Source organism: Podarcis tiliguerta, assembly GCF_965153285.1.
Source record: "Podarcis tiliguerta genome assembly, chromosome: Z".
In the NCBI taxonomy this organism is placed as follows: Eukaryota; Metazoa; Chordata; class Lepidosauria; order Squamata; family Lacertidae; genus Podarcis; species Podarcis tiliguerta.
In genome coordinates this window covers 7,892,065-8,147,236 of record NC_139553.1, presented here as the reverse complement: position 1 = coordinate 8,147,236, position 255,172 = coordinate 7,892,065, and the positions used below count along the sequence as shown (strand labels likewise).

The following is a 255,172-nucleotide window of genomic DNA, read 5'->3' as shown; positions in this document are numbered from 1 at the left end:
ACATGCTTGGCATGCAAAATATCATAGTTCAGACCCCGCTCTCCAGGTAGGGCTGTGAAACACCCCTTCCTGAGACTCTAGAGAGCTTGAAAGCATCAAAGGAGAGCATCATCATCATCATGTCATCAGGGAGGACATGGAAAAAAGTAGAATTAGTAGACTCTGTTGACTCTAGCGCCACCTACTGTTGGGTTCCCTGCATTCTGTCCAATGAGTGCCAACCATCACTGAATGTGTTCTAAATTTGTTGTTGTAATACTCTTTTACCAGTGCTTTTGATGTTTTCTCTATTTTTATCATGTTGTTTAGTTGTTTCTTTGTAGTACTGATATATATTCTTTGGATATTTTAAAATATTAAGCAGTTTAGAAATGCTTTCAAATAAAGAAATAAATGTAACACATTATAAATTAACTGAAGTTTGTATGTGGTATAATAGTAATAATAATAATAATACCCCTAGTCTTCTGTTAAGCGTAGGAGTGCTGGTATGAACTAATATCTTATTTCCTTCCCTCTGACATTCCATGGAGTTTTTCAGGTGATTCAATAACCAAAATGTATAGAGAGTATGGGCGGCGGGGGGCAGCTGCCACCCCCATATCAATAAAAATACATAGGCAACTGAGGTTCTGCCCCACAAAAGGCTACATCCATGAAAAAGGGAGACAGGGAGTCCCCCCCCCCATCTCCTTTGCTGTGACTGTGCCAATTTTCTATTGCATAATATTTTGCTGTGGAAAAAGCTCTCCTCCTGGACAGTTTCCAAGACAATGAAATGCATAGCTCTCTGGGGGCCTATGGCTCACAGGGAAAGAGAGTTCTGAAACTCAGCCAGTCTGAAGGAGAGGGGTGGCCCAGGCATTGTAATTTCAGGTGTGTTTGTGAGAGGTTTCCATTGCTCAGATGCGATTCTAAGAAAGCCGATCTGACCGAATGCAATCCAATTTTCTGAGCAGTAAGAACCTGCAGCGGAAAATCTGGGGAAATTGAACAGAAAGGAGAGCTATGATCTCTCAGGTTTCCCTCCTGCTTGATTTTCTTGCCCTCTGCCATACAGATATTGCAAATCACTTATCATCATCATCATCTCCACCATCAATTTTCCTGCTGCGTTTTGCATAACAAAAATTTCAAACATCCCAGTAGATTGCTTTTAAACTGGAATTATCCAGTACAGTTGTATTATCTGTACAGTTCTGTTTCAGTTACCTTCTGCCAAAAATCTTTCAATATAGGACAATAAAAAAAACACGTGTTCTAGAGAAGCACTATCCCTATTGCATCGCCAACAGTTAGATACCTTAGATAGCCCTTTTTAAAACAAATGTAATAGGGTCCAGTATATTCTAAATATAATTTTTTATTGTATGAGCCTCAGCTTAAGGTCCAGAGACACCCTTGTTATAGCAGTTAAAACAGTTTCCCATTGTGTGATGGAAATTGAGATCTCTAATTTTTTCTTCCAATCCTCCCTCAGTACCTGTATATCAAATTGGTTTGCTAATAACAAAGATTTATCTATGCTGATGGCGGGGGTTTTTTTTGCTGTGTAAGAATTAAACAGCTGCTTCAATATCTCTGGGGTCAACCTCAGACGTTTATTTTGAGGAATAGAGGAAACTGAATAAAAACACAACCATGACAGAACTCATTTTTAAAAATCATCTATTTAAATATTTAATACACAATAGCATCTAACATGTATTCCAGAAACAGAAAACAATGTGGGGAATTTATGTCAACAGAAGTTACATTAGTTTGTTTCCTCTTGTACATGAAGCAAACCTGAAAGACCTTAAAAACCATAGTTTCAAAGGGAAATTAAGAAAAAGGAGAGAAACCAAGTCATTCCCTTCCCCAAACTGAATGAACCAGTTGCATAGATGCTCTTTTTTCTGGGTTCTCCCGGTTAACTATGCAGCGTACTGAGTTCCACTCCTAACTATTATCCTTGTGGCTTTTGAATAATCTGAAGGCATTGCTCACATACCCACATGCTATCCTAGACATAATAATGTCTAGAAACTTGTTCTCCCAATCCATCAAAGAAGTTTCCATATATTCTGTCATTTTATGCTGTAAAATAGGAACTCTTCCCCCCCACCCTTTTTCCTTTTTGCATTCTCACAACTCTGTTCCAAGGACTAATTTGCAAGAGGGTGTCATAGTGCAACAGAGAGTGAGATATATTCTTGGGGCATATTTAATTACAAGGATATTGTTAAGGGGTGGTTTAGGGAGCCTTAAGCCCTGAGGGTATTGTGCTAGGCCCCAGATCTTTTCATCCTCACCTCCAATACTTTGCTTACCAGTCAGATGGGCATGCTGTAATACTCAGTGCTGCTAAGACTCCAGTCACACCTTATCGCCTGTTTTACATTTACACACATTTGTTTTTGGGTCTTGTGCCCCAAGGCATTTAAGTACTGTGCCTAGAGATATATCTACACCACAGATCTGAGCTGATTTAAGGGGTCACTCCCTCTCCACTGGGGCAACCCCACAATTTTAGTCTGAGCAGAGTGGGTGCCACAGATTACTGATCTTTCACAGTTAATTCTTGGGGGAGAATGTTTAACAAAACCCCAGGATTCCATCTAGAAAATGTACAAGTGGTATAAAACTACTCAGAAATTTGCAGTGTGGATGAACCTGCCACTACTCTGTATTTTTATGATTGGCTTTGTTCTTGCTATTTTGCTATTTGTTTGTGCCTTGGCATTTCTGTCTTGGTATTTCTTGCTGGAATGAAAGGTTGTGCATACATTCTGATTCTAATAATAACTAAGGAATGGCACATTTTGCATGCAGTGATGCATGTATACGAGCAGGTATAATATGGTATAGGTCAAAACCCAATTTCCATACTGCACATCTCAAATCTTTGGGGTGGAGTAAGTGAATGCCATGATGGTTAATTAGAACCAATCTAATATACCAGTAGGTTCAGAGTGTAGCTATGACCTGTAGTTCTCTCTCTTGTCCCACGGTTCTCCACTGAAAGATTCACAGCAATGTGCACATAGCCCTATAGTTTCTTGCTGATGCACAACTGTTCCAGTTACAAGGCTGGATTCCTCATAATTCCTTGTAGTCATGCAAACAGAGCCCATAACCAGGTATATCTCCATGCACTGTTTATTTCATTTCATTTCCCACCCTCTAAGAACAAAGAAGAAAAAAGGTCGAGGGGTCAACGCAGTACAATGCAATGACGGAGCCAAATGTTGAAAGCTCCACAGGTTCTGAAATGGTTTCCATTCCATTTCAAGGGGCAGGTGAGGCTTCAGAAGCTGCACTGGGTTAAAAGATACAGAGGGGGTGTTCTGTTTGTCCCAGAGCAGAATGTGGGAAAGGGGCATGTTTCAAGCCAATAGCACCATTATTTGAGCTTGGGAAATTTCAAGCAGGGTGAAAAGCACAGGAACATGTGTGCACAAAGAAACTGCTTCAGATAATATACCGTATTTTTCGCTCTATAAGACGCACCAGACCACAAGACGCACCTAGTTTTTGGAAGAGGAAAACAAGAACAAAAATATTCTGAATCTCAGAAGCCAGAACAGCAAGAGGGATCGCTGCGCAGTGAAAGCAGCAACCCCTCTTGCTGTTCTGGCTTCTGGGATAGCTGCGCAGCCTGCATTCGCTCCATAAGACGCACACACATTTCCCCTTACTTTTTGGGAGGGAAAAAGTGAGTCTTATAGAGCAAAACATACGGTAATCTTGGGAGTAGCAGCTTCAAACTGGCCAGACAGATGTTTCCCTTCCTGCTCCTTTATGGAGTTTTTGTTCACCCCTTCTCTGCGTACTCTGACACTTGAGGTCTAGTTTAATTTGGGATACATCTAACTTTCTAATTGGAAAGATGAGCAAATTGTTACAGGGTCCAGCCCCTTCGGTGAACCTGCATTCACTCTTGTCTATGCTAATGAACTTCATAGTGATCCCAAATACAATTGAATCAGGGGTATTTCTATAGTGTCATCCAAATGGGAAGGGAGCAAAGCTTGGATCTTTTGCCCCTTCCTCTGTTTTTTTTTACAGATTGACCTTCCCATTGGAAGTGGCATATATGTGAATAATAAATCAGCAAGTATAAATCATAGCAAAATCTGTGCTATTCCTCTGTGCTGTGCTTCAGGCCTCACAATGTCTTTGGATGAAATCAATATTATTATCAATATTATTTTTATGCTATGTTTTTATTAATGAGCACATGTACTCTCAGTCATTGGTAAAACACCACACCAACACTTTGCCAGTGATGTGCAATGCGTCAGTGTGTCTGGCTGCTAACTGAAAGGTTGGTGGTTTGAGTCCACCCAGAGATGGCTGTGGGCAGGATTCCTGCATTGTAGGAGGTTGGACTAGATGGCTCTTGGGGTTCCTTCCAACTGCAATTCTATGATTCTATGATTGTGTGTGTGATAGTATTTTTATCTATGTGCTAAAGTGTGCATACGAACTCTCCCAGTCATTGGTAAAACACCAAACCAAAAGTTTATTTTTCATTTGTTTGTTTTGGTGGTTGGTGTATGTGCAAATCAGAAAATTATTGCTTAAAAATGACTCCTGACACAACTCTATGTGTGAGCAAATGAAGTTCAGGGAAAGGTCCTAGATAAGTGGTAGAGCATGTGCTTTGCGTGCAGGAGGTCTCAGGTTTGGTCCCCAGCATCTCCAGTTAGGGATAGGAAGGACCCCATTCCTGGAACCCTGGAGAGTTGCTGTCAGTTAGTGTAGACAATACTGAGCCAGATGGACCAATGGGCTCAGAGTAGAATTGGCAATTTCCTCTGTTCTAAGTTGTGGATTAGCAGTTCAGTGTGTGCACGATACAAATATCCTGAAAGAATTGAAAGCTCAGGGAGCTGAGCAGACAGAATACATCCAAAACCAGCATTTATGTGACTTGGAAGGATTCCAGATCCCTCAACTCCACTTCAGAAAACAAGACCAGCACTTTGGAACTTCCCCATCAAGGCCATGTCAGCAGAGGAAATTTCTGGAAGCATTTGTAGGTAGCATCCTTTTATTACACTGCATTGTGGAAATTCTGGTCTGTAAGTGGGAGAATCCATGGTTTCAAATGGGCAGCTAGATTAAGAAGGCACCAAAGTAGGTTATATCTCCTTCACCACCAAATCCCACCAGTGCAGGATTGCTGACATTGACCATGAGTGTGTCATCTTCCCATAGCTGGAAAATACCTCCAACATAAATGGTTTTCTTCCATTTTCCATTATTGTCAATGGAACTCTCACCTTTCATGATTGGGCGAGGTGCAGGATAGCTTGGGCTCTTCAATGAAACCACCTGCATTACGTTTCTTACATCCACACCTTTCTTTCCACAGTACTCTATGTTTTCGCATGTACCATCAGGACATCGGAAAGTGACCTGAGTGTAGACAAAGTAATATCCATTTTTTGGGATCACCAAGAAACCATTGAAATACTTCATTGGACTGTGCTGTTCATTTCTGCGAACTGTCCACTCTAAGATTGGAAGCACATTCTTGGCACAGGATGAATTTTGCTTGATAGCTGTGATAAGACAAAGCAAAACAATTTAGTTATATGCTCTCACTGAGGGCTAAAAACATTCAAAGAGGCTGATGGCTTTTGTGACTTTCTAGCCTGTTATTCAGATTCAGCCCCAAATCATCACCATCACCCAAGGAGTGGGGAAGAAAATGTGTACCTCCAGATATTTCTGAACAACAGCTCCCATAATCGCTGACAGTTGGCTGTGGTGACTGAGGCTGATGAGTAATGGAGGGTCACTGGTTCCCTGCCACAAACTCAGATGAACACCAGAGGTCCCACCTGAACCCAGGTGAGCCTACCTGAGTCTATGAATAGGAGATAGATTCAGTTCAGGTTGCATCCTAATGTAAACCTACCTACTGCACTTCCTGAAACAAAACACTGTCAAAAATGCAAGGGTCACTCAAGATTTGCATTTCTCTAAATTTAGTGGTGCATGAAACTTGAACCAGTGGGTTCATCTCAATAGACTGGTAACTTTGTCTCTCCATTCTTTGCTATATCCAGTCTGTCTCTCTCTCTCTTCCTTCCAAATCCTCTCCATATTTTCTCAGGTCTATTTCTGTTTAGTGTTGCCCACTGAAAACCTAGAAGAGGGGTACTGTAGTTCTAGTGGGCCATCAGGATTTTGGCATGCCAATCTCTGCCTGCCCATAGCCAGACCCCACCTACCAGTCAAGGGGGTGGCACAGCCCCTCAGCTTCCTCTGCTTTAGTCTCAGTGTTCTCCTTGTAAAACTCAGCAGGGAGGAGGATGGGGACAAAACTAAAATTACTTGGCTCCACATGGCACTGGCTCTGACTTTTCCTGTCAGTGGCTTTTACACCACCTAATGTTGGGCTCCCCATTCTCTGCCCTACCAATCTCAATGAGCATCAGCCACCACTTTAATAGTTTCACCATCCTACCATACCTAGCCACTGGAAGAAGTGTATGCTGTTCTTTTAAACACATGCACAGTACCATATTTCCAGACAACTGTGCTTTGCATAATGTATTTTAATACCACTGAACACTACCAGGGGCTATTCTTGAGACCTTTCTATTCTGATGGGCTTCTGAAAGTGGAAGGAACACACTCCAGAGACATAAAGCTTTGGAGGAGAAACAACTGCAACGTGAAAAATTACCTGAAAGGTGGATCTTTGGCTTGCTTTCCGAATCTGCAACGTAAGAGAGACAGACAGAAAGGGAGAGAGAATGAATTACCTAATGCACTCTAAGACCACAATCTTGTACATCCTTACTTTCTTCTGGATAAACCATACATTGCCCCTCTAACCAGATGTTGAGTGAGCCCAGCAATCCTGGAGCCAAATGTATATTGCCATCCCATAATAAAAGAGTGGAGAACTGTTTTAAACTCCAGGACTACATTCCCTTGAGGGCAACCTTTTTGGAATGCCATGGTTGTTGAACTTTCTGTAAATGTGCCAGTCAAATCTATTTCCTATAAATCATTGATCTTCACAAAGGTGCAAGCAGTGTAGAAGTATGTTTTAGCACAGGTGATCACCAGCTAAGGGGAGCATAGAAACCTTAAATGCAGTGCATTTATTCTCATCTGTCAATAAATAATGGGATTTCTCACTATGGTCCAGGAAATAAGCTCTCTGGAGAATTCCTGAGAAACCTGTCCCTTGAATAAGTAGGCAGGGAGTGATATAGAATGTCAAGAACAATGTTTTCTGCCTATCCCTGGCTGCAGAGGCACAAACAGAGTTTTAAAGGCAGCTTGGCTTATCACCCATCCAGAGGTGTAATGGTTAGTGTGTTGGACTAGGGCCTGGAGGAAACCAGGGTTCAAATCTTCACTTGGCCATGAAGCTCACTGGGTGACTCTGGGCCAGTCACTGATTACTCCCAGCATAATCTACCTTACATGGTTGTGATGTAATGAGCTCCATGGCTGAGTGGGGTTTTGAGCCCTGCTCTCCCAGACCCCAGAGTACCCTCCAGATAGTGTTGGATTACATCTGCCAACAACCTCAGCCAAGATGGCCAATGGATGGTCATGGATGATGGCAGCTGCAGGCCAACAACACCTAGAGGACACCTGCTGGCTATTTCTGGTCTAACCTCTACATCACACTAGCTCTCAATCAATACTGGTTTGTTGACCATCAAGCAGACTGTCCTGTGTTTTTTTGTTATTGGAGGTCTGATAGTCCCTAATTGGAGATGATGTAGAAATGGATGGTCTGCATTTTGCACGGGTTGCACAGCACCATAGAGACCTCCTAAGGAGCAACTTGCTATAGCACATGTTGGAAGTGAACTGAGGCCCCTGAACCTCTGCAGTCCAGGGCTATGCTCCTTTTTGGACAGGGAGGATGGCCCCCTAGATGCTGTTGGGCTTCAACCCCCATCAACCCTAGCCCACAGAATCACAGAATTCTAGAGTTGGAAGGGACCCCAAGGGTCATCGAGTCCAACTCCCTGCAACAGAGTTCAACAACATTTTGAGGGCCACATAAGTTTCCCATTCCTGCCATGGAGAATGCATCCCCCTTCCAAGCTGTGCTATCACCTCAAGCATAGTTTTCACCACGAGCTTTCCCCACAATTAAGCATCATGGGCGAAGGGCTGTAGCTCAGTGGGAGAGCAGCTGTTTTGCATGCACAAGGTTCCATGTTTAATCCTTGGCTTCTCTACGCAGGGCTAAGATAGACCCCTGCCTGAAACACTGTAGAACTGCTGCCAGTCAGTGTAGCAATAATGACCTAGATGGACTTGTGTTCTGACTCAGTTTGAGGTAACTTCCTTTTTTGCACTTTATTTATTTATTATTAATGTTGCAATACATATATGAAATCTTTACATATTGATACATATACATTATATTCGTGAATTCACATTTTCACATTTCATTGTGCACCAACATTTATCCATTTCTTATTTCTTGCCCTGTGTCTTCCCTCCACTCGTGAGTGACTTCCTTGTTATTATTTTGTAACTTTATTATTGAGATTGTAATTTTGTATCTCAATAATTAAATATTCAATCTTATATATCTGCTTAGCTTAGCTTAGTTTAGCTTAATGAAATCAGTCTATACATATCAATAAATTCTTGTGGAACATCTTTTGGTCATGTATTCTTCTACACATTTCCATTCCTGTTTGAGATTTTGATTAGATTGCATTCTAAGTGTTGCCGTCATTTTTGCTAATTCAATCATTTCAAAAAATTTATTTTGCCAATCGTTCAATGTTGGTACTTCTTCTGACTTCCAATTTTTTGCAGTTAATAACCTTGTGGCAGCTGTTGCATATAAAAAGATTCTCTTCATGTCTTTTGGGATGTCATTTGTTATAAGGTAACTTCCTATGCTCCTATTCTGCCAATGCCTGCTACTGCCTGGAGAAATTTGCTGCAGGGAAAATCTTATTCAGAACACAAAGCAAACACTACAATTCTTCTTCTTCTTTTAAGCAAACTCACAATTTGCAGGAGAGGCCTCTTGTTTCTGGAATATAGGAAGTGTTTCAGGTGACATCTGTAAAGGAAAATGCACAAGTGATTAATTCAGCAGTGTGGCATCTCTAATGCATGAGAGAGAGAGAGGGAGCCTGTAGGTGGGCAATGTCTTGTTTTAATTGACTGGACACGGGTGGCGCTGTGGGTTAAACCACAGAGCCTAGGACTTGCCGATCAGAAGGTCGGTGGTTTGAATCCCCGCGATGGGGTGAGCTCCCATTGCTCTGTCCCTGCTCCTGCCAACCTAGCAGTTCGAAAGCACGTCAAAGTGCAAGTAGATAAATAGGTACCGCTCTGGCGTTTCTGTGTGCTGCTCTGGTTCGCCAGAAGTGGCTTAGTCATGCTGGCCACATGACCCGGAAGCTGTACGCTGGCTCCCTTGGCCAATAAAGCGAGATGAGCACCGCAACCCCAGAGTCGGCCACGACGGGACCTAATGGTCAGGGGTCCCTTTACCTAAGCCACACTGTGAGCCTTTTTGGCCAAATATTAGGGTGTAGATGCTCTAAATCAAATATGTCCAACCAGTAGGTTGCAATCTACTGGTAGATCCCTGGCTGATCCTGGTAGATCGTGGGGCCCTTATCGATCGTGGAATTAAATAAAGTTTACTGAAAGTTAACAAATAAAAGCTGAAGATCTCTGGTCAATCCTACCCCCTAAAAGCTCAACAACTCTGGCCAATACACCCCCCCCCAACACACGCACACTCCTCCTCCCTCCAATGTCAATGGGTAGATCACTGCCAGTTTGTTTTACACTGGGATTAGGTCACAGTCTCTTGGGAATTGGACATGCCTGCTCTAAATAAATAAGGTACAGGTACAAAAGAACCACCAGGAGCCTTGAAACATATTCCTAATTGCTCCTTGGCAAACTGAGGCTGTGTTTGGCACCTTTTAAACAGGGCACCAAATCCAAGCACCTCTGGGATTGGTTCCACCTGGGAGCACACAACCCCTTCAGAAAGCAGGGTCTGAAATCAGCTGATTAGCTTCACTCTGGAGCTTCAGGAACTCTGCAGTGTATCAGTAGGATTATGGGTAGTGAAAATCAAGCCCCACTTGGATTGGCTACTCATTACATTGTTACACTGCCATGTAATACCTGTTCCGCATTTGTAAGAAATTGGTATTTTAGTGTGGCAACACTTACATTCTGGAACTCCCTGCCTAAGTGACATCAGGCAGACACCTTCACTGTATGTACTATTTTAAATGCCTGCTGAAAGGCTAGAGAAATCGCACCAAGCAAAAATAAAACCCCACACATTCCAGTCCAGTTAATATTTATACTGGTCAATCCCTGCCCCCTCCCTCTCTCTCTCACACACACCACCTCCCCCGACAACAACACAGACATTACTAATTGTCATTTGCTTCCTACAGCTGTGCTTACCAAACAGATGGAATGCAGGAGTGTCCCATCTGGCATGAGGACAGGACACCTGGTACATGCAGTTAACTTTTAACCCCTAGAGTCTAGACATCACTTTACAGCTGGTAACTGAGCAGGGAAACCAGATCTCACACCAGATCAGATTAAGTGCAGTAGTTCAGCACTTAATCTTGGTGCCTCTCCCTGCCACCAAGCAAGGCAGAGAGCCTTCATTTTCTTTTCACGTTTGGAAACCTCATGCAGACACAACACAAGAATAGTTTTTAAGCCCTTTAAGCACATTTAACGTGTGCAGTTTCAGCCGGCCAGTTTGCCTGCAACCACTTAAGGCTGAAATCACACAAGTTAAAATGTGTGTAAGATGCAATCATACTGTCATCGCCATCGTTATCCACTGGGCAATCTGGATTAGTAACATGTAGACGGTGCCTGAGTATCTCTCATAATATAACAGCTACCTGAGAAAGGGACTGTAGATTCAAAGCGACCGTCTGCTCCAGGTATTGCATATAGAACTTGGCTGTACAAGAAGCAGCAGGACTTTTTGTATTTAAGATATCCTGCTGCTGATTCTCTTTTAGGAGAATCCGTATTTTATTATCTATTTCTCATTACTGTAATGGTATTTATATTACTGCCTTGAGTTTTATATTGTATAGATGTTACATGCTGCCATTTGTGTTCTGCTTTCTAAACCACGCTGTGGTCTTTTGATGAAGGGTGGTATATAAATTTAAGAAATAATTTCAAGGTCACCCTCCAGATGGCGGTGGACTCCAGCTCCTTTCATCCCTGAGCAATGGCCATTATGAAAATTGGAATCCAAGGATATCAGGGAGGGGAGGCACAGTTTCACTGACCATTATTTACAAAACCAGTCAGTGCTCTGATTGTACCACAAAGGGGACTTACCCCCTGCCAGCACTGGAGTGGGTGGGGAAGAAGACATGGGAAGTGTTGTCTGAGCTATTGACACCATGTGAAGTTTTTGGTTTGAAAATCATGGCTGTGAACAGACCACCTGATTGATTTTTATTTGCCTTTCCATCTGACTAAGGATGGATGAATCTATCAAAGTTGGTTTTACATTACTTGGTTTTTGTATGCCCAGTCCTAACTTCTGCTCTTCACATTTCCACTTCAGTCTGAATACTTTTTAAAAGTCTTCATGAACGATTTCAATAATAATGATGGACTTTATCTGTATTGACAAGAGTCAAAATTAAAATGATTTACAAACTAAGAAAAAGCACTGCTTTGGTAGGAAACAAGATCCAAATTAGAAAGTTAATGAATCTTAGTATTTGCTCATACATACATACATGTTTTAGGTGACCCACTACTCCCAAATCGCAAGGACACAAACATTTTGAATACCTGAAATGTTTCCCATGGGACAGCAATCCCTTCTCCACCAGGGAAAATCAGCAGAAAAGACCATGTTTAGGATCAGGGTGGATCTCCTGCACCAATGAGTACTTTATGTAGAAAGTACACCAGCAGAGATAATGCAGTATGTCATTTAAAAGTTAAGTCCACTAGTCAAGACGGGTGTGTGTGGAGATGTTGCTTAGCAACAAGGTAGAGTGACATGAGCTAGCATGTGCTCTGGTTGGTTGTGTATTTCTCAGGAAGTTTTCTCCTCTGTGTTTTTAGTTGTATGCCCCCCTGTTATGTACAAGGCCTTAACTGAAAGACAAAACCTGTCTGTTCCTTTCTCCTCAAATAGGTATGCACTGTTTGTTGTTCCATCTGTTCAGTAAACTGCTATCAGAACTTTTTGCTCTAGTCCCCACTTGCATTATTTACACAATTTCTCTAACACTTAAATAAAGAATGCAACCACCCACATCCGCTGATGGAGTTTATCCATGACATAAATAGGAAGTTCAGTTCCCTGGTTTCTGCTCAGCTGGGCTAACAAGCTTCCACCCTTGGCAGAGACCCAGATTACAGAGCTCCACACATGACACCAATATACTTGCATTTCCTTGAATGAAAGCATTGTAGAAAGTTAATGAGCAATCTCATTTGCGGTGTGACCTCTGCTCATGCTAATTCCCAACGGATGTTTATGCAATAACTCCTACACAAGTTGCATATTGATAAATGACAGAAACATGCTGAGTGCTGGTATTTATTATCAATAAGATAACCAAGCAAAGGATTTTATCCCAGGTTATTCCTACTCAGAATAGACCCATTGAAATTGATGGGCATGGCTAGCTTAGGTTTGTTCATTCTGATCTACTCTAAGCAGAACTTAGTCCAAATCATTCCTGAACCCACCACATCTAGCAGTATTTGCTGCTGCATTGGTCTTCAACTACTCATCCAGTACCCACTATCAGGTTGTGGCCTGATCTAAGGCAGGTCGCAACAGCAGCTGTGCCACCATACAAATATTTTTTTGGGGGGGTTAAGAAGTAGGCCCCCAAATGCATGTCCCAAGCCTGGAAGAAGTTCTGTGTAATTCAACTAACTTTTACTCAAAGTAGATCCATTGTAATTAATGAAGATGTCTGAGTTAGGGTCATTAATTTTAATGGGCACAGTCTCCATTTATAAGTTTTGAAATTAATAGGCCCACAACAATATACACCTCTATGTGGAAGGCTCCCTTGTTGATATGTGACTCATGCTTCCAATATGTCCCTTTACAGAATCTATTTTATTGTGGTGTCTGCAAGTGTACTAAACCTTCTGTTTATTTTATTCAAACTTCAATGGTGTGCTTGGGGTTGCCACCTCTGTTCTGGCAAAATACAGGACAGAGCACGGCAGGGCAGTTTGGGGTGATTTCCCCCTCCCATCTGGTTCTAAAGTGACTTCAAAGCAATCCATTACAATCTCTTGCAGCCTAACAGGATGGCATCTCTGGAATTTGTCACTCACAAATACGTACACACACACATACACATGAATTTGAAGTACAGGTCAAAACTGTATCAATACAGGATGCAGCATTTAACATTGAAATACGGGACAATCCTGTATTATACAGGACAGGTAGTAACCCTAATATGTGCTTCACACAGCCCTTGTTCATTGTTTCTTTATTGTTTGCATATTGTTGTTTTTGATCACTGCAGATGGTAACAGCAGTCACGAAATTAAAAGCCGCCTGCTATTTGGGAGAAAAGCAATGACAAACCTGGACAGCAACCTAAAAAGCAGGGGCATCACCTTGCCAACAAAGGTCTGTATAGTTAAAGCTATGGTTTTCCCAATAGTGATGTATAGAAGTGAGAGCTGGACCATAAAGAAGGCTGATCGCCGAAGAATTATGGTGCTGGAGAAGACTCTTGAGAGTCCCATGGACTGCAAGAAGATCAAACCTCTCCATTCTTAAGGAAATCAGCCCTGAGTGCTCACTGGAAGGACAGATCCTGAAGCTGAGGCTCCAATACTTTGGCCACCTCATGAGAAGAGAAGACTCCCTGGAAAAGACCCTGATGTTGGGAAAGATGGGGGGGAAAGGAGAAGGGGGTGACAGAGGACGAGATGGTTGGACAGTGTTCTCGAAGCTACAAGCATGAGTCTGACCAAACTGCAGGAGGCAGTGGAAGACAGGAGTGCCTGGCGTGCTCTGGTCCATGGGGTCACGAAGAGTCGGACACAACTAAACAACTAAACAACAACAACAAATTGTTGTTTTTGAAAACTCAATAAGCACATCTTAAAGTACAGTTGAGTTAGATGAATTAATTTCAATGGGTCTGCACTGGGTACACATTACTTGAATACCAATCATGGTAATCTGTCATGTTTGATTCTTCATGTGGCTGTTCATATCCCAGTGTGACACTTTTCTCCAGGCTTTTTGTATATACATTGCTATCCAGTGCTTTTTATCTAGGGACACTCAAGGGTACGCAGTACCAGCACCTTTCTTTTCCTGGAAGAAAAGCACTGGTTAAAAGCGTGGCACTTACCGTAACAACTTCATGGTGAGTACTGGCACCTTTTTTTCTGGAAGAAAAGCACTGTTGCTACCCAATTTCACTTTCTGTTGGGGGCAGGGAATAAACAGGTGGAGGTGCAAACTTGAGCGGTACAGGCAGGCAGGAGAGATACAGCTGTGCAGATATGTGCTAACACTGCAGCACTCCTAAAATGTTCCTCAGTCTATGCAAGTGATTGCCCAGATTTTGTGAGGGGGTGGGGGGTAATAATAAAACCCCACACATACAAGTCATTTGGAAAAGCAAACCACAGTATTTGCATGTTTTGCACACAATGTTAAACCATTAAATAAAGTTTAGTTAATAAATCCCAATTTATTCATTACTAAATAATTAATAAACTTATTTATTAGTTATTACTAATTAACTATTTGCTGTTAAACCTTTACCTGCCAGCCCAGCCCTTTAACTATGGTTTGTTAGCAAAAAGGAACCATGGTTTGTTGTTGGCTTACTGAACTTTGCTATGGTTCAGTGATAGGTGCAAACTCACACAGTTCCTTAACTATGGCTTAGGTGTGGCTTGTTTGTTTACCCACCAGGCTATAAAGATGCTAGTCAATGGGGTGGTGGAGGTTAGAAATTGTCTTTTGCTCAATGACTTTCACTGACTGGGCTGGGCAGCCTTAAGTTTACACATGTTGGAAAGTCCCAAATCTGGATTGCAAGGGGAAAGGGTTTTTGTGGCGGGGGGGGGGGAGGGGGCATATTGGAAGCACCAACACTGGGGGAAGACAGGAGAGGAGATGAGGTATATGAAGTAAGGTGATCTTAGCAGCAGCAGCAGCACCACAATGCACCCACTCTCCTGGACATTCCCTGAAACCTGTGCACACAATGTAGTCACATCCTTCATCCCCTTCCCTCATGCAACAGTTTTCAGGAGCATGGTATCCTGCCTGAAAATAAAATGTCTCATCACCCTGGCACTGGATTCCCCTCATTCATGGGATGTCAAGGAGTCTGAGTCAGAAAGGGAAATTACAGAAAGGGCCAGCCCCAGAAGCACATCCATAAGAGGATCTCGTGATGCTGGCGTCATTCCAGCCAAAGGGTGTAATGCTGCCATACTCTGACCCTGAGGACTCTCATATCACAGAAGCCCTCATGCAGCCAGCCAGCCTTCCCTGCTAATATGTAGTGGGGGAAAACAGTTGGAGAAGGCTGGGCCCCTTTAACTGAAGAAGCCCCTTTCAGTAAAGTTAGACAGAACCACTTGCTGCTATATAAGTCTCAAGAGGAGTTTGGATTTGATATCCCGCTTTATCACTACCCTAAGGAATCTCAAAGCGGCTAATATTCTCCTTTCCCTTCCTCCCCCACAACAAACACTCTGTGAGGTGAGTGGGGCTGAGAGACTTCAGAGAAGTGTGACTACCCCTAGGTCACCTAGGGGCTGCATATGGAGGAGCGGGGAATCAAACCCGGTTCACCAGATTACGAGTCCACCGCTCTTAACCACTACACCACAAGTCCACACTTCTGCTAGTCCCGTGCCTAGAAAGCCCAGGTGTGAACAGTTTTCCACTTGACCCATGCTTTCTAGACACAGGCCCGAGTGGTTTTCTCTCTGCCCCACTCCTTTCCCAGGTTTGCTCCAACTGAGTATTAAAGAGTGGTTTTCCCATGGTGGTGCGGGGAGTGAGAAGTGGGAGAAGAAGAAGTGTAGAGAAGCCCAGAGTCTAAGGTCACATCTGCCCCAAACAACAAACTCTTCTTCCACTTTATCAGTCATGACTTCCTGCAAAAAAATCATGGAAACTCTTGTTTGTTACCGGTACCAACCTCACAGATCTACAGTTCCCACCAGTCTCAACAAACCATAGTTCCCAGGATTCTCCAGGTATGTTAAAGTGGGATAAGAGTGCCTTAAATGTAAGGTGTAGGTACTGAGCTTCAACGCTGACTGGTGCTTGAGCAACAGCAGAATCCTGTGCGAGGCTTGGCCCTAAGAGGAGGACAGAGCAAGAAAAAGTCCCTGCTCTCCAACATTTTTTGCAGAATGTTTGAAACAATATTAGACTATACTCTCTAATGGGTTATACTCATGCAGCTCCCCTATCTGGGGAAGGATGATATAGTATCTAAATGGGAAAGTAATTGAGTCACATTTCAGTATAACAGTGGAAGAACAGTTATACTGTTAAAGAAACCCTAGGCTGCTCTAATCTTTTGAGTGCTCTTGAGGAGAGTGGGCAAAGAACTCTTGAGAAAATTTCCACACCTTTGCAGACAGCCAATAGGAAGGGGCAGGGAGATCTGCTGAGGCAATGGTAGCAGTACAGCTCTAGGAATTCTTTTGGGATGTTAGGTAGGTAATATGAAGCACATGGGGAGTTACGTAGGGCATATGCACCCACAAAACAAGCCATCTTTGCTTGATCTTCTTTATGGTGATTTGCAGTTTGCATAATGAACTGTGGTTTAACTTTGGCTAAGTGCAAGGGTATGGAACCTTGGGGCAAATGTGCCCCTTCCCTGGCTGCTCTTTCTGCCCCTTGTAACTCATCCCAGACTACACCTCTGACTTGCCTTGGACTGCACCCTGAGTGTTTTTGCCTGGCTGGAATGTGTTCTTGGACTCCCATGATGCCTCTTGCTTGCCTGGATGGGGGATGGAGAGGAGAAGGTGTAGAAACTAGCCAACTGTACAAAGGTAAATTTTATATGTGTTGCTTTGTCAACTTTTGTCTCTAATCCTGCTCATGTGGCCCCTAGAAGGCTGCCTAGAAGGAAATGCAGCCCCCGGGCTGAAACGAAAGTTCCCCACTCCAGGGTACGGGTGATGCATGAACCAGGCCACTCCATGGAAATGCAAAAGCATGGAGAGACCAGAAAAAAAGGTGTGGGGGACTATGGAAATTAAATATACTGTATTTTTCGCTCTATAAGATGCACCAGACCATAAGATGCACCAATGTTTTGGAGGAGGAAAACAAGAAAAATACATATTCTGAATCCCAGAAGCCAGAACAGCAAGAGGGATCTGGCTTCTGGGATAGCCTCTTACTGTTCTGGCTTATGGGATAGCCATGTGAAGCCTCTTCAGGGCAGTGGGATGAAGGCTCCCCCTGCCCTCAAGAGGTTTCGCGCAGCAAAGCCAGGACAGCAAATGGGATTGCTGCGCAGCAATCCCTCTTGCTGTCCTGGCTTATGGTATAGCTTCACGAAGCCTCTCGTGGCCAGCAGGATGAAGGCTCCCCCTGCCCTGAAGAGGCTGTGCACGGCTAAGCCAGAAGCCAGCACAGCAAGAGGGAAGCCTCAATGCAAAGCCTCCTGAGTGAAGAGGCAGGAACACTCCCACTGCGCTCAAGAGGCTTTGCATAGCTGTGCAGCCTGCATTGGCTCCGTAAGATGCACACACATTTCCCCTTGGTTTTTAGGAGGGGGAAAAGTGCGTCTTATAGAGCGAAAAATACGGTATGTGTTTCAGGTAACCTCCTGGCTCTCATTTCTGGATCTCTGTGCATGTTAGGATTCTCTCTAAATTTCAGGATCCCTCTCAAGGTATGGAAGTTCAGTGGGCTCTTTAACTCATTGTGTTCTAGCTCCATCCTATCACCCTTCTCATATTTCACTCCACTGCTGAATCTGCCCCTCTCCCCCAGCCATCCTGCATGTGGGATGTTTGCCTCTTACCTACTATCTCTTCTGGGACCATGTCCCATTCAACTTTTCCAACCTTTTGTCTGCTCCACACAGCTCCTGCCTCACAGATGACCAAACTGTCAAAGAAAGCCTTCTCATGGAAGGTGAGTTTTGAACATCCTATTCTCGGCTGCTATGTTACCCGAGCAATTGAATGTTTATGGACATTCCATAGCATCACCACTAGCATCACCCAACCATCATCTGGAACCTCACTGCTAGAAGCGCCACAAAAAGTCTGTGTCACAAAGCTTAGTGACATCAAAAGAGTTCTGCTGAATGAAGCCAAAGTCCAGCAGACTGTTCTCACTAGTGGCCAACCTGCCTCTGTGAAGCCTGTAAGCAGGAGCCAAGTGCAATTGCAGCTCTCCTCACGTGATTCCCAGGAACTACAGTATATTCAGAGGCTGGCCTTCTCCAACAGTGGTGATAAAATACCAAATCAGGTTGCAGGTTTCTGGTTTTCAGAGACCCTTATATTGTCCAACCTTTTATGCCTCAAGTCTTCCATGGGAGATGAGGACACAACACACAGACACACACACACACCTTGAGTATTCCTGCCCTGATATAATGATTCCACTCGGGACAGAATTCCACTCCCCCAATCAGGTCCAGTGGTACCTTGTTGTGTCCCCTGTCCTCTAACACTCAGTGAGTCTGATAAGAATTACTCATCTTGAACTGGGTGACTCAGTAATTTAATTTGGCAGGTTACTTCTTGAGCCATCTCAGTTAAGTCACCTTGCAGGGCTGTTGGGAATAACAAAAGTGGCATCTTTGATCTACAACAGGAGTGGGGAATTTCAAACCTTGGGGCCAAAGGTGGCCCTCAAAGCTCCTCTGTCCAGCCCTCAGGACTCCTCCCCACACCACCATGCCTACCCAGATGCACCCCCTCTCCCCAAGAGAGTGTCTTTAACTGGCTTGACTGTATCCTTGAACTCCGATGATGCCTTCTACTTGGAGGATAGAGAGGGGTGTGAAAGTGTGTGTACAAACTAGTCTACTATTTAAAGGTAAAACAGACATTCATCGCCTGCATCGTCTCTGGCTTCCCACTCCCTCACATGTACACCCCAGAATACTGACAAAAAGTGAATGCAACCCATGGGCTGATAAAGCCCACCCTCCCATCTATGGTAGTCAGCACACGCACACATTTGAAATTTGCAGTAACAGCAGCGACCTGGTCCCTTATGCTGGAGATGAGCAAATTACTGGATCGCACTGCAATCTAAACTTCATCCTATAAGCATGCCCCTAAAAACACACAAACAGCCATCGCCATGACAAGAAGCAGAGGAGAAACGAATGAACGAACGAACGAAGGGAAGAGTAACTTTCCAACTACACTTCCGGATTCCACAATTGTGAAGAGAGAAACAAGCTTCCACCTCCTCTGGTCCACAACATTTCTTTGGGACTCGGATCTGTGGAGCCCCACCCGCTCCACAGCTTCCCTAGCCAAAGATCCCTCCGTGGGTTTCCGCATTGTTTATTTGCTTGTTTACTTAACAGAGTATATAGACCATTTAATCATTCCAATACCTCTTAACAGAAAACGATAATGGCAAGTCAGCCTACAGACGGATCAAAATACGAGTAAAAACAAGTTAGAATGTTCAGCATGAAATTTACATGTTGATCGTTCAGTGATAAAGTACCTGCTTTGCGTGTCCCAAAGTCCCACGTCCCGGGCATCTCCCAGTACGAGTGGGGGAAGGGGGCGAGGATTCTGCCTTAAAACACTGGAGGGTGCGCTGCTGGAAGTTCTGAGCTAGACGGATCCATGGCCTGACTCGGCAGCTTTCTCTGATAAATCCCGCCCACAGAGAGACAACCTACCCTTTGATTTGGGGAAGCGCGGGAGCTCAGCGTAAGAGCATCTGCTTTGCATGCAGAATGTCCCACGTTCAAATAAATACTGGGCATCCCGTGTCGAAACCCCGGGGAGCCGATGCCGGTCAGTACATACGCTACAGAGTAAAACGCAGGTCCTTACCTCGTCTTGCTTGCATCTGAGGCTGCTGCCCAGCAGGTAAATCACGGGCATAGCCAAGAGAACAAGAAGGAGGAGACAAAAAAGCGCCAGGCACTGGAGCCTCCGCAAGTCGCCCGCCAGCCGCTCCCACCTGTACCCGTAATGCTCTTCCGCCAATTGCTGCATTCGCGCCCCGTCCATAGCCAAGTCTTCCCCAGGCTCTGAATATCACCGAGCCAATGGGGGAGGGGGGATAGCAAATGTCTTCTGGGCCCTGATTGGGGACCCATTATATAGCCCTGTATATTCCTGGGTGGAGAGAGGAGGAGAGGGGGGGGGGGAGATCGCGAGAGCCATCCCATTCCGCGACGCGACTAGAGGGCACGTGGAGTTAAGGGGGGAGACACACCCTTCCATCTCAGCCAGGATGCCACACCTACGCCGGAATCGGCTCGCTTTCCCTAACGGGAGGATGGCACTTAGGAAGGAGGAAGTCGGAGGAAAGTCCCCGAGGGGAAGGGAGAAACGAGAGTGAGGGAGGCAGTGAGTGGGGCAGCGGCAGGAGCTTCCGCTGAGACTAGCTGGAGTGTCATTTTCCAGGTGCCTTTCTCAGTCTCTGTCTCGTTTCCTATCTTATCTGAAGCTCATACACCTTTTTGAGACTCTTAATAAAAGAGGCTCAAATTGTTCTCACCTTTAAGAACGTAGGAAAAGCCCTGCTGCATCGGACCAAGAACCTATGTAGTGCAGCACCCTGATTTCTCAGTGGCCAACAGATACTTATGGGAAGCCTTCCTGCGGGACCTGAGGACAACAGCACATCTCCCCATTTGTGATTGCCAGTGTCTGGTATTCAGAGGCATACTGCCTTCCACAGTGGAGGGAGAACAAAGCCATTATGGCTAGGAGTAGCATCCATTGACACTTTTATCATTTTTGAAAGGTGCTGGTGGCCGTCACATTTAGTGGGAGCAAATTCCATATCATACCTGTGTGCTGTGTGAAAACATACTATATTTTTCTGGGTATAAGACGGTATCCCCCCCCCCTTAAATTTTTGTAGTTAAAAATGGGGGTCATTTTATACATGGATGGTGAATGCAGAGGGGTTAAAAAACAAACAAACACTACTTACCGTATTTTTCACACCATAGGACACACTTTTTCCCCTTCGCTCCTATGGAGCGAAGACGCCATAGCCCCGCGACCCTCACCCGGCTGGAGAGGTGACGCACGGCTATGGAAGGAGCCTCTATAGCTGCCCGTCACCTCTCCAGCCGGGAGAGCGCGCACGGGGCTAAAGCAGCCCCCCGCGACCCTCTCCCGGCTGGAGAGGTGACGGGCGGCTATAGCAGGAACCTCTATAGCTGCCCGTCACCTCTCCAGCAGGGAGAGCGCGCGCGGGGCTAAAGCAGCCCCCCGCGACCCTCTCCCGGCTGGAGAGGTGACGGGCGGCTATAGCAGGAACCTCTATAGCCGCCCGTCACCTCTCCAGCCGGGAGAGCACGCACGGGGCTAAAGAAGCACCCCACGACCCTCTCCTGGCTGGAGAGGTGACGCGCAGCTATGGCAGGAGCCTCTTTAGCAGCGCGCCACCTCTTCAGCTGGGAGAGCGTGTGTGGGGCTAAAGAAGCCATAGCCGCGCGACCCTCTCCCAGCTGGAGAAGTGACGTGCGACTATGGCAGCAGCCTCTCCGCTGCGCCTTTCCACTGCTCTCTGACCTGCTCTTTGCGGCTGGTGGTGGGCTTCCCCCCGCCAGCCCCATAGAGCAGGTTGAAAGGAACCTGAAGCCTGGAGAGCAAGAGGGGTCAGTGTGCAGCGACCCCTCTCGCTCTCCAGGCTTCCAAGGTAGCCGCCTGAACGCACCTTAAACTGCACCTTGTTTTAGAGCGGGAAAACAAGAGGGGGGAAATTCTCCCTCTCTCTGCGCAGCGCCTCCTGCCGCTTCACTGAAGGGGCGCTGGGCAGAGAGGGGAAATTTTTTTTTTCTTGTTCTCCCCCCTCTAAAACAAGGTGCGTCCTATTGTCCGATGCGTCCTTTGGTGCAAAAAATACGGTATCTTCCTGCAGGATCCATCCAACCCTGTCAGATGAAAAAGTGGATGGGTTTGTGCCCTTGAAGAACACGTTTTAGGGATGCTTAACCACACCACATCACCAGACAGTCAGGAGGAGGCCCTTCTTGGCACACTGACAGTAAGTGATGATTAAACATCCACCCACCCATTTTAACCTAACTTACAGGCCAGGGCCAGGAAAGCAGCCTCGCCTCTGTTCTAGGCTCTCTTCCACCCTCAGCCAACTCATCTGCACTTGCTTGCCTCTGGCACTCTGCTGACGGTGCTAGGCCACTTGAAGGGGCGCTGTCACTCATGCATAGCCTTGTGTTAATAACAAAAGACAAGGCTGCTGGATCAGGCCAAGGGCCTATCTAATCCAGCATCCTGTTCTTACCAGCAAGACGCCTGTGGAAAACCCTCAAGCAGAACTCAAGCTCAAAGGCACTCTCCCCTCATGAGGGTTCTAGCCACTGGTATTGAGAAGCATTGGAGGCAGAGCAGAGCCACTGTGGCTAGTTGCCATTAATAGACCTCTCATCCATTAATTTGCCTAATCCTCTTTTAAAGCCAACCAAGTTGGTGATAGGGATGCTGGTGGCGCTGTGGGTTAAACCACAGAGCCTAGGACTTGCCAATCAGAAGGTCGGTGGTTCAAATCCCCGCGACGGGGTGAGCTCCCTTTGCTCGGTCCCTGTTTCTGCCAACCTAGCAGTTCGAAAGCACGTCAAAGTGCAAGTAGATAAATAGTTACCACTCCAGCGCGAAGGTAAACGGTGTTTCCGTGTGCTGCTCTGGTTCACCAGAAGCGGCTTAGTCATGCTGGCCATGTGACCCGGAAGCTGTACGCCGGCTCCCTCGGCCAGTAAAGAGAGATGAGCGCCGCAACCCCAGAGTTGTCTGCGACTGGACCTAATGGTCAGGGGTCCCTTTACCTTTACATTGGTGATGCTCACTGCCTCCTGGGGGAGCAAGTTCCAAAGTTTAATTGAGTAAAAAACTGAGTAAAAAATTACTTTCTTTTTTCTGCCTTGAATTCTCCAGCATTCAACTTCATTGAATGTCCACAAGTTCTAATGTGAATGACAGAGGGAGAAATACATTTTTCTCTTCACATTCTCCTTGCCATACATAATTTTACAAACTTCTGTCATGTCATCTTTTACCCACAGTGACACCCCTTGGACTGGATGTAAGTATGAAGGCAAGTAAGCAGGAAGGTGAGAGCTAGGTAAAATCATACAGAGGTTGGTGGAGTCATACCTCATTTGCCCTAATGGACCAGCCTTCTGGTAGAACAACAGCTTCAGCAAGATGACTGAGTAGAAAGGCCAAAGCTTCAGCAACAGGGAAAAGGAACATTTTTGGAATTGCCGACCTTTCATTGCAGTGGGTGTAAGATCTAACCCAGATCCATCCTCTAGCACGCACAAAAGTCCCAGAGCTTGAGACAAATGAAGACCAGAAGACTTCTCAGAGGAAGAATTTGAAAGCTGTTGCTCTCTCAGCTCCACAGTCACGAAGCAAAAAAGCTGGGTTTAGCACTTAAAGGTAAGAACTAGACATTCTGTCCAGACTGATTCCTCAGTAAGTGGATGTCTTTGGCTTGAAGAAGGCATAGCAGGAAAAAGTTTTTTACATATACACAGCTGGAATTGAGTAATCCCCCTGGCTCATTTATGCAAAGGTCATAAATTTTTCTAATCCTCTCTTAAAGTCATCCAAGTTGGTGGCCATTACTATCTCTTGTGGTAGTGAATGTCAGGTTTTCATTGCATTTTCCATCTAGTGTCAATAGAGTGCTAAGTTCATGAGCGTCTTACCTCAAAACACCACCCAAAGCTATCCCATTGGGAATGGAGATTAGAATCCACCCTACTTGGATGACTAAAATAATTAAGGGGGTGGAGTGACTTTCCTATGAAAAAGGGTTGGCAGTGCTTGGGACTCTTTAGTTTAGAGACAAAGCAAACAAGAGGTGAACATTTAGTCTCTTAAATAACTACTGTGAGTGGAAGTCATGCCAAAATTCATTGTGCCCAGCTAAACGTGTTGCAAATCTTAGCACATATTTTTCAGCACATGAAAACAGAGTGTTCATGTTTACTACAGCTATCCTGCCACTATTTTGGCCCTCGTTCTCATTTCCCCTGGTACATCTGCTGTACTAACATAAGAAGAACCCTGCTGGATCAGGCCAAAGGCCGAACTGGCCAAACACAGTAGCCGCCTACATACTACATACTACATAAAATTGGTACCTGAGTGAAACAAAAATACTCCCCATTTGTCATCCCTAGCAACTGGTATTCAGAGACATGCTGCCTCTGACAGTAGAGGGAGTCATTAAAAGCCTTATCCATTGTCTTCCTTTTTGAAAATGGAACATTTCAGTAAATTTTGGCAAATTATCATACTTTGTTAAAGCACTCTTGTTCAGCTGGAACCACATGGGCATACACTTTAACTGTTATCAACATTTTAGCCGCAGTTAATATAATGCCTACTAAATCATGATGGTCTGGTTGGACCTCTCTCTCTTTTCCCTCTTTAGAGATAATTCAAATAATTTGTAAGATGTTCATTGGTATGTGATATCCAATCCATTTTCTGCATGAATGCAGTATTTCCTCCACCCCCGCAATTTTTGGTTTACCATATTTGGATGGAATCCACCACACTCTTTCCACATTTCCTGCATCAATTATTCTGTGATACATTTTTGGCAAACGTAGTGAGGTCACATACCTACTATATGACTTTTTAAAAAAGTTATATTTACTCCAGTAGATAGGGCCACATTAGTGGAAAATATATCTCCATTCCCTGCCCCATTATATTTGTTTCTAATGTTTTCTGTCATCTCTTTTACAATTAATTCCCATTCTATGTAATCATCTTTGTTAACTATCAAAATGTGATAAGAGATACCAGTTGCTCCATGTGTGGCAAACTTTTTAAATGATGACAGTTCCCATGTAGAAAACGCTGTCCTTGTACTTGTACTGAGTCTAATCATTGGGCCATTTAGAAGTTCTGGAAAATGAGAAAGAGTAACGGGAACTACCATATTTTTTGCTCTATAAGACTCACTTTTCCATCCTAAAAAGTAAGGGGAAATGTGTGTGCGTCTTATGGAGCGAATGCAAGCTGCGCAGCTATCACAGAAGCCAGAACAGCAAGAGGGATTGCTGCTTTCACTGCGCAGTGATCCCTCTAGCTGTTCTGGCTTCTGAGATTCATATTTTTTTTTCTTGTTTTCCTCCTCCAAAAACTAGGTGCGTCTTGTGGTCTGATGCATCTTATAGAGCGAAAAATACAGTAGGTAGGCTTGCTTTTAAATGCCAACCAGATCAAATTTATCCCCAAATTTCTACAGATTTTCACATCTCTCCAATTTTTCTACTCTAACTGTATATCAGGCATGGGCAACAGTTGACCTTCCAGATGATGCTGAATTGCAACCCCCATTAACCTCAGCAAGCATGGCCGGTAGTTTAGGATGGTGGAAATTGTAGCTCAGCAACATCCAGAGAGCCAAAAATTCTTTACATTGTTGTTGGTTCATATGCCATTATGACACATTGCATCCTGGGATGATCTCTAAAAATCCACAGTTTTGGATCCAGACTTCCTATAGGTAGAATTCCTTTCATCAGACACTTTTGCTGGAAAAAGAGGGGCAGGTAATTGTTGTCAATTTTGTCTTCTTCCTTTGGTGGTGTGTGTGCCTTGATCAGCTTTGTCTACATATCAGCACTTCAAGCACCAGTGGAATTTTCAGTTCCCACTCACAGATAAACAGCACAGAGGTGCTTACAGAATTCTGTATATGTGCCTGCTCATGCACCTATGTGCACAGTCGCATTAAAATTGAATGTGCATCCTTATCTAGAAAAGGACAACACAAAGAACACATTTGAATCCATCTATGCTTCCTGCGCCCCAAAACTTGAAATGGTCAAATGTGCATGCATGCATGTCTTTCCTTCAGTGTACTTTCTCTATGCATAGTATTATGAATTTGACATCCCAGTTACCTACAGTACAGAACATGCAGTAAAGTTTTATTCTATTTCACTGTGAACCTGGAACAAATCTTGTGGCAGCATCAACAAGCAAAAAATTGGAAGGGTAAATTCCACTCAAGTGAGTGTGTGTGAGAGAAATCTGTATATATAATGAGCTGGTGGCATAGGCTTGAAAAAGAAACAGAATATGGCCTCTAGGTGTGCTGCTTGCAGGTCACTAATAATAATAATAATAATAATAATAATAATTTATTATTTATACCCCGCCCATCTGGCTGGGTTTCCTCAGCCACTCTGGACAGCTTCCAACAAAGATTAAAAATACATTAAAACATCAGTCATTAAAAATTTCCCTAAAGAGGGCTGCCTTCAGATGTCTTCTAAATGTCAGATAGTTATTTATCTCTTTGACATCTGGTGGGAGGGTGTTCCACAGGGCGGGCGCCACTACCAAGAAGGCCCTCTGCCTGGTTCCCTGTAACTTGGCTTCTCACAGTGAGGGAACTGCCAGAAGGCCGTTGGCACTGGAACTCACTGTCCAGGCAGAACGATGGGGGTGGAGACGCTCCTTCAGGTATACTGGGCCAAGGCCGTTTAGGGCTTTAAAAGTCAATATCAGTACTTTGAATTGTGCTCGGAAATGTACAGTAAGCCAATGTAGGTCTTTCAAGACCAGTGCTTTGTGGTCTCGGTGGCCACTCCCAGTCACCAGTCTGGCTGCCACATTCTGGATTAGTTGTAGTTTTCGGGTCACCTTCAAAGGTAGCCCCACGTAGAGCGCACTGCAGTAGTCCAAGCAGGAGATAACTGGAGCATGCACCACTCTGGCGAGACAGTCTGCAGGCAGGTAGGGTCTCAGTCTGCATACCAGATGGAGCTGGTAGACAGCTGCCCTGGACATAGAATTAACCTGTGCCTCCATGGACAGCTGTGAGTCCAAAATGACTCCAGGCTGTGCACCTGCACCTTCAGGGGCACAGTTGCCCCATTCAGGACCAGGGAGTCCCCCACACCTGCCTGCTCCCTGTCCCCCCAAAAGAGTACTTGTCATGTCAGGATTCAACCTCAATCTGTTAGCGCCATCCATCCTCCAATCTCCTCCAGGCACTCACACAGGACCTTCACTGCCTTCACAGGTTCTGATTTGAAAGAGATGTAGAGCTGGGTATCATCCACATACTGATGAACACCCAGCCCAAACCCCCTGATGATCTCTCTCAGCAGCTTCATGTAGATCTTGAAAAGCATGGGGGACAGGACAGAACCCTGAGGCACCCCACAAGTGAGAGCCTAGGGGTCTGAACACTCATCCCCCATCACCACTTTCTGGACACAGCCCAGGAGGAAGGAGTGGAACCACTGCATAACAGTGCCTCCAGCTCCCAGCTCCTCTAGACAGACTGAATGACAGGGAACTCTGTGTGTGGAAAAGAGGCTGTATACATGATTGATCCAGCCAAGGGCATAGGAAGGGGGTGGTGGGGGTGGTCCACCCTGGGCAACATCTATGAAGGGGTGACAAAATCCCTCCTGGCTGGATCGCCACACCGATCACCCCCCTGGGCACCAATCACCATGCCGACCACCCCCAAAGGGCGCTGATTGCCACACAGATCACTCCCCTAGGTGACTGGCATGTGCGCCGCTGCAGGTGCCCAAGCAGCTAGCTCCGTCGCTGGCCACAACCAGCAAATATATAATAACTTTCCAAGTTAAGTCAGCATTATCATCTTCAAATATTGATAATAAGCAGGATTGATCCACACTTCCTCTTGTCCCACTGCTTTCCCCAGAGAAAACTGTTTTTAGTGTTCAATCAGAGCAAATGGCAATTCAGGTTCCCCCCCGGTTTCCATTTGTTCTCATATTGTTAAGGAGTGGGATTTCCCTGGGAAAGAAGTGTGACAAGGGGAAAACCACTCAGACCTGTGCCTAGAAAGTGTGGGGAAAGTGGAAAACCACCTGGACCTGTGCTTTCTAGGCACGACACAAGCAGAAGTGTGGACAAGCCCATAATTTCACATCAAGATGAACAGGTTTCCTCACAATTTTCAATATTTCATTGAAGACTTGTCTCCAGAATTGATGTGCATGTCCACAATTCCACCACATGTGGAGGTATGTCTCTCTTTTGGGACATCCCCTCCAACATAGGGAAGAGTATCTAATATTATGTGATGCGCAGACCAGGGTTAAATAATGGAATTATCCCAAATGGTTTTCTATTCATAAGCATTTCCACATCAGTTTTCAATTTTTATGCTTATGAAAAGAAAACGCTATGCCGTTTCCCCCAGTATAACATGATTCTTTGTGTTGTTTTCACTGTTATATGCATATTTACACACAATTTCTCCAATGATTGGAAAACTGAATCACAGAATTTGGAGGGTTTAAATGAATAATTGTCTTTCCATTTGCATTTTGTTTTAGCGAGATTAAAATTAAGTGGGTTGCCTATGTGCTATGTGTGTTTCAGCAAGAACAGAACCTCTCTCATCATAGCAGGAACCTGCTCCATTGTTTCAAGATGTTGCAACAATTGAATGAATGTAGTAGCACTTCTGGGAAGGGGCCAGGAACTAGTAAGAACATAAAAACATAAGAGCCTGCTGGATCAGGGTCCAACTCTGCATCCTGTTCTCACAGTTGCTAACCATATTCTAACCACATGTTCTCACAGTTGCTAACCCTCCTGTATTTTCCAACAACTGGGGTTCAGAATCATTATGGCTTTCAAAAGCTATGAAGAAAGGGTGTGTATGAGGTGACATGATAGAAGTTTATAAAAATCATGCATGGCATCAAGAAAGTGGATAGGGAAAAGTTATTCTCCATGCATCACAACACTAGAACTTGTTTTGTTTTTGAAGTGCCCTTAAAATGCTGTGTCTTGCCATGTATAACAGATAATAGATAATCTTGGTTTGTTTCTTGGCATTACAGTGGTACCTCTGGTTGCGAACGGGATCCGTTCTGGAGCCCCGTTCCCAACATGAGCAGAATGCAACCTGCGTCTGTGCGTGCACGGGTCACGATTCACCGATTCTGCGCATGCACGTGATGTTATTTTGTGCGTCTGCACATGCGCGAGTGGCGGAACCCGGAAGTAACCCTTTCCAGTACTTCCGGGTCGCCACGGGACGTATCCTGAAAGAACGTAAGATGAAGTGGACGTAACAAGAGGTATGACTGTATTTGTAAAATCTAAAAAAAAGTTACACAAGAAAAGAAGTTTCAAGACACATAAAAGGAAGTACTTTTAAATGCAGCACATACTTAAACTTGGCTGTGGGACCTGAAAGACCTGCTTCCTGCCTTTTCCTAGCTGGCCTTTTCCCTGACTGGCCTTTTCCATCTACAAAAGCTGAGCCTGCCGATGAAGCCAGAGACTATTCCGGCTGTCTCTTAGGGCAGACCCAGGTCACTTAGCCTGAGCTTCCACAGCTGCCACTCTCCAGGATCCACGGTATTGGCAGCAACAGCAGCAGATACATTGTATGATTAAGATATTTTATTTTCTTGCTAATTATGCCACTTTAAATGTGCATTTGACTTCCTTTAGTAATGTTTTCTTTTGAAATGCACACAAACAGCTTTAATATGGCCCATAGATCCAAAGTACACAGTACAACAGTGGTATATGTTGTTGTTTAGTCATTTAGTCGTGTCCGACTCTTCGTGACCCCATGGACCAGAGCACGCCAGGCCCTCCTGTCTTCCACTGCCTCCCGCAGTTTGGTCAGACTCATGCTGGTAGCTTCGAGAACACCGTCCAACCATCTCGTCCTCTATCATCCCCTTCTCCTTGTGCCCTCCATCTTTCCCAACATCAGGGTCTTTTCCAGGGAGTCTTCTCTTCTCATGAGGTGGCCAAAGTATTGGAGTCTCAGCGTCACGATCTGTCCTTCCAGTGAGCACTCAGGGCTGATTTCCTTAAGAACGGAGAGGTTTGATCTTCTTACAGTCCATGGGACTCTCAAGAGTCTCATCCAGCACCATAATTCAAAAGCATCAATTCTTTGGCGATCAGCCTACTTTATGGTCCAGCTCTCACTTCCATACATCACTAAACAGTGGTATATATCAACAGTTATTAAGCTGTAAGATCGGCCTTGCTAGCCAACAGAAGAGCTTTAGCCTGTACGTAGTGATTTCTGATTTTTACTGTCGCAGAGAGGAATTTTGCTACAGCCAGTGGAATACAGTGGTACCTTGTGTTACATATACGTCAGGTTACATAGACTCCGCTAACCCAGAAATAGTACCTTGGGTTAAGAACTTTGCTTCAGGATGAGAACAGAAATCACACAGCGGGGGACACACTCTCGTTCATGCTCTCTCTCATGCTCAGCTGCCCGGCTCTGTGCCAGCTCTGCGGCGACTCCAGTTGGCCAAGGGGATCGAAGTCATCTCACCTCTCCGCGCCTTGCCCAGCAGAGAAACCATGCTTCTTGCACCTCTCCTGGGAAACTGCATGTGACTCCCAAGCCTCCTCCAATCTCCTTCCCCCTTCCCCCTTTGTTTTGACAGATTGGGGAAGGCAGCGAACCCTATATTTCAGTAGAGTCCATTGTGCCTAGGGTTGCCACCTGTCCCTAGGAAAACGTAAGGAGTGGGAAGATGGTTTTTGCACAGGCAGAGGCAGAGGTGGGGATCGAAGAGTGTGAAAGAAGGGCTCCCTCCCCCCACCTCTGTCTCTGCCTGCACAAAAACCATCTTCCCACCCCTCCAGCTGCACATTACTCCAGGAGAGCAGGGTGTCACATTTCCTGGGGACATTTAATGAAATCCAGGGACATTCCGGGGACGGAACTTGTTCGGGGACAGGTTTGCGAATCTGGGGACTGCCCCCAGGAAACGAGGATGTCTGGTAACCCTAGACTACAATGCAATAAAATGTGTTCCATACATTCAACATCCTGGGAACATGGGCACAGCCTATCTTGGTATGGGACACCAGCCAATCTTCCCCATAGCACTTCAGATGGAAAAACATTTAATCTGGCTTTAGAAAGTGAAATTCTTACAGTGGGGAGATAACAACAACAAAAAATGTATGTATTTGGTTCCACAGGTTCCATGTGAGTGAGATTGTAAGTCACTAAAGGCAATATCCCATAACCTCTGTTTCACAGTTCTGAGGGCAGTATCATATCCCAGGTGGGCAAGAAAAGTTGGTGAAAAACCTATTGAAGAGGCCTTATGTGCCATGGTTCTTTTGAAATGTTTAAGATTATAATTTTGAAGGAAAATGTCACCAATTCATTCAAATTCTTTCATCGCTGTGCTTCTGTAGCCAGCCATTTTTTAGGAAACATAATGTGTGTTGATTCCTTTATTTTAATTGGAGCCAAACACTGTCTACTCAGAAGTAAGTCACACTGTATTCAATGGAGCTTACTCCCAGGTCAAGGTTGGGCAGCCTTACAATGTAATCCTAGGCATTTTTACTCAGAACAAAGTCCCACAGAGTTCAATAGGATTTACTCTCTCTTATGTTCCTGATCATTCTCACAGTTTCTTCCCCTTCTCCTCCTCCTTTCCCACCTTTCTCCCTGACAGGGACGCAATGCAGCTTACAACTAAATTTTTCTTTCATTCCATTTATCTGTTGATCCCTTTCCTTGCAAATATTTTCTTTACAGCAATGCTGTGAGGTAGGTGAGGCGGAGAGGTTGTCATAGGCACAAGATAACCAGTCTCAATGTGTACATGATGTCTCTGCATGTGTTCAGATCAAATGAGGAAGAAGCTTCTTGAAGTAGAACAGGATGTCCCTATTTTCATCGGATACATATTAAGGGTATGCAGGATGTTGGACTAGATGGGCCATTGGAGACACACACTCAGCAAAACACTAACCCCAGACAAAAAGCAGTTCATGCCAAACAATGGTAGCCCAACTTCCCTACACACCACCTGCTGAAGTCACATGGTTGCTGACATATTGTCACTAACAAGATAGACATACCGTCATGCAAATAAAATCCCAGCCAGCACACACCAATCACTTGCCAGTAATTTCTGACTTTTCCCATGCCTCCATGGTAAGACATAGACATACTTTCACATGTTGGATTGTAGCCCAGAAGGAAGAAACATTTAGATCACACCCAGGCAAGAGCCGTTCACTGTGCATGCCTGCCCCTAGTCACACTTTCCAGACTGCAGCCAAACCAAATATTTACTATGCAGTCCACGACACACAGTCATACATTCAGGATTGCAGCCAATCACTTGTTCGCCTTGCTACAGCAGCTAAGGGTTCAGCTGACTGGGCCTAATTGCAGGGGAGTCCATGTGCAGCTTGACAGAATCCTCCTGAAGAAACCTCTAGGGCCCTATCTGCCAAAGATACAGTGGTACCTCAGGTTGAGAACTTAATTCGTTCTGGAGGTCTGTTCTTAACCTGAAACTGTTCTTAACCTGAAGCACCACTTTAGCTAATGGAGCCTCCTGCTGCTGCCGCGCCACTGCTGTGCGATTTCTGTTCTCATCCAGCAAAGTTCTTAACCCGAGGTACTATTTCTGGGTTAGAAGAGTCTGTAACCTGAAGTGTCTGTAACCTGAAGCGTCTGTAACCCGAGGTACCATTGTAGTCTCTATTAAGGTTGTAGAAAGCCCTCTTTCCTGATTTGCTTTGAGACCTAATTCCACAATTCAGAATGGGGCTCAATTCTGTTAAGAGTGATTTGGACCCACTCTGACGTAATTTGGACCCAGAAATCAAATCAACATTCAGAAAACTGAATCTGTGGTCCAGGGCTGAGCGGTATCTGGTTTCAACATTGTGATATGTCATCAGCTAAGGATTGTGATATACCAATATATCCCAATGTCTGTAACAAGGATGGACCTGTTGTTGTTTAGTCGTTTAGTCATGTCCGACTCTTCGTGACCCCATGGTCAGGCACTTCTGTCTTCCACTGCCTCCCACAGTTTGGACAAACATATCCTTGAGACAGGATTTGTGAGGAAAGAGACAATGGGGAGGCTTTTCCAGTTTAACCTTGCAGAGAAAGGATTTGGTCAGTTGGTCAGTTTAGGAATCAAAATGGTTCCAGGTTGGTCTTCCTGTGTTGATCTATGTATGTGCAGTTATGAACATTACCATATATCTAAGACCATAAAATTCCTATCGCACTGGTAGCTTCGAGAACATTGTCCAACCATCGCGTCCTCTGTCGTCCCCTTCTCCTTGTGCCCTCCATCTTTCCCAATATCAGGATGGAACTATGTAGAGGCAAATGGGGTAATATCCTGGCAACTGCTACCTAGACATAGAGAGGTATGGAGGAATAAGCAATGGAGAAAGAGTGGGGTGCTGGAACAGGAAGCCCCACACCAAGAGTAAGGAGAAGGCTTCCTCTCTCTTCCCTTCCCTACACATTGCCTTACAGGTGGCCTGTGAGGCAGGAATGGAGTTGCTTTCTGCATCCCAAATCCAATTCAAGGTGACTCCTTGCCCTGTGGGAAAAGGGGAGGGCAGGTGGACAAAAGAGCTCACCTTCTCGTCCTTGCACCATTTCCCCCCCATTTTATTTTACATTTGAAACCACTGGGGCTGGGTATGGGGGCGCTAGGGGCTCCAGGCCCTTCAATATTTTGAATCAGCCCCCCCCCAATATTGAGGGGGCCAACATCCACCGCCGAGTGGCCTCCGAGCTCCCCAGGCCACACCCAGGAGCCAGGAGGGGACTGGGATGAGTGAGAGAAAAGATCGCCTTTCACGCATCTCTCTCCCCACCCCACCCCCGCGCATGCCCCGTGAAGGAGGTGGAGCAAGGAGCCCAGCGCTGCACTCCTCCCCGTGCCATGTCCCACTGGGCAGGACGTGTCACGTGATGCACCCTTTGCATGGTGCATTTCGCCCTTGGGGAGATGAGGGGGTAGCCAAGGTGGAAATGGGAGTTTGTTCCTGCTTGCCTTCAGAGCGAGGGGTATGAGCCGCAGTTAAGCAGCTAGCCATGATTATGGGGAGGTACTGAGACTGGGACTGTTCTGCCACTGGAGGGAAGGGGGGCAGAAGGCAGCTGAAAGGGAAGGCATTCAGAGGGAGCATCCTGCTTTCATCAGCTTCCTGACACTTGGAAGGTGGCAGCCACCAACCTCACCCGTCCCCTGGAGTGTTGAACACTGTTTGTGATATATTGCCAGATCAAATATTCTGAAACCGTTATCGCGATGGCACATTGCCCAGCTCTACTGCGGTCCTCCTTTTGACTTGCACTGGGAAACCAAAATGTAACAAGCTTTCTCATGTAAAAGGTAAAGGTAAAGGGACCCCTGACCATCAGGTCCAGTCGTGGACGACTCTGGGGTTGCGGTGCTCATCTCGTTTTATTGGCCGTACAGCTTATGTGGCCAGTTTCCGGGTCATGTGGCGAACCAGAGCAGCACACAGAAATACCATTTACCTTCTCGCCAGAGCGGTACCTATTTATCTACTTGCACTTTGAGTTGCTTTCGAACTGCTAGGTTGGCAGGAGCAGGGACCAAGCAACGGGAGCTCATCCCGTCGCAGGGATTTAGACCACCGACCTTCTGATCAGCAAGTCCTAGGTTCTGTGGTTTAACCCACAGCGCCACCCGCGCCCCTCTTTTTCATGTAGGGGCATGGTATTTGGAGACATGATAACTCCTCAAGGGGAGATTAACCCTGACAAATTTCAGACAGGTAGATAGGTGGGTGTGCTATGCTAGCCACCATAAAGTCCCCCCCAACACATAAAATAACTTATTGAAAAGTAAAATGGCCACAACTGTCTAGTTATTTCACATACATACATACAACTTGCAGAAATGGTAGAGGGTATGAAGCTTATTAAATTCTGCCAGTTATCATGCTCCTGTTTGGCATGTCAGGTGGCTGACAACTATGCCAGTGCATAATGCCTCCTCAAATAATGACCTGGTATTTGGAGTAGGCTTGCTTCTAGTCCCAGCAGATGGAGGACAGGGAGGAATCAGGATTGGCAGCTGCTGATACCACCCACCACTGCTCCAAGCAGGACTAGATTAGACCATGGGTAGGCAACCTAAGGCCCGGGGGCCAGATCTGGCCCAATTGCCTTCTAAATCCAGCCTACGGACGGTCTGGGAATCAGCGTGTTTTTACATGAGTAGAATGTGTGCTTTTATTTAAAATGCATCTCTGGGTTATTTGTGGGGCGTAGGAATTCCTTCATTCCCCCCACCCCAAAAAAAAATAGTCTGGCCCCCCACAAGGTCTGAGGGACAGTGGGCCGCTCCCCTGCTGAAAAGGTTTGCTGACCCCTGGATTAGACTAACCTGACTGGTGAAGAAACCAGGCTGGCCAGTGCTGCTGCTGCTACCTGCACCTCTGCTGCCTCTGTGACACAATTAACACATATATGCATGTTCTTGGGGGTGAGATAAATTGTGTGAGTGTGAGACAAATGTGTGTGAGAGAGAAGGCTCAGAACACAATAGTGTGCATATGTGGAAGAGAACATATCCACATCCATGTGTTGTGAGAGGTAATGTGCATGCATATGGAGTTGTGAAGATGAACATGAATAAGTTGGGAATGTCTCTATGTGAGAGGAAATAAGTGAGAGTAAGAGGAGGATGGGATGGAATGTGTATTTGCATGCTCTAGCATGAGCGTGAGGAAGGAAAGTGGATGAATGAGCTGGATATGGATAGGGTATGTGAATAAAGGTAGTATCTTTGTGTGCAAACAGGCAATAATGCCCCCAAACAAGGTGCAAAGAAGCCAGCGCTTTATCATGTAAACCTAGAAAGCTGCCTTATCCTGTGTCTGAGCTTTGCTCCATTTAGTTATGTATTTTTTACACCAAACTTCCTCAATTTGATGCACTCCAGATGTTGCTGAACTATAGTTTCTCACACCCTTGTCCATTGGCCCAGCTCACTAGGGCTCAACTGGAGTTGTCTTCTAAACAGGTGGGTGCGCTGGGTTGTGGAAGGTTGATCTACACAGAGTTGACTTTTCCCCAGGGTGTCAGGCTGGGACCTTTCCCAGCCCTACCTATTGTAAAGATAAAGGGACCCCGGACCATTAGGTCCAGTTGTGACCGACTCTGGGGTTGCGGCGCTCATCTCGCTTAATTGGCCGAGGGAGCCAGTGTACAGCTTCTGGGTCATGTGGCCAGCATGACTAAGCCGCTTCTGGCGAACCAGAGCAGCGCACGGAAATGCCATTTACCTTCCCGCTGGAGCGGTACCTATTTATCTACTTGCACTTTGACGTGCTTTCGAACTGCTAGGTTGGCAGGAGCAGGGACCGAGCAACAGGAGCTCCCCCCGTCGCAGGGATTCGAACCGCTGACCTTCTGATCAGCAAGTTCTAGGCTCTGTGGTTTAACCCACAGCGCCACCTGTGTCCCAGCCCTACCTATAGAAGCTGGGAATTGAATCTGAGACATTATCCATGCAAAGCCAGATGCTCTACCACCAAGCTAAGGCCACTCATCTTTATCTAGCCATTGATGAGATCCTGATGACTGGGAGAAAGGATGAAATAAGAGACATTTGGGTCTGTCTAGTCCAGCATCCTGTTTCTCACAGTGGCCAATGAGATGTTTCTGGGAAGCCCATGAAAAAGGAGACACCAGTCTGCCGTTTCAACCTGTCAGAAGTTCTGAGAAGCATCCTGAGTCTCTAGTAGTTTTGGAAAGCCAACAGAATTCTTTTTTGATGACCTAGTGATTCCAGTCACTTGATACAGAACCCATTTCCACATGTTTTGTAGCACCGGCTCTTCACAGTAACTCTGGGAATTTTGTCATTCTCTATAGTTTTGTTCAGTCTTGCCTTTCTTTCAAGTAAGGCATGTTGCATTGTTACAGGAATAGGAGTCCCTGGATGGACTAGACAAGATGTAACATAGTTGCTGCAGCAAACTGATGGATTTTGGATCTGCCCTGTGCCTTTTCGATTCAACTTGTTCTTCAGGTCCAACTCAGATCCATTATACCTGAATTTGTTTAATTATCTTTTATCTTCTTTTTAAACTTTTTGTGTTTTATCCATGTTTGTTTTGATTTTTGTGAGCTGCCTTGAGTCCCAGTTCTGGGGGGTGGGGGAGGGGTGGGGGAGTAGGACAACAACAACAATTCCAGAGCTCTACTTTCCCTCACTGACTATAATGAGGAGTTGAAAAACCACTAAAAGTGCCTGCAAGCGGACCAAGTCTGCCAAATTACAAGCAGGCGCATTCAGCGGGTTTTCTGTACGGAACCTTTACCATTTGTTTTAAAGAAAAAAATCTAACTTTTTCTGTCAGAATTGGTTGCAATTTGAAGGCATGTTTGCTCCATCTAGGACAGGGGTCAGCAACCTTTTTCAGCCGTGGGCCGGTCCACCATCCCTCAGACCATGTGGCGGGCTGGACTATATTTTGAAAAAACAAATAAATGATCCAGCCCCCGGGCCTTAGGTTGCCTACCCCTGGTCTAGGATGTCAATGGCCAGGTCACCGCCTCCCTTATATGAACCGACCTAAGCCCTGTAATCATCATTGGAAGCCCTTCTTCCTGTGCTCTTTCCATGAGAGATCCAGAGGGTGGCAACATGAGAATGGGCCTTTTCTGCAGTGGCTCCCTGCTTGTGGAATGATCTCCCCAGAGGGGCTTGCCTGGTACCTTCATCACATATTTTTAGATGCCAGTCAAAAACATTTCTCTTCTCCCAGGCCTTTGGCTGATGAAACAATCTACACACAATAGAAGATTTTACCAATTTGGAGGTGGGTAAAACAGAAATTATTTAACCTCTCCTCATGTGTTTTGGGTAATCTGTCTCATGATTGATGGCCCTGGGCCAGTGGGCAGCAATAAGCTGGCAATCACCAAACAACTGGAAGCTTGTTTTGGAGACATACAGTTTTAGATGAATGGGGACAGGGGCTCCAACTCCTGGCAGCTTAGCTCTTTCACCCCTTCCAATATTTCGGGGGTAAAAAATAATAAATCAGGGGACGGAAGATGCAAAGCGCAGAGCTGAGTACAGTGTAGCTTTCGTGGCCCGCTCCTCTCCTTCTCCCACTGCTGCAGAAGGGAAGAAGGGTCAAAGCAGCCCCCCACTGGTGGTGGCGGCAGGAAGAGGAGGAGCAGCCACAAGCCACTGAAGCAGCACTGCAGCTGAATTTGGCTCCACCCTGACTCCTCCTTATGTACTGACACCACATGCATGACGTCCGCCGCCCCCCTCCCTGCAATCGCCCTTGCAAGCTGGTGCCTCTGAATGGAGATGTTATATCCAGGTAGAGGTGAGAGCAGTTCCCACTTGGGAGCTGCTGCCCATCAGTGATGTGAACCAGGTGGAAGTTGGTCTGACTTGCTAAAAGGCAGCTGTCTATGGTCACATCCACACCATACATCAAAAGCACTCTTAGACTACTTTTAATAGTCATAGCTTCCACCAAAGAATCCTAGGATTTGTAGTTTGTTAATGGTGCTGAGAGCACTGGAGGATGAAGGTGGGGGCAGGGGGGGCAGCCTGTCCCGGGTGCCATCAGGGGGGGTGCCATCATGCCTGCGCCCACTCCCCCTGCAATGCTCGGCCCTCACCGTGCACCCCTGTGATGCTCGCCACGCATGCCCTGTGATGCGTGACGCTTGCCGTGCACCCCCGATGCGTGCCACGCCCCCTGGGATGCGTGCCAGCCATTCCTCCAGATGTATGCCACTCCCAGTGTTGGAGCAGGTAGCTTCACCACTGGCTGAGAGTTAGAAGGAGACCCTTCAAAAAGTTCCATTTCCCAGCCCCCTTAACCAACTACATTTCCCAGAATTTTAGGGGGAAGCTATGACTGTCAAATTGAAAGAGTGCTTTCACTTTATAGCATGGATATGAGTGGAGTTGACTTATGCAAAACTTACAGGGAAAGGAAATAGGGTGATTCATCCATCACTACTTTTCAGAGGATTACACTGGAGATAAACACACACACTTATTTTTAATCTACTGAATCCTAGATCTGATATGTGCTTTTGGTGATGCTGTGCATCTTATTATAGGCTTACTTGCTGCCACTTAATTTTTTTTGGTCCTGCTTTTTACTGTTTTAGTGATTTGTATTGTATTGTATTAAGTGGCACGGAGAACATTTGCAAAGTGAATTGTTCCAGTGCCACAGTAAAACAACAACAACCCAATTCTGTGACATCAGCTTGACTCAGCAAAACAATCCACAGAGCAACTTGACAGGAGCCCTTTACCAGAAAAGTTTGAGTCAGCAACACTTTCCCCACACTCCATCTAATAACATGGATTCTACTATAGCCATGGACATCCAACTGCACTTAATCTACTCTTTTTCAAGACTACCAGTGTGATCTTACAATGTTTACTTTGAAGTAAGTCTCAAGCAGCAGAGGTGGATTTAGGGCATGGAGCCTTGGGGTTGCCATAGGGGGTGCTGCAAGAATGGAAGGTGAGAGGTGTGGGGGGGGGACACCAAATTTTGGTGTTGCACAGGGTGCTGCTGAAAATTGAGACCCCGAGGTCTGCCACTGCAACCAGTCCTATGTTTTGCTGGCATCTTCTAAGAAAGAAAGCATGACCACCACCACCAGCAGATACTATGCGATGATCAATGGGTGTCTCCTATCCTCCACTTTTTCATCAGTTCTTTGGTGGCGCATGTCACTGGATCTCATGGTAATGGGTCAGCTTGTTGAGTCAGTTCAAGCTCCATTCAGCCCCAATGAACACAGTGGGACTTCTGAGTAGATTGAGCTGGTAATAGTGATGGAAGAATTTGTCCATTTTGCTTTCCCCTGCTTTCTTATTTTTTCCAGTCTTAAGTTCAGGTCACCGCATTTCCACAGCAGTCTGCAATTTTCGTTTTTTAGAGAGAAAAAAAACATGTGGCTCCCTGGATCTTTGTGGAAAGCATCAAGGAAAAGAGATTTTGGATTATTACAACCGAAAACCCAAAAGAGAGCTTAACAAAAGCATTGGAAATAATAAATAACTATGGGAAAGTAGCCGGTTTCAAGTTAAACAGTTCCAAAACCAAAAGTATGGTTAAAAATCTCACGGTGAAAGAAAAAGAAGAAATCGAAACTCTAACTAAACCTAAAGTCTGCCAAAAATAAAATATCTCATAATCTATATAAACACCAAAAAATATTAATCTTTACCAAACTTTAACCAAGACGTGGTCAGAATTTTTTTAAAAAAATATGAAGATATGGAGTAGACAGAAATTATCTTTTTGGGGATGGATTTTGATAATTAAAATGAATACCCTCCCAAAAATGCTTTTTCTTTTCCAGAGCATTCTGGAACAGGCTGCATAACATTTTGGCAAAAAGAAATATCTAAATTCATTTGGGAAGGCTGGAGACCTAGAATTAAGCACAAATTGTTAATTGATGTTAAAGAGAGGGGTGGATTTGGCCTTCCCAACCTGAAGCTTTATTATGAGGCAGCCTGCCTATTCTGGATAAGGGATTGGTGTCTACTCAAAAATACGATCTTGCTTGATTTGGAAGGGCATGGCAATCTTTTTGGTGGACATGCTTACCTTAACTACGACAAGACTAAGGCACACAAGGGGTTTCTGAATCACATTATTAGAAAAGCGCTATTCACAGTTTGGATAAAATATAAAGACCTAATTCAATATAAAACCCCACAGTGGATCTCCGCCTTGGAGGCTAATGCAGTAAAGAAAAAGAATAGGCAGGTAGGCTGGCTCACGCATGAGTCATTATTAATGGAGGAAGGCACCAACTAAAGTTAAAACAGTATCATGATATGAAAGAACATTTTTCAGGATCGTTACAGTACTTCCAACTAAACGAGACCTTTACACTTAATAAAAAGAAGGGCTTTGCCAAAGAACCCTCTATTTTTTTTTCCAATTGATATTTATTAAGTTTTCATAGTATAATATAAGCCAAACATAACAAAGAAACAACAAGACAACAACAACAAAGATACAATAAAGAAAAAAAACACCTTAACACATAACAAAAAATTAACACATAATATAACAACGGTTAAAAGCAACTTCACTTTTCAAAATAGATCTTGCATTAGCTTTTTCCTGGACTTCCCCGTACCTCCCTCCTTTGTATTCCATTTCCATTGTTCGATCAGCAAATCCTTTCCCTCTTTTACTTTCATCTCCCTTCTTATCTTAATATTTTGGCTTTACCCTTCCCTCTCTTTTACACTATTTTTTCCATTTACTTCTTCGTTTTTTACAGAAAGCCCCTTAATCAAAATCCAGCATCGTTCTAACATTCATTAATTTTACAATATTTCTGTAAATAATCCTTAAATTTCTTCCAATCTTCTTCCACCTGATCTTCTCCCTGGTCTCGAATTCTGCCGGTCATTTCTGCCAGTTCCATGTAGTCTATCACCTTCATCTGCCATTCTTCCACGGTGGGTAGTTCTTGAGTCTTCCAATACTGCGCAATCAGCATTCTTGCTGCTGTTGTGGCATACATAAAAAAGGTTCTGTCCTTTCTTGGCACCAATTGGCCGACCATGCCCAGGAGAAAGGCCTCCGGTTTCTTGAGGAAAGTATATTTAAATACCTTTTTCATTTCATTATAGATCATTTCCCAAAAGGCCTTAATCCTTGGGCACGTCCACCAAAGGTGAAAGAATGTACCTTCTGTTTCTTTACATTTCCAACATTTATTATCAGGCAACTTATAAATTTTTGCTAGCTTGACTGGTGTCATGTACCACCTGTATATCATTTTCATAATATTCTCTCTTAAGGCACTACATGCCGTGAATTTCATACCGGTGGTCCATAACTGTTCCCAGTCAGCCATCATTATATTATGTCCAACATCCTGTGCCCATTTGATCATAGCAGATTTCACTGTTTCGTCCTGCGTATTCCATTTCAACAGCAAGTTATACATTCTTGACAAAGTCTTAGTTTTGGACTCTAACAGTTCTGTTTCCAATTTTGATTTTTCCACCTGGAAGCCCACTTTCCTATCTAGTTTATATACCTCCATTATTTGGTGATAGTGAAGCCAGTCACGCACTTTATTTTTTAGCTTCTCAAAACTCTGTAATTTCCATTTTTCTCCATCTTGTTCTAAAATCTCCCAATATTTCGGCCATTTGTCCTCCATATTAAGCTTTTTAAGGGACTTCGCTTCCATTGGTGACAACCACCTTGGAGTTTTACTCTCAAGTAGATCTTTATACCTTATCCAGACATTAAACAGTGCTTTCCTTACAATGTGGATCTTAAACATTCTATGCACTTTAACCTTCTCATACCATAAATATGCATGCCAGCCAAAAGCATTATTAAACCCTTCTAAGTCCAAAATATCAGTATTTTCCAGAAGTAGCCATTCTTTCAGCCAGCAAAAAGCTGCTGATTCATAATAAATTTTCAGGTCTGGCAGGGCAAAGCCTCCTCTTTCTTTTGCATCTGTTAATATTTTAAATTTTATTCTTGGCTTTTTGCCCTGCCAGACAAATCTGGAAATATCTTTCTGCCACTTCTTAAAGCAGTCCATTTTATCAATAATTTGCAGTGTTTGGAACAAAAATAACATTCTCGGCAATACATTCATTTTTATCACAGCAATACGACCTAACAATGATAGCTTCAGATTTGACCAGATTTCAAAGTCTCTTTTCACCTCCGACCAGCATTTTTCATAATTATCTTTAAATAAGTTCCCGTTCTTAGATGTCATATTAATCCCCAAATACTTCACCTTCTTAACCACAGTCAAACCTGTCTCCTTCTGAAACCTTTCTCTCTCCTTTTCAGTTAAATTTTTCTCCAGAACCTTTGTTTTTAATTTGTTTAATTTAAATCCTGCCACTTGACCAAATTCTTCAATCAGTTCTAAGACCCTTTTAGTACTAGTTTCTGGCTCCTGCAATGTCAATACAAGGTCATCTGCAAATGCTCTCAATTTATATTGTTTAGCTCCGACCTGTATACCCTTGACCAATTGGTCCCTTCTGATCATGTTCAAGAGGACCTCCAGGACCGATATGAAAAGCAGTGGAGAGATTGGGCAACCTTGACGTGTACCTTTCTCTATCTTAAATTCCTCCGTCACTACGTTGTTAACAATTAATTTTGCTTTCTGTTCTGAGTATATTGCCCCTATACCATTCTCAAACTGCTGGCCTACCCCCATCCCCTGGAGATTTTTCTTCATAAAACTCCAAGAAATATTGTCAAAGGCTTTCTCCGCGTCCACAAAAATTAGAACAGCCTTTGTATTAATGTTCTCTTGTAATAATTCCAAAATATCAATTACATTGCCAAAGAACCCTCTAAATTGGAAACAGAATTGTTAAATAATAAAACTAAGATACTTTCCAGAATATACCGACCATAAGTCAAGGAGGAGGAGGTCAAATCAGTAATGATTAGCAGGGGCGTAGGGGGGAGGGCAGGGCTGCCCTGGGTGCCACTCTGGGAGGGGTGACAAGATGGCCCCTGCCTTCCCCCGGCTGTAGAGCAGCCGAGGGCACATGCAGTCCATATGGGCACCGCTCATGCGGCATCCGTACGGGCTGCTGCTCTTGCGTGACGTCCGTACAGGCATCCGTACGGCTGCTGTGTGCAAGCGGCAGCCCATACAGTCACTGTGCAAGTGGCAGCCCGTACAGACTGTGCACGCATGGGATGCCACACATGCGCAGTCCGTATGGGCTGCACCGCCCTGGGTGCCAGAGAGGGTTCCTCCGCCACTGATCATTAGGTGGGCCCAGGATGTTGGTCATACTATTCTGATGAGTGATTGGGAAAATCTGTGGAAAACAAATATGAAATTTACAGCCTGTTATAATACAGTGGTACCTCGGGTTACATACGCTTCAGGATACATACGCATCAGGTTACAGTCTCCACTAACCCAGAAATAGTACCTTGGGTTAAGAACTTTGCTTCAGGATGAGAACAGAAATCGTGCTCTGGCGGCGCGGCGGCAGCAGGAGGCCACATTAGCTAAAGTGGTGCTTCAGGTTAATACCAGTTTCAGGTTAAGAACGAACGTCCGGAACAAATTAAGTACTTAACCCAAGGTACCACTGTATTGCCTGCTGCATAAGCTAGAGTGAGCCCCATCTGACAAAGCATCAAGAAAATAGAAGCAGACATGTGAGTTTGGCAGCAAGGCAAGGAGGCCAGTACACGCTGCTCTGTCCAACAGCATCCCAAACTCTCAGAAATGCAAGTAAAACAGCAGCAGCAGAAAATATTAACAATTATGCAATGTACAGTAGAAAGCAAGCAGGGGCAAGGGGGCTTTCCAGTGTTTTGCATATGTTAGGGTTGTCACACGTTTGGGAAAACCCACATGCCCATCTGGGAAATGTCCAATTGTGGGGCGGGGGAGGGGAGTTGGGCTTGGGTTTGAGTGGCTCGGGTTCAGGCTGCTCTGCACACCACTGCCGCTGCCAGCCCGAGCTGGGGAAAGAGGCATGTGGGCGTGAGTGCTCTGCACTCCACAGCCACTTCCAACCCGAGCCAGGGAAAGAAGCTCGTGGGTGTGGTGATTGCGGCTCCACACGCCTGCACGCACCTCTTCCCCCAGCTCAGACTGGCAGCAGTCATGCTGTCCTCTTTTTTTGCTCTTCAAGATACTGGCTAGGGAACTACATTGCAAAATTGAAGCATATTGCTTCATAAACTGTGAATCTGGTAGGCTCACCTATTAATGCAAGCTGAATCAGATTTCTCCTCCTGTATGCACACCTAATTTAGTGTGATGGGGATGTTTTATTTACACATATGGTGTGTGCATGTTGTAAATAAAAATATGCCCTTTTCCCTTCTGGGGTATCCAAGAGCCCATATAGAGTCCTTACATAGGTTCCCTATTGGTAGGAGAAAATAACAGAGGCCAATCAGAGAATATTGAGAAGCAAAGCAGCTAGTAAGCTTGATCTTTATTGATCTGTTACAACAGGGTACTCCCCTCACACGCAGGAGAGGAAGAGGACCCCCAAAATTGCTGTGCAAGGGCTTATAAAGACTGTTGAAATTCCCATCCTGTAGATCAAGACCACCCCCAGAAACATTATGCATACATCACAGAAGGGGTGTAACCTAAGCACCCCTCAGATACATCCCATCTACATCACAGAAATTTAAATGTTGTTTTTCTCCTGTCTGGCAAGTTACTTGATTGGATTTCCTGGGTAGCCTGGCCATTCTTTTGTAGTGGTAAAATACTTATTTCCTGGGCCAGGTCACAGGCTCACACCTTATTCAAACAGACCTATCCTTGAGACAGGATTTGTGAGGAAAGAGACAATGGGGAGGCTTTTCCAGTTTAACCTTGCAGAGAAAGGATTTGGTCAGTTTAGGAATCAAAATGGTTCCAGGTTGGTCTTCCTGTGTTGATCTATGTATGTGCAGTTATGAGCATTACCAAATATCTAAGACCATAAAATTCCTATCACATGCAGGGACGTCTTTACCATTGGGAGTAGTGGCGCAGTGAGACAGGGTGCCAAGCAGTGGAGGGGAAAGCAGGGAGGTAAGCGAGGCAGAGCAGAGGTGTGGTGCCTGCGCGCCTCCAGCGCCCGTCGGAGGCACTAGGACCCTGCTCCGTTCTGCAGCGCCAGGGTCATCCCTCATCCCGGCGCTGTTTCCTCATTTAGCACCTGATCGATCTCCCCGCTGCGAGAACAATGGACTCTACCGAAACCTCGTTATCTTGTTAACTCTTTCATAACCTGGATGAAACATAACAAATCAATGTCAGAGTGTTTCCGAAACCTGCCGACTTTAAGAAAAAGCCTCAAAATTTTGAAAATTCATATAAAATCACTAGTTCCACAGATTTGCTTCATTCTAACGCCATTTAATACCTTTGGCCAAGGGCTTCAAGCCCCATCAGTTCCCGCCATGATCCCTCAGGCATGCAGTCACGTACGCAAGCTCTCCTGGGCAGCCCCATTGCCACTGCGGAGCGCTCCTTCGGCTCACCGGGTCTCGCCTGGTGAATGGGGCTTGGGCCACAGAGCACATACCGAACTTTCTGTGGGATGGCCGCCCCTGGAGACCTTTCCAGTGACTGCCACAGAGAAGCCCGTTTATTTATTTCCTGGAGTATTTTAATCATAGTATCACAGAACTGGACGGCTGGAAGGGATCCCAGAAGGTCCTCTAGACCAGCCCCCTCCGGTGCAGGAATCACAGCGCAAGAATCTCTTAGAAAACAAGTTTGCTCCACCTTCCCTGTGAACAGCCCTTCAGATGCAACAGAATAACAGAACTATTCACAGAGTTGGAAGGGAACCACCAGGGTCATCTAGTCCAACCCCCTGCAATGCAGGAATCTTTTGCCCAACATGGGGCTTGAAACCACAACCCTGAGATTAAGAGTCTCGTGCTTTACTGACTGAGGTATATCTAAGTTCAGCATTTTCCCCCTCATTTTGGTGCCAGGTGAAGCTATGGCATTTTGCTTCGACAATTTAAGACCAGGAGTGACTTGTCAGATTTTGGCTGCCCTACATGCACCCAAGACTACATAAGTGTGTATCTAGGTGCATTGTTAATAAATGAGCAACTAAAAAAAGTTTGTTTATGCTTCCTGTTTTCTTTTCTCAAGCAAAGATAATGTGTAAGCGTGGTGTCAGCTCCCTGAAAAAAGCCAGCAACTCTGGGGAACCTTTTCTAAAAAAAGTCAACAACTTTGGGGTCCCCCCTTTTAAAAAGGTTGACAACTCTGGGAAACGGGGAAGGGGGGCGTCGGAGGGATCTCTTGCACCACGGGCACTGGATATGCTTAAGACGGCCCTGGGTGTCTGTGTGTGTGTATGCAAGTATGTATGTATCCCATCTCTTGGAACAGCAGGGAATATGTTCCCCTCAAAGATGGCATTCTAAAAACATTCCAAAGAACTGAGAACTCTCAAACTTTGAAAAGGGGATTTCTCCAGCAGCAGCTGCGCTCACCCAGGCATGCTAAGGATGAGCTGATTTCTATCCTCAACGGGATGTATACCCCCCCTCCCCCTGCAGATGTCTTAAAATAGCAACTAACTAATGCTTCTGGGCATGATGAAATTCCAGGCTTGGGAGGAGGAAGTATTTCCCTTTTGTTCCATGTTACATCATATCAGATGATGTTTGGAAGGCTTATGGAGAGGCTGCCACGAGTTGAGACAAGAAAGCTAGATTCCACACTGACATTTCCACTCTGCCTGTGAAAACACAAGAGGCAGCTTCCTTCCGCCATCCAAGCCACAAAGCATCTGAGCAATGCTCTGAGATGCTGGTGGCCTTTTGATGCCCCACTCACAAATTTCTCTTCATTACTTGTTTCCTCTTAAGAAATGATGTGATGCAGAGCCTGAACTATGCATTAGAAGAAGGGTGGAGTATATGTAGCCCACCAGGTGTTTCTGAGTGACAGCTCCCAGCATCCTACTGGGCTATGCTTGCTGGGGCCAAATGGGAACTGGAAATTAACAATGGTTGAGGGAGTTGGGTATGTTTAGGTTGGAGAAAAGAAGACTTAGAGATGATAACATTGTTGTTGTTGTTTAATCGTTTAGTTGTGTCCGACTCTTCATGACCCCATGGACAAGAACATGCCAGGCACTCCTGTCTTCCACTGCCTCCCTCAGTTTGGTCAAACTCATGTTAGTAGCTTCGAGAACACTGTCCAACCATCTCGTCCTCTGTCGTCCCCTTCTCCTTGTGCTCTCAATGTTTCCCAACGTCAGGGTCTTTTCCAGGGAGTCTTCTCTTCTCATGAGGTGGCCAAAGTATTGGAGCCTCAGCTTCAGGATCTGTCCTTCCAGTGAGCACTCAGGGCTGATTTCCTTAAGAATGGATAGGTTTGATCTATGTTTGTTTTCTCCTACTCCAGAGGGGAGAAATCCAAAGGAATTGATTCAAATTACAAGAAATTAGGTTGCAACTAAACATTAGGAAGAATTTTCTGTGGTAGGAGCTGTTTGATAGTGGAGCAGACTACCTCAGAATGTGGTGAACTCGCTTTCATGGGAGGTTGGATAGCCATCTGTCAGGGATTCTTTAATTACAGGGGGTTGGCCTAGATGCACAATTCTATGTACAACTATGTACAACTCTGTTGTTGTTGTATTTAGTCGTTTAGTCGTGTCCGACTCTTCGTGACCCCATGGACCAGAGCACGCCAGGCACTCTTCATGGATCACTGCCTTGCCCCTTCATGGATCACTGCCTTGCCGTGGCGAAGGGGCTTGAATAACTCAGAGAAGCTATGAGCTATGGTGTGCAGGGCCACCAAAGATGGACAGGTCATAGTGGAGAGTTTTGACCAAATGTGATCCACCTGGAGCAGGAACCGGCAAGCCACTCCAGTATTCCTGCAAAGAAAACTCCATGGACAAAGACAACAGGCATGTACAACTCTATAGTTCTATGATTCAAGGATTCTGACATGTGGAAGACCACAGGTTCCCTGTCTTTGTGGTAACTGATTGGAACATACATTCTGAATATGTGGTTAACAGCTTAACACCAGTTGACCACAATCATCATTCATTTGGCTGGAACAACCCCAGCATCCCTGACTATTGACTCAGCTTCCCGGGGCCAACGGGACTGGGGATCCAACAGCATTTGGAGGGCTGCTGAGTTCCTCATCTCCAGATTAGAATGTCCCTTGCTCAAATCTTCTCTGAGCCATGAATGGCCAACTACATGAGTGAAGGCTTTCTCCACAGTATTCAGAAGGGAGATTCAATGGTAGTTGTTACAGTCATGGTGGTCGCTTTTGTTTTTGTAGTCACAATGCTGAAGCCACACATGTCTTTAGGCTCAGATCCTGTTTCCAAACACTGCAAGAGAAAGCCATGGAGATGCATCATGAGGAAGGAGTTGGCACCAGCTATCAGTACTTCTGTTGCGATTTCATCCTGTCCCAGGGCTTTACCAATGCCTGAGAGTTGATGCCGTTCTTCAGCTCATCAAGGGAGGGAGGGACCCTTCCAAAAGAGGATACTGTCAACTGCTGTGCAGTGACCATGTTTCCCACGATTATAGCTCTTGATCGTGCTCTGCCCATCCCTTCATCTGTTTGCTGTGGTCTGTGATAATCTCTCTAGACCTGGTTTTCAGTGGTGCGCTTTTCTTGACTGCCTTGGTCATGCCTTTGTACATTTGGGAAGTGTTGCCACTGTCAGCAGCATGTTGAATGCTCTGACACAGCTATAGCCAGTACCCATTGGCATATCATCTGGCAGTCAGCAGCACATCACTCTTTGCCTTTCTCAGTGCAGCAAGCACACGCTTGTAGTTTACAAAAGCCTCACACTTTGCAGCAATAACAAGTTCCATGTCCTTAATGCTGGTCTCAAACCAGTCAGGGATGTGCTGATCACTTTTGCCAGAGGAGGATATACTGTATTTTTTCACTCTATAAGACGCACCAAAGGATAAGATGCACCTAGTTTTTGGAGGAGGAAAACAAGAAAAAAAATATTCTGAATCCCAGGAGTCAGAACAGCATGAGGGATCTGGCTTCTGGGATAGCCTCTTGTTGTTCTGGCTTCCGGGATAGCTGCCGAAGCCTCTCCCGGGCAGCGGGATGAAGGCTTTCCCTGCCTGGAAGAGGCTGCACGCGGCTAAGCTGCCCTCTATCCCTTCTCCCACCTCCCGCAAAAGCCCCCAAGAGCCGCACACACGCTAGGCACGGCTCTTTAAAGAGCGTGCGACTCTTGCTGGCTTTTCTGGGAGGTGGGGGAAGGGACAAAGCCGTGTGCTCTGTCCCTTCCCCCCACCTCCCGCAAGAACCACATGAAGCCTTCGCAGGGCAGCGGGGAGCCTTCATCCCCGTGCCCTGCGGAGGCTTCGCAGGCTATCCCAGAAGCCAGAACAGTGAGAGGGAGCACCCCACTGCCCTGCGGAGGCTTCGCGTGGCTAAGCAAGAAGCTAGAACCGCGAGAGGGAGTGCAGCACTCCCTCTCCCTGTTCTGGCTTCTGGCTTAGCTGCACAGGCTGCATTCGCTCCATAAGACGCACACACATTTCCCCCTTACTTTTTAGGAGGGAAAAAGTGCGTCTTATAAAGCGAAAAATACGGTAGTTGTTTTGTATGTTTTCCTCTTTGATGTAGTTCCACCTTGCTACAGTTCAGTGGAGCTTGTTCGACGGAATCACAGAAGCATTCATAAAGTTCAGGTATGGCTGTACTGGCAGTGGTGATTCATGGCCACACTTTCTGCTTTGTGCTATGAGTTCTCTGGCTGGAGAAGTATCTTGCCACCAGGGAGTGATCCATGTCACAGTTGGCACTGTGATAACTCTATGTGACACACATACATTTCATTGCTGGCCAATCAAGTCCAGTTCATGCCAGTGACCTGACCTTGGATCTCTACAGGACACTCAGTGTTTTACCTTGGTAGAGAAGAAAGTGTTTGTGATACAAGCACAGTTCAAGCTGCCTTTGTCCATTCTTGTCCATTGTGATGGCCTGGGAATCCGATTCAGAGGCTGAACAGGAGGAATCCCAGCCTGCACAGGAGTCCCTGCCTCCAGGGCCGACTGAACTGGGGCAGGGCCTTGATTCTGAAGCACCTGCACCTGTGCCAGATCCTCAGGAGCAGGCACCAGGTGAATCCACTCTGGCTCCGGAGGTGGTTGAGGACTCAGTGCCTACAGGTGAGTCTCCCCCTGGGTCCAGTAACCCTTCAGCCTCTCCTGAACTTCAGAGGCTCAGTTCAGAGAGGCGGAGGGAACTGGTTTCTCCCAGGAGGAGTGCTCGCCTTAAGGCCAGGAGAGGCGGGTCTCCTGGGGGCCCAGACCGCCCCTGGCCTCAGAGAAGATAAAGGCCAGTCAGCCCGATCCCAGGTTGCAGGAGCAACGTCGTTGAAGAGCTGTTTCGGCCAGCACCCAGTCCGGTTCCCCCAGAGTTCCTGTCCTTGCCCGGCTCCTCGCTGTGGACCCCACTTCGCCCGTGGAGGACTGTCTGCCGACCCTCGACTCAGGTCCTGGACCTCACCCCACGGTAACCTCCCCCCTGGACCAGCACATCCATTCTTGTTCATGTCCTATGCAGTTGTCCCATGTGTGATGATTGCTGTCAACTCTGGCATTGAAATCTCCTGGCAGGAATAGGTGTTCACAGGCTGGGACCCTCCTGACAGCCTGGTCTAGGTTCTTGTATAACTGGTCTTTGGTCTGTATGTCAGAACATATAGAAGGAGAATAAGTGCTCAAGATTTTAATTGAACCAGAGGTGGTTGAGAGGCAGAGGGGAAGCAAGCATTCTGATTCTTTCGTCAGTGGTTCTATCACAGACAGAAGAGAATTCCTTACTGCAAAAACTATGCTGGATGCCCTTCTTGCTAGAAAATGGTGTAGTTCTTCTCTTGGAGGCAGCCATTTGAAGTAACTCTGGTCTACTGTAGAGCAGCAAGGTCAATGTTGAGTGTTTTCAGCTCACAGCCAAAGATGGCCATCTTCTGTGAGTTGGTGACCTGCAGCATGTCAGTGGACAAGCCAGCGCACACGGTCTTGATGTTCCAGCTTGCTAGGCACAAAAGGGTTTGCTTCTTTTCTTTTTTCGGCTTGGTTCAGTAGCTTGGTCCACTTGTCAAGTGATACTCTGAGCTCCAAGCACCCATTAAAGCAGTTGGACAGTGGCAGGTCAGCACTTTATTGACCAGGGGCTGTCCAGCTTATGGATAAGAACCATCTTATGCACAATTTCTTGCAAGAATACCGATGAAGGCAAACAGTAGTGCTCATAAAGGTAAAGGGACCCTTGACCATTAGGTCCAGTCACGACCTATTCTGGGGTTGCGGCGCTCATCTCACTTTATTGGCCGAGGGAGCCGGCATAAAGCTTCTGGGTCATGTGGCCAGCATGACTAAGCCGCTTCTGGCGAACCAGAGCAGTGCATAGAAACACTGTTTACCTTCCCGCCGGAGTGGTACCTATTTATCTACTTGCATTTTGATGTGCTTTCGAACTGCTAGGTTGGCAGGAGCAGGGACCAAGCAATGGCAGCTCACCCCATCACAGGGATTCGAACCACCAACCTAGGCAAGTCCTAGGCTCTGTGGTTTAAAGTGCTCATACTTTATGCCAATCAGGCTGAGCTTATAACAATATCTGCTGCCTTCTGCATTGTTTTTGCTGTGTTACCAGCACCGAAGTGATTTCTCTGAATTGCAAGCCTGGACAGGGTGTATGGACATCCTGGGCTGCCCCCACCCACACTGATTCTCAGCCTCACTGATGTGGTCCAAAGGAGAGCAAAGCCATACATCTGGCACCAGCTTGGCTGCTGAAGTTGCTTGAAGGAGGCGTACAAGGTGCCATCCAACCATCTTAGGGACTCCACCCTGGATTTGCGTAGGGTTTACTCCCAAAGATGTCCTGGAAGGCGGCAAGTATGGATTGCTCCTCAGGGTTTACTCCCCAAGACACAATTGGTCAGGGAGTTATTTTTATTTATTTACTTGATGGGGGCAGCTGTCCCCCCCCCCAGCCCCCTAGCTACACCCATAAAGGCAGATACATGCATCAATACAGAATGCAGCAGTTTACATTCAAATACAGGACAATCCTGTATTATACAGGACAGGTGGAAACCCTAGCTTCACTCTGAACCATGAGGGGGCCTTTTCAGCAGTGGTTCCCCAGTTGTGATGGCCTCCCTAGAGAGATGTGGCTGTCTTCATCATTATTAACTTTCAGGAGGAATTTGAAAACATTCCTGTTTGCTCAGGCATTTGGTGGCTGAAGAATACTGTTCCTGGCAACCCCAAGATCACCGGATGCAATAACATTTTTAGCTGTAAATCCTTTTAGATGTTTTAAAATGAAATTGTTCTTAGAATTTTTAACTGTTTTAGAATGCTTTTGCTCAGTTTTTAAATCGTTTTTAAATTGTGTATCTGTTTTCTGTCCAGGATTCCTTGAGGAGGAAGAGGGGGGCTAAAGATTCAATAAACAAGAACAGATGAAGAAGCCACTGGACCAGGCCAAAGGCCCTTCTCATCCAGCATCCTGTCTTGCAGTGGCCAAATAGATGCCTGTGAGAAGCCTGTAAACAGAACCCAAGCACAAGAATGCTTTCTCCTTCTGAGGTATTCAGAAGCATAGTTGTTTCCAGCTGTGGAGGCAGAGCATATATACCATGGTTAGTAGTCATCAATAGTCGTGCTGTCCATGAATTTGTCTAAACTCTTTTTCCTAAAAATCCAAGTTGGTGACCATTACTGCCTCTTGTGGTTGTGAGTTCCACAGATGAACTATACAGTGTGTGAAGAACTTTCTTTTATCTGCCCTAAAACTTCCAACATTCAGCTTCATTGGATGTCCAAGCATTCTAATGTTATGAGAGAGGGAGGATATTTTTTCTCTATCCACCTTCTCCATGCCATGCATAAGTTTATAAACTTCCATTTTGAAGCCTCTTACTTACATTCTTTCAAAACTCCCAAACACTACTTTGGGGTGGGGCGCTCAATCCCCTTGATCATTTTGGCTGCCCCTTTCCGAACCTTTTTCATAAGGATAAGAATAATCTTATGCATATTTACTTGGACCATTAGGTCCAGTCGCGGACGACTCTGGGGTTGCGGCGCTCATCTTGCTTTATTGGCTGAGGCAGCCGGCGTACAGCTTCCGGATCATGTGGCCAGCATGACTAAGCTGCTTCTGGCGAACCAGAGCAGCATATGGAAATGCCATTTACCTTCCCGCTGGAGCAGTACCTAGTTATCTACTTGCACTTTGATGTACTTTTGAACTGCTAGGTTGGCAGGAGCAGGGACCGAGCAACGGGAGCTCACCCCGTCGCGGGGATTCGAACTGCTGACCTTCTGATTGGCAAATCCTAGGCTCTGTTGTTTAACAAGCGAGATGAGCACTGCAACCCCAGAGTCGGCCACGACTGGACCAAATGGTCAGGGGCCCCTTTACCTTTTTGTGTTGAATTTAGCATGGAAAGTTTACCAATGGAGGTGAGGGGAACACAGTTCAGAGGAAGGCAGAAATTTAAATTAAATATTTCAGGTTCTCAAGCTGTTTGCTTTTCCCTGTGGTGTTCTCTTTCTTTTCCTGTGATGCGAGAAGTTTAAGGAAAGGTGTGCACTGAGAGGGAAAAGCAAGTGACGATTCAATTTCCCATAAATGCCCCCCCCCCAAAAGGTGAAGGTGCTGTTTTTCATCTCTTTTGATTATCCATGACCACAGAGCCGGAGGTGTACTTTTCTATGGAAAGCCTTTTCAATATTTAACAAAGGAATTTTGGGCAAGCTGCAACATCATGAAATGGATTGTAAGAAAAGAGAAATCTGGATTGTGCCAAACTGTTGAAAACATCCAGAACAGCGTAGGTGTGCTGGAAGGAAGACGTGCTACAGAGCCCGTGCTTATGTCTGTGACCTCTGGGAGCAATACTGTGGCTTAATGGTTCGAGCACTATATGAAAAGATGTAGATGTAGTCTACCTTGATTTCAGCAAGGCATTTGACAAGGTGCCCCATGATATTCTTGTAAAGAAGCTGGTAAAATGCGGTCTTGACTCTGCTACCACTCAATGGATTTGTAACTGGCTGACTGACCGGACCCAAAGGGTGCTCATCAATGGTTCCTCTTCATCCTGGAGAAGAGTGACTAGTGGGGCGCCACAGGGTTCTGTCTTGGGCCCGGTCTTATTCAACATCTTTATCAACGACTTGGATGATGGACTCAAGGGCATCCTGATCAAATTTGCAGATGACACCAAACTGGGAGGGGTGGCTAACACCCCAGAGGACAGGATCACACTTCAAAATGACCTTGACAGATTAGAGAACTGGGCCAAAACAAACAAGATGAATTTTAACAGGGAGAAATGTAAAGTATTGCACTTGGGCAAAAAAAATGAGAGGCACAAATACAAGATGGGTGACACCTGGCTTGAGAGCAGTACATGTGAAAAGGATCTAGGAGTCTTGGTTGACCACAAACTTGACATGAGCCAACAGTGTGACGCGGCAGCTAAAAAAGCCAATGCAATTCTGGGCTGCATCAATAGGAGTATAGCATCTAGATCAAGGGAAGTTATAGTGCCACTGTATTCTGCTCTGGTCAGACCTCACCTGGAGTACTGTGTCCAGTTCTGGGCACCACAGTTCAAGAAGGACACTGACAAAGTGGAACGTGTCCAAAGGAGGGCAACCAAAATGGTCAAAGGCCTGGAAACGATGCCTTATGAGGAACGGCTAAGGGAGCTGGGCATGTTTAGCCTGGAGAAGAGGAGGTTAAGGGGTGATATGATAGCCATGTTCAAATATATAAAAGGATGTCACATAGAGGAGGGAGAAAGGTTGTTTTCTGCTGCTCCAGAGAAGCGGACACGGAGCAATGGATCCAAACTACAAGAAAGAAGATTCCTCCTAAACATTAGGAAGAACTTCCTGACAGTAAGAGCTGTTCGACAGTGGAATTTGCTGCCAAGGAGTGTGGTGGAGTCTCCTTCTTTGGAGGTCTTTAAGCAGAGGCTTGACAACCATATGTCAGGAGTGCTCTGATGGTGTTTCCTGCTTGGCAGGGGGTTGGACTCGATGGCCCTTGTGGTCTCTTCCAACTCTATGATTCTATGATTCTATGATTCTATGAAAAGCATGGAGAGGAGAAGGGTGAGGAAGCTTTCTTCCATTTTTAGGCAGTGGTGAGGAACCTCAGGGCCATCGATCAATTGTGTCCCTCCAGACCTCTGGCTGAAGTGTGTCCTTAAATTCAGATAGTGCTTCTTGCTTGCCTGGATGGAGGATAGATAGGAGTGTGTGATGGTTGGAGCTGACGGGAGGTGGAATTCATTAACATCTGGAAGTCCACAGATGTTCTCCACATCTGCTTTATCTGGAGATGCCAGAGACTGATCCAGGGATCTTGTACATGCCAAATGCATGATCCTTCTCTAGAGTTATACATTTTGACAGCTCTTTCATGAACACTAATCCACCTCTGAGAGTTATAGCAGAGGTTTTCAACCATTTTGAGTCCATGACACACTGGTTGAAGACTACTGAGAGAGTTAGACTAGGACATGGAAGACCAGGGTTCAAATCCGTAACTGACCCTGAAGCTCACTTAAGTGATTTTGGGCTGGGCATTGACTTCTAGCCTAACCTACCTCACAGCTTTGTTGGGATATAATAGAGGGAGGGAGAGCCATGTGTACCATCTTGAATTTATTGGAAGAAAGGTGATAATAAGCAATGCAATAATAACCAAACAAATTCTCTTAGAAGTGGGTGCCAGCTTCAATCCCCGGCTGAAATTTCTGTCAAAATAGAATATTGTGGAATGTCAACTTTTAGATTAGTATAGATCCTCTCAAATGGATTTATTCACGTGGTGGAGTGCCAGCCCATATAACAACTTTAGGATCTGCAGAGGAGGTTCTTCTTCATGTTATGTTCTTGGAAGTAGAGATGAAAGAGAAACTTGAATCAGTGTGTATTTATAGGCAAAGTTACCAATTCCATAGCCTCCAACCAGGGGAGCCAACTTGAGTAAAATATTGGGGGGGTGGCAGGTAAGCCCGGCACTGCATAATTGATGACAAGAATGGCAATGCTCATCAACTTGGGAGGGCAGCCCCCTCAAATATTCTATTGGAGGGGCAAAGGGACCTTGCCCCCTAGGAGTTGACTCTTCTGCCTCCAACATTCCTCTGATGGACATGTGTCTTTTGGTGCTGTGTTCTTGTGGGAAGCAACTAACTCGCACAAGAGTGTGGCGCAATTGCAAGACTCATCCTCCTCCCTGAGCTGGAGTGGTGGGGGGACACAGGACATTCTGGGATCAAATCAGAAGATAGTATGGCTTCTGTAATTCTGGGAATGTCCCAGGAAAACTAGGACACGCGAAGCTTTTGCAATTCATACTTTGAATCAATTTTTGAACTGAAAAAGGGACGCCCTCCAACATAAACTTGTACACACGGCCCTGATCTGGTCCTGGGACCAATTCAGAGTCTTAGATCTGGTCTGATCCAGCCCAGGACTATCCTGATCCAGCCCAGTCTAGGCCCAGAAATGAACTCACAGTTTTGCACAACACTATTCTTAATTTTCTAGTGCAGTTCTCCAGCTAATCAATATATTCAAAGGTGCATATATGAGGGGAAAGTATGCACTAAAAGTATGGGGGGGGGGGGAATAGAAGGAAGACAGAAGAAGCATGCAACCTTCAGACCACTTTGTAACTAATTTTTATTTTTAGTGTGTTTCTCAGCAGTTTTCTCGGGTTTTGCATTATAAATTCACCTGGAAATAGGACAGTACAAGCTTAGTCTGATCCATCCCTAGCAGTAATACCAGGATGACGATGACGACGATGACGACGACAACAACGACAACAACAACAACAACAACAACAACAACAACAACATTTCAGAGGGTTGCAAAGGTGACTTGATTAACTAGAATTTATTAAATTTAAGTTTTATTTTAGCTAGGCATTTGGGGAATCTCATATTTTACATCCTAGCTTCAGACATTTTTATGTGTTATTTGCTGTTCAGTAATGCCCACAAGGAATACTTATTTATGTTATTGTGTCCCTTCCTCCTCCATATATTTATCTGATGATGACTGTTATCTGAGGAACCGCCCAAGGTACGTAGCTGCTACCGTCAGGGCTGCTCACATAATGGTTTCAACAGCATCAGAGCTGAACTGAGGCAATATTTCCCAGTCCTATGACATGAGATCTGTTATCTGAGGAACCCTCCAAGGTACATAGCTGCTACCGTCAGGGCTGTTCACATAATGGTTTCATCAGCATCAGAGCTGAACTGATGCAATATTTCCCAGTCCTATGACATGAGATCTTCCGCAATAGGAGACACTGGGGATTAAAACCCAAACCATCTGCATGTGAAGTATGTGCCTAATCCAAGAGCTAACAACCTACCAAAGCCAAAAACATAATGAACTTTGGGAAACTGATACCATAGTAGTGGTAAATCCAGCTGGGTTTCCTAGAAGAGGCAGTCAGCTACTCAAATATTGCTGCACATTACACTTGCCTATATCTTGAGTGTTTTGCACTTCACCATTTTTATTACTTCACTATAAAGATGCAAAGCTTGCATATACACCACATATCAATTACAGCTACTCAAATCTTGGTGCACATTACACTTGCCCATATCTTAAGTGTTTTGCACATCACCATTTTTTTTTAAAAGATAAAGGACCCCTGACAGTTAAGTCCAGTCGTGACCGACTCTGGGGTTGCGGTGCTCATCGTGACCGACTCTGGGGTTGCGGTGCTCATCTCGCTTTACTGGCAGCTGGCGTTTGTCCGCAGACAGCTTCCGGGTCATGTGGCCAGCATGACTAAGCCACTCCTGGCGAAACCAGAGCAGTGCACGGAAACACCATTTACCTTCCCGCCGGAGTGGTACCTATTTATCTACTTGCACTTTGACGTGCTTTTGAACTGCTAGGTGGGCAGGAGCAGGGACCGAGCAACAGGAGCTCACCCCATGGCGGGGATTCGAACCGTCAACCTTCTGATTGGCAAGCCCTAGGCTCTGTGACACAGCGCCACCTGTGTCACAATAAAGTGACAATAAACTTCACAATAAAGTTGCAAAGCATGCATACTAACCACATATCAATTACTAGCAGCCTCATAGCTGGTGTTGTCAATTAATTCTGAGAAGCACTCCACTTCTCCACTCCCCACCCCCAAATATCAGTGCAGTTTTCAAGGGTTATTTATTCGAAGTGGCTCCTTCATCTCAGTTACACCATGCACAATTTGGTGATGATATCTTAAGAGGGGTCTAAATACTAGCAGCCTCGTACCTGATATAGTTCAGGAATTCTGAGAAGACCCCCCCCCCCCCAAAAAAGAAGAAGCCCAGTTCTGAAAGGTTCTTGATTCAAACTGGCAACAAATTATATCCAAACACAGACCACAACAAGTTCTTAAAATTCCAAATGTGCTCCAAAGGTTGGCGGCCCTAATAGTAGAAATGGCCTTTCGGACATGGAGTAAGTGAGATGACTCACTTCCCAGGCCATTTAGGATACTGCAGGTCAACCCGAGTGTGTTAAATCAAGAACAAATAACAAATAGTTAGCCAGCAGGAAAGGGTTGGAATCATCCACTCTGAATTGTGAGTGGGAGAAAAGCACCTAGCATCTGCCTTTTAAATGAACTGAAGTTTCCAGATTGTTCTGAAAGAAACTCACATGAAGAGAGATTGTGGCAAACCAATCTGGAAGTAATTACGGCAAAGCTAATTCTATAACTCTCTTTTATTCACTTATCAGATAAAGCTAATTGGTGGTTAGTTGGGAAATATTAGCCATTAACATCTCTTAGCATTCTCTCCATGCCTGTGGGTTTCTTGCAAGCACCAGAAATGTTAGGCATATGATGTTCGACAAGATCATTCTTTGATCTTCTGTTTTAATGTGCTAAGAAAGGAATCTGTGACTCAACAGAGACTGGTTCCTGAGACAAATGGGGCACTGCCCTACACATTTCCGTCTGCATATTACAGTGATCCTAGCCTGATGGTACTGGCTGACAATTAGTTTCTGGTAGGGTTGCCATATTTCATGAGGTAAAAATCCGGACACAAAAAGTTGTTGAGCTTTTTTAGGGCAATCACCTGATAGCCTCTCTGCCACTGCTGAGCCTGAGCTGCCCACGCCAAGACATTTGCTTTAAAATGTAAAATCTCCCCCAGATGGGCATGTAGGACCCCCAAAGAGGACATGTCCAGGAATTCCCAGACATATGGCAACTCTAGTTTCTGGGCTTAAGTCAAAGTGCTGGTTTTGACCTATAAATCCTTCAATGGCTCAGGACTACAATACCTCAAGGACTGCCTTTCTCTATATGAACCAACCCAGATCATCTGAGGCCATTCTTTGTGTGCCTCCTCCACAAGAGGTCTGGAGGGTGGCAGTATGAGAACAGACCTTTTCTGCAGGAGCTCCCTATTTGCGGTATGCCCTCTCCAGGGAGGCTTGCCTGTTGCCTTCATTATGGTCGTGAACTTGCTGGATGTCAAGGAGCGATAGGAGGCACCAGCTGGAGGAACTCCATGGGAATCCCCAGGGGAAGAAACTTCAGAGCCAGAGGATTGGTAGTGGAATGATGATGAGTGGTCAAAGGGAGAAGAGGGGGCAGGCTGGGAAGGTGTCAGAAGCTGAAGAGGTAACAGGGTTTAATGAGCAGGAAGAGGCTGTGGCAGAGAGCAGACACAGAGGGGGGTCAAGAGGCAGAGCGGCAGCAGGATGCTGAAGAATCCAGGGAGTCTCCCCTCCTGCTGTGGCCAGTTCCCCTTGTCCCTGGACTCCCAGAACACACAGAGGAATGAAGAGGGCAGAGCAATGAGAGACAAGATGAAGGACCCTCAGGTTGTTGGGGAAGGATCCCAGGGAGGAGGACTCAGGGAGTGGTGGGAAGGCAAGGATCTTCAGTCCTCACAACTACCTACTGGGAAGAGTTGCTGTTAACACTAGGCCTGCACTGTTTTGGTTTCTTTGAATAAGGAGTTAACTTCCCTAACCCTGGGGTTTTTATTGCTGACCTGCCTTTGACTTTGGCTCCTGATAATTATATATCTTTAGGCACCAGGCAAAACTGTTCCTCTATAACCACCATACCCTCCATTTCTCCAATGAAAATAGGGACGTCCCATTCCATAATGATAATTTTACTATTTATATCCCACACATCTTACTGGGTTGCCCCAGCCACTCTGGTAGACTTTCAACACATTTGAAAACATAATAAAACATGAATGTTAGAAGAATACTGGAATGAAGTTATATGGTTTTAGCAGAAATGTTGTTAAGAATTATGTAAAAACTGATTGTTAAAGGGCTAAAGTGGAAAATTTAAAGTTAGATTGTGTTAAGATAAATTATAGAACAAAAAATTGAGAAACAGGGAAAGGATTTGCTGAACCAGCTAATTTGAACCAGAATACAAAAAAGGGAGGTGTGAGGAAGTCGAGGAAACAAGCAAATGAAAGATAAAGATATGAAAATTTGGATGTGTTTTTAAATGTTTTTGCTTTTTCTTGTTGTTTTGTTGTACTGTTTTTCTCTTTTTATTTTTGATGTATTGTTTGCTAAATTTTTATTAATTTTTCACTTTTTTTCTTTCTGTAACTATTAAACATTTAATAATAATAATAAATAATAATAAAACATTAAACATTTTTTAAAAATTCCTTATACAGGATTGCCTTCAGACAGCTCAGACTGATTAAACAATCTATGGCATTTTAAACTATGCGTGGAGGTATTGTTTTGTTTGTTACTGTTATGTATTTTTGTGTTTTTATATTATAAACAACTGTGTGATCCTCAGATTAATGGTGATATACAAATTATTATTATTATTATTATTATTATTATTATTATATCCCATTTCTGGTAGATTTCCATCCAGCAACTCTTAACTATCACTTGGCAATCAGAGAAAGGTACCCATTCTTAGCAAACTTTGAATGGCTTGCTAAAGCTACCGACAAGCCCACCGTTATACATTTAAACATCCTCTAAATCTACACAAATTATTAGTGACAGTTGTACTTAATTATTAATTATCAATTCATTAAATTTGTGTCCCACCCTACACCCAAAGACCACAGGGTCGTTCACAGCATAAAATACAAAATGAGAACACAAAGCTGTCTGGCTCATCCTTGTAATCCCAAATGATGTGTATCGCATGGAGACAATTAACTTTAAAAGTCCCAGGAGGAAAGGAACATGTTACATCAAACAGAACCTCACCTGCAGGTCCTGCAATATACTGTAATTCATATAATTGAATTTAAAAAAACACAGTGTCAGAGGTTTCCCACTACTGTGGTGTTGCACCAGTATCATTTAGCTGTATCCTTAAACCATTGTTGTTGTTGTTGTTTAGTCGTTCAGTCGTGTCCGACTCTTCGTGACCCCATGGACCAGAGCACGCCAGGCCCTCCTGTCTTCCACTGCCACCCGCAGTTTGGTCAGATTCATGTTTGTAGCTTCGAGAACACTGTCCAACCATCTCATCCTCTGTTGTCGCCTTCTCCTTGTGCCCTCCATCTTTCCCAACATCAGGGTCTTTTCCAGTGAGTCTTCTCTTCTCATGAGGTGGCCAAAGTATTGGAGCCTCAGCTTCACGATCTGTCCTTCCAGTGAGCACTCAGGGCTGATTTCCTTCAGAATGGAGAGGTTTGATCTTTTTGCAGTCCATGGGACTCTCAAGAGTCTCCTCCAGCACCATAATTCAAAAGCGTCAATTCTACGGCGATCAGCCTTCTTTATGGTCCACCTTAAACCATTACGACTCTTTAAATCTCATTAAATCTCTTTAGTACTCTCTGTAGTGAAAGATGATATAGAAATAGAAAAATAGAAATAGCGCGCGCGCGCACACACACACACACACAAACCACTAGATAAATAATTGGAAAATCTTGTTGAGATAATTATATTCCAGTTACTAAACAGATTCAAATGGATTGTAGTAGATGGTATATAATGTCCCAGTTAGGGGAACCTGAACAGGACTCCTGGGTCCAGAGCTGATATGTTTAATCGGAGGAAAGTCAATGCTAACATTTGCTAAACACTGGAAAACCCTCGCAGACTTTTTGTGTGAAAAAGAACATAAATTAATGATATTTGGGTTTGAGGATTGGAGATAATGTTGGTTTATAGAAAGTGTTTCTATTGGATGTTATATTAGAGTGGCTGGGCTGATAGAACATTTGGAAGTTCCTTATTTACTTGATTCTTTCTATCTCTTTATCCTTTTCTATTTCTATTTCTTTTCTTTTTTTCCCTTTTTCTTTTTGATTTGTGTTTTTATTCAGATTAACATTTTAGGTTTGATAAAAAAAGATGATGCCCTCCCACCAGCTGCCCAGAGTGGCTGGGGCAACCCAATCAGATGGGTGGCATACAAATGTTAAAATAAGAAGAAGAAGAAGAAGAAGAAGAAGAAGAAGAAGAAGAAGAAGAAGAAGAGGAAGAAGAAGTCATCTTTGTATTACTTTTTCCAAACGCTAATAATATATATATATAACAGAACACCTGGATCAAATCCAGCCTCTGTCATCAAGGCCAAATGGGTCCCAAGCCTAAAAGAAAGGTAGTACCTTAAATGCTAAATGGAAACTTGACCCATCCAAAGAAGTGCCCAACTACAGGCAAGAACTGCTCATGGATAAAGGTCTCCTTGGGAGTAAGACCCTGAGGTTGGGATGTCATTCCAGCAGCTCCAGCTCAAAAACCCCAGAGCTGGGATGGAAGAGTTGCTGGAATGCTGTTTATGAATGACCTCTGTGATCTGACTACTGTTAGCTCACCTGCCTGTGCCAAAGACTAAGCACAGACTGCCCTGAGTTTGCTTCCCACCTGACCCTTGCTGTGAACTCTGCTAGTTTGGATCCTGACCCAGAACTTTCCAAATTGTGTGTTGCAGCACGTTAGTGTGTCGGCTGCAGTGTGTAGGTCTGTCGCATGAATGCTCCCAGGGCTGGAAAGGGTTTAGTTTTTTAACCTCCGTTTTGCTAGTAAAACAGAATTACTGGGTCACGAAATGATGCATGCCTTAAAAAGTGTAACATGAAAAGTTTGGAAAGCTCTGCTTAGGGTGTTCAGATTTGGCATCTCAGAGTGCGGACTCCTACTTAGATGGGCCCTGAAAACTGCTTTGTTGCTGCTTGCTTGTTGTTGCTTCTGTCAAGTCTCATGTTTTTTCCAGGAGCCTTGGGAGAACAGAATATGGCCTGGATTAAAAGTCTTATTTGTAAAAAGAGTATATGCCTTTCCAAAATTAACCCCCCCCCCCCCCCGCGAGCACCAAAAATGGAACAAATATTGTATATAGCAATGCTACTTGATAAATGCATGTCTAGGAGTTTCAAATTGCCAATATTGCCCACCTCTGACAAAAACATAAAGCAAAGACTTGTATGGTGGGTTACTCTCCTACAAGATTTTGCAGGGCATGTGATTCCACTGGACCCTATGTCCCTCCCCCACTGAGCTACATAAAAGACTAATGAATCAATAATACTGTAAGAGATTCAGTGCAAGAGTCAGCACTTATCTAGTTTCTTAAGAAAAGGCATTATTTTGTGTGTGTGTGAATTTTTTTGAGAGTGAGGCTGAACCAGGAGAAGATATATTTATGAATCAAAACATGCAAAGGTGATACATGCTTTCAGTGCCTGAGTCAGGTACAAAAGGGCCTGGCAGGAACCTTTCATGGTTGTAAGTCAGATAGTTCAGATAGCCTAAGTGACTCAGTGATTGTGGAATGTGGTGGGTCTTGATTTGCTTACACAGGCAGTGAAAGTTCTCCACCTAACCCAGGGCCGTATGTTAAGATAACTTCCTGACCAGTAAATCAGCTTGAGCTAGGTGAGTGACACCCTTATTTTCTCAGTAATGATATCTACCTGAATGCACACACACCCCTCACGCACACACTCTTACATCACTGTTGAGGGGATACTGTTCTCTGTCTGCTGTATGCAATAGTTTGCTTTGTGTTCACCTGAAAAGGCAAAGGAAGGACATTTCTTTCTTTCTTTTGTTGAACAATATATATATATATTAAAAAATAATATTTATTAGAGGTTTAATAGTTACAGAAAAAAGAAGAAAGAAACAATAAAAAATTAACAAAACAAAACAATACCTTACAATACATCAAAAATAAAAAGAAAAACAACAAACAATACAGCAAAACAACAAGAAAAACAAAAACATTTAAACACACATCCAATATTTCCATATGTTTCCCTTTCATTTACTTGTTTTATCAACCTCCTCACACCTCCCTTTTTTGTATTCTAGTTCAATTAGCTATTTCAGCAAATCCTTTCCATCTTTCTCAATTTTTTGTTCTATAATTTACCTTAACACAATCTAACCTTAAATTTTCCACTTTGGCCCACTAACAATCAGTTTTTGCTTAATTCTTTATAACATTTCTGCTAAAACCATATAACTTCATTCCAGCATTCTTCTAACATTCATTAATTTTGCAATATTTCTGTAAATATATTTTGAATTTCTTCCAATCTTCTTCCACCGACTCTTCTCCCTGGTCTCGGATTCTGCCAGTCATTTCTGCCAATTCCATGTAGTCCATCAGCTTCATCTGCCATTCTTCCAGCGTGGGTAGATCTTGTGTCTTCCAATACTTTGCGATAAGTATTCTTGCTGCTGTTGTGGCAAACATAAAGAAAGTTCTATCCTTCTTTGGCACCAATTGGCCGACCATGCCCAGGAGAAAGGCCTCTTTTGTTGAACAATATATGCAGGTCGGGGGAAACAATTTGCCTCTGATTTCTAATGTTTAGGCTCTGAGTGCTGAGGCTTATAAAGCTAACATGCCAACACTTGTGCATAACAGAAAATATTAGCTGGCTTGAGGAAAATCAATGGGTTTTCTACAAAAGTACAAAAAGGTCTTGGGGGAAAATATCAGCGGGACCTTCTCTCTCCCCCCCCCCAAAGAAAACCCCAAGGAGAACTGAGGATGCTCCTCCAGGGAATGCTAACTGGCTATATTTTTTTGTGGGGGGGGGGGAGGGAGAGAAACACTCAAAAACTGGATGGGAGGCAGAGTAGAATTGAGTCTCTCTCTTTTTAATATTTCATAGAATCATAGAGTTAAAAGGGGACCCTGAGGATCATCTAGTCCAACACCCTGCAATCCAGGAACACGCAGCTGTCCCATATGGGGATCAAACCTGCAACCTTGGTATTATCAGCACCATGCTCTAACCAACTGAGCCATCCATGCTTTATTTCTATGTAGTTATGGTTACTTATTATTATTATTACTACTACTATTACTTCTGCAAAATGGAATGGAGTATCTCTTGGAAGTGTATGGCTTGCTAACTGGAACTGAAAAAAGGAACACTCCACATTGCTCAGTTTGTTTATAGCAGGGGTGGGAAACCTCAAGCCTTGGAGAGCCAGTGTGGTGTAGTGGTTAAGTGTGGTGGACTCATAATCTGGTGAACCGGGTTCGCTTCCCTGCTCCTCCACCTGCAGCTGCTGGGTGACCTTGGCCTAGTCACACTTCTCTGAAGTCTCTCAGCCCCACTCACCTCACAGAGTGTTTATTGTGGGGGAGAAAGGGAAAGGAGATTGTTAGCCGCTTTAGACTCCTTAGGGTAGTGATAAAGTGGGATATTAAATCCAAACGCTTCTTGGAAGGCCAATGTGACATATGGGGATCTCACCAAGCCATACCTACCAAGTCTCAGCTGCACACACTCTCACTAGGTTTCACCCCTCGCCAGGGTTACTTTATACCAGGGGTAAGCAACCTAAGGGCTGTGGGCCGGATGCAGCCCAATCGCCTTCTCAATCCGGCCCGCAGACGGTTCGGGAATCAGCGTGTTTTTACATGAGTAGAATGTATGCTTTTATTCAAAATGCATCTTTGGGTTATTTGTGGGGCACAGGAATTAGTTCCAAAATATAGTCTGGCCCACCACATGATCTGAGGGATGGTGGACAGGCCCACGGCTGAGAAATGTTGCTGACCCCTGCTTTATACACTCCTTCAGTGTGTGTGCCTGGCTGGAATATGTACTAGAACTCTGATGATGCCTCTTGATTTCCTTGATGGATGTTAGAGAAGAATGTGGGTAGGTGTCTATTAAAAAACTGGCCCACTGTACATAGGGAAACTTTGCATTTGTTTTTCTGCCCATTCTTGGCTCTGGCCATTGTAATCCAGATTGCTGACGTTTCCTATTAGATGGGAAGTATCTGAAGAGCATTTCTGAGGATTAGTCATCAGAGTTGGATAAGAAGCCCCTCCTTCTAACACATTATTGGTTTGTTGTAACACAGAAGCGGGTTTCCCCCCTGATGGCACCATTGCTGTGAAATGTTCTCCCTGATGAAATATGTGGGGCTCCGTCAGTATTGGCATTCTGCTGGCTTTTGAATACATGCCAGCTTTGAAATGCATTTCCTCGCTCTCTTGAGTTGTGTGGTATTGTGTGGTTGTTGGGAAGATTATTCAGTATGTGAGGAAATCTCACAATGGGTCTGCCCTAATACAGGAAGCAGAAGGAGTCATAATAACTTAATTAGTCCTATTTTTTTGGTAAACAGCTTTGCAGTATAGCATAGCTTAAGGGTGGAAGGAACCACACCAAGAGATGGGAATGGATGTTTTTATTGGCAGAACAGACACATCTCTTAAAGAGACAGGCCACACACACAACAGCTTAAATCTCATGTTGCAATAGGTTTTTATTGCTGTTATAACTAAATTGGCTTGTTTTACTGTTCATTTTAATTGTGGGTGCTCTTGTACTGAGGTCCTGCCTGCGAGATTCCCATAGGTATCTTGTTGGCTAGTGTGAGAACAGGATGCTTGACTAGATGGGGCCTGTGGCCTGATCCGGCAGGCTCTTATGTTCTTCAGTGCTTGGTAAAGGTAAAGGTACCCCCGACCATTAGGTCCAGTCGCAGATGACTCTGGGGTTGCGCGCTCATCTCATTCTATGGGCCGAGGGAGCCAGCGTTTATCCGCAGACAGCTTCCGGGTCATGTGGCCAGCATGACTAAGCCACTTCTGGTGAACCAGAGCAGCGCACAGAAACGCTGTTTACCTTCCTCCTGGAGCGGTACCTATTTATCTACTTGCACTTTGACATGCTTTCGAACTGCTAGGTGGGCAGGAGCAGGGACCAAACAACGGGAGCTCACCCCGTCGTGGGGATTCGAACCCTGACCTTCTGATCGGCAAGCCCCAGGCTCAGTGGTTTAGACCACAGCGCCACCTGCGTCCCATTTCAGTGCTTGGTAAAAAGGTAAAGGTACCCTGCCCGTACAGGCCAGTCTTGAGATATTCTAGGGTTGTGCGCCCATCTCACTCAAGAGGCCGGGGGCCAGCGCTGTCCGGAGAAACTTCCGGGTCACGTGGCCAGCGTGACATCGCCGTTTACCTTCCCGCTAGTAAGAGGTCCCTATTTATCTACTTGCACCCGGGAGTGCTTTCGAACTGCTAGGTTGGCAGGCGCTGGGACCGAACAACGGGAGCGCACCCCGCCGCGGGGATTCGAACCGCCGACCTTTTCGATCAGCAAGCCCTAGGCGCTGAGGCTTTTACCCACAGCGCCACCCGCGTCCCTTCAGTGCTTGGTACCTGGCACCAAAATTAAGGCAGTGCCAGCACCAGGTGAACTTCCCAAGAAGTGAGCAGCTAACTCAAAAAGACTCTGTTTCCATTACAAACCATAGCTGATAACTGCATTTAGGTACTGTGCAGTTTCAGACAAATCCAGCAGTTCCTAATCCACTCCCAGGGCAATGCAAAACGAAAGGTCTGGTTGCAGCCAAGGTCAAAATACAGGGAGAGTAACATGAGAAGCAAAGTCTGGAAGCAGTCCAAGGTTGCATCACCATTTACAATACAAGCTGAGTCATACAGAAGAGCTAGTATGAATACAGTGGTAGCTCGGGTTAAGAACTTAATTTGTTCTGGAGGTCCATTCTTAACCTGAAACTGGTCTTAACTTGAAGCACCACTTTAGCTAATGGGGCCTCCCGCTGCTGCTGCGCCGTCGTCGTGCGATTTCTGTTCTCATTCTGAAGCAAAGTTCTTAACCTGAGGTCCTATTTCTGGGTTAGCGGAGTCTATAACCTGAAGCGTCTGTAACCCGAGGTACCACTGTATGTCATTTCAGTACTCTGCCAGGATCCACACCCTGAGCCAAAAGGCATCTGATATTTTCCAAACAAAGATTTAAACCTGCTCCTCCATCTCAGGAACCATCTTGCCTATTGGGTGACAATATGCTTAGAGGTGACCAAACCAGTGCGGTTTGGAACAGTTTAGCCTGCCACCTTCATTCAAAATAGAGTTCAACAGTATCCAAACATAGATCAAAACCAGCTTAAACTTAAGAAGTTCCAAATGCACAGAGAATGACCACACCGGGGTGGGGTGGGGGTGGAGAGCGAATGTTCAAAAGATAAAGTAGATAAATAAATCACAAAGCATAACTTTCTCAAGCTTCCTTATGGAGACAGTAGGTGGCTTCATCATTCTTTCAGTCTTACTGTCCAATCATATTTGTATTTTCTTGTAAGTTAAGACTCACTGTGTTCAGTAGACCTTACAATCTAGATAAGTGTGCATGGGATTGCTGCCAGAAGCCTCCAGTCTGCTACATGGTGATAATAGTATTTGTGAACCCAGTGCTTTTTTCTGGGGGGGGGGGGAATGCAGGGGTACACATACCCCTAAACATTTTGTGAATCTATGTTTGGCCTCACTGAGGGGCATTATTTCAATATGAGTAGGAAAATGAGAGTACCTCTAAACATTTATTTATTTATTAGGGGGGAAAGCACAGGGTGAACCTTACAGGAACAGTGTAAGGACTGCTAATACATGTAGTGTGCTTTGAACAAACCAATTGATCCATATATGCTGAAAAAACATTTCATTAACCTGGCCTTTGGCTATATTCATATAGCGTATATAGCCTGACTCCAATTTGTTTTGTACTCCTTTTTATAGGATATTTTAAGATTACTGGGGCCCACCCTGGGGCCTTATGCTGAAGGTGTGTAACAAATTTAAACTTTAATGATAAAGATAACATTTTATTTATTTATTGAAATTTATATCCCTCCCTTCCTCTCAAAGATGCTCAGAGTGGCAGACAATGCGTGATAAAACCAACAAAACAATTCCAGCACAGACTCTGTCTGTGGGAGTTTTCAATTTAAAAGGCTTGTTGGAAGAGGAAGGGCTTCAGTTAGGCTTGAAAAGACAGCAGAGGTGGTGGCTGTCTAATATTCGAGGGGAGGGAATTCCTCAAAGGATGGCTGCCACAAAAGGAAATGCACTATCTCCTGCTGAGATAGTGAACTCCATTGAAAAACCCAGCTATCCCCATTTACCGTATTTTTCGCTCTATTGGACTCACCGGACCACAGGACGCACCTAGTTTTTAGAGGAGGAAATCAAGGGAAAAAAATATTATCCCCCCCCCCGAGCAACGGACAGGCTGCACGCTTCCTCTTTAGCCTTGAGCAGCATCTTTAGCCTTGCACAACGGGATGGATCGTGCCCGCTGTCCACCGGGGCTGGACTAGATGACTCCTGGGTTTCCCTTCCAACCCTGCAATTCTGTGACCTCGGAAGTTGTTGGGGGTCTCCACCACTGAAGGCTTTTAAGCAGCGGTTGGGGGACCATCTGCCTGCCATTCTTTAGCTGTGATTCCTACATTGTGAGGGGGCTGGGCTAGATGACCCTCGGGTGTCCCTCCCAACTCTATACAGTCCTACACTTCTGCGGCAGGAGATCCACAGCCACTTCACACAATGCCCACTCCCAATTTTCATTGGAAAGACATGTGGCTTCACTGTCTAGGTAGGTACCCCCTACCTCCCACTCTTCCCTCACCCCACTTAAGCCGAGGGAATTCCTGCCCAGAGAAGCTCCCAGGTGAGGCAAGGGTTAAGATCTACCTCTGGCTTTGTATCCTCCCTCTTTCCCTTTTCTCTTCTTCTTCTATGCTAGTTCCTTCTCTTGTGTTTTGTTTAATCTGTTTTTATTGTATACTAAAATAAAAGCTGCAAAGTTTCCTTTTTTATAATTATCCCCCCCCCCTCCAAACTAAAACGTTAATCTAGATAAAAACACTGATCCAGAGGAAAATAAGAGGGTGGAGAAAGGATGAAAAAAGAAAAAGAGGTAGAGATAGAGAGATTTTTAAAAAGTTGGCTTCTTTAGCCTTGTGCTGCCTCCCGCGGCTGGAGAGATTGCGCAAGGCTTTTCTAGAGGAGGGAGAAGGGACTGACTGGCTGCGTCAGTCCCTTCTCCCTCCTGGGGAAAAGCCCGCAAGAGCCGTGCGAAGCTTGTGTGTGGCTCTTGGGGGCTTTTCCTGCTTGCCTCCCCCCCCCTGCATTCGCTCCATAGGACGCACAGACTTTCCCCCTTAGTTTTTAAGACGGAAAAACTGCATCCTATGGTGCGAAAAATACGGTACTTGGAATCATCCTCTTTTGTCTGCGCGCAGGGGTATGAAGAGGGGGATAAACCAGAAGAGATAAGGGTCTACCAAGAATGCACAAGCTTCAAGTTTAAACTTCCCATGCCATAGAAGTGAAGGAGGCTTCCAGATGCCATATGCAAAACAGTATACTGATCTATTGTGAAATCAACATTCTATTGAACTTCATGTTTTTGTTTGCTTAGCAAACAACTCAGAAAGCTCTTACAGTCAGATGCTAACATAACCAGTTTTGGAAGTCAGCACAGGACCCACCCTTGGTGAGAGATACATAAAGTGTACAGGAAGCAGGCAGAGGCAGAAAGAAAACATCAGCAAAACACAGGGAAGGGGAGGTACCTGGCAAGGATCCCTGGCCATGAGTCTGCAAATGCTGTGAAAACACGAGAGTGCTGGCAATGTAATCTGTGAAATTTCAGAAATTATGTCATCCTCTCAAGGCCTGATACATTCCCGGCTAAACAAATAGGAGTGGCTTCCTGGTCCACACAGATTTATATATTACATAATTATCTCTCACAGTTGTCAAATTTCAACCAAATGGTAGCTGCAAATCAGAAGCAGGCTTACTTGACGGGGAACTCTTGGTTGCATATAGATGTGGGGAATGCTGTACAGTGGTACCTCGGGTTACAGACACTTCAGGTTACAGACACTTCAGGTTACAGACTCCGCTAACCCAGAAATAGTACCTTGGGTTAAGAACTTTGCTTCAGGATGAGAACAGAAATCGTTCTCAGGCTGTGCGGCAGCAGCAGGAGGCCCCATTAGAAGAAGAAGAAGAAGAGTTTGGATTTGATATCCCGTCTTTCACTCCCTTTAAGGAGTCTCAAAGTGGCTAACATTCTCCTTTCCCTTCCTCCCCCACAACAAACACTCTGTGAGGTGAGTGGGGCTGAGAGACTTCAAAGAAGTGTGACTGGCCCAAGGTCACCCAGCAGCTGAATGTGGAGGAGCGGAGACGCGAACCCGGTTCCCCAGATTACGAGACTACCGCTCTTAACCGCTACACCACACTGGCGTAAAGAAGCCACACTACACCACACTTAGCTAAAGTGGTACCTCAGGTTAAGAACAGTTTCAGGTTAAGAACGGACCTCTGGAACGAATTAAGTTCTTAACCCGAGGTACCACTGTATTAGTTTCTCCAATATAATGCCAGTGCTTCTGTTCCATTTTCTAATGTTCCTTTCACACTGCAGTACCTGTTAGAATTATAGAATGTTACAGTTGGAAGGGACCCAAGGCTCATCTAGTCCAACCCCCTGCAATGCCGGAATCTCAGCTAAAGCATCCATGACAGATGGCCATCTAACCTCTGCTTAACGCCCCCCCCCCAAAGGAGAGTCCACCATCTCTCGTGGGAATCTGTTCCACTGTCAAGCAGCTCTTATCATCAGAAATGTCTTCCTGATGTTTAGGAGGAATCTCCTTTCTTGAAATTTGAAGCCATTGGTTCGAGTCCTACCCTCCAGAGCAGGAGAAAACAAGCTTGCTCTCTCCTCCATGTGGCAGCCCTTAAGATATTTGAAGGTGGCTATCATATCTCCTCTCAGTCTCCTCTTTTCCAGGCTAAACATATCCAGCTCCTTCAAGCATTCCTCATTTGGCTTACGTAGTTTCCAGACCCTTGATCATCTTGACTGCCCTCTTCTGAACACATTCCAGCTAACATGGACACCCTACTTTTGAAAATGTTGATAACTCTATGCACTAACGTATAGCTAGCGGGCAGGGCGACACTTACCTTGGGGGCGGCATGATGGAGATCAAGGTGACGTGCAAGTCCAGGAGCCCTAGAGCCTGGTGCTTTGCTCCCAAAAGCAGTGCAGTCTGGGGCTGGGCTCTTAGCATGCTGAGCTGCTGTCCCTCCCACCAGAGGGTGGCCAAAAATGATGCAACTGGCATGCGCTGGTCCTGCAAGCATCACTGGGCCTGCAGCACGCCCAAGTCATGGCATCTCTCCTGCGAGCAACGCAGTGGCTCGAGTGCCTGCAGGCATTGTGCTGCCCGAAAAGCCTTTGGCTGGCGCCACCTGCCACTTTCCCCTTGGCCACCCTCCAGCAGGAGGGGGCTTGTGAGTCACTGCGAATGACTGCAGGGCGCCAGAGCCACCGTGCCACGTCACTCACAGGCAGCTCAGATCAGAAGTGTTTATCAGCTGAGATCATCGTGCAATATTGGCGGCGCCTTGAAATCAGCTGCCCTGCTTTCCCTCGTGCGAGGAGAAAGGAGTAGCCAGTGTGGTGTAGTGGTTAAGTGCGGGAGTCTCATAATCTGGGGAACCGGGTTCGCGTCTCTGCTCCTCCACTGCAGCTGCTGGGTGACCTTGGGCCAGTCCTTAAAGGGAGTGAAATGCGGGATATCAAATCCAAACTCCTCCAAACTCCAGTCACACTTCTTTGAAGTCTCTCAGCCCCACTCACCTCACAGAGTGTTTATTGTGGGGGAGGAAGGGAAAGGAGAATGTTAGCTGCTTTGAGACTCCTGAAGGGGAGTGAAAGGCGGGATATCAAATCCAAACTACTCTTCTTCTTCTTCTTCTTCTTCTTCCTGGGTCAAAATCGTTATCATGGTGTTATTTCAAAACCGATTTTGGCCAACATATTGAAAAATCTCACAGCGCTAAAACAGACCATAAAATTTGTGATATTGCCATGCAAATGTGACAAAAAATTAGTTGGGTGGAGGCAAGGGATGGGGCTGCAGACCCCCTGGGTCAGTTTCACAGACCTGCAGGGGTCCCCAAATCCCTAATTGGGAACCACTGCTGTAGAATATTAATCAGCAAAAGGCCTGGTTGAAAAGGAATGTTTTCACCTGGCACCTAAAGATGTATAATGAAGGCAACAGGCAAACCTCCCTGAGGACAGCATTCCACAAATGGATGGAAGAAGTACTTTCTTCTATGTGTCTTGAATCTTCCAATAGTTAAGAAAATGGGGAAATGGAATAAAGTGCTGTGTGAATACAACCTCTGTAACAATCAGTGGCAGTTGGGGATGACGGAGACCAAGCTTGAAGACATGTATACACACCTCCTACCCCAGGAAATGCCCAGAGGTGACAATTGCTGGGCTCATTGTTCTCCAAGGGAAGCCAAATCTCATCACCAGACTTGCCTCAGACTCCAGACATGCAAAGGAGGTTCTATTGTACTTTGGGTGGTGGGTACTTAAGACTTCCTTTCTTACAAACTGAAACAAGAATGTTGCTAACTGAAATAAGTGCTCACATGCCCTGTTCTCAAATATTGGCTTAAAACCCAAAGGAAGCGGAAGAAGAAAGGTTACTGAGATTATATCTGTTTTCTTTAGTTCTAAAAATAGGCGGTTTCTGTTTTCCCCTCAACATACTCATCCACTTCAGTGGTTGATTCAGAGCATGGATGGGGAACTGGATGTCTTCCAGACATGTGACTCAAAACTCCATCAGCTCCAGCAAGCATAGCCATGGTCCTCCATCTCTGAACTGCAGAATATAAATGTAATGGGACAATAGGTTCAATCAATATTAGTCCTGTTCAGAATAGCCCCACTGAAAATAATGAAGATGACTGATTAGATCCATTAATTCCAATGGGCCTACTCTGAGTAGAATTTAGTTGGACACAACCTAGTGTCGATTCGTTCTGTGGCACTTTTGCATAATGCACTATTAACTCTATTGACTGGGTGTTTTTTATATTAAATTAAAACCTCAACTAATGGTTTTATGAGGTGGTCTGAGAGCTGCTTTTAGAATTTAAGTCCTTTGTTCAGACAGGCGACACAGCCTAGGGTTGCCATACATCTGGGAAATCCCGGACATGTCCTCTTTCGGGGCGTCTACATGCCCATCTGGGGGCATTTTTACAAGTTATAGCAATTGTCTGGGTCTGGTGTGTGTGTGTTCATTTTTTAATTTGTTATAGGTTTTTTGTGTCTGTGAGGGCTTGGGTTCTGGCATGGTTGGTCTACCCGAAGGAGCACCTTTGCCCCCATACTTCAGCCCAGACACTGAGGTCCAGTTCTGAGGAACTTTTGGCGGTTCCCTCATTGCGAGAAGTGAAGTTACAGGGAACCAGGCAGAGGGCCTTCTTGGTAGTGGTGCCTGCCCTGTGGAATGCTCTCCCTGTAGATGTCAAAGAGATGGATAATCATATGACCTTCCATAAACATCTGAAGGCAGCCCTGTATCAGGAAGCATTTAATGTGTGATGTTCTGTTGTGTTTTTGTATATTCTCATGGAAGGGGGCACATGAAGAATACCCTCAGTTGATGATTGGGTCATATGGGGAGAGGTGGTCCTTTTTAGGCTTTCTTTGTTCTGTCATCTGCCCAAAAATTGCAACTCTATTGCACCATGCTCTTGCTCTATAACAGGATATCCTAAGCATCGCTTTCATTTATAGTGTGCTTTTATTTCTAATTATGCTGATCACAAGATAGTGGGACAGTGTGAATATTTGCTAAATAAGGAATATTGTTAAGCCCACATGTAGGTGGCGAGGGCTAAAGCACGGGATGATGTAATCGTTATAGGACAATCATTTTGGGATCAGACAGGCTACAGCTTTATTGATTACAGATGTCATTAGGTTTTGGCATAAGCATTGGGCGTGTATCCTGAATCATCCAGCCTCTCTGCTCTCAAGAACTTTACAAAGATTAATAACCATTTATATACACTTTTAGCTTCTTTCATTAAACATCTGTACTCTGTTCATATAATTTATTCCAGAGTAATCTTAACTGGGATGCAGTGGAGAATAGGAATGAAGGAGAAATTTGAATCAGTTTGCACTGTAAGAGACATTTGACAATAGCATGGACTACTTTGGAGGGTGGTAAACACACCTTCATTGGAGCTTTTTAAGCAGGTCGGATGGCCGACTGCCAGGGATTATTTAGCTGTGAATTCTGCATTTCTAAACAAAAACATTTCAGGGGCTTATAGTAGATAACCCTTGGGGTCGCTTCCAACTCTGCAATTCTGGGGTACTTGTTAGAATCATAGAACTATAGAGAACTGTAGAGGGGATGCTGACAGCAGGCCCTTGTCATAACCATCTCACTTCCTGTGGAGGTTTGGGCTTTCAGCACCCTATCTCCTCTGAAGAGGCAGGGACCTATGAGGAAGGTGCACCCTTGAAGGCTGATAGATCCAATGGATTTCCAGGTGGTTCTGGGGGGTTTTCTGGCTGACATGCTTGGTGCTTCTGTCAAAGCCCTGGATGACTTCTGAACATCAGAACGGCTTAGGCCATTGACATGATTGCCCCTGAGTCCTCTCTCTCACTTTTTGGAGCCTGCTTGCTTCTCTGGTATATTCCAGAGCTTAGATTAAGGAAACAAGCTGGGAGATGGGTTGAACACGAGTAGAGGAAAACTCTAGTCAAATGCAATTGAACATGGTGAGGGCTCATCATCAAGCCTACCTAGTGGCAATGAAGGCATACTTTGCTGCCTCCATTGCATCCTCATTGTGCTGCCCAGCAGAACTTCTATTGGGAGTGTGAGGCCTTGAGCAGTTTGGCCCAAGGAGGGGGCAGAACCGACAGTAGCTCGCTGTGGCTTGTTTGCAAAGCATTTTGAGGATAAAATTGCTTGCATCTGCGAGACTCTAGACTCTGCTATTACAGCAGATGAATCTCAAGAGGTATCCAGGCTGTGAACCACTAGTGGCTCCCAACCCACCATTTTCCTTTTCATGTTGCATTATGGATCTAGGGATTTTTCCAAGAGAAAAGAGAAAAAATAACCAGTGGTATTCTAATAGTATTGTCATTGATTGGTAGTTTCATATAGTGCCTCCTAAGACATCAACAAAAGTTAAGAGTTATACCATTCCTCAGAAATTGCATTTCTGAAAAGAAACTTGCTAAGGTTTGATTTTTTGGAAGTCACATTGAAGTTCTATCAGATTTTGGGGAAATGTCATTTGAGCTTTAAGGTCATCTTGAAGATACAGCTTTTCTCTTCTTCTAACAATATTATACACGGCTATTCCAAATCCTAAATAAATTCCACTGTATTTAACAGGCTTATTCCCAGGAAATTGGGTGTGGGATTGCATCCCTGGAATATAAATCCAATGGGCAAAATTGACTTTTAGGTCCAATTATTCTCAGCCGGAGAGAGAAGGGCTGCAATCCTATGCACTAGGCTGGGAAATAATTTTCATCCGAAGGGCCACATACCCTTCTGGGCAAGCTTCCTGCAGCCACATGCCAAAGTGGTGTGTGAGCCAGATGAGAGACTAGGCAGAGCAAAAATGTGAATGTTACTTTTTCCGGTAGGCTAGTTTCTATACACAGTCATGTACCGCTCTCTATCCTCTGACCAGGCTTGCAAGAGGCATTGACAGAGATAGTGAATGGTGTGGCCTAGGGAGAGGGGATGTGGCTGAAGAACTGGTGCAGCCTGGTGGAAATCCCAAGGGCCAAATAAAGAGGCCTGGATGGGCACATATGGCCCCCACATCTGAGGTTCTTCTATCCCTGTCAGTGGACTCGATGTGGCTTATATCTGAGCAAACATGTAGAATTGCACCACAAAGCTCTTCCACTGACATCAATGGGATATATAACTGCTAGATCATACCTGTATTTTCTCCTACCATATAAATAGAAAAAAAGAAAATATAGCACCCATTCCCCCCATTTCTATGCCAGTTCAGGGTATCCTTGTACAGTCATACCTCGGGTTACAGATATTTCAGGTTGCGTTTTTTTGGGTTGCAGACCGCCGAAACCCAGAAGTACCGGAACGGGTTACTTCCAGGTTGCGGAACGCCAAAATCCAGAAGTACTGGAACAGGTTACTTCCGGGTTTCGGCGGTCGCGCATGCGCAGAAGTGGTAAATCACGCTTTGTGCATGCATAGAAGTGCTGAATTGCAACCCGCATGTGCACAGACACGCAGACGCGGGTTGCGAATGCTGCGGGTTGCAAACGTGCATCCCACACAGATCATGTTCACAACCCGAGCGTCCACTGTATTTTATAAGATCAGAAATACCTTTGAACTTTTTTGCAGCAATAACAGGTTTGTTTCTTTGTGTGTGTATGTGTATTTCACACCCCACTTTCTGCCATTGGTGAGTGGTACCCAAAGGGACTGGGAGGGAGGGCAGAAGACAGATCCAGAGCCTATGACAGGTGGAGTCAACTAATTCTGGTTTTGTCCCCATCCTCCTCCCCTTTGAGTTCTACCAGGATAACACTATGAAGCTGAAAGCCAGGGTCAACCCTTGTCTGGTTGTAAAGAAGAAGGCAGGCAAGGGCAGGCTGGCTAAGGGCAGATTGATGTTGATGGGGCAGTGCCCTGTTTGTCCCAGTGGACCAGCCTCCACTGTTCTCTGCATAATAGCCACCAAATGTTCCATAGTCCCTTCAAGAGGGACTGAATTTGGCACATCTCAAATGACAGGCCCTCAGTATACATATACCTTTATTTAGAACAATTAAAGTCATTTTTCATCCTCTGTCCTGAACAAAGAGTACCTCCAGTTTTCACCAGTGTACTTGAAGGCTCCAAAAACATTGTTTTCAGGAAAGTCAGATACATCCACATAGCTGAATTCATTGACCTGTACTCCTATTGTATTCCCCTTCTTCAATTCTGCCAGTAAAGTTACGAAGAGGTCTTGTCTTTTGTCTCTGAAAGTTTTCTGAGAGCTGCACAAAGTGAGCAAAGTTGACCTCGCCACAGATGTGTCCACAAGAATCTCCAACTTTATGGTGATCTCCCCACCTTTGCACTCGGCAATGTAAAAGTGCAAATGACAATAGATGAAGTACATTCCAGGTGTCTGGATCACCAGCCTTCCATGGTTGTAGTGAATGTTGTACAGGATGCCCTCATTAATCCATCGTAGTTCTGACTGGTTGATTGGCCTAAGCACTAAAGAAAGGAGAGGATGAGATATAAGCATTCATCATTTAAAATGGGTGGGAAGCCAATTTCAGCCAGACGGTCACATTATCTTCTGGGACAACCGTGTCAGAGGTGGGCGGGGTCTGGGACAAAAGTGAGAGGACCGGCAAATGTAATTTTTGCCTTTGTACAGTAGGCTGTTTTCTACATGCACTCACATACTCCTCTCTATCCTCCATCTAAGCAAGCAAGAAACATTATCACAGCTCAAGGACATATTCCACTCGGGGGGGGGGGGCACACTCAATGAAGCAGAGCCAGTGAGTGGCGTGGCTTGGGTGAGGGAGTGTGGTGTGGAGAGTCCCGAGGGCCAGATAACTTAGAGGGTAACATTTGGTTCCAGGGTTCCCCACCCATGATTTATCCGATCCATGCTGTAATACAAGAGACCCCATCAAGATTCACATTCTGTCAGCTCTTGAAGAGACACCCAGTGGCGTAGCGTGGGGGGTGCAGGGGGGGCCGTCCGCACCGGGCGCAACATCTGGGGGGGGGCACGCTCACACTCACAGCTCTCTGCTCCTACCTGGCTCACTCACTCTCTCTCACTGCAGTGCTGGCTGTGCGAATCCGATCCAAGCCGCCGGGTCGCCGCCCACTGTGGAGGGGAGGGTGCCAGGCGTGCAGTGCGGTGCGGAGAGAGAGCGAGGGACTATCTGGGGGAGGGACAGTGCAGTGGGGGGGGCCGCAAATTACCTGTCTTGCCCCGGGTTAGGGGGCGCAAATTACTTGCCTTGCCCCGGGTGCTGACAACCCACGCTACGCCACTGGAGACACCTGTTTAGAGAAACATTGCTCCTTCTTCTCCCACTGCTCATTTGCTCAGAAATAATAGGTATTCAATAGTGATATGAAGATGCAGTAGGGCCAGAAGGCTCCAGATATTGCACATGTATCTCCTGCTGGGGCATGCACCTTGCCATGAGCTCAATAATGCTGACACTGCCCAATAGGATTTTCACTTTTTCACTTCTTTGTTCTTCTGTGGATTTGCTTTATGCTCAGTTCCTGTCCTGAGTTCTTATTTAAAATGGAGAGTTTCTTTAAAAATAAATAAATTATAATATGCTCTGAAACTTTCCATTCATTTGTCCGCCCCCACCATGCTACCAATGCTCATTAATAAGAAACTGCAAAACCTAACAGCCAAATCTAATCTTCATTTGATTGTATGATAAAATGCAACATACCTCTGTTTGTGTGGCATTGTGTAGATTCTGTTTGTGTTGCACTTTACTAATGGGAACACACACATTTCTGCCCATGCCAAAAAGTTAATACAACCTCACGTTGTTGCCCTTAAGTAGGCAATAGTGTACCACCTTCTCAAAAGTTTGTCACTGGATCTGGAAATATTAGATCAGGTATCTTCAACCTTCTCATGCCCAGGACCACTTTTAACTCAAACATGTATTTGGGGACCCATTTCATATATATTTGCATTGTACTGGTGCTCTTATTGCAAGCCACATTGGATCAGGCCACCACCCAGTAGTGGGTCCTGAGTGCTGACCCAGCGGTTGAAGACCAGATAACTATTGCCCAGTCACTAATATCCCTTTTTGAGTCAAGTGCTCTAGAATTTGGAAACAGTTCAATTTCAGGTATGCTTGAAGGACACAGATCGTCTAGATTCATTTCAATCAAACTTCAGACTCAGGTGGGAAGAACAAGCCTTTTAGTTTCAGCTCCTCTCATAAACTATCACTGTCAAATTCACTAATTCTGTGTTGTTGTTGTTGTTTTATTTTATTGCAATTGCACCAAGAAGCACAAATAGATGTTGGTATATATTCAAAGAACCAGGTACTGAAAAGTCTTGAAGCAGGGTAGAGATTGAGAACCTGTAATCCTCCAGATGTAGTTTAACTATAACCCCCATCATCCTTGGCCATTGGACATAGTGGCAGAGGCTGATGGGAGTCCAATAGCAGCTGAAGGGCTACAGGTTCCCCATCCCTGAATTAGGAACTCCAGCAAACGGGGTTTGGTGCCTGACCTTCTGCTACATCACCAGCAGAAACAGGTATGTTAGGATCTGTGAATTAAGCACCCACTTCCAAGCTTGAATCTAGTCAGGAGAATCAATGTGAACACACCACCAAGTCAATGTGGACATACCAGGCCATATACAGTGGTGCCTCGCAATCTTCGTCTAGCGGTTTTTTTGTCTTGCGAAGCAACCCTATCAGAGGATTAGCGGATTAGCGCTATTAGCGGCTATTAGCGGCTATTAAAGGCTTAAGGGATTAGCGGATTAGCTGCTAAAAGACTATTAGCAGCTTAGTGCCTTAGAAAAAGGGGGTGAGGAGCGAAAAAAAATCGCAAGAATCACAAGACATTTTCGTCTTGCAAAGCAAGCCCATAGAGAAATTCGTCCTGCGTAGCGCATTGAAAAACGGAAAACCCTTTTGTCTAGTGGGTTTTCCGTCTTGCGAGGCATTCGTCTTGCGGGGCACCACTGTACAGCAGAAGTAGAGAACTTCTGGCTCTCCATATGTTGTTGGACTCCAACTCTCAACAGCCTCAATGGACATGTCCAGTGGCCAGGGATGATGGGTCTTAGGAGTCCAGCAGCATTTGGAGTTTAACAGGTTCCTCATCCCTGATATAATAAAGCCTTCAGTTGTGTTCAACTAAGTCATACTCAAAGTGTAGACCCATTGAAATGAATTGCCATGACTATCTGAAGCCTTTTCATTTCAGTGGGTCTGCTCTGAATAGAATTCAGTTGACGATGACCCTTCATATCCAAAATCTTCTCAACTGCAACCTGTTTTAGAATTTAGTCAAGAAAACATGCTAGGAGCAAAATCTGTAAGTAACCGACTCAACACAAAGCATGTTCCTCCTGAAGATGTAATCCCAGAGGAACTTCTTTGTGTATCAGAAACTTCAGTTACATCAGTAACTGTGTATGACTATTGCATAGGACTGAGTCAAATCCTGTCATGCAGCACATCTGCAGGTGGCGGCACACACTTCTGCAGTCCCAGCAGCAGCATAGGAGAAAGCTGAAGGAAATTACTCATTGAATAGTTTCTAGTTTTGGCTCCTCATTTGACCTTCCTGCTCTTACGTCTGGTTCAGTTTCGCCCTTATGGCTGCTTTCAGCTGAGCTCTGAGAATGCAAGTGGATGTGGATTGAGGTCATCCAGTTGATGCAACCATTTGTTGCACGACCAGCTGATGACATTGTGGTGAGATAGAAGCTCATCAATCAAAAGGCTTTCAAGGCAATCTGAAACCTCCCACTGTGCCAAACTAATCAGTAGATTACTTTGCCTCACCCAGAGCAAAAGAGCAGAAGGCCCTTCATCAGGGCTAGATTAACTATTAAGCAAAGTAAGCAGTGTTTAAGGCATCAAGGGAAGGGGGGCACCACAAACATTTTCCATTGCCAGATTTTTAACATTAATTGGCAGAAATTGCTCCGGTGAGCTTTCATTTTCTTGGTTGAAGTATATTAAAAACCACAACAGAGCAACCAACAACTATGCAACAAGGCAAGCTGGATGCCTTATCTCTACTATATATAGAAGCAGATGTTGTTCTGGGAAATGATACATAATGAGCTGGGGGGGGGGGGGATGTTCAATATAACTTTTTTTAAGAAACCAGAAGCTTTTCTTTTAGGAATACTTGGTGACCCTTGGGGTGTTCCTTCCAACTCTACAATTATATACTTCTACTACTATTATTATTAGTTAAGCGTGTTAGATGCCTACTATAAAAAATTGTCTCAAGGTGACAAGAAGATAGTTGTTGGAAATCCTGCAGTAGATTGGCCTAATGAGGACTCTTGGTTTCTCCCTATGACCCATGAAGCCTTTTAAGCCAAGTCACATGCACCTGTCATCAGTTTAGTGCAAATTTCTCCAACAGACACATTTGCCTAATGTTAACTACAAAAACTTATGGCAGGGATGGGGAACCTTTGGTCTTCTGGTTGTCATTGGAGTGCAACTCCCATCAGCCCCCAAAGATCATGGTTAAGAGCCAAGAATGACAGGGCCAACATCTTGTTAGGACCAAAGCTTCTCCATTCTTGCTCTATGGAAACACGAGCAAGGAAAATTATCCCAGTTGTAACCACCAGATCCTTATTTCTGGTTGCCTGCTGCAGCCAGGACAGAAGCAGAATGTATGGAGATTTGTTTTCCTTCTATTGTCACCAGGGCTGGCACAGTTTGAGTCTAATTTTGTGGGATCGGTAGGGAATGAGAGGGACTGAATCCTTGTCGTACCCAGCCCTCACCTGATACCACATATGGGAGTTCTTAGAGCAGCGCTTTGGCCCTCCAGATGTTGCGGAACTACAATTCCCATCAGCCCCAGCAAACATGGCCAATAACTAAGGACGATGGGAGTTGTAGTTCAGCAACACCTTCCTTAGAGGATAAACCAGGTGCCCCAAGGACCCTGAGGAGCAGACACGTTTCCTTGGAGCCAGGGCTGAGGGGCCCTCTGGGAGAGACCTGCTAAAGAATCCTTGGAACTGTCAGAGGAAGTGCAGTCATCACAACTCCACACATGAAGAACACCAGTACCAAAAGGTCTGCTAAGACAGATGACATGACATGTGGCTGCAGACCCAGAGTCATCATGTGGCATGTGAGTAGTGTGGGATGTAATGCACTGGTACAGTCAAATGCAACATTCCTTATTCCCCTAGAGTGGGCACAGGGAGGGTGACATCCAGCCAGTATAACTTCCTGTTCCACTGGTCTGGAGTTTCCTCCCCCTGCATGTGATCTGGGAGATGGCCATGGCTCTGACTGACTCCATAAAAGGAGTCATACACCCTTTTGTCAGTCTTGAAGTTGTCTTGTTCCAGTGTTGTCTTGTTATCTCTTTTTGCTGTCATGCTGCTCTCCTCCAGCCATTTTGTTGTCTTGATCTAATTTTGCTGTCTGCTGGCTCTCAGCCAGCAGCACATGAGTTCAGTCTCCATATGAGACAAATTCACTGCTTCTTTGTGTAACTATTAAGTAAAGCCTGCCTTTCAGGGATCAACTTGTGACCTGAAATGTGAGTAAACCTTTTGTTACTTTACTCAGAAAGACTCTTGTGTCTTTATTCTTTTAAGTGGGATCAAAGGGGACACCAGGAAATAATCTTAACTAAGAGATTCAAGTGAATCTGCAAACTAGCTTCCAGCTATATTGAGGCGAATTTGCTCTGCTACATCACTCACTAGCATGAGTGAAGGAAGGATACTACTTAATCAATATATCCTCTCCTACAATCCTTAACATTCCCACAAGCAGAAGTAGATTGGGTCTCCTTGTGTGTAAGGGGTCCCTGGAATGCATTTATTATCAGCAGCTGTGGCTAGGGTTTGTTCTAAGAAGTCAGAAAAGGCGAGCCTTCCATTTTACAGTGACAACAAAAGTCTCTGTTTCCTTGTTCCCAAGTGTTCCCTTGTTGGAATTCTTTGTGATATTGACCTTGAACTGGCCTTATCTCTGGATCATGCTTTTGACCTGGGCTGATAATCTGTACTTGACCTTGCTTTAGACTGCACTGCACTACCAACCATGGCTTTGCAAGTGAGTGTGCCCACTTACTGTCTCCTAGGAGTGGGACCTTAGCTGCTGAAGGCACCGGCTGGAGCACGACAAAAAACGAAGGCCCAGATAGGGGACTCAGTCTAGGTGGATAGCAAAAGGAACATAAGAAGCTGGTCCATCTAGCAGAGTACTGCCTACACTGACTGGCAATCCTATGGATCCATAGATATCTACAACATGCCTCTGGAACACCCTATTCTACACACATGTATACAGTAGAGAGTCATGGGGTAGACAAGAGCATTTGTGGAACTCAAAGAATATAAGGTATACAGAAAGAAGCAATGAGGCTTTTATGGTGGGAGAGGGCGACCTCTCATACTTTGATTTATAGACTATTCTCACTGACCTTGAAGATATGCAGCTGCTTTCTCAGACGCCATTGTCTGCAGACCTTTCAAAGCCTCTGCTGATATTTTCCATGGCACTGAAAAGACAAGAAGAAAACAAACAAAACCCTTGTTACTACCAGGGCCTTGCAGAGCCAGGCAGAGACCCGGGCCAGGTAGATAATGTGCCCCCCCCTCTTTTTTTTGCCCTGGGGATAACTGAAGTCTTATAAACAAGTAAGTACAGTGGTACCTCGGGTTAAGTACTTAATTCGTTCCAGAGGTCCGTTCTTAACCTGAAGCTGTTCTTAACCCGAAGCACCACTTTAGCTAATGGGGCCTCCTGCTGCCACCGTGTGATCTCATCCTGAAGCAAAGTTCTTAACCTGAAGCACTATTTCTGGGTTAGCGGAGTCTGTAACCTGAAGCGTATGTAACCAGAGGTACCACTGTATATAAATAATTTTGTGAATATGCTGACTGAGGCCCCCTTTGGAATCAAAGGCCCGGGTCAAGTGGCCCATATGGTCTCCCCTCTATCTGGGCCTGGTTCCTACTGCTCTTTCTTTAAGCAAAAATGCTGCTCCGAGGTGACTTAGCATCCCCAGAAAGGTGCCAAAGCTGTGGGATTGAAATATTGGTCTTTATTAATGCATTGAATCAGATCATGTGAGTTTATCGGTGGGATAATGAACTTTCAGTGTGCTTAATTCATCAAGAATCACCTAGAGACACCATCTCAGATTAGAAGCAGTGATTCAGCTTTTTGAGTTCCATCACCAAGGAAGAATTTCACACCTCAAGAACATTAATGTATTGGCTTGGCAAGGATCAGAGCCTGATGCTGAGGCTTGATTGGTGTCATTAATTATGACTTTACACTGTTATTGTTGTTGTTTAGTCGTTTAGTCGTTTAGTTGTGTCCGACTCTTCGTGATCCCATGGACCAGAGCATGCCAGGCAGTCCTGTCTTCCACTGCCTCCCGCAGTTTGGTCAAACTCATGCTGGTAACTTCGAGAACACTATCCAACCATCTCGTCCTCTGTCGTCCCCTTCTCCTTGTGCCCTCCATCTTTCCCAGCACCAGGGTCTTTTCCAGGGAGTCTTCTCTTCTCATGAGGTGGCCAAAGTATTGGAGTCTCAGCTTCAGGATCAGTCCTTCCAGTGAGCACTCAGGGCTGATTTCCTTCAGAATGGATAGGTTTGATCTTCTTGCAGTCCATGGGATTCTCAAGAGTCTCCTCCAGCACCATAATTCAAAAGCATCAATTCTTCGGCAATCAGCCTTCTTTATGGTCCAGCTCTCACTTTACACTAGATGGATGCAGGATTCTTAGAAACAAGTTATGTGCATCTAACACATTTCTCATATGTGATAGAACAGAGCCTTCTACTGGCTTTAGGTGGAAATTTCATGCCTGAACTCAGCTGGGACAACAAATATGTCATTAATACTTCTCTAGGTTCTTTCACTTGATAAAACATGTTTTGCAGTTATTGCCTGGCTTTCTGAATGGTTTATGTATCACAACACTTGACAAATAGCATTGTAACTACAAGATCTAAGCAAAGACTGCTATGGGTACAAGGTATAGAATGGAGGTAGACCACATGGTGCCCTCCAGATGTTTTTTTGGACTCAAAGTCACATCAGCTGTAGTCAGCAGGGCTGATGGAAGTTGGAACCTAGCAACCTCTAGAGCACTGGTGAGGAATCTCCTACCAGCAGACCTAAGTAAATGAGACACAGGTTCCAATTTAGCCCATTAGTGTGAGATGTGGAACACATTCTATGGCTGTGTACCTACATACCAATCCAACTCAGAGTCCACCTTGGATCCAGGCTCCAAATTGATTTGGGGGCCTGTTTTAATGTTGTCAGAAGGGTGGTAACAGGGGAAGAAGAAAAACTGCATTCAATCCTTCTGGGTGCTGCCTTGCCAACATGTTCCCTGGGAAAATTGCACTGGTCAAGGAGCCTGTGCAGAAAGCAAGAGTTAATGTTCTGCTCATTGGCTACTTGTTGTTTCACCACTTGTGCTCCTCATAGGGAAGGGTTGGTGAAGGAGGCTGTGCAGAGGTTGTCTGTCCTGTCTTTTGACAGCACCGGATTGCTCTAGGTGAGTCAATTTGGCATGGGACAACCCAATCCAGCCTAAGCTGATTTTGTTCAAAATTTGGGTTTCATCAGAATCGGGGCATAGCCCTAGTACAGTGATGGTGAACCCTTCAGAGACTGAGTGCCCAATCTGTAACCCAAAACCCACTTATTTATTGCAAAGCACCAACGCGGCAATTTAACCTTTATATCCCATTTTTTTTCTGTGTGTTTCACGTTTCTTCTTTATGACTGCTGTTGTAATAAATAATCATTCATATACGGTTCAAATTGGGAAAAATAAATACTGTACAGTGGTACCTCAGTTTTCGATTAGCTTAGTTCGACATCTGGTAACCTTAGCATAACAGGATTTAACCCCTTAACTTATCAGCCGATGAATGGGACTTAAATCCTGCTCAGTTTGGTAGGGTTCCACATCAAATCAGGAAGGGATTTGTATCAGAATCCTTTGCTAAAACTGAGAGGAGAAGGGAAAGCTTCCTTTTAGCAACACCTTGCAAGGTGCTTAGAGACTGAGTGCCCAATCTGTAACCCAAAACCCATTGCAGCTGGCATCTTATCTTGACTTCAGATGATTGACAACTGGGAGGTCCCTCAAGGCTGATCCTGATAAGGATCGGACCTGTTGAACCAAGAAGGTTCTCTACCCTAGGACTAAATGGGTGGGCTATCTTTCTGGATCAGTAGAAAATGCCGTAGATTTCAATATTCAGTCAAGGGTAAATGAATGAAACACAGCATTGACTGCACAAAAGCAGAGTTTTGCCTCTCTAGGATGATTGATTCTGTGACACTTCCTCCTTGCTCACAACATAGGCTACACTATGTCACTGAATACGAGCATGATACCCCTTTAATTATCTATCCATGCATTAATCTCAATTAAATCCTAGTGGGCTGTTTCCAATTCAGCCCTTGATGATTGATAGCTGAGTAATGTGTGTGTGTGTGTGTGTGTGTGTGTACACATAAAGTGACATTTGAGTACCTCTAGGTATTTAGCTAACAGTATCCTGTTCTCTGCCAAAAGAAATGTGGGATGAAGATTTATTAGGTGGTTTTAATAGCTCTGAATCAACTCAGCAAGGCAGTTTGGCCTTGAGAGTCTTGTAGATAATCTGCTCAATTTTAGACATGAGCTTCCTTTATCTTGCCAACAAAATATCCTTGCATTAAGATTGGATACTTTGCTCTTTTAATGGGTATATTGACTACTCGTGAACTCATTAACCCCCAACCATCTTATTTTCTAATTCTATGGAGGCAAAATGGAAACAGCCAGATGCACTGGACTAGGAGAACTACCATTCTTGTTGCCCTGGGTACTGTGCCCATGTACTAGCACTGGTTTAATGTATTGGTTAGTATGTTGGCCTTGGAAGACCAGGGTTCAAATCTCCACTCAGCCATGAAGCTCACTGGGTGACTTTGTGCCAGTCACAGTCCATCAGTCTAATCCACCTCACAAGGCTGTTGCAAGGATAAAACCGGGGGGGGGGGGGAGCAGGGGGCGGAGCCAGGATTGCCACCTTGAGCTTCTTGGATAAAAGTTGGGACAGAAATGCTGATAACAGGAAGAAAAAGGAGAACGAATGTCCAAAACAGTCCACCACTCCCTATGTGCTTTTTGTTTACATGTGGTGAAGTTGCAAATGGAAGTTTCATATTTTGTGGAGGTGGTGATGGTGGTGGAGCAAAGTATTTGTCCCTGCAAAGGGCCCAACTGCTGCTACTCTTCTCTTTTTCACTTCTTTGCAGTCATTGTTCACACACACACACACACATGCACATTCATGAGTAAGCTACTCCTCGCGAGAAGAACAAATCCCCAGGCAACCTGGATGGCCTGCAGGTGTGCTCAGAGTGGGGTTCTGAAGAATCATAAAGTCCCAGGCACAGGAGTGTTGGGACAGCAGCTCTGTACCATTTCCCCAATGTGTGGATACCTGTTTGTGCAATGCAGCTGACAAAGGCAAGGTGAAAATTATAGGATACATATCTGGCATACAGAAACCTCTGTTTACTAGCACTGAAACCACTTTATCCTGTCACTGATACTAGTTCAAGTAGGCACCATGGGTGAATAGCTCTTGTTTCTAAGAAACTGGTCAGTTGCCTACCTTGGATGAGGTTGCTTTCTCCTTTAAGGAGCAGGTTCGCAGTTTGGGGTGCTTTTGGATCCAGCTGTGTCACTGAAGGCTCAGGTAGCACAGTGTCTGGAAGTACCTTTTACCAAGTGCTGCTGTTTTGACAGCAACAGCCATTCCTGGACTGGGGAAGCCTTGCCATAATAGTTCATGCACTGATTACTTCAAAACTGGATTACTGCAATGTGTTCCATACGGGACTTCCCTCACATTTGATCTGGAAGCTGCAGGTGGTGCAAAATGCTGCGGGACAATCACTGACAGGAGGGAGCCTTATAACACCTGTGCTCTACACTGGTTACTGATTTGCTACTAGGCCAAGTATATAAAGCCCTTAGCAACTTGGGACCTGTTTACATTGTTTTGCGTGACTCGGCAAACCCACCTGGCAGGTGTGACTGTGCCTACTTTAAGTGCCCCCCTCTCCACCACCAAGGAATTATCAGCCCAAGCAACAACTGGCTCAAATCCAACATTTTCAGACCATCCATGCCAAAAATATTCACTTGTAATTTATCTCATTCATATCATCTTACCACATTTCTCTCTACCTTGGTGTCCATCGCACTCAGTCGTAGATCCCTTCAAAGAGACAAAAAATCAAGAGAAAGTTACATCTATGACATATTTTTGTGTCTTACATGATCGTAGATTACATTTAAATGAACTTTGACTCATAATAGGCTTTATTTTAAATCAGAGGTGGCTAAACTGCACCCCATATGTTAAGATACAACATCCATCACCCCTAAGAAGCCGCACGATTTCTGTTCTCATCCTGAAGCAAAGTTCTTAACCCGAGGTACTATTTCTGGGTTAACGGAGTTTGTAACCCGAAGTGTTTGTAATGTGAGGTGTTTGTAATCTGAGGTACCACTGTATATAAAGGTAAAGGGACCGCTGACCATTAGATCCAGTCACGGATGACTCTGGGGTTGTGGCACTCATCTCGCTTTATTGGCCGAGGGAGCCGGTCTACAGCTTCCAGGTCATGTGGCCAGCATGACTAAGCGGCTTCTGGTGAACCAGAGCAGCGCATGGAAACGCCGTTTACCTTCCCGCCGGAGCGGTACCTATTTATCTACTTGCACTTTGAGGTGCTTTCGAACTGCTAGGTTAGCAGGAGCAGGGACAGAGCAACGGGAGCTCACCCCATTGTGGGGATTTGAACCACCGACCTTCTGATCAGCAAGCCCTAGGCTCTGTGGTTTAACCCACAGCACCACCCGCGCCCCTATAGCTTTCAGTTAATGCTGAGGACAGACCTCTTTACCCTTGGTTTTGACATCTGGGATATATATTTTTAGGATCCCTGTTATTTCTGTGATCTTACCTTGTTTTAAACTAGTTTTGACACTGTGTTAAAAAACCTTAGAAAGAAGGTTTAGTAAATAATACTCATAATGATTACATTTGAGTTCAGAATTAACAGCAGCTCCTCCAGATATTGTTGAAGCTCTATTCCCATTCATATTGACAGCTTTGGTCGGACAAAATAAAGCTAATGATCAGGGATGCTCCAGACTCAGAAGCTTGGTCTTTTGGAAAAGGAACCTATTGCTTTAAGACACACACACACACACACACACCTGTAATTTTATATCCAGGTTAAAATTAATTAAATGGTCTTCACATAATGAATGCACTGCCAAAAAAGGTGGTGATGACTGCTAACATAGGCCAGATCCACACCATACTTTTAAAGAGCATTTAAAATCACATGGCTTCCCATAAAGAGGCTTTTAAAAAGGGATTAGACAAAGCGTGTGCTCCTTCATGGAGAGCACGTGTTGCGGTGGGGGCCTCCAGGACACTCCAAAGTTGGAGGGCTGGCTAATTGATCGTTGGCCACTGATGCAATTGGGGCTTCCCTTGTTGTTGGGAAGAAGTTAATGTTGCCATTTATTGATTGACAGCCAGAAATACTAAAACTCCTTGCACGGGGCTAGGGCTTCCTCTTTTCGCCCATGCATCGGATTGCCCATCCCTCCCTCCCTAGAATTAGGGTTGTTCGCTTTGACCTTGCTATGCCTGTCATGGGGTCGTCTGCTTTGGAGCGGGGGCCTGGTAGGAATTTTGTCCATCTGGCTGATTGGCTGGGGCCATTTGGTTTTTGCCTACTGTGTAGCAAATCGTCACAACTTGTAAGGTTCGCGGTTAGGCATTGGTTTATGGTTTGGTTGGTTGAGGGGCATGGATTGGCTGTGCCTGCCCCTCTAATGCTGCTGCTGCAAGGGATTCCGTTAAAGGAATTGGGAGCTGGGTGGCGCTGTGGGTTAAAGCCTCAGTGCCTAGGGCTTGCCGATCGAAAGGTTGGCGGTTCGAATCCCCGCGGCGGGGTGCGCTCCCGCTGTTCGGTCCCAGCGCCTGCCAACCTAGCAGTTCGAAAGCACCCCTAGGTGCAAGTAGATAAATAGGGACCGCTTACTAGCGGGAAGGTAAACGGCGTTTCCGTGTGCGGCTCTGGCTCGCCAGAGCAGCGATGTCATGCTGGCCACATGACCCGGAAGTGTCTTCGGACAGCGCTGGCCCTTGGCCTCTTTGAGTGAGATGGGCGCACAACCCTAGAGTCTGTCAAGACTGGCCCGTACGGGCAGGGGTACCTTAACCTTTATTGCTTGTCCACTCTGTCAAGGGGGCTCGGGCCATAGCAATGAGCTCCTGGTTGCATTTGGGGTGAGGGCAGGTTCCCTGCTCCGCGTAACCCCCAAGTGTATTCCCCCATTCTGACTTTCGCATCGTGCGGAATGTCAGTCTGTCCCCCATGGTGGGGGCAGATAGTCGCAACCAATGCCTACGCAACCACTCTCAAATTTGTATTTTAATAAAGTTGTGGCCAAAATTATGCCAAAAATCTTAAACAAAAATTTCTGTGTGATGTGTGAGTTATTTGGGGTGGACCTGGGGACCTCGACACGCAAATCCATGGAGGAAGAGTCTATTAACACAGTGGAACCTTCATGTTCAGAGGCAGTTTATCTGAATACCAGTTGCTGGAGGACGGCAGCAAGCGAGACTTGTTGCTATCACATCCTACTTATGGGCTTCCACAGCAAGATGCCGGTCTAGATGGGCCTTTGGTGTGCTATTCTGTGATGAATCTGCCAGTATGACTTTGGGCTAACCTACCTCACAGGGTTGCTGTGAGGTTAAAATGAGGATGGGATAAAGGACACTTTGTACGCTGCTCTGATTTCTTTGGGTGAAAGGCATATAGCAATGCAATAAGCAGACATTTCTTATTTTTAAAAAAGTAATTTTGCATTTGTTTTGTTGCAATACTTGAAATAATTACTTCAAAAATATAAAAATTAACAACAGTGCCCCCCCTAGTAAAACAATAGCAGCAACCACCCAAAACCTTCTTAAATTGTGAGTTCAACAAGTTCTTAACATACTGCAGAGGCAGTAAGCTGGCTCTCTGGGCATGACCTCAATTTTGCCAGATGGAAATTAATCTTATCCTTCTTTTCTCAAAACATAGCTCTGATCAGAAAGGTTAGTGTTTTCTCTTGGGTGCTGGTGCAGTTTTTTTCCAATCCTGATATAGCTGGTCACTTACAAGCTTGAGGCTGCAACAACATCTGTCTTCCTTCGAAAATCAATTTGGTGACATTATGCCAAAAATGTTGTTCTAGGGAGTTGTAGTGATTGCTTGTCAGGAGTGTGGATCACTCCCTGAGGATGGCTGTCAAATGTCTTTGAGACCAATGAGATCAATGGTTGGTTTGAAGGAGGGGAGAAAGACCCCTCTTCTCACCTCTCATAGTTTTGTTTGGGTGGTGTGCAGGATCATAAGATGCTGTCTTATAGTGAGTCAGAACACTGGTCCATCTAGTTCAATACTATCTATGCTGACTGGCAGTGGTTCTTTCCAGGCTCAGCCCACCTGGGGACACCAGGAATTGAACTTGGATTCTTCTGCATGCAAAGCAGATGCCCTACCACTAGGGAAGGGGGACAACTTTGATTCAGTTTGCATTTAAAGCCGAATGTATAAGTTTGCACTTTCCAAAACAATTTGAGAACTGAAACACAGCCACCCCTCAAAATGCGCACTTCTTTGAATTTTGTGATTCATTTCTCCAACCAAGCAATGTTTACAAAAATGCACATGCCAGGGGAAGGTGTGCATAAAGAATGAAAATAGTATACCAAAATGCATTATATGAGGAGAAATTGCCAAACAAAATACTGAAGAATGTTTATGGTGATTATTATTTATTAGAATTGTGGAGAACCAAATTTAAGAAAAACCAGACTGAGAGCACCAAAATTACAGAGCTTTCCATCCTTAACTGCCAGTGAGCTATGGCCCTCTCAACCTTCCCTAGAAAGATACACACACAGCTTTCTACCATCTGTCATTCAGTCCATCCTGGGGAACTGGATCTATCCGCTGGGTCAGATACTTAACTCCCTCAAACCCCTGAGGGACAAGCTTGATAGGTGGCTGGCTTTATGAATCTGTCAATCACCCGATATCAAGTTACACTTTCTCCATCAGGAGTAGGGCCAGTGGACGTGACTTCACCAAAATAGCCTCACTGCCCACATGTGAAGATCTAGCAGGACTAGGACTGGTCAAATCCGTCAGTACCAATTTCTCTTGATTTTTCATTTTCCTACATCACTTTGTAAAGAAAACAAATCCTCATTAAAATTCATCAGCCCTGCCTTGGGTATTATGCAGTAGGACTCTTCTTATGTTCTGTCATAGAGGCTGGGCAGTCATGCATCAAGGATGCTGTAATTGGATCTGTTGCAGAAATTTATGTATAGGGTGGGGGGGGGGGTTTGCCCCTCCAGCAGATATCATGCACATGCAACCCACTACCAAAATAAGCACAATCGCTTTTGTGACTTTTGTGATTTGTCCCTACAAAACACTTAATCACAGTTTCTTTCTATCTATTCAAAGGGCCTTTGTTGCATGGTACCAAATGTAAGAATTCACTGATAAATGTATCTATGTACTGGCTCACAGGGAAAACTTCAGAAATTCATATAGACATGTGAGCTCAGCTACTCAGCAGCCCCTCTGCCTGAGTGATAATCCCTGGCATCCTAATACATGAGTGCCAGACAGGTAGCCATTCCAGAAATAATAAACCCAGATGAAGACAAAAGGGTGTGATTAACTTGGCTGGGAAACAGGGAAATGTAAATATCTCTTTTGTTACAATTGATGAGTGTTTGGTGGAGGGCAAGGAGAACCACGGGGCAGGGTCCAGGATGCTCAGATTACTGCCACCAGACCTCCCCTTTCATGATGTAACTGTGATGTATGAGTGATGTAGTTTGGGGGGGAGTATAACATGGGGATTAGCAGCTAATAAAAGTTTGGGGGCTCTTTTGTTCGGGGCTTCCATCTTGTTCCACCTTGTGGCAGGTGGGAGTCCTGTCGTGACAGTCTTCAGTAAAGACCAAGCCTACTGGCTGCTATTTTGCTCTGGTATTCCTGGCTGGTGTCCTTGTTTTTTATCCAAGGGAGCACTCAGGTTTCTCCATTTACAGATCCTGCATGGAAGATCCAGCACAGACCCATGGGGTTGGATTAGCTAACTTTCAAGATGCCTTGTGACTCTTTGATTGTATGGCTTTATTTAGGAAAGAAATTCCATAGTGGTTGAGACTAGGAAGGATTGTAAGCTATGGAGAGATGGGAATACGAAGGAGAGTTTTGTAGACCCAGGGTGGCTGAAGAAAGTGGTTGCTAAATGTCCAGAGTCTAGACATTAATAGGGGAATTTTCCTAGTTTTGGTTTCTATCTTTTACTCAGCTGTACTGGCTTGGCAATGCTAAGAAGAGGACCAGCAAGCAACACCTGATTTTTGTAGCTGGATTTGCATAAACACTATCAACCAATGTAATGACCACAGGCTGCTACTTCTTGAAAGTATAGCAACATCATTTTCTTTCTGTCCTCCCCCGCTTTTGTGACGTCTGGGAAGTGAAGCACTGACGTCTACCAGATCAAAGCACAAATCCTGGGGGCTTTGTTTCTGGCATCACGGTGTCAATCCTGGTGGTGCTCACCCTCATGGATATTATTCTGGGGGCCACACACCAATGGTAAGTGGGACCAGATGCAGATGTGCATCTTAATTTGTGTGCTGTGCCTTACAAAATACTGTTTTCTGCACACACCCCTCATTCCTAGGATTCAGGAGGTAGAACTTAGCCATCAATATCCTCCTTATCCTCCATGAATTTGTCCAATCCTCTATTAAATCCATTCATGTTGGTGGTGGCCATCACCACCTCTCGTGACATTGAAATCCATAGTTTAGCAAAGTGCTGTGTGAAGAAGTACTTTTTTTTGTCTGTCCTGAATCTTCCAGACTTAAAACCATAGAATCATAGAATCTTAGAACTGGAAGTTACCCCAGGGTCATCTAGTCCAACCCCCTGCAATGCAGGAATCTCAGCTAAGGCATCCATGACAGATGGCCATCTAACCTCCAAGGAAGCAGAGTTCACCACCTCTTGTGGTAGTCTGTTCCACTGAAAACAGTTCTTCCTATCATAAAGTTTTTCTGAAAGCTTAGTTGGAATCTCCTTTCTTGGAGCTTGAAGCCATTACCTCGAATCCTACCCTCAAGGGCAGGAGAAAACAAGGAAGCTCCCTCTTCCACGTGACAGCCCTTAAGATATCTGAAGATGGCTATCATATCTCCTCTCCGTCTCCTCTTTTCCAGGCTAAAAATACCCAGCTCCTTCAAGCATTTCTCATAAGACTTAGTTTCCAGACTCTTGATCATCTTGATTGCCCTCCTCTGCACACATTCCAGCTTGTCAACATCCTTCTTAAATTGTGGTGCCTGGAACTGGACAAAGTATTCCAGGTGTGGTCTAACCAAGGCAGAATAGAACGGTACTATGACTTCCCTTGATACTTCTGTTGATTCAGCCTAGAGTAGCCTAGGCTTTTTTTGCTGCTGCATCACACTGTTGACTCATGTTAAGTTTGTGGTCCACCAAGACCCCTAGATCCTTTTCACATGTACTACTAGTAAGCCAGATGTCTCCCATCCTATATTTGTGCATCTTCCTGCCTAAGTGCAGAACCTTACATTTGTCCTTATTATAATTCATTTTGTTAGCTTGCGCCCTGTTCTCTAATCCATTAAGGTCATTTTGAATTCTGATTCTGCCTTCTGTGGCATTAGCTACCCCTCCCAGTTTGGAGTCATCTGCAAATTTGATGAGCTTCCCCTCAATTCCTTCATCCAAATCATTTATAAAGATGTTGAACAACAACGGACCCAGGACAGAGCCCTGCGGCACCCCACTTGTCACTTTTTTTCCAGGATGTTGAGGAACCATTAATGAGTACTCTTTGGGTTTGGTCAGTCAACCAGCTACAAATCCACCTAACAGTTACCTCATTCAACCCACATTTTAGCAGCTTCCTCGAGAGAAAATCATGGAGGACTTTGTCAAAAGCCTCACTGAAATCAAGATATACCTTATTTTTCGCTCTATAGGACGCACTTTTTCCCCTCCAAAAATGAAGGGGAAATGTGTGTGTGTCCTATGGAGTGAATGGAGAGCGAGAGGGGTCGGGGAGTGCTGACCCCTCTCGCTCTCCACGCTTCAGGGATAGCCGCCTGAAGCCTTTGGAGCACAGCGGGAACTCGCGCTGTGCTCCGAAGGCTTTGGGTTCCTTTTGCTGAAGCCGGGGAACTCGCGCTGTGCTCCAAAGGCTTCGCAACCTTGCTGCCACCCCCGGACCCATTCTGGGGGCTGGGGTTGGGGTAAGCTCGGGCTTTCCCCACCCCAGCCCTGCGGCTAGAAACGAAGCCAAGACAGCTAGCGGGATCCATCCCGCTTGCTGTCTTGGCTTCTGCCAAAGCTGCACACAGCCTCTCCCGGCTGGAGAGGTTGCGCACGGCTAAAGAGGAAGCCAAGACAGCCAGCACTTTGGGGCTGGGGGGGAGAAAGACAGCACTTTGCTCTTTGGGGCTGGGGGGGGGGGAGAAATAATATTTTTTCTTTATTTCCCCCCCTAAAAACTAGGTGTGCCCTATGGTCCGGTGCGCCCTATAGAGCGAAAAATACGGTACTATATCCACAGCATTTCCCTGATCCACCAAGTTTGTAATCCCCCCCCCCCCCCAAAAAAAATTGCTAGGAATCTCATGCTGGGTCTTAGTAACCACAGAATCCTTTTACAAATGCTCACAGACTGACTGTTGGATTATCTGTACTAGGAACTTCCCTTTATAAGAACTTTGGAGTAGTCCTGCTTGATCTAGCCCATCTGATCCAGCACCCTGTTTGCAAGGTGGCAAACCAGATGCCCATGGATAGCACACAAGCTGTGGACCTGAGTGCAACAGCAGCACTGTCCGCGCTTATGCGTCCCAGCAACTGGTATTCAGAGGCATGCTACCTCTGACCATGAAGGCAAAGTACAGCCACCGTAGCTAGTATCCTTGATGGTTTTATCTTCCATGAACTTATCTAATCCTCTTTTAAAATCACCCAATTTGGAGACCACCAGTATAACTTGTGGGAGTGAACTTCATAGCTTTAACTATGCACTGCAGGGAGAAATAATTTGTCTGTTCTGAATCTTCTGACATTCAGCTTCGTTGGATGAATAGCCTCAAATTCTAGTATTATGAGATCCTCATATTACATCCCTATGTAACCCCATTGGGAAGACCCAGGTAAGCCCTGCCCCACATAATCAATCACATGATGCAATGCACACACACCATTTGAATGGCAATGCTCGTCAACTTTGGGGGCCCTCAGCCCCCTCAAATATTTTATTAGGGGGGCCAAAGCCCCCTCAGTCCCCAGGAGTTGGCTCCTATGCCCTTGAGACTTTGGATTTCAAACCTTTTCAGAATTTTGTTTGTGAAATTTAGCTTAGACAGTCAGGTTTCTCCCTCCCCTCTTAACTCTTACTGATAATTTTTCTATGCAGTAACATTAAGAAACAATTTCCTAAATTCAATGCTATTAAGACCTTGTTTCCTATTGAAAAAATAATAATCCTGGAAACCAAGCACATCTATAATGTTAATTTATGACCTGCAAAATTTTGGAGAAGTACTCATTTCATAGAATGGCTCTGTTTTGGTTTGCATACTGTTTCAGAAACTGCAAAGCAGGTTGATTTGCCTCTTAATGGGAATGGAATCTAACCCTCCATCTCTGTTGGCACAACTTTACAAAGTAGGTTCCATTCCTTCTAATACATACCACTGCCCTTGAGTGACATGCCCCCCCCCACCTCAAACTCAGTTTCTCATGAGATTATAATGGCTATTTCCACCACTATTCATCTTATCTCACTCCCCAAACATTTGGTTCTTTGGTTCTTTCCATTCCATTATTATTATTATTATTATTATTATTATTATTATTATTATTATTACCACTATTTATTTCTATATGGTTTTAAACAATATACAAAGAAAAGGATGACAAAAGAATCAAAAGTAGCATTCAACTGCCTCACTGCCAGGGAAAAGAAATAAAACAAGTTAATATTGCATAGTAAATAGTCTGTCACGACTGTGTTTTACTCAGCAATCAGTTCAATTTATTGTGAGCAGCCATTAAGCACATAAAAATAATAACAAGAATACCTGAAGACATTTCAACAGCTCAATGGATTAAAAAATTGTGCCTTAGGGGTTCATTTTGAACTGTTTTAAGTCATGTTTTCAGTATGTACTTTGTACTGCTTTTAAAACTATGATCTTATTATATTTCTATGAATTTTCTTGAGACTTTTATGTAAAAAGAAACCCACAAATTAACAATGACTAATCAAGGGTTGTGAGAGAGCTTCCTCAGGAGACTCCCCAGGAGCTCAGAACATGAGGGAGAGTATCCCAAAATCATCTACTAATGGGCCATACTTTTTGGAGGGGAAAGTATTCAAGTAAGGATATTGGATACCCCTAAAGTTATTGCTTCTGCCATTTCTTTTCTAACCTTTCTCCCCATTCTCTGTTTTGAATCCTTATTGCTATCCTTACTGAGATTCTTGTCTTCCTGGGGGTTGGACTGCATGACCCTAAGGGTCACTACCAATATATGATTTTATGAATTCAGTGTTTGTTCTGCTTAGAGTAGACCCATTGAAATGAATGAATATCTCTGGCTTAGGTTTATTAATTTCAATGGGTCTAGTGTGTGTATAATTTAGTTGGATCCAATATGTGTGTACATACATATGTGCACAATTATATGGGGTGCCTTTTTAGTCTATCAAACATTTCCTTTTCTTAAATAAGCATTCACTAGGTAGATCAGGACCATAGCTCAGTGCTAGAGCATAGTGTTTGCATGCAGAAGGTCCTAGGATCAGTTTCAGTCATTTCCCAGTTAAAGCACCTCAGCATGTGATAGGAAAGACCTGTCTCTGCCTTAGACTCCAAGGAGTAAATATGACCACATATAAGACAGTTTCCAATTAGGGATGGAGGAGAATTTAAATTGAGCAAACCAACCTATTTCTCACCTTCTAGACTAATACATAAAACAAAATGTAATAGCGCTTTAAATTTTGCTGTTCTCTGTATTTGTGAAATAGTTCTTGGCTTAAAACATGCTTGAATATTGACCACATTTCTAATGAGAATTGGAGTCCAACAATATCTGGATGTCAACATTTTACCTACCCATGTTTTACAGAATACCATCAGCAAAACAAATGTCCTTATTCCAAGAGCTTGAAATCAACACGTTGAGTCTGCTTGTAGAAATTTTGTGACATTTCAAGCAGTAAAGATCTCAGCCTGTATTTCATATCCAGTCACCTACTCTCTGCAATGCAATTGACTGGCATTGTACAGTGGAGTTGGCTTTCATGGATCAGTTGAAGCCAAAGCCTGAATAATTGCAAAAGGTGTGCCATGAAAGCTGAAACTCAACATTTTATCTGGATAACAGGAGTTAAGAGAGCCCTAGGACAGAAGCAGGAATCAACTTACCGTCCTTTGAAGTACCAAGACCACAATGGTTCCCAAAGATGCAAGAAGGCAGATTGTGAGAGAAATGATGGCGAAACAGAAGTATGTTTGGATTGGGGCACTGAACTTCCTGGTGACACTTTCTTCAGTCATATCTCTGGTAGCTTCCTGAGGACAATTCACTTGCATGAAAGCTTTCCGTTCTGCCTGAGAGTTCATCCCCTTATGAAGTCCTCAAGTCTTTCACTCCATACCTCTTTCTGATCACCTTCAAACAAGTCTCTGCTCCTTAGAGGATTCCCCCACATTTTGGCTCATGTGATCTGGAAAAAATAGATTCATCACTTGCCGTGTGAAGAAAAAAAAAGGAGAGGAGATCTGGAGGCGGGAGGTGAGTCGACTATGATCTCAACAAAGAGAAGGCTTTTCGGTACTCCCAAAACAGACTTCCACCAGGACAGTGCTTGCGTGAGCCCATTTGTAGTGCCTCACACTGAATAGTGAGTAGCAACAAAACACGGCTCATTCCCCTCTCTCAGTAGATTTGTACAACCCCATTGTCACATTTTGGTAAAATAAATCACTCTCAATTTGGGTGACTTCCTCTTTTACAAATTGCAGACTTGTTTCCTTTCTTCATGTGATGATGCAGCTACACTGAGTGATTTCCGCTTTGGAGATCTGAATTCCCAGAGCTGCTGATTCAGATATATATATATATATATATATATATATATATATATATATATAAAAACAAGTGTACAGCCTCAACATAAATGCAATGGAAAACATGCTCCTTTCTTTCTACACTGTTCCACTCCATGATATCAAATATTCACAGGTTTTTTTTCTGGGTATCTAGAGACATCCCAAGCACATTTGTTCATTATTTATTTATTTAAGTCACACCTATACTGCTCCATATTATAAAGAAATCTCTGAGCAGTTTACAGCATCAAGATATCAGAAAAGTAAAAATAAAAGAAATAAAAGCGCAAACACAACAAAAAGAAAACAAAGAATCAAAAATTTAAATCATAAGGCATCACAGAAGTACAAAGATACAGCACAACTCCAAAGGAATAACAATGCATTAATTCATACAAAGATTTCCTTTACAAATAATAAAGTTTTGTAAAAATAAAAGTATTTTCCATCTATGAATTCCATCATTATTGAGAATAAATGCTCTATATAGCCTTAAATGAGCCAGGCATTTGCATATGTGATGGCACTGAGTGATCATGTGCCTCAATACAGTGGTACCTCGGGTTATAGATGCTTCAGGTTACAGGCACTTCAGGTTACAGACTCTGCTAACCCAGAAACAGAACCTCGGGTTAAGGACTTTGCTTCAGGATGAGAACAGAAATCACGCCGTGGCAGCAGTGGGAGGCCCCATTGGCTAAAGTGGTACCTCAGGTTAAGAACAGTTTCAGGTTAAGAATGGACCTCCAGAACGAATTAAGTTCTTAACCCGAGGTACCACTGTATTTGTATGAGAAATAAAATCATGCCACATGTTTTTTAAAAGGTCATTTGACCTCTGCCCTTTAAATATGTTTTGTTTGTGAGAAGGCCAATTTGTCAAAGTCTTGAATACCTGCAATCTAGATTATTAAAATTCAAGTTCTTTCAGTACAGCCCTGGAGATGAGAAATAAATTTTTTACTTTCTGAATCTCATTCTATTTCCATATACAGGTTCAAAAGGGCCACTACAGTTTAGAGTAGCACTGGTCAATTGGAGAAGACAGGCGTAGCCAATGTTGTGGTCTCAAGATGCTTTCAGGCTCCAACGCCCATCAACCTAAGACAGCATGACCAGCAGCCAGAGGTGGAGGGAGTTATGGGACTTTTAATCTCAGGACATGGGCTTCAGCTCCACGTTGGGCAAAAGATTCCTGCATTGCAGGTGCTTAGATTAGATTATCCTCATGGTCCCTTCCAACTCTATAATTCTATGATTCTATAGTCCAACATCTAGAGTGCACCATGTTGACTATGCCTGAGATAAGATACCCTCTTAAAACATCAGTATAAACTACAAACAATAACATACAGGGCTCATAATAACTATTAGCAGATCCACAATATAAAAGAAAAAAGATCAGCCATACCTACAAAATATACAAGCATGTATTTATAGATAAAAGCACTCTCATTTCTGCTGCTGTCTCCTTACCTTAATATCACACTGAAAGGTGGGCCATGCTGTCCCCTCTCTACTGATCATGCCGTTCACTGTCCCTGCTCCATGCTCACATGGAGTGTTGTTGCCTGACTGCAATGTGTCCTCCAACTGTGCAAATGTCTCTTGTTTGTCTGGACAGGAAATGGAGAAGCATAGGCGGAAGCTGTAGAAACATCTGGATTTTGCATGGCTTAAAAGTAGAGTACTGTACTAAGAGGCGCATCAATTGCCTTGTCCACTTTTGGCTGAGGCCTCACCCACCCATGGTATGTGTACTGCTGGGAGACTGGCTACGAGGGAATGGAAACAGCTCCCCATCTCACGTCTTCCAACTGCTGAAGCTTGCCAATTTCATCTTTTCTGTTCTGTGGTGAGGTCTCACATCTTGATTAGGCTTCTCTCCCCTGCCCTCTATCTCTGCAGTGAATCAGAGATACCATTTCACTCTGGAGATGAATATTGCAGTGGGTTTGAACTTCTTGTCATTTTCACCTCTATCTGTACTTGTGGTGATAGAGAGAAAGCATGTTAGTTTCACTAAGGCTTCTTGTGGCCTTTTGTACACAAACGTTTATACAATTGGCAGAGCGGAGCTAGGAACTGAGCATCAGGCCTGTGCTGGGGCCCAGTCAAGATGGAAGCAAGAGTTCAGGGGCAAAGTCACAAGCTAAAAGTGAACCACATCAACCCAGGAATATTATTTTCCAGCAAAACCCAGTCTAATAAGAACCCTTGTGAAACTCTCCCTGCTTTGATGGATATGGCCAGTGAGATGAGCAAGGTTAGACCAGATCTTAGAAACATGATACTGCCCAACTGCTTCACCTTTTCAGACTGAAAACCCCCAAATGTTGCCACTTTTTCTCACTTGGGAGTTGTTTCACTCCCCCTGATTGTTTGGGTTGCCTTTTTCTGAATTTCTTCCAGATTCTTTATTGAGGTGAGATTACCAGAACTGTAAAGGTAAAGGGACCCCTGGGCATTAGGTCCAGTTGTGGTCAACTCTGGGGTTGCGGCGCTCATCTTGCTTTACTGGCCAAGGGAGCCAGCATACAGCTTATGTGGCATGTGGCCAGCATGACTAAGTCGCTTCTGGCGAAACCAGAGCAGCACATGGAAACACCATTTACCTTCTGGTACCTATTTATCTACTTGCACTTTTGATGTGCTTTCGAACTGCTAGGTTGGCAGGAGCAGGGGCAGGAGCAGGGACCGAGCAACGGGAGCTCACCCCGTTGCGGGGATTCAAACCGCTGACCTTCTGATTGGCAAGCCCGAGGCTCTGTGGTTTAACCCACAGCGCCACCCGCGTTCCTTGCCAGAGCTGTACAGAATATTTAAAATGTGATTGCATTGTAGCTTTCTATAACATTATAATATTGGGAGTTCCTGGTCAGTCAGTCACTATCAGTTCAGAACCATTAGTGTATATGTGATTCCTATTATTTTTGCCCCAATGTGCATCACTTTACAGCTGTTTACATTGAATTGTATTTGACATTTTGCTACCTAAATTCTTCTGCAGCTTGAATTTCTGAACTGGGAAAGAATTCAGTGTGTTTAAAAACTTACCCCTGCTTTTTGGTGGGTATTAACAAGTCCCTGAAAAACTTTGCTGAGACTGTTTTGGGAGAAATTCTGCAGCATCCCTATTAATTAACATGTATCTGGAATACTCACTTCAGCTGATATTGTGATGACCACAACTGCACAAGCCCACAGAAAATGGAGGCATCCAATACCCTATGAACAGACTCAAAGTGACTGTACTTCCTCATCATGGTTTCATGTTTCATATTGCACAACCTGTAGGTTGCATTATGATCATAGCTACTCAAGAGCATAGTTAATGACAGAAAATATTTTTGCTGTTCTTTCCCACAAGAGTGAATTATTTCAGCATTGATTGAATAATGTATTGTCGGATGTGATTATGGAATTTTTTGGAGGGAGGGAAAGTTCTCATAGATCTGTGGCCCTCTCCTCCATGAATTTGTCTAATCCACTATGCACTGTGTGAAGAAGTAAGCAATACTGTAGACAATACTAATCTGGGGGAATAGCTTTCTCTGTAACTCATGCCGACTGCCATCGCAGGTAAGATTCACCTTCTGTTGTGTGGGCAGGATGGTCCCTCCCCTTACCTGGCCAATCCCCTGGCAAAGCCTCCCCAGGCAGGATTGGGTGATTGGCTGAGGTAGGTAGAGACCTCCATGTATCCAGCCTGGGAAGGAAGAAGCCAGTCCAAACTACCAGGAGTCACATTGGGATTCAGGGGGGCTGCATGCAACCAATCAAAAGGCGCCCCCCATTTGATGTGGGGAGTGGTCATTGGTGCTGCACAATCCCTTGATGAATAATTTATTTCCAGAAAAGGTTAGAGTAAATAAACATGAACTAACAGTACAACCAAAGTTCTTGGTTTCAGGTTCCTATCTGCCTTAATGGAGGCAGTTCCCACGACATTGAGGGGATCGAAGGCAGAGAAAAGCAGGAATGATAGAGGATAAATCATTATTGGAAACTCCTCTCAGGGAAGGGAGGAATAGGCTTCACTGTGGTCTAAACCACTGAGCCTCTTGGACTTGCCGATCAGAAGGCTGGCGGTTCAAATCCGCATAATGGGGTGAGCTCCTGTTGCTCTGTCCCAGCTCCTGCCTATCTAGCAGTTCGAAAGCACACCAGTGCAAGTAGATAAATAGGTACCGCTCCAGCGGGAATGTAAACAGCGTTTCCATGCGCTCTGGTTTCTGTAACGGTGTTCTGTTGCACCAGAAGTGGTTTAGTCCTGCTGGCCACATGACCCGGAAAGCTGTCTGTGGACAAACACTGGCTCCCTCAACCTGAAAGCGAGCGCAACATCCCATAATCACTTTTGTTTGGACTTAGCCATCCAGGGGTCCTTTACCTTTTTTTACCTTGTCTCAGTACCTGGCTCTCACTCTCACTCTGGCATGGAATGGCAGGGAGGTGCTGAGTGTAAAAGCGCTTTGCCTGCTAAAAACTCTCCTACGCTGCCATTAAGAAGCATAGGTTTTCCTGTTAATTGGGTTTTTAATTGGGTTTAAAGTCAGGTGTGCTCCGAGAGATGTTGTCATCCGAACTGCGAAATTACCCAGCTGCATTGATCTGAGGTTTAAAACTGAGAAAAGGATTTTATTTGGTGTGGGCAGTGGATGATGGAGAGCCTCTGGTTTCCTGTTTATTTTGAGTTTCTTTATTAATGATTTGGCAACCCTCTCCAGACGCAAAATTTTAAAGATACAAAATTTGATTTGATAGTATGGAATAAAACTTGTGATTAAAATAACAATTAGCTGTGTGGTGGTGGTGGGGAGCTCTATTGCTTGAATGGATTATCTTGGAAAATTAGAGCAGATACCATCTCTACCCCGCAAACAAAAATAACAACAACAACAACAACAGAGAAGAGATACAACTTTAGTGGACTTTGGCCAAAATGCAGCTGTAAAGATGAAAGGAATTTGGAGCCATGGATGAGGGAGGCATGGAGACCCTGATGGTGATTAATTAAAATGAAAGTACTCGAAGATCCCCTGTGGCGGAAGCTGGATCCCTCTTTCCTGGGATGTGGAAATTTCAAGGTGTTGACTGAGTAGTGAGAAGAGTGGACTGGGAGTATGTTGTTGTCCGGAAACACCAAGCAAGATGAGAGCATGATGGGAGGGAGCTATTGAGATACTTTGATAATTCTCCAGGATTGTAGCCCCACCCCAGTTACGCTGAGAGAGAACAGCATTTGGAGGAATTTCAAGAATAGGACAGCAGGCAAATGCCAAGGACTACATAACTGGACATATTCAAACTGACACACGCAGAAAAAAGGAAAATAATTAGAACAATTCATTTGAAATCCTATGGATAGTTAGATAAGGTATTAAAATGGATAGAAATTGCTAAAAATGAAGCTGTTATCTTAATGATTAAAATGCCAACTGAAATGTAATTAGGTTTTAATAAAAGATATGAACCGCAGCAATATAAGAACTGGACAAAAAACATTGATCAAGGAGCATGGGAAACCACTTTGATTAAATTGTATAAATCTGGAAATAATTGGAATCATTTTGATATTAATTGGAATCTGTATAATTGGCAAAACTGTGGTAATATTGGGCAAATATTAGAAAATTAATAAAAAATTATTATTAAAAAAAAAAAGTAAAGTCAAAATTCACATGGCTTTTATCCACTAAGCCCATTCCAAATATATACATCTGATTTTATTTTCACTGACTGAATCAATCTTTTTTGTCGTCTTCAGGCAGATCATTAGCAAGAATTTCTGTTAGAGCTGCACTCAAACACATTCATTCTCTTTCATTTATTATTTCTCATGCTGTGAATCAGTGATAGAGTATCTGCTTTGCATGATTCAATCTCCAGCATCTTCAGTTAGGGCAGCGAAAGGCCCTTGCCTGCAATTCTTGGGAGCTTCTACCAACCAGGGTTGACAATAGATGAGCCAATGATCAGGCTCAGTATAAGGCAGATTCCTATGTTCCTATTTTAGGGGAAGGGTGGTAGCTCATTGGTAGTTCAGCATCTGCTTTGCATGCAGTAGGTCTCAGGTACAGGGAAGGGGTGGGCTGCATATTTCCTTCCTGTGATGAGGAAAAAATATATTAATAAATTATACATCAAATACAGCTTTGGAACACAAAGTGATCTGAATTCAAGATAAAAATAACTTTGGCAAAAAGAGATAAACTTGAAAATCTTTTTATATATTGGAGAAGGGTTTCAATGGAATGAGGGAGATATTAATGATATACAAGATACCACAGAAGATTTAGATAACAGAAGATCTAATAACATGAAAGAAGCAGAGAGAGAGAGAGAGAGAGGTGGTTTAGTGCTATAATCAGAGGAGTTACTCATAAGATTCATACGCTTTGACATTAAGGTGACAATAAAAATGGTTAGACCCCACTATTTAGTCATTTCAGTGATGCTCTTTGTGTAGCAACTCAAGATGGCACAGAGCCGAAAAAATACAACAGTCCATTAAAAACATTTAAACAGTGTTAAAATCTTTGAAAAATAGCAATCCAACAGTGAGTCAGGGCAAATTAACATAATTCTCTGGAACTTGACATAAGCAAAGACCTGCGTACATAGGTATGAGTCAAGTGGGGTGGGGAAGACATTTGACACATTTATTAATCAAAAAATGCATTTAACATAGTGGAATGAGTATTTATGAGAGAGACTTTGACATGTTTTGGCAGAAGTCAAGAGTGACTAACCTTTGGCTCTACAGATACTGCCACCAGTTGCTCCCATCTGCCTGTTTATGGGTCAGGGATAATGGGTGTTGGATTCCAGAAAAACCCAGAGAGATATAGGTTCCCCCTCTTGAGCATAGGAGGGGATTCAAGTGGTTAGACAGATTTAACATTCGTAGAGCTAGAATCCTGATTGATGGGCAGCAGTCTAAGAAGCCATCCTGGCAGAAGTGCACAATGAGGATGCTTACTCTTATCTCTTATTTGAGATGTATAGCAAAGTCCCATTCTCGAGGGATAAGGGATGTTGGATGTTGTAGGGAAACAATACCTGGAGGGTCTCAGGTTCCCATCCCTGCCACAGCCTATCTGGATAGATTGCAGCCAAACATTCATGAGGTAACTGTGGAACACAATACATGCATGTGTGTGGCCACAGTCGTAAAGGTAAAGGTAAAGGTACCCCTGCCCGTACGGGCCAGTCTTGACAGACTCTAGGGTTGTGCGCCCATCTCACTCAAAGAGGCCGGGGGCCAGCGCTGTCCGAAGACACTTCCAGGTCACGTGGCCAGCGTGACATCGCTGCTCTGGTGAGCCAGAGCCGCACACGGAAACGCCGTTTACCTTCCCGCTAGTAAGCGGTCCCTATTTATCTACTTGCACCCGAGAGTGCTTTCGAACTGCTAGGTTGGCAGGCGCTGGGACCGAGCAACGGGAGCGCACCCCGCCGCGGGGATTTGAACCGCCGACCTCTTGATCGGCAAGCCCTAGGCGCTGAGGCTTTAACCCACAGCGCCACCCGCGTCCCTGGCCACAGTCATAATTCTGTAGTAATTCTTCTTCTTCTTCTTCTTCTTCTTCTTCTTCCATTGTTGTATCAATGTGCACAAAAAGCTCTTGTAAGCATTGGTCAGAAGAGGAAAGGGTCAGATGGAAAGTGGGACTGCATTCCTACACCTGCTTACTCAAAGGGACTTGCGTTGTAAATGTGCTTACTTCTTCATAGGGTTGCACTGTTGTTGGGAAGAGAGAGGAATTGCTTTTGTCTTCCACATTACTCCATTTGCTGCCAGTTCAAATGAAGGCACAGGTGAGCCAGATATGATGGGGCAGCAGCAGCTGTGAAACATTACCCAGAGTCAGGTAGAGAGAAATGGGGGCGGGGCGGAGAGTTTGCAGTGTTTGGGACTTTCTAGTTTAGAGAAAAGGTGAGTAAGAGGTGACATGATAAAAGTTTATAAAAATATCTGTGGCATGGAGAAGGTGGATAAATAAACGCTTTTCTCCCTCTCCCATAATGTTAGAACTCATAGACATCAAATGAAGCTGAATGCTGGAAGATTCAGGCCAGAGAAAAAAACTGTGGAACTCACTCCCACAGAATGCATTGATGGCTCAGAAAATGATGAGAGGGTTACCTTTGCCTGACTGGTGACGGTTCCACCAGGAAATCTCTGACAAAATGAGACAACCTGGGGTTCTGAGAATCCATGGGGCCTTAAAGTGTAATTATAATCTCTTTTTGCTATTTTAAAAAAAGAACACCAATGTGATTTAAAAAACGTTATGCACCCTAAAAACTGAAGGGGTAGAGCAGGGCATAAGTTTCAAAAAATGAGCACTTAGGGAAGCCAAATAAGAAGATAATTGGGGTGGAGGAGGCAGTGGTGGGTGTTATGAAATAAGCAATAACCTCAAGGGGAAGAAACTTCAGTTCTGGAATTTTGAGAAATAAGCCTCAGCATTTCAGTGGCAATAGATAAAGATCTGTCTGACTCTATGCTTTTGACTCTTGGCAGTTTGTGACTACAATAAGAAGTTTCCAATGTGTCATTTCCACTGGGGGTTTGTGTTCATCCTGTGTATTTGTATGTGTGTGTGTGTGTGTTTGCATGGGAAAATGCACATAGATGCACAAATATTTTTGGGTGTTATTTACCACAAATCTACTATGTTTCAGGGACTGCATAAGGATCCTGCAATGTGTGGGCATAGTACTGAAAAAAGAATCCCTCCCCCCCCCAACAAATCCATTACAACTAAGCTGCCAAACCGAGTTCTCGTGATTCTTGAATATTAGATGACATGAGAAAGTTATTTAGTTCATCTACAAAACAGTCCTATGAATGAGGAGATCGTAGAATTCCCCTGTTCTGTACCTTTTTTGTTCTCTTTGCTTGCTCTGAATTATGGTTTACCTAGGAGGATTTCTATAAAAATAATAATCTGGAAATCAAACAAGCAGTATCTTTTTCAGCTTTTTCTTGATAGGTAACAAGTATGGGAACCAAGCAAGACAAACTGGAGCTTTTAATACAGGATGGCAAATGTGGGATGAGACTCATGACTGGAATGTAGGAATTGAGAAGTATAACCTGTTCAAAAGGAATAGGCCAAACAGGACAGGAGGAGGAGTAGCATTTTATGTAAAGGATGTTTACACTTGTGAATAAATCCATGACCTGGAACATAGAAAGCAGATTGAGAGTATATGGGGGGGGGGGGGTTTGAAGGAGAGAGAAACAACAGTGACTTTACTGTGGGTGAATGCTATAGACTGCCAAGCCATACTGAAAACTTGGATGATGCCTTACTAGGGCAGATTACCAAACATTCAAAATAGAGAGAAATAATAATCATGGGGGGCTTCAACTTCCCCAATATCTGTTGGGACTCAAACTCACACACGAATGTAAGATCTGACAAATTCCTCCATTGCTTCACTGATAATTTCACTTCCCAGAAGGTGGAAGAAGCAACAAGGGGACCATCTACTTTGGACCAGGTCCTCACCAACAGGGAGGAAGTGGATACAATTGGAAACTTGGTATGAAATGATAATGTCCTCCTATGTTTCACAATACAAAGGAAAGGGAAAGCTAAGTGTTGTGGGACACGCACTCTGGATTTTAAGAAGGCCAATTTCAAAAAACTGGAGGAGCTAATGGGTGAGATCCCATGGTCAGAAATACTCAAAGAGAAAGGAGTTCAAGATGGATGGGAGTTTCTAAAAAGAGAAATATTGAAGGCCCAAATGCAGACAATTCCAAGAAGAAAGAAAAGTGGGAGGCATGTAAGAAGAAGAAGAGTTTGGATTTGATACCCCGCCTTTCACTCCCTTTAAGGAGTCTCAAAGCGGCTCACATTCTCCTTTCCCTTCCTCCCCACAACAAACACTCTGTGAGGTGAGTGGGGCTGAGAGACTTCAAAGAAGTGTGACTGGCCCAAGGTCACCCAGCAGCTGCAGGTGGAGGAGCAGGAAAATGAACCCGGATCCCCAGATTACGAGACAACCGCTCTTAACCACTGGCTCTTAACTTCTACACACAACCGGCGTGGCTGCATAAGGAGCAAACAGATGAGCTGAGAGTTAAGAAGGGCATGGATAAAAAGTGTAAAAAGGGGAAATCACAAAGGAGGAGTATACACAAGGAGCCAACAGTTGCTATCAGAATAGCAACAGAATAAATGATGTAAGGAGGGAGCTGCAGCCCAAGATAGGAAAAGAGGTAGTAAGGGAATACCTAGCTACTTTATTTTTTATATAAATTTTATTTATAATTTTCATTGTTGCCAAACATCACATGACCGTTCCCAAGATGGAGGAACTGTTTTTTGCCTACATTTGGAAACTTAAACATTTTAAATCAATAAGACGATCAAACCATTCTAAGTTAGAATGATCCAGATGCCTCGGGAGATACAGTGGTACCTCAGGTTAAGTACTTAATTCGTTCCGGAGGTCTGTTCTTAACCTGAAGCACCACTTTAGCTAATGAGGTCTCCTGCTGCTGCCGCGCCGCCAGAGCCCAATTTCTGTTCTCATCCTGAAGCAAAGTTCTTAACCCGAGATACTATTTCTGGGTTAGTGGAGTCGTAACCTGAAGTGTATGTAACCTGAAGCATATGTAACCTGAGGTACCACTGTACTGTCTCCATTTGGCATGATAGTTCTTGAAATTGAGGAGTGGATTTTGGCCTAAATTGAAAACTGTTGGACGCTATTTTGAATCAAGGTGGTGGGCCTAACTGTTCCAAACTGCTTTCACTGGGACGCTTTTGAGGCTATCATTGCCCCATTTGGGGTGGTGGTTCCTGAGACCAGACAGTTGGTTTTGGTCTGTGTTTGGAAATCGTCAGATGCCATTTTGAATCAAGATGGCACACAAATCGATGCATCCTAAACAGCACTGATTTGGACACTTGGAAATATATTCTTGCCCAATTTGGCTTGACAGTCCACTGACCTAAATCCCATCCCTCTTGTCCATCCAAGGGTGCCAACTTGAATAAAAATATTTTTTGGGGGGGTGGGGAGGTAAGCCCTGCCCCACATAATCATATAACATGATGTACAAACACCATTTAAATGGCAATGTCCATCAACTGGGGGGTGGGAAGGCTGGCCACCTCAAATATTTTATTGAGGGGGAGAGGCAAAGGGACCTCAGTCCCTAGGAGTTGGCTCCTATGCCTCCCCCAAGTCCTCCCAAAGCAATCTGATACTCCTTTGTCTTGCCTTTGCTCCACCCTTTTCATACCTCTTTGGGTTCTGGGAGACCAGAGAGGAGGGGAGCTTGTTGAAGCAGGAGGGAGAAACAACTTGCTCCATCACCACCTCTTCCTATTCACCCCTTCTTCTGGAAGGTTAAAGTTCTCCCCCCCCTCCCTGATGAGGCTCTGCACTCCACAGTAGGCGGGGGTGGGGTGGGAATCACCAGATTTGCTTGCCCGTCTGACATTTAGAGTAACCAGAAGGGCACCTCCCTCTTCTGTCCCTGGATGCCTGCCTTCCAGTACCCAACCCACGTCTTTCCCTTCCTCCTCCTCTTCCAAATGGGGCTGCCAAGTGATCTGACTCAGTATAAGGAAGCTTCCTATGTTAAGCGCCAGGCATCTGGGTGGGTCACCTGGAAATAATTTCATAGCCACCTCTTGCTGATGTATATAGTACACTTGAATTGGGAATCATAGGGTCCTCTAAGTGTATGCAGACAACTAGCAACACAATCAGGTTCCTGGCAGCTAACATATACGTATTTGTCAACTGAATCAGATGGAGAATATCATTCATGGCATACGGTAATGTTCCTTATGTGGTGCAACAAGGGAGAAACATTTTGTTTACATTTGCAACCTGTTCTGATTGAGTGGAAAATATATGCTGGAAGTCTCTCTCTAACACTAGTGGCAGCATTGTAAGCATTTTTTTCCTTCCAAATCTGTCTAATTTTTCCCAGCGCTTAAAAGATCACAGCTCTCTGTATCTTTTATTAGGGGAAGCCCAAGTTTCAAAATCATTTCCCCAAGTTTCTATGAAATTCTAAAGAAAACAGTAAGCAATGCCTGTTGATGCATGAGACTTTAATGTCAGTGCATAAGCTCCAACATTTTATAGGGGAAAGTGAGGTCACTACCTAGTTTCCCTCCCTCGCCAATTCTAATCATAGACTCATAGAAATGGAAGGGATCACAAGGATCATTTAGTCCAGCCTTTCTCAACCTGTGGGCCCCCAGATGTTGTTGAACTACAACTCCCATCACCCTAGCTAGCAAGGTCAGAGCTCAGGAATGATGGGAGTTCTAGTCCAACAACATCTGGGGACCCACAGGTTGAGAGCCACTGAAACTGCCTGCAATGCAGGAATCTTTTGCCCAACATGGGGCTTGAACCCATGACCATGAAATTAAGAGTCTCATGCCCTACCAACTGAGCTATCCCAGGCGATTGGTGTTTTTGAAGCCTTGATTCCATCTTTTATGTGCTCAGTTTATTTACACAGAAAGTCTTGTACTGCTGTGTTTTAAAAGCCAAGATGGTGATTTTTTATTTGGTTGGCAATTCAGCAGAACATAGATCAGGCCCAGGGGCTGAAAGTGGCCCTCCTGGCTTCTCTGTCTGGCCCTTGGGATTCTTCTTAGGTCATAACCCAACAGAGAGCCGCACCTCTTACTGGCCTTGCTTAACACCCTCATTGAGTGCTTTTGCCTGGCTGGACTGTGTTCTTGAACTCTGAGAAAGCCTCTTGTGTGGCTGGCTGGAGGACTGAGTGGAATGTGTGTAGAAAGTAGCCAGCAATGCAAAGGTACAATCTGCATTTAAAAAACAAAAAAACTTTTTTACATTTTTTACATTGCTACATTTACGATCACAGTCCTATGTTAAGGACGAGTCTGCTGAAATGCACCCTGCTATTATAATGAAAAATTGTGTGTGTAGGTTCTGTGACTCACAGAAAATGGTTCAATAGACTAATCTGAAATTTGGCAGCGTAAGAGAGGTATTATTATTATTACTATTATTAGACTGAATCTGTGTTCTGAGTCAGTAGCTAAAAATCTGAACCAGATTCCAGCTGGATGAATATTTGTAATGTGGAATGTTAACTCCAGTTGCATGATAGCTTCAGGCAGTTACATTAGCCTCCTTGAGCCTATTCCAGTACAGTGGTACCTCGGGTTAAGTAGTTAATGTGTTCTGGAGGTCCGTTCTTAACCTGAAACTGTTCTTAACCTGAAACACCACTTTAGCTAATGGGGCCTGCTGCTGCGCCGCCGGAGCACGATTTCTGTTCTCATCCTGAAGCAAAGTTCTTAACCCGAGGTACTATTTCTGGGTTAGCGGAGCATGTAACCTGAAGCATCTGTAACTTGAAATGTATGTAACCCGAGGTACCACTGTAAACAAATAAATCTTGGACTTTAGTCCACCACTGCCTGCTGACAGCCATGCATCTCTAAAACAGTGGTAAAGTTGGAACTAATCACATCATAGGATGCCATACCAAATCCATATTTCCCAGATAACATGTTTGTTAAGAGTGTGACCCTTAACCTGTGCTATGTCCTGGCATTTTGGAGCTTGAGTGAACGTAGAAAGCCTTAACATGTGTTAAACCAAAAAGGGTTTTATTTTGGTTAGAACAGAATTGCCTACCTTTTTCACAGAAAGTATGTGCCTTTTAACAGATGCATGGTAGGTGATGACTCAGAAGAAATATCCCCCTATCCACACTGGGGGCGGAGGAGGAGTTAGAATCTCTAGGCTATGCTCACGTTGTCAGTTTAAAACACAGCTAGGTCATTCATTTTTTTCCTTTCAAATAATGAAAAATGAAGTTTTTTATATATGTATATAAAAACTATAGAATAGAACCAGGATAGATATGGGTTGTGGGCTCACAATGTGTATACACCACTACTCAAACCAGTAGTGAGAGTGCACTGGGTGAAGAGTAAACGGAAATGTATATGCAGCCTTAGTTTGTACAATTTCAGATGGCGGTGGAGAATATAACACAGTGATGCTTTGGTTTGTGGGCATTGTGTGTGTTCTTTAAAGTCTAGCTACTACATGCCCAGACTTGCCTGAATTAGCCCAGACTTGCCTGAGCAAGTCTTATTTCATGTCTTGCACCCAGAGATGCACCTTCCAAAACAAGAACCACTGCACAGCTGTCCTTCAAAATTCACACTCCTCTAAATTTTCTAGTTCAGTTCTCCAGCTGCGTAATGTGTACAGAAATGCATACACTGCGGTAAGGTGTCTAGAAAAACTATATATTGATGAAAATAACATTAAAAATGCATTATTTTAGGGGAAATGGCTTTACAAAAATCTGTATTTTTATTGCAAACTGATGTGGAAATGTGGAGAACTGAACAAGTTCAGAAAAAAGAGGAACTAGATTTGTTTGATTTGTCTGCCCCTCCCTGTTCCATATCTATTTATGATTATGCCCACGCATTCATTTCCCATTTCACAGTTCCAATTCCTCATATCAAGTAATCCACATACAGCCAATATTTTAGTAAGGAGTCTTATGAGTTGGAAATGCCTCTGGAAATGCCTTTTGCTATGGATCTCCTTTTAGCCATGCAAAACATAAACAACCTTCTTCTTATGTCAGCCAGAGCATGTATTAAATCTAGAATCAACACTGTCCTCTGTTTAATTCCATGAATGTGATTCTCTTGTTTCTTTTTTTAAAAAACTTTTTAAATTCAAAATTAAAGCAAAACATATTATCCAGAAACATATCCTTATTTCCCCCCCATTTTTCCTCCCTCCCCCACCCTCCCCCCACCCTCCCACACAAAACCCACCCACCCACCCCCACCCCCCGACTTCCCTCAGTTCCAGTCTTTGATTTCTCTGAGAATGCTGTTTTCTGCATGTTACGCAGTTGTATAGATCCTCAAACTATTTAGCTGATTATCATCAATAAAAAGTTTGTGAATGTTCATTCAAAGCCAGCCAAGGAGTCCAGTTCACTTTGTTGCATCTTCAATTACTTTGTAAAAGATTCCCATTCATCTTTAAAGTCACACTTATCCTTGTCCCGTAGTTTATATGTCAATTTTGCCAGTTCTGCATAGTCCATCAATTTATCTTGTGATTCTTTAGTTGGGGTTTCTTCAGTCTTTCCATCCTTGTGCTATTAGAACTCTCGCGGTTGTTGTCGCATACATGAAGATGTTTTCCAGCTTTTTTGGTAGATCTTTCCCTACAATCCCTAACAAAAATGCTTCAGGTTTTTAAACAAATGTTAAATGGAACATTTTCTTCAATTCATTGTATATCATTTCCCAATTTTTTTAAATTACATTACATTCCCACCACATATGATAAAATGCCCCTTCCTTTTCCTTACACTTTCAACATATATTTTTTGCACATTTTCCCTAACTGCACTGGTGTTGTGTACCATCTGTACATCACCTTCATGTAATTTTTCTTCAATAGGGAACAATCTGTAAATTTTAAATCAGTTTTCCATAATTTTTCCCAATCTTCCATCATAATGTTATGACCTACATCTTGTGCCTATTTAATCATAACTGATTTTACCTCTTCATCTTTCGTCCCCCATTCTAATAGTATGTGGCCTTCAGTAATTTCACTTTCCCTTCGATCACTTCCGTTTGAAACCTAGATTTTGTATAACTGAATTCTTTCTTGCTGTCTTCTTTATGTGTTCCATATATTTGTCGATAATGCAACCAACTCTGAAAGTGGTCTTTGATCTCATCATAATCTCTTAATTTCCATTTTCCATCATAGTCCTTTAATAAATCAACATATGTGAGCCATTTCTTTCCAAGTGGTTTGAGCAGTAATGCTTCATGTTTCTTTATTAGCTAATAAACCAAAGCTATTGGTTAAGCAATATTGGTTGGTACATGTTAGAGTTAGCCCCAGAGGTAAAGCTGGAACAACTAGATGCCCATCTGACTTTATTAAGAGACCCATATGCTAGTATTATCAGGATAAGGACTGCTGAAACATCACAGCGTGTCAGGCATCAGCTGAAATTATATGGGAACAAAGGAAGAGAAAAGTGAAAAAGTGGAAGTAGAGATGCTGCATAGGATATGATCAGAACAGGTAAAAATGAAGAAACAAATGGAAAAATAAACTTCTCTTAGAATTCCCAAGTAAGCTGGGTATGAGGCTGCTAGTGGTCTATAAAGTATATCTGCATGTTCATTAGCAATCCTGGACTGTAGCACTTCCACAAGAGAAGAAGAAGAAGAAGAAGAAGAAGAAGAAGAAGAAGAAGAAGAAGAAGAAGAGGAGGAGTTTGGATTTGATATCCCGCCTTTCACTCCCTTTAAGGAGTCTCAAAGCAGCTAACATTCTCCTTTCCCTTCTTCCCCCACAACAAACACTCTGTGAGGTGAGTGGGGCTGAGAGACTTCAAAGAAGTGTGACTGGCCCAAGGTCACCCAGCAGCTGCGTGTGGAGGAGCGGAGACGCGAACCCGGTTCCCCAGATTATGAGACTACCACTCTTAACCACTACACCACACTGGCTCTTCCACACTAGGAGAACATCCTAGTGATAGGCTGGACTCTTCCAAAGCACTATGCTCTGAGCATTTCTGCAGCAGGCAGAAAGTCAGCAATAAATCCTTTATTCCATGGAGCAAGTTGAACAGTAGGATTTTTATTTATTTACTTATTTTTAACAAAAAATAATAATCTAATAAAACCGCCATCCAGTTTATAACCTGTCATTTTGGAAACTATTCTTGGGACATTTAACCAAAAGTCTTTGAAAAAGATGACATCTGTGCTCCTGTTCCTTTTATTCAGAGCTCAGTCAGCAGGCACTGACCTTTTCCTTTAAAAAAGGAAAAGAAAGAAAGAAAAGAAAAAGGGGAAATTATATCCATTCCTTTATACCACAGTGACTCTGCAAGGTAGGCGAGACTAAGAACATCCAGAGACCTTCAGGGCCAAGGACCCTTTAACCCTTTGATCCTTTGAGCTATTTTTAAGGAAATTTGCCAAAATCTAGACTTCCGGCATGAGTTGCCATACATCTGGATTTCTGCCTGGACACTGTTTCCAACTACCGTATTTCGGTTGTGTCCAGGAAATTTGGATTTATGGCAGCCCTACAACACCCATCATCCCTAGCTAACAGGACCAGTGGTCGGGGTGATGGGAGTTGTAGTCCCAAAACATCTGGAGGGCCGGAGTTTGCCTATGCCTGGTATAAGCTTTCATGTGCATGCACACTTCTTCAGAGATACACTATACAAGATACATTCTGGAGGCTTACATCATTAATCAGATAATAGATCTCCTAGATCCTTTTCAGGACTCAATACTTTAACACCACAGGCATTTGGGATGGAAGAGAGCACTTAATTTCTACCCAGTCCCTTATTAAAAATGAAGCAACTTCCTTATATAATCTCCATGGATCGGGAACTTAAGACACTCCAGTGAGACAGGGAGCCTCTGAATGCTGCCCAGCTACCACAGCAAATAGATGGATGTGGTAGTGGCGTAGCCCAAGTCTCCCAAGACAGATGGATGCCAACCCAAATCCCCTAATAACTGTGCAACCTGCTCATATTCATATCTATCTATCTGCAGTGCAAATACACTTTAAAAACAGTAGGCACCATAAAATTATCAAAACGTCAATAAGATCAACAAATTTTAAAAGCAAATATACATAATAAATTGGGTAGGTTTGCCTAACCAAAATGTTTTTTAGCAAGTGCTGAAAAAAAGTGCCTGCCTGATATCAAGAGGCAGGGAGTTCCAGAGATCAATTTGCACTTAGCAGAATGGTTCATCTGATATCATGTTTTCGTTGTGAGGCTTTGGATCCAACCCCACAGTTCATTCTGTCTGCTTTAAATCATTTTCAACCTTTTGCACAGGAGTTACTGTAAAGACTCAGGAAATGGTGAGGTTTAGGTTTTTTGGTTTTCTTTTTGGTAAGTTTCCGAGGAAAGAACTGAAATTAAAGCAGCAAGCTTCTAACTGCAGTCATCCTCAAGCCATTTGACTATATCACTGCCAGCTGCGTCCTCGGAAACCAGAGCAAACACTGCTTTTAATGTGGTCTCCAGAGTGAACGCTGCGGAGGCAGTGCATGAAGCTCCAGCTAATTGCAAAGCAGAGGTTTGGCTTGTGGCTTCCCTTGCTCTGCTTTGCATTATTTCACGCCTCTCCACCCTCATACCTTATGAGGTCTCTGAGTAGGAGACTATAGGAGGCTGTTTAATTGGATTGGGGAACCTCAGGCTCGGGACCAGAGGACCTCTTCAGCATCTGTGTCTGGGCCTTGGAATGCTTGGAAAGCCACACCCCCTTTCCACCCGCCACACCCTTCACCGGCCCTAATTCTGCTGTTCCTTGAGTGCTTTTGCCTTCCTGCAGTGGTTCTCAAAGGGTGTGGTGGGAAGATTCCAGGAGAGTCAAAGAAACATTTAAAATTTTCAATGTAGTATAGTACAGTATAGAACAGGGGTGCCCAAACCTTTTTCAAAGAGGGCCAGATTTGATGAAGTGAACATGCATGAGGGCCGATCAAACTTGCTAAGCTTTTTTTAGGATTGAACTTGCTGAGATTTTTTAAGGATTTTACCCTAGGACATATATTGCCACGTGGGCTGGATTAAATTGGCTCGTGGGCTGGATTAAGCCCCCAAAACGGACTTTGGACATGCCTGGTATAGAATAATATATTTTTTATATAGGGTTGTGTGTGTGTACAAACACACACACACACACACACACACAATGAGAGCAAGAGCATTGACTTTTCTCCTACATATTGTTGTGAACAGGGATTTTCCACTCTGACAAATATGAAAGGTCAGGAAAGAGAATGGCTTATTCATGCTGATGAGGAGAAGAGAGTTTGTTTGTCTCAAATTAGGCCTAATATAAATGAATCACTCAGCAAAAGCAAGCTCATACCTCTCATTGAGTCTATATACATACATAAGGTACATACAAGGGTATAGCCAGGACTTTTGTTGGGAGGGGGGGCAGAACCGATGTGATTGGTCAGTTAGGTAAGTATTTCTATTGTTTCGGGGGGGGGGGGGTAACTGCTCCCCTTGCCCTCCCTTGGCCGCTCCCATGGGTACATACATTAGAGGCTTACACAGGCAGGAAGAACCAGATGTGCAAATATAAGATGGGGGATACCCGGCTTACTAGCAGTACATGTGAAAGGGGTTTAGGGGTTTGGGTGGGCCACAAGCTTAACATGAGTCAACAGTGTGACGCAGCAGCAGCAGCAGCAGCAGCAAAAAAAGCTAAAATTATTCTAGGCTGCATCAATAGAAGTATAGTGTCCAGGTCAAGGGAAATAATAGCCCCACTCTATTCTGCCTTGGTCAGACCACACCAACTGAGAAACATTGGCCTGTGAGCACTCCAGTTGGAGAACAGCCTTTACCAAAGGTGTCATGGGCTTTGAAGACACTCAAACTCAGGATGAAGAGTTTGGATTTGATATCCCGCTTTATCACTGCCCGAAGGAGTCTCAAAGTGGCTAACATTCTCCTTTCCCTCCCCCCCCCCCACAACAAACACTCTGTGAGGTGAGTGAGGCTGAGAGACTTCAGAGAAGTGTGACTGGCCCAAGGTCACCCAGCAGCTGCATGTGGAGGAGCTGGGAAGTGAACCCGGTTCCCCAGATTACGAGTCCACCACTCTTAACCACTACACCGCACTGGCTGCAAGGGATGCAAGGGAGAAACGTGCTAAGAGGAAGGCATTCCTGGCAAATCCACACCATGATCAACTCCAACCCGGAAACCAATGACCCCACTGTGGAAGGACGTGTGGGTCCAGAATTGGCCTCCACAGTCACTTACAGACTCGCTGTTAAAACTGTGCTTATGGAAGACAATCTTACTCGGCTACGAATGATAAGAAGAAGAAGAAGAAGAAGAAGAAGAAGAAGAAGAAGAAGAAGAAGAAGAAGAAGAAGAAGTGTCCAGGTCAAGGGTAGTAGTAGTCCAACTCTATTCTGCCTTGGTCAGACCATACCTGGAATACTGTGTCCAATTCTAGGCACCACAAATTAAGAAGAATGTTGACACGCTGGAACATGTGCAGAGGAGGACAACAAAGATGATCAAGGATCTGGAAACCAAGTTTTAAGAGGAACTGTTAAGGAAGCTGGGTATGTTTAGCCTGGAAAAGAGGAGAGAGGATATATGATGGCCATTTTCAAATATCCAGAGAGCTGTCACATGAAAGATGGAGCTATCTTGTTTTCTCCTGTGCTAGAGGGTAGGACTTGAACCACTGGATTCAAGCAACAAGAAAGGAGATTCCAACTAAACATCAGGAGGAATTTTTGACACTATGAGCTGTTCGACAGTGGAACGGACTCCCTCAGAAGGTGATGGACTCCCCTTCCTTGGAGATGGCCAACCGTCATGGCTACTTTAGTTGAGATTCCTGCATTGCAGGGGGTTGGACTAGAAGACTTTGGGATTCCTTCCAACTCTTCTATGATTCTATGTGCTTTTGCTTGTAAAAAACGGAATCTGTCTGCCACCTTCTGGTATAAAGCAGGAAATGGTTCTGAGAAAGAAGCAGAGAATGGGTGAGCTCTAAGTTAGCTGAAGCAGTTTGCGGTACAGGCTTCTTACCCCTTCCCCTTTTTGAGGATTGTATATGGGAAAGCAGGTGGCACTGTGGGTTAAACCACAGAGCCTAGAACTTGCTGATCAGAAGGTCAGCGGTTCGAATCCCCGCGACGGGGTGAGCTCCCGTTGCTCGGTCCCTGCTCCTGCCAACCTAGCAGTTCGAAAGCACATCAAAGTGCAAGTAGATAAATAGGTACCGCTCCAGCAGGAAGGTAAACGGCGTTTCCGTGAGCTGCTCTGGTTCACCAGAAGCAGCTTAGTCATGCTGGCCACATGACCCGGAAGCTGTACGCCGGCTCCCTCGGCCAGTAAAGCGAGATGAGCGCCGCAACCCCAGAGTCGGCCACGACTGGACCTAATGGTCAGGGGTCCCTATATGGGAAAGCAGAACACTCCTTGAGGCACTGGATTTCTAATGCAGCGGATCTTCAGCATTTGTAAGGTGAAACCATGTACGGCAGTTCTACCAGGATGGGTCTTGAGGGATCTAGGATCCAGCTAGGTTGAGGGTCCAGATCCAATGACCAGGAAGGGCCCAAAATGTAGCAGAACAGTATGGGGTACCAACCCCGCCCTCTCTTTCAAAATGTCTCTAGCCATTTTGTGCCGGCACCCACAAGACATATAGCAAGAGCATCAACTCTTTCTATGTCTTTTTTACCCCTCAAAAGTACCGAACAAAGGAATGCCTAAAAGATTGTCTCACCTCTGATATGGGCTCAGCAGGAGAACATCTCCATTAGAAACCACATCACCAGGTGGTCTGTGCTGTATAATGGAGGGAGGGAGAATTGGATATTATCGAAAGCAAACGACCATCTTGATGGTCCTGATCTACCCAGAAAAAAGGACATGGGAAGGTTGCTTTATCCAAATTGAGACCACTAACTCATTGCTTCCAGTATTCTTCACTGAGTTTCAGAAGCAAGAGACAAAGCCTCAAATTGATGGTGAAAGATTCAGCTTTATCAATTGTCACATTTTTTGACTGATCGCAACATTGCCCAAGTTCTCCTATCAAGGCATTGTTTGGGGGTCATCAACCCAGGGGAAAGCTGTCATCAGCACATCATTGTCCCATGACAAAATAACTGCCTTAAGCTATCTTAGGCCCTTGATCCATTTAGCTCAGTATTATCAACACTAACTTGTAGAGACTCTCCAGTATTTCAAACAGGGGATACTGGGGATTGAATGTCGGAACAACTGCATACTATGTGTGTGCTCTGACAAGGCGTTTTGGCCCTTCCCTGAATACACAGGAACAAGTGGCTTCATCCCATAATGACCCACCTAGCTTATGACTGTCTACATTTGCTGGCAGAGACTCTTTCCCAGCCCTTATCTGGACATGCCAGCGGATGAACCTGGGATCTCAGCCACTAAGCTATGGTCCTTCCCCTTCAATTAACTGCTGATAAATGATGGCTCTGTACCATTTTGAGACTTTGCCTCACCTTTAGAATAATTTGGTGCAGGAGGCTAGTATGTCCTCCATCACCATCTATACTATTGACTGTCAACATGGTCTCACAAACAAGTTCTTCCTAAACCCTTTTCCAGGGATCCTTTAACTCAGGGGTGGGAAATCTGTGGTCCCGCACATCTTTGCTTTCACTGGCAATGCCAGGAATTTAAATGGAGACTGCCTGCAATTTTTCTGTCATTGCTATGGTACACACACACACACAATGCGGAGAGGCCTATATACATCCATACCCCTTGAATGTACACCAAACAATATGACACATTTAAAAAAAAGACTCAGAGATTTCTGTAAAAGTAAAATTGTGCTTTTATTTAATTTTTTTAAAAATGTACAATCAGACACTGTCCTGCTGTGTTTTGGAAAGCATGGATTGTTTAAAAAAAAAACCTTGATGACAAAAAACTTAGCTTATTATTATTATCATCCTTCTTTTCATTTCATTTCTTTTCATTATATTAATAATATTAATCTTAGGATGAAATGTTTAAATAGGGCTGCTTTCTTCCTTGCCCTTTTCTATATCTGTGTTTTTTAAAAATATATATAGAGAGAGGTGGATCCAGACTTGCAGTGCAATCTCCACCATGCCTACTAAGAAGTTAGGTCCTCCTTCTTTGTCTCAATGTTGCCCTTTTTGAACTCAGCAGGGAGGAGGATGGGGACAAAACTAGAATGTCATTGGCTCTGGTGCCACCTACTGTTGCACACTCTGCCATCCACCCTACCAGTCCAAATGTGCACCAGCCACTACTACTCCCAGGTGTGTGGAGATAGGATTGCACCTTTAGTCATGCTTGGAGTAAACCTACTGAAACCAATGGAACTTCAGTTAGTCATGGAGAAGTCTGGATCCAGTCTGTATATATAGGAAAAGCTTCCAGATCATCAGCTAATAAAGCTCAAGGATGGCTAATAACGATCACAATAATAATGTATATATTTTGTGTGTGTGGTTCTGTGTGTGAATATGCCAGATTGTGTCCTCTTCCCTGACATCCCCTCCCCTCCCCGCTTCCCTCCCTGGCGATTGTCATCTTTGGTGCAAAGAAAGCCAGCTACAGATAGGGGAAAAAAGGATGCTCAGTTGAGCACGCTACGTTTTGAAGAAGCCTTTCCCACCCCCAATAAAAAATGGTCAAGGGAGCCAAGGTTACGTCAAGCAACACTGATGCTTTGGTAAAGTTCCCATCTCCATTTCTAATCTCCCTTCCCCCAAATTTCTGGAAAAACAAACAAACAAGCAACCATTCTTTTTCTTTCTGTCAGCCAACCCCGTGGAGGATTCATGCTCTCTTTCGTCTCCCTTCAAGATTCCTAAAGCTGTATGGTCTCAGTTTCATCTCTGCAAACTGGATGGAGTGCTCATGACCTTTCCAGTGGAACCAGTTGATACCCTGCAAAAACAGAGGCAAGAACGGAAGGTTGATATAAATGAATGGGCGAACGCAACTGTTTACTAGCTGTTGTGTGCAGTTAAGAGCATCAGCTAAAAGCCTTGGCATTCCTGGTTGAGATGCCATCATAGCCATCAATTCTATTGGCTGATATTTATTCCCAAGCAGTCCTTAATAGCAATGGTGGGAAACATCAGACTCAAGGGACAAAATGTGGGCTTCCAGGGCTTCCTATGTGGCTTTGGGACTTTCCCCACACCACATCTTCTTTCTCTGGGCCTCCTTTAAGTGCCTGGAACTGTAGCAGTGCCGCCTGCCTGCTTGTCTAATCAGAGAGTAGGCATGTAGGCAGGGAAACAGGAGGAAATGGGCTTTGCACTGCTGGAAGCATTTAAGCAAAGCTGAAAATATAGCCATCTGGTGGGGCTGATGTAGCTACACCCTGATGTTCAGGGTTTCTTTTGCCTTGCCTTTGATGTAATGATTCACCTTGTTTTACTCAGTATACACCCATTGAAATTAGTGGATCTAAGTTTAGTGAGTAAGCATCAAGGGAAAATCTGCACCTGATACCCTGTGGGACATCTTCAGGAGAAGAAAGGGCTAAGGAGGAAACACTACACAAATGCAGCGTGGAGTCCCTAAGGCAGCCAGGTGGCATCTTGTATGCCTCCTTCTGGGAACTCTTGCAGCCAAGCTGGTGCCAAATGTAGTGCTATGCTTTCCTTTTGGACCACATCAGAGAGGCTGAGAGGAGGCACATTGTAATCAGGACAGCCCAGGACCTCCATACACATCGCCCAGGCTAGTGCCCCAGAGAGGGCACTGCCAGCACAGCAAAAACAGCAAGGAATGCATCAGTTATGAGTCTCTTCAGCCACAGCAGGCACTACAATTATCCAGCAGTTTTGACTTCACCCCCAGAGGTGCACTGCATTGTCTCTTGATGGAGACAGATGCCAACAAAAAGTTAGTGCTATCCATTAATTTCAATGTCTACTCTGAATAGGGCTAGCACTGGTAGGACAACCACCCATCTCCACTTCTAAGCTCTGCAAGGTGGCGACTTGCCCACTTGAACCCTGCATGACAAGTGCAATGTACAACAACTTACCTGGCTGTGGTTGTTGTCCCCATATCTACCCATCAGGTTAACACGGTGGCAGTTCTTGTACCAGAAAGCTCCTTTGTATGATAAAGCGCAGTTAGTGATTGCCATATCGTGGTCCTTGTCGTAGGTGGAAAAGGCGCGTGCGTTGTGATAGGTCATGGAATCGCCTGTGTGATGGAGAAAAAGCATAGCTGATTTTTAGGTTGTTGCTAGCAGGAACTGTACTATACATTTTTGTGACCCGAGGTGAAGGGCAAAATCTCCTCTTCCTCATTCCAAATACAACTGGCTGCTGGCTCCTATTGGAACCTGTAGGGTGGAAGTCTGGGAGCCCAACAGTAGATGGCACTAGAGTCAATAACAGGTGGAGCCAACTAATCCTAGTTTTTAACCCACCCTCTTCACTGCTGAGTTCTAACAAGGGCAACACTGAGACAAAGGAGGAGGAAGACCACAGGCAGGGCCAACCTTTGAACAGGTAGGAAGGCAGGTAGGTGGCTTGGGAGAGGAAACTGGTTGAAGAAGAAGAGTTTGGATTTCATATCCCGCTTTATCACTACCTGAAGGGGTCTCAAAGCGGCTCACATTCTCCTTTCCCTTCCTCTCCCACAACAAACACTCTGTGAGGTGAGTGGGGCTGAGAGACTTCAGAGAAGTGCGACTAGCCCAAGGTCACTGCATGTGGAGGAGAGAGGATGCGAACCCGGTTCACCAAATTACGAGTCTACTGCTCTTAACCACTACACCATGCTGGCTCTCTTGAGCAGTCCTGACTGGTTTTAAGAAAGAAGGCAGGTAGGTTGGAGCTGACTGGGGGGGGGGGTTCAGTGCAGTGGTGTAGTGTGGGAGGGCGGGGGGGGGGGCATGGCTCTTGGTGTGTGTGTTTTTTTGTAGGTGCACAACCAGACTCCCTCAGTGAAGGTGCACCCAGGCCAGGCCTTCAGGGTATGGGTGGTGGCAGCACCTCCTTCTCTTTGTGCACAAGAAAGGGATGCCCATGCATGCCCCACCCCTAGGCTGGCTGACAGGGAGGGGGAGGATGCAGTTGCCACCACCATCACCCACTACAGAGGGAGGATGAGGGTGTGACCCAGGGGCGGAAGTGGTAGAGAGGACATGGCAGCACTGTCGCCCCTCTCCTCCACTGGGCTCTGGCACATGAGTGTGCTCCCTGCACCACTTTGCAAGGCTGGGATCAGACAGTCCTACCCCAGCCTTGCAACGCTGTGCAGGGCTGCCAGGGCTATGTGAGTGCACCCTTCAAACCTGTCTGATTGGACTGATTTGAAGAAGCGTCGAGGGTAGGGCTGCTGCAGCAGCAGTCTCTGTGGTCTGCCCCCCGAGTCCCGTTGAGCACTTCATAGGCAGTGGTAGCATACACCCTGCTGCTGGTTCAGTGGGTTCTACTTGCTCCAATGGACTTGGCTCCACCCAGGAGCACCTCCAAGAGACCTTTGGTTGTCCACTGTTAGAACCAGAAAGTTGTACTAGATGGGCCTTTGCAGTGTTCCAGAAGAGTTGTTCTTATTTCCCACTTAAGCTCTTTAGATGCATATGTGGGTGGGACCTTTGACAATGGGACAACCTCCTCCACTATACCTAAGGTGAGTGGGCTAGCTTAGGTGGCACAGAGCAGATAGGTTTAGGAGGAAAAGGGCAGAATGCTGCTGTTCCCTAGCATCTACCACTTGAAGAAGCTGCCCCACTGCCTAATGATATTGCCAGCCTGGTTTGTGGAACACAAAAGAAAGACTGATGTCATGTGGCCAGAAACAAAGAGAATGGTCTGAAGTAGTGATCTGAGTGAGCTGTTGGAAGTAGTGATCTGAGTGGAAGAAATCTGCAGAGAAATACTCATGAATTTCTATGATGAGGTTTAAATAAGTGAAGAAATAGCAAACTAATGGTGGAATTGTGAAGAACTAAACTTTATATTTGGGGGGGGGGGGGAGAAACGGAGAGAATCAGAAATGGACAGATACATCCATCTGCTTTTGGAGAGTGGTTTACAAAATTTCTAGTCTGGTGACCACTGGCATTTTTCACCCTGCCCCTAGCAGGCTTCAAAACAAACCTTGGAAGGGTGCATATGGTTTGCATTATAAACTTAACTATCTCTGGGGATTCTCAGACCAAACAGACCCATGGCGATTAGCACACATGACTAACTTGCATCTATTAATTCCAACGGGGCCTGCTCTGAGTTGAATTAGCTGGTCACAACTCCTCTAGATTCTTTACTCCCTTTCTATTGCATGTGTTTTGTTTTTGTTGGGAGATCATCCAGCTCATTCCAATACAGGTTCCAATATAAGGGGGTGGGAAGGGGGCAAAAGAAAGGAGAGGAAGGAGCCTGTGGGATTTGGCCTGCCATCTTTGCAACAAAGCAGATGTGGTCTTCTGAAACATTTTCCATGCTTTGTCACACAATGTACAGCTTGTTATGATGGGGAACCGCTAAGCACATTCTTGGCATCTTGACCCATCATGTTCTTCTTGTGTAAGCCATATTCAGGACAGGTACTTAGAGCTTCAAGAGAGACATTGCTGGGCTCAGGCTGTTTGTTTACATTCCAAGACTGAAAAAACAGCAAGTTGCTCAGCACCAGGTAGATTTAAAATGGAAATGACACACAGAAGCAAAGTTACACAAAAAGGCCCATAATCCCTTGCAGGAAACAAAGGTATCCCAATGCAACCCATTTTAACCCTGTGTTAAATTGATGGACAAAATAAAAATAATACTCCTTCTGGGGGTGGGGAACTCTTTATCAAGAAGTGCTCAACCACCACTTACCTCAGCTCTTAAATGCATTGTAAGAACCATAAATGCCCTTTCCCCCCCCATGCATAGCTTACGCAAAATTAAGGCTGAGGGTCACAACAAGTTATTAGCATACATTGTTGACAGACAGGATACCACAGTTTGAAAATGATTTTGACAAGCTGAAACATGTGCAGAGGGCAACCAGGATGATCAAGTGTTTAGAAACCAAGCCTTATGAGGAATGGTGGAGGAGGCTAGCTATGTTTAGCTTGGAGAACAGAAGACTGAGAGGAGATGATAGCCATCTTCAAACATCTGAAAGGCTTTCATGTGGAGGATGGAACAAGCTTTGTTTTTGCTGCTCTGGACGGGAGGACGCAAACCAATGGATTCAAGAAATAAGAAAGGAGATTCCTGCTAAATGTTAAGAACTTTCTGAGGACTCAACTCGATTGATAAAGAAAAAGCATTTTATATGTGCTGTATAAGCGATATAACCATAGCTGTCAACTTTTCCCTTTTCTTGCGAGGAATCCTATTTGGAATAAGGGGACTTCCCTTAAAAAAAGGGAAACATTGACAGCTGTGGACGCCATCTGTGACACCAGATGGCGCTGTGGAGTCCCATCTTTCCCAACCGGATTTCCCTGTATGAGTTTACAAAGCATTTAACTGAAACGCTTCTTTGATCCAGCCTGACGGTAATAGCTGTTTGACAGTGGAATGGACCACCTTGAAGAGTGATGGACTCTCATTCCTTGGGTATTTTTAAAGACTGATTGTATGACCACGTGTCAAGGATTCTTTAGTTGTTATTACTATATTGCATAGGTGGACTATATGACCCTTGGAGTCACCTAGAATTCTAGGATACCTATAAAAGGTGACTAAATAATGAATGACTGCTGCATTGTTTCCATTTTTCATTTCCCCAACTCCAAATAAAACTTAGTTGGCTATCACCTGTTGTTGTGGTTAATTATGCTAATCAAGACTCAACAAGAGAAGAAATCAAATGAGACATGCCCCAGGTAAGGATTCCTTTCTTAGAGATATTCAGATTGCCCCAGAATCTTTTCTTTTTAAAACAACTATGATACATTATTGTAACTTCCTCCAACTTCTTCATAAAATGAAAATGAGGAGGCAGGAGCAGAGGTGTGGGTCCTTCTGTGACTGACAGCTCCAGTTTGCAATCTAAGAATGACTTTACCAGAGCATTGGGGAAGGACATAGAACACAACAGAAGTAGTTTGAGCTTCTGATTTCCCTCTGTTTTTTTCCAGAAAGGTGCTACTAGATATGTATTATACTTTACAGCTGCATCTGTGATAAGGTTATTAGACTTCGTATTTTACAGAGTGTACGTGTTTATTGCTTGGATGATACTGTGTATCATTCCTGTTTAGCATATATTAACTATGCTCATTACATATTATGTACCATTAGGCATTGTTTATTATTATGAGTTACATAAATGCACCTCATAATAATAATCAGTACACCGTAATAATCAGCACATAATAATACATAATAATATATATATATGTGTGTGTGTGTGTTTTGTATTGCATGGATTTTGTACGGCATGCATATTGTGTTAGGGATTGGCATATACTGTTTATTATGTTCTGCAGAATCATAGAATCACAGAGCTGGAAGGGACCCAATTGGTCACCTAGTCCAAACTTTTGCAATGCAGGAATGTTGTAAATCACCATACAAACAAACAATTGCAGAGGCTTACAAGTTATTCTGAGGCTAGCACACAAACCCACCTGCTGTGCCACTATATCCTTCCACTTTCAGCCGGTAGCGAGACCTGGCATCACCGACAAAAAACTTGTCATAGAGGGCATAGGCAGTTTCTCCATGGTCACGCAAATCCACCCGCAGCTCATACTGGCCCTGGGAAGTGATTTTGTGGAGCTTGTCCAGACCTACAGGGAACAATAAATAACAGTGGAACAAATGTATGGTTCTATACTTAGGCAGGAATAATCTGCTGCAGAAATATAAGATGGGGGACACCTCAGTTGTCAGTAGTACATGTGAAAAGGATCTAGAGGTGTCAACACACAAGCTTAACATGAGCCAACAGTGTGATGCAGCAGCAGAAAAAGCTATTGCTATTCCAGGCTGCATCAACATAACTATCCAGATCAAGGGAAGTCATAGTATTGCTCTAGTCTGTCTTCGTCAGACCACACCTGGAATACTGTGTCTAGTTTTGGGCACCACAATTTAAGAAGGATATTGACAAGCTGGAAGGTGTGCAGAGGAGGGCAAACACAATAATAAAGGGACTGGAAACCAAGCCTTATGAGGAATGGCTGAGTGAATTGGGTATGTTTAGCCTGGAAAAGAGGAGTCTGAGAGGAGATATGAAAGCCATCTTCAAATATCCAAAGGGCTGTCACATGGAAGATGGAGCAAGCTTGTTTTCTCCTGCTCCGGAGGGTAGGACTCAAACCAGTGGCTTCAAGTTACAAGAAAGGAGATTCTGACAAAACATCAGGAAGAACTTTCTGGTGGTAAGAGTTGTTTGATGGTGGAACAGACTCCCTTTGTGGTGGCAGTGCCAAATATAGGCTGGTGTAGGTGGTCCTCCTGCACAGGGCACCAAGCCAAGGGTGCAGCCCTTTGTGCAATGTGAGGGGACACTTGTTAGTCACGTACCTAGCCAGAATTCACCATTGGGATTTCCAAATCCAGCCTCATAAGTCCTCCAGTTCTGGTAGAATTCCTGCTCTCCATTCTGCCTTCTTAGAAACACCTAGAACCCCAAAATAAACATTGATATTGTTATTAACACTGCTATAATAGGACAGTGGCAGACAGCATGTGTATTTATATGCCCTGTGGTGTGTGGCTGGTGATCTCCAGACCCTCATGCAAGAATCTTTCCCAATGCTGCTCACTAGCCGTTACTCAGAGACACCATGAACTGAACCTGGAGCCTCTTGAACGCAAAGCCTTTGATTGGCGACATAGACAGTTTATGCACCAGACCAGCAAACACAGGAAGCCACTTTATACTAGACCTTTCCAAATCCCAGATCCTGAAGTAGATTGGGCTGATGCAGTCTTCTTGAGTTGAGGCAGTCCTGGATCAGCCCTAGGATCCTGCCACAATGACAGTGACACTTACTTTTTTTAAAAATTCCATAATGTTTCTTTCTTTTTTATTAAATATTTTCTTGGTTTACAAAAGTACATGCCTTGTCTCTTTTTTCAGGTTGTACAGTCTTTCCTACAGATCAGTTATGTTTGTTGTGAGACATTAGTGTTGAGTACGGTATAAGGTTGGGGTAGAAGAGGGGGGAGAGGAGGGGTAGGGTGGTAATGCTTAAATTATTTTGTATAGTGTACTTGTGGGGTTTTATGTCAGCGTCAATTGGGTAGGTTCTCTTTCTATTTGCTTGTTATAGTTCCTTGGTAGTGAGAGGTATTGGGGAGCAGGGTGTGGTTGGTTGTCTGCTGTTGTCTGCAGTGGGGTTTGTCTGCATTTGTGAGGGAGGGGAGGGCTTGTTGGGTCAGGTAAGGCAGATTGATTTGTATGCTGTTGGCGGATTCTTGTTGTTGCCTTGTTCGGCTGTGTATGTGAGAAAGGGGAGCCATACTGGGGTGAAGGCGTCCTCTTCTCTTTGTCCCCATGTCAGTTTCAGTTTATTGGTTAGCTTTTCTAGTAAAGTTGTTTTCCATACTATTTGATACCATTGGTCCATGTTTACTCCTGACAGGTCTCTCCAGTGCCTGGCTATGAGGCTTCTGGCTGCTGAGAGTACAGTGACTCTTACTTGAGGGTAAAGAAGAGATGTGCGTTTATGCTTTCAGCAGTACATGTTCAGCAGAAAGCACAAGGTCCAGAAGTCAAGATTCCAAGGTGGGTGGGAAAGCAAGGCAAGAGGTTAATAACCAAACAGAAGTTTTGAATATTGCAAGGCAGTTTTCATGTAACTCCCACCAAGCTTTTAAATATGAGGTGGGTAGAGCTCATGGACAATCTCTCTTGCCTTATGTTTCTGCCACATTAACACACACACACTCCACATGGGTGGGTGCATCTGATCTCACCTGAAAGGGTGGCACCTGCTTCTCATCAAAAACACTGTCTCCTCCCCTGCTTCCAGGATTGAAGCCATGTCACCTATGTACTCCTGTTCAGGGCCTCCCTCTGACTAGTCAAAATCTTCCCCCTCCCTGATGGGGTTCTGTGTTCCACAGGAGGATCATGGGAGGGAGTTGGTAGATCTGTTTCCTCCTCTCCAACATCTAGAGACTCAAGGAGAGGACCTCCCTTCTCCATTCCTGGGTGCCTGCCAGCCCCTCATTTACTCCTCCTCCTCTTTCCTCTTCCTCTCACACCTGGGACTGTCAAATATGCCAGGTCCCTCTGGGGTCAAGAGGTCTTGGAGAGCCACAAGTCAAATAAGGTCCACTTGGTCCGGCAGTGAAGAGAGGGGGGAGAAGGATGCAAAAATGCATCCTCTGTGCAAACATCTCCCCGTCCCCTCTCACCCCCAGCCAATTACATGTTAATTGAGTTTGAAAATTTGTCCATCAAGTTCAGTATCATCTACACTGACAGGCAGTGGGCTCCCCAGGGTTGATCAACAATTCTACCTGGAGATGCTAAGGACTGAACCTCAACACCACGTGCTCTCCCACCGAGCCAAGCATCCACAAATCCACCGTATCACCAGGAGCAAGAGTCTGCAGCATGCAGGAGACCCAGTGCTACACAGGACCCTAATCTGGATGTATTGTCTCCACTGAAGCTTTTGAGCAAGTAAGAAGCAGCTTTCAGGCAGTGGGTAGAGACTTGGGCTGTTTCTTAACTTTCCCCATTCAATGCAGAAAGGGAAGAAGACTCTGTTTCTCTCTCATGCCCTTTGTGAATGCAAGAAGATGGGAGTAGTTTGGTTGTAGCTACATTAATGGCTCATAGCTACCGATTGTGTGGAAAGGTAGATAAGTAATTAAGTAAGTAGAGTAGTACAAATACTCACAATCCATCCGCCTCCATCAGAACTCATGTCGCAGAACACCTCTGTAGGCTGAGACTTGTTGCCATTTAGGTAAATAGTGTAGAGGCCAGAGGCTGTTTCTCCATTCAGTAGAGCCTGGGAGCAGTCTCTGGGGTAAGGATACAAGAGTCCAGCTGCAGCAAAGGGGAACAAGCAAAGAATCACTACTTGAGTACCAGCACTTGTTACCGAGAAAGCAGTGGTGAGTGGTGCCTATTGAGCCTGACACGGAAGAAGGCAGGTTGACCAAAAGAGGTCGAGGCAGAGCCAACTAATTCTAGATTTGTTGCCATATTCCTCCCTGCAGAGTTCTACAAGAGCAACACCCAGGCCCCATTCATACTATACATTTAAAGTGCTATGATACCACTTTAAACAGTCATGGTTTCCTCCAAAGAATTTTGGCAACTGTAGTTTTTAAGGGTGCTGGGAGTTGTTAGGAAATCCTCAATCCCTTCCCAGGGCTACAATTCCCAGAGCACTTAAATAATCAATTCATATTCACTGGGAACTCTGGGGGTTGTGGCTCTGTATGAGAATAGAGGGTGTCCCAGCGACTCTCAGAACCTTTAACAAACTACAGCTCCCAGAATTCATTGGGGGAAAACATTGCTGTTTAAAGAGCTATCTAGTCTGATCCTCAGCAATGCAGGAACCACAGCTAAGGAAACATAGTGCTTTAACTGTATGGTGTAAATGTGGCATGAGACTAAGTAAGAGTAAACTGGCATAGGCAGTTTGATCCTCTAGAGAAGATGTAAGCAGAAAATCAGGCTGCTAGGGGCTGTCTGGTGGCACATGGAGGTTAGGGGTGCAGTGACCCATTTCTTTCTTGACCTCCCTTGAAAGAAAGTTGTGATTTTGTTAGGCCCAACAAAGATGTCAAATTCTGACCACCATGACAACATTTACGATAAGCATAGGAGCCAATTTCTAGGGGCCCTGGGGGCTTCAGCCCTTGCAATAAAATATTTGAGGGGGCTGCCCCCCAAGTTGATGGCCATTGCCATTCAGATGTTGTGTGTGCACTGCATCATGTGATCCATTATGCAGGATGGGGCTTACCTACCCCCCCATATTTTATTCAAGTTGGCATGCCTGACGCTGAGGTACATCATGCCTACATTTGAATGTGGAAGTACAAAGGTCCACACAGCTGCTCCACATCTTCCCTGGTTCTTCTCCTGCTGTGTTACCTGAAGCTAAGCCATGGTTTGGTTCAGCATTAGGTATGAACCATGCATCATGATTTGTCTCCCTCCAGACAAACCATGCGTGATATGCCAAGAACAACTCATGACTATAGCTTGTTGTTTAAGGGAAAACATGGGCCCAGGTTCAGACCATGGCTTAGCTCCTGGTAGCATTGGATCACGAAGATTAGGGGAGGACTGAGAAACCACCCTTCCCCTTTGAGCTGCCTTTCCCAGCTCTGTGGCATTTCCTAAAAGATGCAATCAGAACTGAATGTGATAATCCAGACTCAGGTGCACAGCAGATGTATTGAAATATGGGCCAGTTTGCTTTGGGGGGCAGGAGTAGGAAGTGTCACCTGCCACCTCCCAGTCCCTGCATGTATCATACTTGTGGTGAATATTGCTGGGATGATCTTGCTCTTCAAATTCCGGTTTAAGGCCTGTAATTTCACTGTGTACTGGGTGGATGGACTCAGCTCTGACAAGCTGTAGGAATTCGACTCAGGTCCCAGGATAACTTCCTGCAGGGTGGGGGGAATCAATAATGAATGGAGGGTGAATGAATTAAGAATGAAGACTTGTTCCATTTTTTACATGGTTGTTGAATCATTCATGCTACCTTAAGAAAACAGTGTCAAAGATTGATGAGGCCATTTCTGTTCCTGATAAGATCTTCGCACACCACACCACATTAGAAGCAAGGGAATGGTTTCTTTAAGATAAATCTTTCATACAAAAATATGCTGGTGGCATAGCTAGAAAGCAAGGTTAGTGTTGGTATGAACATGGCTGATACATGCACTAAGCACAGCAGCATATTTGGAGCACATCAAATATGTATCCCCTACTGTGGCATCTCTATGAACATGACTGCACTAAATAGAAGAGCTGTTTCTGCTGCCCAAACTCATCATGTCTTAGACACCCATCGAAAATGGTCTCAAAGGGCATTTACTGGCTAATAATTTGGCTGTGCAATGCCAGGCTTTTTATGAAGGAAGCATGGATGTGAGAAGGGCAGTACCCCCACCCCTGGCTATTTTCAGGGGTGGGGTGAATTTTGAAGGCAGAGGTTCAAAACTCACAATAGAAGAGCTGTTTCTGCTGCCCAAACTCATCATGTCTTAGACACCCATCGAAAATGGTCTCAAAGGGCATTTGCTGGCAAATAATTTGGCTGTGCAATGCCAGGCTTTTTATGAAGCATGCATGGATGTGAGAAGGGCAGTACCCCCACCCCCCACCCCTGGCTATTTTCAGGGGTGGGGTGAATTTTGAAGGCAGAGGTTCAAAACTCACTGCCACTCCTCTTTGCCCTTCCTAGGCTGGCACTTCCAGTTTCTTGTCCCCAGAGATCCCACTGGAATGATGGGGGATGCTTGGCATTCTGGGAAAACAAATATGGCAGCCTCCAGCCCAGGAAGAGCATTTTTTGAGCTTGGCCTCTTTGCCATTAAAATTCACATCAACAGCCTGAAGTCCTACCCACAAAGGTTTTGTGTACTGCTGGAAATGTTCATGTTCCCCTCCAAACCCTCTGATATGTCTCATGTATATCTGAGCAGTGCAATTCTGGTTACATTGGAATGTGTCCAATATTATTTTCACTCAGAGAAGACCCATTGAAATTAATGGTCAGGACAAATTTAGGCCTATTGGTTTTAATGGGATCTAGTCTGAGTGGAACTGGCATTGGATACAACCATAATTACCCCCCCCCCCAATTGATGTAGATCTGCTGTTCAGAGGAGGAACACAGAAAGCTCCTATATACCATGACCCTGTGAAATGCTGATTGATTGCCGCTCTATGGGGCCTTCTAACAGGGATTCTTGTCAGGCTTATATGGGAACCTGGGAACTTTTAGAAACAAGCCATGTGCTCTAAGGCTGCATTCACACAGCAGTATACAGTGGTGCCCCGCAAGACGAATGCCTCACAAGACGGAAAACCCGCAAGACGAAAGGGTTTTCCGTTTTCAGAGGCGCTTCGCAAGATGAATTTCCCTATGGGCTTGCTTCGCAAGACGAAAATGACGAAAATTTTTGAGGTTTTTCCCCGCTCCCCAACCCCTTTTTCTAAAGCGCTAAGCTGCTAATAGCCTTTTAGCAGCTAAACCGCTAATCCCTTAAGCCTTTAATAGCCGTTAATAGCCCTTAAACTGCCAATAGCGCTAATAGCGCTAATCCGCTAATGGGCTTGCTTCGCAAGACGAAAAAACCGCAAGACGAAAAGACTCGCGGAACGGATTCTTTTCGTCTTGCGAGGCACTACTGTACTTCATTTCCCTAACACTTCCCAAATTGTTAATTCTCACATTATATACTTGAGCCTTCACACATGCAAAAGCTGGAAAACTAATGGAAGACAGCACATGCTCATTCCATTTGATTCCATTAAAGATACATTTGCAACCATCCTTAACCTGGAAAATTGTGAGATAAAGTGACAGAATTGGGGGCAGTGTACGGGCATACAGATCTTTCCTGTGGTTTTCATGAGGGGCACTTTGGTGGTGGAATAAGGGCAATGGCCAGCCCTCCTTTGTTAAAATTATTGTTCTAATGGTGAAAGAGTTTTAACTTGGGTGGGTGCTGTTTTATTGGGGGGGGGGGGAGAGGTTGTTTTAAATTGTTTTTGTATTAGATTTTGTATTTGGGGGCTGGTGTATTGTTTATGGGCCTTTGTTGAGGAGTGTATTTTTTATTATTATTGTTAATTGTTTTAATTATTTCTATTATGCATGTTGTACTTTTTATATTGTAACTTCATGTTGTGAACTGCTCCGAGACCTCTGGGTATAGGGCAATATGCAAAACAAACAAACAGTCATGGGGAAACAAAAGCAGGCATGTGCGGAAAGGGTAAAGGATTACAGTCATACCTCGGGTTACAGACACTCCAGGCTGTGTGTTTTTGGGTTGCGCACTGCGCCGAACCTGGAAGTACCGAAACGGGTTACTTCCAGGTTTCGGCGCTTTTCGCATGTGCAGAAGCGCTGAATTGCATGAGCATGTGCAGATGCGGCGCTGCAGGTTGCAAACACTGCAGGTTGTGAACATGCCTCCTGCATGGATCACGTTTGCAACCTGAGCATCCACTGTAGTGATATTGTCTAACAACATTCATTGTTGTGTCACACCATGCTCAATGATGCGAATGAAATTTATTGCAACATGCTGGTATATCAGTCTAAAACTCATAGTTACACAATGCACCAGCCACTGCAGTGTGAAAGAAACATTAGAAAACAGACAGAAGTGCTGTCATTATAATCAGAGGGAAACTAATGCATGTCTGAACGCATCCTTAATATCTGGGTCCTCCCCTTTGCAGTCTGCACATAACAGAGACTATCATACTAGACCCAAATGCTTACCTTAACTTTGCCATCAATTGATTCATAGATCAAGAGGTAACCTGTAACAGGGGCACGAGGGGGCTTCCATGTTAGCTGTGCTGTTTCGAACTGAACATCAGTTGCAGTGAGATCCCTTGGAGCATCAAGGTCTAGGAGAAAGATGAGAAGTTTTAATTTTTATTTTATATTTTAAATATTGTTGTTGTTTAGTCGTTTAGTCGTGTCCGACTCTTCGTGACCCCATGGACCAGAGCATGCCAGGCACTCCTGTCTTCCACTGCCTCCCGCAGTTTGGTCAAAATTTTAAATATATTTTAATATAAACATCAGTCTGCCTGGTGTCTTCCAGATGCTTTGGACTACAGCTGCCATTGACTCAAGGCAGCATGGACAATAGTCAAGGATGTTAAGAGTCATAGTCCAAAAACCCTGGAAGGAACAACGTTGGAAAAGATTGTTAAAGATATAGAGTATAGGAATCAACTCATGCAGACTCAGCCCTCCCTTCTGAGAATCCAAAGTCAGTGCAATATACTTGTTTTAGGACCACAAGCTTCATCAGTAACCTATGATAGAACAGAACCTACCTGTAGTGAATTTGGTGGATATGACTGTGCTTTTCTGTGGTCCCTTCCTGGCATAGATCCGGAGTGTATATTCAGAGGCTGGACGGAGGCCAGTGAGATCATATTCCACAGTATTGCCTGAGACACTCTGAGTAATTTCACGCTCTAAAACAACAAAGAAAGAACATCGATCAACGAGCAACTTGGATTCAGCAGGTGCATTTGTTGAACCATAGAATCCTAGAATTGTAGAGCTGAAAGAGACTCTAAAGATAATCTAGTCCAACCCCCTTCAGTGCAGAAAGATGCAGCTGTCCCATACAGGGATCAAACCTTCAACCTTGGCATTATTATCACAGTGCTCTAAGCTAATGGCACTGCTTTTGCAAAGCATGTGTTGCTCCTCTTAGCTAATTTTGGCCACGCTATATAGAGAAGAGGACTCTGCAACACAGCCCACTTGGACGAGAGAGCTTGTTCAACTCCATCCCTGTAATTTTATTTTCTTTCTTAGAAATAGCTCAAACCCATCTCCCATCATAAGGTCTTAGGTCAGGATACAATGCAAATTACAATTCACATTGAACCAATCTGGATCACAAATGAACTTGCCAAAAAAAGCAGGCTACAAATACAACAAACACCTTTAAAATTTCAAATGTATTTAAGGTTCCACTATAACTTAACATGGCTACTCTTCTGCAATTCATGGGTTGTAGCCAACATTGGTCCTACTCAGAGTAGACCCATTGAAACATGGCCATTGCTAAATTAGGTGCATTAATTTCAATGGGACAACCCAACAAGCTCCATGACAGAGTTAGCAAAAACCAAATAGTGCAATTGTGGCTGGTGCCCATTGGTAGTGGTAGGGCAGAAAGGAGGGAGGTCAACAGGAGGTGAACCCAGGGCCATTGACAGACTGAGACATCCCCTCGAGTGGTTGTAGGTAAGAAGAAAATTCCACAACTGTTTGCATTAAAAAAAAAATCCTCATCTGCATGGTAGTGTGAATTTCTCCTAATATACACATTTTGTATTCAGTTTTGCTTGACACACATTTTTACAAAGCAATCTCCCCTGACATAATGCATTTTTGTTTGTTGTTATATACACTATTCCCCCCAGCATCTGCATTTTTAGTACACATTTCTTGGCTGGAGACCTGCATTGCAAAATCTGGAGGATTGCAGATTTTAAAATATGACTTTGTTTCAGTTCACATGCTATTTCAGAAAGTGCAAATTGATAGTTTTGACTTTAAAATTGGATCACATTTCTCCCCCAGCCCCAGCCTTACTTCAAAGCAATGTTGACTTACCACCTTCAGTAACATAGGAAATGATGTACTCATCAACAGCAGCAATTGCTGGCTGCCAAACAGCCAGTGCTTTGGAATCAGTGATGTTCACTGCCATTAGCCCTGATGGACTATCCAGAGCTACAGAGTGGGAGACAGACAGAGATAAAATGTCACAATCTGCCTTGGTACCACTTGCTAGAACACCTGTGTGGTATCATCTGTATTACTTCCTTCAAATCCCTTCTGGAAAAAAGACATACATTTTCTGTCAAGGATAGCCCTCTAGTTCCCAGTAATGCAGTGGGAACTAAGTCTAAATGCATGCAACTGTAATGGCCATATCTTGCTCCCTTGTTTCTCCCAGTCTTTCTTCCCCTTTCTCCATTGTTTCCTCTGTGTCAAATTTTAGGCTGTAAGCTCCTTAGGGCAGGGATCTGCCCTTTTGTACTCTCTAAAGCAATTGTGAGGAATCTCCAGTCCGCAGGCCTAATAAAGCCACTTCGCCCAACTCATGCACACCTGACATTATATGTTACACCAAATGGCTGAAAAAGAACAACCAGGAACCTTAAAATGAACTCTTCATTTTTTTTTCATGGTAAGCAGGGCTTTTGCTACCAAGCCCCCAATGTGGCTGGCTGCACTCAAAAATGGAACTGTTCCCTGCCCCTAAATTATGTCTGCCTGCAACCCCACATTGGCAGGTATCTTCCTTTGCAATCTTGCTTGAGTCCAAAGGAAAGAATCAGGAGCACACCTATGGTAAACAGACATCAGGTGTGTGACAGTGGTCAGCCCTATCTTTTTCTCAAAGTGGCCCACCAGGAGCTCTGGATCCTGTTCCCTACTCCTGCTGTAAAGCATCCTGGCTACTGATCACTTAATTACCATCAACTTCTGGGACATACCTGTGGTCACAGATCCAGAAACAGGCTCACTTTCTTCAAATCCTTTGACAGAGATGATACTGACAATGTACTCCACGCCAGGGATCAGTTTTACCAGTTTAGTTCTACTCTTGCTTCCATCTACTGTCACAGAATTGGGGGGACCTGGAATAGATAGTAGCTTGGATGACTGTTGGGACCAAGTGTGCAAGGTTCAGAATAATAATAATAATAATAAATTTTATTTATACCCCGCCCTCCCCAGCCAAAGCTGGGCTCAGGGCGGCTAAACAACAATCAAAATAATCCAACATTCTAAAAACCTTTCATTATAAAAATTAATTAAAATCAAATTGATGGCAACCATTAAGCAAGATTCTGTGCAGATTGCCAGAGGAGGGGGTCAGGCTGCGCCCTGACCAAAGGCCTGGTGGAACAGCTCTGTTTTACAGGCCCTGCGGAAAGATGTCAGGTCCCGCAGGGCCCTAGTCTCTTGTGACAGAGCGTTCCACCAGATTGGAGCTGCGGCCGAGAAGGCCCTGGCTCTAGTTGAGGCCAGCCTAACCTCAAAGGCTTAAGTATTTTGTCTCCAACATTCACAATACGTTACCAGCTATAAGAGAACATAAGAGCCCTGCTGCATCAGCCAAAGGCCCATCTAGTCCAGCCTCCTGTTCTCAGTGATCAGTAAGATGTTTCTGAGAAGCCTACAAGAAATACACGAGCACAACAGCTCTTTCCCTACTCCTCTTCCACAACAACTGGTATTCAGATGCATACTGCAACCAGCACTGGGGGTAGTACCCAGCCATCATGGGTATGAATTTGTCTAATCTCCCCTTAAAGCCACCCAAGTGGGTGGCTTTCACAACATCTTCTGGTTGCACATTCCATAGTTCCTTTATGCGCCACGAGAAGAAGTGATTTCTTTTGTCTGTTCTGAACCTCCCAACATCCAGCTTCATTGGTATTATGAAAAAGGTAGAAACATTATTTCATCCCAAGGGTCATAGTCTTCCTCAGGCAACCTTGGGGGGTAGGGAGGCACATGCCAGCAGAGGATGGGGTCAGAGACAAAAGTAGACAAAGCAACGAATGCAAATCTTATCTAACACACATACTATCTCTCTCTATGCTGCATCCAGGCAAGCAAGAGAAATGATCACAGTTCATGAACACTTTTAAGTCAGGCAAAACCATTCATGAAGGGCATAGATAAGTGCTGGTGGGAGATTCTGAGGGCCAGGCATTTGGCCACCTCCAGGCCTCTGTTTCCCCTCCTCTGGCTCATCCATGTTCATACACCCTTCTTCTTCCTTACCTCCTGTAACTGGAACATAGGTAATCCGGAAGAGGTCCACCCTTGTCCGTGGGGGTGTCCAACTGACCACAGCTGAGTCTTCAGTAATATCAGAGAATGTAATTTCCTTGGGAGGTCCCATTGCTAACCAAGAGACAGACAGTAAGGCAAACAAAGAGAAGGAGTTAACAAATTGTTGCAGCAGCCAGGCTGGTTGGGAAAAACACACACACACTTGGTCTCAGATTTCCAGTCCAGGAGCTACAATAAATATTTGGTCCAGTGTCATGACTGGAATGGAAAGTTCCATACCACAAAGCGTTTTTACTTGGCACAGGCAAATGATTGTCTTCATGGCCAAGTTTTTGTTTTTGACAAGGATCTTGAAGTTGTAGTCAACACTGCACACAACTCCGCACCCCCTGACCCCCCAAAAAGAATTGTAATGCTCAAATCCCAAGACACCTTCTGCCAGGAGACGACATTGGGATAGCAAATGCTGCACTCAAAATGCATCATTCGTGGTCTTTGACAGTATGTCAGGTGTCATAGCTCTAGCTGAGAGATCCATGTGTTCTCAGCTGTGAACATGGAGCTCTTGTATTGGGAAAGCCTCTGCACATTTATGCTCCAGAACCTGGCTATCAACTTTCCCTTCTTTAGTTTCAGTATTACCCTTTTATAGAACTCAATGGGGAGGAGGGTGGGGCCAAAACTGGAATTAGGTGGGGCCAAAACTGGGGAGGAGGGTGGGGCCAAAACTGGAATTATTAGAAGCATAGAATTGTAGAGTTGGAAGGGACTCTGAGGGTCATCTAGTCCAACCCACTGCAATGCAGGAACATACAGATGTTCCATACGGGGATCAAACCTGCATCCTTGGCATTATCAGCACCACACTCTAACCAACTGTGTCATCTGGTGATTAGCGTACCATCCCACTTTACACAGTCATGATTTCCTCCAAAGAATCCTGGGGACAGCAGACTGTTAAGGCTGCTGGAAGTTGTCAGGAGACCCCTTCACAGAGCTACAATACCCAAATTTCCCCAGGAAGAGTGATTGCTAAACTACTTTTAGAACTGTAGTTCTGCGAGCGGACAAGGCATCTCCTAGGCACCTCACAGCACCTCCAATACGCTAGTGTTACCAGGATTATTTGGGGTAAGTCATGACTGTGCATTCATGTACACACACCTAGGAGTTTCCAGTGGAAATGTAGATTGGACAGGGAATATATTCATTATGTTTCTCTTTCCCAGCTTTTTGCCTTCATAGCATTGTTGGGGCATTTTTGTCACAATGTTTATGCTGATGATTGGCATCAGATGTAGATACCCTTTGAGTAGAAAAGAAATGTGGCTGATGAAAATCTGTCAGTTTTGTGTACATCCTGCCCTCTTCCCCTTGGTTAAATGTCCCTGCATACTCATTGCAGATAATGATAAAACCATATGCAAATCAAAGCTGTTCAAGTTTTCATGTCAAGATTTTTGCTACGGGTCTTACATTTCTTTTGGCAGGTCAACTTGCAAAAGGGAAATAAAATGGAAGAGCTTTCCAACACCCAGAAGAAAGAAAAAATCTGGCAGCCCAGTATGTACATTCAGCCTTTTAACTGTAAATAGATGATTTTCCCCCAGTTGCAATGAAAACAACTTAGGGGTTTGTTTTTTTGAAGAAAAAAATAAAAAATAAGCAACCCACACAAGAGATGTGCAAGCAAGAGACAAATACCAGAAGCAAATCACATTAAAATAATCTAATAAGACATGCAAGTTAAAGTTCAACTATTTTTTTCTTCTTCTAAATTTGGAGGATGTATGTGCTTTCCTAACTTGACTTTGCTTACAAAACCCAATTCTGAAACATCTTCAGCATTTCAAGATTTGTAAGGAAAGAATGAGAAACAGCTGTCCTAAGGGCTGATGGAAGTTGGAGTCCAACAGCATCTGGACCTAACCACCTATCCCTGTTCTATCCTTCCCAGTCCAAAACTCGGTGCAGCAGGGATGGGGGACCCATGGCCCTCTAGGTGTTGCAGGTTTCTTTATCTCCCTTTGGGAAAATCTTTTTTGCATTAGCATCAAAATTTGGGTGTATTGAGAGACCGAAAGGCATAAAATCAAAAGCTAATTACATGTCACTCATGCATCATGAGGACCACGATTCCTTGAAGCTCTCTGAATTGCTGAACTATAAGCAATGTTGTTGGAGATTTTAATGGACTTTTTCCTGTTACCAACCTCCAGAATTAACTCCTGGGCTCCTAAGTCATTCTGAAAAGGGCTGACTAAGATTCTGTCACTGATGATAGGGATGGTGGGAAGGAGGCACTGTAACAGCTAATATTTATCCTGGAGAAAAGCTGTATCATAGTGGCAAAGTATTTACTTTGCATGCAGAAGGACCTAGGTTCAATCCAAGGCATCACCAAGTAGGGATTGGAATGTCTCTTGCCTGAAACCCCAGATAGCTGCTGCCAGTAAATGCAGACTGGGGTGTGAAACCTTTTTGGTGTAGCAGGTCAGATCCTTCTCTCTCTCCAGCCCATGGGTCAACCCTGACAGGTGGGCAGGAGCACCGACATGTCAATCACCTTGCACCATAATAATATTGACTGATTGACTTGTAGGTGTTCCTACCATCCTGTTAAAAGCTGGCCTATGGATTGGGGGAGAGATAGTGATAAAACAGGATTGAACTTCCTATGACATCAGGTGTGATCCAAGTGGGCATGGTTGGAGGAAAATGATCTTGTGGTTCAAATGGGGAGGCCTGGTGGGTTAAATGTGGCCCCTGAGCCAGAGGTTCCTCAACTCTGTTGAAGACAATACTGAGTAGATGGACCATGGTCTGAGTTGGTACAGGACAGTTTCCTATGCTTAACAAGTAAAGCCACTTCGAAATAGCTGTCCTCTTTGCATGAGTTGGTCTGTGTGAAGACCTACTGACCAGTGATGAATGCATGTTCCAACAAGGATTCCACAGACGTTACACCCATTCTTGGACTTTCCAAATTTTTATGGTATGAAAAGCTAGCATTGCTTGCAGCTAAATTTTATCCTTTGGAATTAATGTACTTAAATTAGTCATGTCTATCAGTTCCAAAGCCTCTGCTTTGAGTAGGACTAACACTGGATAATACTCCTTAGTTCAGAATGACAGTTGGGCTCACATGACGGGATGCTCCTTCACCTTAAAAAATAAAGAAACAAGACCCTGCATATGGAAATGTAGCGTGTCAAGAAGAAAGGTACAGATGTGAAAGACACATGCACACATATGCAGGTGAGTGGATCATGCCTTTCTCATCCTTGCCACACTTTATCCAAACAATACCTGTTGTAGCGATTGTATTTACAGGTTGGGAACGTTGTCCACTGGTAACTCCATAGAGATCAATGTAATATCCTGTGCCTTCTTTCAGCCCTACTATATCTTGGGTGCGTTCATGGCCTGGTACAATTAGTTCCAGAGGGTCTGATACCATATTGGTGTCCCTTATTTTAAGAACAAAACTGTCAAAGGCTCCATCATCTGCCGTCCAAGACAGACGAAAGCCATCAGGGGTTGCATCTGACACCAGAAGGTTGTCCACTTCAGGTTCTGCTTCTGAAAGTGCAAGAGGGAGAGAAAGAGAAAGAAAGAAAGCAGGAGAGGGAGAAATAAGATTTTTAATTTCCTTTAAAAGAAGAAAAAGGAGGAGACTCCAAGGAGGTTTGCCCCAAGTCAGATTAGCGTATGATGTAAATGTTCCCGTCACAAATTCAAAGAAGTGGAAAGAATCCGCTATCCAAAAAAATAAAGGGGGGGAAATGCATTCAGAGATTATGAGCAAGACACATTCTTATCAAAATATGTGGGTGTAGGTGCGATCACTCTTCAAGTACCCCCAAAGCAGCACGGCATTATCCCTCACCATCTCCCCCTGCCATGCAATATTAAAACATGCTGGTAGTAAGCCTGATGTTCATTCGTTCTCTGTCTTCCATCAGAATCTCCTATTTTTCTGCTCATTTTTTTAAAGAAGGTCATTAAAAGCAAAGCCATTGTAAATTATCTGAACATTGTCATTTTCCCGGGTTCACATCAAAGCACGCCTTTGAACAAAACAATCTATTCTTCCAATTCACAAATTATAATAAGTTTGTAGCCCCTTTAGTCCAGCTCTCCTGATCTGGTGGTGGCTGGTGGCACAGAAGACGAGGAGGCTATCAGTAGGTGGAGGTGAAGCCAATGATATGCTGAGTCAACTTATTTCAGTTTTGTTCCCAACCTCCTCACTGCTGAGTTCTGCAAGGCTAACACTGAGAATGGTAATAAGCAAGAAGGCAGGCAGGTGGGGATAGCTGAGGGTGGTGGGTCACTGTCTTATTGAACCACCCCTTCTGCCCTATCCATACAGAAAATTTAGGGCAGGAGTGGGGAGCTTCTGCAGCCCTCCTGATGTTATTGGGCTACTATTCTCTGTTGGCCATGCTGTATGGGAATAATGGGAGCTGAAGTCTAATAACATTTGGAGGGGCAGAGGTTTTTCATCCCTGAGCAGATGACTCTCGACTGAGGGAGAGCCTAACCAATTCCCTAGGTAGCTGGTTCTATTGTTGAGCTGCTTTCCCCTAGCAAGGTATTTTCTTATTGCTTATCTGAAACCTGAACTCCTGTAACTTAAGCACAAGTGGAAAGAGATAACTTGGCTATATGGACTTTTGGTCTGATGCAGCAGTGCACTTGTTGCACTTTTACAGGTGGAAGGAACTAAATAAAGCTTTATCACTGTTTAGCCATGCATGCTTCAAAAGCTACCAAGATTGCTGTAGCATCAATTTTCTTCCACCTTCCGGAGCTGTGTTACTTAGCAAGATATTCTAAGATAATGAAAGAGATGGAGAGAGAGAACAGAAAGGCTACAAGTAAATATGGGTGGATGTCAAATAATGCTGCTAAGGATTGGAAAAATCCTTAGTTTCTTGGCTAGGAATTGAATTAATTTTAAAAAGGATTAAACACACACACACACACACAGAGAGAGAGAGAGAGAGAGAGTAGGATGGTCAAGAGCTTCCTGCAGGGTTCTACGAGGAGCAACACTAAAGAGACTAAAACACTGAAACCCCCTGGACTGGTCACAAGAAAGAAGATAGGCAGGTGGGTGCTGGCTAAGTGCAGACTGAGGTTGGTGGGGCAATGCAGTGATGGGTATGATCCCCACACACTCTCACATGTACATACAAAGGACATACACAGGCAGACAACCACCTCATATTACTCCTGTCTATCCATTAAATGATGAATGTGATGGTAGGGAAGCATCTCCACCCATCCCAGTGCTGTGTCTACTTCTATTCCTTTCCTTTTGGCCATTGGTCTTGAGAGGGCAGGACAAATTATTTATAGAGGGCTAGATCATACCCTTGAACTAGGAGTTCACTACTTGAGTGTGAAGGCACAAGCTACAACAACCTGGCTGCAGCTCAAAACCAGTCTAGGTCTATTTAGTGCCTAGATGGAAGATTGCCTAGGAATCCTATGTATGCTGTGCTGCGTTGAGTTCTATGGAAGAAAGGCAATATATTAATCAACTAAGTTAATCCAATAGGATTCCAATGAAGCTGGATACCTTGGCTTACAAGGAATATGAAAGCTCAACTATGTATGCAAACTTAGATCATATTTGCCATCATTGCAGATCCTCTTGTATGAAGAAAATAGATCGGACTATCATGGAGAAGAGGTGTTTTAAGGAGTCCTGGAGTACTACTGAAAAATGTTCCAAGAATTAAGATTATTCTTCCTTCAGAAGTAAGTTCCTAACACAGATTTAAATCCTTGTTCAAAGCCACTGCTGAAGCTTTCCAATGGAGACAATATGGTGGTGGGGCTTAGTTAAATGGATATATTGATGGGTTTAGATGTGGGGTACCCTTCGGAATACTTGGTCGGCCATAATGTTCACAGCTGGTATTGTCCCTGTCATCATTTTGAAGAATGGCTAGCCCATAGGGAGTTTAACACTCATGGAGTTCTTGAAAGCTCAAGTTTTCTTGAAGTTAACCATATCTGTGAGCCTGATCAGTGTTTGGATAGGAGAATTCTTCTCTTGCTGTGTACCTCATGCAATCTGCTTTTCCAAAAGTAGAATAAATAAACAAGGGAAGAGAAGTAGAATGTATAAACAAAGATTCAATCAATGAGGATACATTGAAACTCCCCCTTTGGATAGGGGTTCAAAGACATCTGAACAAATCAACATCTGTTGGTTCTCTCAGTTTGGTTCTCCAAGAGACAGGAAAAATAGGGCATCCAAGAAAGAGAAGTATGGGAGTCATGTTAGTGGATGTGTCAGTAGCTAGTGATGAGGGAAACCATGGTTGGTCACCAAATGAGGCATTAAAAAAAAGTGTCCAGAGGAAGGATGAAAAAAGTGTGCATTAGAGGTAGAGAACATTCCAGTTGCATTAAAATACCTGTTAGAGCAACAACACTTAAGGGCCTAGTTTGGCGACCATGAGCAAAACCGTAAAGCACAACCTCATAGCCAATGCCAGTTATGAGACCTCTAAGTGTCAGCTGACGCTGGGCTCCTGAGAGGAGGAACTCCTGGGGGTCCAGCAGTTTGCCAGAATCCACCACGATTATTAGAAAGCTGTCAAAGGCATTCTCTGATGCCATCCAGGACACTGTAAAGCCATATGGATTAATGCCTGAGACAGTGAGGTTTTCCAGTGGGGGCAAAGGCTCTGAAAGAAGGGGAAGGTGTGAAAAACACAAAGGAGAAAAAAAAAAGAGTTAGATAAGACAGTGCGTGTAACTTGATATAAACCACAGGTCTCCATGGGGGAGCAGGGGAAACTAGCAACTATTACAGTGTAGTATTAATGGTGAAATAATTGTATATAGTTTTCAAGGTAGATTCATACATGCATATCCATCACTCAGTGGGCTGTATCCAATGCCAGTCCTACTCAGAATAGACCTGTTGAAATCAATGAACTGAATAATTTGGGTCTAGTCTGAAGAGAACTTAGTTTGGGTACAATCCAATATCTCCATGGATAGCACAGTCAAGCTTCATGATGTGGTCTATGTTAGGTGCATAAAGGGTTATGCTGCAGTTTGAGACCAGGTTATTAGAAGACCCATCAACACCTGCATGGACCTGTCCTAGTCATAACCGAGACTATGGAAGCTCTGCTTCAGTGCCTTCTAAGATCTATGGCGGTGTTTCCCAAACTTGGGTCTTCAGCTGTTTTTGGACTACAATTCCCACCATTCCTGACCACTGGTCCTGCTAGCTGGGGATGATGAGAGTTGTAGTCCAAAAACAGCTGGAGATGCAAGTTTGGGAAATGCTGATCTATGAGGGTGGTAGACAAACTTCAGTGTGTTTACCGAGAAGTAAGTCTCAGTGTGGTCAATGGAACTTGCTTCCAAGTAATTGTGTATAGCAGCAGAGAACCTGTGGCTCTTTAGATGTTGTTAGACATCATCCCTGACAATTGGCCATGTTGGCTGGGATTGATGGCAATTTGAGCCCAACAATATCTGTCTAAAACCTCTGCCAAAGGAGAATTTACCACCTTCCAAGGCAGTCCAAGATCTCATGGCTACAATTACACGAAGATGAAGATCATATTAACCGTCAATGTTTTCTTCTCCAGACACATAGTAATATAAATTTAGTATTGTCCATTGCCTACTGCTGTTTGGTTTAAAACAAGCAAACAGGCAACCCTCAATTGAAAGTCAATCAACTTTGCTCCACAAAGCTGTAATCCATCAACATTCTTACATATGGGATAGGCAGTACATGGTGAAAATGCCGCAATCATAATTGCCAATTCATTTAATCCAAATAGGAGGGGAATGGAAGGGGTGGGGGGGAACAAACACCCAATGTCTTTTAAATGGGTACCTGTCATCAACAAAGAGATGAGAGACTCAGTGTGTCTCCCGCCTGTGGTTGTGCCCTGAATGTTAATGTCATAATCAGTATAATCTACTGAGCCTGAGACGAGAGTGTCATGAGCCTCTCCTGACACCGAAAGCTTCTGAGACTCCCGGAACAAATGGGAATCTCTAACATTTACAGCCAACTTTGCAAAAGGCCCATCTCTTGTGGTCCAGGAGAGGTTGAATGTGTTGGCCTTAGCATTTGTGAGTGTAAGCATGCCCAGCTGTGGTTCGACCTCTGAAGAAAAAGGGAACACAAAAAGTGGAAAGAGAAAAGCATTACTGGTTGGCAGCCATGTGGTGGTAGAGAAAACAGAAGGTGCATCACTTAATCAACAACATGTGAGGTTCTCCACCCCCGGCACAAAACCACTAAGTCCAGAGTATAAAAATGACATAAGTTGCATCAATGGATGGTCTGCTCATTTAGGAGAGCCCCCCAATAAGTCTCCCTTCTCTTTCCCCAAGGTAAGATGTTTTAATTTTTGCCTCAGGAATGGAAGGGAGAAAAATGGATGTGAGCAGGGACCAAAGCAGAACTGAAGCAGGCGCCAGCTCCCAAGAAGCTGTGCTTGCCTCAGCACTGCTTACTGCATGTGTGAAACGTAACTGACCCCAATTAAGGACTCATGCTAGAACTGCCCTCATGCTGCCATATGGTGACAAAGCAGTGTTGGCATGGTTTTGTAATGCTCATGTGCCTTTAAAGAAACAAGCTCAATGTGATCTCATGATCACCTGAAGATGGTGGAATGTACAGCAACGCAGAAGACAGATATAGCACCACCAGACTTAACATGCAAGTTTGAAATAGTTTTCCCAACATTTCTCCACCACTTGGACATTGTCAAAGCATGCTTTTCCGGTCAGATCAGGCATGGCCCTTGGAACGTAAAAGCTCCTGCATGCAATGCAAAATGAAAGAATCCTGTCAGGCAAGACATACAGTAGGATCTTGGTTACTCTGGAGGTGCCTTTGTTAGCAAAACACGCTGGCATCTTGAGGAAGGTATGTTATCATCCTAACGCCAATCAAGGAAGATTGGTAGAAGTGACTGTACTCTTGGGCTGGAAGCTCAAGAAAGAGATGGGCTTTGCTTTTCCATTCCAGGTGTTGACTCAGCATAATAATATATGCAGAGATGCCAGACAGATGAGACTCTTGATATGTATAATGGTATTGGTACCAACCACGCAGCTTCCCACCTCTCTTTGGTTGATACATTGCAATACTGAAAATATAAGTATCTGAGGTGTCTTCTAGGTCCAACAGCAGAACACTGATATGTGCCATCATAAAGCAAGGTGGCATGCAAAGATTTATCTCTCAGGATGACAAGAACTGTGGGATAGCAAGGCCTCATGATGAAAACATCAAGGCAGGAAGAAGAAAGACAGAAGAAGTGCAATGATGGTCAGTGATGGGAGATCAGATGCAGTGATGCTCTAGAAAAATGTCTGCTGGAACAAGTACATACACATATATTTATATATGCATATATGTATGTTGTAAGTAGCACACACACATACACACACATATGTGATGTAGATTAGCATGTGTGCATATACAGAAGAAGTCCTTAATTGTTGGGACACAACAGTTGTAACAATATTGTCCTCCTTTCATGTTTACTCCTGTTCTGAGAAATAAGCACCCTTTCTAAATTAAGACAGGAAGGAAAATATCATACTTGGCGAAACTGGACTTATGAGTAAAAGGAATCAGAGAAAAGGCAAATCTTGGAGGTGATATACCTGTGGTAGCCCATGTCGTCAAGGTCTGGCTACTTTGCCCATCAACCAAGCCATGAAGCTGGAGGGTATAATTAGAGTTCGGTCTGAGATTGATGAGGACAAAGCTCCGAGAGTCCCCCGGCACTGTGTGCTGCTGGGAGTCCAGAGACTGGTTGTTGGTGTTTCTAACATCTAAGAGGAAATGGTCAAAGGCAACGTCCTGCGCTTCCCACATGAGGGACAGGCTGTCAGAGGAAGTATCTGAAACTGTGAGTTTGCTAAGGAGATGTGCAGTTACTATGAGGAAAAAACACATTGGAATCAACATGGGCAAAACTTCCAAGGTGGAATACAATAACAGAAGAACTCAAGGATGCAGAAGAAACATGCCCGGTGGAATCCTACCTGTAAACTTTGGGTTGTATCCGGCTAAATCCTACTGAGCATACATCCACTGAATTTAATGGACTTAAGTTAGTCACTGGGTCTAATCTGAGTAGAGCTAACATTTAAAGCAACCTTTAAAGGGTGCTTTTTGGTTGTCCAATTTATACAATGGCAAAAATACAGGAAAGCAGTAGGCAGCATTGAGACGACTAGGATAGAAATGAATCAGTTTTAAAGAGATATATATACAGAATTCTAACCCACAGGCTTTTCTCACATTGAACTGCCTCTTGTATTGAGAACCTACTTCTGTCTAAACTATGTGCACTGTTGGTTGGTTTGTTGTTGTTTTTTAAAAAAGTCTGGATAATTATATGCAAAATTATGTTTAAAAATACATTTATGCATATATTTGTGACAATACCCATAAAATGTGAAGCCTCATGCTGTACTCTGTTTCCTCTGTTTCCTCTTATACGTATATTGAAACATATGCATTTTGATACCAACATGGTGCTCTCCAGGTTTTGTTGGAGTACTAGTCCCACATAGACTGTGCTAGCTGAGACTGCTTTATAGAGTTATGTGTGTTGCTGTGTCTATTTATGTGCAGGTTACTTCAGTAAATCTTTAGTAAATCTGGGGGGGGGGGATATATAGTATGTGTATAATATTATATGTATAATGGGAAACTTCATAACTTCATATTTTTAGTGAAACTCTGGTGGGTAGAGACTTTATTGTTCAGATTAAGGCCCCACCTGCACTACACATTTTTAACACATCAAGGGTGCCAAGAATTGTTAAGAGACCTCTATTCTCTTCACAGAGATACAATTCCCAGAGTTCCCTGGGAACAGCGATTTGTTGTTACACTCATTAGTTCTTCACATGTATAACCAACATCTGCAAGGGGCTACAGAAGATGCTAGATGTGGCTACATATATTCAGCACACTTTCCATTCTCTTCCCTTATGAACCTTTGGAGGATCAATGGAAAGTATAATATACCTTAGAAAAAACTACTTAGAGATTTCCCAAGTCCATCAAAATAGGATATTGCGATGGACTAACAAGCATTTCTAGTCCCATTTCCCCTTAAAGTGGATGTGTTCTACGCTTCTAGAAAAAATGGCTGCTTTTCTTCATGGAACATCATAAAATCTCTGCTGCAGCACAGGAAAGTCCCAAAATTTAAATAGGCATTGAGTGAATTATTATTATTGGTCCTAAATCTGCCACCAGCCATCTTAACCAGATAACCCTTACTTTCAGTGTTTATAAGAGAGGAAGAAAAACTTATCTCTGTTACAAAATTGTAAGAAGAGCTCTATTGGATTAAAGCCAAAGGCCTACCATAGTCCACCATCATGTTAACACATGTGATTCCCCACAACTGGTATTCAGAGGCATACAGACTAGAGGGAGAACTTGGCCATTGTGCCTCATGATAATCTTACCCTCCATGAATTTGTGTACTCCTCTTTTAAAGCCATCCAAGTTGGTAGCCATCGTTACCTCTTTCATAGTTAAACAATGACTTTAAAAGTGGCATACACAAATAGTTAATTTTCTTCTTTACTGCCCCTTCTCCCTACCAAAAAAAAAAAAGCCCATGAAAAAAGCTCCAAATATCTTTTCATGTAAGGGAACACTTCAGCACACTTACAATTTTAGTTGTCCATTTCTGCAATTCACCAGAAGGCAATAGGAAGTGTGAAAGAGTAAATGGTGCTGAGGTTAAGGACGGTCTTGAAAAGGAAACTGAATAACACATGATACACATGAGGTAGGATCATATACCTGTAGTAGCTGTAGCGCTTAATGCCTGAGTACGGAAACCACGAGTAACTCCATAGAGGTAGATAATGAAATTAGTTTTAGGGGACAGCCCTGAGATATGAGCAGCCTTTAAGTGGCCTGAGATGTTGTATTCCATGGGTTCCAGCAACCTGTTGGAATCAATAATTTCAATGATAAAGCTCTCGAAGTTTCCTTTGGTGGTGATCCAGGAGAGATTGAAGCCTTCAGGGGTGATGCCCCAAACTGTTAAGTTGCTGACTTCGGGCTTCATCGCTGAAGAAGGGAAACAACATTGGATTTGATTTTAATTTTGATTTTAACTGAAAGCTCAAAGTCTGTTCTATTTGACTTCAAGTCCCGAGCTGAACAATGCAGGAGATGAAATGGGGGAGAGACCAGCTCAAGCAAGCAAATAAGGAAAGAAGCTAAAAGCCAATGCAAAATAGATGTCGAAGATAATCAAGGCCCCCATGCGTAGAAGCAGAATGCAGAGCAGGTCCCTAGAAATGATTTTGAGTCTTCTCCTATGCACAACTCTAGAGGGGAAAGTTGCAATAATATCCGTTAGGTCTCTCTCTCTCTCTCTCTCTCTCTCTCTCTCTCTCTCTCTCTCACACACACACACACACACAGCTTAGAGAAAACTCTCAGGAAATAGCTGCGCATTTTTGAAACACTTGCAAAGAAACTTTGTAAATACTGTACTGAGCTGATAGCATATGGAGGGGAAGAAGAGGCATATTATGCTGCCTGGAGATCTTCAGAATACAGATGATTATAAAAGAAATTAAATGCAGAGGAATGTGCCTTTGAGCATAGATTTAGGACTATGGTTTTCATGCTGGAAGATTACTTTAATCTACAGCCAAGCCTCAGTTCCTTTCACTCAGTTCCTTAATATTCTGCTAGGGATGTTCTTCAAATAAGGAAAGCATCACAACTGATAAACCCCTGTCTCTGTTTTTTAGATGAAAATAGCAGGGAAGCAAGTAGCATGTCAATTGGTAGCTCTCCAGAAAGTGGTTCCACGGGTTACCATGAAATGAAATAGTCAACCTACAGGAGATTTGCTCGTCATTAGGGAGGGAGGGAAACAATGCAGGGTTGAGCAGATGCCATTCTCTCTCTTTCTGCAAAGGAAGGAAGGAAGGAAGCAAGAAATGGTGGCTGAAACAGGTGAGCAGATGCAAAAAAAGACAAGAAGATACCTGTCATGGATTCAACTGAAAGGGGCTTTGTTCTGTAGCCCCGAGTCACACCATAGAGAGTGATAGTGTAAAGAGTGCTTGGCAGGAGGCCAGTAAGATTCGCAAATCGCAAGTAGCCTGGGATGGTGATATTATGTCCATTTTCTGGCTGGTTTGGCTCCTGCACCTGCATGACAAAGTTCTCAAAGGCCCCTTCTCCAGCCGTCCAGGTGAGCTGGAATCCATCCCAGTGAACCTCTGAGACTGATAAATTCCCCAGCTCAGGCTCTTTTTCTAGATATAAAGGACAGAGAGCCAGATTGGTTAATCAGATTTGAAGGTCAAAGCAAGCAAGCAAAGGAGTGATGAGGCACCGTCTGTCTCAAAGCTTTCATGATAATGAGTTCCATTTTTACCTGGTTACGTATTTATGAGCCCATCTCCCTTTCACTTATACACATACTGCAGGAGCTATATGTCCTAGGAGAAAACCTGGGGATAAGATTTCCAAAGGAGATTCAGGAACACAGCTGAGGAAGCAGACATCAGCGAAGCCACCCATAAACCTTGATAGCCTCAGTGAAGCTATAGCTTTCTAGCAAGCAAGAATATTAAGCTGTGGGATCTAAAAAGGCAATTCAGGGACTGATTTCCATCTGAAATTCATTTTGCAAGACACACACATACAGTCTGCTGCTTTACAGTAAACCATTAACAATTCAATATTTGCTCCCCCAAAGCTATTACAGGAATGCAGTAACGAATGAGGTAAATTGAGAGAGTGCAAGTAGTGGATGGGAAGACCTTTCATGCTAATGGCACCCCCTGGATATTGTGTATTCTTTGAAGATAAATTACCTTCAGTGCTTGATCCAGCTTTTGGAGGGCCCTTTGGCCAGACACCCTCCATGCCTTTCCCTTACTCACTGACTCTGCCTTCTCACTGTGGGTTGTGTCCCATGTTAGTCATATTCAGAGTATCCATTAAAATCAATGGAGACGACAAACGTTAGGCACATTAATTTCAATGGGTCTGTTCTGAGTAAAATTTACTTGGATGCAGGCCCTTCATTCTCACCAGCTGCTCTACTACTTCATCATTAGTACCACCTGCTTGTTTGACAGGTGGCAAGCCAATGAGCAAGCAGACAGTGGCATCTGTTGCTCCTTCTCCTCACCACCACTGTGGTTTGAGCCAGAAAAAGAGGTGGTTAAACAAAGAGATTACAACAGTGAAGATAACAAGCAAGTCTGAGGGTGGGGCTTGTCAGAGGACCCGCTTCTGGAGTGTGGGTCCTCAGCCAATGCCTGACCATGCCAGCTGACAGCATCAGCCCTGATCACTATTTCTGTTCATTCCCTGTCTCCAGCAGAGAGGGAAATGAGGCAACCTAACTAGGGAAAGGGAAAGGGAATTCCAAGCATTTCAAGGTGAGGCAAGATGCTTTGGCAAATGTACATTCCCAGTTCAACACTGTCATCTGATTATGGAAGGGTGAACCTATCTGTTTCAGATATGCATCATTTCATGTGTTTCACCCATAACTCTGTTTCATTCTGTTTCTGCATTTATCTGCAGTTTAAAAACATTTTTTTAAAGCATTTATGGTACCATATTTATGCAAATCTTATGCACAATCAAATACAATGCACACCTCAGTTTTCAAAACCTTGAAACCAAAAAAGTAATTGCTATGTCAGTGGTGTTTTTCAAGCTTGCAATCAAATCCAATGCACCATCAAATCTAATCCACACCCTAATTTTCTTGACTTAATTTGGTCAAAAAAGGTGCGCATTAAATTCAAGTAAATACGGTAAATGCTTATTTGTGTCTCAAAAATAAATGTACAGGAGTCCCTGCACTTACATGAAATTGACTCATGTGCAACCACGTATATGTGCAGTACTGGAAAATAAGTAAATAAGGGGACACTTGGCTTACTAGCAGTACATGTAAAAAGGATCCAGGGGTCTTGGTGGAACACTGTTAACATGAGTCAACAGTGCGATGCAGCAGTAAAAAAAAGCGAATGCTATTCTAGGCTGCATCAACAGAAGTATAGGGTCCGGATCAAGGGAAGCCATAGTAACGGCCTATTCTGCCTTGCTCAGACCACACCTGGAATATTGTGTCCAGTTCCGGACACCACAATTTAAGAAGGATGTTGACAAGCTGGAATGTGTGCAGAGGAGGGCAAGCAAGATAATCAAGGGTCTAGAAGTCAAGCCTTATGAGGAATGGCTGAAGGAGCTAGGTATATTTAGCTTGGAAAAGAGGAGGCTGAGAGGAGATATGATAGCCATCTTCAACTATCTAAAGGGCTGTCACATGAAAGATGGTGCAAGCTTGTTTTCTCCTGCTCTGGGGGGTAGAACTCGAACCAATGCCAGTGTTTGTGGTTGTTTGTTTGCCAACATGCCAGACTGTGGTACGAACAGAACCTTGTGGTCAGCGCACACCCCTGTTATCTGCATAGCAGTGCAATCAGTGGACCATTCTCTGTTGATTCCCTCTCTTTTCAAGCAGGAGTGCCAACTTGAATAAAATATTGTGGGGGCGCTGGTAAGCCCCACCCCACATAATCGACCACGTGACACAGTGCATACACACCATTTGAATGGGAATGCCCATCAACTTCGTGGGGCCCCAGTCCCTCAAATATTTTATTGTGGGGGCCAAAGCCCCCACAGCCCCTAGGAATTGACTCCTATGTTTTCAAGGAAGGGAGTGGATAGTGCTCCCTATATCTCCATATTAGTTGTCTTCTATTGGCAAGGGGACAGAATCCTGTTTTCATAGTGAACAGCAATTTCATATTTTCTGGGATACAGTGGTTAAATGGGTAAAATGTCATGCTTTCAACAACTAAGAAAACAGATTTTCCTAATATAATGCATTTTTGTATGTTATTTTTACTAATATGCATGCCCCTGCACAGATTATACTAGTATATGCATTTTTGTACACATTTTTTAGCTGGAGAACTACATCACAAGATTCAGAGCAGTATGAATTTTGATGGTTTTGCTTCAATTCACATTATTTTAGGAAAGTGTGAATTTGGCAGGTTTATCTTTAAATGCAAACTGAATCCTGTTTCTTCCCCATCCTAGTAACAACCCAGTGCATGATCTGTTTCTATAACATTGCCAAAGCAAAGCAGGCATGAGCTTGGACTGAGAGCTACATGTAGCTATCCTGAGCTCTCTAACAGGAAGAATGGGGTAGAAATATAATAAATATGAGAAATATAGAGGCCCAGATGAGGCGACAGTAGCCAGACATAGCAGGTAGATTAAGAAAAGAATAAATACAGTCTTGAGTTAAGAGCTTCTTGGATGGACAACAGATATCTGGCTATAAACATTCCTTCCAAAAATGAAATTCCTCTATTTATTATACTCTAAGCAAAGCCTCCAGCGTCTGCTGCTGCCATTTCTATATATGGTTCATATTGTTCATATTGAGAATATGAATGCTATAAAGAATTTAAATGTGATCCCTCACTGTTACTTCAGCCATAGCTCAGTGGGAGAACATCTGCCTTGCATGCAGAAGGTCCCAGATTCAACCCTGAACATCTCCAGGTAGGGCAATGAATGTGTCCTGAGTGGACAGCTTTTACCAGGCAATTGGGTACAATAGTGTGCTAGATGGACCAATGGTCTGCTTCACTCTAGGGCAGCTTCCTGTCTCCCTAAATCATACCAGATGGGAATGCTTTCCTGGATGCTGACTGGGGTAAATCTGTCTTCTTTTCTACCTAAAGAGATGGACCTGAAACCTCAGGAAGTGGCTGTTAGTATTGACAGCACAGGGCCTAGATGCAGTGGTTTTCTTTGTCCCAGGAATCAGCCAACCCTTTACAACGGAGCAGGAACTTCCTGCTGCTGAGGAGGTGAAGAGTATGAAGCATTTTTACTGATGTTAATGAGAACAAGTAGAACTTTGACTGTCTTTGTCTCAAATGGAACTATACTTCAGTCTGTGGTCCTTGAGCAGAAGGAGTTAACCAGAAGGAGAGTAAGTGATTGGCATGCCAGAAAAAGGGTGGGGGAGACTCAGGTTCAAATCCTAAGCTGCAGCTATGAAGCTAAGTCTACCCTACCTCACAGGGATGTTGTGAAGACAACACTGGTGGGCAGGGAATGTGTTTCACCCTGAGCTTCAAGGAGGAAATACAATTTAAATCCCTGATTTAAGACCATCTAACTTAATCTGGATCAGGGCCTTGGAACTATTCATACCATTTCTTTTTCTAGGACCCAAATCCCACAAAACAAATCCAACTAAGTTCTGCTAAGAGTAGACCCACTAAAATCAATGTACCTAAGTTATTCATGCTCCTTATTTCCCAGAGTGTGACTGACATCGACTGCAGCTCCTAAAAGCCCACTCATGTTTTGCTTTGGAGGAATGCGATCAAATTGCCCCCGTCTTTGCTTCCATGGGTTGTTCCTGGGGGACATCAACTTAAAAATCACAGAAGCCAATTCAGAAGGCAAAGCCTGGGTTATTCAAGCTGCCTGATGCTAAAGGAGTACAAAGGGACTTAGTGTCATTTAAAAGCAGAAGGGTTGAAGCAACATGTCTTGTATGATTTGGCTAAGGATGGAAGATTCCTTGCCCACGTTAGAGGCAATCAAGGGAATATAATAAGGGAACAATCATCTCCCTGAGTCACATCCCAGCATCCTTCTGGGCCCTTGTTTGAATGGTCCTCCTGGTGCTTATATATTGGGACAAGGGCAACTTCACTTGGGGGCAGAGGGAGACAGAACAGTGGCTAGCAGAACTTTGATGCAAGAGCTCCTGTACTTATTACGGAGGGACCCCAGCAGCAATGGAACCAACTTGGGCCCCAGGTTATGGGTGCCCAGTGCATGTAACATCATGATGTCACGTTGCGAAGTGATGTCATGACGTCACACACATCCCCCGGCCTCAGAACCCAACTTCCTGTGGCACCAGAAGTCAGGTTCCAAGACCTCACAAGGCCTAGTAAAGCATCTCTGAGGTCTCACGAGGCCTCGGACATGACTTCCGGTGCTTCATGAGGCACTGGAAGTTGAGTCAGGGGCCCTGCGGTGTGGGTGCTCGGGCACCCAGAGCCCCCTATAGTTGGCGTCCCTGTCCAGCAGGAAGAGGTGGGTGGGGAAGAAATAACTCTGGGCAGGCGATCACTGATAAATAAAAAACAAGTAAATCCTAGGGGGTTTAGGCTTTGATGCTAGAAATGTCCAGATTTGGACATCTGAGCTCACTTGTTTATGCAATTTTTTTCCAGACCTCGTTTATACAATCCCTAGAAGAATATGGAACACAGGAAGCTGGCTTTTACTGTGTCAGACCTTTGGCCCATCTAACTCAGTATTGTCTACATAGGGTTGTGACCAATGTAAGTCCTATTCAGAGTAGACCTACTTTAAGTAATGAGCATGGCTAACTTGGATTCCTTGATCTAAATGAACATGTTCCCAGTTCAATACAACTCACTGACTGGCAACAGTTCTCCAGGGTTTCAGGCCAGAGTTTCTTATAGCCCTACCTAGAAATTCTGGGGGATTGAACCTGGGAATTTCTACATGCAAAGCATGTGCTCTGCCACAGAGCTACAGTCCTTTCCCCTGGAAGATAGGAAGCTGCCTTATAGCATTCCTCAATCTAGCTCTGTATAGTTTACACTGGCAGTGGCTGTCCAGGACTTCAGGCAGGAGTCTCTCCCAGCCCTAGCTAGAGACACCAGGGGTTGAATCTGCAGTCTTCTGCATGCAAATCAGGTGCCCTACCACTGAGCAGGAATGGGAATACCCCTCAGAATCTGGACCTTCCTCATATAGAAGTTGACAGATAAAACTAGGCAAGATGAGAGCAATGAATACCTTTCCACCATCCCTTTCCACAATAGACCTTTACGTACCCAATAATTTATTTCATGCAGAGAGATTCCAGTTATTTATAGCATGTGCATTTTTTAGAATTTTGCCTTGGCAGATGGTTAAAAGAAACTGTCTGCCTTGAAATTTTCAAATGATCGGTATTGGATATGAGACTCTAGAAGAAAGCCCTTTCCCTTCCTTGTGGTCCCTAAGTACTCAATACCTAAATGGGGGAAATCTGGAGCATGTGCTAATTTGGGGAACATCTGCATTTCACTGTCCTGGGTTCTCAAAACCAGATGGGACTATAGAGGTGAAGAAAAAAACCTTCCATATGGTGTTAATGAGCTGCCCATGCCAGTCCCCCACCATCAAAGAACTCTATTTTTTATTGCTGAAACATAAAAGGAACAATAGGGATTTCATTAACATCCAGACACTAATCTGAATATCAAGGCACATCTTGTAAATATGTACAGAAGGAAACTTTGATCTTGTTACTTCTTTAGCTGCACAGACCACCAAAACTGGAGCTAAAGACCTGGAGTGGCTGGCTGGGAAACTCATTCCTGAAAAGTTCTTTCCTAGAAAGAAGATGCTGTTATCATATTTATGGCTGCAAGCATTAATCAGATGTAAGCTTGTGCCTTTGATGGTTCCTCTCCCAGTGAATGAGCTTTTGCATGACAAGGGCCATATTCACATCATACATTTAGAGCACTATAGCACCATGTTAAACAGTCATAGCTTCCCCCAAAGCTACCAGTCCCAGACTTCCCAGTGAAGAGAGGTTGATTGTTAGACCACTCTAGAAACTGTAGCTCTGCAAGGGGACTGGGGGGTCTCCTAAGAAATGTCAGCACCCATAATGAATTACAGTTCCCAGATTGTTTTTAAAGTGACTATTTAAAGTTGTATCATAGTGCTTTAAATTTTAGGTGTGAATAGAGCTAAGTTCAGTCTGTCCCTAACCTGTCCCAAGTCAATCTAGACGACTATTTAATGTAGCAACTTGCATCACCATGCAAATAACCGCACAGTGTCCTGGTTCCATCCTTTGCAAAAGAGGCGTGTTACAGGGCTCAAAGCACATTTCCTGCTCATGTGCCTGCCCACTGGAACTCTAGAAACATTAAAATATGCAAACATAAGTTAGAGCAACAGGGAAGTGGGGCTGATTGCAGAAAAGGCATATTATGGGCTGCCTGTCTTTTTTTTTTTTTTTTTTTGTCTGCTGTACCCACACCCCATAGGAATTTAAGCCTACAATTTGGTTGGAGGCATGAACTGAAGGGTCAGAGCCAAGGGGCTATTGGCTTCAGGCCCTCAGCCATGAGCTGTAAACCATTGTGCAATCCAAGAACCTATTTGGGGAGATGCAAACACAAAGGCACGTACCAGTAGAGCCAACCACTGTTGCAGGCTTGCTCTTGTGCCTGCCCTTCTCTGCCACAAGGTTGATGGTGTACTCTGTCCCAGCATCTAGGGACCTTAGGATGTGAGACGTGCTATCGGCAGGAATCTCCATTTCATTCTTCCTCCCATCAGGGGTCATGTAAGTAAGGCGATAGCGATCAATTTTAGCCCGGGGTATTTTCCACCGCAAAGTGAGAGTTGTCTCGGTAGGATCAGTGATTTCCAAGTCCTTGGGACGATCCAGATCTGTGTGCAAAGAGAAATAAGAGAATTGTAGAGTTGGGGGACCATTTTGGGCCATGTAGATCAATCGACTTAACAAGACTCAGTTAATGAACAATTGTGTTTGGGTGGAGCTGGAGCAGTATATTCTGTTGATCCTGTTCTTCTGGACTACAAGCTGTGTAAAAAGTGCAGAGAGAGGTTGAGTTTCCTTCTACTGAGAACTGTTACTGGAAGATTCCCAAACATTTGGTACTGTATTGCTTAAGAGATGTTTCCTCCTATATTACTGAAAGGGTTGCAAAAGGGTTGTTGGGGTTGCAGGGGTGTGGAAGCAAAAAATGTAATGCATGTTGGGTACAGATACCCCCCCAAGTGAACAGTATGGTACAAGTCCGCTCACCTTCTGTGGTGGGCAGCATTGTGGCCAGGTATCCAGGCCCATGCAGTGATCCCATGGGGGGGTTTGACACCCCCCTCATTGCCATCTCAGCCATGTCACCAACGTTTGAATTGCAGCAAGGGCAAAATGACCTCAGTGCATTTTAAGCAGCTAATGTGACCATACTGTACCCTTAAACACATTACATCTAGTCCTGACTTCAAGGGCAGCAGAAAGTAAGTATTTATCCTCTTCAGTGTAACAATCCCATGGATATTCAAAGAGTAATACCATTCTTTTTAAATCTTTGAATCCCCTTTGGCAGGTTTGGGAAACCTCAGGCTGGAGATCTGAACACAGCCCTCAAGGCCTCTCTCACCGACCCTTAAGATTGGGATACTTCCCAGGGCACACCCCTCACTAGTCTTGCTTCACAAACTCCTTGAGTCTTTCTGCCTGGTGAAAATGTGTCTTCCTTGAACTCTAATAATGCAATTATCAGACTGCCTACATGGAGGAGATGGAGGGGTATGTGTGTCTAGAAACTGTATAATGGTGGCATTTACATTTGCTGTTCAACACACTTCTGTATCTGGCCCTGACTCCATAGACCTGTGGCCCTCAAAAGGTTGCTCAGAAGGGAATGTAGCCCTCAGGCTGAAAAGGGTTCCCCATCCCTGCCCTATGATGAAGTTGTTAGTTGCTCAAACAGCGTTGCCTCTGCAAACGCTCAGATAGATCCTGTTGCTTGGCTGCAATTTTGTATGTGCTTTTGAGACACATTTCCCGATATAAGATACAGTGGTGAGCAGATAGCCTGCAGTTCAGACCTGGCCTAGTGACAACCACTGGTTGACCACCACTATTAGTGATTTGAAAGAAACTTTTTAGTCCATGCCAATGTCCTCTTCAGAAGTGGCTTCAAGAGGGAGGTAAAACAGCCCTACCCACATACCAGTTTTCTGACTCCCCTCTCTATTCCAGGACAGGCAGAGTGCCAGTTAGAAATTTGCTGATACAGGAGGAAAGAGTGCAGTGTGCTCCAAATTTACGTGGCTTTATGCATGACAGAGCCTAGCAAGCTCTCTCTGCAATTTTGAAATGTACATATATCCGCAGAACGTTGGCACGATATTTATCCATTTTTTTGAAATCACTGGTCTAGTTCAGTCCTGGGAGCTTTGTGCTCTGTAGTCCCCTCTGTATTGAGAAAGGTATTGGTACTAATCTAGATCATGTGAGTTGTACTCTTAAGAGTGCAGAAAAATCATTTGTGAAAGTATGTGGGATATTCTGAATGTTCATTCACCTGGTGCCCAAGGTAATTCAGCACTTCCTATGTGAATACGCACTGCATCCAACAAAAACACTGGCTTGGTTTCTATGTAATAAGCAAACACATAGGCTCCCTGGCAGGAGAATGAAGCCAATTTGCTTCTCCCCAGCCATTTTGGTGCTGTGCTGTGCCAAACTAAGCCATGGTTTGGCTCAGTATGTCATCCAAGCTCTCTCCAAACAGACCATGAGCTCATACAGGTTTGCTCTAGAGTTTACAGCTTGTGGAGAGAGTTAAAGCACAAGCCCAGGTTTGAATGACCCTCTAAGCCAAACCACAGTTTAGCTAAGCATAGCAGCAAAGTGAGCAGTGAGGCACAAGGCAGCCATGATCTCCTCTCTGGAAACCTGCACATTTGCTTATCTGTACTGTACCACTGTTTGGCTTAGGGTTACATACAAATGGGGAAAATGTGGGCTTCAAAGAGGTCTGCCTACAAGCTTTGGAAACCAATATCACAAGAAGGGAACCCAACTATACACCCAGGTCCCGGTTTAAGTGGGCTGTGGTGATGGTCTACAGTCTCACTAACTGCCAGCTCATTAAAGAAAAAATAAAGGATAATAATACTTATAATGATTCCCATTTTCACTGGCTCCTCTTATTTTTCTAGGGCCCAGGGGCCAAATGTGGCCCTCTAAGCCTCTCTAAACAGCCCACAGAACTCCTCCCCAGGCCACACCTGAATCGTATGTGACACTGAATTGTGATTATTCCCCTTTCTTCCCTGGATGGAGGATGGTGAAAGGCGTGTGTGTGTTTAGAAACCTCTCACTTCTGCAAAGCTGGAATGGAGCCTAGTTTACAAAGGTTAGAATCCCATCCTTTGCTTTGCCTACTTTTTGCCTCTGGCCATACCCACTACTGGTGTGCATCTCTAAAAGGGATGCCCCTGAGGTGAAGCATCCCTTGAGCTGGAAAAGCTTCATTACTCCTGTAATGCCGAATGTTTAATGGAGACTGTCAGGGTCAGGCGGCAGCCCTGGGTGACAATACTTGAGACCTGCATAATGTATTCTGTGGCTCAGGAACCCAGGCATCAGTATCTTAAGCTGGGAAAGATGGAGAAAGTATTTATATCAAATCTGGACAATCCAAAGGCTTTGTACTGCTTGTCGATCACTGCTGCTATTCCTTTCTGTGTCTGAAGAGGGCACTGAAGCCTGGCTACACATACAATCCACAGCCCCGGGGTTCCTGGCAGGCAATTTGTTTCCTATTATAAAGAAGATGAGACATTTTCCTACCAGTTCCAGCATTAATAGTGGAAGGAGAGCTCTCTTTGTCCTGCTTCACAGCTGTCACTCCAATGCCATATTCTGTTCCTGGCCTGAGACCTAAACAACAACAGCAACAACAGAAATAGCTTTTTATTCATGTTGCCATTTGATTAAAGAAGTTTCATTTAATTATATGTTCTTAAACCAATCAATTAATATAGTAAACAAGTATACATTTTCATAGGAATAAAACCTTAGTTGTGAAGATTTTAAAAGTGTAATTATTTATATTTTATATTAAACATATATGTTTTGCCATCTCTGTTTCAGTCAAAAAGGTGTCCCCCTCTTTTATTTAATAAAAAAGATTAAGAACTTGTGAATACCACAGCACGATAGGATTTGTAGTCTTAAGAATGCAATTCAAGCTTGAGGCCATGCAACTTATATAGACATTTGGTCCAACAGTAACTTGACTACCTTTCAGGTGAGCCATACCTGTGAGTGTAGCTTTGGTTGTGGCTTGGTCACTTCTGGGTACTGTGACTTCAGCATGATCGCCACCAGAAATGGGGGCATACTTAATTCTGTAAGCTTCCGGTGTTGCTTGGCTGTTCTTCCATTCCAGGGTGATGGTGCTATCCGTCTGAGACAGGTGTTTCAGATTTTTTGGAGCATCCAGTTCTGGGCAGAAGGAAGGGGGTTAACTGTTAGCAAACTTTGCATATGCAGAACTGCAGGGGAAGCTTTGGGCTCAACAAATGTTAGGACATGTTCCCCATTAGTGACGGGCAAACTTCCTTCTGCTCTGTTCAGATTTGGTTCAGCATTTATGAACTCTCTCTTTCTAACAGCACAATGGTTTCTGCCCAATGCCAAACCTATTCACAGTAGACTCATTGGCATTAATGGACATGACTAACAGGTCCATTCATTTCAATGGGTCTACCCTGAGTAGAACCTAGTAGGATACAACCCAAAACTTTCAACCTTGGTATGTTAGCATAGATAGGAAACCTGTAGCCCTTCAAGTGTTGCTACACTACAATCCCAGTGAACACTAACCATTAGCCATGCTGGTTGGTACTGAAAAGGATCGGCATTCAGCAACATCTGCAGACTGCAGGACTACAAGTTCCCCACCCTTGTGATAGAGCAGTAGTTTTTGGATTAAATCCCAGGGTGCCTTGGTGTTCCTCAGAAGATTCTCAAAAGATTCCTCAATGTGGTGGCACACCAGTGTTCCCAGTACTCCCAAGCATTTCCAGAGAAGTGTTTCTGCAGATGCGCTTTGGGTGAGCTTTGGTGCACATCTGTAGTTCATGTGGAGCAACAGTGATGCTCAAAGGCTTAACTAGTACACTGAATGTGCCCTGTGGATTACTCCATAATGTTCTGCAGTGCACCATGGTTCCAAGGCAGTTATTTGTTGTCAGAAAAGTAAGGACTGAATCAATTCTCCGAAAGTAGATAATTTTAAAAGCAATGGATTTAGTGCATAGTAGACGTCTGCTCTGAGCTAGCAGAGCTCAAGGGCAACATGCACTGGCCTTTGCAATCAGCCAATAGACCAAGGCCCACTGGGGGGCTGCTCCCCCTGTCTCCCAGGAAGAACGTCATGGCAAGAAAGAGACTAGCCTGGACCCATCCATTGGCTGAAGCAGCTGCTGCTGCTTTGCCAGAAAAGGACACCCTGTTCCAACTACCTGTTGGAGTTCTTGAACTGGAACTGTAGAAGCAGGTAATGGAAAAAAAACCACTCTGGTCCCAACCATTGGCCAAAGAAGCAAAAGCCATCAGCTGCTATTCAGGCAAGAACTCCAGCAAGAGAAGACCAGCCTGGTCCCAACTTGTAGCTTATGGTTTACCAGTTTGCTCTGATCATACACTTTGCTTTGCCAAGTGATCTGGGAGAAAGTCAGATCCAGTACAATTAATACAAGACCTGACAAGCACATAGAGCTGAAAAGCGAAGTGGGAAAGTGTGTCTGACTTCCAACTTCCTCCCCCAGCTCTATGCAGTTCTCAAGGGATGAAAAAAAGTAAATTCCTCACCACCTCATGACTAAAAGGGCATTGAGTGAGAGGGAGCTCAGTGGGTCTATTGGCACCAAAGTTATAATTCAAGGACACCATTGCATCCATCGCTGCCACACTGGAAACCATGGTAGGCAGGTAGGTAAGTAGGAAGGAGAACTCTGACCACTTCTTACCTGTGACAAAGGTTTCCGTCACAGGGTCACTCTCCATATCCCCACGTCGGGACACTAGGGTCACCTCATATTCGGTATGTGGTTTCAGATTCCCAATAGAGTATTGGCTCTCATCCTTCGAGAGGTCGATGGTTGTTCGGTCCCCTGGGACATCCTTGGGCCCAAAAGTCAGCTCAACACCATCAATCTCAGCCAATGGTTTAAACCATGTGATCAGTGCTGTAGTGTCTGTAACATCATTTGCCTCGATCTGGCTGGGGGCATCAAGCTCTGTTGAGTGCGAAAAAGGATGAGACAGGGATTTAGAATATTTGGATACCATACAACTTCTTCATGAATAGGCTTTTTAAAGGGTGCAAAAATAAATTTGAATGAATTGCAAAAATTATTTGGGGTGGGGGCGTGCAGAGACCATACAATTCCATCTCAAAACAGTCTTCATTTTCATTTAATTAATTACTTAGTTGGCTAGTTAATTTACCACATTTTCTATTTTTTCTCTGTGTCTAATAAAACATATAAAACTTGATAAAATGTTTTCCACATGTGGTGAGCAGCTATTCAATCTGACAGTTGCTATAGGCACATGCAGAGAGCCCCCCCCCCCCGCTTCAGTACTGCTGCCCACTTACTAACCCTCTGGGGATATCCATACTCTTTTTGCAGCAGCGACGAGAACTGCAGTGACATAAAGTGCCTTTATTGTTCCTCTTTACTGCTGTAAGAATCTAGACACAGCAGGAAGGTGACCCAACAGACATGCAGAGAGATAGTTTTTTCAACGGATGGCTCTACCTCCTCCACAGTTCCATTGTACTCTTCCTTTTCCTATCCCAATGTGTGTCAATATTATGTTACTAGTCTCTCCAACAGTATTGGCTCCCAGTTCTTGTGGGGCATTTGGAAGGAGGCTGTCAGTGGGCCCTCAGCCCTCAATTAGGGCCCCACTATGAAATGAGTAGCCATCTGGTTAGATGCACACTATGTTAGGAGAGGTTAGGAGACTGCAGTTCTGAGAAGCAAATTATCTTTCCAATTGCTGCCTGTTACATTGTGGAGGTGAGGAGGGAGGACATGTGAGAAAGGTTTCAACTCCCATGACTTGCTCCTTGGCTGTCATGCCCCAGACCAAGAATCCTCATGTGCCCAGTGGTCTCACCACAGGAGTTCCAAGGAGGAGGCTTGGTTCTTCCCATGTGGACCTGCTGGGACCAGAACCCTCATCATGTTCCCTGAACTCTAAGGAGATTCCTGGCCAATGGGTGAAACCTGACCAGTGGGTGGACCAGAGATTCACCAGAGGATCAGGAAAGACTTGAGGAGCTGGGAGGGAGATGGGTATGTTCAGAAAGAAAAGACTGAGAGGTGAAACAATAGCCGTCTTCAAATATTTGAAGGTCTGTAACATGGAAGGTGGACCAAGCTTGTTTTCTGATGCTCCAGAGGGTTGGATCTGAACAAATGGATTCATTTTACAAGAAAGGAGATTCTGACTAAACATTAGGAATACAGTTCTGGTGGTACGAGCTGTTTGACAATGGAATGGACTACCTTGGGAAGTCATGGACTCTCATTTGAGGTTTTCAAACAGAGTTTGGATGGCTATCTGTCAATGAATCTTTAGATATGATTCTTGTGTTGCAGGGGGTTGGACTAGATGACCATTGATGTCCCTCCCGACGCTACAGTTCTATGATTCTATAATTCTAAGTCTGCCAGCTTCAAACTTTGCTGCGCAGAAGACACCAATGTACACAGAAAAGGTAACAGGCCCTTTAAATAAGATTATACACCAGTTATCCAACTCCTGAATCCTAATATGAACTGCTTTTGGGCAGGCTAAGGTTTTGACTGAGTCAGATAAAGACAGTCTCAAGTTTGGGTTGGGCTATCTGGAGTGTTCTGCAGCTGTTGAGGGGCAGGGTGGTCTGGTGAGAAGAAGGAGCTCTTGTTGCATGGGCCCTTTCCCAGCAGTGGAAGTTAAGAGGAAGAGGCTGGTTTGACTGGTTTGCTTTCTGCCTTGCCTTTCACAGCACAGGCTCTAGTTTGCTGTCAGACCTCAGCATCTCATTTACTCACTATGGAAAGAGCTACTGATTTTTCAGTATTCTGCAATTGCAGCCTCTATTGGGAAAAATAGATTCAAATCAACTAAGTAGTCTTTAGTGTTAAAGTGTTCTCCAATGATAATGCTTGTGGTTTGGATATAGAGTACTTCATTATGCTTTTGTTGATGACCTTGCTCATCCTTTGTTTGGTGAGAAGCCTCTTGAACATTGCAGCAACTATCAGTTTTGACAGTTGCTACAGTCATCCACTGCAAATGCCATCCATTCTAGCTTCTCTCAGGATTGCTGCTTGCTCACCTTCCCAGGGTATCTATTTTCTTCTTGCAACAAACAAGAGAAGCAACTCATTAAATAGTCAGACTAATAACTGGCACAGTCACCTGGAGGCTGATCACATTCAGTTGCTACTTACTTGTTGTTATTACCCTGGAGAGGCCAGGTCCTCTGGTTTGATTCTTCACAACATAAAGAGACACATTATATTGTTGTCCTGGTGCCAAGCCTGGTTGCAGATACGATGTTTGAGGCTTCTTTAGACTGTTCCTGATTCCCACATTGTCTTCCTCCTTCTGCAATGCAAAAGTTAAACAATTGGAATTTAAAGAAGCAAGAAATGTAACCAGGACCCTTCACATCACAAGGGACCCACTCATAGGTCATATCTTTCCTTACCAGGCTGTTAAAAACAATCTCCCATCCACTGAATGGGATGTCCAGGGGGTCCCACTCTACCTCCACTGATGTCTCTTTAATAGATTTGAACTTCAAGCCATCTGGAGCGGGCAAATCTGGAAAGCAATAGCAGAAAGCAGATGCATGAAGCATGGCTTCAGCATTCAAACCATATTCATTAAATATATATATAGAAATACCCCCAACACTATATGCTGGAACACTACTTGAAAGCCAGTAAGCTACAAAGGGACACGGGTGGCGCTGTGGGTAAAAGCCTCAGCGCCTAGGGTTTGCCGATCGAAAGGTCGGCGGTTCGAATCCCCGCAGCGGGGTGCGCTCCCGTTGCTCGGTCCCAGAGCCTGCCAACCTAGCAGTTCGAAAGCACTCTCGGGTGCAAGTAGATAAATAGGGACCGCTTACTAGCGGGAAGGTAAACAGCGTTTCCGTGTGCGGCTCTGGCTCGCCAGAGCAGCGATGTCACGCTGGCCACATGACCCGGAAGTGTCTCCGGACAGCGCTGGCCCCCGGCCTCTTTGAGTGAGATGGGCGCACAACCCTAGAGTCTGTCAAGACTGGCCCGTATGGGCAGGGGTACCTTTTACCTTTTAAGCTACAAAGAAGAAATCTGACATACTGGGGACACACTATCAAATCTTTTCCCTGTCATTCTTGAGGAAGGCCCAGGATTTAGGACTGAAACAAAGCAGTTCCTCCAAATCCATCAACTCATTGGAAGGTTGCAAAGAGCCACATTCCTGTTTGCAATGTGGGATGGGGCATGTCAGTACGCCTTTGAGCCGGTGCAAGCGACTGGGCTCAATAACTGGTTCTGCCCTGACTGGGCTAGGCGACTGGAGCACTTTCAGAGACCTTCCAGTTCTGGAAAGCAGGTCTCAGTGCACTGGACTCACAGCTGTGCATTGTGAGCACCAGACTCCGCAGAGTATAAATAACGAGGGAGCTAGCTGTGAAGCATAACTTCTTTTATTTCTAATAGCTACTGCAAACTAAAGAACTACTGGCTTGCATGAATGTTACAGCTCTCACTCAGCCATCTAATCACTACATAGATAAGACTCTCTCCACACACAGTCAGGCAGGAGCGGAAGAGAAGAGCAGTTTCCACCCCCTCTTTTCTGAAAACATCAGATCAGGAGATTCTTGCAATGGGAGGGGGTTAAAATATCAACAGGGCAGGAGGGGGGGTGCTGTAAAGATGGCTTAAATCTTTTCATGCTTTGCTCCTTGGCCCATTTATCCCCTTTGCCTACATGTTGTCATTCCAGAGTAAGAGCATTGCCTTCACTCAGGTTTGGCTTTCTGATGAAGGGCCTTCCTGCTTGGTTCTGCAAGGGGCAACACAGAGAATTAGGAGGAGGAAGCTGATAGGCAGTTCTACCCTCTGGGCTGGTCCTAAGTAAAAAAGGTAGGCAGGTGAGAGCTGGCAGGACAGTGTCAGGCCCCATTCACTCTAATGGACCAGCCTCCTTTGCTAAATAAGAGGTGTTTTGCACTTGGCTAGTATTGGAGAAAGGATTTCTGAACCAGGGGAAATGATGGCTGCCCCAACTAGTACCCACTTAATTGCATCTGGGCTCATAACACAGGAACAATAACATAGAAGCAAACAGCAGTGCACCCATGTATTCCTTCCTGATTTTACAGGAAGGTAAGTGTTTTGTAGACAAGCAAGTTAGTTGAATGGCTCAGCTGGGCTTTAATGTACTTACAAGTGGCAACCCGGGCACTAATTGGGATGCTCTTCTTGTTCTTCAGGATGGCAAAAACACGGATGAAGTATTCCACACCAGGCTCCAGCTCCCGGATGGTGGCTGACGTATGGTTCCCAGGCACTCTGAACTCAAAGTCTAAGCCACCAGTTCCGGTAGGGATGTAGGTGATGAGGTATTCAGTGACCACATTTTCATTCTTCCATTCCAGGTTGACAGTCTTGTCAGTCACATCTGTAACTGTCAGATCTCTTGGAGGCAATACTAACAAGAGAAATTAAAAGATAAAATAAAATCATGTGTCATGGAAGGGAATCAAATGGCATATGTTTTTAAAACTGAGGCACAGATCATTTGCCATGCTAAGGGCTAGGCTGCATGACGGGGGTGTGGGTAGTCATTTTGGACTGCAGGTGGGGAATCAGGGTTCTGAAGGCTCCCACCAGCACCCTATGTACGCTAGAACCTGGATTTCACATAGCTTGTTGTTGTTGCTTTTACAGGAAAAAATGCTACCCATACCCTGCTGTTCAACATAGTACAGTTAAAAGAGGGCTCTATTAAATGTTTGTGCTGAACCTTTAGCTCATTTCTAACTTTGAAGCCGTCTGCACTATACATTTAAAACAGTATCATAGCACTTTAAACTGTAACGGCTTCCCTCAGAGACTCCTAGAAACAGTTTGTTTAGGGTGCTGAGAGGAGGTTGCTTTTCTCTTCACTCTAGCCTCCTCTTACCTCACCTCCATGCTTTAAAGCTCTGTCCAAGTGCTCTTTTGTTGTTGTTGCTGCTCCTGAGCTTTCCCCACAAAAACCTGCTCTTTACAGATGAATTGGAGGAAACGGAAATTCACAGAAAACTCAAATTGCTTTTCGTTGCACTTCAGTTTTAAAGAGCAGGTTTTCATAGGGAAAGCTCTGGGGAGGAAAAGAAAGAGTACTCAGACTTGGAACTTTAAAGTGCAGACCTCTGCCTAGAAAGTGTGGGGCAAAATGGGCCAACAACAAAATGGGCCATATGGTTACAACATATTAAGTAAACGTACAAAAGATTATGTACCGGTGGTACTTGACACCCAGAAAAATTAGTGAAAATGTATTTAAAAGGGTCTAATTTATGCTGGAAGTGCCACGAAGTGGAGGGAACCCTGATCCATACGTGGTGATCATGCAAATATGCTCATGTAAATTATCCACACAGAATTAAAAACAGATTCTAAAACTCACATTTCCCCAAATACCAGAGGCCTTTCTATTAGAGATAATAGGTGATGACATTCCAAAAAAGGCACTCAATATTTTTTTGTACGCAACCACTGTAGCTAGAATAGTATATGCAAAACAAATAAAAATAAAAAAGGGCAAGAAGAAGAGATACCCACAAAGGAAATTTGGCAGAACAAATGGATAGAATGCATAGAATTAGTAACCATGATGGCAAAACTAAGGAATAAGGATGAGTTAAAGATAAGAAAAGAGTGGAAGTGTTTTGGAGATTATTTTACAGGGTATAATAAACAATTTAGGAGTTAACATATGAGTAGCAGATAACATCAAAAAGGAAGTCTTGAAATGATAATGGGTAAAATATGAGGATATGCAGCGGATCAAGATTTCCATAGTATGCCACAGAGAGATGGATTAGGAAGTCTTTGGAAAAGAAGTGATGAATACAGTACAATGTGTGCATAAAAGCTGTTAAAATTTTATAAATAAAAAACAAATAAATAAAAGAATGCTGAGAATGATGGTTCATCCATGTGGGCAACTGCCCCACCTTGCCTCCCACTGGGAGCCCATGCACATAATGGTAACTGTTTGGGTGGTACTTACCATCAGAACAGTCATCCCCTACATAACCTTCTTCACAGACACACTGTCCGTTGACACAGCGCCCGAGATCGTTGCAGTTGTTGGGGCAGGACTGCTCACTGCAATCTTGTCCCTGGTATCCCTCGTCGCATATGCACACTCCGTTGATGCAGCGCCCTTGATTGTTGCAGTCTTTGGGGCACTGCAGTTGGCTGCAGTCTACCCCGGTGAAGCCCTCTTCACAAACACACTGCCCATTCATGCAACGGCCTCGGCCACTGCAGTTGTTCACACAGGCCAGTTCTCGGCAGTCATCCCCAACAAAGCCTTCATTGCAAACACACACACCATTGATGCAGCGCCCACGGTTGTTGCAGTCATTGGGGCAGGTCCTTTCAGCACAATCCTCCCCTGTGTAGCCCTCATCACACACACACTGGCCATTAATGCAGCGACCATGCCTGTTGCAGTCTTTTGGGCACCGCAGTTCACTGCAGTCCACCCCAGTGAAGGCGTCATCACACACACACTTGCCATTGACACAGCGTCCCCGGTCGTTGCAGTCATTGGGGCACTGCAGCTGCCCACAGTCCTCACCCACAAAGCCCTCGTTGCACACGCACTGCCCATTGATACACCTTCCATGGTTGTGGCAGTCATTAGGGCATTTCAAGTCTCCGCAGTCATCCCCCATAAACCTCTCATCACACTCACACTGTCCCTTGATGCAGCGGCCACGGTTGTTGCAGTCATTGGGGCACCGCAGTTCACTGCAGTCATCTCCCATGTACTTTTCATTGCACACGCACTGGCCATTCACACAGCGACCGTGGTTGTTGCAATCACTGGGGCATCTCACTTCTCCACAGTCAAGGCCCAGGAAACCCGCATGGCACACACATTGTCCATTAATGCAACGGCCGCGTTTGTTGCAGTCTTTGGGGCACCTCCGTTCAGCGCAGTCATCCCCCATGAACCCTTCATAGCATACACACGAACCCTCGACACAACGACCATTCCCATGGCAGTTGCTGGGACAAGTCATTTCCCCACAATCTTCTCCAGTGAACCCAGCATCGCAATAGCAGGTCCCATTAACGCAACGGCCACGGTCGTAGCAGTCGTTGGGGCAAATAAGCTCACTGCAATCTTCTCCAGTGTAACCTTCGTCACACTCACACTCCTCCTCCACACAGCGCCCACGGTTATTGCAGTTATTGAGGCACAGGGATTGGCTGCAGTCTGTCCCACTGAAGCCTTCTGTACAGATGCACTGCCCATTGACGCATTTCCCATTCTCACTGCATGGCACCAAGCAAACTTCCTGGCTACAGTCCTCCCCGGCGTAGCCATCAAAACACACACACTTGCCATCAACACATTTGCCTTGGTCATTGCAGTCCCCAGGACATGTCAGTTGCCCACAGTCCTCCCCTGTGAAGCCTTCATCACAAATGCACTTGCCATTGACACATTGCCCTCTGTTGTTGCAATTCTGGGGGCATTCTGGTTCAGAGCAGTTGGGGCCCTTCCAACCAGGTTCACAGATGCAGCCACAGACATCATTACTGTAGTTTCCCCGTCCACTGCAGTAGGGAGTAGCATCAATGTGACCTGTGCCAGTGAAACAAGGAAGCAGGCCATCATAAAAAAAATACAGCAATAGCTAACAAAGAAGCACCAGAAAACATTGTGGATTAGAAGTTTCCCTCCATTAACATAAACACTTGAGAAGAGCCCTGCCGGATCAGGGCAACGGCCCATCTAGTCCAGCATCCTGTTATCACAGTGGTTGCCTGGATGCTTATGGGAATCCCACTAGCAGGACTTGAGCACAACAGCCCATTCCCCAACTTGTGATTCCCAAGAACTGGTACTCAGAGGCACACTGCTACTCTTTCCAAGTCCTGGTTTAAGTCAGACATTTTCCAAAAAAGCAAACTTGAAAAAAACCAACCAATCACCTGCACTGGCATCCTTTCAGCTTCTGACAATACTTACGTAGGTGTTCCCTTGTTCTCTTGACTTGAGGCTCCTGTTTTAACTGCTTTAATGGGATTGTTTTGTTACATGTTTTGATGATGCAAGTTTATATTGTTTTAATGTTTTATTCTCCAACTAAATTCTATCTGGAACAGACTCATTGAAATTAGTCATGACAATTAATTTCAGAGAGTCTTCCCTGAGCTATGTCTCTGTCTGCTGAAGCAAAAGTCTCTTGGGCTAGTGGACAACTGAGTGTTAGCCGTGGGCAAGCTGAAATTCATCGCACGACAGAGTGCCAAATATGTTGTGCAGCAAAGTTACTACAAACCTGCTTATGCATTTTCTTGTGCATCAGCATTCACAAACAGAACACATATGCCACTAAATGCCTTTAACATAGAATTTACCGGTACATTTAATACAACACAATGTGCTGTGCATTGTGGATGTTTTTATATTTGTGTAGCTGTTTTTGTAACCCACTTACATACTTATCTTGGCATTAAGCAATTAATGAGAATGAAAATGAGAAGTTTGTTCAATGACTTTTCTGCCTTCCTTGGCATTCTTGATTCATAAACCTGCACTGATAAAACATGGTGGGGAGGAATCTCAGTAACTGCAAATGTATGTATGAATGCAGGATTGTTTTCGTGTGGCCTTTTCGGGCCTGTTCAGAGCTCACTGGATGAAGGATGCATGGGGAATGCTTTTCCAGGGCTGACAACAGGGGCCTGTATTACCATGCTCCTGCTAAGGCCCGTCTTCTAGTAGGGTATCTATGGCCAATCCCAATTGCTTCCTAACTGTGATGCACCACCTCTTTGCATATAGTCTATCACCTACCCAGGGGTGGGAAACTCAGGCTACAGAGCCATACGCAACCCTCCATGCCTCTTCTTTTGGCCTTCAAAAGGACTCTCTCCAGATCATAGACCCTCCCATAGGCTGCATCCAGCCTGAATACATTTGGGTGGCTAGAATGCTTCTTTGATAATGCTTCTTGCTTGCCTGGATGGGGGATGGAGAATTGTGATGTGTGTATACAGACTTCTCACTTTTGCGTGGCCGGAATGCAACTTATTGCACAAAAGTGAGATAGAATCCCTAGCTACCCACCATCTATTCACAACACACTCACCATTCCAAACAGGAAAAGTACCAGCCACACTGGGGTTTATTTTGTGACTGCTAATAGAATTTAATATTGATTCCCCTTTAAATGTTGAGTGTTTTATGCATTTTGTGTTCTGAATGTGTAAGTAGGCTCTTTGAAGAAATATTTGGGAATTGGAGGTATACATTATTAAACAGAATGAACAACTAAAAAAACTGCACCCTGTACCTCTTATCCATCATGGGCCTTTCTCGACTACAACTTCCTTTCCTGATTTATTTATTTTGGTCCACCTAATAGACTGAAAGCCTTTTAGGACAGCAGACATCTGAGGAATCTGCAGTTTATTGTGCAGCATTTCTGAATCCCACAACAATAATACCTGTTGTTATGGCTTGGTGGTAGAACATCTGCTCTGCATGCACTGGAGCCTCTGCTCCAGAATTCAGTGGCTGGTCTGGTTACTGGGAGTGGCAGTCGAGACCATATAACACCGGTCCTGAAAGACCTACATTGGCTCCCAGTATGTTTCTGAACACAATTCAAAGTGTTGGTGCTGACCTTTAAAGCCCTAAATGGCCTCGGCCCAGTATACCTGAAGAAGCATCTCCACCCCCATTGTTCAGCCTGGACACTGAGGTCCTCCTCCGAGGGTCTTCTGATGGTTCCCTCACTGCAAGAAGTGAGGTTACAGGGAACCAGGCAGTGGGCCTTCTCAGTGGTGGCACCCACGCTGTGGAACGCCCTCCCATCAGATGTCAAGGAAATAAACAACTATCTGGCTTTTAGAAGACATCTGAAGGCAGCCCTGTTCAGGAAGTTTTAATGTCTGATGTTTTATTGTGCTTTTAATTCTGTTGGGAGCCACCCAGAGTGGCTGGCGAAAACCAGCCGGATGGGTGGGGTATAAATAATAAATTATTATTATTATTATTATTATTATTATTATTATTATTATTATTCCCAGCATCTCCTGGTAGGACAGGAAGAGCCCCCTGCCTGAAATTTTGGAGAGCTGTTGCCAGTCCGTGTAGACAATGCTGGACTAGATGGACCAGTGGTCTGACTCAGCATAAGGCAGCTTCCTTTGTTCCTAACTCAGCACCCCAGTCATTACATTGTTGAAGGGCCACAGCTCAGTAGTTGGAGCATCTGCTTTGCCATACCTATTGCTGGTTGTCCACTGGGGCAGCACCCGGATCCACTGGTGCACTGGTCTCGCAGAGAGGACACCAGTCCCTCCAGTTCCTCCAACCTACTTAGGAGATCCTTGATATCAGGGGCTGCTGCACAGCCACAAGCCCGCCGTGGGATGTTTATCCTGTGTGTGAAGACAATCTGGTTCTCCTCATTCAATGTATGCTCCTGGTATTGCTTGTCCTGCTCAGTCTGAGTCTTGAGTTCTGAGTCGCCACTTGCTGAGTCCAAGTCCACAGAGCAGAGGTTGCCTGCGGGGACTTTAATATTGTAGACATGGTTAAAGACCACAGGCTGGTTGTCCTCCGGCAATGTGACATTGAGTCCAGCCTCCCTCTTCTGCCGAATAATTCTTTTGATGAGTCCACCATGAACATGTTGATGGAATAAAGCGATGGTCACCAAGGCCAGTACCCAAACATGGAGGCCCATGTTGAGGTTCAGTTCCTTGGGAATTCTCTTATGGCTTCAAATCTCCTTTATGTTCACAATAGAAAGGAACAATGAGAAAAGCTCGTTTCGATGTGATTGTGCCGATCAGCTCTCCCTCCTATCAATGGTCCTGCAACAGTTAAAGTTACATGGAGCAAGTTACTTCTCTGTGAAACCAATATCATGACAGGGTGGCTGACCTCCAGGAAGAGGTCAGCAGTGAGTTCAGAAGCGATCAGTTTGCAACTGAATTAGACCTTCAAAACTGTGGTGAAACAGAGTGGCAGATGCAGACTCTAGGATATGCTGAGCCCAAACCATTTAAGTTGCTGTGGAGTCAACACCAGCACCTTGAACCAAATCTAGGAAGTGATATGGAATAGAGATGGGTGAACACCCCTTGGCTTGATCTAGAAGAAAATGTGTCCTTCTGAGCTTCCTTGATTGGTGGGGAAGGTCCTCATCATCTGTATGAGGCCTTTGTGTGGCTCGTGAAATATTAGCTTGCGGTGGGGAACCTTAGGTCTGGGGGCTAAATGCAGCCCTCAAGGTCTCTCTACCTGGCACTTTGGACTCTCCCTGAGCTACACCCACTCTCCCTAGGCCACGCCCATCACCAGTCCTTTTCCATGTCCTCCCTTGAGTGCTTTTGCTTGGCTGGAATGAGTTCATGGACTATTACAATGCCTCTTGCTTGACTGGATTATGTTTGTGTGTATATTTGGCACGGTTGGGATGTAGCCAACTGTACAGAAGGTAAGAGTTACATCTGTTGCCACACCCATTTTTGCATCTATTGTTGTTGCTCTTGTTGTTATTCTACCACACTATTCAGTTCAAACAAACACTCAAATAAATAAAAAAAGAAATAGAAATCCAGTACATAATATTGAAACCTCAAATGCAGTAAAGAATAAATACCATTCATTGGGAGCAGCAAAACAACTTCTCAAATCCATAATTGTATTCCTGAAGATGAGGGTAGCTTGAACCTCCCCACACTTTGCACTGTTAAGTTGGATGGCTTTGTTATTGCTTGCCCCCCTTGCATGCCCTCCAACATTTCTCTGATGAAATGAGGGACATTCCATTCCATATTGATAATTTTCCTCTTCATTCCCTATACATCTTATTGCATTGCCCTAGGCACTCTGGGCAGCTTCCAACACATATAAAAACATAATAAAACAAACATTTAAAAAAATATATTCCCTAGACAGGGTTTTCTTCAGGCGGCTTGGGGGTCAGATAATTCCATACCCTCCAACATTTCTCCAGTGAAAATCAGGAAACCCTAAGGCTCTGGCTTCTGCCAATTACTTCTTGGTAGCTCAGTTTACCTTTTCATAATAAAACACAGAGCCCCTGTGGCACAGCAGATTAATTCTGTTGAAACAAGAGAGGCAAGAGAGAGGCCACTGTGTGCCCATAATTACTTAAGTATGCTTAGAGAGATGTTAAACCAAGGAGGTGGGCTCATGATACCTCTAGCTCCATCAATCAGGAAGAGAGAATGTTGTTGTTAATTTTAGGCCTGTGCACTGGTTTCAGTCAAAGTCCACATCCTGAACAAAACAGGGCCAATGAAGGGGGATCCAGGTTTTGGCTGAGGGGGAGCAAGTTCTGGACTGCCCTGGGTCAAGGATTCCAAAGTGGCCAGGGCTGTTAGGGTATGAAGCATCAGGTAGGAAGAAGACTTGGCTATTCATCTATGCATCTATTCCCAGATGATACACACAAGAGCACATTAATACTGAGCAGGACTGAACCCTAAGGTGATTCAAACCAGCAGGCTGCAGGTGTGTGATACGCCAGCATGATCATTTCAGGGAATGTGCTAGTGAAACATCACCCAGCAGGATGGACCCTCCTCTTCTGCAATGTGGTCAAGAGGGGGGGGGGGGATGGACACACAGCACCTCCTTCCTCTGCCCCTCACAGCCATGTTTATAATTAGGATTTTAAAACCATCCCTACCACTGAGTTGATTTGGGGACAGATCCAGGTTGGATGTTCCCTGGGTCAGCCCAGCCTAGGTTGGGGGGAATTGGGGGGCCCATTGCATTGGTGGGGAGGCTGTGCATAGCCCTCCCTTTTTTACATTTCTCCAGGCAATTAACAAATATACCATAAAACAACTAAAAGTATTTCTAAGCACCTACAGAAAACAACAAAATGAACACCCAAGGCAGATACCTTTTCATCCAGCTGGAAAAGCTTGTCAAAACAAAAATGACTTTAGTTGTTTCTGTAAAGTATGGATAGTGTATGCCTGTCATATCTCAACAGAACATACTTTTCTGCCAGGATGCTGTTAGCATCAATGTATGTGTGCATCATGTAGGAAAACCATAAGCAGTGGAGACTGGTTTATTGGGGCTAGTGGGGCATTGCCCCACCAACCTCAGCCTGTCCTCAGCACATCCCAGACCTCCTTGCCTTTCTACTTCCAACCATTGCAGGGAGTGGCCCTGCCTGTCAGCTTCCTCCTCCTTTTTTGTAGAACCCAACAGAGAGAAGATGGCGAACAAGAAAATAATTAGTTCACTCTACCTATATCTTTGGCTCTGGCTGTGCCCGTCATTGACTCTTGTGGCACCTGCTGTTGGGATCCCACCCTTCTGCACCACCAGTTCTAATGAGGATCAGCTTCCATTGGTCAGAAGGTGTTTCTTATATTATTATTATTATTATTATTATTATTATTATTATTATTACTTCTTATGAAATACTCTAAAAGAATCTAGATGCATGAGCTAGATAATCAAGAAGACTCTGGGTATTATCAGGTTCGGTCAAATGCAGTTACCTTGCGGAACCCACATTTTAGCAGCTTCCTTACAAGGATATCATGGGGGGCGGTGTCCATAGCATTACTGAAATCAAGATGCACTATGTCGACAGAATTCCCTTGATCCACTAAGATCGTAACTCATGGAATTAGCTGTCAAAAGATGCAGCAATAGCCACCATGTAGCTTAAAACAAGGATGAGGAACCTGTGGCCCTGGACTACAACTCCCATTCACCCAAGCCAGTACAAACAATTGTCAGGGATGTTGAGATGAGCTGTTAAATGAGCTACTTGTTGAGACTCCCCCTGCCAAAAAAAAATCCAACGCAACACACAGCCAAATATAGATACAATTGTTAATGAAATAGAATGCACTGTGCATGGTTAAAACTTTTCATATACTCCCCATAGTATTAAATCATATGGAACAAGGGTGGGGAACTGGAGGTCTTCCAGATGCCATTGGACTACAGCTCCCATCATCCCTGACCATTAGCCATGCTGTCTGGGGCTGATGGACTTCACAACACTGGGAGAGCAGCAGGTTTCTGTATTCACTGATGTAGAAAACAGAAAACTCATTTATACCAAGGCAGGTCATTGATATCTGTCGGCGGACAAAAGCCGGCTTCCTCGGCCTGAAGCAAGATGAGCAGTGTACCCCATAGTTGTCTTTGACTGGACTTAACCGTCCAGGGGTCCTTTACCTTTTACCTATTCCCTTTTCTGCCTGAAGGTGGTTCTGTGGCTTGAGACCCCAACCTGAAGCCTTCAGCTAAGTCCTAAGGTTACCAGAGTTTGGATATAATCTGTAATAGTTTGGTTAGTTTTGTAGTGTTCAAGTTCCAAGTTCTGCAGTCCCTGAAAACCCCCAATAACCAGAGGCCATAGAACAGCCTTCCCTAAGCTGGTGCCCTCCAATGTTTTGAACTACAACTCTCATTATTATTGGCCATACAGATTAGGGCCAGTTGGAATTGGAGTTCTAAACATCTGGAGGGCATCAGGTTTGAAAAAGCTGCCACAGAAGTGCCAATGTTCGTGTTCTGCAGCCTTCTCTAACTCAGGTCAATTTCTCTCTGCTTATATATTTCAAGCTGCCAGGCGCTTTGGTGTGGGAACTTGGAGGAACCAGTGAGGTCAACTCACTTGTGCATGCTCCAATGAGATGCAAGGGACCTCATTAGGGCAGATTAACAAAAATGAACAGTGGCAGTCAGAGGAGGCTTTCATGGGGAACAGCTTGAAATGGCTTGCTTTGCTTAATGAAAATCTGCTAGTAGATCCAGTTGCTGCCAAAAGACTCTGGGCCACAGGCCATCTTTTGGCACTTGGTGGGGGGGGAACCAGTGTGTCTTGAAAGGGATTGGGTTTTTCAAAAGAAAAAGAAAAAGGAAAGAGGAGGCAGATTGAGAGGATTGCAGCTTTTGACACAGCAGGAGTGAGAAGACTTTTGATATGTCATTGCCATTGCTGCTCTTTCTTAATGGGTAAAAGACTCTCTGCCTTCCATAGTTCAACTGTATGGAGAAAGTGGGAAAATAAAATAGGGATTTAAGGATTTTCCCATGTTATTTTACTTTATTGCAGGGATGGGGAACATTTATCTCTCTGGATATTGCTGGAATTCAACTTCAGTATCCCCAAATCATTGATGATGTTGGCTATGGCTGATGGGAGCTATTCTTTGAAGGCAGAGATTATCAGCAGCAGTGGGTATTTGGGACAAGCATCAATAATATATATTCACATCCACTTCACAATGACAGGGATCTGGAATGTGAACTTTCATACTCATACCCATGTGCTGTTGAACTCCTGTCCTCTTTGTGGGCTTCTGAGAAGCATCTGGTTGGCCATTGTGAGAACAGAATGTGGGGCTGGATGGGTGTTTAATCTGATTCAGCAGGGCTTTTCTGATGATCCTAGGATGTTCCAATCATCATAGTTGTTGTCATTTAATTCATTCATTGCTGCTTCCTTTCTTTTTTCTTTTTAAAAGGTCTTAGAATGACTCACACAACAGAAAATCCATACCACACATTTCAAGCAAATAAAACACGAAGATCAACAATAGCAAACTAGAAGAGAATATCAGTCATAAGTAAATAGTGAAAAAGCCCTATCTGCTAATAATACTAGGTGGGACTGTGACCTGACAAAAGAGAGCTCTTCTGATGTTCCTAACGGGGAAGAAACAGTGGCTGAAGGCATGCCAGCAGTAACCTCTCTTGCTGCTCTTGCATTGTTATAGACAAAGGTCCTCAGTCATTACCTGACAAATTTATCTATGAGGGGAAGGGCAATAGCTCAGTGGCAGAGCACCTGTGCTGCATTCAGAAGGTCACATGGCATCTCCAGGTAGGGCTGGGAATAGGATCCCCTAATGAAATCCTCCCCTTCATGGACAAAGGTCCATATAGTTAAAGCTATGGCTTTCCCAATAGTGATGTATGGAAGTGAGAGCTGGACCATATAGAAGGCTGATCGCCAAAGAAATGATGCTTTTGAATTATGGTGCTGGAGGAGACTCTTGAGAGTCCCATGGACTGCAAGAAGATCAAACCTCTCCATTCTGAAGGAAATCAGCCCTGAGTGTTCACTGGAAGGACAGATCCTGAAGCTGAGGCTCCAATACTTTGACCACCTCATGAGAAGAGAAGACTCCCTGAAAAAAACCCTGATGTTGGGAAAGATGGAGGGCACAAGGAGAAGGGGACGACAGAGGACAAGATGGTTGGACAGTGTTCTGGAAGCTACCAACATGAGTCTGACCAAACTGCGGGAGGCAGAGGAAGACAGGAGTGCCTGGTGTGCTCTGGTCCATGGGATCACGAAGAGTCAGAAACGACTAAACGACTAAACAACAACAACAATGAAATCCTAGAAAGCCACTGCCAGTCAGTGTGGACAATGTTGAGTTAGGTGGTCTAATGACCTGAACATAAGACAGCTTCCTATATTTCTGCTATACATTTTTTATTTTATTTTATTTTATTATTTTATTTATTTTATTTTATTTTATTTATACTTGAATTGGCCTGTGACTCTTCCATCACAAAAGAGGGGAAAAAACTGTGTTTGACAGGAACTTTTGCCAGTGTTGTTTGGGGATGGCTGTAAATGGATCCCTTTGTTTATAGCAGATGTAATGATGGGCAGGCATGGATAGAATTTCAAAAGGAACTCACAGCATGAAGCCATCACCAAGGGGAAAGATGATTCCCTTTCTCTCTGGCTAAACAAATGCAAAGGAACTTGATTTGCAATGGTAAAATAAGAGAAACCCAATCTCTCTAAGGGCAAATTCTAGACACTCTCAAGAAACAGGCATGGCTTACTGTTGTTGATCTTAATATATAATTTTTTCATTTAATTTATTAATTGCTCCCCCTGAGCCATCCCAAAATGATTTACAACATAACAAAGAAATATGTAAAATGGCTACTTCTATATAAGCCTTTGAAACAATTGCTAATAGAAACACACACACGCAGCACATACAACAACTGGGATAAAATATAACTATTTAGAACCAGTGTGGTGTAATGATTAGAGTGTCAGATTAGGACCTGGGAGACCAAGATTCAAATATGTAGGAATGGGTTTAGACACTAAGAGAGGATATATTGTTTACTTATTATTTATTCCTTGCTTACGTTAGTAAGATCAGTAGAGTATCATCCTTTGTAGCTTAAATTTGGAAACTAAGACAAGGTTGATTTGACATTCTAGGAACAACAATCCAGGATGATTTTAAGGCTGGCTGGATTTTCCTGGTATTACCTCTCCCTCCCCACCCCTCTTAAACAAGAACAATCACACAAACATTGTTCTGTGAAGAAATAAAAGTAGTATTTACTTACATAATCTAGGTATTGAAGCATCAGTTTACAGACGCAAAATAAAGGCAGGTTTATAACTACTATCTAAGTTACAAGAATACAAAAATGGTTTCTGAGCTGCAGAGCTCAGACATGCATATGTGGTCAACTTGGAAGCATGATGAAGCAAGAGGAGGCTACCCATGCAGGAAGGAACTATGTAGTGTTACAGCTTCCTACCAAGGCAGGCAAAGGAAGTGATCTCAGAGAGTTCTCTCTAGCAAATTTTACAGGAAAGCTCTGTGAGCTTCAGCCCCTTCATGGGCTCATCTGGCAAAGCATGAATTGCTGGCCTGACTCCAATAATGTCCAATGAAATCCCCACTCATTCATAAAGCTCACTTGGTGACTTGTCCAGTCACTTGTCCCTCAGCCTAACCCACCTCACAGTGTTGTTCTGTGGATAGAACAGGAGCAGAGAACCATGTACACCATCTTGAGCTCTTTGGAGGAAAAGGTGGTATATAAACGTAGTAAGTAAAATAGAAAATAAATTAGAAGGCTTCTTGAAAGAAGGCCATCTTTAGAAGGTACATAAAGGACAAAAGAGAAGGTGCCCATCCAATATATAAGTGGACGGAATTCTAAAGGGTAGGTGCTGCCACACTAAAGTCCTGGTTTCAGTACTGGGCGAAATGGACCTCCTGATAAGATGGTCTGTGGAAGACACCCTGTCCTGCAGAATGCTGTGATCAGTTGGGTGCTTAGAGGGGTATGTAGTAATATTTCATTCATATATACCAGGGATGGGGGAACCTATGGGTTTCCAAATGTTGGACTCCATCTCTCATCAACCCCTATCAGCAAGGCCAGTGGCTAAGGATGATGGGAATTGGAGTCTATAAACTTCTGAAGGGTGATAGTATATATTAGGGATGGGGAACCAAATTGTAATCTCAGTTCTCTGAACATAGCCAAAATGCAAAAGGTGGAAGAAAGAGCAAACTTGGGGAATGCCAAAGTTTGGATAAATACCCCCCAAAATGGAGTGTGACTCTACATGGGGGAGCATCCCCAAATCTCAATAGGTTCAGAGTATTCTCAGTGGCTATCGAATGCTAAGTGACTGTTCAAAAGGAAGAGGAAGTCATGCCATCTTACTAGTAGAAGTTGGGAGGCTTATTTATGTTTTCTTTCTTGCTTGCATGGCTAGAATATGTCAAACAGGAGGAAAGCAGACCTCAGCACATCTGCCATCTCTTGTTAATGGGATATCTGTAACAGGGATGTCTCAATGATTTGGCGCTAATTATATGCAATTAACAGGAGTTACAGGAGATTAAATACCGAGACATGAACACAGAATGACTAATTCTGAATTATGAATGCCAGTTGCTTATTCAGACAGAGCAAAATTGATTGTTTCATTTCCAGGAGTGAGTTATGAGGAGCGTGGAGATCCTTTTATTTAGGCAAGGCTTTTCCGTAAATCTGGCCAGCTAAATATAACCATTACATAATGCACTCCTTGGTGCTACTTATTCAAACATCTGACTCAAAGCAACTGTGTTTATAAAAAGTATCCAAAGTTTATCTGACATAACCCACAGCAGTCAATAGATTCATGGCTACAGTGGATGAGCTTCAGCTGTGAAAGGTTTCACTGCTTGGTGTTTTTGGCTAAGACGGGTTGGCGTCAAACTTGTTAGCAAAGACCCAAAGCGCAGTCCATCATCCCTCCAGTTCTACTATGTAGTAGGGATAGGCACAGATTATAAATTTTGGTTCACCCTGAACTTGAAGCTTCAGAAAACTGCCCAACAATTTCCAAAGTGCTCCATAGGCTGCCTGATTTATTTGACTCTCATTTTATCGGAGTGGACTTTGCCCCATCCCACTGCTGTTTGAGGTCAGAAAAATGGCTATACCTTTCCTTCCTTTTGATAGAAGTGGGTGAAATTTGCAGGCATACTAGCCCTTCCAGGGTGGGTAAAGCCTTGCCAATCACAGGCAAATAGCAACTGCTCTGTGTGAGTTTCTTGTGTTGCTAGGTTTTGAGATATGTAAACGCTTCTGTAAAATCTTCATGTAACTGTCTTTCAGGAATGCTCTTGTAGGTTAGAGTTGCTTGATGAAGATTTTTTTCTTTTAATTAAGTTTTCTATTTTTGAAGTTTTATTGCAATTATCAACTACATTTTAAAAAATCTCATTGTGCACCACTTAGAAACCATATGTATATTTTGGTGTCAGCTGAACTGATCCATACCACCAGGCTGCAGGTTCAATTTCTTTTTTTCTTTCACTGTAAATTAATGTGTTGAAACAAATCAGTGGCGTCCTATCCACTCCCTAAGTCTGAGTGGTAGGAACTATTGGTAGAAATTATACACAGAATTTCCCATTGGAAATATTGACACTTATGATCCCAATTCTCAGTAGGAAAACACTTGGAGAACCTACCCTGCCTTCAATGCCTTTCCCAGGCTTGAGGTAATTTTCTGGGGCCTTGGGACAGGGGGAAGAGAAGGCTTCATACACAATGAAGGCAGACATAGTTTGTTCACACAGGAAAGCAGCTCTGCATAAATTTTGTCAATACCCCTAAAGCAGGCATGTCCAACTCCCAAGAGACTGTTATCTATTCCCAGTATGAAAAACTGGCAGTGATCTACCCATTGTCACTGGAGGGTGGAGGAGTGTGTGTGAGGTGGGTGGATTGCCCAGAGTTTTTAAGCTTCCCCCCATAACTTTTTGTACATGGTAAAGATCCCAAGATCTACCAGGATGAGCCAGGGATCTACTGGTAGATTGCGATCTACTGGTTGGACATCCCTGTCCTAAAGGAATCTGGAATAGACTCAGAAATGAAGAGCACCTTTTCAAATGAAGAAGGTGACAGTTTAGAGACAACTCTGTCTTAACCACAGGTGAAAATCATCTCCTCCCCCCCCCCCAGAACAATGGGTTTATTTCTTCTGGGTAACCTTGTGGGGTGACATGTCAAAAGCATGTGGGTGTGACCAAAGGCAAAGTGGGTGGAGCAATTAACATAAATCTCACCTTTGCAGAGTAGGCTAGTTTCTACACATACACACACACCCCTCTATCCGCCATCCTGATAACCAAGAGGTATTATCAGAGCTCAATGGAACATTCCTGCCAGGGATAAACATTCAAGGAGGGCATGAAGTAGGGCTGATGAGGGATTTGGCCTATGGACAATCCCAATACATAGCACAACATTCATTCACCTCAATCTGAGGGTGCTCACTCCCGGCCTGAACTTTGTGAGCATTGTTGGGCACAGATAGATCTCATTTTAGGAGAGTCAAATTGGCTCCACTAATTGGATCATGAAGCACTAGAAAATGCAAGCATCGAAAGGCAACTCATCAACAGCATGGAAACTGACATATGACAAAATGAGAAAAGAACACGAGCATGTCTGTGAGAGGCTTTTGGCAAATCAGCCAATTCAAGTTATTGATATGATTTGCAAGAGGCCATTGTTTTGGTTGTGTGTGTGTGCTTGTTTGTGTGATAAGGAAAAGTGATAAGGTAAATCACCCATTAATAGGGGCAGGGGATGGAATTTAATTCAATTCACATTTTAAGGCAAACCTACTTCATTCACACTTTCCAAAACAAAATGCAATCCAAAACACAGCAATCCTTCAAAATTCACACACCTCTGAATTTTGCAATGCATTTCTCCTGGTCATGTGATGCACACAACACTGCCTATGCAAGGGTAAACTGTGCATAGAAATGCATATATTAGTGGAAATAGCATGTGAATAAATGCATTATGTTGGAGAAAATGATCTTGCAAAAATTTGTTTAGCAGGCAAAAACTACATTCAAAAATATACATATTAGGAAAAATTTACACTAAAATGCTGATGAATGTTCATGAGGACTTTAAAAAGAAGTGCAAACTGATGTGGAGCACTAAATGAGAAATGGAGGTCAACTAACATGGACAGCATTTCCCACCCTTACCCACCAGTAAGCTTGCCTCTTATCAGCAAAGCCATTGCTATTATGTTCCACCCTTTTCCAGAGCCTGTCCATAAAGGGCCTCGGGTAGATCCAGTTTATACAAAGGCCATAGATTGAAAACAGCAGGTCACCATGGCACAATGAGCAGCAACGATCAGACTGAAGAGGGGGAACATTAACTCTGTTCTAAAAATGGAAATGGAGCTTCAGAAGTAGGCCACACAAAATGACTCCCTGGAAAGCAAAAAACCTGTTTCCCCGCCTCCCTGCCAGCTTCTCTTTGGAAACTCTCACTCACTCACTCCGCCTCTGCAAGCTCATTACAGGCAATGTCGTGCCCTTAGATTAGAACCTGCTGAAAATTCAGCTACCCCACCTAGGGTGCCCATGTACCCTAATTTGCACAGGAAGGTCCTCTACTTGGGAAGGAAGCCTGTTTGAAGGAATCCTCCATTTGAATAACTGCCTAGTCCAAGTCTGGATTGCAGATAAACAACCCTAAGAAGGGAGAGCACCTCAGTGGTGAAAGATCTGCTTTGCATGCAGAAGGTCCCAGGTTCAATTCCTGGTGTCTCCAGGTAGGGATGGGAGAGAATTCTGCCTGAAACCCTGAAAAGCCACTGGCACTGACTAGATGGACCAATGACTAATGACCAGTGACACTAACTGAAGCTAGATGGACCAAAGATCTGACTCAGTAAAAGGTAGCTTCCTATGGTCCAGGGAAGCTGCTCACCAACAGTAAGCACCTGGTTAGCAGACCAAGGAAGAACACCGACCACCTAATTAATGTCTTCCCCACTAGACTAGGATGCATTTGATTTCTGCTTAAAGTATAGTAATTACTTCCAGATTTGCATAAATCAGCATATACTAATTGCATAGAATAATACAATCTTAGAGTTGGAAGGGACCCAAGAGTCATCTAGTCCAACTCCCTGCAATGCAGGAATCTCAGCTAAAGCATCCATGACAGATGACCATCCAACCTCCGCTTAAAAACCTCTAAGGAAGGAGAGTCCACAACCTCTTGTAGGAGTCTGTTCCGCTGTCGAACAGCTCTTACTGTCAGAAAGTTTTTTTGACTGTTTACTCAGAATCTTCTTTCTTGTAACTTGAAGACATTGCCTCAATTTCTAGCCTCCAGAGAAGGAGTAAACAAGTATGCTCCCTGTTTCATGTGACAGCCCTTTAGATATTTGAAGATGGCTATCATATCTCTTCTCAGTCTCCTCTTTTCCAGGCTAAGCATACCCAACTCCTTCAAGCGTTCCTCATAAGGCTTAGCTTCCAGACCCTAGATCATCTTGGTTGCCCTCCTCTGCACACGTTCCAGCTTGTCAACAGCTTTCTTAAATTGTGGCACCTAGAGATGGACACATTTGTCCCTATGGAAATTTATTTTGTTAGCTTGTGCCCAGTTCTCCAATCTGTTATGATTGTTTTGAATTCTGAGTCTGTCTTCTGTGGCATTAGCTACTGCTCCCAGTTATGTGTAACCTGCAAATTTGATGAGCATCCCCTCAACTCCTTCATCCAAATCATTTATAAAGACGTTGAACAACAATGGGCCCAGGACAGAACCCTGCACCGCCTCACTTGTCACTTTTTTCCAGGATGATGAATAACCATTAATGAGTACTCTTTGGGCCTGGCCAGCCTAAACCTAACAGTTACCTCGTTCAACCCACATTTTACCACATTTTACCAGCCTCCTCATGAGAATATCATGGGGAACTTTGTTAAGAGCCTTTCTGAAATCAAGATACACTATGTCCACAGCATTTCCCTGATCCACTAAGTTTGTAATTCCATCAAGAAAAGAAATTGGATTGGTCTGGCATGACTTATTTTGGAGAAACACGTGTTGGGTCTTAGTAATCACAGCATCCTTTTCTAAATGCTCACAGACTGACTGTTGAATTATCTGTTATAAGATCTTCCCTAGTATCAACATCAAGCTCCTGGTCAGTAGTTACTTGGGTCTTCCTTTCCCACCTCCCCTTTTGAAGATGGGGACAACATTTGCCCACCTCCAGTCTGTGGGGATCTCACCTGTTCTCCAAGAATTCTCAAAGATCATAGACAAAGGCTCTGACATTACATCTACAAGCTCCTTTAGTACCCATGGATGCAGATCATCAGGCCCTGGAGATATGAATTCATTTAAAGTATCTAGGTGTTCCCTTACTACCTCTTTTCCTATCTTGGGCTGCAGCTCCCTCCTTACATTAGTTACTCTGTTATCACCAGGCTGGGCATCACTTTCCTTTTGGGTGAAGACAGAGGCATAGTAGGTGTTGAGTAGTTCCGCCTTTTCTCTATCACCAATAGCATTTTTCCGTCTTCCCCACACAGAGGACCTGCCACTTGCTTGTTCTTCCTATTACTTCAGACATACATAGCTGAAGAAACCTTTTATTATATAGCTGAAGAAACCTTTTATTATTATTATTATTATTATTATTATTATTATTATTATTATTATTATTATTAACCTCTCTTGCAAGCCTGAACTCCTTCTGAGCTTTAGCCAGCCTGACTTCCCTCCTGCAACTCTGGACTACTCTGTACCTCTTTTTTGTCCTCTTCTTTGGTGATGTGTAAGTGACCAAATCCCCATTTGCAATTTCCCCTCAATAAAATCCATTGCTTACATTTCATTAGGCTGCCAGGCTCCCCTAAGCAGGGATGTTGCCTTGGAGGAGTCCAGTACCTGCTTACTCCTCGAAGGCAGAGGTGTGTAACCTCAGGGTCTGGAGCAGAATGTGACACATCCAGGCAACAAACCTCACAGATGCTGCTCCCCACCTTCCTCCAGTGTTTCTGCCTGTCTGGAATATGCCCTTGAAGTGTGACAATGCCTCTTGATTGCCTGAATGGAGGGGCCAGAGCTGTGTATGTAAACACATGTTTTTTTTTTTGTTTGTATAGAACTCTCTGGCTTCTGCGTAGTTGAAATGCTGCCTTCTGTAGAAAGGCCCTAATTGTGGAGACAATCTTGATTTCACCCACGCACCCTGATGCTGTTGCTGGGAGCATTCCACAATTCCGGGGGGGGGGGGGTCACATCACAGTCATTCCCATTTTACAGAAATTCACTTTAAAAGGTAACTGCAGATTTAGCTTCATAACTTTCTTTCCAGCTAAAGGCTTACATTTAAAAAACAATGAAAACTCAAGATTCCAGGGCACCTGCCCAGAGCAACAATAAAAGCTTTGTGTGTGTGTGTGTGTGTGCCATGATGTCTGGCTGACAACCCCCACCTTGGCAGAACTAATGAGAGCCAGTGCCAGTGTTTAGAGTGTCAGACTTCAACCTGGGGGGATCAGGGTTCAAAATCCCTGCTCAGCCATAACACTCACTGGACGACCCTGGGCCATTCATGCATTTTCAGCCTAAATGACTGAACAGGGTTTTTATGAGGATCAAATGGGGAGGAGGAAAAGTAGGTATGCCACCTTGAGATCCTTAGAGGAAAGGTGGGATATACATCTAATAAAATAAATTAAATAAAATAGCACAACACAGAACAGTACTTTGCCTTCACCGAAACACTAACTGGAGTTTTCAGATCAGTTTCCCCCACACCCCAACTACATGTGCAGCCAGTTTCCCCACCACCCTGTTTCCAACCACCCCTCCTTTTTGAAAAGACATATGTGGAGCTGGCAAAGATCTGAAAAAGATCTTTTTTAAAACATGCCTTTGGAAAGTTCATTTGCCAAGTTACACATGGTCGGGAGCTCATTTTTTGTCAATGACTTCACTTTGAATTATGCCAAGCTCTTTATAGCTTTCATACATATAGGCCTTGTAATTCTTTTCTCTTTTTTTGTCACCCTTTGTACTCCCCCACGCCCCAAAATAAATTGCAGCAGCTAATGTTTAAACATAAGGCTGATGTTTTAGTTTCAGGATCCTTGGGACTTCTTTTTTGAAACACACACAGATCACAGATTCTACAGCACACCCTCCACTATTTCAAGGTGGGCAAATTGGGACACACACACAGAGAGACACACACACACCATCCTACCACTTACTCACCCACTCATTGATGTCTGATGCCCACTCACTTGCCCCCACCTTTCACCCACATTCACTTCCACCGCACATACACCTGATGTCACCTTACCTTTGCTCACTCATGCATGGGCATGCCTGTCAGCTGGCTGGCTGCTGCCATGTGCCTCTGCCTGCCACCACACACACACACACACACAGAGGGCCACAGTGATGTACTTCCAGAAGTGGCACCGGCTTCCAGAAGTACATTGCTGTGGCCCTCCTTGTGTGTGTATGGCAGCGGTCAGTGGCAGCCAGTCAGTGAAGGCACAGAACCAAAGAAAGCACTGAACCATAAGAAATCCCAGGACCTCCTGGGTTGGAATCAGAAGCCAGGGTGGCTTTTGTAATTCCGGGAAGTCCGGGTTAAAATGGGGCAGTTGTTCAGTATGCTACAGGCCTTCCTAATATGGTGTTCTAACTATTAATCCATTTACTGAATAGCTGTTCCACTGGATGAAGCCAATCTGGTCTTTTTTAAAATAGAAAAGTTTGATCCCGCCAAGCCTGGTCCATTAAGGCAAAGAGGCTGTTGCCCCACCAACCACATTCTGCCCAGAGCCAGACTCTTCTAATCTTCTTCCTTACTTACAACCAGCCCAGGACATAGCCCTGGCTGAGAGCTTCTACCTCCTCCTTAGTCTCATGCTGCCCCCTGTAGAACTCAGCAGGGAGGAGGATTATTGGAGAAAAACTAGAATGAATTCAACTCTGCATGTCATCAGCTCTAGTTTCACCTACTTCTGGGCTCCACACCTTCCACCCCAAGTGTCCCAGTGGCTGAGCCGGATTTAGGGCAGCAGTGATTCCGTCACACTGGGAGTTGAGCCCAGGGGCGCCTCAGGGATTTACAACTATGTAGTGAATTGATCAGAAAGGGGGTGGGTAGGCGACCAAATTTTGGCCTCACAAAAGGCACCACTGAAATTTGAAAAACCAAACTCCACCCCTGCCAGTGGGCACCATTAACTTCCTTTTACTGCCCAGTATGATGGAACCGATTTCCATGTCTGCATTAATCAGTGATAGCAGTCTTTACTGGCAATGGCTGAGAATGGAAACAAGCAGTTCAGATGTGCCCGCAGGCCTAAAAGGGCCAGCGCCCTCTGCTGAAAGATGGTGTGCTGAATCTCCACTTTCTCGTTCTCCTTCCCAGAGAAGATAATTTTTTGATTTCACCACATCTGACAGAACTAGGCCAAGCAGCTGTGGGGATGTGTGGAGGAGATTAACACAAGCCTTCTAGGAACCATTTATGTGGTCTCGTGCATGGTGGATAGGGATTTTTCATCTTCCCACACATGTAAATACACTAGTACAGAAATGTTCTTAGCAAGCAATGGATGGAACACTCGCCGAGCAACCCAGGAATTATTTAGGAGGAGGGAGCAGGAAGTTCATCAGAAGGAAAACTTATCGACTCACCATCCCCATAAAAGAGAGTGGAGGTACATTTAGGCCACGTTGTACATTTAAAGCAGTATTGATGCCATTTTGAATAGTCCTGGCTTCCCCAAAGAATTCTGGGAACCATCCTTTGTAAAGGGTGCTAAGAGCTGTTAGGAGACCTCTATTAACCTAAAAGAGCCACAGCTCCCAGAGTTCCCTAGGAAAGAGGGATTGCCAATTATTTTTTTTACTGATTTTCAATAATTTTAAACAAATTACTACCAAATTAATTCAAATTATGTTCCTTCTTTTCCCCTCCCTGCATTGCTGCTCCAAGTACATTAGCTTTTCCAACTTTCATTTCAATATTCATTCATCCCTTCTCCCTGCACATCCCTAGGAAAGAGGGATTGATTGTTAAACCACTCTGAAAATTGTAGCTCCTTAAAGGGACTAAGGGTCTCCTAACACCCTTAACAAACTATAGTTCCTAGTTTTCTTTAGGAGAAGCTATGTTTAATGTTGCTTTAAATGTGTGGTCTGTCATTAAAGGCCCTGGTGACCTCTGTGGATAGCCTTTTACCAGCTTTGTCTGGTCATATAATGATAACTTGGTTGCTGTAGCCCAGGTAAACTTGAGGCTGGATTACTGCAAAGCATTTTATTTGGGACTTCCTTTGGGCCTGATCCAGAAGTTCCAGCTATTGCAGAATGCAGTGGCTATACTGCTGAAGGGAGCAGATGACTAGCAGCTTGTGACACATTTGCTGAAGCATCTGCACTGGCAGCCCACATGCAGCCAGGCCAAGTTCAAGCCTTTTATGTTGATAAATGAATACCTTAAGGACTGTCTGTGTTATGTACTGAAGTTCTCACCCTGGGCCAGCAGGGGGATACTGTAGACAGTTATGCAAATGAAGGATCAAAAGTGACGTTCAGTGATTGGATAGTTTTAGAAAGTTGCTACAGTAACGTTGTACTGGAGCTCTATATAAGCAGGCTGACTGAGCCCTTCAGCTCAGTTCTGTTCTGGCCTCTGAATAAATAAGAGCTGTTTGAAGAATCGCTGTGTTGTCTGATATGTTCACCCACAACTTAACAGTCTGAGCCCTCAGTGCAGCTTAATCACTGAGATCATATGGAGGAGCACTGCAACTTGTCCCCTGTGCTACAGATGCCTGAGTGGTGTCAACTGGAAGTCAGACATTAGTGTCCCATGCTATGGAATATTCTTCCAGTAGAGAGTTGAAAGACATCCTCACTTTTGAATTTCAGACATTTATTGAAGACCGTTTTATGCTGAGAAAGGAACAGAATGTGATTCTATATCTATCTATCATGTATCTATCATGTATCTATCTATCCATCATCTATCATCTATCATCTATCTATATCGATCTATATCGATCTATATCTATCTATCTATCTATCTATCATCTATCTATCTATCTATATCTATCTATCTATCTCTATCCACACACACACAGCTAGATTTGTCTGATCATGACAATGGGTCTTAACATTAGTTTGGGACTATAAATGGTCACACAGTGAAATGAGTTAGCAAAAGGGGAAGGAACATTGCAGAGACTGTAGAAGTAATGTTTCTGTTCTTACTCAGCACCATTGAGATTTTTGTTTTGTTTTGTTTTTTGAGTAGTGACTTTGAGAATTGACAAGTTGGAATGGATTCAGAGAAGCACTCCAGGGAACTAAATGGCAAACTTCTGTGGAGAGATTGAAGGCACACTGTGTATGTTGTTTAGCTAAGAGAAAAAGGATTTACATAAAGGAGAAGCTGTCAGTTTGTATTTAAAAGGATGTCAGAAGCAGGGAGGGAGAGAAGAGGAGGAAAACTGACCATCCTGTCTTCCATAGCCAAGACAAGGAACAATGGTTTGAACTTGGCAACCTCCCCCAGTTTTGTTGAATCTGGGGATATTTATAAAAGGCTTCTCATTCAGATTTCTCCCCTGATTTTGGGAGTTCTGAAAATGTCCTGAGCCTTGTTCACATGAGAATGAATGTGTGCAGACCACTGTTAGCCAGTGTGGTACCTTCTAGATCTGGACTATAACTCCCACTCTCCCTGACTCTCCCATGCTGGTTGGGTATGCTTGGAGTTCAAAATGTCTGGAGGGAAATGCATTGGCTACCTAATAATAATAATAATAATAATAATAATAATTTTATACCTAGCCACTCTGGGTGGCTCCCAACAGAATATTAAAAATAGTGTCAAACATTAAAAACTTCCCTAAACAGGGCTGCCTTCAGATGTTTTCTAAAAGTCAGGTAGTTTTTTATTTCCTTGACATCTGATGGGAGGGCATTCCACAAGGTGGGTGCCACTACCAAGAAGGCCCTCTACCTGGTTCCCTGTAATCTCACCTCTCACAGTGAGGGATTCACCAGAAGGCCCTTGGTGCTGGACCTCAGTGTCCGGGCTGAACAATGGGGGTGGAGATGCTCCTTCAGGTATACTGGGCTGAGGCCATTTATGGCTTTAAAGGTCAGCATCAACACTGAATTGTGCTTGGAAATGTACTGGCAGCCAATGTAGGTCTTTGGGACCGGTGTTATATGGTCTCGGTGGCCACTCCCAGTCACTAGTCTCGCTAGATGTACAGGGAATGAATAGAATTGTTCTAGCTCTGAGCTGTTGGTCCCATCTGTTTGAGTGTTTGAATGATGGTGTAAAAAGTTATTCTTTGCCTAAGTGATGGATGTAGCTCAGCAATAGGGCATCTGTATGCAAAAAGGTCCCAGAACAATTGATAGAATAACTTTACATTATCTCCTTTGGACCCTCTCTATGATGGCGCTATGCATTTCTGCACTTAATTCAAAATGTGGTAAGCCAGTCCTTGCTCAGTCAGCTGAGTGCTGCACTGGACCTCTGCCCTGAACTCCTTCCCTAAGTGCACCACTGATTTTGCAAGGAGAAAACTACAATATGCATTTAGCTATGAGCAACAGATGAACAAGTCAATGGAAGCAGCCTTCTGTGAGAAAATCTCCATTTGGAAAAGATAGCAGTGTTCTGCTCTGGAAGAATGGACCTTGGGTGGATCTACACACAGGGAAAAAACCACTATAAATAAGTCAGAAATTAAATTGTTTTAACAAGGGAGGGGGGATCGCTATGGAAGATTGCTTAGAATTTTTTTCTTTTCTTTTTTTCTTTCCGGCATCATCTGGCCAGATGTTTATAACATATTCAAAACACTGTTTCTTGACTAATGTAGCTGAGTCCAAACTTGAGGGATCTCATACAATCCTAATTTCCTTAGCACAAAACATGGGGGGGGGGGGGAGTTGTTTAGCACAGTGCATGGGGACTTGCCGAGCAGGCGGCTCGGTTCGGGGGCAGCTTGTGGGCCACTTAAACGACCCCCCATGGGCCACTTGTGGCCCATGGGCCTTAGGCTGCCTACCCCTGCCCTAGGACAAACCTTGGTTGAAGCTTGTAGTTAGGCTGGAAACAGCTAAACCAAGAGCCTGGGTTTGGGTGACATTCTAAACAGCACAGTGGCAGAATGATTGGGTAGGAGCAAAGTGGCCTCAATCACCTCTCTGGAGCTCATATGTTTGCACCAAGTCACTAACGCTATCCAGTTGCAAAACTGGTAAGTTAGCGTTGCTTTCAATTCCTCCCAAGGAGACAGATTGGCACAGCGCTGTTCCACATATTTCACAGCAGCAAAGCTGAATCTGCTACTCTGTATACACTGAGCACCCATTCCTACCAAATATACACTAAACAGCTAATCTGGACTCAACATGTGTGCTTAAGCAGCCCTGTTTGGCGATTCTGCTCACAGTTAACACCACCACATGAACACAGATCAGGGCTACACCAAGTAGCCTCTCTCCTTGCCATCTCCACATAGGATGCAAATTTCTCATGGGAGGAGGAGATGTGGCTCAATGGTAGAACATCTGCCTTGCATTCTAAATGTCCTAGAGTCTCCTCCAGCACCATAACTCAAAAGCATCAATTCTTCGGCGATCAGCCTTCTTTATGGTCCAGCTCTCACTTCCATACATCACTACTGGGAAAACCATGGCTTTAACTTTTGCTTCTAGCATTGCCCAATACTAGCATGTGGCCCCTGGAAGGTTGCCTAGAAGGGAATGTGGCCCTTGGACTGAAAAAAACAACAACCCTGCTTCTGATGTGAATGAGACCAGTCTATTCACACAGAGGTCTCCCTCTCCCACCAATCCCAGCTGCAAGTCCTTAAAGCTCTCCCTAGCATTTTCTAATCAAACAAGAAACATTCTCATGAGAGAAAGGGCAATCAGGTTTCTGCATAATGAAATGTGTATTTTAACCTTAATTAGATGGACATGGCAGGCTCTGCCTACTCATTATGGCTGAAGACATGTCAAGTCTCCTTTCAGCTCCTCAGAAAGCAGTACTGAAACCCACCTCCCATTCCCGCACCCTCCCCACACATCCTGCTTGCCAGACAGACAGCCTCTTGTCAGGCCAAGGAACTCCCAACTCTCCGGCTTATTTACATCACATTTGGGGAGGGGGATATTTCAGGATTTCCTGGACAAGTGCCTGGTTCTTAATTTTTCCCACATGTGGAGAACATTTGCCACTGACAAAGAGAGTCTGAGGAGAAGAAAATACTGTGGCCAAACCTGAGAGCATCCTTTGAATACAAAGCAGATCATTGCTCACTCTTAACAGCTTTGTGTTTCACCAGCAAATGGGCCACTAACTTGTTCATTTTTGTTTCATTCTCAGGTTTCCCTCTGATATTTGTTGGTTTTTGAACTAGCAGTCAAAGCTGATTTTTGGCTAGCAGTCGTGTCCGTGTCAAACTCTAGCTCCAAAAACTAACACTGTGCACAATCCCCCACCCACTTGGGCCAACCTGGGGAATCCAAGATCCACCCCCAAATCAATTTGGGTGCGGGGCTAATATTTAATAGGATTTTTAAACCCTAATTAAACATAGGGACAGGAGCTCCCTCCTTCCCCATCCACCAGCCATGCAATAGACAGGAGGATTCAGTCTTGCTTGGTGCTGCTTCACCAGTGTGTTCCCTGAGGGGAATTTGCTGGTGTTGCCTACATCTTGCCGCCAAATGCCATGTTACCAGAGCAATCCACTTTTGGGGAAGGAAGTCTTGAGGAACAGTTTGCAAAATTCAGGGGAGACACATTTAAGTTTGTGCATTATTTCATGAAGTGCAGATGAAGCAGGTTTTCATTAGAATGTGAACCATACTACATTTCCCTCCCATCCTCAATTCAAAGTCCATTTGGACACCTTTAGCCAAAGTGATACCATGCATCCCTAAGGTCAGAAATGTCCTGAGAATGTTAAGTGTTAGCAACCTTGCAAGCCCACAGTCAGCAGAGGGCAGCATTGAGAGCAAGAGACAGTGTATTTTCCCCTACGTGGTTTCCTGCCAAACTCACAAGCTCCGCCCCTTCCTCCTCTCTTGCAGGAGACAGCCATGAGAGAGTAGCTCCACCATGTTGACTTAGAATTCAAAGATATCCTTCTAAATATGAAGTAAGTGTAAATAAAAAAACATTTTCTTCTTTATCAACGAAACCTCAGTTTTATTTACTCTTTTATGCAATACTAGTAATATGTGAATGAGACAAGTGGTGGAGGGAGTGGATAGCTCCAGCTCCCGTCCCTCCAACTCTCCTATATAAACCTAATTAAAAAAGAAGGAGCAAGTAGAACATTGCACGGGAAATTAGTCTAGCAGCATCTGAAGGGCAGCATGCTCCCCATCCCTATTCAAGGCAGCAGCATGAGGAGACTTAGCACTTAGACAGCTGATACAACTACCGCCCTAATCAACCTGCTTCCATCAACCCTTATCTTATATCAGGTTCTGCCTAGTCAAGCACCTGTTCACCCCTGCTGTGTTGCTACCTGCACCCAACTTCCTCCTGTTGCTTTCTGAACTTCAGCAGCTGCTTTTGAAACATGGCTCAGTTGCTGGAAACTGCAGTAGGGAAGAGATGCCGTTTCTTTCAGGTGCAGCACATGTTTCATTCAGGTGCTGTTTGCTGTCTACTAATTGGGGCATCCTGGGCTAGAAGGACTAATCAGCTTACAATATATAAAGGTAAAGGTACCCCTGCCCATACGGGCCAGTTGTGTCCGACTCTAGGGTTGTGCGCCCATCTCACTTAAGAGGCCGGGGGCCAGTGCTGTCCGGAGACACTTCCGGGTCATGTGGCCAGCGTGACGAAGCTGCTCTGGCGAGCCAGCACCAGCACAGCACACAGAAATGCTGCTTACCTTCCCGCTATAAAGCAGTACCTATTTATCTACTTGCACTTAGGGGTGCTTTCGAACAGCTAGGTGGCAGGAGCTGGGACCGAATGACGGGAGCTCACCCTGCTGTGGGGATTCGAACCGCCGACCATGCGATCGGCAAGCTCTAGGCACTGAGGCTTTACCCACAGCGCCACCCGCGTCCCTTACAATATATATACCCCACCTTTTCCCCTGATGGGATTCAAGGCTTACAGATGAAAACGAGAACTGCTAAAACCAGAAAAATCAATCATTAAAATACAATTAAACATTGATAGAATTAAAACTATATATTATTTAAACTGCAGGTGGTGACAGCAGTCACGAAATTAAAGACGCCTGCTTCTTGGGAGAAAAGCAATAACAAACCTAGACAGCATCTTAAAAAGCAGAGACATCACCTTGCTGACAAAGGTCCATATAGTTAAAGCTATGGTTTTCCTATTAGTGATGTATGGAAGTGAGAGCTGGACCATAAAGAAGGCTGATCGCCGAAGAATTGATGTGTTTGAATTATGGTGCTGGAGGAAACTCTTGAGAGTCCCATGGACTTCCAGAAGATCAAACTATCCATTCTGAAGGAAATCAGCCCTGAGTGCTCCCTGGAAGGACAGATCCTGAAGCTGAGGCTCCAATACTTTGGCCACCTCATGAGAAGAGAAGCCTCCCTGGAAAAGACCCTGATGTTGGGAAAGATGGAGGGCACAAGGAGAAGGGGACGACAGAGGACGAGATGGTTAGATAGTGTTCTCGAAGCTACAAACATGAGCCTGACCAAACTGCGGGAGGCAGTGGAAGACAGGAGGGCCTGGCGTGCTCTGGTCCATGGGGCCACGAAGAGTCCGACACGACTAAACGACTAAACAACAACAACAACAACAACAATTTAAACTATATTAAATATGTTTAAACATACCAGGATTTACAAAAAAAACAGCACAACACCAGCCCTTTAATTAAAAGCAGCCAGTCCCCAAAAGCCTGTTGGAGCATAAAAGTCTTCACCTTCCAGGGGAAGGCCAGCAAGGAAGGAGCCAGTCTGGCTTCTCCAGGGTGGGAGTTCCAATATCTGGGAGCAGACATTAAGAATACAGTGGTGCCTTGCAAGACGAAATTAATTCGTTCCGTGAGTCTCTTCGTCTAGTGTTTTTTTTGTCTTGCGAAGCAACCCTATCAGTGGCTTAGCGGATTAGCGCTATTAGCGGTTTAGCGCTATTAGCAGTTTAGCGGCTATTAGCGGCTATTAAAGGCTTAAGGGATTAGCGGATTAGCTGCTAAAAGGCTATTAGCGGTTTAGCGGCTTAGAAAAAGGGGGTGGGTAGCGAAAAAAAATCTCAAGACTCGCAAGACATTTTCGTCTTGCGAAGCAATCCCATAGGGAAATTCATCCTGTGAAGCGCATCAAAAAACGGAAAACCCTTTCATCTAGTGGGTTTTCCGTCCTGCGAGGCATTCGTCTTGCGGGGTACCACTGTACGTCTCTTGGACTCTGGAAGCTTGTGGCCAAATCCCCACTAGAGCTTACAGTACCCCACTCTGCTTATTTCTTTTACCTCATCTCACATATTTCCACCTCCTTGACCCTCAATTATGAGATTGCAAGACATAATTTCCCAAACCTAGGTCTCTAGCTGTTGTTGGACTATGATTCCCATCATCCCTGACCACTGGTCCTGGTAACTAGGGGGAAAGGGAGCTAAAGTCCAAAACCAGCTGGAACCCAAGTTTGGGAAACCCTGATCTAAAGATAGTCCCATCACCTCCTTATCTGACCCACCTCATTTCCAAGGGCAACCTACCTAGACAATAGGTAGGCTGATTACACATTTGGATGTTGCTGCACAAATAATGGTCCTGCCCCCTTGACCAATTGTACTAAAGGAAAAGGTAAAGGGACCCCTGACCATTAGGTCCAGTCATGACCGACTCTGGGGTTGCGGTGCTCATCTCGCTTTATTGGCTGAGGGAGCTGGCGTACAGCTTCTGGGTCATGTGGCCAGCATGACTAAGTTGCTTCTGGCGAACCAGAGCAGCTCACGGAAACGCTGTTTACCTTCCTGCCAGAGCGGTACCTATTTATCTACTTGCACTTTGACGTGCTTTCGAACTGCTAGGTGGGCAGGAGCAGGGACCGGGCAATGGGAGCTCACCCCATCGCGGGGATTCCAACTGCCAACCTTCTGATAGGCAAGTCCTAGGCTCTGTGGTTTAACCCACAGCACCACCCGCGTCCCAACTGTACTACTGAATATATAAACTAATCTACAGTATTCAGGGCATTACTTCCCAACACAACCTGAACTCTAAACCTGAAGAGTTTTGTAATTCCCCCTGCTAAACATTGATTGTTTGTGTGAGAGTGGGATCCCAATAAGAAGGAGAGGTCTCATTGTAAACCTGTCTTCCACCTCTGGTAGCCAGGTGTGGAAATTGTTTCTCTGCTAAGGTTTCTCTGCTAAGGTTTTCTCCCCAGCAAAAGTGGAACCAGTTATACTTTCAGCACATTAAACTGATCCAAGACTGTGCCATAAATAAATTACCAGTTGCTTTAAAACAATAGCCATTGGGAGCACTACATGCTGCTTTGTGTGCGCTTGCAAGGGGATGAAATAAGACACAGTAGTGAAATAGGAGCTGGCAGGCGGGGAGGGGGGGAGTTGCAAGTGCACACACCCCTCTGTCCAGGCAGTTTCTTGGCAGTCCCAGGCAAGTCTAGTCAGTCAGGAGTAAGCGGCACTAAGTTCAATAGCACTTGTTCCCGGGTAACTGTGTGTCAAGTTGAATCCTAAATGTGCTACTGGCTGGGTTGTATTCAGACTTCCTCATAAGGGGATGCTGAAAGTGGGAGCTGATACAAGGAGGACTGTAAGCTGAATGTGGTGCAATCTGGCTGGTGTGTCCCATGTGCTTTCTCGTGCACAATCCACAGCCTATTCTGATGCATGTTCTTGGCGCATCCTCTTTTCATTTACTCAGAAGTGAGTTTAATGGGACTTATCCCAAATGCAGTCCTCTAGACCTCGCTAGCTGGAGGCCACCATTGTCCTCAGTGACACTTCTTTTACCCAGCCATATCCCCTTCCCAGCCTTACATCATACCCTCCTTGAGCATCCCCCCCCCCCAGACTCTGCCTCCCCAGCTGGGATATGTCCTTAAACTTGGATGGTGCCTTTTTGTTGCCTGGGTGGAAAACAGAGAGGGAAGTGTGAGTGAAACTAGTCTACCGTACAAAGCAGGGATGTAGTGTGGCGGGATCAGGGGCGCCATGGCCTTGAGCACATGATGTTGAGGGGGTGCAAACCAAGCACCCTCATGCAGGGATTCCCCATCCCACCCTGCCTGCTGCTGGGGGTCTCTGGGTCCTAGAGCCCAGCCTGGCCTCACTGCTGTGTCCCTGGCCCCTTTGCTGAATGACTTCCCAGTGTTGGGGGGATTCACCTGCACAGGTAGGCAGGTTGTGCAATGTAGCCCCGCTTGCCTGAGTGGGGAAGCTTTATTTTATTATTATTTTAGCCCGAAACCAGTTCCCCATCCATGGTGTTTAAGACTGCAGTGTTGTGAATCTAATCTTACTTCATTGTGAGTAATTCTATTAAGCAAAGCGGGAGTTAGTTTGGAGCAAACACTCATAAGGTCAGGCTACTGCTCTCTCTCCCATGGGACTGAGTGGTAGATGCAACATGATCCTTCAGGCATTTCCTCAGACACATTTTCTGTTATGTCTGATAGGGTGTTTAGTTAGGAATACAACTTTAAATGGCTTAGCTTTGGGTTCATCTATGAATAGGCGAAAACAACCTCTCCTCTTTGAAAAAGCTGCTTATCAAAAACCCTATGATAGTTTCCTTTAAGATTCCAACTTTCACTTTAGGCAGAATTCAGTGCAATCTTCAAAGTGGATTTCACAGCATTGATGCTTTTTAACTGTGTGATAGTTCTGAATTAAGACTGTAAGCCTAAGCACTCTTAGGTGAGAGTAAACCCTTCTGAACACAATATTAACCATATGGAGACAGATCCCCACTGAAAATCATTGACATGCTTAACTTAGGTCCAATAGTTTCAATGGGTCTACTCCAAGTAGAATTGTTGGATCCAACCCAGTGGGTATGGCTTCTGAATGAAATAGGACCAGCCAGCCTCAGATCCATACTACATCACACAAGACTTCTGAAGTACTTGGGAAAGTGGGCAAGAAAATGTTCCATTAATAAAAACCTACAGCCTGTCCTGAAAGATATTATACAACTGCATGTAGCTGGCAAGTTGAGAAGCTAGATCCAGCTACTTAGCCAAGCCAAGGGTTACAGACCCATTTTTCTTCTCATTCAACTCATGAGATCCCATGCTTGCACAAATGCACTATTCAGCCAGCTGGTGCACAGAAAAGTGTAGAGATGAATAAAACTATCAGAGCGATAGGCTGCTCAGTGTGGGAAAAAAAGCAGCTTGCTTCAAGAGCTGTGGAGAGGTGGGAGAAGAGAAGCATTTTCCATCCTCTGGCACAGATCACCCTCTGTTTTCAATAGCCAAATGAAAGAAAGATACATGCTGAACTTTGCCTTTAAATTTTTTGGTCTGGAAGCCAGGCGCACACATTTCAGGAAGAAATTGGAATCCACCGCCAAACACAAGACGGGCTTCTTTCTTTCTTTCTTTACAATGAACAAAGTTCATTTGCATCTTTAAAAGGTTACATTCCCAATGCTATCAGTTAATCTCCATCACCCCTTGAAGTCTCAGAAACATGAATAACCCCCATTTCCCCATCCTCACTTGCCATTTTCATTGTGTGTTTGCTTTGCTACTTTAATTGGGGTGTGTGTGGCTGTGTGTGTGCATGCACACCCTCTATTAGCATGCCTTTATCTCTCATTCATTCATTGGCTAATTTATGCATCCACTGAAAACACCATAGAAACACAGATCTGATCCCATCTGGCATTACACAAAATAAACAAACTTTTAAATTTCTGCATATATATATATATATCTATATCTGTATCTGTATCATCTATATCTATATCAGCTAGTAATCTCAAAAGCATCTCCAGGTCCAAACTCCAGCAACTCAGAAAAAAAGAACCATAAAAGAATGGAACCTATTCTAACACATTTACTTTTCCATCCCCTGAAAAATGCCATGCTCAATGTTGGAGAGAAGACTTACCTGCTTGCCTTTGATATGTCTTAGTTCCTTGTGGTGTGTCAAGTCTCCAGGGGATAAATAGGATGCTTTACTCTTGTCCGCTTCTGTCTTGAGGGGAAAAATTCAGAAAACTTGTCCCATCTATGGTATAGACGGGACAAGCCAGAGAGAGAAAGACAGAGAGAGGGGGAAAAGAGAGGGAGGGAGGATGTTTGACAGTAAGGCAAACTCTGGTTAGAGTAAGCAGTTTCTGCTGGTTTATATAGCTGAGTAGATCCTTAGCTCATTCCACTGTAATGGGATGCCTTCAAGGCACAGACTCTGTAGTTTTGCAGTTGGCAAATTAAAGGCACAGGTCCTCTCTGGACTCTGCGCTTGCTTGTGTGAAAGACACAGGCACTCACATATATAGGAGCGGAGGCACAAAAGGCATTTGCATGTAATTTATGATGAGAGGAAGGCATAACCGCACCCCCTTTCCTCCCCACTAAGGCACTGTGTGTGTGTGTGTGTGTGTGTGTGTGTGTGTGGAGGAAACACAGCTCAAGGCATCAAATGATTCAGAGGGGAGAGCATTTCCCCAAGGAATATTGCACATTTCATTATATTTTTGTAAACACCCACCTACCCACACCCACCCCACACCTCCCATCAGATCACTAAGGCTGCCAGGACTCTCTAGCACAGTCCTCTTAAGGCAGCACCATATATCCAGTGTGTGCATGTGTACACACACAAGTGTGAACTAGTTTTCCAGTGCTCATGAAAAGTATATGCTTTGTTGATAGCTGGGGCATCTCAAAAGCAGATGCTTAGGTGAACAGAGTCAGCTGCGATTCTTATTCGAGGAATTTTATGCCTTGCGCAACCAGCTGAAGTTGTGGCTGCACTTGGTCTACAGGTGCCTCTCCCAGAGTTTTGACAGTGGCAGGCACTCACTGACCCCTGTGCTGACAGCTACCAAGCTGGGCACGGTCTAGGTAGAGAGTCTGCCCTACACTCAGTGTCTCAGCTTGATCAAGTCCCAGATCTCTTAGAATCATAGAATTGTAGAGTTGGAAAGAACCATGAGGGCCATCCCGTCCACCCCCCTGCAATGCAGGAATCTTTTTACCCTATGTGGGGCTCAAACCCATGACCCTGCGGATAAGAGTTTCATGCTCTATTGACTGAGCTACCTTGTCTTGTGCCAAGGACATTCACAACACCCTTGTGGAGTGCTCGAACAAGATCATGGGCAAAGCCCCATCCCAGGGGGTCCTTGAGGGCTGCCTTCAAGGTGTTTCTGCCGGATGTTTCAGCTTGAATTGCTGGGCGAGTGTCAGTTCACAATGTGACCAGAAGGAGGCAGTCCTGTCAACAGAGACAGACAATGAGCAGAGATTCTCGTGGTCCTACCTTCTCTCCACTCCTTTATAAAATCCTCCCCATTTTAATATTTTAATGGGGTGATGTTTCAAATCATTTTAAAATTGTTATGTGTACTTTTAAAGTTAGTTTTCTATAATTTCATTTGTTTTTAAGGGGAGAGGGCCAGGGTTGCCTCAAAAGTACAGCCTAGCCAATATAATGGCTGGGGAAGTACAACTTGGGTGGATAAAATGGCCCTACTCAAAGCCTTGGACATGCCTTTACCTCTGTGCACATGGGTGGTCTGACACTAAGTAAAAGTGAAACAAAAGAAGTGCCATGGTCAGATCACTTCCTGGCGCAACTAGACTTCTCTGCAACCCTTCCCCTCCGCAGGGAGGTGGGACCAATTTGCATGGTCCAAATAGTAGGGGATACATTATCCCATGTTGATGGCCTCCCATCTGATTCCCTGGAATGTGGAGTTAACCAGGGCTACCAACTGTCTGTGTCCAAAGTACCCTTTCTGCAGTGGCGGAGGAAGCTGCTTGGGTGCTGCAGGGCCTCCGGAGTCTGCCTGCCTCCTCCCACTCAGCCACCCTACAGCTGGGGGGGGGGCAGGCAGTGGGCAGACCGTTTGGGCAGCTCGGAGCCTGCACACACCCAAGCCACCGCGTCTCTCCCAGGAGAGATGCATGGCTTGGGTGAGCTGCAGGCCCTGCAGTGAGTGCCACCCAGCACTTCGTCACCCCCCCCCCTGTCAGTGGTGACACCCAGGCAGCCCACACCCACCCCTTCCTCTGTCTCTGCCTCTCTGATGCTGTGGAGCTCAGACTGCCTCAGGGTAAACCGGGGGGGGGGGACCATGGGGTGATGAAACAATTGCTGAGACTGCTAGAGTACCATTGGTGAAAACACAGGTTAGGGTTCAATGCTGAGCCTACCAAGTGGCAATAGTAAAGAAGGCCTTCTTCACCATCTCTTTTGCATCTGCTGAAAACAGTTCCAGGAGACTCTTTCATGTAGCTTAACAGTACTACCTTCTCCATCAGGGTCCTGTAAGGACTCCAAAAATTATTTTGCATAGTTCCCCCCACCCAGATAAACTCGCTCAAATTTGGAAAGAGGTTCACTCCACCACAGGGTTCCCAACCCATTATATATGTGTGTGTATATGTGTGTGTGTGTGTGTGTGTGTGTGTGTGTGTGTATATATATATATATATATATATATATTCCCTGTGCTGATTCAGCCACTCCACAGCCCCTGTGTGGGTTTGCAATGAATCATCTAGCAGCACCAGCTTTTAACTGCTCTGCAAAGCATTTAACAATGTGTGGGGCAAGGTGAGAGGAGGGAGCCACTTACTCTGATGGATGGATGTCTGATAACTTTACATGCAGTTCTCACTTCCGACAGAAGCACACATGCTGGAGCCATTAGCCAACCCAGGGACTAGTTTCGGGGGGGGGGGGGTTGGAGTGGAGAGAGAGAGAGAGAGATTCACTATTCAGGCATACCGTTACTGACAGTGAAGAATGGAGTAGTCATCATGGCCATCAACAGACTTCTCCTCTGTTGATTTGTATAATCCTCTTTAAAAAATAAATAAATAAATCACACTTTTTATTTCATTTCATTTTAAAAAAATTATTAAAGATTTCTTAGTTTATGAAAATACGTGCGTTGTGTCTTTTCAAGTTGTGTTTTCTGCAGATCAGTTTCATTTGTTGTGAGACATTAGTGTTGCATGCAGTATTAGGTTGGGAAGAAAAGGGGGAGAGGGGAGGGAGAGTGGTGAGCGGGGTGGGGTGGTAATGCTTCTATTTTTCTGCTTAGTGCAGGGGTCTGCAACCCATGGCTCCGGAGCCGCATGTGGCTCTTTTACACCTTTGCCACGGCTCCAGGGCGGATACTAGCAAGGGGAGGAGGCGCATTGTGCGCCCCGACACTCCCCACTGTGGCGGGCACTGTACTGGCTGTGACGTCGCATGGGGGCGGTGCGTGCATTACGATCCTGTATATATAGCATTAAGGTAAGAAACAATATATGCAGTGTTATATTTGTTTTAAATGTCGCAATGGTTTTGCGGCTCCCAGTTTGTTTGTTTTTCGGAAACGGGTCCAAGTGGTTCTTTTTGTCTTAAAGGTTGCAGACCCCTGACTTAGTGTATGTGGGGAGGGGGTTGTGTCAGGGTCACTTGTATGGGTTCTCTTACTATTCGCTTGTTGTATTTCCTCGGTGGTGAGAGAGGTTGGGGGGGTGGCCTAGGGGGTGGTTGGTTGTCTTTGGTTGGCTGTAGTGAGATTTGTTTATGTGTGGGGGTGGGGGTAGGTGGATTTTAGTATACTCATTGAATGGGGAGGTAATACAAAACTCTTCACAACTGGTGCAGCGTAATGGTTAGAACAGGGGTGGAGAACTGTTCTGAGCCTGAAGGGTATAATACGGTACCTAATGGGTAGCTTCTCAAGTGCCTTTGCCTGGTTGGGATGTGTCCTTGAACCGTGCTCATTAACACCTCTTGCTTTCCTGGATATACAGTGGAGAGCTGCATGTCTAGAAACCTTTGGCTTTTGTGTGGTTGGAACATAGCTAACTGTACAAAAGTGAGAGCCTTATCTGTTGTCCTGCCCATCTTTGGCTCCACCTTCTCCCACAATTAGCATGCAGCCTATGGAAGACTGCCCATAGGGATGGATCTGTCAATTCTGGTTCTCTTTGTCTCTCCTTTTCCCCATCTTAAATTCAGTTCTTCATGTTGCTGCAGAAATTGACCCCTTCTATACATATAAAAAAATATTCATGTTTTAGAGCAATTTTCTCTTAATAAACACATTTTTTGTAGGCAATTTGCCAGCCATGCAGCTTTTTTTCAAGGCATTTAACTTAATACAATGCATGTTCCAAGCTGTTTTCATTACTTTATTCATTTTTGATGCACACTCCCCCCTAATTTATACATTTTTGTACACATTGTTTAACTGGAGAACTGCATAACAAAATTCAGAGAAGTGCTGATTTCAAAGAATGTCTGTGTTTCAGTTCTCGTATTGTTTTGGAAACTGTAAATAGAATTTCTCCCCCATCTCTACCAGTAGTTCAATGACAGGTACTGAAGTGCTGAGTATTTTTGCCAGGCCAGAAGTGTCTTTGAACTCAGATGTGGATGGAGGACAGAGAGAGGTGTGTGAGTAAGTGTAGAAACTAGCCTACTGTACAAATCTAAAATGTACATTCATTTCTCTGCCACTTTTGTCTCTGGTCCAACCCACTATTTGAATGAAAAGGTTTCTCCGAAGGGAGTGTGGCCCCTGGGCTGAAAGAGTTTCTATACCCCAGCAGTAAGCTTTCCTCAAACAATGAAGTCGTTCCAAGCTTCTGTTGATTTTCCTGGCCCTTTTCAACACCTACTCCAGCCCCGCATATCTGGAAAGGAAGCCACATGGGACAAGATCCTCTGATTAAGCCGTATAGTGTGTACAGTTCCTTCAGCCCTTGTGTTTTCTTCTGGGCCATGTATGGTTCTCCAGTTCCTGTCATGGTGGGAGGCCGTGGCTGATGAGGTCATTCCCGAAAGGCAGACAAAGAGAGCATAGGGAGGCATAATGCCTCATGTTTCTCTCTGCATTTCCGGCACAGCAGCGTACACCTCTGCTCATATCCTGCCTCGACGTCTTTGGGGACGAGAAGGAAACCTCCAAGCATATGGGATTTGACTTGTTCACATTTTCTGTGGTTAACTTGTGTGTGTGTGTGTTTAAATTATTATTAAAGACAGCTGCCATCCCAAAATCCCTTCCAGCAGATTTCAGTAGCTCCGTTGCAATGCTCTGATGACAGATTCTCTGCAATCTTTTCCCGTTGCTCAGCTCAGACTTGCAGAGCAGGGAAAGAGAGAATGTTTGGCAGTCCAGAAGGAATGAGTAAGCTGTCATTATGTCCGCTGTGCACGATTATGGAGAATTAAGATATAATCTCTCTCCCTACCCCCCACCCCACCCGAAGAACAACTCCCTATCACCTTGTTTTTCCAGGTAGGAAGATGGTGGTGAAATCCAGTGCAAAGCTAACATCAGATTGAATCCTGGTAAGATGGAGAGGCTGTGACTAGATAATTCTCAAATCTGAGAATGAGGGAGGCAACCTTCCCTCTATGGTACATTATTCCTATAGCCTATACACAACTGGTGTTGTAGTTAGAGCATTGGACTAGGATCTGGGAGACCAGAGTTCAAAGCTCAATGGGAAACCACATTACTGTCTCTCAACCCAATCTACCTCACAGAGTTCTGCAGAGGGAAAAATGGAGAAGGGCCAACAATGAAATTGATTCTACATTTAAATGCGAACCTTCCTAATTTCACTTTCCAAAGCAATAAGTGAACTGAAACACAGGTACGCTTTGGATATCATCACCAAAGTTTCTGATTGGCTGCTTGCCTGGCTATGGCACTTGAGTCTCTTTTCTTGCACCACTTTCAAGTGCTTTGGCGCAAGAGTGTGAAGATGCAGAGTGGGTTTGGAGGGGCTGCGGCACAGAAAGGAGAAGACAGCTGCAATAATAATAACAACAACAATGTTATCATTTATACACTGTTCATCTAGCTGGGTTTCCCTAGCCACTCTGGGCGGTTTACAGCATATCTAAAAACATCATAAAAACATCAAGCTTTGAAAACCTCCCAATACAGGGCTGCCTTCAGATGTCTTCTAAAAGCTGTGTAATTCTTTATCTCCTTGACATCTGTAGGAAGGGCGTTCCACAGGAAAGGTGCCACTACTGAGAAGGCCCCCTGCCAACAGTGCGTGTTTATTTGTCATTTGGAAAACCCATTGAATTGGGGTTGTATGTGTGTGTGTCATGCACGTGCTGGGGCAATTTTGAATTCCCCTGTGTGAGAGAGAGGGAAAGAGCAGGAGGAAGGGAGACCGAGAGACAGGCAGTCACCTCTCAGCACCCGACTGCAGCAGCACTTCCTGATTGAAGCCCCCCAGGACAAAATCGATAGTGCCTCTCTCTCTCTCTCTCTCTCTCTCTCTCTCTCTCTCTCTCTCTCTCTCAGGCCCCCTCCCCTTCCTCCCCCAGTGTGCCGTCCTCTGCATCCCCCTCTCCCACTCTCTTTTTCCATCCAACGATCCCTCCCCACACCACACAACCCCCTTTCTTTTCCCTTTTGCGGGTGTCCTCCAGAAAATGAGGCTATCTTTGGCTCTGGGAGACCCTTCTTCTCCCCAAGTGGGACTTACTGATTTAATCTCCCTCCTCCCTCCTTTACCCCAATCTCTGCTGCGCTCCCTGATTTCTTCCCCAAACGAATTTTCCTCCCTCTTCGATTTCTGATCGCTCCCCATTTGCTTGCTCTCCCTTTTTCTGTTGCTTCATTCCCTTGCCTCCATCCCAGCCTCTCGCCATTGTATACCTTTTTCAGTGCTTCCCTTGCCCCTACCGCACCCCAGCACTCCCCTCTCCTCCTCCAGACCCTCTTCCTTTCATTCCCTCTCTCTTTTCCTTCTGCTGGGATCCCTCTTCCATTCGCTCCCCTGACTCACTCGTCCTGCCAAGGGCTTTCCCCTCCCCCTCCCCCCTCCAAGTCCAGTGTTCTACCCCTTACACTACACTGCCCAGCCTCTGCCTAATGCTGAGTGAGAGCCTCATCCAGGCTCTGTCCATCTCTTGAAACCTCTACCTGATCGTGCAATCTTCTGCTTGTTTTAGGGCCATAGCTCAGTGGCAGAGCATCTACACTGAATGCAGAAGGCCCCAGATTCAATCCTTGGCATCTCCAGGTGGGCCTGGGTAAAGAGTCTCTGCCTGAAACCCTGGAGAGCTGCTGCCAGTCAGTGTAGACAATACTGACCTAGAAGGCTGTGAACTCTTTTGGTCTTTAGAATTTGGCAACCCTAAAAATATCTATCTACATTGATGGTGGCTCTCCAGAATTTTAAACAGGGTTTTCTCCTAGGTCTACCTGAAGATGCTGAAGATTGAAGCTGGGACCCTCTGCGTGCAAAGGAGATGCTTCACGATTGAACTATGGCAATTCCCCAAAGGGACTATCAAGGGGAGTTGGGATGAAGAATTCAGACCCTGTTGTGCTTCCCATCATGTTGGTGGTGGTAGGTTAGGGAAAAGGGAATGATTTTGAATTTGTTTTCTTCTGCAATGTGTGGCATCAGGACATGTGCAGTTTTAAATTGTGCAAAAGAGACTGTAATGATTCATTTTTGTGTTTCAATTACCCTATCTCAAGGAGCAGATTTCAACACACTGGCTGCCAAATTGAATTTGAAGAGCTTCCTGTAGTACGTTGCTATATTAATACTATCCCATTGTTTGTTTTGTTTTGTTTTCTACATTATTATTTTTTTTGCAGTCATACTGCATCATGGGTCCTGTGAAGGTTAGCAAGGATCCTTTGCCCGATCTGCTTCAAGTCATGGTGGATGGTCTGCTGGAGACACCTAGCTTGGTTGTCCTGGGGGATTTTAACATCCATGCTGACACAACCTTACAAGGGGTTGCTCGGGACTTCGTGGAAAGCACGGCGTCCATGAGGCTGTCCCTGAGTAAGTTTGGCCCAACTTGTAGCTGCAGACATGCCTTAGACGTGGTGTTCACCTCTATGGATGTGGGTGATCTGACACTAAGTAAAAGTGAAATAAAAAAAGGGCCATGGTCACTTCCTGGTGAAACTGGACTTCTCCGCAACCCTTCCCCTCTGCAGGGAGGTGGGACTGATTCAGATGTTCCACCCCCTCCACTTAATGGATACAAATGGTTTCCAAAGAGTGGTAGGTGATGTTTTATCCCATATTGATGGCCTTTCAGCTGATTCCCTGGTGACCTGCTAGAATATGGAGTTAACCAGGGCTATCGACTGTCTGGCTCCGAAGTGCCCTCTCCAATTGCATGGAGCCCAGACAGCCCTGTGGTTTCCACCAGAGCTGAGGGTGATGAATCAATTGCTGAGACAGCTAGAGCGCCAGTGGCAGAAAACTTATTCTGAATCAGACCAAATATGGGTTAGAGCTCAACAACAAGCCTGCCAAGTGGTGATATCAACAGCAAAGAGGATCTTCTTCACTGCCTCTATTGCATCTGCAGAAAACAGCAGCAGGAGACTCTTTCACCGCGAGAAGTGAAGTTACAGGGAACCAGGCAGAGGGCCTTCTCAGTAGTGGCGCCCACCCTGTGGGATGCCCTCCCATCAGATATCAAGAAAATAAACAACTGTCTGACTTTTAAAAGACATCTGAAGGCAGCCCTATATCGGGAATTTTTTAATGTCCAATGTTTTTTAAAAAATGATGTTCTGTAAGCCACCCAGAGTGGCTGGGGGAACCCAGCCAGATGGGTGGGGTATAAATAATAAAGCCATTATTATTATTATTATTATTATTATTATTATTATTATTATTATTATTATACAAATAGGTTATCACTGCTATGCACTGAATCATTTCCTGCCCCCAGAAGCCCACTTACCATGCAGCAACATTCCACCTAGTGAAGTCTCAGATGGAAAGGGATGCACACAAAGACAGATGATGAAAGGACACATCCCTACACACAACAGGGGATGTGCATGGTAACAGTTGAAGACAAACAGCCCCAACAAGGGGCAAGGGTTTCAGAAGAGGCAAGTCCTTTTGATCTCTTTTGACCTCTACCACTATTTACAATGGAGGTTGCAGTCATCACCCGTGACTCTTTCCTTGATTGTTTTCCATTCCTCCATCACACAGCCCCTGGTGCTTCCCTCTTGCATTTGATCAGGTCTAACCTGCTACTGCCAGGCACCAGGTGTGCACATGGTTGCCATGACACATTGCTATTCTGGCTTCCTCTAGGTCCCAGTGCCCATCAATTCCCCTAAACATCCTGTTATTTGGCTCCCCTGGCTTTTACATCACAGTCACAAGGAGGGGGAAATGGTTCATGTCAGCATGACTCATTAATGGAAGCACTGAAGGCATGGGATATTTTGGACTAGTTGCCAGACACAGCATTATTTCATTAATCTATTGCAACGCACAGGGGATTTTCTTGTGTTTGTTTTGCTAACCATTGTTTAGAAAAGTTGTAATATTTGGCTTAACTTGATTAATCATTAGAATAACAACTAAGTTAAGAAATCAAGAAAGATACCAGTGGAACCCACTGGACTTGTATATTAAAGAGGAAATAGAAAAAATCTCATATGAGAGTCTTGATTGCATGCTGTTGAAGACCACATGGCAATTTCTTTTTAAACATTATTCTATTAATATAGGAAACAATATAACTATCTATACATCTATACATTACAACTTTTGCTTTAACTCTTTTCCTTACAAAATCTTCTTTCTGACATGTACACTGAATGCAGTTTGATAAAAAAAATGAGAAATCTAATGCATTAAAACTTTATTCATGACAAATGTTTTAACTCTCCTTAAAACATTCTAATACTTAGATTTTTGCACTTCTTCTAACTTGCCTAATCATTTCTCTCCATATTACTAACATTCTCTTTTCCATGTCTGACAACGCTAATAATTCCTTAGTGTTTCATCAGTAGCCTGTATAAGCAGATTAGGCAGCATCTAATCAATCCAATATTAACAGAACAACCTGGAATTGCTGACTCCTTTCATGTCAAGATTCTACTTGAGGATAAGATTGATACTATTACATAGGGTTGCCATACATCCAGGCAGATTTTTATATTTTACAGGAAATATCCGGAGGGTTGGGTTTCTGTCTGTTTGGGTGGCATTTGCATGCTCGGGAAGGTGACAACGTTGAACCGCTATGCCTCAGAAGCAGAAGCTCCATGTGGAGCAGTCACTTTAGCTGGAGGCAAGCATGCAGAGGAGAGCCAAGATCAGGTAGGAGCTGGGGTCCTACTGTCACCGATGCCGCTGCCAGCCTGCCACCATCAGGCGCCTCTTTTCCTGGCTCAGGCTGGCAGATGTTGCAGCATGCAATGCAGCCTGAGTTTGGTGCTGCCTCTGCCTCTGCCACTGCCAGCATTGTCACTATGATGCCAGGCCCGCACACCTCTTTCCCCACCTCAGGCTGGCAGCATCACCACCAGGTATGTTCACATGTTATTCAGGAGACATATAACTTGGGTTCATGATGCTGTGCCTGATCCAGAAGTGTCTCAATGCAACAAAACAAATTAAGACCCTGCTGTTTCAGGGATCACATTTGTGTGTTTAGGCACTATCCCATAAAAAGTTGGATTCAGAATGATGCAGTTCACCTTCAGTAAGCGAGTGGCAAGTCTGGGCTGATATAAAATAAATAAATAAATAAATAAATAAATAGTCAAAGTCATCAAATGTGTCCTCTTTTTGCTCTTCAAGATATGGCAACCCTAGTATTGCACTCCCTGTAGCATAATTCCTCTCGGAGGCAGTAATAATCAGAAATCAGTATGTACAGGCTGAAGCTCCTCTGTTGGCTAGCAAGGCCAATCTTACACCTTAATAACTGTTGTACTGTGTATTTTAGGGACGCGGGTGGCACTGTGGGTTAAACCACAGAGCCTAGGATTTGCTGATCAGAAGGTCGGCAGTTCGAATCCCCACAATGGGGTGAGGGCCCGTTGCTCGGTCCCTGCTCCTGCCAACCTAGCAGTTCGAAAGCACGTCAAAGTGCAAGTAGATAAATACCTTCCAGCGGGAAGGTAAACACCGTTTCCGTGTGCTGCTCTGGTTTGCCAGAAGCAGCTTAGTCATGCTGGCCACATGACCCAGAAGCTGTACACCAGCTCCCTCGGTCAATAAAGTGAGATGAGCGCCGCAATCCTAGAGTCGGTCACGACTGGACCTAATGGTCAGGGGTCCCTTTACCTTTACCTTACTGTGTATTTTGGGTCAATGGACCACAATAAAGCTCTCTCTCTGTCTGTGCATCTAATGCAAGCCCTATTCAGAGTGGACCCATTGAAATTAATGAACATGATTTTCGCTCATTAGTTTTAATGGGTGAAATCTGAGGAGGACTAGCATTGGAGACAACCCATATTTGTCACAATATAGGATCAAAAGAAAAGGAGGACTATCTGGATCAACATTCAGAAGTAGTAGGAGAAAATGTTTTATTTATCTGTTCATTTGTTCATTATTTTATTTATTTGAATACTTTTATACCGCTTTTTGCAATATGTATCAAAGTGATACACATCAAAGGAAAGCAATAAAACTTAATAAAACAACATCGGAAATATGTACATTATATAGCAGGCTGATAATAAATAACAAAAAGGGAGCTGGTTGGAGGGTATGCAACTTTCCCCACATGCTCTCATAGTGACATGCACACCCTTCTCTACCCTCCATCAAGACATGGAAAAGACACTATGAAAGTTGAAGGACACATTCCAGCCAGGCAGAAACACAAAGCCAAGCCAGTAAGGGGTGGGGTTTGGGGAGAATTCCAAGGGCCAGCCAGAGACTCCTGGAGGGCCACATGTGAGCCCTCGACCTGAGGTTCAAATTTTGCAGGACACTCTTACCATTATTGATTACTTTGTGTATTAGCTGTTCATTCATGGCTCACGAATGAATCAGTGGCAGGGGTAGGGGGGGACAAGGATTGCATGCAGTTAATTAGAAGCAGATTACTAGCCCTGCCAGACAGAAGCCTAGTCGTGTCTTACACAACCAGTGTGTCTGAACAAGCCCTGGAGGGGAAGTGATGAATTTTTCACACCTGTTCCTTCCAAGATTAATGAGAATGCTCAAGAAACTCACTGCAAGCCCAGAAAAAAAAGAAAAAAAAAGGCACAATTCCAGTAACTTTTGGCTTTTAATGGACTGAAAATTTCCTGTTAGGACAGACTTTGGGCTATAGCATGGAAAAAAAGAAAAAAGAGAAGGAAAAAGAAAGAAAGAAAGAAAGAAAGAAAGAAAGAAAGAAAGAAAGAAAAGCAGGCAGTGTGGGAGGAGAGACCTCAAAACGACCCAGTCATTTTGCCTTTCCCAGTACTGGAAAGGACGCATAAGGGATGCCTGGGTTTGTTTCCAGCAAAGTTTCCTTCACCAAAGGCTTTGATAGAGGTGAGACAATGCAGATTGCCCCATTAGCACAGTGGCGGTGTCACAGATGGCGTCAGCTGCCACGTTCCATTGAAAATATGTTCCATTCCGGCAGCCACTGCTCTCCACTTTTATGGGAAGAAGGGAAAGGAAGTTCCCTCCAAAGCCCCTTGGGACTGGAAGAGTGGAAGATGGCACCAGAGCCAATGACAGACAATACTAACTAATTCCAGTTCTGTCCCCAACTGCCTCCCTACTGAATTCTGCAGGGGGCAACACTGAGACTAAGGCAAAGGAAGCTGATTAGACTGATTGTAAATAAGGCAAGTAGGATGGGGTTGACTTATGGCTGGCTGAGGTTGGTGGGACAGTGCTCTATTTGCTCAAATGCCATGGCTGGCCAACCCATAAGGCAAGGTGAGGCAACTGCCTCAGGTGGCAGGAACTATCTAGCCCCCAATGAGTGCATTGCCCGCTGCTGCCACTGCTATGGTGGCAGTGACAGCTGTGGCACACAACTTGGAGGCCAGATCTGCTGCCCCTGTGGATCCTGTTGCCTTGGCAGCCCCCCCACTCTTTAATGCTACTTTTAGAGGGACCTCTTGGTGAATAGGAGGCACTGTTGATCTCCTCCATCCTTGTTCCTGATGTAGAGCTTTATTGACACCTTGTTCCTGATCGCTTGCCCCTTCTTTCCTGATGGGAGGTGGGAACCATTTTTTGTTTCACCTCTGATGCCAAAATGTCCTAGACTGGCCCTGCCAAATGGACCAACCCCCCACTAGTCCATACAGAGAGAGAGAGAAAGAGGTGTCAGTAATCAAAACTACCTCCAAGCATGCACATGTAAGAAGCTGAAAAAAAGATCCCTCAGCTACATGGATGAGGTCCAACAATGGAAGCCAGATGCACAAAACACTGGAACATTTGTTTTCTTCCCACTAAGTGGCTGTTCCTTCTTTCCATTCCTGGAAAGACTGGAAGCAGAACATTCCTGCGTGGTTGTGGCCACCTTCAAAATCTTTCCACCCCTTCCCTAAAGCAATATTTCGTATAGCTAAATTTTCCAGAGAGATATACATGTACAACTGGCCCCACCCACATATACTGTGAGTATATGTGTCACAATAAGTTTACAGGATCAGTTATTTTGGAAACAATGGATAAAAAAAAAGAAAACTTCAAAAAGTAAGGGTTATATTCAATGCTAGTTTATTCAAATTAGGCTAGCTAAAAATAATCAATGGCTACTAAGTACTAATTTTGATGGTGATGTTCTGCCTTAAGCTGTCAGACAACAATGCTTCCAAATACCAGCAGCTGGAAAATACAGTAGGGGAGAGGCCTCTTGCTCTTGGTTCCTGCCTGTGGGTTTCCCTTGCTGGCCACCATCAAACAGAAGGCTGCAGCAGATGGGCCACTGGCCCTGTTCCAGCAGGGCTATTATTATATTCTTAATGGACAAGGCTCGCCTAGATACATTAATGAGTCTGCTATGAGCAGGGGTAGGCAACCCAAGGCCCAGGGACTAGATGCGGCCCAATCACCTTCTAAATCCAGCCTGTGGACAGTCTAGGAATCAGTGTGTTTTTATATGAGTGGAATGAGTCCTTTTGTTTAAAATGCATCTCTGGGTTATTTGTGGGGCCTGCCTGGTGTTTTTACGTGAGTAGAATGTGTGCTTTTATTTAAAATGCATCTCTGCATTATTTGTGGGGTATAGGAATTTGTTCATATTCTTTTTTCAAAATATAGTCTGGCCCACCACATGGTCTGAGGGACAGTGGACCGGCCCACGGCTGAAAAAGGTTGCTGACCCCTGGAGTACAGCTTAGCTGGATACTCTCCTAAGTAGCCACCAACAGCCATTGATCAAGCAAACTGCTTTTCCTTTTTCTTGTTGTGCATTCAGGTGTATTTTTTAATTTATTCTTTCACTGTAATTTTTAAAAAATGCAATAAATAAATAAATAGTGCTTTTTTGGGTCAGTACGCATCAGCACAGCATACTGCCACTTCTTTCCTCCCCTGCCACCATCTTGTTGCCACTGCCTGTCTGTCCTCCCTCCCTCCCACTCGCTCACCCCCCCCCCACATCTTTGCCACCTTCTCCTCCTCCATTGCTGCTGCCTTCTGCAGCTACAGGCACAGCCTTCCTGAGGGCCATGCCAAATCACCTTCCAGAAAGGTGTCTGGTGACTGTAAAAAGGGCACGCTAGAGCGTTACAACCATCAGGCACCTTTCTGGAAGGCGCTTTGGTGATAATAAGAACAGAGGCACTATGGCCCGACCCTTATGATCGCCAAAGGGCCTTCCAGAAAGGTGCCTGGCGGTCATAAGGTTCTGGTGCGCCCTTTTTACAATCGTCAGGTACCTTCCTGGAAGGCACTTTCGGGGTGGTAAGGGTTGCGTCAAAACAACTCTGGGAGGCTGTGCCTGCAGCCACGGGAGACAACAGCAGCAGAGAAGGAGGAAGCAGCAAAGGTGCAGGAGGGGAGTGAGCAAGTGGAGGGGGGGCAAGCGGCAGCGAGGATGGTGGTGGGCACATGGTGTGTTCTGGCACCTATTTTAGTTTATTTTTTTTAAAGCACTGGATAAAATTATCCCTGCAACTAATGGCACAGCAATGAGAGGACAGCTCAGGTTGGCAACGTTCTCCTAAGAAGTGAGTAATGCTGACTTCGTAAAGGCATCCTCACATCATTCCAAATGCTTTTAATTAAACTTTGGTCTGGTTCACATCCACACTGTCTGGCTAGCCTGTGCCGCAAACAGTCTGCGATGCAGCTACAGCAGAAGCATTGTGAAACCTGGCTCCCCTGTGCTGAGAGACAAGGGCCTTGTTGCCCTTAGCATTCTTGGAGAGGTGAATCAGAGTTGGTGTTGACCCAGTACCTTCCAAAGAACCGTGCTTCAGGGATGCACGCTGGAGAGGTGCCATTGACTTCTGTAGGAACTGCAGTGACTCACTTTATGCTTCCAGGAGCAGCCACCGTTTCCCAAGTCCTATTTCGGTACTGGAGGCTGATGATCTCATTCCGCCAGAATTCAAAGTCCTCCTTCAAATATATTTTTGAGACAATAGGGAGTCAGAAAGAGCTCAGCTGTGAGTATGCTGGCAGATAAATTCCACAAGCCAGGCTTCATTCTCCACCTTCCCCATCACATTGGAGTGTAAATGATGACGAGAGCTTTCAGAAATCTCACATTTGCTAAGGAAGGTGCTGCCTCTAGAGCTGTGGGTTGATGAAAGGTGATGGGTTGCTCTTCCTCAATCATTGCTTCAGGAGTAGGGTCAGGAGACAGGGCTTTCAGGGCTTCTGGGTGAACTTGTTAAGAGGCCTTGACAGCCATCTGTGGAATTCTGAAGCAAAGCTGCCACTCCAGAATCCTTGTCTAACATGATAGGCATGCAGAATGTGTGGGAGGCTGCATCCTTAGGAGCAGAGGGAGAGGGATGAGTGCAGAAGAGTGTTTCTAGCCCGGAAAGTAGCTGCTGCTATGCTGAATTTAGGAAGTTGCCTTCTACTGAGTCAGACCACAAGTCCCCTAAACAAGCAATGGTGGCTGATGAACATCAGGACTGGTAGGGCAGAAGGCAGAGAGGCCAACCGTAAGTAGAGCCTATACCAACGATATGCGGAATCAGAACCAGTGGCTGGCCGCATCAACTAATTATGGGTCTGCCCTCCCTGTTGAGCTCTACAAAGAGAACACTGGGACGAAAGGGAAGAATCTGAAATCTAGTGTTGCTCCCCCTACAGTGGATGCAAGAAAGAAGGCAGGTGGAGGGTGAATGAGAGCAGTCTGAAGCTGGCGGGTCAGTGCTTCATTTGTCCTAAGGAACCAGCCTCTGCTGTAGTCCAATGTTGTCTACTTTGATTGACAGTGACTCTAGGGTCCCAGGCAGAGAGGGCTTGTCATCTGATGCGTCCTCTGTGGGAGGAGGCTTGCTGAGGGTGTGTGTGTGAGGTTTTTTTTATTGTTCCAAATGGGTTGATTAGGGGCATCCAGTGGCTAATTCTGGGTCTCTTGTCTGACAATCCATTTGAACCTTTTCTGGAGCCAAATTTGTCAGAGATCCTTTAGCTGTGATTCCTGCATTTCAGAGGGTTGGACTATAAGACCTGTGGGGAATTTTCTAACCATACAATTATATGATTCTATTATGTGAGGCTCATTCATTTAAATGGGTCTATTCTAAGGAGGACTTAGTTAAACACAACCAATGTCTTTAAACCAGACTTGGATAGGGAAGCCCACTGAAGAGAGGACATCTTGCAACATGCAACATAGGACAAATCACAACTGTGTGCCTCACCATCCTTGGCAGGCTTCCCAAGATATCTAGTCACAGTCAATCTGTCTTGTTACACTTGTTACACAAACAATTTCATCTGCTGCTAGTAAGTCCACTAGCTGGCTCATCTGGGTAGCCACGGCCCCTACGGCAAAGGCAATTCGCAATGTAATCTTTGAAAGCGTCTGCAGAGAAATACAGGGGACATTAAACAGATCTGTTCTCTCCTTGTCGGGACATATAAACAAGCCCAAATGCCAAAGCCGTATGGAGAATATCAAAGTCAGGTAACACTTAGTTAAGCTCAGCACTATGGAAGGGAGAGGGCCAGAACAAAACACAACAGGGGCCTTGTCTGACATAACTGCTGTGATACATCACATAGCCCCCACATTGCTTATTGACCACACTTGTAGACCTAGCACCCTAGTGCTCTTCGGACCAAAGGGCTGTCTGGGGAAAGACCATGCTTAAGGAACAGTTTGCTTTAAAATATTTCCCTCTCTTCTGAATGTTTTGTGAACCTTCATTTCCTTCTGCTCACTAGATGTTACTAGTGGGGAGAGGGAACCTTCAACTTTACTGCCTGTGCCTGTTCTGAGGGGTCAGAGGCAATATAGTCACCTGTTTAATAAAACAAGTGACCCGGGCTTGTGATTATTGCTCCCTGAGGTCCTGTAAATGTTGCTGTACAAACAACTGGGTGCTGTTGCCAATCAAGCTGGGCAGGCCTCAGGGTGGTGGGATCTACTTTGTTGGTTTAGATTTAGAATATAAAATGAACCTGTTGGAATGAGCACCCAGCATCCTGTTCTCTCATTGATCAACCAGATGCGTATAGCAAGCCTGCACAGTGGACATGAGAACAGCTGCAACTTTCCCCACCTGGAATTCTGAGCATATTGCCTCTAATGTTCGAGGTAGAAAATTATCACCATGGCCAGTAGCCATGGATAGCCTTATTGTCCACAAATCTGTCCAGTCCTATTTTAAAGCCATTCAAGTGGTGGCCATCACTGCCTCTCGTGGGAGCGAGCTCCATGGTTTAAATATGAGCTGTATGAAGAAGTAATTTCTTTTATCTGCCTGTATAGGGCGAGTGGATAAATTTAATTCACAGAGCCAGCCCACCTATGATGCAGGGTGAGGCAGCTGCCTCAGTTGGAAATGGAAGAGGAGGTGGCCCCATGAGTGCCCCATCCCATCAACACTGCAGAAATAACCCTGGTAAGGGAAGCAGAAGAAGAAGAGAGACACAGTGTTCATCCACCCAGCTTTGCTGCTGGTCTCCCACACCACTACGGGCAGAGAGGACCAAGGGGAAAGTTCTGCAAAATACGTCCCTTCTCACTGAGTTGATGAGAGGAGAGGTGTTCTGCCACCCAGCTTGACCGCTGGATGGGAAGGTAGCTTTGGAAAGGGCTAGAAGCTTTCCAGTGTACAGCGCATAAACACATATATTAATGAAAATAACATACGAAACTGTTCTGTGAACCAGCATAGCCAGGCTGGACCAGCCACATTTCTTCAGATGGACTGCAAGTCTGATAAATGATCATTTGTTATTATTGAGGCAAATATATCATTGAGACTAAGCAAATAAATTAAATCCCTTTTCAGAGATGCATGACAACAAATGTGACATGTCATCACACATTAACAAAGTTATGAAAGCTGTAGCCTAAACAACCGGGCTTCAGCAGCCCATTTTATTATTTTAAAACTCCTGTTTGGAATATTGTAATGCTTTGCACACAGGACCACCCTTCAAGGGGGTCTGGAAAATAACTGGTGAAGGATATGGCTGCAAAATTTCTAACCAGGATCATGCATGAATGAACCTATAACATTGGTTCATTTTTTAAAAAAATATTCTTTGGTTTCTAATCCATTTCCTGGCTCAAAGCACTAATTTTGACATAAAGTCCTGCATAGCTTGGTAACTAGATACGTACCTAAAGGATTGCATCTTCTCATAGGTCCTAGGATTCTAAGACCATCTATAAGAGCTGTTCCCTGGGGGCTTCTCCATACAACCTGTTTATTGAACATTCATCCTGATTTACTTGCACAAAGCTAATGGGGAGGTTAGAGTATGTCCAGTTTGATTTGTTGGCGGGGTGGTTATACAACAGTAAGCATCAGAGGCACCAACTTGTGCCTAAGATTGAAGGGTCCCAAGGTGTGTTGCACATGTGATGTCATATGTGCAGCATGTAGCGCACATTTGTGACATCAAGTGCCTAGCGTGTGCTGTGCGTGTGTGACATCATGTGTGTGATGTGCAGCAGGCATGTGACATGGCTTCAGCAGCTGGTGGCTCCTCTCACGCTCAGGAAGAGCCAGCCGCTGAAGCCATGCCACACTTAGCTCTGCATTTGGCCTCTTCTGCCCCCTCAACATTGAGTGGGCCCGCCCCCCTCCCAACAGGGGGCAGCAAAAACACCTTGGCTCCATAGAGCTAGTCCTCCCGGTGAACATTCATCCTGATTCACTTGCAAAGTGCTTATATACCCTCCTGCTATTGTTTTGTTCATTCCACACTTTTCTCTGTCACTTTTCTAACCACAAGAATTCTCTTTTAAAAAATGGATTTGTTGGACTAGGGTGACAGAACACTTTAAGTGTACAAACCTAAGTTAATGATACACATGTGAAACCTTCCCACAAAATAATGACAGACTGGGGGCACTTTGAGTGTCCCATCAAGCTCAAGTCCAGAGGGTGGCTGCATGATAGGACCTAACATTGCTTTATCTTTCTGTTTCGTAACTGCTCTCTATTCTTTAACTCAGAGAACCCCATTTATGCAGCAACTTGGAAACACAATCAATCAATCAAATATCTCAGCCTGTCAAAAATTATTTGAGCAAATCCATTTACTGACAGTGATGGGGGATTAGGGCTGGAAAAGGCATTGTATTGGGGTGTGGACCTCTAGGGGAATGCATTTCCCAATGGTAATGGGCAGTAAACCACATCATAGGGAGAGTGACTTCAAAGATATTGTGCAGATCAAAGAAGAAAGTGGGAGGAATTATGTTTTATAACAGGAAAAATATTGCTAACAGTTGCTAGCAATGTACAACACTCACATATTTTTTAAAAAGAGAGCAGACGATGGGTCCAGGATGAAAAGGATCCAATGGGGTTTGCTCCATCAGGGCAGTGTTTCCAAAAGTGGGTGATACCACCCCCTGGGGGTGCTGGAATTATCCAAGGGGGCAGTAGTAGCCTAGGGTGCAATGGGGGGTGTTGAATAAAAATTAGGGGTCAGGGGAAGTAAAAAGAAAGAAGAAAAGAAAAGAATATTTTGAAAAATCAAAATTTAACGATTACTTAGCTAAATTTGTTAAGTTAAACTAATTTGAAATAGCCTGCAGGCAATAGATTGGCTTAGGAATTTATATAAGTTAAGTGATGTTTAACATGTACAATTTCGAATTGAAAAGATATAAGGATGTTATTGAACTAAGAAGAATTATGATTTGGAGAGCGGTTATAAGGATATGCATGGAAATTCAACTAAGGGGAAGCGAGGAAGTCACTTAACAATGTTAATAAGTGTAATTTTAATAAGGATATGATTTATGTTTGTTTGTTTGTGTGTGTTTTTTGTGTATGATTTTGTGAAACTTAATAAAAAAAATTGGGGGGAAAAGAATATTTTGAAAAACTGTTCATACCTCTTTCATCTGTTGTGTAATGACGCTTACTGATGTAACGTAGAGTTAAAACTCGATTGGATTTTGGACCCTTTTTCAAGTGCAAACACAGAAGAATCTCCAAAATTACAAGAAGAACTGAAAGAAGTAACAACAAATGCGGAATTGAAATTGAAATTCAAAGAAGGCTGCGGATAGCTCTAGCGGCAAACCAGATACCTACATTTTATCCTGGATTATGGGCTATAGTATGAAAGTTTTTAATTGCCTTTCCTTCATCATATTTAGGGGAAACATGGATTCATTGTGGCCACAAATCTGTTAACGAAAAAAGAAACCGACTGCAAATAGCTAATTGTGGTGATTTAAGAATGCTGCAGGGCACAAGGTTCATCCTTCTCATTAGGATTGTTTTAAATGGTTTTCATAATTTTTATTTTAATATTATTCCTTGTTGTCTTAATTTTCTGTGTGTGATGTGAATGTTACTATGGATCTCAATAAATAATTTTATAATTTCATGCTTCAATGTGTCTTACTTACAACAACATCTTTCTTTACCATAGTAAAGATGTAAAGATATAATGTTGTGGAGTGTAGGTGGAAATATAGACACATTAAAAACAAAAATATGTTACTACATCTTTCTGTTCTGTTCTGTTTGTTCACTTAAAGAAGGTAGATTTCCAGGGAGGTGCTGAGTAATCCCCCCCCCCCCCGAAAAGTGTGCAGTAGGCCAAATAAGTTTGGGAACCTCTACATTAGGGGGTTGATCCATTCTAAGATATTGTGGGATGTGCAAAGACTATCCTGTGCTGCTAAATGAAAATATTCAAGGTTTTGGGAGAAAAGCTGTGGCAAAAAAAAGAAACTGTCTTTCAATTATATTCTGACTATGCCTACAAACAAACAAACAGATATCCTTTTCCTATTCATTTATATTGTCATCTCTTGGTCTCTTTCATGTGACATTGTTTGCCCCCAACTAGGGCTGAACCAATGGGAATCAGTGTGTGGGACTTTTCCACTCCCATTTGTGACTAGCTCCGAGAAAATCTATCATCTACCTCTTAATCCTGATGACTCCCTTGGAGATTTATGCTCACCTTCCTTGGGTGATGCTGCCACAAGGAAATAGGCACTCATCCCAAAGGTCGTTGCATTATTGTGCAGTGGTACCTCAGGTTACAGACTCTTCAGGTTACAGACGCTTCAGGTTACAGACTCCCCTAACCCAGAAATAGTGCCTCAGGTTAAGAACTTTATTTCAGGATGAGAACAGAAATTGCACGGTGGCAGCGTGGCTGCAGCAAGAGACCCCATTAACCTGGTACCTCAGGTTAAGAATAGTTACTGGTTAAGAATGGACCTCCAGAACGAAATAAGTTCTGAACCTGAGGTACCACTGTAATTGTACATGTATAAGTTATTTCTATGTTGTGACACAAATGGGTCTGCGTGTTAGCAAAAAAGGTAAAAGGGTATTGGGAAATGTTTTATAATGAATTGGAAAAATGTTTAAAATTACTTTCCCCGCCCAAAATCAGAGTCCTTTTTCTTGGGGATAACCCAGACTGAAATTCCCAGGTGTCAGGAAAGGTTATTTATGTATGCAACAACTTCAGCCCATGTTTTGCTAGCTCCAAAATGGAAAGTGAGCGAGGTCCCAACTAAAGAGGACGGGCAACTTAAGTTGACAGAGTATGCACAACTTGCAGATTTAACACATAGAATAAGAGAGCAAGAAGAGCATACATTTAAGAAGATTGGAAAACATTTATTGAATATATGGAAAATAACTATGTACAGCTGAGAACGCTGGCAGCACTAAGATAATTTCAACAGAGTAAATAATTTTTGATGGATGTAAAAATGGAAATTGGTTATAGTAAAATATACAGGGGTATAAAATGCATAGCTGTCACCTTTTCCCTTTTCTTGCAAGGAATCCTATTCAGAATAAAGGAATTTCCCTTAAAAAAGGGCAAAGGTTGACAGCTATGATAAAATGAAGCATGGAAAGAGAAGAAAGAGAAGTCATTGGATATTTTAAGATTTGTAAAATGTTTATTTGAAATTGTAAAACAGAAAATGTAATAAAAATTATTATAATAGAAAGTGCAAGTAAAGCTGAAAACCACCCAGATCTGTGAATTCTAGGCATGGGACAAGTGGAAGTGTGGATGAGCCCTCAGTATACAACAGCTTCCCATGTCTTAAGTTAAGGGCCATAGCTCAGTGGTGGAGCAAATGCTTTGCATGCAGAAGAACCCAGGTTCAATCCTCTACACAGCCAGGTAGGGCTAGGAGAGTCAACTTGGAGAGGCTGCTGTCAGTCAATGAAGACAATACAAAGCTAGAGGGACCAGTCTCAGGGTAAGGCAGTTTTATTTGGGAGGAACCATAGAAAATCTGCTTTGCATGCAGAAGATCATAGCTTCAATCCTGGTATTTTCAGGCAGGGCTGGGAAAGAATGTTAATTTGAAACCCTGCAAAGTGTCTGCCAGTCAGTGTTGTCAATACTGAGCTAGCTGGAACAAAGGTCTTAGTCGGCATCAAGGCAGCATCCTATGTTCCACTAACAATCACTGGCTGGCAACTCTGTTTGAAACCAGGTCAAGGGCAACACACTGTCAGATACTGTAGTTACTGCTGGCTTATACAATCACTTGATTGTAGTTGTCACAGAATAGTGAAGGCCCTAGAAAATGAATCACAGAATGAATGCAGAAAGGGTTTCCTTCAGAATGAAATGGTTACAGGAGTATCCCCACCACCAAAAGAAGAAATGTTGCAAGAAAATGCATCCAGCTGGAATGTGGCCAGACAAACTAGACCACCAACTGTACAGGATCAGGGAGGTCAATGGCTGACCAGTGCCAGCTGCAAAGTCAGCCAATAGCCCACCCTTTCCAGATGATGTCTCTTTGTTCTCCCAAGGTGAACAAAGCCTAGCAGAAAAAGAAATATACAGTTCCCCCTGCCCCAGCCTCCCCATTTCAAGCTTATCCCCATCTTCAAGGTGCTGATGCAATATACCAGTGGGTCGCATTCAACTCAGTTTTACTCTGAGCAGAGTCACTGAAATTAATGGATCTTAGTTATGCTCAGTGCTATTTTTCTAGAAAAATTGGTGGCGGAACTCACCATGAATGCCTCCCTTGTTCTCTTATAATGGCAATGGTGCCCATCTGAGAGGTGCCAGAACTGAGTTCTGGTGAGCTCCAGCTGAAAAAAGTTCTGGTTATGCTCATTCATTTCAATGGGTTTACACTGAGTAGAACTCATCTGAATGCCATGCAATGTTGGAAAAATAAATCTTGAAATCTGAAGTGGTTTTAAAAAATCTAATTGCATTTCTAAAATATAGAGTGAAAAATCAATTCATAGGAATAACATAGGAAGCTGCCTTGTACTGAGTCAGACCATTGGTCCATCTAACTCATTAGTGGCAGCAACACTTCAGGGTCTCAGACTAGGAATCTTTAGCTGTCCTACCTAGAGATGCTGGGGATTGAAACTGGGACCTTCTACATGTAAAGCAGATGTTCTACCTTTGAACTACAGTCCTCCTCCAAAACCAGACTAGTCATAGGGTAGGTACTATGCCTATAGGAAACACAGGGAGCTGCTTTGTATTGAGTCAGACCAGTAGGGTCTACACAGCCTGGCAGAGGCTATGCAGCAGGCTTCCTCAGTCTCGGCCCTCCAGATGTTTTGAGACTACAATTCTCATCATCCCAGACCACTGGTCCTGCTAGCTAGGGATCATGGGAGTTGTAGGCCAAAAACATCTGGAGGGCCAAGATTGAGGAAGCCTGCTGTGCAGGGTTTTGGTCAGCATTCTCTCCCAGGTAGGGATGGACAAATCTGTCTATTTCAGGTCTCTCTGTTTCTCATTTTTTCTTAAAATTCAAATCTCCACAGTTCTGCAATAATTCTGAATTTTAGTTTAATAGACATCATCAAAATTTATCAGCATTGTAGTGCAAATGTTTCCGAATAAACAAATTTTTGCATGCAGCCTTGATTAATGCCCACAATTTCGCAAGCAATTTCCATAGCATAATGCATTTTTGAACACTATTTTCACATTAACTTTTTTGCACACTTTCCCCTGGCTGGCTGGAGAACTGCATCACAAAATATGAGAAAGTGCAAATTTCAAACGATGGCTTTGCTACAAGTCCCATGTTATATAAGAAAGCGCAAATTTGATAGAGTCACAACTAAATGTAAACTAAATCAAATTTCTCCCCATCCCTACCTGGCGATGCTGGAACCTTCTGCATGAAAGGCAAATGTTCTCTACCACTGAGCTATGGCCTTTCAAGCTCAAGAATGTACAACAAGGTAATCAAAAGTGGGAGGCCAAACACAGATGTAGTACACAGCAACCAACATTGGGTTTGGATGTTGCAAGACTTACTAACAAGGAAGAGTGTTTGGGAGTTTCAAGGCAAGGTTGCCAAGGTTCAGGGTTTGACTTGAAGCTTTCTTATCAGGGTCTCCAACAGGCACCGACTTGTGCCCGACATTGGTGGGGCTGATGTCAAGCACATTGTGCGCTTGTACATGCTGTCATGCACATTACACATTGAATGCATGATGACTGTTGCATCAGGAAAGACCGACCAGACCTCCTCCCAATGCAACATTTGTCTGCCAGGTTGCACTGGTCTGCACAGCCTCTCCCAAAATTGCACGGCCCAGGACAGCATCCTGCCAGACTACACAGCATCTCCCAATGCAGCACGGCCAGGGGCAACTTCCTGCAAGGTGTACAATGTTGGAAGACATCCAGCGGCCAGGGGTGGCCCTGCCAGGCTGAGCAGCATTGGGGGACACCACACTACCGTGTGGTGAACAGAACCCGCCTCCAACAGGCTCCTTGCACGCTGCCTCCACCTACCTGTCCACTAAGCCAACCCCCCTGCCATCACGCCTCAGTTACCAGGGCTCTGTGCCTGTTGTGGGGGCATCTGATTGCACCCCCCAAAAAATGTGCACTCTGAGCAATGCACCCCCACCACACTATGCCTTTGCCCCAGCTCTTTATCTCAAGCTGACAGTTCTCAGTTGAGAACTTCTGGCTCAGCCTCAGGACATAAGTATGCTAGTCAGGACTTCTGAGGTCACTGTTCTGTTTCACAAACCATCAGCCAGTGAATTTACATTTGAAAGTTGCTGTCATGCTGAAAAGCCTCTTCATCCCAACCACCAATTCTCTGTCTCTATATGATTCCAATACTACAGAATGTACGGCATGCAAATCCTCCTGTCCCCAAGAGAGAAATGCTTTAGGGATGTCAGACAGTAGATACTAAAACTTTTTAGGGTCTTTACGCTTAAGCGCATGCCCTTTTATAGTGTAAGAATGGGAATGGCAGAAAATGTTGATTCAGGCAGTCAGCTAGCTCTGAACTTGAGATACACATGTGAAACTATAGGAAGTTTGAGATGAACAAATCGACCCCTCATGTGCTTATCAAAGCTGCCCTTCCAAAAAACCTTGTATAGGTCATGATGCAGGCCTCATGAAAAGCCTTTTTCAGTGCAAGAGTTTTGTTTATAACCAGTTGTTGTTGTTGTTGCTATTATTAATTTTAATATATTATTTATTTCTAAAAATATTTACATATCACCGTATCATAAAAAATATATCACAGTGGTTTAAAACAATACAGTGGTACCTCAGGTTAAGTACTTAATTCATCCCGGAGGTCCGTTCTTAACCTGAAACTGTTCTTAACCTGAAGCACCACTTTAGCTAATGGGGCCTCCCGGTGCTGCTGTGCCACCGGAGCACAATTTCTGTTCTCATCCTGAAGCAAAGTTCTTAACCTGAGGTACTATTTCTGGGTTAGTGGAGTCTGTAACCTGAAGCGTATGTAACGTGAAGCGTATGTAACCTGAGGTACCACTGTATAAAACTATAAAAGCATACAGTAAATCCTAAAAAGTTAAAAGCAAAAGAATCAAAGCCAAACATCAATAGATCATTGTCACTTTTTACCAAGGTAACTCAAAGCAATTTACAATATATAAGCAAACAAACACATTAAAGCAGCTACACAAAGCAAAACATAAAAGACTATTCTAATTTTAAAAAATTGAATTGAAGTATCCCATTCATTCAAAGCCAAAGGTAATTAAAAGCCAAATGCTCCCATAGATATGTAATGATGGTACCAGGTAAGCCTCCCTGGGGAGAACATTCCACAAGCAGGGAGCCACCACTGCAAAGGCCTGTTCTTGTGTTACCACCCTCCTGTGGAGAAGAAGAAGAAGACGAAGAGTTTGGATTTGATATCCTGCCTTTCACTCCCTTTAAGGAGTCTCAAAGCAGCTAACATTCTCCTTTCCCTTCCTCCCCCACAACAAACACTCTGTGAGGTGAGTGGGGCTGAGAGACTTCAGAGAAGTGTGACTAGCCCAAGGACACCCAGCAGCTTCATGGGGAGGAGCGGGGAAGCAAACCCAGTTCACCAGATTACGAGTCTACCGCTCTTAACCACTACACCACACTGGCTCTCAAATGGGCCTCAAATGATGGTCTGCCATGTAAAAAAAACCACAGAATATATGCTGACCCACTTGTATATGGTATTAGCATGCAAGCCTGTTGTTCTTCAGCCATGATGTCCAGATGTTTTTGAACTACAACTCCCATCTCCCTGACTATTGGCTAAGCCAGGGATAATGGGAGTTCTAGTCCAATGACATAAGGGGACAAAGATGGAAGAACACAGTGCTTCATATTATGTACTGTATACTGTATTTGGGCATACGGTAACATCTCTTAGAGTAAATAAGATGAGTGGAAGTGAGGATCATGTCAATGAATAAGCAAGCTGTTTTAAAAGGAGTTGCAAAAAGTGGGAGAGTCCCACCCTCTAAATTACTGCAGCAGAAACAACAATGAAGCAAGATCAGTAGATTCTAGAGGTTTATAGGAGGTGGAGTTTTCAGATGAGGGACAAATTTGATGCAGTCTACTTTTAAAGGTGAACCTAGTTAATTTCTCCTTTCAGGATCAACGTGTGAGCCAAAACACAGCCATACTTCAAATTTCGCACTTCACTGAATTTTTCAATGTAATTTCTCAGTCAATAATCTGCACATAAATGCATGTGTATATAAAAATGCACAAAATGGTGAAAATAACAAAAGAAATGCATTATACCAGTGAAGTTTCCATTGCAAAAATGTGTATTTTGAGCAAAAGTGCAAAGAAAAAAGCATGTAGGCGTAAATGCTGATGAATTTTCATGACATTTTAAAAAGCAAAATGATGTGGAAATATAGGGAACTGAAGCCCGTTAAAAAAAAGAAAGAAAAGAAACTGAAATGGACAGATTTGTCCATCCCTAGTGAGGATACTCACAAAACAGAGGAAAAATGACTGTTGAGAGCACAGTTTCACCAATGCCACTGTGTCAAGCAAAAGTGAAGCTCTGTTCACGTGAGCAAGATGCACTATCAGAAGTTCAAGGACACATTCCACCCAAGGAAACCCTTGCAGGCAAACGAACTCGCCAATAAAAATGCCACATGTAGATTGGCTTGTTTCAGCATACACAGGCTAGTTGACAACATGTGTCCAAGGAAAACCATTGCACATAGCTGACAAATTGTGACCGAGTAACACTATGGACGCGGGTGGCGCTGTGGGTTAAACCACAGAGCCTAGGACTTGCCGATCAGAAGGTCAGTGGTTCGAATTCCCATAACGGGGTGAGCTCCCTTTGCTCGGTCCCTGCTCCTGCCAACCTAGCAGTTCAAAATCACATCAAAGTGCAAGTAGATAAATAGGTACCACTCCAGCGGGAAGGTAAATGGCGTTTCCATGTGCTGCTCTGATTCGCCGGAAGCAGCTTAGTCATGCTGGCCACATGACCCAGAAGCTGTACGCCGGTTCCCTCGTTCAATAAAGCGAGATGAGCCCCACAACCCCAGAGTCGGTCACGACTGAACCTAATGGTCGGGGTCCCTTTACCTTTTTAACACTATGGAATTTAGCCTTCCTCATCCTGATGCCCTCCAAATATTTTGGACTACAACCCCCATCAGCTACAAACAGGACAAAGAAGGAAATGCCTAAAGAACAAAACAGCAGTTCTTTCGACATTAGGCTGGGGTGGTGGTGCAAATAGAATATCAGAGAATCCCAACAACGAGGATCCTCTGCTGGGCGGCACTCAACTCAATCTATGGCTTTATTGAATTGTATTAATTATGTCTTGTTTAAATTTTGAATAAAAAAACTTTTAAAAAATACAATATTCCATTTTGGGGCAAGTTACTGGAGCATGCGGTAGCATTTTTTGGGTAGGGGGTATTTGTTGCTGTTTTCCTGTAATTTTATTTTAGATCTTGTGATTTATGGGGAAACTGTTTTATTTCGTTGTGTGTGTTTTAATGTTTCATTTATTGTTTATGATTTTTGTTATGTTGTAGTTATGTATTTTTTTTCTCAGTGTAAGCTGCCTTGAGCTTTGCTTGAACTGTGGAAGGGTGAAATACAAATAAAATTACGTATGTATGAATGCATGCATGCATGCGTGTATCTCAACTTCAGAGGTTTCGGGGGTGACTGATTATCTAGATCCATTTCAATATGGTTCCAAGTCTGATTAAGGGACAGAGATGGCTTTGGTGGATGACATACCAGGAATTGGACATGGTGACTATGTCCTTGATGGTTTTACTGGTCCTCACAGCAGCTTTCAATACCATTGATCATGGTTTCCTTCTGGGATACCTTGCTGGAATGGGACACACTTTTACAGTGGCTGCATTCCTTCCTGGAGGGGCAAACCCAGAAGATGGTACTGGGGGTGGGGACATCTGTTCAATGTCTTGGACATTGGCCAGCATGAAATTTACATGAAACTGCTGGGAAAGTTTGTCTGGATGTTCAGGGTTTGGTGTCACCAGTATGCTGATCACACCTAGCTTTCCCCCCATTCAATAGGTCTACTCTGAGTAGAACTAGCATTGGCTGCATAGTATCCAGTCAAAACAGGTTTTTGAAGCTACTGGCAGCCATGGATGCCAAGAAAAGTGGGGAAAGACCTTAGATCAAACAAAACCCTAAAGAGCTGTTACCAGAAAGTATACAAAATACTGAGTGAGATGGACCAATGACCTGACAGCTTCTTACATCCTTTGTTTGTTTAAAGTAAAAAAGCAGGGGACAGTGACCACCTACCTCATCAAACGGTATGGGATTTCTTGGAGAGCCATCTCCTCACCTACCTGAATGCTTCCCTCCCTCCTTCCCCTAATCTTTGGAAGGGTTTCTGCCCTCCCTGTGACCCAGACAAATGTGGAGGAATTCAGCAGGCTCAGATGCTGAGATCATCCCCCGGGATGCGTACAAGATTCTCTCTCAAGGGGAGGAAATCAAACATGAGGCATGAAGACTTTCCATGACTGCATTCGCCTGCACACCATTGTTGTGGCTTTGCGGGTGCATTCCTGATGTATGAGCTCTCCAATAATGTATGAGCTTGGATGAAGAGAGCAGAAAGGATAGGAGTAGGGGGTGGCCTGGGATTCCCTCTTGACAGAGATGCAAAATATCTGGTCCCCACTCCCCACCTTTGCAGAGTGTGCTGTGCTATGGAGAAAACACCAGCCCCAGGAGTCCTCTCACGGACTTTTCTGACATCACCACAGGATGCTTAAACCCACACTGTACAAAATTGTAATTGCTCCAGAGCATGTCCAGCAACAATTCTGGCAGCTTTTCAGCTGCCTTCAAGGGCTCATTCGGATGACTGGTTTATTGAGCATTCATCCTGATTTGCTAGCACAAAGCTTCTACAGAGGTTAGGCTGTGTTCAGTCTTTTTTCAGTATTCGTCCTGATTTGGGGAGCTTATATGACAAAGTGCATGCATCCTGATTTCTTTCTGTGGTGTTTATACATATTCTCTTTAATCACTCAATCACCCCACACTTATCAGTGCATTCCCCCTGCGGTATCACCTTCCTAACAACAGCAAGTCAGGTGTTTGTATGTCTTAAGAGTAGATTTCTTGCACTTAGGCAATGGAGCACTTTAATCTGCTACTTAATTGTGGAAACCCAGATATAATAATAGAATCATCCCCAAGGGTCATCTAGTCCAACCCCCTGCAATGCAGGAATCTCAACTAAAGCATCCAAAACAGATGGCCACCCAACCTCTGCTTGAACACCTCCAAGGAAGGAGAGTCTACAAGCTCCAGGGGGAGACCGTTCCATTGTCGAACAGCTCTTAGTGTCAGAAAGTTCTTCCTATGTTTAGCCAGAATTGCCTTTTTTGTACCTTGGCTCTCCCCCACAAAGTACTGAGAGACTGAAAGGAACCTAAAGCAAATAACCTCCTGGGATGGCACTGGATCTGCATTAGTTTTGCTGGGGTCTTTGAATTTAAATGCATGATCTCATGCAGTTGCTAGGTTCAAAGCTGATTCCTGAGATCTGTAAGGCTTAATCTCAAGTCAAGTACCTCCCAGCAGCTGCAGGAGCAATGGACTACTGACTAGAGATGTGTATATGTCCATTTTGGTTTCTCTCAGCTTTTCATTCTTCTAATCTTAAGTTCAACTCTCCAGATCACTTTTCTAATGAGAAAATTAATTAGTATTTTAGTGTGAATTTCTCCCAATATGTACACTTTTTGCAAAGCATTTTTCCCTAATGTAATATATTTATGTATGCTGCTTTCACTAGTATGTGCATTACCACACATTATTTATGCGGCTGCACTGCAAAATTCAGAGAAATGTACATTTCAGAGGGTGATTGTGTTTTTATTCATCTGTTGTTTCAAAAAGCATGAATTCAGTAAGCCAGTCAGTTGCTAAATTATGGGGCAAAGGATGGGTTGAATGAAATCCTTTAACCTATGCTAGCTACCACTAATTATAGCCCCATCAAGCTCTGGTCAGCAAAGTTCCTGACATAACAGCCCAGAGTCCAGAGAAAGGTAGAAAATCCTGATAACTTTACAAAGGAAACTGAGCAAAAATGGTTTATAGCTCAGGGAGAAAGGAACTCTTGAGTCCTCATAGAATCATAGAGTTGGAAGCGACCACTAGGGTCATGTATTCCAATGTTCTACAATGCAGGAATCTTTTGCCCAATGTGGAGCTTGAAGCCACAATGCATTCTGCTATTGAACAGCTCTTCAACCAAGCATACAGAGAAAAACCGCTTCAGAACAACACAGCCAATCAGAGCACATGCTAACTCAATAAAGTTTGTGCCACTCTGCCTAGTAAGCAATATTGTTAAGTGACTTACTGAAAACATAATTAAGCATTAGGTTACAACTGAGCATTCTCTACTGTTGCACTTCCAGTGGTTCTCCCCTAAGTAGCCTTCTAAAAATACATTAGCTAAGGAGACCACCACAAATTTAAGTTGTCGGATTCCCTCTATCCCCTTCCCACAATTCAAGCATCAGAACCTTTAGAAACAATGAAGAATCAGTGTATGTATATACACACATATATACCATCTCTCAGTTCAAAGTCAGATGGCTCTGAAAACACAACCAATCCCAAATAAATAAATCAGAATTTCTCATCCATCAAAAGTCCTCTGCTGTTTGGTGAGTCAGCAAACAAGGGGAAAACAGAAATCCTTTTGTGTGGGTGAGATCATGACTTAGGTTCCTTCCTAGGTTTTGCAGGGCTCACTTCCAGGTTGTGTAGGCTAGTTCTTAGAAGAAATAACCCCAAGCACTTCCTTTGTGGGTCTCCACCTTCTGGCCATGGTGATGTTGGGCCATTGCCACCGCCACATGTACATGTGCTGACAGACCAGTGTTTGTTTAGCTTCAAGGAATCTCTTGAAACTGCCTGTAACAGATGCTTTTAACCTGCAAAGCTGCAAACAGTGAGGTCTGCTAGGGATTATGGACTGTGTCCCACTCCTACCTGGATATGCCAGGGATTGAACTTGTCATCTGCTTTGCCTACAGAAGTTCTCAGTTTCAATCCCTGGCATCTTCAGGCAGGACTGGAAAAAACACTGTAGAGTCAGTGTAGACAATAGTGAGCTAAATGGGTCAACATTCTGACTCAATTCTAATTTCCTATGTTCTTATGATATCTGATAACAAATCACACTATAGTTTCTCTTTCAAGTTTTCTTTTTAATACAATACATTATTTGCATTTTGTTGTTGTTGTTTAGTCGTTTAGTCATGTCCGACTCTTCATGACCCCAGGGACCAGAGCACGCCAGGCACTCCCGTCTTTCACTGTTTCCCGCAGCTTGGTCAAACTCATGCTGGTAGCTTCGTGAACACTATCCAACCATCTCGTCCTTTGTTGTCCCCTTCTCCTTGTGCCCTCCATCTTTCCCAACTACAGGGTCTTTTCCAGGGAGTCTTCTCTTCTCAGGAAGTGGCCAAAGTCTTGGAGTCTCAGCTTCACGATCTGTCCTTCCAGTGAGCACTCAGGGCTGATTTCCTTCAGAATGGAGACGTTTGATCTTCTTGCAGTCCATGGGACTCTCAAGAGTCTCCTCCAGCACCATAATTCAAAAGCATCAATTCTTCGGCGATCAGCCTTCTTTATAGTCCAGCTTTCACTTCCACACATCACTCCTGGGAAAACCATAGCTTTTACTATATGGACTTTTGTTGGCAAGGTGATGTCTCTACTTTTTAAGATGCTGTCTAGGTTTGTCATTGCTTTTCTCCCAAGAATTATTTGCATTACAATTTCTTTTTCTACAGTATTTTAACAACGTGATACATGCACATTAGAAATGTGTTAAAAACAAACAGATGGGACTAGCCATTTCTATTATGACATTGCTTACAGTGGGAAGGGGAGAGACAAGTTTAAGGATCTTGCTCCCTCTCTAAGGAGTATAAACTTGTGGAGAAACTTGAGAACTCAGAATCTTTCCATAATTTTATGTACAGCAGGATTGTCGTGGTGCAAATGCTCCACTGTCACCTCACTGAACTGGGCTTGTTATTTCCCTGGTAACTAAGGAGGCAATAATATTCAATCCACCAGGAACTGAGCCAACTGTTATGTCAGCTGTTTCCATGGAGCTGATAAGTCTGTTTATATTTCAGTGTCTGGAAATGCAGTCAGGCACACCTGGATGGGCCATTTGGACTCTTCTACACAAATCCCTCCCTTGTCCAAAAGCCGATATACCAGAGTAGATCTGCTGGGGGGCAGGTGCAGGTGGAGGAGAAGGGAGCGAGGATTATCAGACATATTTGTCACCAGTGGAGGAGGCGATGGGGCCTATAAGAAGAACTCTGAAATTATGTATAGAGATGAAGATGTCTAATGAAAGAGAGATGCTGTAATGCAAAACCACTCTTAACAAACAATGGGAAAGGTGCTGCAAACCTTGAGAGGGGAAAATGCTAGCTGAGGATTAGCGCATCGGTGATTGTTTTCACCATTTCCTCAGTTTATAATGGGTTATGGAGAGGGCAAAGGGGCTTTAATGAGGTGGGATCAGAGCTTCCAATGTCCTTAGCATTGTAAGTCTGCCAGGGAGGGAAATAAAGCCACTTTCAGCTGTGTCACCCTTCTTTGAGGCAAGGCAAACATCAGCTTTCATGTCCTCCTGGTAGACTAGGCTTTGCGGAAGGCCTTTCACAATTAATTAGCATGTTCAGTCTTTATTTCAATGTGCAAAGGAAATTGGCCGGGGATGAGATCATCTAATGAAGGCTTTGCCAAGGCATCAGGGAGGGGGGAAAGAAATACAGTCACTGGATGCTTCCTGTTTACAGACAGGACTTTCTTTGGGTGATTGGAGACCTTTCCCTCTGTTCGCAAAATTGTAAGAGAGCTGTGCCTTAAGACAGCAGACCAAATACAGAAAAGGTTCCAAAGTCAAAGAAGGCAGGTGTATCTCTTAAGCTGCTGGGCTAGCTAATGTGCTCCCCTCCAGATGCTGTTTAACCACAAGTGGTGTGGTGACATCCAGGTCTTGGAGCCAAATGTGGCCCTCTAAATCTCTACATCTGGCCCTTGTGAGTCTCCCCAGGCCATCCCTCTTCTCACACCACACCTCTCTCATGTCCTGCTCTATGCCTTATTTAAGTGCCTTTTCCTGGCTGGCCTTCGTGTCATTCATAAAACATTAGCCCAGAGAAGGTGGAACCTTGTATGGACGTAGCCAGGCTTTTTGTTAGGGGGTGCAGAACCTCAGATTTGTATTGATTTTGGGGGGCAGCTGCTCTGTTGGCTACACCCATGGAACCTTGTTGGAGAAAAAGGTTTGGAAGAGAGATCTCATACTCTCACAGAATGGCAATTTCTCTAAGCACATGCAAATTTGGTTAGATATTGACTCTACCCTCAGCCACCTTTAAACAAATGTTCTCCACAAAAATACTTAGGCTAGAATAAATCACATACACTTAGCTTTGCAAATAAGAGAATGTTTATCTCATAGAGTTTCCAGAAGTCAAAACAAAGAAATCTCCATCTGCAGGAAGTGAAACAAAGTTGTGAAAAGGTTCCAAATGACTTTCTCTCTCTGTGTGTGTGTGTGTGTGTGAGAGAGAGAGAGAGAGAGAGAGAGAGAGAGAGAACTTGGTTTCCTTACAAAAAGAATCATGCAATCTTTGGGTTAGGGTTGCCATACATCTGGAATTTCCTGGACATAGCAGGTATTCCCCACTCATAATCAGCAAGCAGGCAGAAAATCGCTGCATGTCTGGGAAAATCCAGATGCATGGCACCCTATGTCGGAAGTGTAGATTTTGGCGGATTTCATTAAAAATAGCTCCCATCCCACTGGTAACCTGAGCTCAGGTTAACACTTGCATGCACACAAGTCTGTATATTACAACAAACCTCAGGCCTGGAGCCAAATGCAGCCTTCTAGGCTTTTCTATGAGGCCCTTGGACACAGAGAGCACTTACTCAGCTCACTTTCTATTGGGGCAGATCTACTGATATTGCAGGGCTTTGCCACTCCCCCTCACCATGTGTAAATGAAAAGGGGAAATAGGGGGCAGTGCAGTAACTTAGGTGCCTCTGTATACTGATAAACAAGCCAAGCTAGTCATCATCATCATCAACATTATTGCACTAGCCAAAGGCCATGGAATCAATCACAAACGGAACAAAAAGAAAAGCAACAATAACCATAAAAAACATATAAACATAAGGCACTGCAAATACAATAAACCACGGTCGCATCTCCTAGAAATTATTTGTTGCATACGATAGAATACCAGGGGGTTCTTAGGTGGGATGTGCCAGCTTAAACGTCCGAGTCTGCTTTGCAATTGACCGCTATTTTATCTAGTTCTTTTCTCCTGATCTTCTTAGCTGCCAAACAAGCCAACCCATGTGCACGGACAACACAGATATTAGCTGCCACTTTAGATTGCATTATCATGCAAAGGTGTGTACAACTACAAACTGCTACAGTCATACCTCGGGTTGAAGTAGCTTCAGGTTAAGTATTTTCGGGTTGCGCTCCGCGGTGACCTGGAAGTAACGTAGCGGGTTACCTCCAGGTTTCGCCGCTCACACATGTGCAGACCCTCAAAATGACGTCACGCGCATGCGCGGAAGCGGCGAATTGCGACCCATGCACGCGCAGACACGGGTTACGCTCTACTCAGGATGAGAACGGGGCTCCAGAACGGATCCTGTTTGCATCCAGAGGTACCACTGTATTTACAAACATGCACTGTGAAAAAAAACTACCTACCTCTGTGCCTTTCAAAGGCTATGTGTGTACATTGTTCCCCTGGGCTGCTTTGGAGGAAAATATGGAGTATAAATCTAATAAATAAATACAGTGGTGCCCCGCAAGACGAATGCCTTGCAAGACGGAAAACCGGCTAGATGAAAGGGTTTTCCGTTTTGGAGGTGCTTCGCAAAACGAATTTCCTATGGGCTTGTTTTGCAAGACGAAAATGTCTTGCGAGTTCCTGCAATTTTTTTTCGCTCCCCACCCCCTTTTTCTAAGGCACTAGGCTGCTAATAGCCTTTTAGCAGCTAATCCGCTAAGCCCTTAAGCCTTTAATAGCCGCTAATAGCCGCTAAACTGCTAATAGCGCTAATCCGCTAATCGGGTTGCTTCACAAGACGAAAAAACCGCTAGACGAAGAGACTCGCGGAACGGATTCTTTTCGTCTTGCGAGGCACCACTGTAAATGATCCACCTACTTTTTGCCTCAGACCTTGCCCACTAATAAAATGTGACCTCAAGAAGGTTGTCCAGGAGGGAAGGTGGCCAGCAGGCTGAATAAGGTTCCCCAGTCCTGCACTACATCTCCCCTCAGTCCCAGGCAGCATGGACAGCAATGAAAGATGATAGCTTTTGTAGTCTAATATACATCTGGAGGGCACCTTCTTAACTACCACATTGAAGAAGTCCTACCAATGTCAAGAGAACTCATTTCTATTTCAAGCATCTTTAAACTACACCCACAACCAGTTCGGATTCCCAGGGTAGCGTGGAGCACTATACCTCTATGTCTATTAGCTTATTTATACAATAATACAATGATAACAATTTTTCAATAATAAGGAGGGAACGTCAGAAATTAAAACTATAGTGATAACAGGTACTTCTAAATGTCATATACCATATTTTTCTGTGTATAAGACTAGGGGGTTTTTTAACCAAAAAATAGGTTTAAAATTGGGGCTCATCTTACACACGGTGCTGAGCAGTGTTTTCTTAATTTGGAGTCCCCCAATATAATACTGTATACTCAATAGCCAGAGTGTCTACACTTTAAAGCACCTCTCTGTTGTGGCTGACTAAACCACTTACAACAGAAAAAGCAATTGGAGGAGGGCTTCAGTTCAGTAGACCTTAAGAAACATGCAGGTTGGAGTCCCATGTCAACTAGGGCTTTAAATGCAAGTGTGTACTATTGAATTATTGTAAGTTAGGTCATGTGATGGAAAAGTGCCTGCTTCAGTGGCCACCAATACTCCTACCATCTTCATGTTTCTTTGAGTGATTTCAGCCAATCAATAATCCCATATAAGATATACAGTGGTGCCTCTCAAGACGAAAAGAATCCGTTCCGTGAGTCTCTTCGTCTAGCGGTTTTTTCGTCTTGCGAAGCAAGCCCATTAGCGGATTAGCGCTATTAGCGGTTTAGTGGCTATTAGCTGCTATTAAAGGCTTAAGGGATTAGCGGATTAGCTGCTAAAAGGCTATTAGCAGCTTAGTGCCTTAGAAAAAGGGGGTGGGGAGCGGAAAAAAAAACCCCAGGAATCGCAAGACATTTTCGTCTTGCGAAGCAAGCCCATAGGGAAATTCGTCCTGCAAAGCACCTCCAAAACGGAAAACCCTTTCGTCTAGTGGGTTTTCCGTCTTGCGAGGCATTCGTCTTGCGGGGCACCACTGTACTTACATTAAAAATAGACAGACCAAGTATTCCTATCCTTTGGCGTTCACACATGTACATTCTGTTTCCACACCATGATTTTTTTTAAAGAAAAAATATACACAAGGATTCACATTTAGATATGCAGTTCATATTTAGATATGCAGTTCATTAAAATATAATTTTCCATCAAAAGGTTATTTTTCAAAAAATACTCTGGATATATTTTTGTTGCAAAAAATTCAATGGAACTTGTTCAGAATATGGGCTATGCCCCCTTTTCTTAATGAGCAGCATATTCGAAAGGATTGGAAGATTCTGGTCAGAGAGGGAAGCTTCCCAAATATCTTGGTGACATTTAGTAAAATAATAAAATATACTAAGAATAATTAGATTGAATCTGAGATGTCGAGATCTCTGCCAAATCGACAGACATCTGTTGTGCAAAACAGACTTCTACTTGGATAGAAAGACAGGGCACTGAAATGAAAAATGCTAAAAAATGAAATTAGAAAATCCCCGTAGGATGTTGGTGCCATTCATCCTTGTTCTAATTTAGCACATAAAACCCCAGAATGTTGCAATCAAAAAAAGACAAGGGTAAGGGACATAATGGCTCCTGCTGCCCATAAATCAAAGACATGGATACAGTTGGTTGGAAACAATTGCTTTCAGCCAGGTTTCCTTCCACCAGCCCCTTGCCTTGACATAACCACCTTAGGTTTCTAGACAGTTTTATTTAGAAAAGAAAGAAATCACAGACACCTCTGCCATCAGGAGCTGTGTCTGACAAAGCAACTATAATTTATGGGGCATGCCTGCCAAGAGCTCAAATGCTATCTGGTTTCAGGACCCCCCACCCAACAAGGTGATCCCTGATCACTTAGATGTGCTGACAGCAGATTCAAAATGTGGTGAAGAGCCGACCTTTGCATGTTGGGATTTCAGCACTGGATGCAGCGAAATGCACAGGACATATAGAGTCATTTTAAAGTGGGTGTGTGAGAGAGAATGCCTCATTCCAAACCCATTTACACATGAAGACTCTGCCCTAACTTGTGATGACCAACTATGCTGCCTGGCTGGTCCCCACGCCACCAACACTGCTGCCAATGCTGCTGTGACTGGGGGGAGACGGGTGCCCAACGTAGCAACCAAGGAGGCTGTGCAGAGCCCCCAGACCCCCTCCCCCAGTGGCCTCAACCCAGCTGGGACCAGGACCCCACCAAAAGCCCAGCGGAACTCCAAGGCCCAGAGGCCTCCAGAGCCAAACAGAAAACGAAAAGCAAAAAGGAGCCCCTCCCCCACAGCTGAGCACCAGCTTACGGCTGCTGCTGCCACATCCACTGCCACCACTGAGGGAGAGAGGTAAAAGGGTACCAGGGGAGCCAGGGACACCATGAGGAAGCGCACAGCCTAGCCCAGGCCTGACCCTGAGCCCACCTCCCTGGCGGTTATTGTGAAAGGGACAGGCTGGGGGCCCAATGAGGAATGCGAGCTGGAGACCACCCAGGAGAACAAACAAACAAACGCAGCACAGGCCCTCCCCTGCCAGTGGGGGGGGGTGTCCATATTTTTTTCAAGGGAGTGGAATTTTCTTCTTCTTCTTTTCCTTTCTTCTTCATTTTTTGGGGGGTGGGGTAGGGGAAGAACTGTAATGGCGGCTCCCATGTAAGAAGCCTGAACCACTGAAGCCTGTTCCATGGGACTGCCACCTTAGTCCTAACCCAGGAACCTGGCATCCAGGGTCTGTGGACTCCGCAGTGAAATTGAAACTGCTTGTGAGTCAAAATAATACATTTTTTAATTATATGCAGAAACCCCCCTTTTCATTAATACAATCACTCTACATTTTAATTCATTTTTACTCATTTTCTATCAGTACTACTTCTCCTCTTCCTCCTCCTCTTCTTCCTCCTTCTTTTCTTACCCCCCTTTTTTAAAAATTCAAAAAACAAAACAAAAAACCTGCCTTCTACCACTACACTTTATCCCCACCTTTTAAATTTTTAGATTTCAACACCTCAACATTTTTTAAAATTTTTAAACTTTGAAAAAAAATCTTTCTCAAGTCCCTACTTTTCCACCCTCCTACCATCCCCCTAGCTTTCTTTTTCTTTTTTGTTTTATTCATCCAGTACTACACTCTTCTTCTCCTTCTCCCCATCTGATTAAGCAAACAAACAAAAACCATATATCTATATACATACACCCCCACCCATTTTTAACAGTATATGTATATTCTTGTCTTTTATCACCGAACCACAACATCCCCCCACTTCAACAGATTACAGGCTAGGCCACCAAGACAATCGAGACGGCATCAACTAAGGAGATGTTGAATAACAAAGAGATCGCAACATCCCCCCATGATGACAACTGTGCTACAACGAAAAGGGACCTGAGAGAAATGGAACTGAGAATAGCAGACCTATTGAAGAACACAGTGACTCCCCTGAAGAAAATAATCAGCAACCTGACCTCCAAAGTGGAAACCCTCACTGGCACCATCTCCACTCTAGAAAAGGAAAACCAGATGTAACTAAAACAAATAGAGCAACTCCAAGAGGAACACACATGTCTGAAAAACAAATTAGCTGATACGGACAACCACCAAGAAAGAAAAAGCATGGAAGCGAGAATTAAACTAGCAGATCTAGAAGATCACAACAGACACTGTAGCACTCGCTTCCGCAATATCCCTGGGAGAACAGAGGACAAAACTCCGGCAGATCTCATTGTACGCTGGCTAAAAGCCACAATCCCAAACCTGAAACAACCTGGAAAGTGCACACAGAGCTCTAAGATCCATGCCAAAAGCCAACGCCCCTCCATGAAACACCATTGTAGTATTTTGGTCAACATAAGACCTTTCTATGCATTCAAAAGAATGTGTGGGCATAAAGCGCTTTTTAGATATGGGGTTATATGTGATAGCTCCACTGCCAGCAGCTCTATAAGTGCCAAGCATGCCCACTCCACCCCAACTTTCCTACATTAAGTGGAAAAAATCTCAGGGGAGCCGAGAAGCCACCTTGCAATTGCAGGTTCCAATAAGGCAGGGTTTGATGTTTAATGTTCTGTTACTGGAGTCATAGTCCAGTAATATTTGGAGGACAATGGGTCACCCACTTCCTTCTATGATCCAACAGACACATGTACTGTGGCAGATATGTTCTGCAGACACAAGGTCCCAGGTTCATTCCATGACATCTCAATGTGAGACTAGGAGGAACCTCTCTCTTAAACCTTGGAGAGACACTGCCAGTCAGGGCAGACAAGGGTGCCCATTTCTCTATTGCCCAATCTATTTCTTCCCATGTCATTCCTCTTTTTAGAAACATCTGTGGTTGAAGTAAGAAACAATAATCCCTTTCTAAAAGCTGTTCTTTGTGGGAGGCTTAAGCTTTGTGACTCACAAGAAAACAAAGAAATCTGTTCTGGCCCTAAAGGGCTTTCCTGACCAACCGAACTATGCTGACCACCACAGTGTATGGGATATATCCATGGGATTTCTCCAGTTGGGGGGGGGGGAGTTCTATCATAGGAATGCTGTGGTTTACGGGTCTGCTGTTGATTCTCTGGGATTTGGATTAGGCTTCTCAGAAACAGATGAGATGGTCAACTTTGTACATAATTGACTATTGTAAACACAGTAACAAGTATGCCTCATCAAATTCAATGGGACTTACTTTGGAAGAGCATCTACTCTGCATGCAGAAGATCCGAGGTCTAGTCCATAACATCTGCATGTAGGCCTTGGAGATACCTCATTCTGAAAACATGAAGAGACATTGCCAGACAGGATAGATAATATTTGGCTACCCAGACCCATGGGTCAGACACAGTATAATGCAGCTTCTTAGGTTCTGAGTAAGCATCTTAAATTGGTGATGAAACAGTATAGTCCTATAAACAGAATCATAACACTTCGGCCTCATCTAGCCATCTACTCCAATCTGTAATGCAGGAATCAGAGCTTCAATTCAGAAATAAAACACATTAAGTTCCCAGCATTGCAGCATGAATCAATGTACACCCTCCCCTTCTGCCAGAGAGCATTCAAAGCAGCTTGAGTATTTATAGAATTGGTATACATCACAAATGCATCCATTAAAACAAACAAACAAAAATCAACCATCAATAAATTAAAAAACAGTCATCTAAAATATAGCACAAAAAACTGTTAGTTGCAGGAGGAGGAAAAACATACACACAGCACCACTCCACCCTATTGGTACAGCCAGACCAGAGAGGGATCCTGACTGTACCACTGGAAAAGGGGTCTCCATGATGGAATGCACTTGATTTCACCTCTCAGAGTTACTTAAATAAGGGCTTTTGATGCCAATCATGAAGTAGCTCCACCCCACCAAATGCTCACCATTACTAATGTTCTCCTAGTTAACCACAGGTTGACCGGAAGCATGCTGGAACAGATTGACTTTCTTTTGTACAGCTATGAACATACTTTTGTGGCAAACTGATGCAACCCCAGGAAACTGCTTTTCCCTGGATGTTTGCTTTCAGACTGGGTATCACCATATCAGTAAACTGAACTACACACCTGTGAATTCCCCTGCTCTCAAGATTAAGGAGTTAAAATCCATATACAGTTATGACATCTCCAATCCTTACACTGCCCAACCCATAAATTTCAACTCCCTTAATATCAGTGAAAACATGTTGCAGGATCAAATATCCAAAAAGCCCACTGAGGTGCTCTTGTTCTTTTGACCTCCCCTCTTTATATCCTCCATATCCATGAGGCAGGAAAAACAGAGACAAAACTGGGCAAATGAAACTGGGGTCATCAGCTTGTCAAAAGGTTCTGCAGGAATTTGTAAAAAGCAATAAAGAGCCAGACAGAAACCTGGAAATATCAGGGAAGTTTGAATAGTTCTCTTTGGGACACCTGAATTCAATGCATAGTGGCCAATAAATGGAAGGCAGACAAAGAATGAGAACAGACCTACTAAGTTCATTGTCAGCTTATTGTAAATATGTTCTAGGGAGGGATTAAAGTTTGGGGTATTCTTCCCATCTCCAGAATTAGCTATAAAAAAACCTCAGGTTTGGGTCTGGAAACCCTGCAACAGGCGACATGGGAACCAGACAGAGGGCCTTCTCAGTAGTGGTGCCTGCCCTGTGGGACGCCCTCCCATCAAATGTCAAGGAAATAAACAACTATCTGACTTTCAGAAGACATCTGAAGGCAGCCCTGTTTAGGGAAGTTTTTGATGTTTGAAGTTTTATTCTCTTTTTAGTATTCTGTTGGAAGCCGTCCAACAGCCGCCCAAAATGGGCAGAGTACAAATAATAAAATGATGATGGTGATGATGTTAGGGAAGATGGGGAAGGATGTTATTTACATTTTCCCCATTCCTGAAACTTACCTCCCATCTTGCCATCTGAGCAGCCCAGTGAGCTCTCTGGAGCCAGTACCAGAAGCTGGCCCACAGGCTTAATTGGGGCTTCTGGGCCTTGGAAGTTGGCCCACCATTATGTTTTTGGCAAACTATTCCCACCTTTCTGGGACTTGCATTATGTTTGTCATGGGGAGGTTCAAGCATCATCTAAAAGAACGAATCTTGGCATCCCTGGCTTAAATGCAAAATGAATTATGACTTGTATGAAGAAGTCATTTTCCTTTGACTACATCATCCATTTCATTGACTGATTCCAAAGTCGGCAAGACATACTCCTTATTCTCACAGTTGTAAGAAGTAAGTTAGGCTGAGATGTGAACATAAGAAGAGCCTACTGGATCAATGACTTGTCTAGTCCAGCATCCTGTTCTGGCAGCAGCCAACCAGATGCCTGTGGGAAACCTGCAAACAGGATTCAAGCACAGCAGCACTTTTTTCTCCTGTGGTTTCCACCAGTTGTTATGGAAACTTGTCCCATATCCTTATTCATAATTTCCAAACCAAGAGTGAAGAAGCTCTCCACCGACAAGCTCCCTTCTTTGTTTATACAGAAGGAGGGGGGAGTTCCTAGACAAAGTTATGTGCCCTTTCTCTGTGCATCCAGCCACTGGGGAAGACACAGCATCCCCAGTGGTGAGGTCTCAACCTTTGCTACGTAGAATTATTCTCCAGTCTGTGCATTGTGCAGTCCTTCTGGACTCCACTTTATTCTTGTGTTTTTTTGGTATGGGAAGGTCACTGAACACATTAGCAAACACCCAGTCAATACTTCCTCACTGTCAGCAAATCAGAGAAGCAACTTACATGTGCCAAGGCCAGGGTTGCCTCAAACTTCTTTCTTGATGAAGGTTTTCTGGGGGTGGAAAGGAGGGTTGGAGGAAGAATGTGCAAAGCTTCAGCTTGTCCTGGGAAATGCCAATCTGTGCTGCATGGAACTTAGATTCTTTGGGAAGGGCACAGGACTGGCAATTGCTCCTCCACACACATTCCACATCTGAAAAGCATTTTTTTTTACTCTGATTTTGCCATTTCAACATCTTTTCACCAAAGAGAAAAAAGCAAAAGGGTTTTGGTGAGCTGGCAGGAAATGAAACCCAACCACTTAATTATCCCTTCTTTCTGCCTTGTGGCTTCTCTGTTTGGAGACCAAGTCTCCCCAATAGATGAGTAGTAGTAGTAGTAGTAGTAGTAGTAAAAATCTATCTTGCAGTCAAAAAGCAGCACAACATTCTCTTGTTAAGGATTTCCTTCATCACTGAAATACATGGAGAATAGAGGCTGGTAGAAAGAAAATGAACAGAACAACTGTGGAACCCTGGGTGTTGGTCATGGGACCCAAAAGGTACATAAAATGGAGAGATGTTGATGGAGTGACCTTTAGAATCATATTACGTCGCCAACCAAGTACGCCATAAAATCCCATATGTTCTAAAAGATGAGATGAAACGAAGGTCCTCACAACAGCATGCCCATTACCAATTTCTCCAAAACAAACTAAATAAAATCCCCATCCCCACTAACTCCCCTGGCCTGTCACCCACTATTCCAACATGCAGAACAAAACCTCCAAATAAAAACCTGGCAAGCCAAAGACTTACACTGTCTAAAAAGCTTCTACAAAAACAACAAACCCATACCAACACATGAAATACAAGTCACCCAAATACCTTGGCTAACACGCCTTCAACTACATGCCTTCTTAAATAATCCAGTAGTAAAATCAGCAGCCACTAGGCCCTTGACCAAGTTTGAAAACCTCCTGAAACGGAGGGACACGGCAAAGGGATGGTATCCACAATATACAAAATACTGCTCCAAAATCCCACAAACCCCCTTGACACAATGAAAGAACAATGGGAGCATGACATAGGCTATGAAATTAACCCCACACAATGGACTAGAATGTGGCCTAACCCCCCCTTTTAGTCCATATCAGCCAAAAGTAGGGAACTCACTGTGAAACTCACCCATAGATGGTACTTAACACCACAGAAACTGGTGCTGATATGTCCAAGGCTGCACCTCCACATGTGGTGGGAATGTCCTAAAATCCAACCCTTATGGACAGCAGGCCTACAAGACATATGCAAAATAATTAAACAGGTATTAGAAGTCACCCCAGAACTGGCCCTACTGAACATCTTCCTAGATCATAATGACCCCTCACATTATACGGGGCTTATAATCTATCTACTCTCAGCAGCCAGAAGCCTCATAGCCAGGCACTGGAGAGACCTGTCAGGAGTAAACATGGACCAATGGTATCAAATAGTATGGGCAATGACCTTACTAGAAAAGCTAACCTATAAACTGAAACTGACATGGGGACAAATAGAAGAGGACGCCTTCACCCCAGTATGGCTCCCCTTTCTCACATACACAGCCGAACAAGACAACAACAAGAATCCGCCGACAGCATACAAATCAATCTGCCTTACCTGACCCAACAAGCCCTCCGCTCCCTCACAAATGCAAACAAACCCCACTGCAGACAACAGCAGAAATACCTCTCACTACCAAGGAAATGTAATAAACGAATAGAAAGAGAACCTACCCAGTTGATGATGACACAAAACCCCACACATACACTATACAAAAGAATATAAGCCTCACCACCCCACCCCTCTTCTCCCCCCCTTCACCCCCAACTTTATACTGTACTCAACACTAATGTCTCACAACAAACATAACTGATCTGTAAGAAAGACTGTACAACCTGAAAAAAGAGACAAGACATGTAATTTTGTAATTCAAGAAAATCTTTAATAAAAATAAAAAAGTTAAATTTTAAATAAACAATATTCATTTGTTTATTTAAAATTTAACTTCTTTATTTTTAAAGACAATGAATAAGGCCATGGGATGCAGCATTTCGTGTAAATCTAGGGATGCAACTTCAAATGTTCCTACACTTAAATCTCCTTGGTGTATACTTTCCCAGGTGTTAAGCTCAGCAGAGCTCTCCAGTATTTCCACTGGTCTCAGAAGATGAATTATTAGGATGATGTGTTCTTTCTCCATAGAGGTGCACCAGGCAGCTTCATTGTATACCTTTTATCTTTATGCTAAACATGCACCATGAATTTTGGCAACAGAGACATGTATTTTAGTGGGGGAACCCCCACTTTTCTGTTGATTGTAGATTGCTTTAACTGATTTTAATATTGTGCTCAATTAATCATGTATTTTTAAATACTTGGAACCCATTCTGGAACTTTAAGATGAAGAGTGGATTAAAAAAGAAATCTAATAAAATTGTTGTTGTTGAAATTGGCCCACACTCAAAAATAAGAGGGCTATTTTATGGCTTTATATTTATTTATATAAGCTCTGTGTAACAATCCCAGTTCTGAAGATGACTCTGGGAGGTCTTTTTATCACTGCTTTTTATCAGTGGCATGAGGAGGAAGAGGCAGAAATGACACGGAGAGGCTGAAAGCTATGGCAAGCAGCTCACAGAATTCTGTAAAAAGAATGATTGCACAACAATCATGCTATGCCAAAAACCTAGCCTCCCGTTTTTTGATTCAAAAAGAGTTTTCTTCCCTCAATAAAAAGGCTTCCATTTTTCTGCTTCATTTGCAGGGTGCTCGGGGGTTATTTATTTTTTTAGCGTTTCAGTGGGTGAGGGGTTGAGCTTACCTTGCAAGAAAGCCAAAAGTGGTGTGGCTTAAAACACACACAACCAAAAACATTTATTCCAATGCTCTTCAGTCTCCCTTCATGATATGAGAAGAAGAAGAGGAGGAGGAGGAGGAGGAACAGTTTCTTCAAGCTGCCTTCTCCAGCTTTTAATTTAAGGCCTCAACTGCTCTACACATTTAAAGCAACATCATACCACTTTAAACAATCACTGCTTCAAAGATAAGAGCAGCTTAGCAGTCAGTCCCTCTTCCCAGCTGGGAATTGAGACTCTGTGAGGGGCCTCCTGACATCTTTGAGCTGCCTTAAATAAGTACAGTCCCCAAGACCCTTTGCAGAAGCCACAGCTTTTTAAAGTTGCATGATGCTGCTTTAAAAATATAGTGCACATGAGGTCTAAGTGCAGGAAGGCAGAGAGGCTGGCTACTAAGTGTCTCAGGTTAGTGCACTGACTGATCTTGATTTTAAAGAAAACTGTTGAGGCACCTCTTGTTAAAAAAAAATATAATGGAAGCATCCCATGGCAAAAAAAAAAAAAAAATGGTAAAAAATAAGTGAGTAATACCAGAAAACGTGTGGAAATGAAAGAAAGAAAACTAATGGTATTAATGAACAAGGGGCTTGTGTATATAACTTTTTAAAAAATATATTGGTGTTAATTTTGACTTACAGGCAGTTTTAATTTCACTGCGGGGTCCACAGGGCCTGAATGTTGCATCCCTGGGTTAGGGCTACAGTGTCAGTCCCAGGGAGCAGCCTTCAATGGTTCAGGCCTCCTGCATGGATGCCATTACAGTTCTTCAAAGAAAAAAGAAAATAATAAGAATTATAAGAAATAATAATAATACATTTCCAGCATGCACTTGTTTTTTCCTGGGGTGGTCTCTGGCACATGGTTCCCCCTGGCCCCCAGCCTTCACTTTTTGCGGTAGCTGCGTGGGAGGTTGGCATGGGGTTGGGCCTGGGCAAGGCTGCACAATTCCTTGCTCCTACCTTTCTCCCTTGGTGGTAGTGGCAGCAGTGGCTGTGGCAGTGGCGACAGTAAGCTAGTGCTCGGCTGGGGCCCCCTCCATTTTGCTTTTTGTTTTCTGTTCGGCTCTGGAGACATCTGGACCTCTGAGCTCCGCTGGGCCTTCACTAGGGTCTCCTGGTCCTGGTGGGTTTGAGGCCACTGGGGGCTCTGCGCATCCTCCCTGGTTGTGGTGTTGGGCATCCCTGGTTCCCTCCCGATCACAGTGGTGGAGGCGGTGGCTGCGTGGGGACCAGCCAGGCAGCGCAGTTGGTGCTGGCGGTCCTCAGGAGCTCAGCATGGCTATGGCGCTTGCCATCTTGCCTCGCCGGAAATCCCTCTTATTGATTTAACATTGAGGTTTATGATTACCCACCCTTCACCCTGAGGTCTCTGCATGTGTTCCATATCACAAACTAACATTCACAATGAAATCACAATGAAACATAAGACAACCAGTAAAGACATAAAAGGAAGAGCTGAGGTTGGCCTTAGCAAGCGCTGGGGTAAATTCATGGGCTTGCCCCCTCTTAGCTATGCCCATGGGTAAATTCCAGACAGTTGATGACATGTCAAGTTATAATCAGGAGTTGGTTGTTCTGATTTCGTTTGTGTTCCCTTGAGCTGAAATAGGGTTGTCATTTGTCCAGGAAAACATGGACATGTCTTCTTTTGGGGGGCCAACAAGCCCATCAGGGGGGATTTTTCATTTTAAAGGAAATGTCTGGGGGGGGTATGTACAGGCTCAGGACGGTGCTGTGCCCCAGAAGCGGATAGGAGCTTGGGTCCTGCTTCCAATCAGGTTGGCAATGGTTCGGGCTCAGGCAGCTCAGGCGCATATGTAGGTGGCACAGGTGATGTGGGTGGCTTGGACTGCTCTGCATGCCACCGCCACTGCCAGCCTGAGCCAGAGAAAGAGGTGTGCTGGCAGAGGTGCCTCTGCACACTCCAGCCGCTGCTACCCTAGCCAGGGAAAGAGGAGTGCGGGCTGGCAGCGGCTCGGACTGCCCCCTTTTTTGTTCTTCAAGATATGGCAACCCTAGCTGAATGTGAACATTACAACCTTGATCGCATTACAGCACTTTGCCTAAAACTACAATAACTAATTATCTGACAATTGCTTGGTTTTGCTAATAATAGTAGTAGCATGTCTAAGTTTGGATAAC

At 44.3% G+C, this 255,172-nt stretch overlaps 3 protein-coding genes and 2 long non-coding RNA genes across 11 annotated transcripts; 2 read left to right on the top strand and 3 right to left on the bottom strand.

Moving 5' to 3' along the window:
• Nucleotides 1–5,020: 5,020 nt before the first annotated feature.
• On the bottom strand, nt 5,021–20,484 carry TNFSF15 (TNF superfamily member 15). The gene is made up of 4 exons (XM_083423208.1): nt 20,053–20,484; nt 9,001–9,055; nt 6,686–6,718; nt 5,021–5,552 (listed from the first exon to the last, which is right to left on the bottom strand). The coding sequence occupies exons 1-4, from the start codon at nt 20,230–20,232 to the stop codon at nt 5,104–5,106; spliced, it is 717 nt and encodes a 238-aa protein (XP_083279334.1). The 5' UTR covers nt 20,233–20,484; the 3' UTR covers nt 5,021–5,103.
• LOC310669356 lies at nt 16,179–24,296 on the top strand. Its single transcript, XR_014507134.1, has 3 exons — nt 16,179–16,242; nt 22,103–22,228; nt 23,262–24,296. It is a non-coding gene; the product is annotated as an uncharacterized lncRNA (long non-coding RNA).
• Nucleotides 24,297–75,668: 51,372 nt separating this feature from the next.
• Nucleotides 75,669–100,803, bottom strand: TNFSF8 (TNF superfamily member 8). Its single transcript, XM_083423207.1, has 4 exons — nt 100,191–100,803; nt 89,765–89,810; nt 84,979–85,056; nt 75,669–79,023 (listed from the first exon to the last, which is right to left on the bottom strand). The coding sequence occupies exons 1-4, from the start codon at nt 100,386–100,388 to the stop codon at nt 78,590–78,592; spliced, it is 756 nt and encodes a 251-aa protein (XP_083279333.1). The 5' UTR covers nt 100,389–100,803; the 3' UTR covers nt 75,669–78,589.
• On the top strand, nt 94,990–110,087 carry LOC310669383. Its single transcript, XR_014507162.1, has 2 exons — nt 94,990–95,304; nt 109,572–110,087. It is a non-coding gene; the product is annotated as an uncharacterized lncRNA (long non-coding RNA).
• A 13,220-nt stretch (nt 110,088–123,307) lies between these two features.
• Nucleotides 123,308–206,749, bottom strand: TNC (tenascin C). 7 transcript variants are annotated; one of them, XM_083422818.1, is made up of 27 exons: nt 206,246–206,727; nt 178,228–178,820; nt 173,980–175,572; nt 172,147–172,410; nt 170,414–170,529; nt 170,154–170,310; nt 167,673–167,942; nt 165,958–166,143; nt 165,487–165,576; nt 162,282–162,545; nt 155,024–155,296; nt 153,816–154,088; nt 151,646–151,921; nt 149,853–150,128; nt 148,405–148,677; nt 145,277–145,549; nt 141,956–142,078; nt 140,656–140,799; nt 139,766–139,885; nt 138,466–138,609; nt 137,897–138,027; nt 134,906–135,038; nt 133,304–133,455; nt 130,971–131,067; nt 130,070–130,231; nt 125,528–125,691; nt 123,308–124,413 (listed from the first exon to the last, which is right to left on the bottom strand). In XM_083422818.1, the coding sequence occupies exons 2-27, from the start codon at nt 178,688–178,690 to the stop codon at nt 124,303–124,305; spliced, it is 6,528 nt and encodes a 2,175-aa protein (XP_083278944.1). In that variant the 5' UTR covers nt 178,691–178,820; nt 206,246–206,727; the 3' UTR covers nt 123,308–124,302. The 7 variants fall into 7 exon arrangements, with proteins under 7 accessions (XP_083278944.1, XP_083278945.1, XP_083278946.1 ...); XM_083422819.1 differs by having other exon boundaries at nt 178,228–178,735; nt 206,246–206,644; XM_083422820.1 differs by lacking the exon at nt 149,853–150,128.
• Between the last annotated feature and the right edge of the window lie 48,423 nt (nt 206,750–255,172).

Coding starts and splice junctions, on each gene's coding strand:
- TNC (XM_083422818.1), bottom strand. CDS start 178,690: ATGGGCCTCCATGTTTGGGTACTGGCCTTGGTGACCATCGCTTTATTC. Junction 148,678..149,852: donor CATCTCTTTGTTGATGACAG/GTACCCATTTAA, acceptor CCCTTCTTTCAG/AGCCTTTGCCCCCACTGGAA. Junction 138,610..139,765: donor TTCCTATGTTACTGAAGGTG/GTAAGTCAACAT, acceptor TTGTTGTTTTAG/AGCGTGAAATTACTCAGAGT.
- TNFSF15 (XM_083423208.1), bottom strand. CDS start 20,232: ATGGACGGGGCGCGAATGCAGCAATTGGCGGAAGAGCATTACGGGTAC. Junction 6,719..9,000: donor AGAGGCCTCTCCTGCAAATT/GTGAGTTTGCTT, acceptor CTTACGTTGCAG/ATTCGGAAAGCAAGCCAAAG. Junction 5,553..6,685: donor GCCAAAGATCCACCTTTCAG/GTAATTTTTCAC, acceptor GTCTTATCACAG/CTATCAAGCAAAATTCATCC.
- TNFSF8 (XM_083423207.1), bottom strand. CDS start 100,388: ATGAACTCTCAGGCAGAACGGAAAGCTTTCATGCAAGTGAATTGTCCT. Junction 85,057..89,764: donor CCAAGGTAGAGAGAAATGTG/GTAAGATGATAT, acceptor TTGTCTTTTCAG/TGCCATGGAAAATATCAGCA. Junction 79,024..84,978: donor AGCAGCTGCATATCTTCAAG/GTCAGTGAGAAT, acceptor TCCTTTCTTTAG/TGCTTAGGCCAATCAACCAG.